This window comes from Eschrichtius robustus, chromosome X (genome assembly GCF_028021215.1).
Source record: "Eschrichtius robustus isolate mEscRob2 chromosome X, mEscRob2.pri, whole genome shotgun sequence".
Lineage (NCBI taxonomy): Eukaryota > Metazoa > Chordata > Mammalia > Artiodactyla > Eschrichtiidae > Eschrichtius > Eschrichtius robustus.
In genome coordinates this window covers 116,810,494-117,018,330 of record NC_090845.1, presented here as the reverse complement: position 1 = coordinate 117,018,330, position 207,837 = coordinate 116,810,494, and the positions used below count along the sequence as shown (strand labels likewise).

The window sequence follows — 207,837 nt, the reverse complement described above, 5'->3', positions numbered from 1 at the left end:
GGCTTGATACATCCATCAGAGGTTTTTGAAAAGACAAGTACCAAACTTTCGATGGGGAAGAGCATTGTGGTTTGTCCCACGAGAGTAGGAAGCCCTCAGCTCTCTGACGCCTTTGTAATTGCCTAGCACCACCTGACTTAAGCAGGACCCTACCTGTCAGGATGAGGATTCTCCTCGGCCTCAAATGGGCAGCAGGCATCATATCAAAAGAATGTCATAGAGACATCACAAGAAAAGGCTTACGGCTTCCGAACCTCCACCCTCCTCACCCTCTTCCAAGCATTTCACACTTGAAGCCGGGAGGTCAACTTCAGAAGGAAGAGAATAAGATGGATACTAATAATCAAACACTCTGGCTTCTTCTGATGCCAAGAATCAATGTTCCTTTTGAAGGGAACATTATTGAAAACTCACAAATGGCCAAGGCCAAGAACCCTCATGACCACTGCAAAACAGTGTTCTTAATCTACCCTGCTTCATCTCTGGTTTTGTTTCTCCTGAAAGAGCCTTTTTAAAGCCTCGCCAGTGGTCTGATTCTGCCTGACAATGCAGTAGAAATCCAATTCCCCCATCTTTTGCATTTAGGGGCTCGAGAGTCCTCTTCAGGCATCTTCCAACATCTCTCTTATTGGTCACTCTTGCTTTACCCCTTAGCTAGGGCAGGAGGGAAGGCCCAATGGGCTGCCCATGCACGACAGTCACCCCCAGGAGACAGTCAAATCCAACTGAAGTTGCTAGTCGGCTCTTGGTCATAATCTAGGTTTTCCAGAATGCTGGTGTTCATTATAAAGCCATCAACGGTTTAGGGATGTGTATAGGTGACAGCCCGGTAGGACTTTGGGAGCGGAATAAGGAGTATCTAAAGACGAGGTTCTAGGGAATTCCCTAGCGGTCCAGTGGTTAGGACTCCGTGCTTCCACCGTAGGGGGCCCGGGTTCAATCCCTGGTCGGGGAACTAAGATCCCGCAAACAGCGCAGCAAGCCAAAAAATAAAATTAAATTAAAGATGCGGTTATAGAGAGCCAAACTGGGACGAAAGCTTAGGCTCCCCAGGAGTTGACCAGAACAGCTAACGCCTGTGCTCTGAGCCAGCCACAGACCCAAGGACAAAGGTACTCATGTTCTCCGAGGGCCTCCCAGGCCTGGCCACCCACTGAATCCTAATGAGAGCTTCAGGTACAGAGCGACTTTGCCCAGCAGTGAGGCGGGACGTCTACCCGCTCCCGGGAGGAGCATGAAGTGAAGCTCTACGGCGACCCTTCTCCTTGCTTGGCTGTGCTGATCCCCGGCTCCCCTTCCTGGTCGGCAGGCCACAGGCCCCGCTCCCGTGGCTTCAGAGAACACCGTTCAGCCTGGTCCGTGCCCTGAAGGAGGGACTCACAGGTCTTCTCACATGGTCTGGCCCAGGCCCTTCCAGAAGCTGTACTCCCAGGTGGGATGGAGACCGTCAGCCGACGCGACTCAGCCCACAGGTCTTCTGAGGGTCCCATGTTGCTTTTGACATTAAGCTCTAAAAGGCAAGGCAGGGCAGCGGAACCCGACAGCCTCAGAGGTGCCATCCGTAATGTTCCTGTGGGTCCAGAGGAAACTGGAGGCTGCAGAGCCGGCAGCCAGCCAGGCCTGGTTTCAGGCGCTTCCACATTCTTCCTCTCTAAGACTTCTCTGGAAGCTGCAGAGCTTAGTGTTGCTGATCCAAAAATCTTCTGGCATTTTTTTTATTTGTAATAATTCCAAACCCACTGAACATTCTTGTAACAACTGAGAATTGGGGGAGAGAGTGGAAAAAAAGGATCAGTTAGATGATGAGGGGCCTACTCACTCTTAGGTGCTGACTTTCAAAGGGAAAGGAATTTGATGGCCCTGCTTGAGCTCTCAGGGAGTGTTGATCTCCTGCCTGAGCCCCGCCATGGGTTTTCTGCTGGGTTGGGACGCTGAGTCGCCAGGGGCTGCGATCCAGTGAGAGTCTGGCCAGGGTCTGGGAGGAGCTGCCGTTATGCCTCTCAAACCAGGGCACTGGCGGATCTCGCTCTGCAGCCAGCCCATGGCCCAGAGGCTGGCTTTCCTCGTTCTCGGCCTGTCCTCCTCTACGTGCTGCATCCAGGAGAGATGAAAATAAATCATCCAGGGGCAGAGCAGGCAGGCCCTTGAGGTCAACTAGTCCGGTCCCCTCAGCCAGTAGAGGGGGAAAGTAAGGCCCCGGAGGAAATGAGGGACATTAGGGTGGTTCTAGAGCCTAGGGCCTGCTGGCTGCCATGCCAGGGCTCTCTCGGTCCTAGCCCATGAGTAGGACCAGAAACAAAAACAGCATCCGCCAAGCTAGAACCGAGAGCTTTCTCCATCTTGGAGCCCCTGGCTTCTTACCTCTAACCCCTCCTGTCACCAGTCCTTGTGACGAGAATCAGACCAATGAACACCTTGCAGAATCCTTAAATTCCCTGGAAACTGGAAGACAAGTGCGAGAGCAGTGGATCGACAGCTTATTTGAATTGGTATTTCCTACGAGTCCTAAAAGACATGAATTTTCCTTAGAGAAACAGATGGAGATTCATTTCCAGGGCCATGAAGAGGAAAAAACACATTTGCTCAAATGGCATGGTCTTTTTCTTCTGCAATGACTCAAAGCCCAAGCTCCCGCCTCTTCCCCTGGGAGCTGGGTAATGTGCATATCCGGAGACCTGCCTCTCCCTCAGCTCAGCCCTTATGTTAGGGAGGGAGAATTCAACCGCTGATTCCAGAAACTATTTTCCAAGAAAAACGGCATATCTGGCCCAACATAATGCTTCTACTTCCACTTGCTGGCAGAATGAGGAAGCTGGGCATTCCCTTTTATCCACCCCCATCACTGAGGCTTGGCCAAGGCCCTTTGGAAATCTCAGCTCTAGGAGGAGTTCACACACTTGGTTCTTAGAACTGAAAGGAGAGGTTGACAAAGGTGGGGAAGTGTAAGTGAGGAGAAACCAATACCCTCCCTACATTAGGAGCTAATTAGATTGGAAACATAACTCTGGCAAGGATAAATGATGGGGCCACAAGGATTTGGCTCAACCAGGGCACCAGTAAACCTTCTCCAGAGGCCCTGCTGGCTCCTGCAGTATAGGGGACCCTGCCTGAGAGATTGTGGGGAGAAACTGAGCTCCTCCAGAGAAAGCGCCAGACCCTGGAAAACCATCTGGACTAGAGCAATCGATATTTGCATCTTAAATCTATTGTCAGAGAATACCATGGAGCTACCTACCAGATCTTTCTGAGAGATGGATCCCCATAGTGGGAACACAGAATAGTAGCAGCTCAGAAAATCTAATGGGTCCAGGGGAAAAAAGACCTTGCAATCATTTCACTTAAGTATACTTTGACTTTATATCCTATATGGGTCCCTTTCCTTACATTGTTTTAAACATGAGAAAGAAGTTAGATCTTATATTTAGCCTTGAAATTTTGGATGAAAATCTCTTCCTTAGTCAAAATCTCCATTTCAGTTCCCTCCAAACTAGTTCTTAAACTGTTTGGGGGCGAGGGGGAGTGTTGAGGGTGGTACAAGACTTCTTTGAGAATCACAAAAAAGCTTAGGTTTCTCTAGGAAGAAAAAAAGTGTAGATACCCTGTCATAGGCAACCTCTCTGATGGCTCCCAATATTCTCTTGATATTCACACCCTTCAGTAATTCTTTCCCCTTGAGTGGAGGCTGGACTTAGTGACTTGTTTCTAATGAATAGGATGTGGCAAAAGTGGTGGGATCAGGTTACAAAAAGACTGTGGCTTCCTTATGTATATTTTCCCACAATAATAATAGTAAAAGACTGTGGCTTCCATCTTGCTGGCTCACTCCCTTGCTCACTCACTGAAGAAACAAGCTGCCACGTTGTAAGGTGCACTATGGAGAGATTCACATGGCAAAAAACTAATGTCTCTGGACAATAGCTAGCAAGAAACTGAGACTTGCCAACAGTCACGTGAGTAAGCATAGAAGCAGATCCACTTTCAGACAAGCCCTGAGATGAATGCAGCACTGGCCAATACTTGGTTGCAGCCTATGAAACACTCTAAACCTGAGGTACCAGCTAAGCCACACCTGTGTTCCTCACACACAGAACCATGTGATTATAAACAGTTGGTTCTTTTAAGATGCTAAATTTGGGGATAATTTGTTACACAGCAATAAATAACTAACATATACCCATGCACACAAGATTTTGCACAGATGTTCAGGGGGTTCCAGGACATCCTAGATCTCATATCAAGGCCCTCCTAAGTTAACTCCTTGTTAAGAACCCCTAGACCAGTGATGACCAACAGAAATATAATACAAGCCACACAGATATTTTACATTTTCTAGGAGCCACAGTAAAAAAGTGAAAAGAAACAGGTGAAAATAATTTCAATAGCATATTTTATTTAAACTAATATATCTCAAATATTATCATTTCAACATATAATCAATATTATTTGTGAAATATTTTCCTTTTCATTATAAATCTTTGAAATCAGATATGTCTTTCAATGTATGGCACATCTCAATTTGGACTAGCAACATTTCAAGTGCTCGATAGTCACAGGTGGCCAGTTGCTTTTGTATATGGACAGTACAGCCCAGGACTAATATGAAATTCAAATAATAAACAAATATTGGCTTCTTTGGCCATTACAGCACCTGCTGCCCTAAATGCCTGGCACTGATGGGGAAGCTAGCAGGGCCTATTGATATAAAAAGCCCAGGGGGGTTAAGATGATAATACTCTCCAAATTGCTCTATAGATCTAAAATCCCAGGTACTCTTTTTTTTTTTTTTTTGGCAGAAATTAACAAGCTGATCTTAAAATTCATAGGGAACTACGAGGACACATAATAGCTAAAACAATATTGAAAAAGAAGAACAAAGTTGGATGAATCACACTTCCCCATTTTAAAACTTACTACAAAGCAACTGAAATCAAGACAGTATAGTGCTAGAACTGGACTGACATACAGATTGATGGAACAGAATTGAGAGTCGAGAAATAAACCTATACATTAATTTTTGACAACGATGCCAAGACCATTCAATGGGGAAAGAATAGTCTCTTTCAACAAATGGTGCTGGGAAAACTGGATATCCATATGCACAAGAATGAAGTTGGACCCCCTACCTCACACCATATATAAAATTTAACTCAAAATGGATCAAAGACTTAAACATGAGAGCTAAAACTATAAACTTATTAGAAGAAAACATAAGGGTATATCCTTATGACATTTGATTTGGCAATGGTTACTTAGATATAATACCAAAAGCACAAGTAACAACAACAACAACAAAAAATAAATCAGACATCATCAAAATTTAAAAGTTTGTGCTTCAAAGAAACCATCAAGAAAATGAAAAGACAACTCACATAATAGGAAAATATATTTTCAAATCATATGCCTCATAAGGGAGTTGTATCTAAAACATACAAAGAGGGCTTCCCTGGTGGCGCAGTGGTTGAGAATCTGCCTGCCAAGGCAGGGGACACGGGTTCGAGCCCTGGTCTGGGAAGATCCCACATGCCGCGGAGCAACTAGGCCCGTGAGCCACAACTACTGAGCCTGCGCATCTGGAGCCTGTGCTCCGCAACAAGAGAGGCCACGACAGTGAGAGGCCCGCGCACCGCGATGAAGAGTGGCCCCCGCTTGCCGCAACTAGAGAAAGCCCTCGCACAGAAATGAAGACCCAACACAGCCAAAAATAAATAAATAAATAAATTAGTTAATTAAAAAAAAAAAAGAATTAAAAAAAAATAAAACATATAAAGAATTCTTACAACTCAATAAAAAAGTAAAAACTCATTTTTTTTTTTAATGAGCAAAGGATCTGGATAGACATTTCGTTAAAGATATATAAATGGCCAATAAATTCTTTAGAAGATGCTCAACACCACCATTAGCCATTACAGAAATGCAAATCAAAACCACAATGAGATACCTCTTCACACCGACTAGGATGACTACAGTTTCTTAAAAAAGGAAAAAAATAAGTGATGGCAAGGAAGTAGAGAAATTGGAAATCCCCTACATTGCTGATGGGAATGTAAACTTGTGCAACTATTTTGGAAAACAAACTGGCAGTTCCTCAGAATGTTAAACATGGAGGTATCATATGACCCAACAATTTGACTCTTAGGTATATACCTAAGAGAACTGAAAACATAGGTCCATATAAAAACTTGTTCATGGTTTGGCAGTTTCTCATAAAGCCAAACATAGGATTGCCATATAACCCAACAATTCCACTCCTGGGTATATATTCAAAAGAATTAAAAGTAAGGACACATTCTGACTGGTGTGAGGTGATATCTCACTGTAGTTTTGATTTGCATTTCTCTAATGATTAGTGATGTTGAGCATCCTTTCATGTGTTTGTTGGCATTCTGTATATCTTCTCTGGAGAAATGTCTATTTAGGTCTTCTGCCCATTTTTGGATTGGGTTGTTTGTTTTTTTGATATTGAGCTGCATGAGCTGCTTATAAATTTTGGAGATTAATCCTTTGTCAGTTGCTTCATTTGCAAATATTTTCTCCCATTCTGAGGGTTGTCTTTTCGTCTTGCTTATGGTTTCCTTTGCTGTGCAAAAGCTTTCAAGTTTCATCCAAAAATCTACAAACAATAAATGCTGGAGAGGGTGTGGAGAAAAGGGAACCCTCTTGCACTGTTGGTGGGAATGTAAATTGATACAGCCACTATGGAGAACAGTATGGAGGTTCCTTCAAAAACTAAAAATAGAACTACCATACGACCCAGCAATCCCACTACTGGGCATATACCCTGAGAAAACCATAATTCAAAAAGAGTCATGGACCACAATGTTCATTGCAGCTCTGTTTACAACAGCCAGGACATGGAGGCAACCTAAGTGTCCATCGACAGATGAATGGATAAAGAAGATGTGGCACATATATAGAATGGCATATTACTCAGCCGTAAAAAGAAACGAAATTGAGTTATTTGTAGTGAGGTGGATGAACCTAGAGACTGTCATACAGAGTGAAGTAAGTCAGAAAAAGAAAAACAAATACTGTATGCTAACACATATATATGGAATCTAAAAAAAAAAAATGGTTCTGAAGAACCTAGGGGCGGGACAGGAATAAAGACGCAAATGTAGAGAATGGACTTGAGGACACGGGGAGGGGGAAGGGTAAACTGGGACGAAAAGAGTAGCATGGACATATGTACACTACCAAATGTAAAATAGATAGTGGGAAGCAGCCGCATAGCACAGGGAGATCAGCTCGGTGCTTTGTGACCACCTAGAGGGGTGGGATAGGGAGGGTGGGAGGGAGGGAGATGCAAGAGGGAAGAGATATGGGGATATATGTATATGTATAGCTGATTCATTTTGTTATAAAGCAGAAACTAACACAACATTATAAAGCAATTATACTCCAATAAAGATGTTAAAAAAAATACAAAAAAAAAAACAACCAACAAAGTAAGGACACAAACAGGTACTTGTACACCAATGTTCATTGCAGCATTATTTACAACAGCCAAAAGGTGGAACAAACCCAAATGCCTGTTAATGGATGAACAGATAAACAAAAACGGTATATCCATACAATGGAATCTTATTCAGTCATGAAAAGGAATGAAGTACTGATATATGCTATAACTTGGATGAACTTTGAAAACATTATGCTGAGTAAAAGAAGCCAGTCACAAAAGGTCATATATTATTTGATTCCATTTTAATAAAATGCCCAGAACCAGGTAAGTCAGTAAAGACTGAAAGTAAATTTTTTTTAATTTTTAAAATGTTTTAATCTTTAAATTTTATTTATTAAACTATAGTTGATTTACTATATTATATTAGTTTCAGGTGTACAGCTTCAGATTCTTTTCCATTATAGGTTATTATAATATATTGAATATAGTTCCCTGTGCTATACAGTAAATCCCTCTTGTTTATCTATTTTTTAAATTAATTTATTTATTTTTGGCTGCATTGGGTCTTCCTTGCTGCACATGGGCTTTCTCTAGTTGCGGCAAGCAGGGGCTACTCTTCGTTGTGGTGCGCAGGCTTCTCATTGCGGTGGCTTCTCTTGTTGCAGAGCATGGGCTCTAGACACGCGGGCTTCAGTAGTTGTGTCACGCGGGCTCAGTAGTTGCGGCTCGTGGGCTCTAGAGCGCAGGCTCAGTGGTTGTGGCTTACGGGCTTAGTTGCTCCGCAGCATGTGGGATCTTCCCTGGCCAGGGCTCGAACCCGTGTCCTCTGCATTGGCAGGTGGACTCTTAACCACTGCGCCACCAGGGAAGCCCTATCTATGTTATACATAGTGCTGTGTTTCTATTTATCCCATACTCCAAATTTTTTTTTTTTTTTGGTGACGCCACACAGTTTGCGGGATCTTAGTTGCCTGACCAGAGATCGAACCCAGGTCCCAGCAGTGAGAGCACCAAGTCCTAACCACTGGACTGCCAGGGAATTCCCACCCCATACTCCTAATTTATCCCTCCGCCCTTTCCCCTTTGGTAACCATAAGTTTGTTTTGTATGTCTGTGAGTCTGTTTCTTTTTGTAAATAAGTTGATTTGTATTACTGTTTTTTTGGCATTTTTCTGCTTTTTTGCCTGCGACAAGCACGACATGTAGGATCTTAGTTCCCCGACCAGGGATCGAACCCGCGCCCCCTGCATTGGAAGCACGGAGTCTCAACCACTGGACCACCAGGGAAGTCTCTGTATTATTGTTTTAGGTTCCACATATAAGTGATATCATATGATATTTGTCTCTCTCTTTCTGACTTTGTTCACTTAGTATGATAATCTCTAGGTCCATCGATGTTGGTGTAAATGGCAATATTTCATTCTTTCTTATGGCTGAGTAATATTCCATTGTATATATATACCACATCTTCTTTATCCATTCATCTGTTGATGGACACTTAGGTTGCTTCCAGGTCTTGGCTATTGTACATAGTGCTGCTATGAACATTGGGGTGCATGTATATTTTCGAGTTAGAGTTTTCTCCAGATATAAGTCCAGGAGTGGGATTGTTGGATCATATGGTAGTTCTATTTTTAGTTGGTTTTTTCGGTTTTTTTTTTTTTTGGCTGCATTGGGTCTTCATTGCTGCGTGGGGGATTTCTCTCTAGTTGCGGCGAGCGGGGGTTACTCTTCGTTGCGGTGTGCAATATTTTTAGTTCTGTAAAGAACCTCCATACTGTTCTCCATAGTGGCTGCACCAATTTACGTTCCCACCAACAGTGCAGGAGGATTCCCTTTTCTCCACACCCTCTCCAGCATGCATTACTTGTAGACTTTTTGATGATGGCCATTCTGACCGGTGTGAGGTGATACCTAACTGTGGTTTTGAGTTGCATTTATCTACTAATTAGCAATGTGGAGCACCTCTTCATGTGCCTGTTGGCCATCTGTAGGAGACTGAAAGTAATTAATATTTACTAATTAGGACTGGGGGGAGGATGGAGAGTGACAGCTAATAGGCATAGGTTTCTTTTGGGGGGATGTTGGAAATTTCATAAAATTAGATAGTGGTGATGGTGGCACAGCTGTGAACATACTAGAAACTACTGAACTGTGTACCTTAAATGGGTAAAATTTATGATATGTGAAATGTATCTCAATAAAGCTGTAAAAAAAAAAAACAAAAACTCCAGTGGCTGTTTAGGGCCCCCTCGGTGGTACTGCATTGCTTCCACTCTTTCTCAGGGCCCTCTGGAGAGGCTACATGGTGCTGTGGAAAGAGGGAGGGCGGAAGGCAGTTAGAGCATCTGCTCTGTACGTGTGCCAAGGGCTGCCACATCGCTCATCTCATTTAAGCTGTGCTCTGGCTGTGCCCATGTATACATGAGGGAATTCACAGCCAGGTAAGTGGTGGCGCCAGGATTTAAACAGAAGGTTTCCATCTCCACTCTCACATGCGTTCCACTCTACCTGGCTACTCTAGGAAATCAGCATCACCAATAAAGACAGGCCACCTTGGCCAGTATCCCTTGTGCTTTGTGAGTCTAGGTCCTGTGCTGTGTGAGCTGAGCAGTTTGAACTATGGCAATGGTTGCAAACTCCAACGCCCACTGGGGCTCAGCAGACTACATCAATGTGTGAAGGAGGCCAGGCAAGGGAATGGCTGTGGTGAATTGAAGAATAGGTGACCCATTGAAAGGAAGATGTGGGTATTGGCTCCAGCTCACTGTTGTCACGGGGTAACAAGGGGCTGCAGTGGCCCGATCCTGATTTTTCACAAGAAGCCAAAAATATGGATTTTAAATGCTGGCAACTAATTCAAAGTTTTAAAAAAACATCTATTTGGGGCAAACAAAACATTTGCATGGTGATTCCGCCTGAGGGGCCACCAGTTTGCAAATCTGAACTGGACCATCTCTGATGTTCATCCTGCCTTTATATTCTCTGAATCTCTCTGCCACAGACCTGGTCCTGTCTGCCTCAGTGAGTGCAGGGTTCAAATGCGGGTTTTCTAGATACCCTTGGTGCTATCTCCGGAAAATCAGATCGCAGAGAACAGGTTCTGTAGGCCTTAGCTCTTAGTCTGCAAAGGCAACTTTCAAATATGGAATGGACTTTTCCTTCTTAAAGTGGGCATTACTTTTCCTCCTGCTCTTCCTGGGAAAATTGGGCGGTTGAGTAAATATGTGGGTGAGCTGCGAACTGCACGTATGGCAAGTGGTGACTCCAGGTTTTCAAAATAAGAGGCCTTGGTCGAATGCCTTTTACAAAGCCCCAGCCAGTACAGTAAGACAATGGGAAAACTGGACAGATACATGTAAAAGAATGAGATTAGAACATTTCCTCACACCATATACAAAAACAAACTCAAAATAGATTAAAGACCTAACTGTAAGACCTGAAACCATAAAACTCCTAGAATAGAACATAGGCAGAACAGGGACTTCCCTGGTGGTCCAGTGGTTAAGAATCCGTCTTGCAATGCAGGGGACACTGGTTCGATCCCTGGTCAGGGAACTAAGATCCCACATGCCGGGGGGCAACTAAGCCCACGTGCCACAACTACTGAGCCTGTGCGCCACAACTAGAGAGCCCACGTGCCGCAACTACAGAGCCCATGTGCTCTGGAGCCCACGCGCCACAACGAAGAGTCCGTGTGACACGATGAAAGCTCCTGCGTGCCTCAGTGAAGATCCCACGTGCCACAACTAAGACCCGACACAGCCAAAAAAATTTTTTTTAATTAAAAAAAAGAACATAGGCAGAACATTCTTTGACATAAATAACAGCAATATATTTTTGGATCTGTCTCCTAAGGCAAAAGAAAGAAAAGCAAACTAAACATATGGGGTCTAACTAAACTTAAAAGCTTTTCCATAGCAAAAGAAACCATTGACAAAAGGGAAAGACAACCTTCAGAATGGGAGAAAATATTTGCAAATGATGTGACTGACAAGGGGTTAATATTCAAAATATATAAACAGCTCATACGACTCAATAACAAGAAAACAAACAACCTGATTAAAAAATGGGCAGAAGACCTGAACAGACACTTCTCTAAAGAAGACATACACATGGCCAAGAGGCACATGAAAAGCTGCTCCACATTGCTAATTATTAGAGAAATGCAAATTAAAACTACAGTGAGGTATCACCTCACACCTGTCAGAATGGCTATCATAAAAAGTCTACAAATAACGAATGCTGGAGTATGTGGAGAAAAGGGAACTCTAGTACACTGTCGGTAGGAATGTAAATTGGTACAGCCACTATGGAAAACACTATGGAGGGTTTCCAAAAAACTAAAAATAGAGTCACCATATGATCCAGCAATTCCATTCCTGGGTATATATTTGGAAACACTAATTTGAAAAGATACATGCACCCAAGGATCAAAGCAGCACTATTTACAGTAGCCAAGATGTGCAAGGAACACAAGTATTCATCAACAGACGAATGGATAAAGAAGGTGTGATACACACACACACACACACACACACACAGAAATATTACTCAGCCATAAAAAGTGAAATTCATTTGCAGCAACATGGATAGACCCAGAGAATATTATGCTTAGTGAAATAAGTCAGAGAAAGATAAATACTGTATGATATCACTTATTTGAGGAACCTAAAAAATAAAACAAATGTATACAGCAAAACAGAAACAGACTCACAGATATAGAAAACAAACTAGTAGTTACCAGTGGGGAGGGGGAAGGGGGAAGGCGGAAGATAGGTGTATGGCATTGAGAGATACAAACTACTTATGTATAAAATAAATAAGCAACAAGGATATATTGTACAGCACAGGGAAATATAGCCATTATCTTGTAATAACATTTAACAGAGTATAATCTATGAAAATACTGAATCACTATGCTGTACATTTGAAATTAATATTGTAAATCAACTATACTTCAATTTAAAATTTTTTTTAAGTAAAATTTGGTGGCATTCTGAAAACCCACTCTTCATTTTCTCCAGAGAGTAGGCTAAAGCCAGGTATGTGTAAAAGTAGCTCTTTGGGTTTTGTCTGTTTGTTTGTTAGATTTATTTATTTATTTATTTGGCTGGGCCAGGTCTTAGTTGCCACGTACGGGCTCTTAGTTGCAGCATGCGGGATCTAGTTCCCTGACCAGGGATCGAACCCAGGCCCCCTGCATTGGGAGCGTGGAGTCTTAACCACTGGACCACCAGGGAAGTCCCTAAAAGTAGCTCTTTGAATTGTTAGGTTTTTGTCTTAGATGGTACCATGAGTGTATGTGATTTAGCCAAGGGATAGGTGCTATCTTGTCCTTCTGGTCGTTTTGAAATGATAATATTTTAAATGTGAAATTAATGTTTGGCTTTTAAAAACATACATTCATGGCTACAGGAAAGCTAAAATTAAAGAAAACGTTGTTTTAGCAAACAATTTCTCCAGTGCAGTTACTGAAAGCATTGTAAAGTCCAAAAATGTAAAATGTTTCCACAGAAGGTTTGATACTGAGTCCATCTTCTTTGCTACAAAGAGAGAAATCTTGCAGTAAAAACTAAAGGGTTGGAGTCCAAGAGAGCTCTGAATTTTCATCCCCCGCCTCACTGCAATTGACTGGCCTTGGAGAGGCTGAGTTAGAGACCCGGGCATGCTTGTGGCCAGGGGCCAGGAGAGCGTTAGAAGGAATGGGTGGTGGGAATACTCATAGGACAGAAAGGAACATGTGAGCAGGCCTTTCAGTGGCATGAATGGTCAACCCCTCCTGAGGTCAAAGGCAAGACAGAGATGTGGGGCACACCCTTCCACCTATGCAGGGGAGAAGTGGATTCTTGCCTGCCGGCTCTGTACACTCACATAGACGCATCAAGCCTGCTCCTAAGAGGATGATTCTTCTTGGGGCCCTCCTCTGAGGCCCGTGGAAGCATGTGCTAGAAACAGGCACCATCCAGCCATGGGCATTTCCTCTTCCCCTGTCCCCCCACCAGAGCCCCATCCCCAGCTCTTTGCAGAATTGTGCAGACCAAACTTGTTGGTCTTCACTCCTGACCTTCTGACCCTCAGACCTCCATTTAGCTCTGGACCCTAGCTCCGCACCCAGGCTTTGAGAACCTCTTTGGAATATGCTACTATGACAGCGCCCGCTCACCCTCTCAGTGCCACCCTTTCTTGCCTTTAGGAGGTATGGTAGGATGAAATATGCCCCCTTGAAAGATACCCATATCCTAATCCCCAGAACCTGTGAATACTACCCTATATGGAAACAGAGTTTTGCAGGTATGATTAAACTAAGGGTTTTATAGATCAGCAACAAGGATTTACTGTACAGCACAGGGAACTATATTCAATACCTTATAATAACCTATGATGGAAAAGAAACTGAAAATATATATATATAACTGAATCGCTTTGCTGTACACCTGAAACTAACACAATATCGTAAATCAACTATACTTCAATACAAAAAAATAATAATGGGGGCTTCCCTGGTGGCGCAGTTGTTAAGAATCCGCCTGTCAATGCAGGTGACACGGGTTCAAGCCCTGGTCCAGGAAGATCCCACATGCCGTGGAGCAACTAAGCCCACACGCCACAACTACTGAGCCTGCACTCTAGAGCCCGTGCTGCGCAATGAGAAGCCACCGCAATGAGAAGCCCGCGCACCGCAACGAAGAGTAGCCCCTGCTCTCCGCAACTAGAGAAAGCCCGCGTGCAGCAGCGAAGACCCAACGCAGCCAAAAATAAGTAAATAAAATAAATACATTAAAAAAATAATAATAATATTTTAAAAAATAAAAATAATAATGAAGTAAGGGTTCTAAAACAGGAAATTAGGGAATTCCCTGGTGGTCCAGTGCCATGACTCGGGTTCAATCCCTGGCTGGGAAACTAAGATCCTGCAAGCCGCATGGCATGGCCAAAAAAAAATTTTTTTTTTAATTAATTAATTAATTTTTGGCTGTGTTGGGTCTTCGTTTCTGTACGAGGGCTTTCTCTAGTTGCGGCAAGCGGGGGCCACTCTTCATCGCGGTGCGCGGGCCTCTCACTGTCGCGGCCTCTCTTGTTGCAGAGCACAGGCTCCAGACGCGCAGGCTCCGTAGTTGTGGCGCACGGGCCTAGTTGCTCTGCAGCATGTGGGATCTTCCCAGACCAGGGCTCGAGCCTGTGTCCCCTGCATTGGCAGGCAGATTCTCAACTAATGCGCCACCAGGGAAGCCCCCCCAAATTTTTTTAATTTAAAAATGAAATAGGGAAATTATCTTGGATTATCTGAGTGGACTCTAAATGCAATTACAAGTGTCCTTAAATGAGTGAGATAAATGAGATTTGACAGACAGAAGAGGAGGCAGTGTGACCTACCACAGAGGAAGATACTGGAGTGATGCAGCCACAAGCCAAGGAATGCTGGCAGCCACCAGAATGAGGCTAGGAAGGGACACTTCCCTAGAGCCCCTAGAGGTAGTGCAGCCCTGCTGGCCCCTGACTTTGGACTTCTGGCTTCCAGAGCTGTGAAAGGAGAAATTTCTGTGGTTTTCAAGCCACCAAGTTCATATTCATTTGCTGCCGCACACACGGGAAACTAATACAGGAGGGATGCTCCTCAAGTTCAGGCAAGACTCCTTCCTGATTGAGGACTTCACTTGGCCCCTAAGGTAAAGTCTATTCCCTTTGTGTCAAACCAAGGAGGGGAGATCAACAGGGCCAACACAGGCCTCAGTTCCTTAGGGTGAGACTTTGGGGCCCAAGAATCCTGGGGAAGCCCAGGGAAGAAAGTGGATTACTTTATCTCAAGTCACAGAAATTTAGAACTTACAGAGAACACAAGAGTGGTGAAATGCTTTGTGACAGGACTGAGAACTCCAAGCAGACTCATTGGCAAGATCTAACCACAGGGCACTTGGTTCTGCTGCTTCCAAAATCTTCCTGGCAGGTGGTTCAGAAAGTGCTAACCTGAAAGTATTTTGCAAAACTTATTAAATACAAACTCTCCCTCTAGGCCTTGGTTTCATCCTGGTGTCACCTGGGGAACTTTGAAAAATCCCAACACACAAGCCACAGCCTAGATCAGTTAGATCAGAATCTCTGGGGATGAGACCCAGGTATCAGTATTATCAAAGCTCTCCAGATGGTAGCAATGTGCAGCTAAGGTTGAGGACTGCTGCTTAAGTCATAACCCTCAGGGGACTTCCCTGGTGGTGCAGTGGTTAAGACTCCATGCTCCCAGCGCAGGGGGCCCTGGTTCAATCCCTGGTCAGGGAACTAGATCCCGCATGCATGCCGCAACTAAGAGTTTGCATGCCATAACTAAGGAGCCCACGTGCTGCAACTAAGGAGCTGGCGAGCCACAACTAAGGATCCCACGACCCACAACTAAGGAGCCCGCCTGCCGCAAGTAAGGAGCCCATGTGCTGCAACTAAGGAGCCGGTGAGCTGCAACTAAGGAGCTGGTGAGCCACAACTAAGACCCAGCACAACCAAATAAATAATTTTTTTTAAAGTCATAACCCGGACTTCCCTGGTGGTGCAGTGGTTAAGAATCCACCTGCTAATGCAGGGGACACAGGTTCAAGCCCGGGTCCGGAAAGATCCCACATGCCGCAGAGCAACTAAGCCCACGAGCCACAACTACTGAGCCCATGTGCCACAACTACTGGAGCCCGCGTGCCTAGAGTTCATGCTCTGCAACAAGAGAAGCCACCTCAGTGAGAAGCCTGCGCACCACAACAAAGAGTAGCCCTTGCTCGCCGCAACTAGAGAAGGCCCACATGCAGCAACAAAGACCCAATGCAGCCAAAAATAAATAAATAAATAAATAAATAAATAAATAAATTTATTTAAAACAAAAAAAGTCATGACCCTCAGCCTATTCCACCACCTTGTATAATGCAACCCTGGGAGGTCAGGATTGAGGAAGACAAAGGGAAAGGCTCTTTCGCGATCTCACCTCCAGTCTAGCCAGAAAGAGGGAAAGGGAGGCAAAAAGTAAGTGGAACCAAAAGCTCTTCTGAGGCTCCTCCGAAGACCTGTACATGAGAAGCCCAGGCCTGGAGAGCCTCTCTCTCTGGGGGGCATTCCAGAAGCATCTATTGACAAGCTCATGGTTCCCTTGGATTGGAAGTGAACTTAGGGTCCTGGGACTGGCTTGGTTTAAAATGACACAAAACCTAGACCAGGCAAGGGCATCCCTGGACTCAGTCATCCCGATAGAAAGCTGGTGTGGGGTATTGTCAGAGCCATGACTGACCTCCTCCAGCAGAAAAGACTGAGGACAACAAAGTCTTCTTCCTCCTCTGCTTCCAGAGTTTTCTTCCTAGAATAACTATGTTGACTGTATAGAAATCTGAGTAGTCACTGGCACTTCCATGAGCTATCTATCATTTACGCTTGCTTATCAGAACCAAGTTTAAAAACTGTCACATGAGTCTGCTTGGGTTGTGAGATTTGATCAACACTAAACTCTGTTTAACAGTCTTCAATCACTGTTCAGTCTCATAGTTCTGTCATCGGTTCGCAATCTTCAAATGTTAGAGGGAAAATTTCTTCCTGGCTCTTGGCTTCCTTGAGTAATAGATGCCGTCCATTAAGTAACTGACGTTCAAAGCAGGGTTCCACGTCTGAGAAATTTGTGATGTTGAAAAATACCAGTCAAGCTTCAGAGGTGAGGAAAATGAGCCTTCGAGCAGACCTAGCTGAATAAAACATGATCAAATTTGCACCTTCCTCGTGTGTTTTTATAGCTACCTAGTTCACGGTGCCACTGGTGCTGTTTTATCGTGGAAAATATAAATGCAGCAGAGCAGCTGGGAGCCCGTATAATGAAAAGGTGGATTTGAGTTTTCTGTAGGCAGCCAAGAATAATGGAGCCGAAGCAGTCCTTGGAGAGAAAGGGGGCTCAGCCAGGAATGTGTGGGAAAACGAAACTCCTCTGTGTCTCTCCAACCCGACTTGAGAGGAGAGAGAGTATCAGGAAAGACGAGTTTCAAGACTCTCCCAGGGAGCTCATTGTGAGCCAATGGATCTGCTCGGAAGTCGTTGTTCAAGAGGGAACATCAGGGCTTTGAAGATGGAGAGAATTCATAGGATCTGGCCTGGCTCCGTCCAGCTCCTGACTAGATGTGGCAAGGGGAGCCACCTTGGGCCACCGCTGTACCCTGGGAGAGATGGATGGGGAAAAGGGATCATGCTGGGAGGCAGGGGCAGGGGGAAGCTGGGGGTGGTGTCAGCAGGCAAGGGAGCAGAGCCTAAGAAGCACTTAGCTCTTTGGGTTACAACTTACTGGCATTCCCTGCAGCTGAGGTAAGGGGCTTCCTGTTAGAAGCAGATGAACAGCTCCTGGCATGTTTATACAGCTAGTGATTTTGTTGTTGAAGAAAGTTTCTGTTAATCAAATAGAGTATATTTTGTTCAGAGTTTAGATCCTTTTGAAAATAAACATCTGATCTTATTTCACTAGAAATCCACTGTTGCTGTCTATGGGGAATCTCTTGGAGTTTTTCTCTCCTTAAATGCCACATCAAATAGATTTTATTTGGGGTTTTTAATCCTCTTGCCCCAAAAAACATTTCATTGAAAAAAATCCAAACTGCAGGCCCAAACCCATCACATGGAATGAAAATAATGGTTCATGTCTGGTGGTAGCTGGTGGGGTTCAGTCACCACTATTTCTCCTCCTGAAACTTGAGGTTTGGGGAGCTCGACATACCACATTTCCCTTGAAATTCAAGGGTGCACGCATTAACAATAAATCTTTCCTCACGGACATAACCAATTTTAACTGATTTTTTTTGTACTCATGAAAGAGAAATCAACTCAAAGTTCCCAGAGCCTAAATAAATAGAAGTTGAGTTGGTACATGCATTTTTTAAATGTTTCAAACGTTTCAATAACTATGGAAATAACAATACAGTTCACAATAACACTGAAGGAGAAGGATATAATCTGAATGTGTTTTTGTGTTTTAGCTAACAGAGCCCTAACAGCACCTGAGAATGGAGTAATGAAGTTAATTAAGAATTAATGAAGTTTACTAATTAGCAATTAATAAAGCTCTCACAATGTGACATCTGACATTTAGTTCCATGATTTCTTTTTTCTGGTTCCAGATGTTTTTTAATTATAAAAAGAGCACCAGCCCCATAAATGATGTCTTTTTAACAGTCATTGTTGATCCATGGGCATTTTTTCCCACCCTGTGACTCATAGTGAATGTCATTTTTCTTACTCCTTTGATGTTTTCAGATACATTTACATTCAAACAAATCCACAAAATACCAGGGATGGCTACAGGAAGACACACTTCTTTGAAAATATATTTCAGATGGGGATGTTTTCAAAAACGCTAATATACAAATCGGTCCAGCCTAACACGGAGTTTCGTTCAGCCTCATCTCCAGTCTTAGACATAAACATCGGGGCAACAAAATGCCTGGCCTGACCGAAGCAATCAGAGCTCCCAAACACAACAAATTAGTTTCACACCAAGGGAAAGGTCATTGCTTTAATCCATGTCTTTGGGGAATGTACACAAATGTCATTCTTCCCAACCTACGTAATTAAACAGTTTAACTGGTGTGGCCATTCACTGTTTATTTTCCCATTGGGTAATGGAAGCAGTTAGCATCAGATGACAAGGAGAGAATACAGACAGTTGCGAATGTGTTGATGATCTCTCTCTCTCTCCCCCTCATTTTCTGTCTCTCTCTCTCTCTCTCAATCTCCCTCTCCCTCTATATCTCTCTCTGCTGAGTGGCTTTCCTTCTCTCTAAGGGATCCAGGAAACGCTTGCCTCAGGCCCCAGGGCAAGAGTCAAGATCACAGAGTCTCTTTGCCAGTGAGGATTGGCTGCTCCGGCTTTACTACCCCCCTACTGGTGTGGCCACTGGATTTAGTTCTGCGACAACTGTTAAATTCACAAAGGCAGGCTTCTGCCTAGGGTACTATTCCGAGTTCAGCTGGGAGGTACAGCACATACAAGGGTAGAAGAAGAAAACACAGGACTGGAAGCAAGATACACCAGGGTGACAGTCCTGGCTCTAGCATCATGTGACCTTGAACACATTTCCACACCTTTCTGAAGTTCAATTTCTGCACCTCTAAAATGGGAGTAATAGTACCTAATTCATAGGGTTGTTGTAAAGATTAAATGAGATATCACACATGAAGCATGCTTAGTATAGCCCCAGCAGGAAGTAAGTGCTCAATAAATGGGAACTCTGTCTCTATGTACAAGGCAAGATTCCAGTGGTTGCATTTTGGCCAAGGGAGGGGCTGTGATTGGCATGGGGCATGTGGAAGGACTTCTAGGGTGGCTGGCAAAGTTCTGTTTTGTGTCCTAGATGGTGGTGTCAAGGCTACTAATACTGTAGTAACTCACTGAGTCATACATTTGTTTTATGTGATTTTCTGTATCTGAGTTTTATTTTGTAATAAAAAGATTACGATAAATAGGGCTTCCCTGGTGGCACAGTGGTTAAGAATCCGCCTGCCAATGCAGGGGACATGGGTTCAACCCCTGGGTCCCGGAAGATCCCACATGCTGTGAACCAACTAAGCCGGTGAGCCACAACTACTGAGCCCACGTGCCACAACTGCTGAAGCCCTCGTGCCTAGAGCCCATGCTCCACAATAAGAGAAGCCACTGCAATGAGAAGGCTGCACACTGCAATGAAAGAGTAGCCCTCGCTCGCCGCAACTAGAGAAAGCCGGCTCACAGCAACGAAGACCCAATGCAGCCAAAAATAAATAAATTAATTAATTTTTTAAAAAGATTATGATAAATAAAGAGGAACAAATATTTGTTTAGGAAGGAATGGAGGGAGGGAGGAAGGAAGGAAACCAGCATGGGGCAGACCCAAGGAGGGGGAGAAGAGGAGAGAAGAAATACAGGAATGGAAAGGAGTCTTACCACCCCCGGTGTCCTGGGGTGAGGGTGAGGTCAAAGGGATGCACAGAGCCAAGCAGGTAGGCGGCATCAGAGTGGATCAGAGTGGATCAGAGTGGTCCTGCCGGCTGGCTGCAGACACGCCCCACTCACCCCCGCCCCGCTGCCTGGGAGCCGGCGCCACTCAGAGCCCCCCAGCAAGCCGAGGGCTAAAGGCCAAGATGGCTAGAGCCTCTTCAACTCCCCTTGAATGAGGAGGGGAAGCGGGTTCCCTCGGCTGCCTCCTGCCTACCCTCTGACTCAAGAACACAGATGACTACCTGTGTCGCCCCTGGAAAGGTCTCTTGCCGCTCATCCTTCTCAAGTGGGTGCCTGCTGACCCTCCCTCCACGTTCCTCCTGTACCAGCCCCTCACACACCAGTGCTTCCCGGGGTATGGACCCAGGCCTCTTACCTCCTCTGTCCCCCTCCCTGGTGAGCTCATCCTGGCCCACGTCTTCTGTTACCATCTCCATGCCGGGGCTGCCAGGTCTCTACCTCCAGTTCTGGTCTCTTCCTCAGGCCTCAGACTGTATCGCTAACCGCTCAGTTTGGCCATCACCACTGGGCTGTCCAGAGGCACACAGGCTTAACACGTCCCTGTGCTCAGTCCCCCGCCTCAGGGGCTCCCGGCCTCACCTGACCCTGAACTTTTCAACCTGCCCACTGCGCTCAGTCCACACCTAGATCTCCACCACTTCCTGTCCCTGCCCGAATTCCCAAACGGTCCCCACCTTCCTGAGCTCCTGTCTCTTATCCTGACTCAGACCTCACACCCACCCTGTAGAGTTCAAGGCAGATGTTGCTGTTTTGGTACCAGCCCCTGAAGTCCCTTGAGTGAGCCCTGTTCCCTGTTACACCTGATACCTCATTGGTCCCATCCAAACCAGGTTCCAACGCCAACTGATACGCCTGGTGTTCTTTCTCTATTTGCCTAGCCTTCTAGAGAAGGAACGACACATCCATCCCACAGAGGGGTGATCTTCCGGAGGTCAGAGGCCCTGCTGAGTTGGGCCACCACTGCTGTCCACCCAGAAAAGGTTACCGGGGGACACTCTTCAACGCCTTGACTACCTCTTAGTGCTGTACATCTGGCCGCCATAGTCATAGACTCTAGTCCAGATTACGTAGAAGGAGGAGAGATGGCTGCTGTGGTGAGGACATACTGTCTACAGATACCAGCTGAAAGATGGTCACTCAGGAAGACTAACAGTGCTGGTGTTAAGGAAGACTCTACGCTATTACTGAGCAACACCATGGCTTACTGGTTGAAACGTGATGAGAAAACCAACAAATCCTAGATGCAGCCCTCTTTATCTGACCTATCCTGTGCTCTACAAAGAGCCAGAGACTGTTTTTAATGCCTGCGGAACGACCAGAGAACCAAATCTGTATGTGGACCCATGTGACAATGGACTCTGGTCCAAGAGGCCCCAGTGCAGTACCCATCCCAAGGCCCCCTACTTCATGAGTGTACAGCACCTGCTACATAACCTCACGGCCCTCCTCACCATTTCTGATTCCAACTGTTCCAAAGTAACACCAGCCTAGTCAGCTCTTCTCCCACTCCTATGCTCACCAGCCAGGGCCCCTGCCAGGTTCTCCCTATCATCTCAGGCAAAAGAACTTACACTTATTTCTTTTTTTCTCTCCTTATTGATGTCTTCACTTAGGTCCAACAGGCACCTCAAACTTGACCTGTTGAATGGATGGATTTATTTGCACTTTCCCCACCATCTGTTCTGCCCCACTAAATGGTATCCCATCCACTTATTCACATAAGCCAACCAAGGCATTATTCTTTTTTTAGTAACAGCTTTATTGAGGTGTAGCTCATATGGTATACAATTAAACATTTTAAAGTATACAGTTCAGTGGTGTTTAGTGTATTACCCAAGTTGTGCAATAGTCATCATTATCTAATTCCAGAACGTTTTCATCAATCCAGAAAGAAAGTATGTGCCTGTTAGCAGTCCGTCTTCATTGGCCCCTGCTTCCGTCACTTGGCAAACAGTAACCTGCTTTCTGTCTACAGATTTGCCTATTCTGGATATTTCAGGTAAATGGAGTTATTACATGTGGACTTTTAAGTCTGGCTTCCTTTTCGTAGCCATAATGTTTGCAAAGTTTATCCACGTGGTAGCATGTATCAGTATTTCATCCCTTTTAATGGCTGAATAATATTCCACGGTATAGATGTCAATGTTGCTTTATCCATTCATCAGTTGATGGGCATTTCGCTTATTTCTACCTTTTGGCAATTGTGAACCTTACTGCTATGAACATTCATTTATGAGTTTTTGTCTGAATACCTGTTTTCAATTTTCTTGGGTGTATACCTAGAGGAGGAATCGCTAGGTCACATGGTAATTCTATGTTTAACTTACCGAGGAGCCACCGAACTGTTTTCCATAATGGCTGCACCATTTTACATCCCAAGCAATGTATGAGGGTTCCAATGTCTCCCCATCTTCACCAACAGTTGTTATTTTCCTTTTTAAAAATTATAGCCATCCTAGTGGGTGTGAAGTGGTACCTCACTGTGATTTTGACTTGCATTTTCCTGATAATTAATGATGTTAAGCATCTTTTCATGTGCTTCTTGGCCATTTGTGGATCCTCTTTAGAGTAGACTTGTTTCTCCATGAATCTCCTCTTCCCTTGTTTTCTGTTTTTTCTCCTACCACTCTCTTGCTTCTTACCTTCCCTACTTCTTAGTCTCCTTCATGGGCTCCTTCTGTTCTGTCCGTCCACCTCTAAATCTGATCTTCCCTAGGGTTCCACCCCGAGTGCTCTTTTTCCCCTCACTCCGCACACTGTGTTTGGGCAATCTCATCTGCCCCACGGCTTCGCCTCTGTCTCCAAGTTGGCAACTCCCAGACCTTCGTCTACAGCCGAGATCTCTTTCCTGGGCTCCAGGACCATCCTTCCAGCTGCCTCCAAGATGGCTCTCCTTGGGTGTCCCACAGCACCTCACACACTCAGGGTGCCCGGACAGCGCTCCCCCCATTCCAGACCTCCAGCTCCTCCACTCAGTCACACAGGCCCAAGACCCTGGAGTCTTCTTTGGCTCCTCAGCCCAAATTTCTAATCAGTCACAATAGCCTACAGATTCTGCTTTGTAGATGTTTCCAAATAGACCACAAGCCCAACAAAGTCTTAAAACACTGAATTATCTTCTGGCCTAGCACTCTAGGTAATAAAATAAATAGAGCATGTTCAGAAAATATTTCCAGTTCGACTGAGTACTTGACTTGCCTGAAATCTACCCCCTAGATCAGGTATGAAATCTGGGTTCGATTCCACTTCTCTCCACGCCGGCGACCCCTTCCCTGCTCTGTGCCCTCACTGTCTCTCACCTAGACTACGGCGAGTCTCCTAATTGGTCTCCCTGCCTGCAGTCTCCCCTCGTCTTAAAATCTATTCTCTATACTGACGACAGTGTAAACTTCCAGAAGCACTGCTCTGATTATGTTGCACCCATTTGAAAAACTCTTCAATGGTTCGCCTTCGACTACACATACAGGCTAAAATCTAAACTCATAGGCAAGCACTGAAGATGTGGAGTGATTTGGCCCATCCTGAGTCTTCCAGACTCATTTACTGTCCCTGCAGCAGCACCAAACTACCTGCCATGCCAAGAACACACTCTATGAGGCTCTGACCCTTTGTTCATGTTCTGGTTCTGTCTGTTTAGGGCGGAGCCAGCCCTCCAGCTTCCCTTCCTGCTTCACTCCCGCAACCACTGACAAACTTGGATTCTCCAAGATCTAGTATAAATATAATCTCCTCTGTGAAGCTTTATTGAATTTTCCAGGAGAGTTAGTCACTCAATTCCATTTCGTTCAGCTGACACACACTCAGCGCCCATTACATGTCATGCAGTGTTAGGCACAAGGATACAAAAATAAGAAAGTCTACAGGTCCTGCCCTAAAGGAGCTCGGAGTATGGCTGGGGAGGCCAGGTTAAGAAAAACATTACAAGACAGTGCCGTAAATGCTGTGGGTAGGGGTTTGTACCAAGGGCAATGGAAACACCTAGGAGGCAGTCAGCAAACCCGCCTGGAGAGGTCAGGATGGGAGGAAACGTGAGCTGTGTCTCAAAAGAGACTGTGATATAAGACTGAAGATGCAGAAGAAGGAGTGAGAGAAATTCTGAGTTTGATGTAGGACATGTTGAGTTTGATGTAGGACATGTTGAGTTTGAGGGACCTGTGGACCATCCAGGAGGAGATATCGAGTGGGCAGCTGGAAACACTAAGGGTCTGGAGCTCAGAGAAGAGGTGGTGATGGGGGTCCAGAAGATGTCAGCACTTAACTGTGGTGGAAGCCATGGGAGCGGGTGGGAGGTAAGGCTGGGAAGGAGGCTGATTGCATAGATGGCCCCTTTCCCAAGAGCTGTTGCAGTCTAACCTCTCACCCACTTTTTGGGGGGGGGGAGGGTTGGCACGCCTCACTGCGCAGCTTGCAGGATCTTAGTTCCCTGACCAGGGATCGAACCCGGGCCCTGGCAGTGAAAGGGCCGAGTCCTAACCACTGGACCACCAGGGAAGTCCCTCTCACCCCCTGTTTGTGTAGCTCAACTGCAAGGTTGAGTGCAACTCAAGAGCAGATATTGATGTTTGCTCATGTCAGCACTGCTCCATCTCTGCCACACCTTATTTACTGGCTGGCATAGAGTAGATGCCCAATACCTGTTTGTAGAATACTTGAATAATAGTCACTGAAATGACGGGCAGGTGTCACGTGACCACAGCCATGAGAGAGGACTAACAAGGGACTAACGAGACAATGACGTTAGTGGTCGTTTTCAGTGATGCTATTAAGGATCTCAGAGCCTTGGGGTTGGGACACAGAAGAGGTTTGAGAGAGAGGGCAGCAGAGAGAAGAAGCCATCAAGAAACAGACGTTGAATTTCACCTCAAAAACTTGCAAACTATTAAGGTCAACACTGTCGCTTTGTCACCAGCCTCGTGTTAGAATCAGTTCTGGCACGATCAGATCAAGGCTAGAGTGGAGCATGTTTCCGGAAAAGGAGAACAAGATAGGATTTGGTAAATAGCATGTGTATTTTACTCGTAGCCATTACTGTGCTGAAGTCAGCCAGGTGGCAGGGAGGGAGACCAGGGGAGCCAGGCCTCCAGTGTTTCTGTGGTTGGGTGGGAAGACTAAGGCGAAAATGCACCTGACCTTGCCCAAGCGTCTCTCAACTTGTATCTGATGCACTGGACCGCTAGCTTTGCCAAACACTGACTCTGGGAAGCAAACAGGTGCTCTGCCAGCTGGGTGACGGCTGATGAGGACCAAATGTCTTCTCACTTGGTTTGGGGAACTCATCACTCAGTGCCTGAGTGGAATGGCAATAAGGAGAAGAAAAGACAGTGCCTTGGATGTAAGCCTTAAACCCACCCAGGTGACAGCTTTGTTTTCAGTTAGCGCTTTGCTATATTTGCTTTCTATCACGTTTTATCCATTTACCCACCCCTCAATCCATCTTATCTTTTGGGTTCATTTCAAAATAAGCTGCAGACATGAGTACACTTTACTCCTAAACTCCTAGCATTCATATCATTAACTACAGTGTGAAACATGTTTATTATTCTTTGAGGTAAAATTTACACAGAGGAAATGCACAAATTTTAAATGTACCATTTGATGGGTTTTATTTTGATGAGTACACACCTGTGTATCACAAGCTCCTATCATAACCGAAAACTTGAGTTATTTCTGCTTCCTTCGGCAGACTCCTCTGCTGACTGTATTCTCAGGTCATCTGACTGAGGAGCTAATACATTTTTCGCGGATGCTAAAGTGACATTTGTAAATGTAGCAGACACCGGAGTGGTAAGAGCTGGTGAGCTTTACGGAGTACAATGCAATTCTAAACGCTAAAGAGTGCGCAGTTTCCTTTAGGGTAGAAGGAACACGCAGCTGCAGGAAACCTCAGAGGTTGGGGAATGGGAGTAGAGAAGAGGGTCTGGGAATAATCAGCTTGAAAGTGTACAGAGTCAAGCTTCATTCCCACTCCACTAAATCTAGAATTGCAATAGTTTTGATCGGCTGCGTGAAGTTTGACCTTTGGATTCTCTAGGGGAAAAGCGGGGATGGGCCAGGAAGAGAATGGCTAGACTGTGGAGGTTCTCCAGAAGGCAGCTCTCCAACCTGGGGACACCCAGGACTTTGTGAAGCCCTTGGTCCCCACCCTCCCACTGCTGCTTACGCAGGATGTGCTCCTTGCTCCACGTCTAACCACTGAGTTCTGGGATGTTCTTACTGAGGAGGAGCTTTTTTTTTTTTTTTTTTTTTTTTTAATTTTTATTTATTTATTTATGGCTGTGTTGGGTCTTCGTTTCTGTGCGAGGGCTTTCTCTAGTTGTGGCAAGTGGGGGCCACTCTTCATCACGGTGCGCGGGCCTCTCGCTATCGCGGCCTCTCTTGTTGCGGAGCACAGGCTGCAGACGCGCAGGCTCAGTAATTGTGGCTCACGGGCCTAGTTGCTCCGCGGCATATGGGATCTTCCCAGACCAGGGCTTGAACCCGTGTCGCCTGCATTGGCAGGCAGATTCTCAACCACTGCGCCACCAGGGAAGCTCTGAGGAGGAGCTTTTAAAAAATATCTGAAATTTGGAGTTTTCACAAAGTCCACGTACCCTTCCCTCCCCATTTGAGTGATTCAGGAAGGTCTGGGCATTACAGAAGGAGTTCTGTCTTTGAGAAAACTGAAGGCTGAGTTGTGTTTAAGGTCAGTTCTTTATATAGCAAGCAAGGTACTCCCCCTCTTCTCACAGGCTCATCAAGTCCCAGGCTTCACATGAGAGGCCCCCGCCCAGGCCAACTATCTTTAGCAATGCCCTGCTGACAGCTTGAGCTAACCAAGTGGGTCAGCTGCCACAGCCAAGGGCAGGAAACCTCTCCTCCATGGTGGCCACTGACCCACAAGACAAATGTCGATTGTAGGTCACACATAATCATCAAAGGCGACTCCTGTTCGCAGTGACTGCTTCTTACGGAAGGCTAAGGTGCTGGGGCTCTGTTTTTACCTTCAAGCAACCCACACCAGGTAATTGAGAGAGTGGACCATAACACTTGATTCAACAATGCATTCTCTTTCCCAAATATGCTTCCTTCCTTCTGGTGGCTATTTAAGAAAAAGAGGGAGGGCAGGTAAGAGAATGGGAATAGGGGTACAGGAAGAAGACAGTTGGGAGGGAAATGGAAGATAGAAGGCGATTAAAAAAAGATCAAAGGAAGAGAGTCAGGTGTTGGCAGCAGCGGGAGAGGGGTGCTGAGAAAAAGAAAAAACAATGGCAGATAGAAAGGTAAATAGGTGTAGTACAGAAAAGGGATAGAACGATACAAAAAGGGAGAGAAAATGCAACAGAGAAAACCAGAGTATCAGCCAGGCCAGCTCCTTAATTTTACTGAGGGGAAAACTGACGCCCAGAGAGGGGAAGTGATTTGGCCAAAGTTTTGCTGCTGGTTGATTCTTGAGCTGAGGCTAGAACTGGGGCCTCTAGACCCCCAGATCAGGAGCATGGCAGCCTACATACCAGGCTTTCTGGGAGAGCCCAGACATTGTTCATTCAGGCAAGAAGTTACATGATCTGAATCTAGGGAGGAAAACAGAAAACCTCAGATCCCACCCAGACTAAGTCCAGGCAACTGAGAGACGCAGCATCATGAGAACTGGAAGTCTCAGGTCCACAAGGTACTGAAGAGTCATGGGTGCCTAGAAGGGGCTTGCTGGAATCACTGGCTTGACTGAGGCAAATGGATACAGCCCCCTGAAGTCGCCCTGGATTCCCTTAGCTACAAGGAGGAACCAGACTGCGGGCTGGATGTCTGTTCCTCCTCAAAGCACATCTACACGTCCACTACCAGTTCCAAGCACAGAGGCACAAATCAGAAAACGCCAGAGGTTCCTGGGAAATCGGAGGCAAGATGGGTTAAGTCTCCCCCAGTGCAAATTGACCCTTGGCTCACCCTGGGCCAGGCTTGCCCAATCCACTCTGCCAACTCCAGGCTGAGAGAGATCCAGGCCAACTCCAGATTTATCTTTCTGTTAGGGTCCCTCAAAGCTGATTGCTCCAGAAAGTACAATACTTCATGGTTGCCCCACAGTACTTGGCAATGCACTAGCAAACCCAATCTAACCTGTCCCCCCTCCCACAGATTCACAAACTTTTGACTGAACTTTGCCAGGGCTGGATAAAATTAGGCATGGAACCAGAGGTTCCCGAAGTCTGCCATATGCCTACATATATACCCATATACATGTGTAGAAAATGCTTTTGATCCACAAATCTTATATAGAAAAGCAGCTTATAGTGAAGTTTCTTAAAAACCCTCTTCTATGGAGCATTTATCTTCTTCGGGGATAAATCTGGATTTAATTCCCACTCAGCCTCATCAAACCATACAGGCAAGTTTCCTCAGTCTTCTAGTGTTCTGGTCTAAAAACCCTATGGGTGTTTCTTTAGTTCAATCCCAGCACCTGGGCTTAGAGCGGGATGATCTGGGGAGGCTGTGGTGAATGTGATAAAGAGGAAATGTTGTGAATCAGTACTGAAACGTCTTAGGTGGCAGAAATAGCTGAATATAGTGACTAACACATAGTAGATGCTCAATAAATATTGCTGCCAGAGTCATTTGATACCAACCCAACATCATTTTGCTAAAGTCCAGAGAGATGAAGTGACTTGTCCAGGATCATACAGCTGGACAGTGACAGAGCCTCCACTAGGTCATGGGTGATTCATATGAAAGAGGGTTTTTTTTAATATAGGAACCTTCTAATATATATACAATGGAATATTACTCAGCCATAACAAAGAATGAAAAAATGCCATTTGCAGCAACACGGATGGACCTAGAAGTTATCATACTAAGCGAAGCAAGTCAGAAAAAGAAAGACAAATACCATATGATATAACTTATATGTGGAATCTAAAATATGACACAAATGAACCCATCTACAAGACAGAAACAGACTCATAGACATAGAGAACAGACTTGTGGTTGGCAAGGGGGAATGCGGGTGGGGAAGGGATGGAGTGGGAGTTTGGGATTAGCAGCTGCAAACTATTATATATTGGATGGATAAACGACAAGGTCCTACTGTACAGCACAGGGCACTATACTCAATGTCCTGTGATAAACCATAATGGAAAAGAATAGGACAAAGAATATATATGTATAACTGAATCACTTTGCTGTAGAGCAGAAATTAAACACAACATTGTAAATCAACTATATTTCAATAAAATTTTAAAAATTTAAGAATTACTTATTCTTACCACTAAAAAATAAAAGAAATTAGAACATGGGAATTCCCCGGTGGTCCAGTGGTTTGGGATTCCGCACTTGCACTGCCGAGGGCCGGGGTTCAGTCTCTGGTTGGGCAACTAAGATCCCGCAAGCCGCATGGTGCAGCCAAAAAAACAAACAAGAAAAGAAATTAGAAGGTTAAAAAATATATATATAGGAACCTTCTAGAATCACAGTCTCTTAGAATTGCCAGTGTGATCTCCCTGGACCCAGCACCCAATGATAAGCTGAAAGTGCTCAGAATTACCACCCAGTGGCTTTAGTCTCGGTACCACATGAAGCAGCCAAATCCTCCCACTTGATAAGGATTTGATGACAGTCAGTGGAGCCTCTCCAAATCCCTGGTTCCTTCAACCATCCTCCATGGGATACCCCTTCCGCTCACCATCTTCATCACCCTCCTGTGGATTCACCAAAATCCCTCTGACAGTGATGCCCAAAAGTGGGTGCATCCTCTGAAAGGGACTGGGCCAGGGCAGGGGCATAATGGGTTACTCTGCTCCTTCCTCTGGATGTTATGAGATCAAGATCATGTTGCATCGTTTAGCAGTCACGTGGCACTGTTTGCCCTTCTTTAATTTGTGGTTAGCTCAAACCCCCAAGATCTTTTTTATATGATCTCTTATCAAAACGTGTCTCCCTTATCTGGAATTTGTACGACCATATATTTGTTTTTTTGTTTTTAATTAATTAATTTATTTATTTTTGGCTGTGTTGGGTCTTCGTTGCTGTGCGTGGGGTTTCTCTAGTTGCATCGCGGGGGCTACTCTTCATTGCGGTGTGCGGGCTTCTCTCATTGCAGTGGCTTTTCTCTGCTGCGGAGCACAGGCTCTAGGTGCGCAGGCTTCAGTAGTTGTGGCTCGCGGGCTCTAGAGCGCAAGCTCTGTAGTTGTGGCGCACGGGCTTAGTTGCTCCGCGGCATGTGGGATCTTCCCGGACCAGGGCTCAAACCCGTGTCCCCTGCATTGGCAGGTGGATTCTTAAACATTGCGCCACCAGGGAAGTCCCTCGACCAGATATTTGTAAACTCTGTATAGCACTTTGTGTGGGTCCCACTTTTCAAGTCCTGATCACTGGAGGAAGATGCCATCAAATTCTTCTATGCCAGAAAACCTAAGTCTAAATATTGAACCTTGAGTGAACTGTTCTTCCACAACCTTAGCTTTTTTTTTTCTACCTAACATATTTTGAACTATACCACACTTAAATAGAGATCATTTCTACAAACTGCTGGAGCTTAATGGCTTAAAGATAGCATATGTGTGTCGGGGAGAGTAGCTTTTATGCAGTCAGTATTATGCGCCAGGCATTGTTAAGGGCTTTCTATACTTTAGCTCATTCCCTCTGATCGATGTAGGATTGTTATCCTGAGTTTATAGACAAGGAAGCTGAAGCTCAAGAGATTCCACTGTTATTAAGGGGAAGAAGCAAGATCTGACTCTAGTTCTGACTAATCCCAAAGGGCATGTCCTTTTATTACGCCGGCGGCTCTTAACCTCGGCTGCACATTAGAATCAGCTGGGGAGCTCTCAAGCCTCCCGACACCCAGCCCCACCCCAGGCCAATTAAAGCAGTTCCTGGAGGTGGGTTTAAAGGCTCCCCAGGTGATTCTAATATAAAGCAGTAAAACTGCTGCTTTATTCCATACTGTTTCCGAGGTATGTTAGGCAGGCATAGATGTGAATGCAACTATTAGGCTCTCTCTATATTTTTAGCACTGGTTGCTTCAAAAAGCAAGACTGAAGTTATTTAAGGCACTAACATCAAACGAACAGTGCTGGAGAGACTAACCCCGCAGCTCCCTGTTCTGATGGGGGAGGCGAGGGCAGCCACGGAAACTCCCTTCTAACTTTGACCCCTTGAAGCTTCCGCAGCTCATTTTCTGAACCACCGTGCTTTCCCGCTATCTTTAGTTCGGAAAGGCAGGCCTGGCCTATCTACTGGGTGAACAGACTACAGGTGGGTCCGAAACATTCTTAGCTTTGGCAGGGCATTTCTGTGTCTCTTTGACTTATCAGGACAAAAGTCTTGCGTTGGTTTTGTTTTGTTTTTTGTTTCTTCTTTCTGAGTAGTTTGCACAAGAGAGAGGTCTGAGAGGTTTGCCTGGGGAATCGAGACTCTGTGTAGGTTCCTTCCTGGATCCCTCTGGCAGCTCCTTATACGATGTTTGCAAAATTAGGAACGGACATGATGCAATGGGGAAAATCATTTGTACGTTGGCGGGAGGTGCAAATCCCGGAAGAGCCCATTGCCAAAATAAGAAAACTCCAAGTCACTGGGAAGTTGTAAAACCTAGCACTGCGAGAACAAAGGGCCCAGGCATATGGAATAGCTTATCGGAGGCAGGGCAATGGAGCCCGCGTGAGAACGGCTCAGGCTCCGGAGAGAGACACCTAGATCTGTTCAAGGAGAGGTCAAGAAGTGTTGGGGATGATGAGAGGGCTGAAAGATGTGATTAAAGTAAATCCTCCAAAGATGGGAAAGCTGGGCTAAATGGCTTCTTCCTGTGCTGAATACGCTCTCATTTTCGCGGGGTGGGCGTGGGCACTCGGTGATGTGCTTCCTGCCCGTGGCTCTTTGTCCTGCCTCCCGTGTTGGAAGAGATTCTTTGCCTGCAAATCCTGGGCGTGTGTTTCCCCTTTTACAAGCAGTCAGGGCTCTGGGAAGAAAATGGCTCTCTCTTCGAAACCATAATATGATCGTAGAGGCAAAGAGGGCCTCTTCTCATAGCTTTCCCAGAGCCTCGACCGTAATAACCACTAAGTAGAAAGGGCTTCACTGGGGCTGTTTCCACACACGCAGGTTGATTATTGAGGAGAATGAAAGCGGAGACCCAGCTTAGGTGACCTACACATGTTCCCATGGGCTGTGAAGAAAAATCGGACCAAGTGGGTTTTTTCTCTCTTTATCCCGTCTTTTATCCCCCCCCCCCCGCCTTGAAGGAGTCGGGTAATCTAATCTCCACAGACCTCCGTTTCTCCTGTTTGCCTGGGCAGACACCACCAAAGACAGTCTTGGAAGAACGTGTCAACACATCCAAAATGTTTCCCTCAACGTGGTTCTCATCTCACACTTCTTTCTGGCATTGCAGCCATGCGATATTTCCATGCGAAGAAAGTCTCAAAATAGCAAGTAGTAAACAGAGCCAGGGAGGCTGATGTAGCTCTGCCCTGCGCCAGCCCTCAGCCCTGCTCCCCTCCAGAGGGAAGACAACTCCTTCCCTCCTCAGACAGCTAAGCCAGGCTTCAGGGTCAGATAATCAATGGCAGGTGTCATGCCCCATCATAAACCTGAAGGAAACAAAGAGAAGCACACAGAACCCTCCGGGCTTGACTGCTCCAGGAGCAGCACTGGCTGGCATGTTACAAAGAAGCCCTGCACGTGCGACTGGACCCTTCAATCCCAGGTGCCCTTGGGTCAGCTAGGAAGGTGAGAGGCAGAACGGAAGGGGCCCCAGGAACTGCTCGATCGGGGAGGCTCCAGCCAGCAGGGACTGGGCCGAGACAACGGCAATGTTTATTCAGCTTACAGCTTTCATTTTTTCCTAAGTCATTTCAATGAGTTAAAGGAAAGAAATCATTCTACTGGATTGAGTCCATCACTAAATATTTGGGACACACGCTGAAAGGTTAGAAGCAAACTCCTGCAAAGAAATGATTGCTGGAATGAGGGAGTTGGCTACCAGAGGAGGCCTGGGACGAAGGCCAACAGTGACCTGGGAGGGAATCAAGAGCAGCACTCCTGGAAAGAGAGTGGCTCATCAACTTCACCGAGGAATCTCCAAACAAATAGCTCAGCTGTCTCCGTGTTTCCCGGCCTCAGAAATAGGCTGGGAAACTTGACTGAACGCTGTGAAATGAAAATGTCGAGTCTGGGGCTTTCTACCGCGGTCCGGGGTGCTTCCAACAGTTTGCTCTGATCTTCAAGGTTACACGAGTGCCAGGCGGTGTCCCAGGAGTACAGTTTTTCTCAGCCCTACCTGGACCTACATTCTCTCGGCCTCCATTGCTGTGTAGGAATGGACTTGAGTCAACGATCTCCCTTGCCTCGAAAACAACAAAACAAAAAACCAAACCTACCAAAACTACTCCAACTAGGGGGGTGACTGACTTTCCCACAGAAAATTCACGAGGAAAAGAGGGGAGGGGAAAGCAGGGGAGGGAGTAGCATGCTCAGTGTCCCATTAGATTGAATCAACCCCAACGTTAGAAAAAGGGTCAAGAGCAAATTTCCTATTTTGGGAAGCTTGGGCCACACTATTTTGCTTCATTATCGGAAACTTAGTGGCAGCAGGAGGAAGAGGTGAGGACAGCCGTGGGAGTTCTCTGCCAGGAATCAGGGACCCAGGTGCAGACCCAGAATCCAGTCCTGGGGTCCAAGGCGGGCTCGGGTACCCAGGGGCTGCTATAAAGAGGGGAGCAGGGCTTCCCTGGTGGCGCAGTGGTTGAGAGTCTGCCTGCCAATGCAGGGGACACGGGTTCGAGCCCTGGTCTGGGAAGATCCCACATGCCGCGGAGCAACTAGGCCCGTGAGCCACAACTACTGAGCCTGCGCGTCTGGAGCCTGTGCTCCGCGACAAGAGAGGCCGCGATAGTGAGAGGCCCGCGCACCGCGATGAAGAGTGGCCCCCGCTTGCCGCAACTAGAGAGAGCCCTCGCACAGAGGCGAAGACCCAACACAGCCATAAATAAATAAATAAATACAAATTAAACTTTAAAAAAAAAAAAAAAAGAGGGGAGCAAAGAAGTGGGCTCGGGAATGAGGACAGATCTGGATGCCCACCACGAGCCAGAGTAGAGGCCAGGAGGTCTGCGAGAAGCAAAGCCGGAGAGACTGCATAGACGCTGGTCCCCCCAGACACGGCTTTGCTTCCGAGGCCCCTGGCTCTCTGTGGAGAAAGGGTGCCGCGAAGGAAGGATGCACTCCTGGTTAAGACAGTAACATCGCCGACACGTTATTACATGTTGTATATACTCCCGCCCCCAGAAAGAGATCACAGTTTCATTTGAGGGAACACAACCCCCAAAAGACTGGAAACGGAGGGGCAGGCACAAAGTCCTCTCACCAACATTCCCGAGAGCAAAGCAAAGTATTACCGCAGGGCTATTTTCATGGCGAGAGGCTCATACACACCTTTAATCCTGAAGGAGCAAGATGAAACGCCCTTCAATCTCTGTTCCAAATCCATGCTTAAATTTTACTTTAAATGTTTTATGATAAGGGATACAGAGTCTTAACTTAGCGCCCTTTCTAAGGATTTCTTCTCCTGAAGCAATTTGTAAATGTTGCAGGGTGTCAGAAGTACAGGCTTTAGCGCAGAAAGGAAATTGGGTCTGAAATCCCAAGGAGCACGGGGCTAGCAGGTGGCCCTGGAAACACCTGATGGGAAGAGAATGTTTCTCACTTCCCTCGAGTCTCACCAAGAGTTTGTTATTTCAGACTGGGAAAGCTTGAGCAATAGGGTTTTGGGGTTTCATCTCAAAATCCCCTAGGGGGCAGATTGCTCACTTTGGGGTGCTGCTGTGCGTTAACAAGGGGTGGGTTAGAGCGTAAGCGGCTGACTCATGAGGCAGAGTGGGAGTTGGGTGGGTCCCAGCGTCCTTAGAGGTAAGCTGAGAGCGCCAGAGCAAAGCTGGAGTTAGCAAACACTCTCTGGGAAGGACCAGCTAGTAAGTAACAGGAACTGTAGACCACATATGGTCCCTAGCATACTCTTCTTTCTTTTCATTTTTTAAACAGCTTTATTGAGATATAATTTGCATATCATACAACTCAGTCACTAAAAGTATATCATTTCATGGTTTTTCTGTGCAGTGTTGTACAACCATCACTATAATCAATTTTTAAAAAATGTTTATCACCACAAAATAAAACAAACCTGAACCCATTAGCCGTCATTCCCTTTTCCCCATCATCCCCAGCTCTAGGCAGCCATTAATCTACTTTCAATCTCGATATGTTGGCCTATTCTGTTCATTTCATACAGCTGGAATCATAAAATATGTGTTCTGCAAATGGCTTCTTTCACTTAGCATAGTGTTTCCAGGTTCACGCATGAGGAGCATGTATCACTACTTCATTCCTTTTTTTGACCAAATAATACTCTATTGTATGGATATTCCATGCTTTGTAATTCTATCATCAGTTGACAGTTGGGTTGTTCCCACCTGTGTGTTATTATGAAGAATGCTGCTATGAACATTCCTGTACAAGTTTTGTATGGACCTGTGTATTCAATTCTTTTGGGTATATACCTAGGAGTGGAATTGCTAGGCCATATGGTAACCTTATGTTTAATCTTTTGAGGAACTTCCAAACTGTTTTACAAGTTGATGGCACCATTTTCCCATCCCATTTGCAATGTATGAGAGTTCTAATTTCTCCATGGTTCTCACCAGCACTTGTTATTGTCTTTTTGATTATAGTCATCTAGTGAGTGTGAAGTAGGATCTCACTGTGGTTTTGATGTGTATTTCTCTAATGACCCATGATGTAGAGCATCTTTTATTTACTTGTTTGTTTATTTATTTATTTATGGCTGCATTGGGTCTTCGTTGCTGTGCGTGGGCTTTCTCTAGTTGCGGCGAGAAGGGGCTACTCTTCGTTGCGGTGCGCAGGCTTCTCATTGCGGTGGCTTCTCTTGCTGCGGAGCACGGGCTCTAGGCACGCAGGCTTCAGTAGTTCTGGCTCGTGGGCTCTAGAGCGCAGGCTCAGTAGTTGTGGCACACGGGCTTAGTTGCTCCACGGCATGTGGGATCTTCCTAGACCAGGGCTCAAACCCGTGTCCCCTGCATTGGCAGGTGGATTCTTAACCACTGTACCACCAGGGGAGTCCCTAGAGCATCTTTTCATGTGCGTATTGGCCACCTGTATACCTTCTTTGGAGAAATGTCTATTCACATCCTCTACCCATTTTAAATTGGGTTATTTGTCTTTATTGTTGAACTGTAAGTATTCTTTATATATCCTGGATACAAATCCCTTCTCAGACATATAGTTTGCATATAATTTATCCTATTCTTTGTGTTTTTTTTTTTTAAATCCTTTAAAAATTAAAAGGCCTTACAAAAGCAGGCTACTTATAGGATTTGACCCTCAGGCTGTAGTTCAATGAGTCCTAGTCTAGATCGTGAGTTTTGAAAAAATTTTTCCTGATTGTAGTGAACACCTTTCCTAGGAACCCCTTTCTCTGGTAAGAAAATCTGGATTTTCTTTGGGAGAGCTCTTTCTCCCCCATTTCATTCTGTCTTGGGAATGTCAGTGAAGATTTCTTGCCTTCCTCTGGCTAAGGAGTAAACAGATGAACCAAGCTAAGCCAGTCTCTCCAGAGACTATAGCTGTCAAGCAAAGTAAAGTAACCAAAGGGAGAAGACCAGTGGAAGCTGATTCATCGCAGTGGAAGCAGCCTGATGAAACTGTTCCTGAGTTCCCACAACTGAGGGCACCAGAGCTGCCCTGTTCCTATTCTTTTACTTTAACTACTCCCATTTCCTTCTATAAAACTGTATCCCCCATTCCTTTTGTTTGTTATCCACAGTCTCTCTTGCTTGTACCTAAACGATACTAGCAATCAATCCTTTCTCCAAGCAAGATGATACACTGAGCCCCAATATAAAATGGATAAAAGTTGGGCAGCTTTGGTTGCACCAGGGTGGGAGCCCAACTACCTTCCTGCTACGCCCCTCCCATTGTAGCCCCCGAGGCATCGCAATGTCATTGTGGAACAGTTTGAAAAACTCTGGATAGGTGCCACTAAGGTATTTTCCAACTCCGGTACATTAAGATTTGATGATTCTAAGAAGTGGGGGAGAGATGGTAAATTGGGGGGGGGGGGCAAAATAAGTCTTCCGATTAGTCAGGAGTAGTTGTCCCAATGGATCTCATAAGAGAGAATAAAATCAACAATGCAGAAAGAGACAGGCAGGGTTCAGAGGGCTTCCAAACCAAATGAAGCTGAAGGAGGAAACTACGAACCAGGTAGAGAATTTTAATCCAAAAGTAAGTAGGTTAAGAATATGAGCTAAAGCATTTCTCTTTAGAGGTGAATAAAGGACAGGATAAGCAATCCAAAGAAGTAAGACCTTGTTAATAGAAAAAAAGCTACCAAACTATACTTTGAGTTTAGCTCTCTCTCTACTGATTGTCCTATAGCAGCAGCATCTTTGCCCAGAAATAAACCCTCACATCTATAGTCAATGGATTTTTGATGAAGGTGCCAAGACCATTCAATGGAGAAAGAATAGTGTATTCAACAAATGGTGCTGCGAAAACTGGGTATCTACATGCAAAAGAATGAAGTTGGACCCTTACCTTACATCATATACAAAAAATTAAACAGATCAAATACGACAATTTAAGAGCTAAACTACAAAACTCTTAGAAGAAAACATAGAGAAAATCTGCATAACCTTGGATCTGGCAATGGATTCTTAAAAATGTCACCAAAATCACAAGCAACAAGAGAAAATATAGATAAATTTAACTGCATCCAAATTTAAAATTTTTTTGCGTCAACAGACACTATCAAGAGAGTGAAAAAATAACCCACAGATGGGAGAAAATATTTGTAAATCATATATTTGATAAGAGTTTGATATCCAGAAGGATATAAGAAACTCCTATAACTCAACAACAAAAAGACAAACATCCCAATTAAAATGGGCAAGGGACTGGAATAAATATTTCTCCAAAGAAGATATACAAATGGCTTATGAGTACATGAAAAGATGCTCATCAATAGTCATCGGAGGAGGGGGGGGACTTCCCTGGTGGCGCAGTGGTTAAGAATCCGCCTGCCAATGCAGGGGACACAGGTTCGAGCCCTGGTCCGGGAAGATCCCATGTGCGGCGGAGCAAGTAAGCCCGTGCACCACAACTACTGGGCCTGCACTCTAGAGCCCGCAAGCCACAACTGCTGAAGCCCACACACCTGGAGCCAGTGCTCTACAACGGGAGAGGCCACCTCAGTGGGAAGTCCGCGCACCGCGGCGAGGAGTGGCCCCTGCTCGCCACAGCTGGAGGGGACCCGCGTGCAGCGGTGAAGACCCAACGCAGCCAATAAGTAAATAAATAAGTAAATAAATAAATTTATTAAAAAACGTCATCAGAGAAATGCAATTCAAAACCACAGAAGATACCACATCATACCCAGTAGGATGGCTACAGTTTTAAAAATGGAAAATAATAAGTGTTGGCACAGATGTAGAGAAATTGGAACCCTCACACATTGCTGGTGGGAATGTAAAATTATGCAGCGTCTGTGGAATAGTTTGGTGGTTCCTGTAATGTTAAACATAGTATTACCATATGATACAACGATTCTACTGCCAGGTATATACCCCCAGAGAATTGAAAACAGGGACTCAAACAGGTATTTGTACACCCACATTCATAGCAGCATTATCCACAATAGCCCAAAGGTAGAAACAACCCAAGTGTCCATCAATAGGTGAATAAATAAACAAAATCCATACAATGGAACATTGTTCAGCCTTAAAAAGAAATGAAGTTCTAGTATCTGCTGCAACTTTGGATGAACTTTGAAAACATTATGATAAATTATGTAAGCCAGTCACAAAAACTTATATGATTCCACTTATATGAAATATCTAGAATAGATAAATCCATAGAGACAGATTAGATTAGAGGTTACCAGGGACTGGGAGGAGTGGGGGATGGGTACAGAGTTTCTGTTTGGGCTGATGAAATATTTTGGAAATGACAGTGGTGACAGTTGTACAACATTGTGAATTTAATGCTGCTGAATTGTACACTTAAAATGGCTAAAGTGGCAACAGTCTATGTTTTTTTATCACAATAAAAAATAGTAAAAAGAAGTATTGGGCTTCCCTGGTGGCGCAGTGGTTGAGAATCTGCCTGCCAATGCAGGGCACACGGGTTCGAGCTCTGGTCTGGGAAGATCCCACATGCCGCGGAGCACCTGGGCCCGTGAGCCACGACTGCTGAGCCTGCGCGTCTGGAGCCTGTGCTCCACAACAAGAGAGGCCACGACGGTGAGAGGCCTGCGCACCGCGATGAAGAGTGGCCCCCGCTTGCCACGACTAGAGAAAGCCCTCGCACAGAAACGAAGACCCAACGCAGCCAAAAATAAATAAATTAATTAATTAAAAAAAAAAAAAAAAAAAGAAGTATTATCTTTAACCCAGATGTAGTGAATATAATAGTAAAGAGGATTTGGGGGGCTAAGAAGCATGTCCCTGGGTCAATTGGATTAAGAATTTCTGAACAAAAAAAGGAGAGGAAAGTGATCCTAATTATGAGGCATATTCATCAGGAAAACAAGAATTCCATCTGCAGAAGGAGAGAACAGAAGCCTCATGGCTTGTCTGGCAACCCCGCTAACCATCAGTCTGGAGGAAATACTTTAAGTACACCAAATACAGCAATGGAGTCTCTTAAGTTCACCCATTCCAGTCTCTGGGGACCTTGCCCTCAGTCCTTTCGACAGAGGGGCACTGAAAAACTTAAAAGTTAAAGCTACCATTAAGCACAAACACGACTTGTGAGGCCAGACGAGTAAAAACTGGCCGAGAGCTACCAGTAATCATCTGGGGGGGTGTCCTATCTGATCTCAGGAGCTGCACAAGAAAGCATTGGCAGGAAATACAGTGAGTCAGCAGAGCTGCAGAGGACACCAAATTCCATGACCACCGAAGAGGAATCCGAACCACTCAGGACCATGGGGGTTAGAGATCCAGATCTGAGACTGGGTGGGACTCAGCCATATGCCCGAACCCTGCATTGGGTCTATGTACTGGATGAGACAGCACTGTTGTCAGTGGGTGTTTTGTGAACAAGGTGGGCACCCAGTTACCACTCAGGTCCTGCATTATCCCATGGTCTACGGTGACCTGGACAAACAAGAGTTCCTGTATTCATTTTCATCTCTATCTCAGATGAAACATGCACCTTTCCATTGGGCTCAAGAGACCAAGTGAATCAGTCTGTGTCCACTCTTCTCCCAGACCCCTCAGCTTCACTGTCGGTCAGACTCCACCACTTAGCTACTCACACCCACCTCTTTGGGGCTGTCCACATCCTGGGACTGGTTCTTGCAGTACCAGTGAACGTGAAGCACTTTTGCACAAAACTGATATCTGGTCTACATTCTCTAGGTCGTCTTCTTCTTGGCCACGCCACACGGCTTGCGGGATCTTAGTTCCCCGACCAGGGATTGAACCCAGGCCCTTGGCAGTGAACGCGTGGAGTCCTAACCACTGGACCGCCAGGGAAATCCTAGGTCTCCTAGTTTGAGTCTTGTGTTTGCTGAGCCGAATGGTTGCCTGGGTTCCTGACCTTCTCTCGTCCTACCTTGTGGTCCCCGTGGAACTACTTTCCATTTCCTTCTCCTTTTCAGTTTCGGGAAGGGTTCCCATATGCCCCCCTGCTCTGTCTCACTGCTTACCCTCAGCACCAGATTTGTGTGGACCCTGACCTGGGCGCTCTGGGCTTTGCCCCACTGCCTTATGTGCACATAATGCCCTGGGCATCTTTAGTCCACCCACCTGCTCCAGAAACCTAGCTCCAATTCGACTGAAAGTCTGATCTCTCCCAACCCATTTAATGGTGAGCAGTTGCCTATGGTCCTAGCTCTGACACAAGGTATCTTCTTACTCTTAATGGCAATGAGACCAAGCTGTAAGCTCAGTCCTTTTAAATAGAAAATAGTTCTCTTTAAAGGTTGTTCCAGGAAGCCTAAAATTATAAAGTGATGATGAACATCCCAAGAACACATTTTACCCCCAGTTACTTTTGGAGCTAAACATGGTCACAAAATATTCTCTGGCAACAGCAATGGTTTATCCAATAGACAAATTCAACCCATGCTTGGGACTCCTATGAAGCTAGGCACGCCAAAAACGTAGTTGAAAGCATTCGGGATTTGCTATTTCAGAAATGGAATTTTATAATCATTATGGGAAAAACAGAACTTTGTTGGGCTTCCTGACACTTATTTCAGTTTAATATTGTTTTTGGTTGATTTACATATACTATCAGGAAACATCGTAATCTCCTCCGTACCTATGGTCTCCAAAGGTTTTTATGAAACCCTGGATGGCCACTTTTTTATAGTGTTCTGTGGATTCCCCATAGTCCCTTTGGGGGCTACCTAGGCAATGGGAACAAGGGAAAAAAATGATTGAGTTCAGAAATGGGTGCGATCCAGTTTGGGACATTTGCTTCAGGCCTTCGCTTGGGTGCAGAAGCTGAATAATTGAAATTCAAAGCTAAAGCAAGGCTAAGACTAACAGACACCCAGATTCAGGTTTCAGCGAGTCACAGAAAGGCAACTTAAGTTCAAAGAACAGGCATTTGGCTCTATTTTTTCTTTTTATAAAGAACTCTTATGAAAAGAAAGTTAATTTCTGGGACTCATAAACAGACCTCCAAAACTCCATAAGGTTTCTATGCAGTTATGTCAGAAGAACTTGATGAGAAAATAAATAATTCCATGCTTCCTGCAAGTGTATCCATATACACAATGTGCAGTCCATAAGAGCAGGGTTAAGGAATAGTGTTAGTTATCAAGGAAAGAAGGGGATTCATTCTCGTCAATAACTAGAGCATCTCCATGTGTGCCAGGGCACCCAAACTTGATTTTGTCTGTGATTGGCTGCTTAGCCACAGGGCAAGAGCATCTGTGATATTGCCACACACCTGGGAAAAAGCAGCTCATTCTCTAGCACACAGGTACCAAATTGGGCACTGAGCAATTATAGAGGTAAGTCATCTGGAGGTTTCTGGGTGTGGAAAACCCAAGTGACCCTCTGCAACAGGAAGAGATGAGAATAGGTAGTACCCTCCAGGGACCTGACGGCACCAAGATAGAAAATGGAGAATCAGAAAGGAAGACTCAGGCAAATGTCCAAGAAAGACTCCAGTATTTACACACTACGTACTTGACTTCTACATGTTGCTACAGCAATCACAGGGAAAAAAATCCCTTCTGCAAACATGAGAAATGTGACCTCAAAGATGTTAATTGTACGTATAGGTTCAAAGAACATACTAATTGCAGTATTCCTAGCACTTTATCCCTACAAGTTGTTTTGGAAATTGATGCCAATAGCCAGTGACCCTGAGGGAACTCCACGCTGACTGCAACCAACCACCCTCCACCCAGCTTTGGAGTCTAGCCTGCTCCTTCTCTCCCAGGGCTTCCTAAAGGAAAAGGACAGTGAGAGGGGCCTAGAGGTGGGGAACTCTGAGCGGCCAAAGTAGCACAGGGAGCCTAGGAGCTGAGGAAGACATACAGACCAAGACAGGCCAAGGGGACAGCAAAGGGAGGGGGAATCTCAGCTTCATCCACTAAAGATGGATCCTGTACCTGGGTCCAACTCCAGCCCTGAGAACAGAGTAAAGGAGAGGCCCAAGCTGTCTGGGCCACTACCCTTGGCCAATCAAAGGTCAACTCAGGCCTCTCCCATAAATTCCAAGTGCATATATCCAACTGTCTACTCTACTTTTTCACTTCGATGTCATAGAAGTTCCTCAAATTTAACATGCCAAGACCTCAGCTCTTGATCTTTGTCTACCTCCTTCCCCAAACCCACCCACAACCTTCTCGATCTCTCTTAATGCAGCTCTATTCCTCCAGTTGCATAGACCAAAGACCTGGGCATCATTTTTGATTCCTCCTTTTCCCTTAAACCCCAAATCCAATCCATCGGCAAATGCTATTGGCTCCACCTTCAAACTCTATCCGGAATCTGACCACTTCTCATCTCCTCCACCTCTATCTTCCTGGCCTGAGCCGCCATCATCTCTAGCCAGGAATATGTCAATAGCCCCTTCCAAGCTTCTACCTATTGCTCCCACACTCTCGTCTAAACACAGCAGCCAATCATCAAAAAGTCTAAAAAGAATAAATTGTGGAGACGGTGTGGAGAAAAGGGAACCCTCGTACACTGTTGGTGGGAATGTAAATTGGTGCAGCCACTATGGAGAACAGTGTGGAGGCTCCTTAAAAAACTAAAACTAGAGCTACCACATAATCTAGCAATCCCACTCCTGGGCATATATCCAGAAAAGATGAAAACTCTAATTCAAAAAGATACCTGCACCCCTATGTTCATTGCAGCACTATTTACAATAGTCAAGACATGGAAGCAACCCAAGTGTCCACCAACAGACGACTGGCTTAAGATGATGTGGTGGATAGATACATGACAGATAGATAGATAGATAGATGTAGATTTAGATATATAGATATATACATTCAATGGAATATTACTCAGCCATAAAAAAGATTGAAAAATTGCCATTTGCAGCAACGTGGATGGACCTAGAGATTATCATACTTAGTGAAGTCAGAGAAAGACATACAAAATGATATCACTTATACATGGAGTCTAAAAAAGTGATACAAATGAACTTATTTACAAAACAAATAGACTCACAGACATAGAAAACAAATTTATGGTTACCAAAGGGGAAAGGGGGATGGATAAATTAGGGGTGTGGGACTAACAGATACACACTACTACATATAAAATAGATAAACAACAAGGATTTACTGTAGAGCACAGGGAACTATATTCAATATCTTGTAATAACCTATAATGGAAAATAATCTGAAAAAGTATATATATATATATATATATATATATATATATATATATCTCTGAATCACTTTACTGTACACCTGAAACTAACACAATATTGTAAATCAGCTATACTTTAGGGACTTCCCTGGTGGTCCAGTGGTTAAGAATCCATCTTGCAATGCAAGGGATGCCGGTTCCATCCCTGGTCAGGGAACTAAGATCCCACGTGCCATGGGCAACTAAGCCCACGTGCCACAACTAGAGAGAAGCCTGTGCACTGCCTCTAAGACCCCACACGCCACAACTAAGACCTGACGCAGCCAATAAATAAATAAATAAACAAACAACTATAATTTTTTTAAAAAAGGAAAAATAAAACACAGCAGCCGGACTGATACATTTCAATTCCAGGTCAGACCATGTCCCTCCTGCTCAGCACCCTGCCATGGCTCTCCATCTCATTCTGAGTCAAAACCAAAGTCCTAACCATGGCCCACAAGGCCCCACGTGATCTGGCCTCCCATCGTGCCATCATCGTATACTGCTCCCCCCGACACACATTCCACTCCAGCCACGACAACTTGCCGACTGCTCCTCGAAAATGCCGGGCACAGTCTTACTTTAGAGGCTTCGCTCAGATTGTTCCCTCTTTCTGAAAATTCTCTCCCCCAGCCCAGATCTACATGGCTAGCCCCCTCTCCTCCTTCAGTTCTCCACTAAAATGGTACCTCGTTGAAATTACTCCCTGACTCCCCTCTGTAAATTTAGGGCCCTTCCCCCAACACTCCCCTTCTCTTTCCTCTGCTTGATTTTTCCCCCCTAGTGATTATCATTCATCATTTAGTGTAGCTTTTACTTCCCCTAGTGTATTTGGACTTTGAGATGGGAAAAGTTAGGTTTCCTACTCTGCGGAAGGCATTTCTGGCCACAGTAAACAGGAAATAGGAGCAGGGAAACTGAGTTTTTCCCCCAGAAATAGTCCTCAGTGTCAGGTGTCTCCTGTGCCTTCGTGCAGAGCCAGCCGTGTCAAGGAGTTTGGGGTGGGACTGGCCCGGCTATTCAGGGCAAATCACCACTGGGAAGGAGTGAGCTGAACGACTTCTGGGCTCCCCTGCGGCGGGTTCGGCAGTTTGGGTAGACCAGCTCTGGTCTCCAACCCTCTGGGCCCAGCCCCGAATCTCCTTTGTCATCTATTACCGTTGAGTCTGTAAATTCTGTTGGAGAAGGGTCCCTCTCTTATTTTGTTTGCTGCTGAATCACCAGCACCTAGATCAGGGCTTAGGACATAGTAGATGCTCAATAAATATTTGTTAGATAAATGAAAGAATGAAGCAGTGAAATGACCAAGTATACCAGGAGAACTTGCTCCCTGCCTGCCTAATCGCAACCCTTTCTACACTTTTCTCCCCCATCCTGTTGGTTGTCCCTGGCTTGGCTCCCTCGATTCCCTTTTGTCCGTCTTCTGCCTCATACCCCAACTTTTCCACATGGCCTCCCTATTCCCAGTCCCTAACCTAAGTCCTGCCTGGACTTGCAACACAGTCGGCAGCGGTGTTGACAACAGCTCCCATCTCCTGCTTGCTCGAGGGCCTACTATGTGCATTATACACACTTTCTTCAATCCATAGGACAACACATGGATAGATACCTCCAAACAAAGCCAGCTACCATCTACCTGCCCTCAGATCGAGCCTCCTCCCTCAGACCAAGGGAAGGGGTGTTTTCTTGCCCTTCGCACATTGAACGCTGAGCTGGCCCACTGTCCCATCTTGGCCTTGCCTTCCACAGTTCTTCATGAGAAACCTGCCAGCATCCAACTCACTCCACTCACTGTAAGGCCCCAGTTCTGACTTCCCAGAATGCCTCGCACTAAGGACACCTCAGGGACGACCCACAGAAGAACGGAGGCCTGGATTTCAGCTGCCAGTGGTAGCTAATTTTCCCAGAACCCAAACTCTCATCTTGTCCTCTGACAATCCAGCCCCAGGGATCCACATCACTGTACAGTGCATTCTCTGTATATTTGGTCTCTAACCAAAGACTAAAAAATCCTTGCCTGGGAATGGAGTGAAAAGCATTTTTGGAAATATTCAAAACATGCACCTCTGTCCCTCAATGAGAACCAAAGCTGAGGATGTGACGTTTATAGGACATGTCAGTGGAAAACATTACTTTTCTTAAAATACATTTGTTAAATGATAGGTAAAACAGCAAACGGATGGGAACCTACAACTGGGAGACATCACAGGAAGAGGGAAATATGATTTTTATTATAGACATATGCATTTTATTATTTCTCCCAGTGAGGATCAGGACTGGGGATCTGGGGATCTGCAGCTGTGAAAGGACAAGGAGACGGTAGTATTTTTAGAGCTGTCACTTTAAAATATACCTTCTCCTGCTTTGCTACAACGTTTCTCTAAACAAGGCCCTCTCAGAGCCTGCGAGAAGCCGAAGATGAATATACATATGAAACAGATGACGAGAAGGCAGTTCCTCTTGCCCTCACTCAGGACCAGCTTATGCCCCAGGCTCAGGCATCTGGGCCACTGTCCCTCCACCCCCATCTCCCCCAAGTCTCATCCTACCTGATATCAAATCCTGCTGGTTCTTTCTCAAAAAGCCTCTTGCTTTGAGTATGAGCATGAGAAGCCACTGCTTAATGGCCCTTGTGCTAGAAAGACATTTCCTTTCATCTATGCCACTTCCCCATGAGGCAAGCAAGAGGGTTCGCCCCAGTTTACAGAGAAGGGAACTGAGGCTCAGAGAGGTGGGGTTTCTTGCTCAAGGCTACACAGCTTGTTAAGTGGTGAATGGGGGGATTGGCAGCCACACCGCCTCCCCACAGCTCCAGCTCGTGCGCACAGAGCCACAGGCGTCTGCCACAAACGCTTCTCTCTTTAGAAAGCCCCCGTCTCCCTAGGGGCCTCTGTATTGCGAGGGGATCACATTCCAAAGTCCTCGTCATGGCACTGAACCCTCCCTGAGCCCAACTCTATCTCCAACTTTTCTCCAACCGTTACCCTCCCTCGCTTCATGCTCATCGACCCCGCACTGGCCGCGCTAATTCCTGCCTCAGCATCTTTGCTCATGCTCTAGTCCTCCACCTGGACCACCTTCTGCCCTCTTCATCGCCTCCCCAAACCTTCACCGACGACTCCACAAAGATGTGAGCCCTCTCCCACCGTAAAATCCGCTGCTTGAGTCTATGCCTGTCATAACACTTTCTGTGTTGTGTGTCTCTCTTCTCCCCACAACAAACAAATGTACTACTTTCCCCCTGGTGCCTGGCACCGTATTGGGTACAAAATAAGTGGCCAGTAGTTTCTGGCCTGTTTTGACTTGAGTCTGTTAAGTGCCATGCTAATGGGTTTTCCCCAAAGAGGCGGGCTTATGGGAAGGGATGTGACTCATATGGAAGCCACTACTTGGTCCACAGCAAGGCCGGCGTCGCAACGACAGTCAGAGCTGGCTGCTCAGACAGCTGAAAACACTGGACCGGGCTTTTCAATCAATGATTTGGTCTGTTCGTCCCCTTAAGTTAAGCAGTCCCTTCTTCCTTGCTGCATCCAGAACCAAAGGCCTGACGCAAGTGGGAGTGACAGGCACTTTATCACTGACATGTCATCGCCTACAAGAAGGTGATTTCTCCAGCCACTTCGCAGATGACTGAATTATGGGTTTACTCAATCTTTCGTGCTGCCAGGCTCAACATTTTCGTTTACTCCTCTCGTTACCCTTGGCATGGTTTCCACACTGGGGAAGGCAGAGCTCTCCCAGGCTCACATCTCCCTAGGGACTCTTAAAAAATACCCTGTCTTGGGCTTCCCTGGTGGCGCAGTGATTAAGAATCCGCCTGCCAACGCAGGGGACACGGATTCGAGCCCTGGTCCGGGAAGATCCCACATGCGGCGGAGCAACTAAGCCCGTGCACCACAACTACTGAGCCTGCGCTCTAGAGCCCGTGAGCCACAACTACTGAGCCCGCATAGCACAACTACTGAGCCCATGCGCCACATCTACTGAAGCCCACGCGCTCTAGAGCCTGTGCTTGGCAACGAGAAGCCCACGCACCGCAACGAAGAGTAGCCCCCGCTCGCCGTAACTATAGAAAACCTGTGCACAGCAACGAAGACCCAACACAGCCAAAATAATAAATAAATAAAATTAATTTATTAAAAAAAATACCCTGTCTTATTAAACTTAAGATCTTCCTTGGTTCATAGAAATCTCTCTCCCCCCTGCCCAGGCCACTGTTGGGGTCTCGGGCCTGTGGAGAACACTGGAGACCATGTCCACATCTTGGCCCTTGTTTCCAAACCATTTCCTAGTGAAATATTGTCATTTTGGGAAACAAGTGTGTCAGGAAGTCATTTCAGGCAAAAATCAAATCCACGGCACCCCACACAGATAACAAACAGCCTGCAAAGCCCTTCTGTGGGACTCCAAGAACTGCCATTTGGAAGAGAGGTCAGGAAGTGAAGCGTAAACATCTGGCGTTCCAAAGGGCTGGCCTGGGGGCTGCGTGCAGATGTGAGAAGCCATGGGCCCCGTGGCCTGGCCTCTGAGTACCTCCTCTTTTTTTTTTTCAGAACTGATTTTTGGCCACCAGGGCACTGAGTCACGCAGACCTCAATTAACACTGGAAATGCTACTCAAACAGATCGACTATTTATCAAGGTGATGGGCCATTTTCACTGACTACTTCGAGTATTTATTTTTTAATTAGCCAAAGTGCTAATTTGCTTAGCATTTCTTGGCGTAATTGGTGCTGAGAGGTCTCTGACTCTTCAGAGGGTCCCTTTTGTCACTCACTTTCCAAGTCACGTTGGCTCCTTGGGCATTTTGCAGAAATAGATTAACTTGGTCCAGTCCAACAGCTTTCTGTCCTGAAACCAGTGTGAAAAGAGGCACTTTGCCTTCTGGAGTGTCTCAAGAAGAAGATGATGTTAACAACAGTAGACTCTTCTCAAACCACCTTTCATTGAAAGAGCGCAGCATGTTTCACAAATGTTAACTACTTAAATCACCCAACACACCTGCATCCTGCATAAGAGCCATCCAGATAGCTCTCCCTGGATGAAATGTAGTCCCACCTGAGCCTGTGCTGGAGTTGCAAGCTGATGGACAGTTTTTGGTTAACATCCAACACTTTGCTAACGCTGTAATGGGATCTTCATTGGCAGTCCCATTGGATCAGGAGCTCCCTTTCTTTCCCCCCATCTAGTTGGAAAGATGCTGCTTCTAGGCCTGTGTTTCTCAAGTGTAACCTATGGTCTGTAAGTTGCCTTCACTTTTGCACTAGCCGGTTTAAAATCCAAGAACAGGATGTACTGATGGCTGGGTGAGAATTCCAGCCAGCACGAAAAGCAAATAGAAGGTGGAGGCAAAGGCTGACTGAATTCATTCTGACTTGACTGCCAAAAATTCCCCAGGTGTCAACTAAGAAAATTGGGAGTTCTACTACATCACTGTTGCCACCAGCCTGGGCACACAGGGATGCAGCTGGGTCCCAAGACCTAAAGCAAGGTAAGGGAATCCAGCCACAGGTAAAAGAAAGAAGTGACCAGAACGGGGACAGATGAGAAACCTAGCCGAAGGACATCACACCTGACATGGCCTCATTTCCTCTTCCCATCACTCAGTAACACATTGAGAATTCCCCCAGTCCACCTTACTCTCCACCTGAAGCCACTTTCCCTGACACCCCTTCAGCAAAATGGCAAGGCCCTGAAGCTCAGCAGGAAGTGGATTCCTAGGGTGTTGGCCCCAGGGGAGTTGCTTGTTTGTTCTTACCAAGGCTCTCCCTGCACTAGGGAATCGACTTACTTGGTAGCCGACCTTGTAAAGCCTTCAAAGCTACTCTGCAATCTTATTGTTGCTGGGAGTCATCTGCGCCTCCCATTCACCACAATGACTAATCCATGCCTTACCACTCTTCCCCCAGCCCCAGCTCTGCCGCCCTCACTCTTAGCAGGATGTCTTGCAGATGTCCTCACTGAGATACATGCCATCAACTATGAACTTTGTATTCCTTCCCCTGTCTTCAAACTTATCTATACATAGGTGTTTCCAAACCTACCCTTTCTTCATTTCCCCCCAGTGTCAGCAAGGGGTGTCCCTCCTTATCTCCAGTATCTTTTTTTTTTTTTTGATCTCCAGTATCTTGATGTCAATCCCTCCCCGACTTCTGTGTCCTTGCTACCTGGCTCAACATGTCTACTTCCTACGTCTTCAACCTTTCCTTCTCTGCTTGCTTCCTGCCCCTAACCTATAGGTATGCATAAACCTCAATTTGGAGGAGGTCATCTTCTTCCATTTTCCCTTTAAATGTGGGATTCCACAGGGTTCTGTCCTAAGCTTGCTCACAATCTCCCTATTGATCTCATGCACTCCCATTGTTCAGATACTTCCAAAACACCAAATATCCCTCAAATAATATCCTCTGCTCTCTCCCCTCATTTTCTTATGAGTTCCAGGCCCCTATTTCCAAATGCCTACTGATGATAGCTCCACCTAGACGGCTCACAGGCCTTTCAAACTCAGCATGTCCAAATTGAAGACATCTTTCCCACCTCCCACTCTCAAGCTCTTTCTTTACCTGGTTTCCTTCTCTTAACTGATAACAACAGCATCCACTCAGACACCTGGATCCAAAACCTGGAGTCACCATTGATAACTTTTCTGATTTTCCACATTACATGGGATGCCTCCTTGTCCATCCTACTTCCTTAATATCACTGTCTGCTAATTCCATTCCCTCTCTCCATATCTTAGTAGTCATTTAGTCATGTCATGGCAATTCTACCTGCTTAACAATTCCAGTGGCTTTGTTTTTTATTCACCTCCCAGGTGTTCTATTTTAATAGTCACCTACTGGGTCTCCTTCCTTCCTCTAGGCCCCTCCAGTCTGTGCCCCAAACTGTGAACAGAGCCAACTACCCCTTCCTCTAGACTAACAAAGCACATTATCTTCCCTCTACTCTAATACGTACAATAGCACATATTATATGTTGTAATTATCTGTTTACATGTCAGTTGAGTCTCCCACTGGATTTAGAGCTGCTTGAGGGCAGGCTCCCACTTTAACTTGACTCACCTTTAATTCAGAGTAAATGAATGCATGTGACGCTGTTTGGTCGTCTCTAACAGAAGGACAGCGAAAGACACAGTCGCCATAACTACCAGAAAGGCTAAAATTTAAAAAGGCAGAAGAGAACTCACCTAGTGCACTGTGGTAACCTAAATGGAAGGGAAGTCCAAAAGGGAGGGGATATCTGTATGTGTATGGCTGATTCATTTTGTTGTGCAGTGGAGGCTAACACAACATTGTAAAGCAACCATACTCCAATAAAAATTAATTAAAGAAAACATTATGGAAAAAAATTAAAAGGCAGATAAGATAATCAACAAGGACCTACTGTATAGCACAGGGAGCTATACTCAATATTTTGTAATAACCTGTAAAGGAAAAGAATCCGAAAAAGCATATATGGGGGGGAGAGGGATAAATTGGGAGATTGGGATTGACATATACACACTACTACATATAAAATAGATACCTAATAAGGACCTACTATATAGCACAGGGAACTCTACTCAATACTCTGTAATGACCAAATGGTAAAAGAATCTAAAAAAGAGTGGATAGGGAGTTCCCTGGTGGCCTAATGGTTAGGATTCCAGGCTTTCACTGCTGTGGCCTGGGTTCAGTCCCTGGTCGGGGAACTGAGATCCCACAGGCCACACGGTATGGCTGAAAAATAATAATAAAAAAATAGAGTGGCTATATGTATACCTGATTCATGTTGCTGTACACCTGAAATGGACACAACACTGTAAATCAACTATACTACGATAAAAATTTTAAGAATACATATATTTATATATCTATATATAACTGAATCACTGTGCTGTACACCTGAAACTAACACATTGTAAATCAACTATACTTCAATAATAAATAAATGAATATTTTAAAGCATAAAGATAATTAGATAATATTGGTTTCAATTTTTTTAATGTTTTTTTTCAAAAAAAAAAAAAAGGCAGATAATACCAAGTGTGGGAACAACTGGAATCTTCTTACATTGCTAGGCAGAGTGTAAATTGGTACAAACACATTGGATAAGTATTTGGCAGTATCATAAATATAGATAGATATATGTCCTATGAAACAAGCAAAATTCACTCCTAAATATATTCCCAACATAAATGTATAGAGACGTGTACCAAAAAGACATATACAAGAACGTTCATATAGAACTATTTGTAATAGTTTCCAAGTAGAAACAACATAAATATCTATAAGCAATAGAATGAATACTACACAGCATTGAGAAGCAAAGAACTATTTCTATTTAAAAAAAAAAAAAACGCATGGATAAATCTCACAAAAATAATGTGGTGTGAAAGAAGTCAGACAAAATAATATACCCTATAGAATTCCATTCATATGAAGTTAAAAGACAGATAAAATTAATCTATGGCATTAGTTGTCAGGTTAATGACTAACCTTGGAGGGGACTAAATGACTGGGAGGGACTTTAAGGGGGCTTCTAGGGTGCCGGTAATACCCTTTTTCTTGATCTGGGTAATAGCTACAGAGGTGTGTTCATATTGTAAAAGTTCATTAAGCTGACACTTACGATTAGTGCACTTTTCATGTGTATACTATACTTCCTTTAAAAGTTTACTTTAAAAAAGTATATCCTGAACAACATTAACCATCTTTTCGACTTCTAAGATTTCTTCTGTTTTTGAAAATGTTTGCATATTCCATTTATGAGTTGCCTCTTGAAATCCTGTCCTCCATTTCGCAATTTGTGTTGTCATCCCTTGCGAGGTCTATTGCTGTTCTCCAAACTGACCTCTCTGCCTCGCATCTGTCTCTCTCCCCGCCGACACACAGTTCATTCTCTATGCTAAAGCCAGCTCATCACATCCTACCGTCTACTCAGAAGCCTTTGGTGGCTCCACTTCATGGAATGAAAGTCATTAAGATGCAGCAACTGCTTGGAAGACGGAGGCCTGGGAGAGAGGGAGGACTCAGCAAAGATTCTTTGCAACTGGGTGACCTAGGGGTGGTGTCCTAAACAAAACTAGGCAAGGCAAGAAGATGCGTGAGCTCCGGAGGGAAATGATGAGCTCAGATTAGAGCATAGTGAGTTTCAAGTCAGTGGCTAACAAATTGAGTGGAGCGCTAATGATCTAATGAAAGATAAAACATAGTGGGAAAGATGGATAAGTAGTGAAGGGTAGTGAATACCTCAGGTCAAACCTATACAAAGGGGGAATGATTGCAAAGAACAAGGAGTAGATTCTCAACAGATAATTTGACTCTGAAGGAAGTTTGCCCCAGCTATAGTTGGTAACACCTGAAAACTCAAATCAATGCAGCAAACGTTAGCTCTGCTCCACTAACTCAGAGCCCCACTCCTCACCTCCTCCATGTGCAGTTAGTACTGGTCAGGACCTGCAGCTGGAGGGGCCACCCAGGAGCTGCAGTGACTCCCAGTGTCCTGCAGATCTATCTGTGTGGCCTGCCTAATCCAACGCAAACTCCAGGACTCGGACTTCCTCCCATCAGAGTCTCTAATAGCCAGGAGTCAGCAGAAGAAACCACAGCCCAATCCCAAATCCTCAGCTCCTCCGCAGGTATTTAGGGCGGAGAAAAGACACTGTTCCCTCTACTCTATTATGCCAGCAAGGACAGAGTCTTGAGATCCTTCTGTGGACCTCACCCTCAAAGGTACCACCTCTTAGCATCATGCCCTTTTAGATCAAAGTTCTCATTTTTCAGTCTGTCTTCAGTAAGCTCGCCAACCCTTTATTCTTAAACCCAGAATAGCTCTTTTTCAGTGTTTATTATATATTACTAAATTGGGTTGGGGGGAGAAGCAGGTTATAATATATCTACAGTATGTTCCTGTTTTAGTTATAAGAAATGTACATATTTCTATGCTTATATAAGCACATTTGAATATATATACACACATAAAAAAACTGGGAGGAAATATACCAAAATGTTAACAGTAATTATATTTTATTTTTTTTTGATTCTTAATTTTTTTTTCACACACACACACTGTATTTTATTTTTACAAGAGATAAATAGACTGACACCAAGCATTGTACATGGAAGTAATTATATTTTAGAAATGAGATTATGGGTAGGTTTATTTTCTTGTGTTTTTCTATGTCATGTCATTTTTAAATGTATATGTATTATTATTTTTTTAACTAGAGGTAAATCCTCCAATGTCCTTTTTTATTCAAAAATTGAAAAGAGTTTCCATTTCCAGTATGGTGGAAATAAGTCATTAACAGAACAACCTCCCTAAAGATAGCAACTATAAACTGAGGAAAATGCCAAAAAAAGAAAGAAAGAAAGAAAAAAACAAAAGAAACCTAGAGATTCTGGAGAGTGAAAAAAAAGAAGCATATTTTGGATGGAGGCTGAAACTGCGAAGAAAGGCCTGGGGCATGGGGTGAGTTTCCATTTTTACAGCTTGACCCTGAGCACAGACTACTGTTGCAGCATGGCACAAGACAGCTAAAACTCCAGTAGAAAACCTGCCATCTTTCTGGCCTGAAGAATCAGATGTCAGAACCCAGGGTAACTATCGACACCTGAAAATGCCAGGGGAATCCTGGAAATGAGAGAAGCAGAACAGGAAAGCCCCTTAGTCAGTGCATAAACTCAGCCAAGGTCTCTGTGGCTGATCCATGGGCCCTTGAACCATGCATACCTGGGTCAGACTCAAGTCTAATTACAGCTAGGGTTAAAACATTTGAACTGATAACTGAGCTGATGTCCTCCATAGGTGAGACAGAGTTTGCAGTCTGAGGCTAACCAAGTTAATTTCTTACTAAAACAAAAAAATCAACACTTTTTGGAGGAATATACTAGAATCCAGAGTCTCCACAACCTAACAATTACAATGCCTGGTATACAATCTGAAATTACTCTACATACAGAAAAAGAAAATAAACCAGGAAAATGTGACCCACCCATTGTCAAGAGAAAAGACAGTCAGTTGAGTTCAACACAGAGATGACCCAGATGTTGAAATTATCAGACAAGCATTTTAAAGGAGTTATTATAACTATAGTCAATGAGGTAAAGGAAAATATGCTTGTAATGAGTGAGAAAAAGAAGGAAATCAATGGAAAATCCCTGGCAGTCCAGTGGTTAGGGCTCCACACTTCCACTGCAGGGGGCACGGGTTCAATCCCTGGTTGGGGAACAAGGACCCTGTATGCTGTGTGGCACGGCCAAAAAAAAAAAGAGAGAGAGAACAAAGATCAGAAAATAAAATTAGCAGAGTCTCAGGGATCCGTGGGACATTATCAAAAGATCTAACATATAGGTAACTGTCCCAGGAGAGAAAAAAACATTTTTTTAATTATAGCCAGAAACTTCCAAAATTTGGTGAGCCCCAAACAAGAGAAATATGAAGGAATATGAAGAAACATGAAGAAACCCATGCCTAATACAGCATAATCAACTGGATGAAAGCCAAGGATAAAAAGTAAATCTTGTATGTAGTCAGAGAGAAACAAAATATTATACATGGGGGAATAATTATTCAAATGACCTCGGTCTTCTCATCAGAAACCATGAAAGCCAGGAGACAGTGGCACAACATCTTTAAAGTGCTAAAAGAAGCATTGTCAATCCAGAATTCTATAACCAGTGAAAGGATCCTTCAAGAATGAAGATGAAACAAAGACATTTTCAGAGAAAAGAAAACTAAGAGAACTCACTGGCAGTAGACCTGCACTATAAGAAATAAGAAGTTCTTTAGACAGGAAATAATGTCAGAGGGAAACTCAGATATTCAGGAAAGAATGAAGAACATCGGCAATAGCACCTAAATAGCACTCACTAGTCAGAAAGTGTTCATTTAGTCAAAGAGCTAGATATAAAATACTAACAGTGGTTTAAAGGGCTTAAAGATGGTGTCAGAAGAATTTGTTGAAAATACAGAGCTCACACAATCTCAATAAGGCCATAAGCAGTTTCCTACTATTAAAGACATGGTTGGTCTCCCCTCTTCCTCACTGTAAATGTGTGGAGGCTTTAACGAGTGAGGATGGTGTCTCAGAGCTGGTCCAGAATGGTTCACTTCCTATGTGCCACGGGGAGGTCTTGACTCGTGATGTCTTATCTGTACTGGGATGGTGCCTTCTCTCTTCAGGGCCATTTTTTACTAAATATGAAATATTGCTTTTGCACTTGTCCATAGGGGATACACATGCACCCCCGGACACCTGTAAACTTCTAGATATATCTAGATTTTAAAGTGGGAATTACATATAGAACTCATGCGTTCGTCAAATTTTATTGAAATGGAATGGACAAAATTAAAACTACGAGATAATATTTTAAAACAATTACAAAAATGATCTTAAAACAATACTAAAACAAAAAACCACGATACTGACAGAATTGTGGTTAAAATGTTACCTCTGTACAATGTTAATGCAAATTGGTTTAACCTTCTTGAGAAGCAACATGTTACCAAGAACTAAAAAAAATGTTGATCTCACTCTTGGAAATTTCATTCACTACAAAAACTAACAGGAAGCCCTGTGTATGAAGGCATTCAATTCAGTGTAATTGTGAACAGTGTGAGGCTGAAAGCAACCATTCCCATTAAGAGGGGAATGATTAGCAAATGACTGTCCATTAATGGAATAGAAAGAATATTAGGAAACTATTAAAGTATATTATGTGGGGCTTCCCTGGTGGCGCAGTGGTTGAGAGTCCGCCTGCCGATGCAGGGGACACGGGTTCGAGCCCTGGTCTGGGAAGATCCCGCATGCCGCAGAGCAACTAGGCCCGTGAGCCACAACTGCTGAGCCTGCGCGTCTGGAGCCTGTGCTCCGCAATAAGAGAGGCCACGATAGTGAGAGGCCCACGCACCGCGATGAAGAGTGGCCCCCACGTGCCGCAACTAGAGAAAGCCCTTGCACAGAAACGAAGACCCAACACAGCCATAAATAAATAAATAAATAAATAAAATTTAAAAGAAAAAAAGTCAAACCCTATAGTTAGTACTTAAAAAAAAAAGTATATTATGTGAAAAATAAACAATAACATGTACAAATGTGTACTGTGATGTTCAGTAAGAAAAGCAAATCATAAAATTACTTATCATGATTGTGACTATGCACATACATGTATTAATTCCTTCAGGAAAACTTATTGAATACTTACTATTTACCAGGTGTAGTGCTATGTATAGGAAACACAAAGGTGAGAAGACATGATCCCCTGCTTTCAAGGAGGTTTGGTCTAAGTGGAAATTACACAAACAAACTGAAAGGTGTTGTAACTCACAAAATGCGTTTGGGAGGGGGACGGAAGTTAAAGCCTGCTGGAGAAGTAAGGAAATACTTCACAAAAGGGCTAAGACATATGTAGACAATTAACAAAAGAGAATATGAAAACAAAATCAGTTGTATTAGGGCAGAGAGGTTGGGAGTCATTTATCTTTGTACTTCCAAATTTCTCATAATGTGAAATGTTTAAATGTTTTTAGAAATGAAACAATTGAAGATGTAAACAATGCAAGCTTCTATATTTGGCTGCTGCTGTGGGAAAGGTTTATGTGAAACAAACCAGAAATATGTTGTAAACATAAAGAAACTAAATTTTTAAAGAAAATAAAATAGGCTCTCTGGACATTCTCCCCCATTCTCGCTTCCCTCAGGAGATACTGCTGTCCTGGCCCCCCAGCATGACACCTCACTTAAAATATCCACCCCAGATGGTCGTTGACTTACCTCCTCGCACTGGGATCACTGTTAATAGTCTGGAGTCTTTGTGGGGTTGTTTTGTTTATCTATTTTTTTGAACCTGAAGTTAGGAAGTGGCCATGCCAGAACTCTTCAGATTCCCATGGCAGAATTCCACATTAGTGGGTTGAATGGTGCCCCGCCCCCAAATATATGTCATGTCTTAACATCCAGAAACTGTGGCTGTGACCTTATTTGGAAAAAGGGTCTTTGCAGATGTAATTAGGCTAAGGATCTTGAGATGAATTCATCCTAAATTCAATGACAGGTGGCCTTACAAGAGAAAGGCAGAGGGAGATTTGGGACACATAGGGGAGAAAGCCATGTGAAGATGGAGGAAGAGACTGGAATCATGCAGCCCCAAGACAAGGAGTGCCTGAAGCCACCAGAAGCTAGAAGAGGCCAGGAAGGTATGATAGTTAATTTCACGTGTCAACTTGGCTGGGCCACAGGATACTTGGATATTTGGTCAAATATCATTCTGGGTGTTTCTGTGAGGGTGCTCTGGATGAGATTAACATTTAAATCAGTGGACTTAGAGTAAAGCAGACTGCCCTCCATAATCTAGGTGGGCTTCATCCAATCAGTTGAAGGCCTAAATACAGAACAAAAAGACCAGGCTCCCCTGAGCAAGAGAGAATTCTCTAGGGTAGCCTTCAGACTTGATCTGAGACCTGGCTCTTCCTGGTTCTATAGCAGACTGCCTTCAGACTCAAACTGGGACATTAGCTCTCCTGGGTCTTCAGCTTGCTAGCCCACTTGGCAGACTTTGGACTTGTCAGCCTCCATATTCCTTATAATTAATTGATCAATAGAGCAATCGATCGACAGGTCCCATTGGTTCTGTTTCTCTGGAGAACCCTAACACAGGATCTTCTGCTGGGTGTTTCAGCAGGATCATGGCCTTGCTGACACCTTGATTTCAGACTCCTGTCCTCCAGAACCATGAGAAAATACATCTCCATTGTTTTAAGCCATCCAGTTTGTGGTAATTTTTTATGGCAGCCCTAGAAAACTAAGATAGTCACCATGGCCTCTGACTTCTTAAGGACCTGGGCCAGGTGGCCTTTGGAACATTTTCAGAAACATGGACTTCCCTGAGTATTTTTAAGCCCAACATATGAGTCAGGGACATATGCAGAAGTAAGGAAGCAGAGTCATAGAAGCACACAGACCAGGATGACAGTTCTGATTCTAGCATTTACCACCTGAATGGACTCAAGAACCTCACTTATTTTATATATAGTAGTGTGTGTGTGTTAATCCCAAGCTCCTAATTTATCTCTCCCCCACCCCCATTTCCCTTTTGGTAATCATAAAGTTTGTTTTCAAAATCTGTGAGTCTGTTTTGCAAATAAGTTCATTTATATCATTTTTTAAAATTAGATTCCATATATGAGTGATAAAATATATTTGTCTTTCTCTGACTTATTTTGCTTAGTATGATAATCTCTAGGTCCATCCATGTTGCTGCAAATGGCATTATTTTGTTCTTTTTATGGCTGAGTAATATTCCATTATATATATGTACCACAGAAAAGGAATAAATATATGTATATGTATAACTGAATCACTATGCTGTACACCTGAGACTAACACAACATTGTAAATCAACTATAATCCAATAAAATTTAAAAGAAAAGAACCTCACAACCTCTACGAAGCTATTTCCTCATCTAAGCAATGAGGATACCTCCTATCTTTCTGGGGTCCTATGAGGAATAGAGATAGCTCAGGTAAAGTGCCTGGCCCAGAGTAGTAATTATAAATTGTTTTTCTTCTTCTCCCCCCACCCCCCTTCCCTCCTTCTCCTCTAATATGAAAGCTTTGCAGATAATACTTCTTCCAATCCCATCTGGCCTGACATCCCTTGACTCCAACCAAAATGCCTTAAACTGATTTTCGCAGCATGTGCCGTGAGCCCCCCATTCCTGCCTCAGTGCTTTGCACCCCTTTGCCCCACCTACAAGAATCCTCTTCCTCCTCAAAGGCACAGCTCAAGCTCCCCTGCTCCAGGAAGTTTACTGTCAACACCCAGCCCAGGGTCCTCCCTCCGTCCTCCAAACTGCTACAACACACACTCTCTGAACAGTTCCTCTCACTCTCAGTGAGGAACCATCTCACACGCTTCGGTTCCTATCTGCAGCCAGTTCCCACATGTGATCAGGCACTGTGGGAATTGGAAAGCATTTCCCACGGAAACGACGTTACGGAGAGTAGCCAGACTAACAAAAAGCGTGCTCAATACTCTACTGGGCTTTGCGCTTCTGGAAAGCAGGCCCCACATGCGTTCCAAGTATTACAATTATGACCCATTACGCATAAGGAGGAGCAATATAGACGGTGCCCCGCTGTCCTGGCCACACCATCCTGCGTAGCTGCCTCCTGGGCTCATATCCATCCATTCCATCCCAGGAAGGCTGCCTGTTCCCCAGGGCCCTGGTCCGGGCCCAGACCACCCAGACAGGTGGCTACAGGTGTCCAGAGAGAGGCCACCAGCCCAGCTGGGCACCTGGCACAGAGATGAACCAGCCTGACACGCAGGAAGTGCTTGCCAGACCCAACAGGGAGGAGGGGGCCTCCTTGCCCTTGTTTGTGGCTAGTGGTAGTGGCTGCGGGGGGCAGAGGGACTGGAGGAGGGGCGGGCCTGGCCCACACTGAGACCCCAGCGAGCCCGGGCGTCTTTCCTGGGACAGGGCTACCTTTTCAGCCCCGCCCAAGCCTGGACAATCAATCACTTGCCTTTCAGCGGGGTGAGGCTCAGAGATGGGCAATCCCTCTGGCTGCAGTTCGGGGCTGTGGGCTCTTCCTCGGGCCCACAGGGAGGTAGCGGGCAGCTCAACACTTCGCCTGGGGCTGGAAGGACAAAACAGGTTTGTGTCTGGGTTAGCTCACTTAACTCCTTCGTGCCTTCTACCCAATCCTGAAACTAGCTTGATCAACATCACCTGGGTGCTTATTAGAAATGCAGACTCAGCCCCCCACACCTACGCATTCAAAATCTGCATTTTAATAAGATCCCCAGGTGATTCGTATGCGCATTAAAGTTTGAAAAGCACTGCCTTAATTGTTCAAGGCAGAATGGACTGAAACCTGGATTTGCAATTTGAAGACTGGAGGCAGCAATGGTGGATTTCAGCCACTCTCCAAGAAGAAAAACTTCAGCAGCAAGGCTGGTGTGGATAAAAGCCAAATTCCCTACAGCCCAGCCCAGCCTTCCAAAACTCCAGAGGTGGAGAGTTTCCAGCTGATACATGAGGGTCTTCCGATTGTGATGAGTGTCAAACCCAGGACTGACTGTACTTGTATTTATGTGTTTGTTTTATCTTCTCAACTGGACTACAAAGTTTAAAACGTCAGGAATCATACTGTATATGTACGAGTATATCTATTATAGGAGGAAAATGGTATATAATTAATGAGCACAAGCTCTAAAGTAGGCAGACATGCCTTGTAGGCTCAGAATTTCCAAACTTACAGTGTGGTCTTAGCCATGGCGCAAGCTCTTTTGGAGACTTTCAGTGACTCAGTTTCCTCATCTGTAGTACTAGTACTAGTGAAAACCTACCTCCCAGGATTGCTGGAGGATGAAATGAGTAAACATCAAAAGTGTACCTGGTAAATAACCGGCCCTCGAGGAAACAGTCACGCCTTCCCCTTTGAATCTCCCCACTCCCAGTGCCTAGCTCCAGGCCAGCAGGTTTTAAATGCTAAAGAAAAATATGCTAGGTGATTGATCACCCTGATGGTCCTGAATAAAATACATTCTCAATAAATAACTTGCTGTTTTCTTGCTGCTGTTTTGCCAAATATCAAAGCAAATCATCCTTGTCATGGAAATTTGGGGAAAACACAGGAAGGTCTTAAAGAAAAGTCTAGCTCTTTTCCTACCACCCCCCAATCACCCGGAGGCGGAGGCTCGGGCGAGTTCAAGATTCAGCTCCACTGGGAAGCCAGGGCCATGGCCCAGGAAGGCATTGATGCTGGAGCAGCAGTGGGCTTTACAAGGGGTGCTGAAGACCGTCCAGTCCGGGATGACCTAGCAAGTGAAATTCGAGAAGCTGCCAAAGCCTATCTTTGTGAGCTTGCATCCAGCTGGGATGAGCCCGGGTATGATGAATTGGTGGAGGCCCTTTGTGCTGAACACCAAAGCAGCCTAATTAAGGCTGGTGAGGACAGGTAACTAGGGGATTGCATAGACCTCTGTAAGATTGACAAGAGGCAACTCAACTGTTGGTTGCAGTTGTGTGGTAGTTAAGGACTATAGCAGAGTCTCAGGCCAAGGATGTCGTCAAGGGGGAGTACTTCAAGTGCAAGAAACAAACAAATAAAAAACTTGGCTTTTGTTCCTCAAAAAAAAACCCCAAAAAAGTCTGATAACTTTTGCTCTAATACCACCACCCAGCAACAACATAACGTGTTGATACTACTAACATTTTGGAGTATTTCCTTTCAGATACAAAGATAGAGACAGAATGAATAGGAAGGTCATAATAATTATCTGTTATTTCTGTTGTTTTACACAAAAGTTTGTTGGTCTCTGAAGACAATGGACCCCTGGATTTCCTTCCTTGCTGAGTGCTGGGTGTGTGGGTTCTGGAAACCCAGGCCTTGGAACCAGCCCAACTAAGACATTTCCCTGGTTCCATGGCTCGCCTCAGTCACTCAGGTCACCAAATGATGTGTGTTGCACAACCGTACTTTCTTTTTTTGTTTGTTTCATTAAGTAGTACCTGGTTCTCAATGCTAACATATTTTTTCTAACATCTTTATTGGAGTATAATTGCTTTACAATATTGTGTTAGTTTGTGCTTTATAACAAAGTGAATCAGCTATACATATACATATATCCCCATATCTCCTCCCTCTTGCGTCTCCCTCCCACCCTCCCTATCCCACCCCTCTAGGTGAACACAAAGCACCGAGCTGCTCTCCCCGTGTTATGCGGCTGCTTCCCACCAGCTAGCTATTTTACATTTGGTAGTGTATATATATGTCCATGCCACTCTCTCACTTCGTTCCAGCTTACCCTTCACCCTCCCCGCGTCCTCAAGTCCATTCTCTAGTAGGTCTGCGTCTTTATTCCTGTCCTGCCCCTAGGCTCTTCATGACCATTTTCACAACCATACTTTCGAAGACTCTGTGCAGAATAGAAAGTCGTGAAATAAGATCACATTTGTATTGGTGAACATTCGAACCTAATCTGTGTTTCCAACCCAGTTTTTAGTGAAATAATGAGGAGTTGAAATAAGGGGCTAGGGGACGAGTGCCTTTGAAAATTTCACTCTGGCTTTGTCTACCACAGACCCTCTAAGCCAGGCAGTTTCCACTTTAATTGAGAGAGAGGGGAGGTAGTTGAAATTGAGCAGGAGACATTCTTTCATTAATCTAGGGGAGTGGAGAGCCTGTTAGGCAAACAGGAATGCCTGCAATCTCACATTCACTACTCTGGTCCCAAGAGGAGCTGGCATTCCGAATGAGGCAGTGGTTAGCTCTAAGGCACCTGGCCTTCAAATAGCTGAGGATTTAGAAATCAGAATTCTTGTTAGGCCTTGGTAAACGGCCATCAGGGCCAACCTATTCAGATGCAGGCCGGGATTCTGACGACCCTGAGCCCCTACTCCCCAAAGAATTTGAGGATGTGGGCCTGACCCCCAGGCTTTCATGATCTGGATAAATGCTGTTTCTCTTCCCTCCTTTGTCCAAATCTTATCCATGATCCTGAAGGTATTAAGTTTGAAGTAGAAAGGCATGGTTTCAAGTCCTTATTTCTGTCACTTGTAATATATGTGAGACCTTGGCTGCTGCACTGAACCCCTCAGATCCTCAGTTTCCACATCTGTAAAATGAGGCTAATGATATTACTTCTCTCCTTGGTTTAGTGTGAGGATTCATTGAGATAGCCTCCAGAAAGTTCCCTGGGCTCGGGGAATGCGTTCAGTCAGTGAGAGTCAGAGTGGGGGATTCCCTCCCCCCTGTACCTGAGAGACTCTGTCATTTCTTTAGTCTGAAATTCACTTCTCTTTCATCTCTTCGCCAAATCCTTGATGCCGATTTCATGTCTGGAGTCCAGCCTCTTTTGCTTCCTATTGGTCCAAACAGCTGCTAATAAACACAGTACATCTTTCTCACACCTGCGCCTAGGACCACATCAAGGGGCCTGCTGGCTCCACCATTTAGCCCTCCCAAGCTCATCCCTGACTCTCCCTGTCCCTTTCTTTCCATGGAGAAAGAACTTTCATCCACTTCTTCCACTTTGCCATTTCTCCTTAAATGTCATTACTGGGACAGCCTCCCAGTTTTTTATTCACTAAGCCATCTTTCTTCATTCAAATCCCACTCACTTCAAAAGCCTTGCTTAAAAAATACAACCAGAAAAAAACTAGTAATCAAACTCAAGGGGTGGGGAGGAAAGTGTTCCTTTCACTGTCAATCAAAGCATAGTTACCCTGAAAAAAACAATCAACATTTTTTTTAAAAAAGCTGATAGCCTGTGCTGGGCAGGGTGTGATGAGAAAACACTGTCACGTGGTCAGAGTGTATATTGGTTCAACCCTTTGGAAAGCATTTGGGCAGGATTTATGGAACCATAAACATGTTCATACTCATTAACGCCATATTACAATTTCTATTAGATGACTTTAAGGAAATAGTAAGAAATTTGGGTGAAAAGGCATTATACTAATATATATTCATTGTAGTGTTAGTTACAATAGAGAAACATTGGAAACCACCTAAAGGGCTAACAACAAGAAAACTGTAAAATAATTGACACTGAATCCCCTAGGTGTAGTCCACAGTTATTGAAATAATAACTATGAAGTATCTACCTAGAAAAGTTTTTAGTGTGAAAAGCAAGGTACAACAAAGTGTGTGTGTGTGTGTGTGTGTGTGTGTATAGAAATAAGTAGGGAAAGACTTTAAAATGTTTTTAAAAAACAGTAAAGTACTACCAGCGTCTGTGTTGAGTTGTAATTATGAATAGGGAGGGATTTTCTTTTTCTCTACTTTTCAGAGGTTCTGTCATGTGGTTATATTACTGTTATAAATATATATAAATTATATGTTACTTTTATAAATATATATATCTGAAGCCTCCCTGGAATTAAGGAGTTCAGAACAAGAAGTTCCCTTCCCAAAGAAGGACCACCACAAACAGCCCTCTACCCTTGCCATGTTGGTGAAACCACCAAGAAACCAACCCCCCAAGGGACCCTATTTTGGGATCCACTAATCCCAAAGCTAGAGCCTGGAAGATGAGCCAGGTCTGCGCCCTTCCTCCATGGGAAACACTTGCTAAATCTTGGGCTTGCAATGAAACACCTGGAGGATCCGGACTGGGAGGCCGAGAGGAGCTCTGCTCTGGGGCTGTCCCTTCCCCGCCCCCCTCCCCATGCCTGGGGGAAGGGAATTCTAAGTGGAATCAGGGAAGAAAAAACTCTGACTCCAGGCTCTTAAGAGACGGTGAATTGGGGCAAATACTTCCCAGGAAGAAAGTTTTAGTGGCCATTTGGAAAACTGAAAGAAGCAATTCAGGTGTGTGTGCTCCCGCAGTGATTGGGAATTAGGGCTTTCTCCAAGGCGTGGACTGGATTTGGGAGACAAAGGAACAGGATTGGAGCCAGAGTGTTTCAGGGTTGGAAGGGACTTAAAGAGGAAGCCGGAAAGGAACTCAAGTTTCCTGAGTGCTGGCTACTATGTGCCAGACACTTTAAAAACAGTATCGCTTTAATCCTCAGGATAGCTCAGTCAGGAAGGTATGATGGTCCTTGACTTTCCAGGCGAGGGAACTGAGGCTCAGAGAATATCTGTCCAAGGTTACACAGCGGCCAGTGGCCGAGCCAGGAGGTAGACCTCCAGCTGTCTGACTCCAGAGCCGTGCCCTTTCCTCTAGGTCTAGGTCAACCCCTTTCTTTTGAAGATGAGAAACCTCAAAGTCAGGGAGGGGAAGTGATTATACCTTGTTGCAGAGCTCTTCAGAAAGAGGACAGGACTTGAAGCCCAGCGCTCTTTCCACTTCCCCCCAGGGCTGTCGCCCACATTTGCCTGGAGGCTTCTGCGCAATCTGTTGCAGCAAGGGGACCCCTTCCAGGGCCCAAGAGTGGGCTCTTGTCTAACACTCGGAAATGAATTGTCCGAGGAGACTCACGTGCTGACAAAGCAAGAGACTTTATTGGGAAGAGGCGCCCGGGGGAAAGCAGCAGGGTAAGGGAACCCAGGAGAACTGCTCTGCCGTGTGGCTTGCAGTCTCGGGTTTTATGGTGATGGGATTCGTTTCCAGGTTGTCTCTGGCCAATCATTCTGACTCAGGGTCCTTCCTGGTGGCACGTGCAGCCTCTCAGCCAAGATGGATTCCAGCGAGGAGGATTCTGGGAGGTTGTCAGGGCATGTGGACTGGTGTCTCCTCTCTCCTTTTGACCTTTCCCATATTCTTCTGGTTGGTGGTGGCTTGTTAGTTCCCTGTTCCTTACCAGGACCTCCTGTCCTAAAATAACTCATGCAAATTGTTATTTTCCTTGCCTGGCCAGGGCGGTCGGTTTCAGTCAGTGTTTCCCCTAACAAACCTGCTGCTTCTATCAAGTTCCCCTTTCTGGGGCAACTCCTGCTTGCGTGGGAAGCCCAGGTTGATGTCTCTCTGGGTTCTTTGCAATTTGGGACTTACTGTTATTAACATCACTATTATTTTTATTTCATTTGATCGTTCGCTTCTGTATTTCCTCCCGGGCTGGGAGTATTTGTGGCAAAACATTATCTGTGAAGTAAAGAACATGTAACTGAATACAGAAAAGCTGTTCACCCTGGGGCTTTATGTTTGAAACCGAAGTCGGCACGACCATTGAGTGTATTATCTGGATGATATCTAATACCACCGCTTTAGAGTGTGAGAGTGAACCCTTTTCTTAAAAGAAAAAAAATCAGAAAAGAATATTGACCTTCCTAATGTTTCCCAGCACAAAGAAATCCATCTACTGTAGATTCCAAGACAGACCAGACCAATATGTTGACATGCTGGGCTCAGATTTCATTCCTGAAAATCTGGAACCTTATGCTGTATAAATAACATGATCTTTTCCTTCGTTCGAATCACAGGGGAAAACAACTGCTGGCAGATCTCAGAGTTTGCCCTCCCCGCTAACTGTCCCCACAAATCCTAACTTGCTACCCACAAGTCATGATTCGCATATTTTCATTTGAAGAGTTTTGAAACATTCTGGAAATCATAGGGGGAAAGAGAATCAAATCCTCCTGAGACATACAGTAAGGGGAAAAAAAATTTTTAAGAAAAAAAACATAAAAAGAAATGTCTTGCATATATATGTGTATATTGAAATAGTTCATGGGACTTCATAGTACATTTTCTAGCATTGCCTTGTCAGATATAGAAGCACTGTTAGATCTCTCTTCATTTTCCAGAAGAACAAACTGGCGTGCAGAGAAGGCATATGCCCAAAGCCATATAAGGAACTGGCTAACTTTGACTTCTGGTCACGTTTTCACTTCTCTGGGCCGATCAGAAGAGCTAAATACCATATTTTAGTCTTGGTAGAATAACTTTCTGCCTAAACCCCTATCATTTCCCGGTAAAAGCTTTGATATTACCAAAGTGATTATTAGAAGTCGTTATCATTCTAAACATGTTTACATGTCTTAGAGTAGTGTTACATTTGCTACTGTTTAAATTACAGCCAAACCCTCTGATAGAATTCTAGATTATTCAAATAGCAGAAGAGTTGAGGGCAGTGGCCATTCCTTATTCTTCTCTATATTCCCAGAGTGCTGAGCACTGTGCCTTGCACCTTGGGTCATTCATATAAACCAGCTGAATGAATGGAAATTAGCCTATGGCCCATTCCTAGGCTGTTGCCTGTGGTACATTTTCAGAGACAATGGAATGTACTGTACAGATAGAACTTGGTTGGAAGCTGAGTGACCTTGAGTGAGTGATTTCAATAAATATCTTGGGAGTAGAAGCAGGGTCTCTGACACTCTACTGGTTTTTTCCATGCAGACTTACCCCTCTCTAGTCCATTCTCACCAATATGCCTTCCAGTGTGTTCCCATTGTCATCAAGTCCAAACTCCTCGTAGGGTCTTCTATGGCCTACCATGCCAACTCCAACACCCAGGTGTCCCCATCTCCTCCCCACCTCTGCCCTGGGCTGGAGCCAAATGCTATTAGTCTCTGCTCCCCCGCCATCCAAGGCCAGACTCTTAGATGCCTCGATGTTCTCCCTTGAACACCCAACTCTCCCCTATTCTTGGCGAGTGAACTTCTACTCATCCTTTATTTAGTTCTCGCGTCATCTCCACGAATCTTCCCCTATTTCTGCATTCAGAGTGCAGCATTCCCTTTCCTGCGCTCACACAGCACCCTGTATGTCTGTACGTAGCACGTGCCACACTGCGTTGAAACACATTGCTTAGATGTCTGTGTCCCCTGCAAAAGTGTGATTTTTTTGAGGGCGGGGACCGGATTTTGCTCATTTCTGAGTCCATGGTGCCTAGCACAGAGCCTGGTCAGAGTAGCCTGGCCCATTTAATGATGTCTAAACTGCCCTGAGGAGTTTTAATGGGTGAGACCACAGCAAGAGTGCAGTAAGGGTGTTCTCTCTTAGTTGGGGGAGGAGTCAAAGGGAAAGTCTAGCATTTCTGGGGGCTCCCAATCTCCTTATAAGGAGGAGTTTTACTTCCTGGAGCATTAGGATAATAGTCAAATGTCACTGTTGCCTGGCTTCGCCCCGCTTCCCACCCCTCCACTCTATTTCCACTCTACCGCACAACTCCACTCCCCACTATAAGGTTTGGTTTTCTTTTTTCCTGAACCCGGGCCACGGCTGTGAAATCCCGGAATCCTAACCACTAGGCCACCAGGAAACTCCCTAAGGCCTGGTTTTCTGTGAGTAAGGTGCGGGGGCAATAACTAGCTTTAAAATCCGATCAGATATTTCAGGATCTACCAGGAGACCTCACCCATCCTGCCAAACAGCAGCCTCTCAGACGGACTGGTTGTCTTAGAGAATGATGGGGGAAACTGGGTCCTTCCATGAGTCAAGGTCAGTTACTACCTTAAAAGTGGTAAGATCGTGCTTTCAGGAAATAGGGTTTTATTACTTTCCATCATGTAATAACAGTAAGAAAGTGTTGCGCAAAGAGATTGGGTTCACCTCTTTGAATGAATATAAGGAAATAAAGTGAAACAATCAGGTTACTATCAGCAAAGGATTCCAAGTGGGTGCTCTAAAGACATTTGGTCTCTTTAGTAGGGCTAGTGTATGATTAAGACACATTTGGTATGATTTTGACTTGCAGATCTCTTTTCATAGATGTTCCAAAGCAGCAGTATCCAGTAGAACTTTCTGAGATGATGGGTATATTCTATATTTGCATTGTCCAATATGATAGTCACTAGCACAAGTGGCTGCTAGGCACTTGAATTGTAGCTAGTGCAACTGAACTGAATTTAAACTTTTTCTTTATATGTATAACTGATTCACTTTGCTGTACAGCAGAAACTAACACAGCATTGTAAATCAACTATGCTTCAATAAAAAATTTTTTTAAATAAAAAATAACTTTCTTAATTCCAATGAATTTCTTTTTAAATAGCTATGGTTATCTAGCGGTTAGCATATTGGACAGTACAATTCCAAAGTAAATCTCAGGCCAGTGAAGGCCCCAATCACCTTGCCACCTATAGATCAAGATCAGTTTGTCTCTGGCAAACTTTCTTTTAACAAAGCAATTATTATTATTTTTTTTTTGGCCTCACCGCATGGCTTGTGGGGTCTTAGTTCCCTGACCAGGGATTGAACCCGGGCCCCAGCAGTGAAAGCGCTGAGTCCTAACCACAGGACCACCAGGGAATTCCTGCAACGAAGCAATTTTTAGAAAAATTACTATAAATACTTTCCTGAAAAGGGAAAAAATTCATTATTCCTAATCTTAGGATTGTTACAACCACTGATACATTTTGGTACATATTTGTCCCACTTTGCCCAGCTTGCTCATTAGGACCTTGGGCCTTTTGGCAGTCAGAAGGCCTTTGCAGGGCAACAATAGACATGTGCTCTTCAGTGGACCCCAGGGACCCCGGGGTCAGCCATGGCTGGTTATCCAGAGCCTCGCATGAGTGCTTCCGGAGGGGTGAGCAGAGGGGCCGAGGCTGTTCACCGTGGAAGCAGCAAACATCATGGCATCCCAGTTTTGACTCCCCAGGTGGTGGAAAGGTCTTCTGTGTGTTCCAGACTCATGTTCTGTCCTACCTTTTTAACTTCTAGAAACTCTCCTCCAGAGGTAAATTCTGGAATACTGGAGCTGGAAAGATCCCTAGCAATGAGCTAGTCCAACCTGCTTAGAATGTAGATGAAGAAAGACACAGGGCCAGAGACTGAAGGAGATTGGATCCCTGACTCTTGACTCCCAGTCCAGTGCTCCTTCCCCTCAATCACCAGTCTTTTCAGCAGCTTCCCAAGTCCAGTGACCAGGGCCTCCTCCTCCTCCTCCTCCTCCTCCTGGTACTGTCACACCACAGCTGCTGAGAGGGACCGAGGCAGGAGAGGGACCGAATGTGATGCACTTCTCCTCTCCCAGATCCTCTTCTCTGTTTCATTTGCTCAGCAAAGTAGGAGCAAGTGCCCATAACTACACCTGGCCTCTGTCCTTTGGGAAGCCCCAGCCAGATAGCGAGGCCACCATTGCCTCTCCTCCATGCCTGCCACCATTGTGAAATAAGGTCCTGCTCGCCTGTTCCCACCATCCCCTTCTCTCCGGGCCTTCTCAGAATGGCCTGGTGGAAACCTGAGCCCAGTTCTTTCCCACACAGGAAAGAAAGGTTCCCACAATGGAGGCCACCTCTTTAAAGACTCCCATGGCACACAGGAGGGAGGGCCACATTCCTCTAAGGAGGCAGTCCTGGCCCCAGGTTGGGTAATTTGCCCACATGCTCCTGCCTCTTAGGGGGAAGCCCTCCAGCTAGGGTATACATTCAAGACTCGCTCTACACCCTCTTAGTTTCTCTAAGAGCCCTGGCCATCACGGGGTCTCCATAACTTGGAAGTCGGGACCCTATTGCTACTTTCCAAATCCCCTAGCCCCATTTGCTCCCAGTAAATTTAAACAACTGCCTGAGTGCGTCTAAACTCCCCTTTGTGCTATAATTAGGCTGGAACAAGGCTCACCCCAGGACAGAAGTACTGTATGCAGCGGCTTATAGACTACTGCTGGTCCCCACAGTGGGGAAGGAGCGACCTTTTCAATAGGAGGATTAACACATTAGCACATAGATTCCTGCTTCCGGGGAGGGTTGAATTCTAGGATAAGAGCTCCAGCTTGTAGAAAGGGGGGAGGGGAAGGGGGAAGCCGGCACACTGAAGACTGTGTGTTCCCGGGGTACCTGGGGAGTCGACACAGGAAGAGCCCGCCAGGCACCAATCAGAGGAGCAGAGCCACTCCAGACCTTCCCCGGTTCAGGGTTGTGCCGGGAAACTGCAGAAACCCAGGAAGGAAAAGCCTCTCCTGCCATCGCCTCTTTCTTCTTCCCTGTCAGGTAGTGTTGGCGCAGCTGGTAGGCTGCAGCAAAGCCCAGGAAACAGGAGCACTGAAGCCAGCCTCACGGTGGTACCCGGAGAGGCAGCTGCGCGGCCTGGGGCAGGTGCCGGCACTTCTCCGGGCCTCTGTTTCTTCACGCACACAATAGGGGATATTAACATTCATCTCAGGAGGTTGTTAGGAAGATTACATGAGATAACATAAGAAAGCACCTAGAAATGAATAAGTAACACCTAGCAGGCCCTCAACAAATGATAAGGCCTCACGCTCCAACATCCTCTCTGCCACCCACGTTGGCAAGAATTTCCTCAGCAGATTCCCCACCGATTCTTGTCTTTGACTCTGTTTCCAGCTATGCCCCAAGACAGTTGTCCCATGACGGTCCCTTCTCCTTGCCCATTTAGTATACGGGGCAGAGTAGGAGTGATTGTGGCCACCCTCCTAGTTCTCCTTCAAAGGACTCAGCCCTGGACCACGGTCGGCCCAAGTTGGTGATCAGCTCCGCCCTGCTACTCTTCACAGGAACCCATGGAAAGGAAGCTCTTGATGTCCCCAAGGGCCAGAAGGGAGGTGATGGTGGCTGGGAGGGGACCCATAGGGTCTCTGTACCCACTCATGAAAATGCATTGAAGTGGGCTCTGAGACAGCAACAGAGGAAGTCAGCAATCAAGGGGCTAGGTGACAGGTTCATTTAAAAGAGAGCAAGAGAAGTTGGGACGTTACCAGCTTTCGACCCACCCCCCTTAAGAAAGATGAAAAAGAAGAGAAAAAAACGTAAAAAAAAAAAACCTGAAAAACTTAAAAACCAAAGAGAACCTGACAATAATAAAGTCTTTCTCAAATCTAACAAAAACAGCCAAGAAACTCAGGGAAATGTCTGGGTTGTTGAGTCCCTAAAATAATGAAAAGCTTTTCCTTTACCTCTAGGGTAAGATTTGAAGGGGGCAAAAGATGTTTCACACTCCAAACCCGCTGGACAACCACGACTCTGCAGCTTAGATATGCGGCAGGGTGCAAAGCAATATGAAGGATGGCAGCGAAGCGCCCCTTGCCCTGCAACAGATTTGCCTTCCCCAGAACAGCACAGGGCCAGTTCATTTTCATGGTTTCTGCTTGCCCTGTTTAGTTGAAGATTGACAGATGAGGCCAGAAGACAACTCACTGAATGTCTATAAGTCTCAGTTTCCTCATCTCTAAACTGCGGGTGGGTGACAATACCTGACCTGCCTTCACCCCAGTGGGACCCTGTCATGTGAGTTTTCATTTGAGATCTTAACATTCATTGAGTGCATATGTTCCTGGGGTGTGCTGAGTCTTTGCTCCTTTGAGTCCAAGAAATGAAATCCTTTGTAAATTATAAACTAGTACCCACCCCCCAAATTATTATTATTGAAAGTAGCACTCCAAAGTCTTGAATGCTTTCTTTAAAATGAATGTTCATTTAAGGGCTGAATACACTTAAAACTTAGATGGAACTCAAGATACAGGCTCTAGGACTTCCCTGGTGGTGCAATGGTTAAGAATCTGCCTGCCAGTGCAGGGGACACGGGTTCGAGCCCTGGTCCGGGAAGATCCCACATGCCGCGGACCAACTAAGCCAGTGCGCCACAACTACTGAGCCTGCGCTCTAGAGCCCGCACGCCACAACTACGGAAGCCCAAGTGCCTAGAGTCCCTGCTCCGCAACAAGAGAAGCCACCGCAATGAGAAGGCCACGCACCGCAATGAAGAGTAGCCCCCACTCGCTGCAATTAGAGAAAGCCCACGCGCAGCAACAAAGACCCAATGCAGCCAAAAAATTAATTAATTAATTAGTTAATTTTAAATAAATAAAAAGAAGGCTACACAGATCCTAAAGGGTGTCTTATGGCCTGATTGTCATCTTGTTCTGTCTAGCAGAGCTAATATTAAAAAAAAAAAAAAAAAAAGATATAGGCTCTAAATCTGCCTCTCCAAGTGCAAATCTCCAGGTTGAGTCTATCAGGCCTGAATGGCTGAATTCTGCTTTGTGAATAGCCACTCTTTCAGAGAATGATGATTTGTTAGGGTCAAAGGTCAAGAATGCTAATTTCATGTTTTTACTCTTAGAGTACCTTTAGGGGACTGGCAAACTACTGAAAAATGGTTTGGAGTTTGTAAACGTCTTGTATTTACTTGCCAAGCTTGCTTGGTGGCAGCTCTTCCTTGGGGCAGAAGAATGTACTTGCCTTGGAGAGTGACTAAACAGGTGGGATGCTACAGCCAGAGGGCCTGCCTGGCACCCGGGAAGCCCAATAACAGAGGGAAGGCCCAACACCTGGAGTGCCCAACTCCCCGAGGGTCAAAGCGGGAGCACCTCAACTCACCCCAGGAAGTACTTGGTCTGGAGCCACGTCCCCTCCAGGAGACAGGCTTGGGGGGGCCCTACTTAGATTTCTAAGGGAAGAAATCCCCATTATACCAGCTGGCACTGGCATTGGCCCTGGACCTAACAGCCACCGAGGTCAGGATGCCAGGATCTCATATTTAGTCACTTTGAATTATGGGCGGTTAGGGCTTTGGTTTTGCAAATTTGGGCAGAGAAGCAGGATTCGTGGTTAGGAGGACTAAATCAGAAACTTAAACATTTACCCACATGGAGAACTCATTACCTTAGCAGGCAACCCATCTAGATTTTAACAGCTCTAGTGTGTTAGAAATCTCTTCCTTATATAGCATTGAAATCTTTATCCTTGTAATTTCCACCCTTTGTTCCCAGTTTCTCCCTCAGAAACCACATGGATTAAACCTGCTCTCTTCCCCCCAAGAGGCCTTAGGAACATTGTTCCTTGACTCTCAGATTTGGCTGGGCATTGGCTATAGTGATATGCAGTTGGTTAGATAGATGCCTTTCCATCCTTATGATTCTTTGCGGGAAGGAAATTGCTCCTAAAAGGAGACATGACAGTTCCTAAGTCACATAGTATCTCAGTGGTTCCACTAGGAATCCTTCCTGACTCCAGGTATGCTCTCCTTTACCCCCTCCCCCAAGAACAAAAAGGCTCCCCTGAATTTCTGTTATCAACCAGAATGTTGTGCTTTGGCTAATATGATCAATAATTCCTTAGCCAACAGAAGCAAACATCACACAAAACCCTTTACTGTGGTGGGAGTAGTAGCAACCAGAAATGTTTACAGTATTAAACATACCTTAAAAGGTCAGGCTTTTCAAAATAGACACCTCCATCCCCCCACCCCCACCTCCCCTTCCCCACTCCCTTTGGCTTCTAGCACTTTTAACTGGCAATTTGGGGGGACTTCCTTGGTAGCGCAGTGGTTAAGAATCCGCCTGCTAATGCAAGGGGACACGGGTTCGAGCCCTGGTCCAGGAAGATCCCACATGCCGCAGAGCAACTAAGTCCGTGCACTACAACTACTGAGCCCGCGTGCCACAACTACTGAAGCCCGCACGCATAGAGCCCATGCTCCGCAACAAGAGAAGCCACTGCAATGAGAAGCCCGCGCACGGCAACAAGGAGTAGCCCCTGCTCGCTGCAACTAGAGAAAGGCGGAGCGCAGCAAGGAACACCCAACGCAGCCAAAAATAAATAACTAAATCTATTTTTTAAAAAATAGGCAATTTGGGGACTTCCCTGGTGGTCCAGTGGTTAAGACTCCGCACTTCCACTGTAGGGGGTGCAGGTTCGATCCCCGGTTGGGGAACTAAGATTCTGCATGCCGTGCGGTGCGGCCAAAAATTTAAAAAAAAATAAATAAAATTTAATTAAAACAAAATAGGCAGTTTGCTGTCAGAGACTCAATTCCACAGAAGGTAATCTGGGCCTACGTTGGAGAGGTAATTATATCCAATCTCCTGAAGGAGATGACTGAGCCACCGCCCTGTGCCACCTCCCCCCACCCCCATCTGCTCACAGGCAGGCTTTCTGGACCGAACTGCCCTTGGCCATGTTTGCACTTTGTGGTTCCTTTTGCACTGTCTGAGCCAGCCAGCCAGCCAGCCGGCCAGGGTCACCAGTTAATGCCACTTAACACTACTTAAGCTGGGCTTCTAACTAGCCTGTTGACCAAGTCCCCAAGGTCAGACAGTCAGCAACTTCTATTGAGTCTCTGCCCTTTGCTGAGTACTGTTCTAGTTGCCTGGAGGGGGAGAGGGAAACAAAAGAAATAAAAGCCAGGGCCCTTGTCTTCCATGGGTTTACAGGCCCAATTGGCGACTCTCTTGAGAAAAGACTTAAGGACACTTACAAAACAACACACAAGTGGGTATAATAGGGAGGGGAGTGAGCCAAGGGGAGATTCTAAGTTCCTTGAGGGAAGGGCTCTGCCTTTGTGTCCCCCCAGGAAGGACCTCTCCACTTCCTCATTAACCTTTTGTTTGGAGCAATTAAACAGACCTTGAGGCTGGCCGGCCTCCTCTTTCTCTCTGGTCTCAGGCTCAATGATCAAGTTGACAACTCTGGGGACTTCATTGACTTCAGATGGGGGTATTTCAATATCTTGCTGAGATGGCTGAATAGGCCTTTGATGTCATGTATATCCATTCGGATCTCAGCATTCCATCAAGGAGAGGAATGATAAAGCTTTCCTCTGGAGTGTCTTCCCCTACTGTCTCCTGCTTTATAATAATAATAGCAGCTGCTAATAATTGAATACCTACCCTATGCCAGACACTTTACATATGTTATTTCATTTAATACAATAGAGGATTATTATTAAGTTAAATGAAAACAGTACTCTCAGTATTTTATTTGTTCAGAAACATTAATCTGCAAAAACAAGAAGGCCTGGGTCCAACCTGGAGTTCTTCTGCAGGATGGTGAAAAATAAATCTGAAGAGGACACAGAAAAAAAACACCAAAGGAATAAAAAGTTCTGAACATACAGATGAGATCCGACTATAAAACACGCCATCACAGCCACATCTCCCCACAGCAAAATGCTGGCGAAAACTCTAGGCAGTGTTACATTGATTAAAGTAATATTTAGATCAACAGAAATTGACATGGATCGTGTTTTTTGAAATGGATTTAAAAAAATCGATATGGCACATTGACGTAAAAAATGAAGGGAGCTAATATTTGTCATCAGTATATTGTGTTCAAGCTTCACAACCACTCTTTGAGGAATGCCCTATTCTTATTCCCATTTTTCAGATGAGGAAACTGAAGACTAGAAAGATTAAATATCTTTCCTGAGATCACATATGAGCAAAATGGCAGAGCAAGGCTTGAGACACAAGTTTACCTAATTCCAAATCTACATCATGTTGCCCTCTATCAATGAATGAGTTAACCCAGACAATGAGACAACAGAGGAAAAAACTCAGTTGCATCCATCCAGCCCCAGGCGAAGTGCTGAGCTGCCCGCTACCTCCCTGTGGGCCCAAGGAAGAGCCCCCCAGCCCCGAACTGCAGCCAGAGGGATTGCCCATCTCTGAGCCTCACCCCGCTGAAAGGCAAGTGATTGATTGTCCAGGCTTGGGCGGGGCTGAAAAGGCAGCCCTGTCCCAGGAAAGACGTCCGGGCTCGCTGGGGCCTCAGTGTGGGCCGGGCTCGCTGGGGCCTCAGTGTGGGCCAGGCCCGCCCCTCCTCCAGTCCCTCTGCCCCCCGCAGCCACTACCACTAGCCACAAACAAGGGCAAGGAGGCCCCCTCCTCCCTGTTGGGTCTGGCAAGCACTTCCTGCGTGTCAGGCTGGTTCATCTCTGTGCCAGGTGCCCAGCTGGGCTGGTGGCCTCTCTCTGGACACCGGTAGCCACCTGTCTGGGTGGTCTGGGCCCAGACCAGGGCCCTGGGGAACAGGCAGCCTTCCTGGGACGGAAGGGATGGATATGAGCCCAGGAGGCAGCTACGCAGGATGGTGTGGCCAGGACAGCGGGGCACCGTCTATATTGCTCCTCCTTATGCGTAATGGGTCATAATTATAATACTTGGAACGCATGTGGGGCCTGCTTTCCAGAAGCGCAAAGCCCAGTAGAGTACTTCAGTTTCCCAGTGAGTCTCTCACACACAGAGGCACGCACACACACTTTAAAGAGCAGGCCAAAAAGTGTTCTAAATAAAATTCTAGGACATGAGTGGGAGGAATAAACAGGAAAATTTCACTGTAAGCGATGAAAATGCACCAACTCCTTGTCGGATGGCTTTGCGCCAGCAGCCCACGATTGTGCTGTTAATCAGAAAGCAGGCGAGATCTGTATTGTTGCTTTGCTCAGGTTTTTTCTCCTTCTCCTTGTCAATACACGTTAGAGACGGTGTAAATACCATTGGTTTTCGGGGTAAAGCTAGCAGTAAGGGAAAGAAGACAGTCCTCATTGATACAGTGACAGAACATAACCTGATGGGTCGCACTGACATTGCAGAGCATCCTTTCCTCCCAGCCACTCCAGGCTCCAGGCTGCCAACCCCATGGGCTTAGTTCGCTTGCTCCCCACCACCTGTATCCACTCTTCCCCCAGGCTCAGATGTCCTCCACACTCCTCTCTCTGCTCGTCTCCAGAGGTTCCTCATCCTCTAGGCCTTTGTTCAAGGTATTCTGTTCATCTGACACACCCTCCGCCTTCCTCCTACCTCTTTGGGGTCTCTCTGGTGTGGATAACACCCCTTGCCTGGACCCAGGCCCAGAAGGCCCAGCCATCTGACCCCTCCTCTGACCATGAGGACCGTCGGCTATCTGGATCTAACACACACTGCCTGCTTTGTGAGTTAACAGTTCGGTCCCCACTAAAAGTGGATGCTCCCGGAGGCCAGGCCGGGGCTGTGGCTTATTCCCTCTTCATAATATGTACTTGATACGTGACCTTTTTCAAAACTTGGAAAGCAAAGGAGTTGTCCAGGGCATGGTCCCTATTTTGATGGCTTTCATCAAAGCGTAATTTACTCAGTGGCTGCGTACATGATTCATAACTCTCTTGACAATTCCTCTATCACTTCATTCTTCTCTTATTCGCACAACCTCTCCTCTCCCCCACCCCTGGCCTTTGGCTCAGTGTTTGTGATGGGCCAATAAATCATATTTTTCAGGCCAAGGTAGTATTTTCAAAAATAACACAAGAGCCAACTCCATAGCGCTAGAACTTCTTTCAGTTCTTATATTGTACAAGCCCAGGAAATACACACGGAGTTTGCTAGGAAGCAGAGAGATGTTTTTCTTTGGGCCTCCACAAATTAGAAATAAAAGAACCCATGGGAAAAGACGGGTTCTGGAAGGCTCAGAAGAACTCTTAGAGAATCTGCTAAATAATATTTTTGTCTGCTGTTTGTAAATGTGACTCACTTTGAAACCATCTGTCATGCAGTCCTTTGGAGAGAGCTGAGAAGTATTTAAATCTGTGAAAATGAGTATATTTTGGTATATACCAAAGCAGTGTTTTAATGGGCCCCTGCTGCACGTTGTCCAGTGCATTCTTTGAACTGTGAATTTATCCAATTGTCAAGTAACATTTAAAATGGAGTTGAAAGAAGGGACAGGGCAAGGAATGGCGAGGCCACGGTGCAGTCTGTAGCTGTGTTTCTTCACGGAATGGGCAGAGAGGCTGCAATGCAGGTGGGAGAGCCATGTTTCCTCAGGGGTCTAGGGTGGAGTTAGAGATTTTGCTGCTTTTCCTTCCGTTTAGGGAAGCATCCTTCCCCAGGTTGGGGGAGGACTCTGGCCAGCTGCTCCTCATTTCCTAGTAAAGGGCTAGCTTTGTGCAGGCAGAATTGGGCATGATGACAGCTTAGCACTTCAACCTTTATAACATTTCTGTTTTCACTGCTGTTTAAATTACTGGCAGCAGCAGCAGCTGCTGCGGTAAAAAATTTGAAAATCATCAAAAAGGGCTTCTTCATGTAGAGTGGAGAAGGTAGATGGAGAGAAAAACTCCTTTCTCCCGACACCCAAAAGACTAATTCCTGGTGTTTCACATGTGCGGTGGTGGGTCACCAATTGTCTCTGGGGGACATGCCTTGTTTGCCAAGTAAAATTGTAAATTTCTTGAGGGTCAGGATCTTGTTTGGGGCAAAAATCAAGCGTCAGACCTGGAAGGAACTCCAGAGCCCAAATATCAGAGATGAGAAAGTTGAAGTCAAGAAAGTGGGAAGTGGCAAAGTTAGGACTCATCAGAAGCCTCCAGATTCATGGCCCAATGGCTTCTTACTATGCCATTCTCCAAAATCTGCCAAATACAGACTACTCAACTACTGTGCCACAGAGGACAGCAGGCTAGAAACTTCTCTTATAATACCTGGACACAATCCATGATAAAGAAAGTATGTCAATACCCAAAAGAATTGGAAACTGGTACTCAAATACATGTACATGCATGTTCATAGCAGAGGATGAATGGATTAACAAATTGCAGTATATATACACAATGAATATACTTGTAACGATTTCTTTATGCATCTCCTTGGTTATTTCCTTAGGATAAATTCCTGGGCATGCAGAAAATGGAAACAACCCAAATGTCCATCAACTGATAAATGGATAAAGAAAATGTGTACATTCATAGAATGGAATATTATTCAGCCATGAAAAGGAATGAAGTACTGATACATGCTATAGTATGCACGAACCTCAAAAAAAATATGCCAAATGAAATGAGCCAGACAAAAGGACCAATATTGTATGATCCCACTTATATGAAATGTCCAGAATAGGAAAATTAATAGAGAGAGGAAGTAGATGAGAGGTTACCAGGGGCTAGTAGGAGGGGGAAAGGAGGAGTTATTACTTAATGGGTGTAGAGTTTCTTTTTGGGGTGATGAAAAGGTTTGGACATAATTAGAGGTGGCCGTTGTACAACCCTGTGAATGCACCAAATGCCATGCAATTGTTCACTTTAAGATGGTTAATTTTACGTTATGTGAATTCCAAGTCAATTAAAAAAAAAAAAAAGAAGGAAAAAAAGCATGTCAGCATCTTAGCTCATAGGTCTAGGCCGTATCTGACTGCTGGCTGCCCCAGCATCCCACGTGGTCTCACTGGGACGCAAAGAGTGTTATAAGACCAGCCTGGCAGTCAAGTGCAGGGCTTTAGTATCAGAATCAGGGACAGTTCTCAGCTCTGCTACTGGTCATCTGGGTGCCCTCGGGCAAGTGATTTAATCTCCCTGAGCCTCAGTTTCCTCAGTTTCCTGTAAAATGGGGATTCAGACCCTACCTCATGGAGTTGCCACAAAGATTAAATAACATATAGCAGGTGCTCAAAAGGTGGTAAATAATATTTTTAGGGAAGGTGTATAGATGAGAAGAAATCAATAAATAGTAGCTGTTATCAAGGGTAGGGCAGCACCCTCTTCCACCAGCCTGAAAGAAACAACAAAGGAGCCAAATGAGTCTTGGACCTTAAAAGTGCAACATCTAACAGTATTCAGCTCAGGGGATGTGACTGTCGCACCCTATTACCTTGAAGCAGTTGGACAGCCAGGAACTCAGGTTCTCCTGACTATTAAAGATGGACTATGCTCCTCAATAGAACTTGTAGCTTGTACTCTTTATTTTATTTTATTTTATTTTGGCTGCATCGGGCCTTAGCTGTGGCCTGCGAGATCTTCATTGAGGCACGTGGGATCTTTCGTTGCGGCTCGCGGCTTCTATCTAGTTGTGGCGTGAGGGTTTTCTCTTCTCTAGTTGTGACGTGCGGGTTTTCTCTTCTCTAGTTGTGGCACACAGGCTCCAGGGTGCGTGGGCTTTGTAGTTGTGGCACGTGGGCTCTGTACTTGTGGCACGCGGGTTCCAGAGTTAGTCCCTGACTCGGGATCCAACCCGCATCCCCTGCATTGGAATGCAGATTCTTTACCACCGGACCACCAGGGAAGTCCCCCTGTAGCTTGTACTGTTGACTTTATCCCTAGTTTCCAACCAAGTTCTCACTTATGTAGTTTCTACCTGGTTTTCCACTTTCAGCTCTGTAGTTGGTAATGCCACCAAATCAGCCCTGGGATGCTTGTGTCTATACAGTCACTTATTCTTCATCCTCAGATCTCCCTCCAGGACTTGGTTCATTCATTTTTCCAGCTTGTCAGCTTCTGAACATCCTGGGCAGGCCTTGCCTGGATAACTCAGCACTGCATTCTAATCATCACCCACACCCATGCCCACCCGAGAGCCCTGAGGTGCCGGATTTCCAGAGTAGCTGCTTGGTAAATGCTTGAGAATAATGCAAGAAGAAAGAAGACTTTTGTTTAAGTGGGCCGAGATATAATGTAACTAACGGACTGGGAGCATCAGGGAGGAAAGAAAAAAGCAAGTAAGGAAAATGAGAGCTTCTCTTCACCAGGAGAGTGATACTCATTTTAAAAATATATGTTTATTCAAACTTACCAAACAGGAAAGGGGGGGGGGGGAAGGGATAAATTAGGAGTTTGGGATTAGCGGATACAAACTACTATATATAAAATAGATAACCAGCAAGGACCTACTGTATAGCACAGGGAACTATATTCAATATCCTGTAGTAACCTGTAATGGAAAAGAATCTGAAAAAGAATATATATATATATACACATATATATATGTATAACTGAATCACTTTGCTGTACACCTGAAACTAACACATTGTGAATTAACTACACTTCAATAAATATATATATGTTTATTATTTTCGAGACTGTAAAAATCACACGTTTTTACTGTAAAATACAGAAAAGTTTCCAAATTTTATGTGTACACACACACACACACACCCCTCAACCCTTCCACTGAAAAGAATTATAGTTGTGGTTTGTTGCATCCCCTTCTTTTGTATAGCATACATACAAAGTGCATGACTCTGCAATGTATAGACTGATGAATTTTTACATACGTACACACTCATGTAATCACCACGAGGTGCTTACAAGATATAGAACATTCTAACACCCCAGAAGGTTTTCTTGAATTCCTTTTTTCATAAATATTGCCTAACGCCAGCAAATTTTAAAAGTCATATCATTTGTACATATTTATTAAAGGTGGACAACCTGACACGAATCTATACTTCAAAGGAAATAAAGTTAGGAGTCAGAGACATGAGAGCATTTAAATCGGAAATTTGACTTATGAAAACAAATTTCTCTTGATACATTTTGTAGCTGCCCCCTTACCTTGCCCCTGAGAAGTCAGGGCAGAACAGGCAGGGTCCTCTTAGAGGTGGTGGAAGTGGAAGAGTGGGGAAGAGCCTCTTTCTCATTTCTGCCAACTCGTGTGCCTCCTCCCCCTTCCCCCCAAGCCACGTGCATGCTGTGTACTCGGAAAATTAAGAAAATGGCAGTTTGGATTCTGGAAAGTCAGTCTGGGTAAGGGAAACTCGTGTATGTCAGCAGAGAGGGACACGGGCAAGGCCAAACCCCTGTGCTGCGTGTGCAGCCTGGATTCAGCGAGAGGCTCGGAATGTCTGTCCAGGTTTAATGGTTTCCTTGCTCATTTGAATGTGTTATTGTTCGAGCGGCAGCGAGAGCAGCCGTTCTGTGGACATTACCCATCACTGGTTAGAAAATGACAATGTCAAACTATGTCTGACCCTGACTCTCTTCAGCTCTTTTTATCTGTGGTATCTCTTTGGAATAAAAATGCCTGCTCCCTGCTGGGTCTTCTTAAAAATGCACATTGTCTCTTCACATAAAAGCAGGGATGATGGTGCTAGGGAAAAAGAAGAAAAAGAAGAGGAGGAGGAGATGGGGGGCAAAAAAATAAAAAGAAAAGAAAAGGCATTCATTCAGACTTCTTAGGTTTGAAGTGCAAGTCCAAAAACCTGTTGGGCTAAATTGGCACTTCATTAAGAACTTCCTTTAAAACATTCTGGTGCTTTCTAAAGGGGCCTTGGTTCTGTGGTTTCGTAGCTCAGTATCCTGATGCTCACAGAGGAACTGGTTTCAGAATGTTCAGGGCCAGTACTGGGGAGGGTGCCCTTCAGCTTCTTGGAGCCCTGCAAGTGGGAAGCTGCCACCAGACGGCTTGTCTGTTTTTCTAAACAAAGCAGAGAATAAATATAAAATGCGCTGGGCAGTGCCACGTGTCCCTGGGTGTCCTTCGCCACCTTGAGCCACAGTGTGCCCGATACCTAGAAGCCTGTGTTCTCAGGTAAAATCCTCAGTAGAAGCAGCCAGGTTGGACAAACACCATTAGTATGGCCACTGTTCTAGTCAGCACCTATGTTTTGCCTCTGACAGTCTTTCCCTGGCTTGAAATTTCAAACAAAAAAGGAAAGGTCAAGTTTGAGGTGGACTGACTAGACAAATGCCAAGGTCCCTTCCAGATCTCACAGTCTAGTAGCCTCTACTCAGACCATGCTGGGTTTCCTGCCTCCATGCTACCTTTTTGCCTGTGTGATTTTCTCATCAGCTAGGCGAGATGTGGAAGAGTTATATAAACAATTTTGAAAAATGAATGTTCCAGAAGCGCCTTCACAATCTAAATGCCAAACACTTAGTACTTTTATTTAATCAGAAGGATATGAAGAAATAATTTTCTTTCCATCAACGAACCATTTATGTCCAGTGGGTAAATTACAGAAGGAACTCTCTCCCAATTATATTGAAATACACATTTTATATCTAAAGCTGCAGGGCAAATTATAGTCAGCAGCTAGAGTTTTGCCATCACATGGAAGTGTACCCACTGAAAAGTGGGGTTTTTTTTCCCATTAATTAGAAATCCTCTCTATAAATCAGACTATAAATAAGAGCTTAGGTGTACAGAAGACCAAGACCAGAGACAAAAGATCTCTTCCCATACCACCTTTGGTTTTTGTTCTCCTACAAGCATGAGACATGAGTCGGAATTTTTACAAACTACATACTTCATGAAACTTTTGCCCCACTAATAAAGTATGAGAAAATATCAATACCAGTAGATATGTGATTATTGCATAAAAATGTCCACGTTACTCTCTGGGCCTCAGTTATCTCATCAGGAAAATGGGGATAATAAGAAACACCTTCCCTGTAGTGACAGAGCCATACTGTATGAAAGTAACTCAGATCCCTCTCTGCTCTACAACTTGTATAATTCAATGCTAATTATGGGCCAATACAGAGGTAATTCATGTATCCCAATACAAAATTATCAGACCAATTTATTATTCCGCTAAATAGCATTCAATGCTGACAGGGCTGGATCTGCGCAAACTGTGAAGTAGATGGAATTTATAATAACCATAAAAACAACAGTATTGGCTCATATTGATCGAGCCCCAAATTTTAGGCTCCATGAGAGAAGAGACATTGTTTTATTCATGAATATATTCCCAAAGCCTGAAAGAGTATTGATCTTCTAAATATGTGTTGAATGAAGGAATGAGTGAATGGATAAATAAATGGATGATTTGTACCAGGCTGTATGGTAAGTGCTTTTTGATTATTTCAATGAATAGATATTTTCTCCTCCATGCTTGGTGCTGAGGGCACATAAAGGAATTCGACATGCTCCAGGCCAAGAGGAATGCTTTTCATATGTTTTCTCTTGTAATCTTCACAGTGTAGGCATGACACATGAGAAAAGGGAGGCTCAGGGAGGGTAAGTTACTTATCTAGGGACACACAGACAGGAAGTAGCAGAGCCAGGATTCAGCTCTTGGTCTGCCTGACCCTATAGCCTCGCCTCTTTCACTGGGCAACACTACCTTTCTTCTGTCTTGTATTTATTTTCTGCTCTTCATAAAGAATCCCCGGATGAGGAATCGTTGGGACTTTATCACTTGGTTGAGAAGACTGCCATGGCCTAACTTGCCTCTTTTCAGTCCGTCCTATGCCTCCTCACTTCCTCACTTCATTCTTTCGAATGCACTACTTGTATCTTTTCACTCCCTGCTTATAAATCTTCCGTGTTGATAGGATCAAGATGGCACCATCCTCCCACGGTAATGTGCCCCCCTTATCTGGCACCGTATTTCATGATAGTCACCCGGATGAACCTGTACTTGGTCAAGATGGTGTCTTCACTGGCCTCATAATCCCCAATCCTCTCTGCCTAGTGATTCTTCCCCATCCTTCATGGTCCAAACGGAGACCTACCTTCTCCACTCCTTTACACATCAGCCTTGCACTGTCTTCGAAGTTTTCCTGGGCATATTTTGGGCTTGGAACATAGTGAGAAGTGACTACATCATTGAACTTGGACTCAGAGGACCTCAATTTGAGACTCCGAGCCAGTTTCCTCACCCGTAAATTATGGAAAATGATACATGCTTCACAGATAATACATGTGGAAGCAATACCTAAACTCTGCCTCACTAAACAAATGTGTTATTATTGTGAGATTGTCTTCCTATGGAATTCTTTTTTCACCAAAGAGTGTGACACTTGGAAATCATGCTATAGGAAGATTGATTCTGTGACAGTCCCTGGGTGGATGGATGGAGGGAGAGGTTGGAGATCTGTTAGGTGTTGGCTCTACAGTCTAGACAAGAGGTAATAGAACTTGGACAAAGGTTGATGGCTGTTGAGTGGAAAGGAAGACTCAGTCCAAGTTTTTAATAAAGAGAGAGGGAGTGTGGCACCTATGGCCTGGGGAAAACAGGGGGCAACCCTGGCACAAGCAGGAAAGTATGGCGGCTAGGTACCTGGAGTTGGTGATTAAAGCTGTAATCACAGATGAGCTCGCTGAGAGAGAAGGAAAAGTAAGGCAAGCTTCAGGCACTAGAGGAAGAATACTGAAGGGAGGTCAGGAGTAAGGAGACAGGAACAGACCACACACATCAACTTCTTCAAAGTGGCTGATCCTTCAATTACTGGTACTTCTGTAAATTTCCAGAGGGACCAAGACAAGAGGGGCCACCATGAAACAAACAGCAAATTGGGATGAGTGTCCTGAGGGACGTGCATTGCCTTCTGCTTTCTTTGCCAGTGTCTTTCTCCATGTAGATATGGATCTTACCTCCCCGGGCAAGATGCCAGCTCCTCAAAGGCTTCTGGTCTTTCAAGTTTCTAGGGCCTTCGCAGAACCAACTTTTGTTCACAGGAAGTGGTCAGAAGACACTACTTGCTTGGTTGCTTGAAAAGGAGAGGTGTGGAGCGAGGGAGGAAAGTTACTTGGTGAGATCTAGGCTGAAGACAGGCTGAGTTTGTCCAGGAAACTTTGAAGAGTTCTTAAGTAGTACCTAATTTAAAAATCAGGAGATTTCAGGGAGTTCCCTGGTGGTCTAGCAGTTAGGATTTGGTGCTTTCACTGCAGTGGCTCGGGTTCAATCCCTGGTTGGGGAACTGAGATCCCGCAAGCTGTGCTGCCTGGCCAAGAAAAACAAAAAAATCAGGAGATTTCAGATACAATTCTAGGTCTTTGTTTTCCCCTGGGAAACTGCCCATCAGGTGAACCTGTACCCTTGCAGGCAACAGGCATTTACATAAAAAGCCTAAAAAAAAAACCTTTTGGAGGCTGGGGGTTGAGGAATCCTCAGAGAAATCAGGACCTCTGTTAAGGCGCAAATGTGGTAGTCATTTTATATAGACAGTGCTCTGGAGGCCTAGAAGCAGGAGCCATTAGCTCTGCTTGGGGGGAATCTATGAAGGTTTTCCAAGAAGAGATACTATCTCAGCTGAGTTCTGATGGATGAGTATGAAGGACTTGTCCAAAGAATGGAGGGGAATGAAAAGGTATTCCCAGCAGGGGCAGGGTAAGGATGCAGGCATGATGGAGAATGATACAGGGTTGGGGAGGCCCGGTGAGAAACCTGGTAATGTAGACTATGGCCCAATAGCAAAGATCCAGAGCTGTTGAATGACTTGGCAATTGACCTGGAAAGCAATAGGGTACCATGGGGGAGAGGGGCAGGGTTAAGCAGGGGTGGGGGGGGACATTGTTCAACTGATGTCAAAGGCTCACTCTGATGGCTGTGGGAGGGTTGGGTACGGTAGGGGGAGAGACTAGAGGCCCACAAGCCCTATGCTAAGAGAGGAAGCCACCCTACTCCTTGTCTGCCTATTTGGCAACCAAAGCAGCTTCCCAGCAGGCCAAGAGAAGGGCCCCCAAAGCTGAGAGAATGGACCTAACTCAACTAATTCTTGAGGACAGCAGCAGCGAGTACATACTTTGTTCCCTCTGCCCGCCAGCGAACATACCCCAGTGCTGCATCAGGAGCAATGCCTCACCTGGGAAGACCAACTATACCACAGATACAGTAAACCGTGAACTCCTTTTGGCTTGTATATCTCCCCTCTCTTTAGGGCCGGGCAGCATCTGGCACATAGTAGGTGCTCAATGAACATTTATTAATCTGAAATAGGGACACTCGTATGGGATTCAGTCAGAGGCCTTACATTTTTTTCAGTCTTGGTTCAGCCACTCAAGAGCTCTGTGGCTGTGGACAAGCCACATAACTTCAGTGAGACAGTTTGTTGATCTATTTATTATTATTATTATTTATTTATTTTTGGCCACGCCGCATGTCATGTGGGATCCTAGTTCCCTGACCAGGGATCGAACCCGCGCCCCCTGCATTGGAAGCACGGAGTCTTAACCACTGGACCGCCAGGGAAGTCCCTGTTGATCTATTTTAAAAATCACTAAAATTTTCTGAGTATGGGAGTGTGCCTGGAAGCACCAAAAGTGGTGTATCCATAAAATGGAATATTATTCAGCCATAAAAAGGAAGTGCTGACACATGCCACCACATGGACAGATCTTAAAAACACGATGCTAAGTGAAAGAAGCGAGACACAAAAGGCCACATGTGACGTGATTCCTTTTATATGAAATGTCCAGAATTGGCAAATCTATAGAGACAGAAAGCAGATTAGTGGTTGCCAGGGGTTGGGGAGAGAAGGGAATGGACTTAATGCGTTTTCTTTTGAGATGCTGAAAATATTCTGCAACTAGATAGTGGTGATGATCGTACACCATGATGAATGTACTAAATGCCACCAAATTGTACACTTTTTTTTGACCGCACTGGGCAGCTTGCAAGATCCTATTTCCCTGACCAGGGATAGAACCCAGACCCTGGGAGTGAAAGCGTGAGTCCTAACCACTGGACCACCAGGGAATTCCCTGTTAATGTATTTTATCACGGTTTTTAAAAAGCCCCCCAAAAGGGCTATATGAAGGTTAATCAGCCTGAGAAGTTGTTGATTCTTGCACTCTACCTGCAGACCCCAATCCATTTTTTGGCATTCAGAGAACTTACAGAGTAGATGCACCTCTACTAAGGAGCACAGGAAAACTGGAATGGGAGTGGGGGGAGGGAAGGAGGAGCTCCGGGCCATCAGAAAAGGGAATCTGGATGGTATTTGTTTCCGTAGATTGCCAGTTGTTCACCCTGTTTGTATTTAAATGAAAGGAGGCTTTGAAGTGGGAGCCGCCTCTGAGCAGGGCTTGGGGTTCCTGGCTTGTGTGGTAAAGTTCAGACTTGTCCAGATCCGTTTCTAGCCAGAGGTTACTGTTTCTGGTGGAAAAGGCTTAAGTTTTGGTTAATAATACACGAACGGGAAGAGCCGGAGTAAACTGGGGGGCAAGGAATGAGTTCCCCATGGACTTGGTATGAAAGGAAGCTTTCCCTGATTTGGGCTTCATAGTTTGGGAGTATCTTTTTCTCGCTTACAGTGGCCGGGTTTCAATTTATTATTAATGTTGGTTGCATCTCAGATCGTATTCTTTTTGGTAAAGAACATCTTTAAGTAAATGCATCAATCAATGAAAGTTAAAAGTGCTCTGGGCTAAGCCCTAGCAATGCCTTGAGGACCTGATGGTTATCAGTTTAAGGAAAACCTGGACCATTTGAAAGTCCCTCGAAAATGGCAGGAAATTCATCTGTAGTTGAGCTTGCATATTTAGAAAGACTCCTCTCCTAGCTGCAGAGTTAAATATTATGCCAACCCACCGAAACTGGAAATTTAAGTCCCACTTATAGATGGGTCACAATCTGTCTGTTTATGCTGATGATCTCCAAGAGTTAATAAAATGTAGAAGAGTCTGCAGTGGGCTTTCAAAACAACAGCTAGCTACTTTCTACAGCTCCTCACAGCCAACCATGTCAACGAGGTTCACAAACAACAGTGGAGGAAGTCTCAACAAACCCCATGAGGGCGATAATTGTAACGATGGTTCATATCTTCACCCTGTGTAATTTTATGGGAATTGAGAGTCCAGCCAAATAATAAGTTCCAGCCCCTTTTATCTGCCCAGTTCCCAGCACACTCCCGAGGTGTCTGAGGCGCTTCTCACCCTAACCTCTTAGAGCAGATTGTAGCAATAACAACCGTAATGACAAGTTCTCAATCTGCACAGTTCCCTTCATTAAAGGAGCCCTAGAAGCTTCAAAAACACTCATTAATGGAATGTGACAAAGCTTAGAAGGTGGGAAGGCTCACCCATTTCCAGTTTTCAGGTGGCTAAGTGGAGACAGGGTCCCAGAGAGGTGTGAGACTCTGTTAAGAGGCTTAAGGGCAGAGGGGAAGGGGGTTCCTGGTCTACCTTTATTCCATATGACCTGGGAGTCAAGTCCCGGGTTCTGGACACCCCGCCCCCCCTCCCCACCCCCCCGCACCGGCTACATGCTATCAGCAAGTCGCTTCTCTGGACCCCAGTTTCCCTTCGTGAAGAAGGAGGGTTTGGGCCAGAAGATTTCCAAGGTCAACCCTGAATTTGCTCTGCGGTTGGCAGGGCGGCGGTTCTCCCGCTTCAGGGTTTGATTAGACTTGTAGCAGAACCAGACTGGGGGCTGCGGGGTCTGAGAATGCCTGCCAGGTTTCCGAACAGGTCGGTGCTCCATGAGCACCGTCTGCCGGAAAGCAGGTCTGAGGAGGCCAGGTGAGGCTCTAGGGCCAGCTCGGAGTCCCAAGTCCCTCTGGTGCCCGCATCAAACAATGAGATTAATGCCAGCGCTTTCCCCTCCTAGCCCAGGAGCTGGGCGGTTACGAGCGTCCTGCAGGCTGCGGGGCTGCAGCAGCGGCGGAGGGGTGCTGGTGGTTAGGGATCGAGGCCGGAGGGCTCCGTCCGGCTTTGGCCCGCGGGCAGCGGGTCAGGTGGCCGCGCGCAGGAGGCCTAGGACTCGGACGTGGGTTTCAAGTCCCCAGCCTCTCGGTCCCCTGGGGCTTGGGCCCTTCACCCCGGAGAAGTCAGCCTGTCCTCCCCGGGTGGGGGGCGGCGGGCAGGCTCCCCGCCTCCCGGGAGGAGGGAAGGAGGGAGGAGTCCCGCGGGGCGTGTCGCGCGAGGGCGTGTCTCGCGAGGGCGCGTCGCGCGCCCGGTGCGGGCCCCCTAGGAAGTGGATTTGGACGCTCCGGATCCAACCCCGCTTCCAGGTTTTCCCCCGTCCCGGCCCTGCTTGCTCCCGCCTGTCTCCGGCCCCCCCGCCGCCCCCCCCCCCCCGAGTGCCGCCCGCTGGGCCAAGTTTGTCGAGCGTCGCCGCGCACGCCGGCCAGTCAATCAGCGGCAGAGCTGAAGAGGGCACAGCCGTGCGGCCGAGGGCAGAGCGAGCCGAGCCGAGTCGAGCTAGCAGGGCGGACCAGCGCCGGGCAGCCCGAGCCGCGCGCCGCGAGCGCCCGCCGCCGCCCCTCACGCCCTCCTCGGCCCCCGCGGCGCCTGCCACCTTCCCCTCCTTCCCCGCGCCCCTGTCCCGCCTCCGGTCAGCCCGCCCCGATCGCTGCCCCCGCGGAGCCGGGAGGTCACCGGCCCGCGCCTCCGCTCCCCTGGGCCGCGCACCGCCTCCACGCCCTCCTCCTCCTCCCCGGGCTGGGCGCCTGGCACCGGGGACCGTTGCCTGACGCGCGAGGCCCAGCTCCACTTTTCGCCCCGCGTCTCCTCCTCCTCCTGCTGCTCTCCTCCTCCTCCTCCAACTCCCCTCGCCCTCAGACTCCGCTCGCGAGTCCCCGAGTCCGCGCCCGCCCGCCACTTTCCGTCCCGTCCCGAAGGTGGGAGCGCGTCCGCCCCGGCCGGCACCATGGCACGGTTCGTCTTGCCCGCGCTGCTCTGCACCCTGGCCGCGCTCAGCGCCGCGCTACTGGCTGCCGAGCTCAAGTCGAAAAGTTGCTCGGAAGTGCGACGTCTCTACGTGTCCAAAGGCTTCGACAAGAACGATGCCCCCACGCACGAGATCAACGGTAGGTGGGAGCCCCCGGGAGGCGAGCGCAGAGACGGGAGAAGGGGCCGCAGAAGCCCCCTCGCCCCGCCGCCCCCCGCGCCGGACGCAGGTAGCCGAGACGGAGAAATGGGCAGGCGCGCCAGAGCGAGCCCCGACGCAGAGCGTTCCCTGCGGACGCGGGGGCCCCGGGTGCGCAGCAGGCGGAGGGGCGCCCCCGAGTTACCCGGCGGCACTCCCGCGCTCTGCTTCCTTCCCCCACCCCCGCCCCTCCCGCGGTCTCCCTGGTCCCAGGAAGCCCCAGAGGACTCTGGCCCGCAAAGTGCGTGTCACCGGCTCCCTCGCCTTTTCCGGGTTGAATTCCTTACTGGGCTCCCCGCTTTGTTGTGTGGGTGACGAGAGGTCGGGTAGGGTGGGGGTTGCCAGGTTCCGGGGGGCGCAAAACGTGGAACTTGATGTTTCATTGATGTTCTTTAAAAACCCACTCCCCGCCTCTCTTCCACCGCTGACACGGATTAGGAGTTTTAGTAGCTACAGCGGCTTTAGAAGTGGCCTTTAAAAAGCAAACGACTCTCCACTCCTCCAAACCCTGAGTTTTGGGGACTCTCCTGCTTTCCGGAACGTGTTGGACGAGAAGGGTATTTCCCCCCCTTTTCTTTTTTTCTCATCTCATTTTAAGGGTTAATTGCACTTTAAATTATAAACCTTTGAAAGGACTGATTACTGGAAGAAGCCTGAATCTCAGTGTGGAGATGGTTATGCAAATAGAGACCGCTTAGCCTGTGAAAAAGTTCACCGGGTTTCGGCGCTGGGGGTGCGTGGGGTGTTTGTGAAAGCCCTCCTTGGAGCGCTGGGGAGGCAGCTTTGCGGCGGGTGCCCTTCGCCCCTCCTCGCCAGGCTGGCGGCGGTGGCCGGGCCGATCCCCTCTGGGTGGCACTCATTCGCAGAGAGGCCAACTGTTGCGCGCAGTCCCGCGGGCCGCGCTGGGGCCAGCGGCGGCGCAGGTAGCCTGTTCGCCCCGAGGGTTCGGAAAGAACCACGAATCTAGCTGGCTGGTGGCCAGCTTAACCTAACGGAGAAGTGAGCGATTCGAGCCCCGGGGGCCAAGCCTCCATTCCGAACCTTTCATGGAAGTGAGCAGAGCGCGCCTTTGCCTCGCGGTGTTGGTCACCCGGGTGGGGCGGGCAGGGGGCCGGCAGCCAGCAAAGGAAATACTGTAATTTCAACCAGGCGCTTCCAAAGGCTTAGGAAGACGTGGGGGTCATTTTTTGGGAAGGGCTATTAATAACCTTGGAGATTAAGTGCAGTCATCAATTACATATAAATTACAAAGGTAATTGAGGGAAGTTGCTGGGCACTTTTCGAGTGTGACCGGCATCTATCTAGAAATAGAACCTAAGAAATGGTTGGAGCAGCCTAGGAGCCCGCGCACCTTGGGAGTTATCAAGTAACTCGCACGTTACTGATTAGAGACTGTTTGCCCTTGAGCTGCTTGTCTTTTGGGGAGCTCACGTCTGTCTTCACAGCGGCGCGATTTTATTGGTTGTAGAGCCCTAAGAAGCCCTCTTTCTTTCCCCTCTCCCTTCCGCCCCGCTCGAAAAAGTAAAGTTGAGCCAGTAGCCACTGAAGCTTGGGGGCTCCACAGGTCAGACCTGGGGTCTTTGTGCCCTGCACGGTTTGGGCCCGGGGCCCAGCGGAGATGATTGGCGTGAAGGCTACAGTTGTCATTCCCACATTTTGAAGGGATAGATGCAGCGATGCACTTAATGGGAACGTGACACGTTTTCATCTTCTGCTCATGCAGAACAATATGTGCCTTTGAGGGGGACTGAAGGCGTTCGGGGAGTGGGCTGTGAAATTGCCCTCCCCACTTTCTCCAACTTCGTTCTGTGCGGGCTTGCAAGGGCAGGACATCTTCCCCCGCCAGCATCTCAGGAGAAAGGAAGTTTGAAGGGTGCCCAAGGACAGTGCTAGGTGTTCCCTTTGATTGTCATGGTCCCCAGAAAACACCTGAGGAATATTTTTGCATAAATATTTCTCTGGACATATTCCCCCTAAAGATAGGAGCGTTATTAGTGACCAGCAGCAGGAAATGGAAGCTAATGTGCTCACACCCAAAACATTTTATTCTTTTTGTCTTGTCCTTCATCTCCCTCCCAGGGCTGCTGCTTTTATTTCCCCTTTTGAATGACCTACTGGACTGCATTCTCCCGAGGAACAAAGGAAGTGCCTTTTTAGCTGGAATCCTTGGAAGACCACCAAGGACTTTAGCTCATGCAGTGCAATTTCGCACCACTTTCAACAATAACAAAAATGCATGACTGAATGGCTCAAAAATGTGGAGTGTTAGAGGCATTCATTTGAGTCTAGGACACTGTCACAACACAGACAGACCCAAGTAAATACCTTTAGACGGCCAGTATAGAAACGGGGTAATCTTTACCATCACCCTGGCCTCTCCAGATGCATACATTGTCGTTGTCTTCCCTGGGCTCCACTCAGATAATTTTGGTCATTTGGGAGAGCCATAGTCAATGTAGCCACTTGAATGAATTAATTGCCAGGCACTTTCCTTGGTTGGGGGTGTGTGCGTATGTTTTCTTAAGTGCAAAAAGTCCAGGATTGTTTTCCAGGCAGAGGGTCACAGTGTCTGGGTGCCTAGCCCCAAGTTTAAGGTTTGATTCTTGATGGCCTTGCACTTGCCTTCTAGAGGTTTGAAGAGGCTTTGAGAATACTCCACGTTCTTAAGGACTCTCTGTCTTTTTAGATCATAATTAAGATAATTTGATGTGCTCACACAAGGGTGTCAGGGAGTACAGCATGCTAACGGGGCTCCAACCTAGGTCCTGCATTGCCTATCCACTTGACCCCTGAACTTAACCAAATAATGGGGAGCCCAGATGCCATGATCAAAAGGGATCTTTAACACAAAGGACGGGTTTTTGTGCAGCTTTCAATGGGCATATCTTTTGGAGCGCCTACTGTGTGCGATATTCTGTGCTCAGCATCGTGGGGGCAGCAAGAAGGACGGGAGGGTCTCTGCCACCAGGACCTTCGCAGGTAATAGGGAGATAAGCCTTGCACACACACGATTGGAATACAACATGGTGTGTGATAAGGACCATATGAGTGGTACAGATGAGGAGAAAGGAGTACCCGGGGAGTTCAAGTGAGAAGGGATTTGGGACTAGGGTATTAACTTACTAATGGTAGTTCAATAGTAAAAAAAAAAAAAAAAAAAAAAGTATTTATAACAAGAAATTGTAAAATCTTACCATTCTCATTGCACCTCCCTCCATAAGGACAGGATAAAGGATATGCAACAATTGGCATTTTATTACTAATCTAATCTTTGCTTGAAATTGTCTTGAAGAGTGAGGCAGTTGGTTGGAAACCTACTTCACCTTGCCAAAGGTCCCTTCCACAGTGACATCGAAGGATACCAAGGAGAACTTTGCATCACAGTTGTGATTTGGGAGTTTTTATTTTCCTGTTCCCATTTACGTTCATGACCAGTGCACCTGTGAGTGTGCACGCATGCTCGTATGTATACCTCTGAGGGAATCACATAAGCTGTGTTAGGATTACGTGGGAAAACGTGTGCTGGAGAAGTAGGAATACTTTCTGATACTGCGTTGATTATTCCATGTAAGACACACAGCATATATCTTCAAGAATTGTATTCTCTCTTACCTACTTTAAGTAGATGGGTTGGATTTTGCAGAGAACTTGTGATTTTTCTCACCTGTCAGTATAGAAATTGTCCCAAGTAGTACAGGGACTATCTCCTGGACATGCTCAAAAAAGAACTTGGTAAAAGTTCTGGCTTATGCAGCTCAATCTCTAGTTAGAACATACAAATATAAAATGTTTGATTCAGCATAATTACTATTTTCCTTTTTTGTTTGACTCACATTGGGTTGCATGCAATTTCAGGATTAGCTGGAGAGTAGACTGAGGAATGAAAAAGGAAGGTTTTTTGTTGTTGTCTCAACAAGGGAAACATCAGTGTTCATCTAAGTCAGTTGGGAAGGGGTCTGTGGCTCCCCAGTAACATCTGTTTTAGCACTGAGGTGGTTGCCATATATGTTCACCAGAAATGCATTTTGGCTTCAATGAAAAGATGAAAAGAGCTAGTGGCTATTAAGTGCTTTCCCTGGGCCTGGTCCTAAACAAGGTTGTCTCATTTAAAGTCCACAGCAACCATATAAAATCAGAATGATGATTATCTTCATCATCCCCATTTTACAGACAAACTGAGATTCAGAGGGATTTATTTATTTATTTTTAATTAATTTATTTATTTATGGCTGTGTTGGGTCTTCGTCTCTGTGCGAGGGCTTTCTCTAGTTGCGGCAAGCAGGGGCCACTCTTCATCGCGGTGCGTGGGCCTCTCACTATCGCGGCCTCTCTTGTTGAGGAGCACAGGCTCCAGACGCGCGGGCTCAGTAGTTGTGGCACACGGGCTTAGTTGCTCCGCGGCATGTGGGATCTTCCCAGACCAGGGCTCGAACCCGTGTCCCCTGCATTGGCAGGCAGATTCTCAACCACTGCGCCACCAGGGAAGCCCCCAGAGGGACTTAGAAATCTATTCGCAGTCTTACAGCTAGTTAATGTTGGAGGTGGGCTTTGAACCCTAGGTCTTATCTGACCCAAAGTATAGTCTATGCTATGTTGTACAGATAATAAGAAAGTACCTTCCCAACTCCCATAGGGGGCTGGTCTTAGAAACATAAGCTATGAGAGGACCAGCAACTAACTAGTAAAAGACCATCATCACAGCACTATGCTGATGCTCTAGTAGAGAGATCCAGTCATGTCCTTTGCAGGCAAAGTGTTGTACCCGGACAGAGGCAATCTAATGTTAACAGTAGAAGGACTGTAAGTTGTATTTCCTGGGTCATGGGGAGCCCACGATAGCTTCTGAGGAGGGGATAGCTTCCGAGGAGGGGAATTTCGTTAGTCAGGCTGTTTCAGGAAGATAGCTAGTGGCACTGCAGAGTTCAGGGTTGGTGAGGCAAGGGGAAGGCAGGGAGAGCTGTTGGGAGGCTGTTTTAATAGTTCTTAACTGCTTCTTGTCTGTTACCCCCCTATTCCATCCTAAATATTGCCAGCTTCCTTTGCTTTCAGCAGTGCTTTGAATGGAGTCATTCCTCTGCTTTGAGCTTCCCTGGTTCCAGGTATCTCAAATGATAGTTTCACTGAGTCACTCCTGAACCTCCCCAGGGTTATGTGCCTTCTTCCTCCGAATCCCCTGCTTGCTTGAATCGGATCCATGGTCTTTGCACACAACTGTCTTGTTTCCTAGTTCATCATGTGTGCAGGCACATGTGTGTCTTCTTGCCTCAACTATAAGCAACCTGAGGACAGATGGCAGCTCCTGGCATTTTGTGTACCCAATGGTACCAGGTGAGCGCAGTGCAGTATTTGTTAAACAAGTAGGGGGATGACATAGACAGTTGTATCGCCTTGTCTGGCAGGACACTGGTGCTATCATGGGATTATACTGCCTTGGTGATAGATCATCATCCCATGGTCTCTTGCTCTCCTGGGAAGCTTTTGGGTCTAAACATTCTGAAGTGAAATAAATTTAGAGTAAATCTCCTAGAAATGTTGTTATAACTTGGAGAATGTTTTTATTCTTTTGGGAGCGTACTCATCTTCACCACTTCATTAATAACCGAGTGTCATAGGAATTTTTCAGAAGGATTCGGAATTCTGTTTTTCTTTCCGCCTTGAGATATACTTCTTTAAGAAACAAACAATTGAGACTTGTGATTAGGCAATTTAGAACAAATGGAGAAGAGTAATTTAACATCTTAGATTCAGCATATGGAGCTGTCTGATGCATGTCAATTACCTATAAAAAAAGTAAAATCTTAAATTTGTTGTCTTTACCAAGGTGAAGAACACAGGCTTAAGGATATCAATATTTTATATAAGCAGGGAATTCCCTGGCGGTCCAGTAGTTAGGGCTCCGTGCTTTCACTTCCTAGGCCCTGGTCGGGGAACTAAGAACCCACAAGCCGTGTGGTGTGGCCAAAAAAAAAAAAAAAAAAGCAGACACGCTAAAATACGAACAGGTAAAAACTAGCATTTTCAATTCCACTTGGCTAAACATCTGTTGCTTACTATAGAGAACATGAAAGTGCAGAAAATTCATGAAGCGATTCCATCTTGGAGGTAATTTGAAATATATTTAAGTTCTGATGCATTTAATTCAGCAATCTGGTGGGAGAGAAAAATCAAAGAGATCCATCAACCAGGTATTCAACGTTTGAAAAAGAAACTCTAACAAATGTTAGAAATTAGGAAAAAAATTGAATGGAAGAGTTAAAAAAAAAAAGTCAATAACCTCCAGGAAGCCTGGAAACTATGTAAAAACATCTTATTGGAAGCCCAGATAAATGTGTGCCAGACATCAAAAAGACCAGCTGCTTGGGGGAAGAGAAAAAGAACCCGGCATGACTAACTGGCAGAGTGAAAGAGGTGCTTCAGGGAAAAAGGCATCTTTCACAAAATGGAAAGTTTAAGCCAGCAGAAGAGGGAAGTCCACGAGGTATGGCAGGGCAGGTACAAACTAGAAATTAAGTCAGCTGAAAGAGAATCAGAGGTGAACCTTGCCAGGGATTTGAAAAAGGGCCCATGTGATGATAATGGTGAAAAGGGTGGGCTGAGTCCAGCCTCTTAGAGGAAAAGCAATATGGCTTCTTTAAGGGGCAGCCATGCCTGATTAACCTCCCAGAGTTCTTTGAAAGAAGCAAGTGGGTGGATACAGGGAAACAGACCTAGTTTAGATTGTCAAGAATTATGCAATGGGATTCCAAGACGGAGTATATTCAGAAGATGCATTTACTTTGGGATAGGTGAGGACATTGGTTTATTGAAAAGAGGAAATAATGGAGGAAGGGCGGGGGGAGAGGGAAGAAATCCCACTGTCCTAGGTGGGGTAGTTTACACGGAAAGGCCATGGTTTCTTGAAAAGAGCAGTTCTAGCCTAGCTCTGTGACAAATCAGTTGTCTGATACCTTTGGTGAGGTTCTTTCTCCTCGATTTGAAAAATGGGAGTGGGGTTGTTAGAATACTGGATTACATCAGTGATTCTCAACCCTGGCTACGCTTTAAAGCACCTGGAGAGCTTTTTTTTTTTTTTTTAATAAATTTATTTATTTATTTATTTTTGGCCTGTGTTGGGTCTTCGTTGCTGTGTGCGGGCTTAGTTGAGGTGAGCGGGCGCTATTCTTCGTTGCGGTGCACGGGCTTCTCATTGCGGTGGCTTCTCTTGTCGTGGAGCACAGGCCCTAGGCACATGGGCTTCAGTAGTTGTGGCGCACGGGCTTAGTTGCTCTGCGGCACGTGGGATCTTCCCAGACCAGAGATCGAACCCGAGTCCCCTGCATTGGCAGGCGGATTCTTAACCACTGCGCCACCAGGGAAGTCCTTGGAGAGCTTTTAAAATCCAGTAGTGCCTGGGCATCACCCCAGACCAATTAAATCATACTTTCTGGCAGTGGAGCTAGGTCTTGGTAACTTTTTAAAAGCTCCTCAGTGGCTCTAATGAGCAGCCATGGTTGAGAACCAGTGCCCTAGATGATCTGTGAGTTCCCTTCCATCTCTGAGATTCTGTGATTCTGAATTTTCCAATGAAATTCATCACAAAGTGTTATCTCAGAAGAGAGCTTTGACTTAGACCCAGTGCATGCTTGTTTCAATCTTGGCTAACTTGGATTTAAGAGGAACGTCTGGTTTATTTATTTATTTATTTATAAAATTTATTTATTTTATTTATTTATTTTTGGCTGTGTTAGGTCTTCGTTGCTGCACGCTGGCTTTCTCTAGTTGTGGCGAGCGGGGGCTACTCTTCGTTGCGGTGCGCGGTCTTCTCATTGTGGTGGCTTCTCTTGTTGCGGAGCACGGGCTCTAGGCACACGGGCTTCAGTAGTTGTGGCGTGGCGCATGGGCTTAGTTGGTCCGCAGCATGTGGGATCTTCCCGGACCAGGGCTCAAACCTGTGTCCCCTGCATTGGCAGGAGGATTCTTAACCACTGCGCCACCAGGGAAGTCCAGGAACGTCTGTTAAACTTGGGAAAAATATTTTTTAATCAAGGCGCAAGTATATGCCATAACCAGTGATGCTTTGCTGAGGGTGGAGAAATAAGACTAGGACATTGAGAGTACTTTGGAGAGAATTAGACGGGAATCCAGCCTTGCTGTTGTTTATTGATTAAGTGTCAGTGTGCTAGGTGATACTTCTTCCCCTCTCTTTATTGGTAAAATAAAAAAATCTCTTTATCCCTTACTTTAATGTCCTCTTTGCCATGTGTTTATTCTCTTCAAGTATCTTATCAAGAAATAGAAGTACAGTAAATCCCTAGGCTTCTGGCCGGCACAACCATCCAGAACACAGCTGGGAATGTGGAAGTAAGCAGAAAAGCTAAATGATGGAAACAGCTGTCATAAAGCCCATGCATTCTACTTGGAGAAAAGGCCTTCAGAAATTTATCATCCGCAATCATTGATTGAATAGCTCTTCCATCAAGAGCAGAATGCTACGTGCTGGGGATTCAAAGAGTTCGTTTAAAACCAGAATCAAGCTTTTTTGAGGCACTTACATTCAAATTAGGTAGATAGGGTTTAAATGTGGGAAGATAAAAAGTTTAGGTTACCTGGCTTCCCAGCACTACTTGCTACTCCTTACCTGATTAGGAGTAGTAAGTAGTGCTGGTTGGGCTGTGGACCCATCAGAGGAAGGGATGGGTTTGGAGGCAGGCAACCACTGGACCACCAGGGAAGTCCCTCAGGGCAGTATTAAATAATTGTGTTTGGTATATTCTGATTTAAAAGTTCCGAAGGTTTTTTTTTTTTTTTTTTTTTTGCTGCACCATGTGGCTTGTGGGATCTTAGTTCCCCCACCAGGGATTGAACCTCAGCAGTGAAAGCGCAGAGTCTTAACCACTGGACCGCCAGGGATTTCCCAGAAAGTATATTTTAGAAAGAGTGGACATCTTCGAAATACAAAAATTGCTCTTGAAAGCACATTACCTTTTTAGAGCACCTAGTTTCCCAGCAGTGCTGGGTCAAATAAGGAGTCAATTCTGTGTGTCACTTTGTCCTTTTCTGGGAAAAAAAAAAGTATTTTAATATTAATATTAATACCACTGAGTATTATTAATTCAGTGGTTTACTCACTTCAGAGCTTTCGGTTGGTGATTTTGTTCCTCTGCACCTTGTCTTTTAATCCCCCTAGAATGTCAGATTTTGCTCCTACTGCTGTTACCACCTGCTGCGCTCAGCTTGGGAAACTGACATGCTGACCTGAAGTCACTAAAAGGCAAGAGTTGGTTTTGACTTAGAGGTGACAGGTTTAAATCTGTGAATATTGGTTTCCCTTTTATACATTTACCAAACTAAGTAAATGGATAATCATATTTAAAGAAACACTAGAAGTTAAGGATGGGAGTCCTGTATTAAGAATGAGGACACGCGATGAAGAGTGGCCCCCCGCTCGCTGCAGCTGGAGAAAGCCCTCGCACAGAAACGAACACCCAACACAGCCAAAAAAAAAAGAATGAGGACACATTTGAGGGTCCTTGTCTCTGATGAGGTGGCTGTTGGAACCTTTAAAGGAAAAGAAGCTGTCGCTGCCCGGTCACGGCCATGCAGCTCCAGCTTTTATCACACTGCCCGGCACATGATAGGTGTTAGAGAAATGTTCGTGGTTCACAAAGAAGTTCAAGCATGATTTGTGACTTTTGTATTCATTCTGGGAATGAATATTTCTATTCATCCATCCCTTTTAATTCAGTTCACTTATTTTTAGCTATTTATTTTAAAATTTCTAATACGTTTAGTCCTAGATGCCTGAGTGAGAAAGAGAAAAAGAATCTTTTTTTTTTTTTACTTAGAATGTAGTGTTATTTCTCAGTTTGCTCAGAGGTGGGAGCTAAGTATTTCCTGTGGTTTGTTTTAATCCTGGTAGACAAATGGTTGCTGCTTCTTACATTGTCTGTTCCAGACATTAACAGGAACTCCGCTGTACCTGCAGAGGTGCTTATAGGAAAAATAGCCTTGCTCCTGGTCCTTTAGACTCTCAGCCAGGTGCTCGCGTCCCTCCCCTTCCCCAGGCAGTTCAGGTTGGGCCCCAGGCAGGGTTGTGGTCTTTGTCTAGTCTAGCTCAAGGTCACCTGGTCCCCCCCTTCATCCCAGCCATTCTTTTCATGCCAGTTCTTTCTCCTCCCAGCTACTTTGTCCATTGGCTTTCGCAAGCCTCTTTAAGCCTGGCTTCTTTCTTGATGTTGGGCTTCTGTCTACAGGAGCAGACTGGGAAGTGGTTTCTTTTGGACTGCAGAGGTTTCCTTAGTTCTCCGAACCCTTGACGTCGGCATCCCAGCAAGCATCAAGCCGCAGAAAAAAAATTTTCCCTTCAGTTATTGTTTCTATTCCACCACCCGGGTTTGTCTCCGTTGAGTTTTCAGTCTGGTGTTTGGTTAGAGATGAAAACAAAGAACTGTGTCCTTGCAAACTGCAGTGTGAAGCATGTGGTTAACAGTTACTGCTTGCAATGGTCCAGCCTGAGTGGGAGTATCATTTTTCTTGGCAGTCACTTCACAGAAAGTCCTGCTTCTTTGGTGCCAGAATAAGCAGTCACTGCATTCCTTACAATTTATAGTCAAATTATTATCTACTATTGTTAAAATTGCCTTAATTATAGAATATTTCCCCATGCTAAGATTTTAAAAAGCAACGCAAGACAGCTTTTCACTGGTGTACTTCAGAAATAGTCCTTAAAAATCACTCTCTGACTAGGATGTGTCAGAGGCTATGATGAGGAATAGTTTTTTGTTTTTATGGGGAGAATTTTTTTTTAAGGGGAGGAGTGCAGTGGGTTCACTTTAAACTGAATCCGAACTAAATGCCCCCAGCTGGCTGGTTGGTTAATATTCTGCCTTGTTTATCCCCAGTGTGGAAGTAACTTTCTTTTTCCCCTGCCTCTTCAGGTCCCACGGGCCTGGATTCATTCTGGGAAGAAGGCTCTGCTGGTGGGAGGTGGGTTGATCATTAAGCAGTGCGGAGATGGGAGGAGATGGTCTTGTGTCTTTCAGGTTGGAGGGCAAATGAAGAAATCAGAACCTTCCAAAATAAGAGACTGTTCGTTTTCTTGGGATCAGAACAGAGATTTAGGTGACTGGGTGGGAAATGTTTCTGTTTAGATGCTCTCTCAGAATCTCTGCCTTTGAGCTCTGCTTTCAAGATGGATCCAAGAATCTGTCCTCTTCTTTACCACCTCGAAAACTACCGTCCTGATCTCATCTCCCATCACCTCTTCCCTGGATTATCGCAGTTGCCTCTGACGAGTCTCTCTGCTCTGGCTCTTCCCCCAGCCTCTTCCCCACCAGTGTGTTCCCAGCACATTAGCCAGTGTGATCCTATTCTGTTAAACCTCACTCTGACCTTATCACTTGTGCTTAAAGTGCTCCAGTGACTCCCACTGCCACCCAGACCGAAAGCCAGAAGCTTAGGAGGCCTTACAGGGTCCGCCTCTGGCCCCCTCCCATGCCAGCCCGCGCTGTTTATCGTTTTCCCCCATATACTGGTCTGTCTTCCTCAGCAGGGCTGGCTCCCTCACAGGGTTCTGGGCTTTGCTTACCTATCACCTTCATGGAGAAGCCTTTCCTGACCTCTGTGTAAACTAGAATGCCCCCCACAGACACTTTGTCCCTCTCCCCCACTGCTCTGTTCAGTTCTCACAATCTGACCTAAGGGCAGGGACTTTGCCTCTTTTACTCACTGCCCTACACCTAGTGTCTAGTGTGTTGCTTGGCACTCGGATGTTTGTTGAATGAATGCATGAGTGATTCCTCCTGGCAAGTAGCGTGCTCTTAACCGTCCGAAAGCTTTTTCCTGACTAAGAGCATCCTACTTGTGAGTGTGAGGCTACGCATCTGACCCTCCATCTGTAGAAAGAGGGTGCCTAGGCTGAAGGTTCATTCAGCAACTACTTAGCGACTACCTCTGAATTGACGGGCATGGTGCTGGGCACTGAGGGTAAGGCAGCGACCAAAGAGGACACAGGCTTCGCATGCATGGCGTCACGGTCTAAACGGTGAGACACATATTGACTTGGTAATTCTCCAAATCAGTATTTAGTGACAGTTCTGATAACTACTTTGAAGGAGAAGTAGTCCTGAGTGCATATTGCACATGATCGGAGTGAAGCACAGTGTGCTGGAACTTTAGACCCCCATTTAGGCCCGTGGGGCTCTTCTCACTTCCTAGGAGATGTGCGTTTTACACCATCACAACCACCGCCCCTGCAACTTGAATGGCAGGGTCTGTTCCTGCCAGTGGGTCCTGAGGCGAAGGCCGGAGTACTTGGAGCAGCACAGGGGAGGTGGGCCTAAGTTAGCGAGGCTTACACGGAGCAGTCTTCTCTGGTTTTATCTCTCGGCCATCATTTTAGAGACGGGGCTTACGTGGGCACCAGAAAGTGCACGGTGAACTCTTGTGTCACTTTGCACGGTTGTCTTCTGTTCTCGGGGTGCTCTGCGGGGGAACCACCAGGTACCATGAGTACTGAAGCCGCCAGGTTTCTGTGAAATGTCAGCGTCCACTCTTAGCCCCATAGAGACCACAGAAATGCTAGTTTTTAGAAAATATTTTATTGAAGTATAGTTGATTTACAATGTTGTGTTTAATTTCTGCTTGGCAGCAAAGTGACTCAGTTATACATATATATTCTTTTTCATATTCTTTTCCATTATGGTTTATCACAGGATACTGAATATAGTGCCCTGTGCTGTACAGTAGGACCTTGTTGTTTATCTATCCTGTATATAACAGTTTGCATCTGCTAATCCCAAACTCCCAATCCTTCCCTCCCCCACCCCTCCCCCTTGGCAACCACAAGTCTGTTCTCTATATCTGTGAGACTGTTTTTGATTCGTAGGTATGCTCATTTGTGTCGTATTTTAGATTCCACATGTAAGTGATATCATATGATATTTGTCTTTCTCTGTCTACTTACTTCACTTAGTATGATAATCTCTAGGTCCACCCATGTTTGCTACAAATGGCATTATTTCATTCTTTTTAATGGTTGACTAATGTTCTGTGTATATACATATGTATGTATATGTATATATATATATATATACATCTGTGTATGTATATATACACATCTGTGTATGTGTATATATACATATATGTATGTATATACACCACATCTTCTTTATCCATTCATTTGTCGAGGGACATTTAGGTTGTTTCCATATCTTGGCTATTGTAAATGGTGCTGCTATGAACATTTATATAACGTGTATCTTTTCGAATTATACTTTTGTCTGGGTATATGCCCAGGAGTGGGAGTGCAGGATCATATGGTAACTCTATTTTTAGTTTAAGGAACCTCCAGACTGTTTTCCATAGTGGCTGCACTAATTTACATTCCCACCAACAGTGCAAGAGGGTTCCCTTTTCTCCACATCCTCTCCAGCATTTATTATTTGTAGACTTTTAAATGATGGCCATTCTGACTGGTGTGAGGTGGTACCTCATTGTTGTTTTGATTTGCATTTGTCTAATAATTGAAATGTGAGTTTTTTTGACCAGTGAGTGGCTCAGCACGAAGCCCTCCGGCCCCGCAGTGACTGTTCCAGTAGAATTCTGGGTCAGCAGAAATGGGCCAGATGCTCTTGCCAGTTGGTAGCAGGATTCCTTCCCTCTCCAAGCCTTTATGAATGGCAACCAAGTGTGCAGGTCTCCAAGACAAGAGGGGGACCCTGGCTGTGAGGGTAAGTGCGGAGGCTGGCCAGGGAGATGATAGGATTGTGAGGAAATGCAGCCCAAGTGATAAGTGTTCTAGCAGTTATCATTGGAACAGGATGGGAAGGAACATTCCCTGCCGTACATTGAGCCCCTCAGAACAGGGTTGTCCCCATTTCAAGGAGTGTTTTTCAGAATTTTATTATATATATATTTTTAAATTGAAATAGGATTGATGGTTTTCAGAATTTTAGATGAGTACTCTGGATAAAAATAGGGCCTTATTTTTGTGAGTATGTTCGGAAATTCCAAGCTCTAATGAGGAACCCTGAGGCTGAATTATGTATAGGCACCACCTTGCGTGCTTGGCAGTTTTACCTACCAGTGCGCAAGTAGTCGTGAGATCCCAGTATTCCCAGTGTTTCCCGGTTACAAACCAGTGGTTTTCACCATCTTCTAATCCAGACCCCCTCCTTTTACAGCAAGGACAGTCTGTATTGCAGTGATGAAGGCTGAAGCCCCAAGCTCTTGATTTAATGCAGTGAACTGGCTGTATCTGTAGTAAATGCGTGCGTGTGTTTGTATGCAAGGGCCAAGTCTTGCGTAGATACGCAGATTAAGGTGTTCCCTATTTTATATATGGATTTAAATATGAAGATTTTGGCGTATGCCCTATTTTAAATACAATAGGCTGGCACTATCAATATATAAGGATAAGTTGCCTGATTAAAAATAGAAATAAGCATTTTGTTTCTTGTTGTCCAATCAAGCAAATGGTCCATATGCTACGAAGTACTCATGGTGTGGACTAAGATGTGTGGGTTCATGCTGGGGCAAACCAGTCCTTAGCTATCTAAACATAGCTTTAAGTTTTTAGGGAGAAGTGATTAATTGTCTCTGGTTTTATTTTTAAAACGGACACAGCGTGGACCATTTTTTCCAATAACCTCTTAGTGTTTCTCTTAGAGCCCAGAGATTTTCTTGGTTGCTCCTAAGCTCAAGAATGAAGTAAAATACAGTGAGATTCTGGGATAATGGAGGCTGAGGCTAGGCTTGTTTATCTCTGCTGGATCTGTAATAAAAGGGTTTCCTAGGCAAATGAATGGTGTAAATAAGATCTTAGGAGATGTTTGACACCTGCATAGGGGAAGCAGGATCTCCAAACACCTCAGGAACAGCCATTTTAATTGAAACCATTGTGTTAATTACGAGTATATCTCCGTTTATTGAAGTAGGGTCTCTGAGTTACTTTAAAACTTCGGATGGTGGGAACGCGGGGAGAAGTCCCTTTGGGTTTAAAAGTGATAAATCTGTGTTTCTTTAAAATATTGTATAATTCAACTCATATTCCCTCCAATTAGTCAAATTTATAGAAGGCATTTCTATAATTGACCATAGCAACATGAGCGACTAATGGCAGTTCTGCTGTTAGGGCAGGATATTTGTTTTCCTTCTTGAAGTCCCAGCAGCTGTTGTATCCTCAGAGTTTGCAGAAGGGAAAAACAACCCGAAAAATTGAGATGTGTTTTTCATGTGAGAGGAATGCAAGCTGATCACTAAGAATAAAGGGAAATGACTGCATTGGCGCAGTTATTAATTTCAGAAATGTCTTTGAATCTGTGCTATATGCTGGAGTGTTATGCCAATGCTTTGTGGCTTCCTGGGGTGACACTTAAGAACTGTAAGATTTAGATCCTGTATTTTGCCAAATATGAATTGCCTCAGTATTAAGTGTTTTTCTTAAAAATTCGTTGTAAAGGAATTTTTCACCATTTTCAAGTTACTTGATGTGTGATCAAACCTTAAATTTTCATAATAGTGTATATTTAGTACTGTACACTCTTGTGGAAGAAAGCAGAACTCCAACTGCAGACAGCTTCCAAAGGACCATTAAAATGTCCTTAAAGTATTTCACTTGTATAGTCATTCTTGGAAATGAAGGACAATTTTGATCCTTAATTTAAAAAAGGAAGAATAGGGCTTCCCTGGTGGCGCAGTGGTTGAGAATCCGCTGCTAATGCAGGGGACACGGGTCTGATCCCTGGTCCGGGAAGATCCCACATGCCGCGGAGCAACTAAGCCCGTGCACCACAACTACTGAGCCCGCGTGCCACAACTACTGAGCCCGCGTGCCACAACTACTGAAGCCCACGCGCCTAGAGCCTGTGCTTTGCAACAAGCCCGCGTGCCTAGAGCCCGTGCTTTGCAACAAGCCCGCACGCCTAGAGCCCGTGCGTTGCCACCGCAATGAGTAGCCCCTGCTTACCACGACTAGAGAAAGCCCGCACACAGCAACGAAGACCCAACGCAGCCAAAAATGAATGAATGAATGAATGAATGAATGAATTTATGTGAAAAAAAGGAGTTACTCCCTCTTAATTGGAGGGAATATTAAAAAGAAAAAAAAAAAGGAAGAATAGGTACTTCCTTGGCCATCCAGTGGTTAGGACTCCAAGCTTCCACTGCATGGGGCACGGGTTCGATTCCTGGTGGGGGAACAGATCCCACATGCTGTGTGGCACAGCCAAAATATAAAACAAAACAAAACAAAAAAAACCCCAGGAAGAATAGCAGGACATTTTACTCCAGCTAAATGTAAAATGTTGGAGATTTCTTCAAATACCACATCACTTCAGTACGTTTGTTGGTTGTATTGAATTCTGTCCACTGAAGTAGTTGACTTTTGTGCTTTTGTTCTTTTCTAAACAATTTATTGTAACCTTGACCAGGCCTTTCTCATCTCCTTTCTCTTCTCTTCCTTTCCTAATATTTGTTTTGTTTAATCAGTCAATATTGATAAATTTTTTCCATTTTAAAAAGACAACCAAGAGGGACTTCCCTGGTGGTCCAGTGGCTGGGCCTTTGTGCTCCCAATGCAGGGGGCCCACGTCCAATACTTGGTCGGGAAACTAGTTCCCGCATGCCGTAACCAAAGATCCCGCATGCCGCAACCAAGACCCGGCGCAGCCAAATAAATAAATATTAAAAAAAAACACACACAACAAACCAAGAAGAGGCTAACGTGATTTCATTAGCCCTCTAATTGCTTTATTAATGGAAATCTGTTGGTCCGTTCAACAGCAAGGGTGCTGGTGACAGGTTCTTCAGCCATATGTCTTTAATTTTTAAAAATCTGGCAGGGCCTGAAACTTTGAGAAGTCATGCCATTTTCTTCCAAGGTTTTAAAAATTTAACTGTAATATAAACCCTACCTACTTAAGATTATTTAATCCATATTCAGTAAGATTCCTACAATCAGTGATCATCATTATTTTAGTTACAATAGGTAGTATGTACTGAGCACTCCCTATGGGTCTTTTTGGAAAGCATTATGTAGAGTAACCCATTTTGTATAAACAGAAAATAAAAAGACACACGATGGAAGGAGAAGGGAATGAGGAATTCTAAAAGCAAGGCTTATGCCAGTGAATGGGCTATGCCAGTAGGCTTTCCAGGTAGCATTTATCTGAGAAAAAAAAAACCTGACAGTTCTTCAGGCAAGACACTTTCTTGTTGTTACTAAACCTGGAAAGAATTTATTATATAGGTTTTTATGTAAAAGACATCAAACAGTATAATAATCAGTGTCATCAACATGATTTCATTTATTGTACTGATCTCCCATAAAAACCCCAAGAAACAACATTTGAGAAATTCGGTCTGGCTTTCAGATCCATGGTATTATCTACAGTCTAAAGAATTCACCTCTTCTACCTTTCTGCGTAACTGCTTCCTTTTGTGTATGAATTCATATCTCTTGGTCTCTGAGTCAGAGCTCTCCTGTAACAACCCCATGATAGCAGCAAGTACAGCCACCTGCAATGTCCAGAAAACCAGAAGGAGTTACATACCAGGGGAAGTGAGAGCCTGTGGGCTGAAGCCACTTTAGATCTAGGGATTGAAACCATTTTGGGCAGCTGGACAGCATCTTTGATTCTTCAGCCATTTTTCTTCTCCCTGTCCTGACTAACTCTGCTCTCAGGACTTTGTACCTGGCACTCAGAATTGTCAGAGTGTCATTTGGCCTCCAGAGATTGCTGTTTATGGTAGGTTACATTTTTTCCAATTGAAAAGATGATATAACAGTAATAATAATGAGTAACTTTTATATCCTTTGCACATCACAGCCCAATCCCTATTCACATGTACACGTTTTTAATGTGGCTTAAATTATAGTACTTGGTGTATCTGCTATTTTTCCAGTTTGATTTGAGACATAGTTGGCATACAGCATAATGATGTGATTTACATATACCATGAAGTGATTAGTTGAACATTCATCATCTTGTATAGATAGAAAATTAAAAAAATTTTTTCCTTGTGATTAGAACTCTTACGATTTCCTCTTTTAACAACTTTCATATATAACATACAGCAGTGTTAATTCTATTGATCATGCTGTACATTGCATCCCTAGTACTTATTTATCTTATAACTGGACATTTGTACCTTTTGACCACCTTCATCCAATTCCTCCTGTATCTGCTATTTTTAACATAACATGAAAAGTGCTTCTGTAGTTCTATAGAATTCAAATTTTCTAATAGCTGTATAGTAGTCCCAGAAGTTGATGTACCAGAATCTATTTTACGTACCCCATACAGCTGTTTAGTTATTTCTGGTGGTTTGTAGATGTGTGTGTTGGGTTTTACATTGAGGACAACAATGATCATCTTCATCCCTATGTGTTTGGCTTCTGTTGAAGAACTTCCTTAAGTTAAATTTTATGTAAATCTCTGGGGTTTTTTTTTTTTTAATTTCAGAAAGCTTAAAAAAAAAAGGAAACGTTCCCCTGGTGTCTAAAGTGTGCTGGCGGCACACTCCAGGCTCCTCTGTTCAGGTGTGCAGGGAAGAGAGAGGAGAGGAAATCTGAGGTTTAACCCAGGGACTTGGTCAGCTCTAAGAGTTCAGTTGTTTTTTCCAGCATTGCCCAGATGCACCCTCTCTCAGCTCTTGCCAGGAACCTACATGTACTTTGGTCCCTAAAAACCTAGTTCAGCAATAATCCCAGAAACGGCTCAAATGTTGGTTGGTGGGAGGGGGGATTAAACCTGAAGGCGAGTAGGAATTAGTTGCTTGCAGGGCAGTGCCTTTTTCTCTGGTTCTTCTGCCCTTTGATTGGAGGAGGGTTTCCCACATGTCTGTGGGTCCCACTTAAAACAAAACAAAACAAAACAAAACAAGGGGAAAAACCCAAACAAAACCCTTCCTAAGAACATTTGTCATCTAAACAGAACTTCCTAGAAAGCAGTGTCATTTTTTCTCAAAGGAGGGGCTTGTAATAACCCTCCTTCTCACTCCTCTCCCAGTTTTTGACAATGAGAAGATTTTATGACTATTAGTTGTGAAATGGCTTAATTCAGTTTCTTATTCTTTATGGAAAATAACTTTGCTATGCCTAGTGTCTGTCTCTGGTCAAAGGGCGTTTCCTCTGTCATTGACTTCCACGGTTTGTCTGCTTTCAGCTTTGTGATCGGGAGGGTACAGTCTCGCCCTTTAAATTGTCTGCGTCATCTTTTATCTTTCAACAGGTCCTGGAAAGAAATCGTCCAACGGCTTCTTTCCAGTGTCAGTTTTTGAAAGATCCGTGGCTTGCTTTATTTTGACAGGTGGCTGGTGAAAGAGGTGCCTACAGGGTGGGGTAAAGGAGGAGGGGCATCTCAGTGCAGAGAGAGGAGAGAGGTTAGCTGCTTCTTCTGGGGCTTTCTGACACAGGGCTAGTGATTAGCATGCTTTCTCCTCAACGGGGCCTTGAAAGAGCTGTTTGCCGACAAGGCCTCCAGTTGGAAGACAGCTGTACCCTTTTTAGGACCATTTCGGAGTCTTTGCCTTTTACTGGGAACAGAATTAGAATCTGTAGAGGATGCAACTGTGTAGATTAATTTCCTGTGATGGTGAACAGTAGTGATAAGTCATTCAAAGGCTAGGTGTCTTTATTCGGGGGAGCTGTAGCTTTGGATCAGCCCCAGAGGCCAGGCCAGCGTGGTATCTCAGATGGTCTCAGTGACCCTGGTGTTCAGGGATATCTTCCAATAGTCTTGATTTGCTTTAGCCATGCTTGCGTTAGTTTATACCACTCCTGGGGATGGCAAATTGACTGTTGACTGCCTGCTGGATAAGTTAGTGCCTCTTTGCTATAACTGAAGCAACTCCCCAGGTCTTTTAACCTTTGGTTATTGGTAGCTTCCTGAAATTGTCACTTCTAGGGTTAATGGGCCTTTATGATGTCCTAAGAGTTAGAATACATATGTATCCCTTTACATCTTCTCTCCCGTACCAGACAGCCCTCACTCCTCAATCCCATTCTACCGCTGACTTTTCATCATTCCAGTTTCTGTCTCCTGAGCCTTCAATTCAGTTTACGGCTTGTTTCATTTGCACAACCCGGGATTATACAAGAATATTCCAGGTGGTTGGAAGAGAGGTAGGAGAGTGTTTTCTGATTCCCATCCCCTCCCTAGGTTCGGGAACAATTTTTTGTGTGTTGTCAACTACAGTACATTTAACAGATTAAGCCCTGTTAATAATTAAGAACAAGATGTAAGGTTTAAACCGGTCTAAAGAATTAACCAGTAGAACAAGTGAAACTAAGACAATACATAACTGAAAGGATTTGGGATCTAGGAGGCTCTTTTCCAGACCCTCTTTTCTTGCTCTAGCCCAATCCTGGCTTCCAAGTGGCCTCTTGGGGAGGAAACGGAGTGGTCAGTAACGGTGAAAGCAGGGAGCAGACGTCGGTCCACATTGTCTTTTTGTACTAGAACACTGTGGTAACAAAGGCCTCTTGGAAAGAGGGCCATCTGCTGAGGCAGGGAAAGCTTTCTGTCTGCCATGAAGGGGGGTACTTCTTGCATGGGGTTTTAGAAATTCACTGTAAATTAGAGAGCCTTGATATTAAAGAAAGTGGCTCAGTGTCCTAAGTGAAGGCAGATGCTAGCAATAACAGCAATAATAATTAAAGTTTTTTTAAGGAGGGGTTTCGAGAAACTTGACAATATGCGTAGCTTTTAATTCCTTTTGCTGACCTTTTCAGAAGTTCTAAGCTACTTCACTCTGCTGTTTGATTAGAATATTTACATTCGACTTTCAGCTGATTTGTTTGGTTTGGTTCGGTTTGGTTTTTCCCCTAAGCAGACACAAGCTGTAACATAAGCATGCAAACATATCACTGGCAGGCAGGAGAGACCCTTCCTTGGACGGCTTGTGAGTCAGGAAGCCTGGGTTCTGCTCCCTGCTCGGCCCCTGACCAGCGGGGTGATGGGCATTCAATAAGTCATCATATCAGGGCCTTGTTCCTGGTGTTCATTAAAGGAGGGCGTTGCACTAGATTATCACTAAGATCCTTTCCAGCTCTGATATTCTGTATTTCACTGCAAATGTGTTGAGAGCTGATGAGATGATCTGGAAAGATGAGAGGAATATAAGGAAAGCCCTTTCCTCATTGCATATGTATTCTCGAATACAATAAAACCTTGAAATGAGCAGTTCTGGGTAACTGAGCTTTCTGAATGGTTTTTGTCTCCTTCCTCGCTGTCAGCTGTCATTCTGTATCGCTGTCAGCGTGCCGGCTTTTAGCAACTCCTGTCCCCGCTTCTTGGCTGCTTCCCTTGTGTTCTTAGAAACCGTAGCATTAGGCTCATCAGTACTCTGTGCCAAGTAAGTGGAGAGAAGCTGTTGGGAGGGCCTCTCCTATGACCCCAGCCCGTGGACTTTGGCTGATCAGAGCTTTTTGGGGCTTATTTTTAGGTTCCAGATAGGCCATGTGTCACTCTATCCCTGTTTGTCTCAGGCTAGACATTAGTGTAGTTAATAAGCACATTTCTTCTCTAAGCTAATTAGTCAGAGTAGGTGGATGAGAGGAGGCGAGGAGGCACTGAGACCGGGAAGGGGCCGGGGAGTCAGTGTGTATCGCAAGGTGTAGCCAGATGGGTAGACATGCATCCGAAGATGCCTCGTTTTGTAAAGGATCAGAAAAGTGGTTGGAAGTGAAGAGCTAGGCTAAGGAGCTGTGGCTTGGATTCTAAAGAGAAACCCAGCCCAGGCGGGCCTCTCTGCTTGAAGTAGGGTGCCGCCCCGGCCAGTGTGTGTATGTTTAGGATTCGCTTGTCTGCCTGGTGCCCGGAATGTTGCACTCGAGCTTCTGAAAAGCTACAGACACGCTGCTCCCTGTGACTCGGGGCGTAGTCCCAGAGTGGGAACTTCAATCAAGCCAACCCTTCAGAAAGTGCATCGGCAAGGCTTTAACATCCCAATATGCTTCCTTTTTCTGAATTTTCTTTCAGTGGCTCCTGCATGAGACAGAAGTGAAATGATTCGTCATTACGTTCAGAATAGTCTCTCTGGCCATCAGGCCAATAGCAGTACATAACCCACAGTCCAGGCGGATAAACCTTGCCAAGTAAAAGAAGCCAGACTGCTCATTCCCCAAGAACAGCAGGACTGTCAGGTCCCCTCCCCACCAACCGTGGTACACGTGTTCTTCCTTCTGCCTAAACTTGCCCCTACCTACTTGTGCCCATTGAATGTTCTGCGTCTCTCTCAAACCTTCGCATTCATTTTCTCTGATACCCGTGGTTGAACATCTCCCCTTGTTGCCCGTAGCATTTTGCTAGGAAGGAATAGATGGACGAATGAATGGACATTAGAATTAGAATTAGAATCAACTATTCATTCACTTATTCTGTAAGCATTTATACAACATCTTCTATGTGCCCAACTAAGTGGCAGTTACTAGGGATATAAAAAGACAGATTGTGTCTCAGTCCTCAAGGAAATAATCCTCATCTCCTATTAAAATTGGCTATTGGTTTTATTACCTCTCCAGGTTTGGAAGCTCCTTGAAGTCAGGCATCCTGTCTTGCTCAGCTCTATAATCCCCCATCATGCCTCGCACACAGTACAGGGGCTCCATAAGTAAGTGTTTATTAGCTTGATTTGAAAAACACCCAGCTTTTTGCCCATGAAAAAAAAAAAGGGCATACATTCCCAAAAGCCCTTTCCAAAGTGTCATCGTTGGCGTGGTGCTTTGATCTAACAACAGCAGGCGTGTTAGTCTTTGAAGCACACACTTCCCTCAACATCAAGTGGACTAAAAACACAGAGGGTTAAGACCAGCCACTACCAGCCAGGTACAGGAAGGGTCTTCTTTTTACTGTGAAGCCTCCAAAATAAGGACTTCTGCCCATTTGTACTTCTGGATAAGTGCACGTTCCAGCCTGCCACCTATCTTGTTATGCCCAGAGTTGATAGAGTGCTTTAGCTACAAATATGTGCATCTATTGAAAAGATTTGATGCCATCTACTCAGCTGTAGGAAAGCCTAGCAGAAGAATTGTTTCAGGAAGAATAAGGCTTTTAGACCACACAGTGGTGTTGGAGAAAACAGCTTCTAATTATCTAGTTGTTGAGTCTAGTGTGAAAATAATATAGCTAGGGATCATTTATTATGCTGAGTGTAAATGGGTGTTCAGAGTTAGAAACTGAAGAACTTACTGGGGGAATTCAAGTATTTAAGCCCTTTGATTCAAGCATCAGCGCTGCACTGAGAGTTAGGAAAATGAAGGGCTGCAACCTCATAGGTCCTACATATCATGTGATTAATTATCAACAAACCTTTCGAAGTATGATGATAAAATTAAATCCAGCTCTCATTTACAGGAAACCCTGCCTCTAGTACAAATTATAGACTTACTAGGTTTATCTGGCAAGGCCTGTCCTTTAAGTGCTATATAATTATTCCTAAACCTTTCAGGAAAGAATTTGAGAAATAATATTTTAAACCTATAAGCTATAATTCACTAACAAGTTGGAAATCTCATTTAGTCTTCTGTGCTTGCTGGCTGGCTGGCTGGCTGGCTGGCTGGCTTATTTATTTATTTATTTAATGTTCAAAAATTAACCTTTACTCCCCAGAAATGCTTCCAATTCTCTGCTGTTTCTACTCTGGCAGACAACTATAAATAACAAGGAATTAATATCACTACAAAATGCTTCAGGACAGTTATTCGCAGCATATCGTTGAAACCCACTGCTGTTTTCATGCCGCATGACTACAATAACAGAAAATACTGGGAGACCAAAGGAGAGACTCTCAGCTCACCCCAAGGATAACCGGACGCCTTCTCCCATAAAGCCATTTTGCCCTTGTGAACTGAGGCCGGTGTGTTATGGCCAAGTAAGATTTAGTGGACTTCTGTAAAAACAGGCTCCTGTCAGGACACAGCTGATCAGAAGTCACAGTGAAGATCTGAACGGCCCATTGGCCCATAGCGCAGGTATCCTTCATGGGCTGCAGATCCCAACATCTGCTCCCACCAGTGGGCTGGGTTGCATGATCGACCCCTCAGAGGGAGGGACTGAAGGCTTCCGGCCGCTGTCCCCCTCAAGTCTTCCCACAGAATCTGGTCTCTAATGGCCATGAGAATTAGCTTGGGGTCCAGAAGCACTGGGTGTGAGTTTTTTTCTAAAATCAAATTCTGCATAAAAGGAGCTCTCATCTCAAAAACATAAACTAAACGGACTAGAAACTGGAGGCGGGGCGGGGGGGAGTCCTTTGTACTCAGAGAATAGGTACTTTTACTTTAAGTGTGCCAGAGTGAATTAGGACTATTAATGCTTTCACAACTCTGCTAGTTATTGAGCCGGTCCTTAAAACAAGGGAGGCAAGGGGGGATCTGGAGGCAAGGGGGGATCTGAATAGACAGATCTCTGACTTAACAGCCACTTCTCAGGTTGTTCTTTAGGCTCTGAGCATGTGCACCTGCCTCCCATTTCCATTCACGTCATTAGGAGCTGCATATCATGTGTAATACAGGACCATCAGCGTTCTTTATTGCTGTTCTTTGAAAGGGAATAAAATCGTGTCCCTTTCATTCTCCCTGAAACACGACGTGTTAAAATTAAGGGCCCTGGTGCTTTGCCCAATTACTTTTCCAGATAAAGTTTCTTGATAATGTGCCTAGAAGTAATTTTAATTTAAACGAGCAAATATGTATTCTTTGTTTAAACGTTTTCCAATTCCATTTGTGTCCCTGGTAGAGTCCTCTGAAGGAACTGCTTAGATTTAAAAACAAAACTAAACGAAACAAAACAAAACAAAAAAAACCCCAAAGAACAAAAAACCCTCCCCAAATCAAGTAAAATGGACGCCGGTGCCCTTACTGCTATTTCACAGCCACGAGGCCCCCGTATCAAAAAGCTGCTGCATAAAGAACCAGCATCAGTACCCTCAGCAAAGCTGAAACCCCAGTCCTATCCTTCTGCCAAACTACTATTTATCAATATTTTAGGAATGTCCCTTAATTTTAGCATTAGCTTAATAGCACATACACATAGATAAGCCATCCACAAATCAAACATGAGTTTTGGCTCCCTTGCTTTTTGGGATCTAGGTGGGAACAGCAGAAGGAGCTCAGCAGTTAGATGACCTGTATCGTAACTAGTACAGAGGGCCTATTCTGGGATAAGCCTCAGGGAATCTTATCGATATATCAACTTCACAAGCATCTTGGAAGAGGATTTTATTTCTTCATTTTTCTGATCAGAAACTGAGCCTCAGTTTTTCTGACTGTAAAACAGGATGTTACCTTCGACAAAAGAAAATAATACATGGGAAGATGCTTCAAGAGCCATACGAACCATGTGAGGTGCCATTATTAAGACAGCTACTTCTGTTCTGGTTATACATAGGTACTTTCAAGTAAAAATCAAAACCAATGAGCCCAATCTTTTGACTGTTGCTGATGTTTAACAACAGAATTTTTTAGTGTTTCTGACGTTTCTCCTAAGACCACCTCGATTACAAACATTTTTTAGACTCCTTTTCCCCAACCTGCCACCCCATAAAAATTGATTTGTAAATGCCACTGCAGGTCACCCTGTTTGCGAGCAATACTGCGTCCTTGAACGAAATGCTCTACTACAAAGTCAAAAAGGACATGTTCTGTGAGGCAGAGGCTGTGTTGCCCCTAAATACATTTTCTTTATTTACTCACAAGTTGGAAAGGTGCAGGGACTTGGTAAGGAAGTAATACTAGGCTCTTGGAGTCATCAGTTACCTGTACTGAGATACATTTTGATATTTTTATGCAAACAGATGTGCATTCATTATGAGTCCTGGCTTAGGGTTCTCTGGCCCTGATCTGAGTCCCCTCTTGAGTTCAAAAGGGCTGCTGAGGGGATCCTGAAGGGCAGTGCCTCCCAGCAGGGTCTTACAGACTAGAGAGGGCAGGCCTTAGTTTTCAAGCTGGGTCCAGATACTCTTCCTGTTCTGTGGGGAGTGGGCGGCAGGTCAGAAAGGGGAATGCTGGCTAGTAAGAGATTTGCAGGGGGGCAGGGCTGTATGCATGTGCCTGAGATGTGACATCTGTGCTGGTAGCTTCTTAGGGTTCCTGGTTACTCTGAAGGTCTTTGCTGACACCCTTGGGGAGTGATGTCTGACCTGGGACCTTTCGAAGTTCCTGCTTGTACATGTAGCCCAATGTCTGAAACCTTCTGAAGCCTTCCGGAAACGCTTTACATGTGCCAAAGACAAGGCCCCGAGTCTGCTTTTGGCTTGGGCTCTCCCTCCTACTCAGGTAATTGTGCATCCTTATGTAACCTTTCAAACTGAAGACTGAGACATTTATAGCAACCCTAAAGTTCCTCTCATCTCTTCTCTCTTTCCCCTTTCAAAGTTTGAGCTTTGAGATCCGGGGTGGGGGTGGGGGTTTAAGAAATGAGTTTAATTCACTGCAGATTTAACAACATCGTATGTATGGCCCTGCTCCCAGCTTCAGCTGAAGGACGTGGCTTTGTTTGACAGAGATCCTTGAAACTTATTAACTTTTAAAAAACAGATAGCACAATTCCTTCCAGGAAAAAAGAAAAAGATTGTATGGCTCCTTTTCATAAAGGAGTCAAAGTTGTCACAATTAGTTAGGGCTTTTTTATTTTGTGCATGGCCATTTGCTCTGGGTGGTGGGTTCCTATGGACACATTAAAGTGCAATTCTTTGTGCATTTTTAGTTCTCTGAAGAAACTTTTCACGTTGCATTATCAAAATAAGCATAAATGTTTTTGAAAGGGCTTTTTAACTTTAAGAGCAACTCAATATTTTTTAGAGCACTTTTAGGTTCACAGCAAATTTGAGCAGAAAGTACAAAGAGTTCCCATGTACCCTGCGCCTCCCCACGTGCACAGCCTCCCCTGCTATCAACATCCTGCGCCAGAGTGGTGCATCTGTTACAATCTGAGCCTACAGAGTTACATCAGTGAGTCTACATTATCACCCGGAGTCCACCCTTTACATTAGGATTCTCTCTTGGTGTGACACATTCTGTGGGTTTTTGACAAATGTATAATGACATGGATCCACCATTACAGTATCACACAGAATAGTGTCACTGCCCTAAAAATCCTCTGTGCTCTGCCTATTCATCCTTCCCTCCCCCCCTGCCCCCAACCCCTGGCCACCACTGATCTTTCTACTGTTTCCATAGTTTTGCCTTTTCCAGAATGTCCTATAGTTGGCATCAGACAGTATGTAGTCTTTTCAGATTGGCTTCTTTCAGTTAGTAACATGCATTTAAGCTTCCTTCATGTCTGTTCATGGCTTGATAGCTCATTTCTTTTTAGCACTGAGTAATATTTCATTGTCTGGATGTACCACAGTTTATTTATCCATTCACCTACTGAAGGTTATATTGGCTGCTTCCAGATTTTGGTAATTATGAATAAATCTATAAAGATCTGTGTGCAGGTTTTTGAGTGGATATACTTTTCAGCTCCTTTGGATAAATGAGTATGTTTAGTTTTGTAAGGAACTTCCAAACTGCCTTCCAGAGTGGCTGTACCATTTTGCATTCCCACCAGCAATGAATGAGAGTTCCTGTTGTTCCACATCCTCACCAGCATTTGGCGTTGTCAGTGTTTTGGATTTTAGCCATTCTAATAGGTGTGTAGTGGTATCTCATTATTGTTTTAATTTGCAATTCTCTAGTGATGATGTGGAACATCTTTTCAAATGCTTTTTTGCCATCTGTGTATCTTTGGTGAGATGTCTACTCAGGTCTTTGCCTCATGTTTTTAATCAGGTTGTTCATTTTCTTATTAATATTTTTTCATCCTATGACAGATGTTCATTTGTTCTCTTCTAACTGGCAGCTAGACATTTTAATTTTGGTTACATATCTCACCTAAGATATGTAGGGTTTAAGGCAGACCATGCTTGGTATATGTTCCCCCGGGCTTGCTGAAGGATTCACTTTTATTAACATGACTCTGGTGAAAGGGCAGGTAAAAGTTAGTGATCAATTAAGTGTGCAGCTGCCAATTAACCTATTGAATGTATAAACCACGTCAGAAAATCCAGTTAGTTCTGCTATAACACAACGTATTCATTCCTAAAAGTCACTCTGCTATGTAAAATCATGCAGTAAAACCACAGGGCTTATTGGGAATATTGGGGTTAGGGTCCAACAGTAAAAAAAAAAAAAAAACTTCACCAGTGGCACATTTTAAAAGCAGGAAACCTAAGAAAAACAATAGCCTACTTTTGCACATGCTAAAATGGTTAAGAAATATATAAAAACTACAATAAATACGACACTTTACCTTAAAGAACACCTGAAATTTGCTTGTGGACACGGGGGGCGGGTGGTCAGAAGGGTTGCAGACTGTGAGTCCTGGTGAAGTGGTGGAAGGATGTTATCTGAAATCAGATGGGAAATTAATAAATGTGAATGGGTGTGACTCAACACAGTGAACTGACAGAGCTGGTGGATGTTTGTGTGTTTATGTGTGGATTCCTACTTGGTTTGTTTCAGCTGTTTGGAGTCCTCTGCTTTTACCTGGTGTTTCTTGAAGATGAAATCACCAGTGAGGGAACCACAAGTGAGCTGTGAAATTCACAATTATGCCCAAATTGCTTCCTAATTTATCAATTGCATTGGAAGAAATTTACATTTTCAAAATAAGCATTGTAGCATAGCGACTATAGTTAATATCCTTTGTTGATTTCTTGAGTGGGGGTGGGGGTGGGTAGTAGCTGCTCACATATGACCTCCTTTGTATGTGCTGCCCAGAAGTGCTGGTCTTCAGGGTCCACTGACCAGGGCTCTCATCACCAGTCAGTCCCTCCACAAGGGGCCTCTTGTGCTGCCTGGGAGGGCCGGTTAGCATGCGAAGAGTGACTTCTGGTTTTATATGGATGGGAGAATGCTGTGTTAAGACCTCTGGCTTACTCAAAATTGCTGGTGTGGATGAGGCATTGGCCAGCAGTGAGTGGCAAGAAGGCTTCCCTGGAGCTGGTCTAACTAAGGCTGGCTGTATATTTGAGCCCTCAAATGGACTGTCTTCCTACAGTAATTAAAAGCATATTAGACTCTGGTCTTCTTTCCAGTCTCTGGCATGGATCCTAAGAGGACTGGATTCAGTTGTGTCTCTTTTCTGTGCACTTTTCCCCTTATGGATTAAAGAAACCGTCTTTTACTAGGGAAACTTTCAATCATGTCAAAACCTCGCTTTCAAAGGGTAAACAACACCTCAGAGAGGAATTTATTTTCAAATATAGGCATTCACATTGCGTATAAATATATAGACAAGTGCTCTAACAACAACAGCAAGATGCTGCCCTTCTGTTCTGGGGAACAAATACATTATTTTCACTTTGGAGGGAGGAATTCTCCACAAAATACAGATGCTCTGCTCTATGTGTATTATTTCCTATAATCCCCCTCACTAAACATGCTTTGGCTCTATTATTCTTGGGAACCTTTGGGTTTTTCTGTAGATTGGCTGAGGCAGATAGATCCTTAGCCTTAAAACTTCTTGCTATCTGGGAGCTACATCAAATTTATGGGGCTGCTGTGCTTGATTGGGAATGGGTCCTTGGAATTAGGAGCTGACATTGTAAAAAGGTTAAGGTTTTGTGAAGAAAACTCGGAACTGTCCCATCTCCGGGTCAAAGCCATCTAGTTTTCCTGGAGCCCCATATTTCTTTGTTACTATTTGCTATTTTGGACCACTGTCTTCTCTATGGAAACTCCACTGTTTCAGCACTGATTTTCGTGTGTCACCTCCTTTCATTCTTGCAAAACATTGTAAAACTACTCCCCCCCCCTCCCCCATTTTCCACTTAAGGGAACTGAGACTTATCTAAGTCTCTTGCACAGACAGCATCAAGCAGCATGCAGTTTGAACCCAAGACTTTCTTTTTTTAACTCTTTTATTTTTTTTCATTGTGGTAGATTTCACATAGAAAATCTACCATTTTAACCCTTTTCTTTATTTTTTTTGGCCATACCGCATGGCTTGTGGGATCTTAGTTCCCCAAGCACGGATCAAACCCGCGCCCTCAGCAGTGAAAGCGCGGAGTTCTAACCACTGGACCACCAGGGAATTCCCCATTTTAACCATTTTAAAGTGTACAGTTCAGTGGCATTTAGTACAGTCCATAATACTGTGCAACAGTCAACACTCTAATTCTAGAATATTTTCATGTCAAAAGTAAAATCCTGTACCTGTTAAGCCACCATTCTTCATCTGCCCACCCCCCTCCCCGGCAATCATTAATCTGCTTTGTGTCTGTAAGCACCATTGCCTATTCTGGATATTTCATTTAAATGGAATCATACAATATTGGACCTATTGTGCCTGGCTTCTTTTACTTAGCACGGTTTATCCCCATGGTTGCATCTATTGGCATTTTATTCTTTTTATGGCTGAATAATTGTCCATTGTATGGACATACCACATTTTTAATCCATTCCTCATTTGATGGACGGCCTGTGGGTTGTTTCTACCTTTTGGCTATTTCAGTAGTGCTACTATGAACATTCATGTACACGTTTTTGTCCGCAACACCTGCTTCAGTTTTCTTGAGTATATGCCTGGGAGTGGAGTTGCCGGGACATACGGTAATTCTGTGTTTCATTTTTTGAGGAGCTGCCAAACTGTTTTCCACGGTGGCTGCACTATTTCACACTGCCACCAGCAGGTGTGAGGTGAACGCAGGTCTTTCTGACACCAGAGGCTGTGCTCATTTTCTTAGGCCATACCGTCTCCTAATAACTCTGCAAAGGCTCCAGCAGCCCCCTGCCAAGCCTCCCCTGCAGCCAACAACAGAAGCACGTTTCAGCATGTCTCATGTTTCGAGGGGAAGTTGGTGGTAATATGACTTCGGCTTGGGGGAAAGAACAGGTGTTTGCAATTTGTCAGTGGCCATCTCCTCTTCCTCAGTGTCAAGTAGTGGTGAAGAGGGTAGGCTCCAGAACCACATACTGTATGATTCCAATTCTAAGAAATATCCAGAATGGGCAAATCCATAGATAGTAGGGTCAGTGACTGCCTAGGACTTAGGGAGTGATAGCTATGGTATGGAGTTTCTTTTTAGGGGTCATGAAAATGTTCTAATATTGGCTGTGGTGATGGTTGCACTAAATATACTAAAAACTATCGTGTGGTATACAGTTCTTTTTTTTTTTTTTTTTTTGCCATGCCGCGCGGCTTGTAGGATCTTAGTTCCCCAACCAGGGATTGAACCCAGGCCCCTGGCAGTGAAAGTGCTGAGTCCTAACCACTGGACCGCCAGGGAAGTCCCTGTGTGGTGTACTTTAAATGGGTGAATATTGTATGTCACTAAAACGTTAAAAATCAGTGTCGGCTCTGGAGTCTTACTGCCGCTTATTAGCTCTGACCTTGGACAGGTTCCTTAGTGACTTCTGCTCCAGGGTTCATATGTGTAAAAGATGGTAAAATAATAGGTTATACCTACCTCATAGAGTTGTGGAGATCAAAGGGGCTAATATAGATAATATAGCGCTTGGCATGGCGTCTGACACATAACCAGTGCGCATTGCATGCTGGTAACTATTAATATTAGCGTCATAAAATAGTTTTTGAAGATCCAACTGATAGATGTTGTTCATGACGGGACAGTGAAGACAGGAAGTAGGTGGAATTCCTCTTACAATTTGAATTCTTAGTTCAACCCTGCTGCCAGGGCAGTGAGCGATACAAGACAGCATAATGAGGCAATAATTCGGATAGTAATGGGAGATGAGGTCATGTGGCAGGGGGCGTTGGGTAGAGACCTAAGGGCTAGAAAAAGAATATTGGTGCTGATGTGGGAGAGGAAATTGTATTAAAAAGGCTGCTCTGCCCTTCACTGACAACAGATGTTGGGAGGTCTTGGGCTCTGGGCTCCAGGGTCTCTGACCCCCTTGAAATTCTCTCCGGTTTCTTTGGAGGTCATGATCCCACAGTTGGAGGAGTCCTGGTGTAGATTAGCTCCCTTGGATATGTTTTCCTCTCTCTTTGCCTAATGCCTCCCATACCCAGGAACTTGGAGGTAGGTGCTCGTGCTAGCAAAGGAACCAGCAGCTTTTCTAGAGCAACGGAGGAAAAAGCTGGGATGGGATGGAAGGCAGGAGCCTAAAAGACAGGGATCTGTGAGTGAAAAGAAAGCAGAACAAAACGCCGAGCTGCTCCGCTGGTCCAGTTGCTCTCAGGCTGAAGGCCCTCCAGAGAGAGCCAAGCCTTTGTCTGTGTTCCAACTTGCAGGCTCCAGGCACGGGACGATGTCCCACTTGAGGGGCACACAAGAGCGAAGACAGCCTCCCTCCCCCCAGTATTTGAAGAGACAGACTCAAAGCAAACACATAAAGGGACTGAGGATCATGTCCAGAGAACATGCTCTCGAGTCCAGTGGGCAGGCTGTAAACCGAGTGTGTAAAGTGCCTAGCGAGGCAGTATGGTTAAGGGTTTCGGTTCACGGAGTGCTTTCCTGCAGTCTCTGCGCCTCCTTTCCATAAGCCGGTGTCCTGCGTGGACTGATCGTGTTTTACGGCCGGGAACACCCTGGGCTACCGACCCACTAAGTGATTTGTCACCGAGAGACTGTTCAGCGCTGGTGTCTGCTTCTGTGAGGGTATCTGTGCTGGATTCCATCATGGGGGTAGGGGTGCCTCTGCCAGCTGAAGCCGCACACGCACGCACTGTGGCCGAGCCCATGCCCGGGCCATCGTGGCAGATATGGGGATATCCTTGCCAGGAGGCTGGCAAGTGTGAAATGCCGTTGGCAAGGACAGGGGGCCGGAGCGTGCAGCCCTGTTGCCCGGGGTTGGGGGGGTGGTGGTCATGGGCAGCAGGAAGGGTCCTGGGCTCTGATGTGCAGCTTCTCCCTGCCTGCTCGCCCACCCCTCTCCAGCCTGCTGTCTGTCCATCAGCTGTGGGACTGCCAGCCTGAGCACGTGGGCTGCTCCCTGGCTTCGAGCCAGTGGCGAGCTGGGAACCTGTGACTTTGAGACTTGGCCCTTTTCAGTTCTCTTTGTTCAGAAAAAAGTTTCATCCTGGCTCTCTTCAGTGGCTGCCGAGGATTAGGAGAACCCCGGGGAGACTTGGCTATAGGACAGCTCTCAAAGCTGTGCTGGGAAATTTGAAGAGGGGCCATTTCTCTCTGTCTTATTTCAAGTGACATTCTTCTCTCCTTTCCTAAACGGGTTTTTACTGTTGCAAACCCTACAGCATAATCCCCTCGTGTACTTTTGTGATTCCGCAGCTATGGAGGGGATTAGACCAGTATCTGGACCAATAAAATATGGTAAGGGCCGTTGAAATGGACAATAAGAAGGAAAGTTCAAATCTAGGTGCTTGTTTTTAATGGTTGGACCAGTTAGAGCCTGTGCTTGTTTTCCTGGGTTAGCATTTCTCATTCTTTAAAAAAAAAAAGTCTGCTTTTCAGTGCCTTGGAGGGAAAAAGAAAGAAGGGAGGCTTTGCTCCCCTGAACAGAACTTGAGAACCGGACCGCTAAACGGCCAAAGGCTATGGTATTCCCAAGTACAAGTGGGCCATTTTCCAGAATGTGTAACTGCTTGTACTTTCCCCAGTTTAATATTGTTAAGAAATGGAAATTGCCTCGGTTGTAAAGTGGTTTCGTATTAAACTTTCTTTTATTAGTGTCAATGGCTTTTAGCTTTTAAAAAATGCTATTTATTCCATGACTATGAATAAATTGTTTTTTTGAGAATCTGATTATTAAAAGAGGCAGATTTTTTCCATTTTCCATACACTGCCCTTTGGTATAAATATACGATAAATGCCTCTATCCGTCTTGTTACCATGTTTCTTTTGGTATCTTGGGGAGAACTTAACTGTGAGCTGCTTCCATTAGAATTATTTCCTGGAGGACACATTAACAAATCAAAAAGCTGTAGACGACTACATATACACATACCAGGGGTGCTTGGTTCGGTTTCTGTGATCCCACAATACACAAATGTTGGCAGAATTTCCATGATTGTATTAATGCTGTGAGCTACTTTGTCATGCATGCTAGCTGATATTTACAAATGGAGGTCTGAAATTGTCCGAAACTTTGAAGATGCTTTATTATGCAGTATGTGAAAGTGGAAATGTTTATATTTCTTGTTTTAGACTATACTGGCCAACTGGGCAGCAAAAAAATACACAGTCTCCTAATAGGCTGCAACAATCTCGTAACAAACCTGAAGGTTCCTGGGGAGTTTTCACAGCCTAAACCAACAAGGTTTGGTCAGAGGTTTTGCCAAGGTCTTAAACCCTATGGATGGGTTTTCAATATCTGCTGTGAAATGTTGGTCCATTTCTGTGTCATCCACATACCTGCTGAATGACTTTCTTAGTCAATTTCTGTATTGTGAGCTCAGATGGAATACGATAGCCCTGCTACAAGGAGCTCCTGGTTCTTTAAGGGCTCTGCTTGATTAATGGGAGAGGATTTGAGCATAATTAGGAATCACATTGCGTTTGAAGACTGGAAGTGGAAGCCCAAGAAGGGTCACTGATTTGTCCTCAAGGTCATAGAGTCAGACTGAGTCAGCCTTGCTTCCTCTCAACATGTGTAACAGACTGGATGTAGGTTGCTTTTGCCCTTTCCCCCACTCTCCCGATTGGATACCTTTTAAAGGTTTCTATAATCAAAGAAGGTCTCAGATCACCCTGGCCATGCTCTTTGTGACTTTGCAGATCTCTCTTTTCTTTCCTCACCTGCCTTCCACTGGTTGTCTGTTTCTCCCACTGGCCTTCTCCCTTCCTGTCTCTTTCATTTTATTGTTGTTGTTGCCCTTCTTCAGAAAGTCTCTTGGTAGTGTTCATGTGTTTTAGAATAGCAGGCGATATTCCAGGCACAAGCGAGTTACCCTTTGGTTTGTATAAAGAGTAGGCCTTTCTTTTTCCTTTGGTTGCTGTGGGGGGAGTGTTGGTTTTGGTCTCTCATGGACTGGAGTATTTTTCCCCCCATCTCTATAAGGCATGCTATGAAACTTACCGTGTTAAAGTGTACAATTCAGTGGTTTTTAATATAGTCACAGAGTTGTGCAACCGTCACTTAACAGTGTATTTTAGAACATTTTTGTCTCCCTCTCACAAAGAAACCCCTCTAGCAGTCAGTCTCCCCTTATCCCCCCCTCAACCCCGCCTCAGTCCTCGGCAACCACAAATCTGCTTTCTGTGTACAGAGTGACATCCTGAGCGCCCAGTGTATGGTCCCTTCCCTGTGATTAGAGGAGCTGTGTGCCTGCTTACTTGCCCACCTTGACAGTGGCCTTCCTGATTTTTGCCCATTTTTCCTCACTAGCTTGACATATCACTAACTTCTTTAGAGTCCAGTAAGCTTGGAGATGAGTGTGCCCTGCACCCCAATTCCTATTCTACAGGCTCCGGGATAGGACCTTGGAGAGCCTCTGTGTTGAACTCCCTTTCTGATGTCTGACTTCCTGCAGCCACATTGTTTGTCGGATGCCCCTGAACCCTGGTGATAGAAAAGCCCAAGACTGGAAGCCTCCTCAAGGCAGGGACTTTGAAACCCCAGCTCTGAGCCCAGTGCCTGCCTTAACGAAGATTAAATTACCCTAGCACTTTGAGACATACCTGTCACTGTCACTGTTAACTGAGTTCATTTATGCTGTTGTGTACGTGTGTGTTTTCTTTAAATAACCCAACTATGGAATCATTTTAAAAATAGCATGTAAAACTGTCATCAGAACAAATTCGGGATGTATCTCATTTTGTGTACTAATGAGACGTATGCTTTCCTCTCAACCTTTTGTTTCTTGTCTTGTGAGTCTGGTCCCTATCGAGGAGAAAACAACATGATGCTCTGTTTATTTTAAGGGGAAAAAAAGAGAAGGTTTAGAGGACGTAGTAGGACTAATGCTATAGACATCAGTACTCCAGGTAGCTGCTTTCGTTCTTTTTAGCGCTTTTCTGCTTTATCTGAGGATGAGCATCTGGTAAGGAATGCTTTTACTTGCCATTGAGGATGTGCCTGTTGTGCAGTCAGAAAACAAGTGGGAGTGAGACATTCTATCTCAGATATCTCTGATTGCCGTAACAGCGGGCTTGGTGTCAAAGTTGAGACAGTGTCAATAAAATGTTAATGGGGAGACTCCAGGAGTTCAGGGCATTTTGAAGCTCAGCACATATTCACATCCCTCTGGTATCACTGAAGATTCCAAAGTGAAACCTGTAGGGTCATTTGGTTTTAATGTTGTCCCGCAATAGGATATTAAAAGCCACACACTAAGGAGCACAATATTGAAAATTGCTTTGAACTTGCAAAGCTTGCTATCTCAACTGTCCCAGCAACTTTCAAAATGTGATAAGCAGGAATGCAGCAGTTCCAAAGACATGTGCTTGCTCTTAAGCAAACGCCTCAAATGCTCTTAATTTGTACCAGAGACCTTATCAAAGGCCTTGGCAAAACTTCCCGTTTGGCAGTTACGAGAATTAGTTGAGCTCAACCTCTGAGGCGTGGGGTAGGGGTTGGGGAATGAGCATTTCATGCTACTTTCTCGTCGTCAAGGCAGGTGGACCATGGACAGAGTGGAAAAGGAATTGGGAAGCAAAGGGGAGGGAATTTGAGAGGATCCTCTTTTCCAAGCTGCCACAACTTTCCTTCCAAGACCACTGTCCCCACCGGGCACAGTACCTTATTAGTAACAATGTTAACCCCATCAGTGAAAACTTGGCTTCGTTTTAAGCTTTGGATTGTTGGCGCTCCCACCCTCAGGCCCCATTTAGCCATGATACTGCTAGGAATCAAGCCTTTTTAAAGAAATCGCTTTCATTGTTTGTTCATTCTTATTAAAGACTTTTTAACAGTCCAGAAGACAAATTACGCGTTAGGAAAATAAGTGATGCCTATCTGGCTGGCTGTGACCTTGAAGTAATGACTGGTTTTCCTAGAATTAGGATCTGTATTGCTTGAGAAGCTTTTGTTATTTTAGTTTTTATTTTTTAATAGATCTTTATTGGAGTATAATTGCCTTACAATGTTGTGTTAGTTGCTGCTGTATAACAAAGTGAATCAGCTCTACCTACACATATAATCCCCATATCTCCTCCCTCTTGCGTCTCCCTCCCACCCTCCCTATCCCACCCCTAGGTGGTCACAAAGCACCAAGCTGATCTCCCTGTGCTATGCGGCTGCTTCCCACTAGTTATCTGTTTTACATTTGGTAGTGTGTATATGTCCATGCCACTCTCTCACTTCGTCCCAGCTTACCCTTCCCCCTCCCCGTGTCCTCAAGTCCATTGAGAAGCTTCTAAGTAGATGGTAGAAGAGCGGCTCAGAAGAATACTTTCAGAGATGCAAAGTATCTATAACTTTGTAGATACAATTGTCAGCAACCAGAATTTTGAAGTAATTCCATCTTCCTCAGGAAAGATGAAGGGATAGTGTTTATCAGTAAATGGAGACCACAGCTGTTTTTCTCTAACATGTGGCAGGGGGATAAAAATCTTTTACTATATTTTGGCATTTAGGAAAATGTTATAATTTGGTTTTGTTGGAGTGGGGCGTGTGTGTGTGTGAGTGAGCGAGTGTGTGTGTGGGACACATTCCCCTTTATACCATGTGTCTCGATTTTTAATCATTTCCAGAAAATGTAAGAAACGGGAAGAATTCTGAGGGAACTAGTAAGTAGGTGTTCATATTGAACCAGAAACTGCATTTAATGGTGTTTTCTCCGTGAACATCTGAGAGTTGTGGTTGTCAGGAGTAGTCCTGAAGCTGACTGGCTGTGGGGGGGTGGGTCTTTACTAGTAGGGTTCGATGACTCTGGAGTGAGGGGTCCGAGGGTTAAGCTTGAGAGTGGGTCAGGAGATTTCGTTCTAGAAAATGAACACCCGCATGTTATAATTACCCTTAATTTATACCCTTGGGGCCTCCTTACAAAACAAAAAAACATTCTGAAATTGACAAGCAAAATTTGGCCTTCATGGAACCTCCTTCGAGCTGTTGAGCCAGGGTCTGGGTGGAGCGGCTTGGTGTTGGACCGGGCGTTGAAGGAATGAAGCCCCTCATTTAGGGTCGGGGGCCACACTCATTGCTATGAAATCACCTGCAGCCCTTTGGGCACAATTTTAGAATGACTTTTAGAATGTCCTGGAAAGTAAATTACTTATCTTGGGGCCTCGGTTTCTGTGAATTGCCTCTCTCTGTGAGAAACCTGGTAACTCATATAATGGCCTAAAGTTTCTTAGAGTTATATTGACCAATTTGGAAAAAGAGAAATCAACTCAAGCATGTTTTTTTCCGTCAAAGAAATCGCATGTCCACTAAGGACAAGCTTCGTGTATAAAGATGGCTTTATTTATATTTTTTTAAAAACTAATTAATTTGTTTTTATTTTTGACTGTGTTGGGTCTTCGTTGCTGCGCATGGGCTTTCTCTAGTTGAGGCAAGCGGGGGCTACTCTTCATTTCGGTGCGCGGGCTTCTCATTGTCGTGGCTTCACTTTTTGCAGAGCACGGGCTCTAGGCGTGCAGGCTTCAGTAGTTGTGGCACACGGGCTTCAGTAGTTGTGCCTCGTGGGCTCTAGAGTGGAGGCTCAGTAGTTGTGGCGCACAGGCTTAATTGCTCCGCGGCACGTGGATCTTCGTGGACCAGGGCTCGAACCCCTGTCCCCTGCATTGGCAGGCGGATTCTTAACCACTGCGCCACCAGGGAAGCCCTAGCTGCAGGCTTTTCTTTGATGAGTTTGTTTAGATTCCAAAACCTGAGCATGTTTCAGCGTTGGGGCAGGGAGGCTACTGACACTTCCCCCAAAAGACAACAGTGATTTGAGTAAAGCAAAAGAGTTGGTAGTAATATGTACACACATATTGTGTGTATGTGAGCTTTTAGTCCTGAAACTAAAAGTAATGTAAAATAACGAACACGTGTTTCAAAGGACTGCGTATTTGCCTTAAAAATATCACTATCACTGAGTATGAGTTGCTTCTTAGCAATTTGTAGTTCTGCTGTGTCTTATTTAGGCCTAGAAGTCAAGAATAAAGTAGACTTTTAATTAATAGTTTTAATATTTGCCATAATTTCCAATTATGTTTATATTTGAACGGGAAGAAGGCTTAGGACTTTAAGAAAAATGATGCCCATAAAACACACTGAAGGGGAACTTACTTAAAGACTGGTTTCATATACGTGTACACACACACACACACACACACACACACACACACACACACAGAGCAGTAAATTGGGATGCTACAGCTTGATGAATTTTTCAGATATTTTAGGAAAGGTTTCAGAGCACTCATGAAACAAAAGCATTAAGGATTGCTTGTCATAGCTAATAAAGTTTGCTTGGATCTCACTTGATTTTTCTGCTTCACTTCACAAGGTAATTGAAACTTCCTTTTTACTTGGAGCTCCCCCCGCCCCCGCCCCCCCAAGAGCTACAGTCTTAAAAGCACATCTCTTTTGGTTAGCAATTCTATGGAATTTTTCTGAATGTAGGACTAGGTCTTAAATAGTTATAAAGCTAGTGGTCATTCAGTCCTTGGCAGGGAAATTAGTTAAATCTCTAAGTGGCTTCTGGCGGCTGAAGAACATCCAAAGAGGAAAAAATGGCTTATTACAACTGGAGCATTTAAAGCATCTCTTGGGTAAGACTGGAAATTTGATCCAGGTCGAAAAGTAGAGCTGATGGAACTGTCCCCCTGGAACAATGAAGGTATGAAAAAAGGAATCTCCAGTCTCCAAAAAAACCTGAAGAACTTAGGTATAGGAACTATGAATTGATGCAGATGAGTCCAAATGATGCGCTTTCCCAATGTTCCGCGTCTGCTTGTTTGCTTCTTTATTTCAAGTGGTTCTCTAGAAAAATGCTTTTCTGCATCAAACAAACCAACCTGGAACTCTTAACCAGCTCTTGCAAAATAGCTTCTCCCTCCCTCCCTTCCACCCATGGTTGGTTTTGGGTTGACAGTAAAAGACAAAACAGATTGTTGACTTTACCAGAAAATTTGGGGGACAGATTTTGCTGCTGTGGCTGCCGCCGAGGTGAACAAAAACCTCAGATTGCATGTCCCGTATTCTCAGGGCAAAAACACTTATTTTGGGAGCAATGTGGGTGGGTTTTGAGGCGCTCTTCTGTTTTTGTTTTAAAGCGTTTGGTAAGAAGACACTTGACTTCGAAATTTTATTTTCATATGTACTGGCTTGAGAGCCCTGACCTCCCACCTCCGCTCAATCCACCTTGTCAGCTTTCATTTTTAACTAAGTAATCAACTAGTTGACATAACTTGCTTATTTTAAAAGCAATCATATGGGAGTAATTTGGCCTCTTTTTTTTTTTTTTTTTTAATCAAGTCGAGTGTTAATTATTTTGATCTGCCTCTTGAATGGTGGGTTGTTAATAGTAATATTAGTCACAGCTGGGCTGTGAGTGCTTGAGTCCAGATTCCTTGGTTGAATGTTTCATAGGTCACTAAACAATTTTCTGATGAAAATGATTTATTTAAAGCCTAATTCTTGACCTCCGTCTTCCCCCAGTGCCTTAGGATAATTAAATGCTCAGTACTGTACCTCTAACTAGTTACTTGCCATTCAAGAATTCCTCATTTCAATGTTCATATCATATGCAGAAAGAATTATGTGTCCTGGAAGGAAAGCTTTGTAAATACTGGGGTGTTTAATTCAGTTTAAATTCATTTTGAAGAGACTAGTACCGTGGATTGAGTGACTGCATTATAACTCACTGTGCAAACGAAGCATTTGAAAAATATTTTGACATTCTTGACTAGGTTTCATGTCATTCTTTATCAAGTGCATCATAATATATTAGGTTTCTTTGCTTAGCTCACACTGTCTAATGTGTACAAGGTTAATATCATTTAAGACAGACTCTGGTTATCTCATATAAGTGACAATGGTTCTGTGAGAACTATAGCTTCACAGAAATATAAGAAAAACAGGAACTAGGGTCAGAGGCCCCCCAGGGTATAAAAGGATCATAACCTTTCTCAGAGAAGGCAAACTTGACTGATATACTAGTTTTTATAGAGCACTTTATTACATGAAGGAATGTAGTAACAGGACTGAAAGCAAACATATAGCAGTAATAAAGATTAAATCAATTGTATGTCCTGCTTTTGGGGGAGATAAAAGGATGTGGTTTTATATAAAATTACTTAATTATAAGTAGGATAACAATGTCCTGGTTTTGCATATCAAAAAGGTACAGATCTTCCTCAACTTACAATAAGTCAAAAATGCATTTAATGCACCTAACCTACAGAGTATCATAGCTTAGCCTAGCCTACCCTTAAACTTGCTCCGAACACTTACATTAGCCTACAGCTGGGCAAAGTCATCTAACACAAAGCCTATTTTATGATAAAGTGTTAAAAATCTTTATGTAATTTTTGGAATACTGTCCTGAAGGTGGAAAACAGAACAGTCGTCTGGGTACAGAATGGTTGTAAATTTATCGATGGTTTTTCCTCCTGAATGCGTGGCTGCCGCTGCCCCAGCATCACCAGAGTCTCCTACCACATACCCCTAGCCCAGGAAAAGATTGACATTCAAAATTCGAAGTGCAGTTTCTATTGATTGTGAATCACTTTCGCACTTTCCTAAAGTCGAAAAATCGTAAGTTGAACCTTTGTGAGTCAGGGACCGTCTGTACTGTATTTTATGACATCTTGCATGTATACATTTATGTATAAGTAGGATTTACACTTGTATATATGAACAAAATCAAGAAGCCAGGTCAAAGTCTAAAGATGTGTCATCCATCATTGTATCCCTTTATATTGAAGTAATGTTGTCAGTATTTTCTTAGATGATAAAATTACCATGCTCTTAAAAATATTGAGCGTGAAGCTCTAAGTGAATCAACAAAATCTTTTAGATGGTAAGTCATGAGAGTGCAAAAGACGTCGAAAGGTGATTGATTTTATTAACAGAGCTTTTGTGAAATGAAAACATCCCCTTAGACCTTGGTGTGGAGGATGGAAAGAGTGCGGTGTTTTCAGCTTGGACATTGGGAGTTCTGTAAAATATGCTGCCTCGCTGGCCCCGGGGTGTCTTGTTCAGGGAGGCCTGCATCGTTATCGAAGGGCCTAGATTGGCCATGCAGATAATTGAGATTAAATTAAGACTTCATATGCTGCCAGGAAAAATAATAGCATATCCATTTCATCTCCAGTACAGTTTCAAGATGATTCACAGTTGGAAGATAGATGGCATGGAGTTGAACCACTATGCATTTTTTGTTTTACCCTTTTATTTGAAAATCTCAGCAAATAGATACTTTACTTGAAATATTATAGGTGAGGGAGGGGCTCATTGTTCCAGTTTGCCCAGCACAGTCCGGGTTCTCACCTGTTGTTCCAGCATAATTGTTAGTGGCGCCTCCTTTCACTCTCAAACGTGTCCTGGGGTGGACTGTAATTTACAGTCACCCTAAGGACAGGAGACGGTGTATTCACAAAAATAACTCAATAATTAAAAATGATTTAAAAGAGTCTTGCTCCAAAAAATGGGTAAGCGAACTTGCAAATATTTGCTAGATGTGAGTTAGCCTAAGTCAGCAGCAGGTTGACGTCCTGGAGGAGCAGGTTCTGTGTCTGTTGGAAGAGCACTTTCCAAAGACGCAAGAAAGCCATCTAGACGATGTCTAAAAAGAATCACTTGGAATAGAATTGAGGCCGATTCTGATGGCACTCCAGGGCCACCGTTACGAACAGCACCTCTCCTGACCCTGGCTGCGCACGCAGGCGCAGTGAGAGTCAGGGCTCACGACTCACACCCAGGGAGGAGTTCTGTGGGCTCTCAAGTATCTGCCTCCCTCCACAGGCTTCTGCCTGAGAGTTGGATGCAGAATATATATGCAACTGCCTTCCTCCAGGGCCTGCCAGTGTTTTTGTTTTTGAAATGACCGATAATCTTTTTTCTTTTGTGAACCTCTTTCCAGGGAACAACAAAGAGCCGCCAAGAAGCGCTCTGTTCTGTTTTATTTGTGCATTTTTTTTAAACAGCTTACAGTGCTATAGGGCGAAACTATGAATTATGGTTTTGTGCCTGGTGATCAAATCTCCTCAGCCTAGGGAACGCCATAATACCCAAGTTGGATAGAAATGTCCAAATAGTGCAGAAGAGGTGTTTTCGAATCAGAGTTATGTGTTTATTATTATGACATGTGGTTTAGTGGACTTGGAGCAGGGAGACTGATTCCCAGGCTCTGTGGGATGACCTTGGATAAGTCACTTAATCCCTCTGTGCTTTAGGTCCCTTTTCTACTTTTCGAGGCTTAACAAAGCTACGGAAATACTCTTCTGGGGTTAAAGGAGTGAATTGCTTGCTTCCAGGAGACATATTCACTCACTCAGCCTTGTGTCTCTCTTGCTAAAACAGGAGAGGTCACGGAGGGCTTTACAAGTGCCTTCAGCTCTAACCCTTGCCCCGAGCAGGATGAGATTCAGAATGCATAGAGTTCCCGGACAGGAATGTGCAACCTAAGTGTAGCAGGAGGTAAGAAGGCCTGGAACTGGCCCGCCCACAGGCCTGCAGGACTATTTTTAGTTCTGGGGCACTAGGGTGGGTCAGCTCCTTTTCCAGGGCAGTGTTTTAAACTGGAGCCATGAGTGGCAGGCCCCTCTGGGGAAGCTTTAAATTGGGCCAGGATAGGGTCCCAGTCCATCCCTGGCTGATGATAAGAAAACAGTTATTTGGGCAGCAGTGGATAGGGCAGTTACAAGTTACTTACCAGGAGAATATCTCAGTTGAGAAAACTGGATTACCTTGGAGCAGCTGGGAAGTGCTTCTTACGCCATCTGGTTCAGAGAGATCATGACAGAGGGAATAGGGCAAGTAGCAACGATAGAACCATGGATCCCCATGTTTTGAAAGTACCTTAGTTCATAAGGCCAGATTCGGACCACCTCCGCCTGCGTTCCATGGAGCCTTGTGCCCTTGGATTTCATTGTCAGAGAGCTTCACATGTGGACCTTTATGGTCATGGGAACAAGTTATGTTAATCTTGCTGACTTTCAGTTTCAGTGGTGATTAGAACACTTATTTCTTAGGATTTTTTTACCTTAATCAATTGCAAGTGATTTTCCCTGGATTCTTTTAAATGAAAAATTAAGTAGAGAAAGGCCATAGTACATTAGACTTGGGGCTAGCCTACAGGGGAAACTGAGACCCCCAAAGGTTAAGTACTTTGCTTGGATACAATTTATGAAGTTGGTCCTAGGGACTTACCTGTGTCGTGCTAGGCTGGCACTGGGAGTAGGTTAGTCTGGCAGTGGCCATGGGAAGAATGTTTTGCTTTAGTTTATTACCATTTAATTCATTGCTGCTTTTCAGTCCTTTAACCTTTGATAGAATCGGAATCATATTCTGCTGTCGGTGGTATAAGTTTAAAATTGGTTTCCAAAGGACAAGTCTGCAAAGGGACCCCGTTTATTTCTGTAGAAATGTCCTCCCATTAGCCTTGGCAGGCCTCCAGCCTTGCAGACGTAATGGACCGAAAACTCTGCTGCTTGCCAGCTTTTGGCATTCATACACTGGAACGTACCAACTGGACCATCCCACAGAGGTAGACGTAACTGTAGTCTCATAATTTATAAAAATGCAGCTACTCTATTTGGCCTGCTACTAAATGCAGAATGTAGAAGTTGCCGTTGAACTCAGAGAGGCAGAGTTGGGGAAGAGAAAGTACACTGCAGAAGGAATCCGAAATGATCCGATCTTCCTAAGAACCTCTAAGGGCCTCCGTTGACTAAGAAATGAGAGGTTTGGTCTGAAGGCCCTTTCCAGCCCTCCTATTCATCCAAGGATTTATTGAGAACAACTCAACCAGGTACTGCAGCTCTGAGGACGCTCAGGTGAATAAAAGAAACCATTGGCTGCTAGAGGAGCACCCAGTCTAGGAGCTCATTCGGGGGCCAATGCTCCTCAGCTCTGCCCTCCACAGGAGGTCCCTGGGTGCCCCTGAGGAACAGAATCATGGGAGCATAGTAAGATCTTAGAGCTCCTATGAATGTTGGAGCCAGAGCGGGGGTCAGAAGTCATTTAACAGACGAGGTCACTGACACCCAGACAGGGGGATACTTGACCCACATCACCCAGCTGCCTAGTGGCAGAGTCAGTTTGAGGACCAAGGCTTCTCATCTTCTTCATCATTGCTCTTTTTTTAAATCAATCAACCTATCTATCTATCTATCTATCTATCTATCTATCATGGCTGCGTTGGGTCTTCGCTGCTGCGCCCAGCCTTCCTCTAGTTGCAGCGAGCAGGGGCTGCTCTTCGTTGCAGTGTGTGGGCTTCTCATTGCGTGGCTTCTCTTGTTGCGGAGCACGGGCTCTAGGTGCGCGGGCTTCAGTAGTTGTGGCTCGCAGGCTCTAGAGCGCAGGCTCAGTAGTTGTGGTGCACAGGCTTCGTTGCTCCGCAGCATGTGGGATCTTCCTGGACCAGGGCTCAAACCCGTGTCCCCTGCATTGGCAGGTGGATTCTTAACCACTGCGCCACCAGGGAAGTCCTTCATCGTTGCTCTTTAAATGATACTGTGGTACTCTCTCTCTTTGGGCTCAACAGAATATTGGTTTGGTGTCATCCATGATGACCATTTTTTGCTGAGTACAGAGTGAGAATGGTTCACCATCCTTTCCTAAATCATTTTGATCATTTGTCTCTAGTGCACCAGCTCACTGGCTGCATTCTCTGAGGGATGTGCAGTAGTGCTCAGGGTAGGCTGCAGTGGATCCCAACCTTTTGTAGTCTGAGAAAACCATAGTGCGTTCTGTAAGTGGGGCAGTATTCAGTGTGCAGAAAGCACTTGGCAGACCTGTAAATCCATAGATGTTTGGCAATATCGCTAAGACCCACAGGTTGAGAACCACTGAACTGAACCATTGAAAACATGTGTGTGTGCCTTAATGTAATGATAACATTTGGAGCTTTGGTCTTGGAACTTGATGTTATGATCTGAAATGCTTTTAAACTTGAGTCATCTCAGTGCATACCTGATCCGTGCCTTCATTACATACATACTTTTGACCTGAAATGCATGAAGCTGATAAGGACTTGAGAAGGCCGCTCTGATGGCATGTAAACACTTGGACTGATGAATGTCCTGCTATAGTATTATATCCTTGCTGTCCAGCTCTTGAGGGATTGCTTATTAACATTTTATCAGCCAATCATTTGCCATTTCTGATCTTACTGTCTAAAACGTGTGCCCTCTAACCTAACATCTAGTACAGGATGTTGCTCTCCATCTTTTTGCAGAGAAAAGCATGCGAAACAGCTGCAGCTATTTAGGAAAGATGAGTAATGCAGAAAATAGTGCACATTTGCAGGTTTTAACAGGGTTGTTTCCTTTTCTAACAAAAAATAAATGAAAAAAAAATCACAGCCTGTAGGTTTGGAAGACCTCCGACAATAAAATCATTCTGACTTTGGTTTGTTAAATGAGGCTGGAAATTCTTAAGACTTTCTTGTTCTGAAGAGAGTTCCCTGTCAATGTTGGTATTCAGCATCAGAATAAAAATCGAATAATCTGAGTATGATAGAGCAGTAAGTCAGAGGGTCTTCTGGGAACAGATCTCAAATTCAGCAGCCTCTCAAATAGATAGTTTGACATGGAAGCTTGGTAGGATATTGTCATAACTGGGATGGAATGGAAATGGGTAGGGGTGGGTTGGGGGGAATAATCCATACTAGAGCCCGAGCTCCTTGAGGGCAGAGAGTGTGCTCATTTTTTATCCTCATCATCTGGCACCATGCTTGAGTGACTAGAGAAAGAAAACTGGTGGAGATATAGGTAGAGCAAGCATGGTAGTGGTGAAAGGCTAATGAAATTGGGATTAAAAAGCACAAGTTTTAAAAATTAAGTGGAAACCACAGGGTGTGTCTTCAGGCAGCCACCAAAACTATAGTTGAAATAGAATGAAACATTAAAAACAAATTGGAGGAGGTCGTAAAAAATTACTTATTTGGCTTTGGGGCTAAAATTCTGCAGCTGTCATCAGGGAGAATGCTCTGCCCGGCAGCCTGAGTGATGAATAAAAAGAATTTTCAGAAGAAAATAAATCAACAAGCTCTGTGACTGTCCAATTGCTGCCCCCCACCATCTTTGACAAGAATGACATTTTACCCACCCAAGCCACTCTCCTAAAATGAATTGATAATGTTTGCATTAGTAGGATCTCTTGTTAGAGAATGAGACTGTCTTAAATTTCTTACTCAGTTTTCAGCTGTGTTAGAAACAGTGGCTATTCTTAGATTTTCAACAACATTCATATCTGGATATCTTTGGGATAATTTGTTGTGTTCTGACCTGGAAAGTTGATTATGTTTTCCTTTTACCATTTCTGAAAGGTGTAATTCACATGAGAGTTATTAAAGTAATGAAGGGGGGGGTGTTATCTGATTCTTATTTACTATTTCATTCCAGTTTCACAATTGTGTGTGTGTATTGAAGTTCCGAATGCCCTGGCTAAATTTTAGGATGAAAACAGGAAGTAGTGACTATATTTAAGTGTTTTCTTAGTTGAGGGATTAAAACCCATGTTTTCGAGTTTGTTTTGTTTTGGTCATCACTCCCAATTTAAATGGCATTGTTGTTTTCTGGTGGCCAGAGGAGCTTGTGGAGACCAATAACTTGTGTTAAGCTTGTATGCGAGGTCATTTCAGATGGGATTCTTAACTGTAAAATGTCTATGGATGGCATTCAACATACTTTTTGGCCTATCTGACTCAGTAATTCCACTCCTAGGTACATACCTACGAGAATTGAAACCCTTTGGGCAGAAAAAAGAAAAACAAAACTGTAAATTTGGGGATTACTGAGATTTTAGTGCTGTAAAGGTGGTTTCCTATTAATGTTTGTATCCAGTATCAAAATAAAAATCTGATACTATAATAAATAATGTAAGTATGTTTGTCACAACATTATCCACAGTTGTCACAAGGTGGAAACAACCTAAATGTCCATCAACAGATGAATGGATAAACAAAGTACAGGCCTACATCGTTTTATTGTGCTTCACTTTATTGCACTTCACAGATATTGCATGGTTTTGTTTTGTTGTTAAACAAATTGAAGGTTTGTGGCAATCCTGCATGTTCATGTCTCAGTCACATTTTGGTAATTCTCACTATATTTCAGGCTTTCATTATATTTGTTATGGTGATCTGTGATCAGTGGTCTTTGGCATACTATCGTAATTGTTTTGGCATTTTTAATAATAAAGTATTTTAAAATTAAGGTCTGTAATAAAGAAGGCATGTAAAATTAAGACATAGTATAGTGTAAACATGACATTTGTATGCACCAGGAAACCAAAAAATTCACGTGACTTGCTTTGTTGTGATATTCACTTCATTGTGGTGGTCTGGAACCAACCCTGCAATATTTCTGAGGTATGCCTCTAAGGTATAGCCATACAATGAAATATTATACAGCCACAAAGAAGAATGAAGCACTGATACATGCTACAAGGCAGATGAACCTTGAAAACGTTATGGTTTGTGAGAAAAGCCAGTACAGAGAGACTATATATTGTATGATTCCTTTTATATGAAATGTCCAGAATAGACAAATCCATAGAGCCAGACAGTAGATTACTGGTTGCCTTGGGCTGATGTGTGTGTGCAGTTGGAGGGGAGGGAGTGATGGTGGATACTAATAGGTATGAAATTTCTTTGGGGGTGAGGAAAATGTTTTGGAATTAGATAGCGGTGATGGTTGCAAAACTCTAAACATACAAAAACCCACTGAATTGTACACTTCAAGCGGGCAAAGTGTATGGTATGTGAATTATATTAGGATTTTTGGAAGTTGCAGGGTGGGAGTGGAAAGAGCATGTTAGCATCATTTCCGACGTCCAGTTCTCAAATGGCTCATGTCGGGGTTCACCTGACTGATGGGATGGAAGAACTACAAGCTGGACCACAGGAGACCAGGGTTCTGGCCCTAACCAAATAAGTTGATACTGTCCCACCTTGGACAAGTTCATCCACATTTGCCGGGAACTTCATTTCCTCTTCTATAGACTGAGGAAATGTGATCTCAAGATCATAAGTCCCTTCCAGTTCTTAGTAGTTGGAAACTTTGATGGCATTTACTTACATGCAACCTTATTTCACTGTTCTCCATCCCCAGAGAATGAAGGGTGATGTTGGGAGTTGAGCAGTGGGAAAAATAGCGTATCCTTTTCATAATAAAAGGATTGAGGGTATCTGGGGAAGGGGGGAAGAAAAGGAGCTTGGCTTCGTCACTTTGGGCTGCTATAACAACAATATCATAGATTGGGTGACTTAACAGAAATTTATTTCTAACAGTTCTGGAGGCTGTGAAGTCCAAGATCAAGGTGCCAGCAGAGTCAGTGTCTGGTGGGAGCCTCTGGGGTATCTTTTGTAAGGTCCCTAATCCCATTCACGGGGGCTCCACCCTCATGACCAAAGGCTCCACCTCCGAATACCATCACAATGGGGATTAGGTTTCAACATATGAGTTTGGGGGGTGGAGGTATACAAACATTCAGCCTATAGCAGAGCTATATGTTCAAAAAACAAATCTGATTTCTCAGACTATTGGGCGAGGGGATGCATGTGGGGTTAATTCCTATTTCTGATCCAGGCCGGGCATCGACAATGATTTACCCAGGCACCCTTTGGCCTCTCTGCCATGACAATCCCAGCTCTCTTCATGCCTCAGCTTTCTGTCAGAACCGCAATCCATCACCACCATTTGTTTTACCAAAAGGAACATCGTCTCTGCCCTGCCCTCCCCTTCTGCCCTTAGCCTGGCTCGCCTGACCTGACTTACCTGTTCTTTGTGGTGGGAGACAGCTGTGCAATGGGTGGGAGGTGGAGGGGGTCCATATCCACAGCAGCACCCATTCATCATCGCTCTGAGAGGAAACAAGGAGTTTACAAGCTTTTACTGAAAAGTCATCATTGTGTAGGTTTTCCGGAAATAAAGATTGTGTGAGCCATCACAGAGGGCTGTTTTCAGGACATCCCTCACAGAGGATGTTTGTTCGTTCCCCTCAGAAATGCTGGCAGTGTGTAAGCTTTTCATCCCTTCTTTAGCAAGGCATTAGTCTGGTGCTTTTAGTGTCTGATCCTGCTAAAGAAGTAGGAAGTGTTAAGAGGGCCTTGTTCTAAAGACTCAATCTCCGAATATCAGTGCTAAGCACCATCTATGACCACACACATGTCCATTTATAAAATGCCCTATGAGACTGGGAGCCATGATGGTTTTATATCAAAGTTCAGTCTCCAAATCAGGGCCATTTAAAATTGTAAAACCGTTCTGAACTTGTATTGTGTTTATGTTACACATAGGGTACAGATGTGGCAGGTAACATTTGGTACACTGGCACTTTTAGAATGAGAAATAGCGAGCTACTGTTTTCTCCTGCTTCTTCCCTTCTCTGTCCTTTTCCTTCAAGGTTTTTGTTTCCATTGTCATATGTAATTTGTTTGGGGGGTCTTTTCCTTACTGAGCGTCCTGCCTTGTCACTTGTTCTCTTTTGTGAGAGCTGAGCCATTTTTGCATTGGGGTACTCTAAAATGAATGAATGATAGAATTTATGCAATTTGGTCTTCCAGAAACCTTGGTTATTTTCGTCTTTGATATTACCCAGGTTTTCTAACATTTTATTTCCCTGGAGCACTTCAGACAGCTATGGTGTTCTTCTGGTGTGCACAGTGGCTTATTCTAAGGCATATGGTTTGAGAAATGGCTCTACTTAAGCACCTTATTTTTGCTTTCTTCTTGGATGTTTCAGATCTGTTTCCTTCACTAAGACCTAGTTGTCTTGAGAGAAATTAAGAATGGTCTGAAGTGCAGACAGCAGAGTCTCTCTTCCCAAGTAGGAAAATATGTGTTTGTAGAAATAAACAAGCCCATTCTGAGAAATAAATTTATTTTCATGTTTACTTAACTTTTTTCTTTTAAATTTTTTAGGATTAACATTTTTGGTAATATGAATCAGCTGTTTGAAGCCCTTTGAAAGAAAAAACAGCATTGTGACCTGGGTCAGCTCTCTGGTCAATTGTGTCTCTGGCAAGGACACCACACTCAGGTGGAAGGACAAGGAATGTTCTTTTTTGGAACAAAATCTAAATGTATACAAAACAAACCAGTTTTCGTTAATAAATCACTCCATTGATCTCTCTCTGAATACATCTAGAACTTTTGTGAAGCTCTTGAGTTGTAACCTCGGACAACTGTTGACCTTACACTTGTGGCAGTCAAATATTATGTGTTAGTTGTCTTGCTTCATCTGAAAAGGAAATATTTGGAGTAACAGATTTTTCTAGATAACTGTTCTTTTACACATCAAACAAACTTTTAAAGATGTTCTAAACATCTCAGTGAAAATATTTCTGAAATATTTATTCTCCTGCCTAATTAAACAGAATGATAAAAACCATAACTAATTAAAGAAGACCCAGGGTCATCAGGGAAATCATTTAATAAATGATACTCTAATGCGGTAATGTCCTTAGGGGTTTTTGAAGTATGAGGAGCTATCTGCCCCTAAGCTAAGTGGCCCTAGAAGGTTCTGCCTGTGTTGCTTCTGCCTCCGTTTTCAGCTGTCACTTGAGCTGTCCTTGATTTGGGTTCACTCTTTGTCCTTTTCCACCCAGGGCAGAACTGAAGGTCTAGAAATCAGACAGCAGAGTTGGTTAAATATGCAACTGGAATATTTGTGTGCAAAATAAAGGCTGCGTCCCAGAGGGTGGCTCCAATATTCTACAGTAAATTTCACAGACTTTGACTGTTTCTGTTTTCCTTTTTTTGTTGTTGTTGTTAAACCTCGGCTTCCCTTGCTCATTGGGTTGTCTCAAAGGTTGAGGCAATGTGTGAGCGATTGCTATGCTTCTAGGGTTGTTTACTGAGTGAGTGTAATATATCGGGAGTCCATAAAAAATACTTTTAAAGCCTCTCCTCCATACGTGTAATTTAAAAAAGTAATATTCCCATCTTTCCACACCAAACCTTAATTTATTTTCCTTCGTCTCCTCCACCTCCCTTAACTTCTTTTTATCTAACTTCGGAATTTTGCTCATCTCCTTTGTAGCTTTTAAGGTTCAGTGCCAGTACACAGGAGCACAGGTGCATGGTAATGCTTTCTGTTATGCTTTTAGCACCCTCCGTAACTTGTATATTCAGGGTCCCCTTTATTCAAATGCATATTCTCCTTGCCTCACCGACCCCACAAGCTCTAGTTTATTAGATGAACTGGATTTTTCTCCTTTGCCAAAATATTTGGTGTTCTCTCCTCCCAGGCTTCATTTTTGTAAATATGCACTGATTTGACCTTTATTGTAAAGTTGGCCGGCCTGCTTGATATGGAAATGAGTCTTACTGGTTTCTACTTCCCAGGGTCCCCTCTGGAACCCTTCTTATGAATAGGAATCGCGTTGACAAGCACCGGTCTCTTGGGCACAGTGGCTGTTTGTAATGACGGCCGACACATGTTGGCCAAAACAATTTCACCCTTGAGTGACTTCAAAACTGGCTGGTGGATACCATCTGGTCCCAGTGATTTATCTACTCCTGGTTTGTGATTAGATGCAGAGCATCGTGTTTACCACTATTTGATCTAGTACCTCTGACCTGCCGAGTTCAGTGCTCTGGTTTGGGAATGCGAATCTCTTTCCAAGACAAAGAGTTCATTCATTCTCTTGAGCATCTCCCTTTTTGCTGTGTGACTGTGATTAAGTGGGTCCTCGGATGCTCTAAATGGCTTCCTCTCTTACTCTGTTGGCTTTGCAATCTCTTGCAAGTTGCTCCTGCCTAATTTTTATTATGTGTCTAACCTTCTGTGCCTTTGGGGCTTTCCTCTGTACCCAGTCTGGGACTAGCTTTTTATTTAATCGATGATACCTTTACTTCTTTTTACTCTGGCCTTTTAGCCATGATGAAGGTTCTCTTCTCTCGTTCTCCAGCCCTCTCCTCAAAATCTAAGTGCTTGGGAGCACTTACTCTGAAGTAACTATAAGGAAAGGTTCCACCCTCCCAACCCCCTATTTTCAAACCAGTCTCCAGGCATCTTGCTTGTTGTTTACTTTTTGAACCCTTTTTTTCTCCCTCAGTAATGCCTGGTTTTGTCATAGCTTCTTAGTCTAAAATGGGAAAAATCCATGTAATTTTGAACTTTTCTTTTCCTCTCCCATGGCATTGTTGAATTTCAGAGTGCTAGGATCCCCACTACATACTGTTTATCCAGTTCCTTGGTTCCTAACTAACGTCTATATACTACTCAGGACCAAGGCCAGGGTATCTCAGGCCCCCGTCCTCCCCTCCCTCCCCGCACACCCCCACCCCATGGAAACATTTGTTCAGGAAGCATTTTTCATCTTTCCAAACCTTGCCTCCACATCCTGGCAGGTGAGTATTATGTTGATGAGTTTTCCTTTTCTCACTCATGTCTGTAAATTATATGCACAATTGTGAAGGGGAAATGCAGGGAAATCTATGGCCCCAGTCTAAAACCTAGTAGAGAAAGACCTATTTGACAGAAATATTAAAGAAATAAAGAGAGTAGAAGGAGGTGATCAGATGATAAACTGACAGACGCTCTGAGGTCGGTATACTCTCATCAGCAACATCAAAAAATCAGCACTTAAATGCATCACAATTGTGCAGGGGAGCTGTCATTTCCATCTTTGTTCTCCCTTTCTTTGATGTGATAGGGAACAAACTCCCTTCATCTCGGGGTGAGTGTTTTTGTTTGTTTGTTTTTATTTGATACACATTTATTCTTAGATACTCTAACTTTCTGAATCATCCACCTTTATTTTATAGAGCAGTGTTCTTTCAGCAAAGTGATTGGCTATTAAGAAAGAACTGATCATTTGTCAGGATAGTGCAGTTAACATAGTAAGTACTCCAGGCACATGTATTTTTTTAAAAAGTAAACATGCATATTTAAGTAAGTAAATAGGAGTGTCTTATTTCAGTCTTTTGTATTCATGAGTGCAGGAGTTCTAGAATGCAAATGATTCATAGTTTATTTGTAGAAATACTTGGATGTTGATGCAAAGTTGATTCCTCAAAATATTAGGCTGGGCTATGTGAAATTGTTGATATTTCACCCTTTTGACCTGCAATAATGGCAACTTCATATGAATCAACCTTTATTATTTTGTTTTTTTATTAATCTCCAACTTTATAACAGAGCCATTTCAAAACTAAAGAAAAGATCCTCTAGTCTGTAATCCCAAAGTGATATTGCTATAGCCTGAATTTTTACCGAGGGACAGTTTGTGTTTGGGCTAAATAAAGCTAAATTGCTGGTTATTTCTGTAATTTTTAGAAGTAATGCTTCTTAAGACTACTAATAATAGTAGTAATAATCACAACAGGAAAACAACACTCTTCCCTTGATTAAATATAGCTGAACCCTGAAGCATAGAAAGGACCCCCCTTCTGAGGAATATACAGCCATTCCTCGGGATTGGGGTGGGGGGTTGGTTCCAGGACCCCCCCCCCCCCGCCCCCCCCCCCAACTCAGGGATACCAAAATCCATAGATGCTCAAGTCCCTTATATGACCTAGTACATCGTTCCATATGCTTTAAATAATCTCTAGATTACTTATAATACCTGATACAATGTAAATGTTATGTAAATGGTTGCTGGTACACGACAAATTCAAGTTTTGCCTTTTGGGACTTTTCTGGAATTTTATTTTATTTATTTTTTAAAATATTTACTTACTTAGTTTATTTATTTGGCTGCGCCGGGTCTTAGTTGCGGCATGCGGGATCTGTTTTTTAGTTGCGGCACGTGGGATCTAGTTCCCTGACCAGGGATTGAACCCGGGCCCCCTGCATTGGGAGCGCGGAGTCTTAACTACTGGACCACCAGGGAAGTCCCTAGAATTTAAAAAAATATATATTTTCTATTCACGGTTGGTCGAATCCACAGATGTGGAACCTGTGGATACGGAGAGATGACTATAGCATCTTTTGATGTCAGTATTTATAATAATAGCTACTATTGAGTGAGGCGCTATATAGTTTAATGCTTATATTGTATATATATTATATATAGTTTGACACTTATATAGTTTAATGCTTTCAACGATAATGCTTTCAACGAATCTATGAAGTAGGTTCTGTTTTTGTCCCTATTCTACAAAAGAAGAAGTAGTCTAGAAGTAAAGAGATCAACCCAAATTTGCACCATTAGTAAGCCACAGAATTCAGTTCAAACTCAGGTCTATGTAACTCCAAAGCCTTGATGCTTTCCGTGTAACATGGTGCCTTCCTGCCTCAAAGACTCAGAACAAGTACTGTGTGTAGGAAGCTCTTCAGTTTTCTTTGAGTTTCCTGCTTGTTGTGACTTTATTCATTTGTTTTGTAATGAACTGGTCTGACTGAGGAACCTTGGTGATGCTGAATAAAATAAGGTGAAGCTCTGGGTTCTTTAAGAGCATGATCCTTCCTGTTCCAAGTTGCTGTTCACTGGAGAGACGAAAAGAAGCTTGAGTTCTGTATGCTATTCCAGGGCTACCACATTTGTCAACACTATTATAAGAGTTTTAACCAATAATGCGTCATGATTTTTTTTAAACATAGGCTCATTATTTTTTTTTCCATAGGCTCATTTTGTAATAATCCCTGAGATCATTTCTGTTTACATTTGTGGCCACAGATCATGGTAGCACAGAGGTTCATCTCACAATAATGGAACAATGCCTTTTTATAAGAGTATACCCACCATTCACCCATACCCACTCAGTCATCAGGCCAAATGGAAACCCAGAAAGTCAGACTTGTGTCACTGAGCACCTCTTGGCGTGTATGTTTATGAAACTTGAGATTGAACTGTGGTTCTTTTCCAAGCTTACTTAATTATGGTCTCAGAATCATATTCTATATGATTGAACTTATCATAGTAGGGTTAAACTTCGATATGATTAGTTGGTCTTTTTGTATTGGGCTGTGTCTATTGTAATATATTAAACATAGAAACGCCCATGGGCAAAAACATAAGTTTTTTTTTTTTTTTCAGATCACCCAGTCGAACTCATTCTAACTTAAGCTGTTCATTTGCAAAAACCAGGGCTTATAATGCTGGACATTCAGCTTTTGGAATGGCCTTTCCCTGCTACATTGAAACTGATTCCAGAATGTGATTGAAAATCTTTCACCATGGTAATGCATATGCTCCTGTAACATTGGCTGTTATTTGGGGTCATGCCACCTTGGCTCAGAGTTAAAACGTAAGATTAGGTAGATGTTTTTTAAAAATGTGACCTTGCACGGTTTATGATCCTATGAAAGACAAAGAGGACAAAGTAAGCTATTCTCCGTTCTTTCATATTTCTAGTTACCAATACTCATTTAAGTACACTAAAATGTTTACTAATTCAAACAGATAAGCACAGCACTGCCCAGTTATTTTTAAAAGAAGACAGACATTTAGTGTCGCTTGTTGTTTGTTCTCATCCTCCAAGACAGTTTAAAAAATTGCCTCTCGTGGGTTACTGTGGGATCCGGAAAAACTAGGAGCTTGTGCAAATATAGGTGTGTGTGTCTGCAAGGAGAAAGTTACTTTAGTTTTTATTTTCCTTTGAAGTACCTTTAAGTATATTCTTAAAATACATCCTAAACCACATACCATTATTCATTTTTCCCATAGGATAAAACATCTTCAAGGAGAGGAGCCAAAAACAAGTATATTAAAATGACTTATTCTTTTCTGGCAAAAAGTCCTGGTATGAAATTGGGTCCTTGAATTTTCCAAAGGAGGCTGTATTTACTGCCCTTCTTTTCTAAGAAGGGCCATTTTAATAATTTTTGCTATCACATCAAAGACTTTTCACAATAATTATAGTCAATAATTGCAGTAGTAATGCTGTGTGCCATCTGCAGGCTCTGTGTAGTGGAAACTGGAGAGAAAAACGTGTCCCTCTGCTTGATGGGAGTTACCGTGAACTTGAGGCCCTGGTGCCAGATTGCCACTAGCATCAGCTTTAGGTGGCCCTGCCACTACTCAGCCCTGGGTCACACACCAGCTTCCTTTTCTTTCTCTTTCCCTGGGCCCATTTCTCTGCAGTTCTTGCTCTCTGTCTCCCCTGCCCCTACAGCCTGAGCCTCCCCATCCCCCATGGTTGTTGCTCATCCTAAATTAGCTGATGGGTCTTGACGAAGAGTCACATTCTCAGACTGGAGGAGTAATTGGAACTTCTTTGGGATCAGAAATTTGACCAAATCAGTTGCTTTACGAGTAGTTGGCCCATGACCCAAAAGATTTATGGAAAGCAATTGGATATTGAAATAATGAAACAGGTACTTACTCTCCCATTGCTCCAGGCCATGGAAAGCTGTCTGATGCTTGGAATTTGTGAACATGAGGCCTCCAGACTGTCTCCTGGCCAGACTCTGATGCTCTGGTACTTCTCTTAGGTCCTGTGACAGACACCATTCTATAGTGATTCCAGTGTCAGCCCTATGGCAGCAACCTTCCTGTCTTCTTCGAGGCTCAAAGCAGAATGGCCTCTCTCCTTTCATCCCCACCCAAAGCAAAACACGGGAACAGGCAACCCCTTTATTCTTAGTTTTCTGACAGTTCTGCGGGAAACAGGGCCAGGGTGCACCTCTGATGCACTAGTTGCTTTCTGGAACATTCATATCTATCTCTGTGGCTCTGGGGTGACTAAGAGGACTCTGATCTGGCCGGCCTATATCTGAGGATGGTCAGGAATGGAATAGGCCTGTGGGGGCTTGAATGCAGAGCGAATGACTGGTTTCTCTCTTTTCCTTGTCACTTGTTGGCAAGGTCAATCACTTTTCTATCTTCTTCTGTAATGAAGTAAATTTTTTTGTGTGTCATAAATAAGTAATCACATTAATCTGTTTAGTGCCCAAGATCTGTCCTTATTTTTCCCTTCTCTGTGATACTTAAACCAGAGGAAAATGGTAGATGGCTGGCATGACTGCCCAGCCGAAGAATTTCCTAATTGATACCTTACAGTTAACTTTAAGTACCTTTTTATCAGTTTCAGAGCCGAGAACAAACAGGGATTATTCCTAGCATGGTAGAGAGGAATTATGAAGTCTCTCAATTCCTTTGCTGTTTGGTTTGTCAGTCACTTGAGGGCATAGAAGCTCCTCTCCTCTGACCTCAGCTGCAGAAGTTGGATGGGGTGTCACGCCAGTGATTTATTGACTATTGGAATATAAGGTTCGGGAAGCTCATCATCAAGGGACCAGATTTAGATTTAGAGACTTTTCAAAAATTGAAGCATGAACATCGTCTGAGAGGTGGCATTTTTAAATTAATTTGCATGTTCAGTGACCCGATTTGTCAAGTCAAATAAGTAAAGCATTTGTGTGAAGTTTTTCCTTTGTGGATTTTGCTTTATTGACCAAGAAAGGCAGCGGAACTAGATCCCCAAGGAATTTGCTCATTGCAAGATTTTGCTTTGAGTCCAAGCTAATACCTTCTGTTAGTTTTGGATGACTCAAAAAATGGCCACGGCATATCTGGCAGCGTACAGATTATATTTGAGTAGATGAATCTCTCCCGGTTTGTCCAAAGGCACCTCCTAAGGCACATCTGTTGATGCCCCAGTGTAAGAAGCATGGGCTGGGTGGATTTGCCTGGGATAGTGTCCCCTCTCCTCCTGTCTTTCGAACTTGAGTTGTTTCTAGATGAGATCAGAAGACCTCAGAGATCTTTGGTGGGGGGAGGGTGGAGGAGTGGAGTGATTCAGAATATACAGTAAGAGGGAGAGAGAAAAAGCCTATAGAGCAACAATAAAATCCACTTCTGTTCATCTTATAATTTTCAAGAGGGTGGAGACCAAGCCTTTTGCCTTTTCTGCACTGAGGAATGGCATCTAGAACGTAAAGAGGCACTGGGTAAATACTGCATTAAGCACCAACAATTTTTTTGTGTTGCCAAATTGGGCCAAAGGTTAGTTTGGGAGAAGTGAACCAATACTTTGGTATAGAGTTGGGGAAAATTTTAGGACAGGGTTCCATTTCCAGATAATCTCTTGAGGTGGAATGGTTGAAGTAGTAAATGTACTGAATTTTTTAATCCAAATAAGCAAATCAAATGTAATTAATCAACAGGTCTGATCCTAAAGGAGAGATTCTGAAAGGTGAGACTGGGGAATTGAATGGCGCCAAGGAGACGGTCATTAGAATAAATAGGGAGATGGCCATTAAAATAAATGCCAATCAGACCTGGGATGCCTCACTTATAAAGGCAAGTAGGTAGAATGTATAATAGACAATGGCAACACTGGAAAGTTAAGCAAACTTAATCTTCTAGGAAGGGCAACATCAATTCTATAAGAGGAATCTGTGCTTGATTAATGACCTTGTGTTTTTCAGGGGACTAAAGCATATGTGGACAAAGGGAAACCAGTGAATGTGATCTATCTGGGCTTTCAGAAAGCTCTTCTTGGGATTGCACAGCAAGCCAAGGAAACTTAAGATAACTGGCATCACCACAGAATTGTGGGGCTATTCCATCAAATACTATGATTGGCTTTGAGGCAGGAAGCAAAGGGTTAGGGATAAATAAGTCAAGCCTCTGTATAGCCACATTAACAGTGGCATTCTCTCCAAAATTAGGATGGAGACAAATTTTGCTTAAAACTCTAGTAAATGGCCTAAAAGAGGAAATGTATGTTGAAAACTTTACTTTTGGCAACAAAAATGGGACTGAATTCTAGGGTGTCTGCCCCAAGGGTGGCAGGCCCAGGTGTTAGGATACTAGATAATGGTGAAGAGGAGCTTTTTTGAGGGTTGGGGAAACTCAGCCTTGCAAAATGAGGGCTCTGCCTTTCCTCCATCTGCCTGCGCTAAGGTTGAGAAACATTTTTATCTCATGCTATAAAAATTAACCCCTGTTCAACTGTGGCCCATGTCCATGGGAAGGGAGACTAATTAAGAGTCCTTAAATGCAGATCTGTATTAGAGTAAGCTGTAACTTACTGTGACCTTTAACAAGAATTTTGTGCAAGTGGGTTTTAAGGGTTTTAATTAAGTACAGACTTTGAAAAAGTAACTTTTCTTTCCCCTTCGCCATTTCACTGATACCTGGCTAGAATTTTAAAGAATGGTTCATGTGGCTTGAAATCTGTTGTCAGAGAATCATTTTTCTTTACGTGAGGCAGTGAACTTTGTTATCACTTAGGGTAAAGGCATTCTAAGTGGCCATTTGGAAAAATATCTGTGGGAGAATTCCTAGTGAATGACTATGTTGTTATTTAGGTATATTTTTCCTAGAAAGTAGATTTACTAAAAACCTATTCTCACACTGTATTCTGGAGGGAGGAATTTTAGGTATGTCATGAAAGGGGGAGTAAAGAGAAGTTAAGGAGGGTTTTTATTTTTCTAGTTACCCAAGCTGAAAAAAGGCATAAAAAAAGAGAAAACAATGTTAAAAATGTTCATGACCCACATGACCCGTGACACGCATATAAAGCGAAAGGCATTATTTAATGTTTGTATTAGCGCCTCCCCGCCCACCTACTGCATTTTCTCCTACACTTGGAATAAACTTGGTACCCAGCTGTTGACCCTTTCCAATCTTGCTGTGAAACCTAAATGGCTGTGGCAGGTTATCTTAGAATGGGGCTCCTGGGGGTTTCTTTAGAGATGATTAGGAGATAATAAGGAAAATCGCTCCCTGTTGGAAGTCTGGTGTTCGGTCAGACCCCTGGGAGGAGGAGGAGAGGAATGTCTCCAGTGTTTTTCTGAGGATGCCTTCCTCCTCCACTTTCTCTGAGGTCTGATGTGATTGCCCGCAGGAGAATGCTCACAGGGATCATTGTAAGAGTGTACACTAGGGGTGCAGAGAAAGGACAAGATGCTGGGGGCCAGCATCCCTCCCATCCCAGGAATCCCCGTGACCCTCTGAGCCTGGTCTCTTCACTGTCTTAGAGACGGCCCTCATGAGGCCTCAGTCTACCAGTAATTAGGACACTTGGCTTTGGTACATAGGTTCCAGAAAGAAATACTGTTGGGCACCAAAGAAAAAAAATGTTCTAGCCAATGATGTTTCCTCTCTAGGCTACATTTTATTTGTAGCTGAATTTGAAACAGGCATATTTGGACTCAGGCATTCTGTTAAATGACGAGCCCAATGGAGATCGTAAACTAGTATTCGAGAGAAACTCTCAAATGTGCTACTCTAGGTATGTGCACCTGAATCACTGACAGGAAAGATCTTCTTTATTTGTAAAACAAGTAAGAGAGCTCCTTCTTTTCCTGCTTGCCCCTATTCGCTCCCCAACCCAAGTCACCAACACATTTCCGGGAGCCTTTTATTAGCTTAGGTAGTATTTACTGGATCCTCAGAATTGTTGAAGCGATTTGGGTTAATTGCCAGTATTATTATTCCTGTTGAGTCCTGGACCTGGAAGAAGTGGTTGGAAATGTGCAAAATAGATGCAGTTGCTCTACGTGCTCTAAAGTGATAGTAACATAAGGTCAGAGTATGCATTTCAGGTCATTCACTCAGTTTGGTTGATGTGCCTTTCTTCAGTGAACCTTTGGTACAGTTAAAATGGAGTTTGAAGATTGTCAGATAAAAACTTTGGTTCATAATTTGCTTATCAGTATAAAGCAATAAAAAGCCCTGCTTGATTTCGATGTGAGGTGGATTTTAAAGCTGTTGCAAGCTCACTGAAATGAAGTGTGGAGTTTGAAAGTAGCAGCCCTAACTCTTCCAACTACACTTAAACGAAGTATTCTTAGAAAAATACAATAAAACTGATTTTTGAAATGTATGTGTTTCTGATTGGCCTTCTAGCCTACCTTGCAGGATTAGTGGACCTAAAAATAATCGGTAGCAAAGCCCTCCAGAGCTATATTTTGGCAAGGTTTTGCAAAATGCTAACTGGCTGCATTTCTCCTACTGATTGGTAGGTGATCTCAAATCATACATCTCCATAATGACTGTAATTTATGTGCTTTATTATTACGGTTTAGGTCAAATGGTTTCAGGCTTTGGATGTGCATAGCACATTACATGCAGTCATTTCACTGCTGTTTTGCAAGGGAGGAAGGATGGATTAATGTATACATTCCCTCATCCCCCTGGGATTATTAAAAACCTTTAGAGATTTTCTTTCTTTGTTCCCATGAAGCAGAGCATTGTATATTCCTCCTGGGGTTCTTAGATAGCTTGGAGGGGATGGAGTTATACAGCAACCTGCATTTTAGCTCACTTTGTGGCTACATGAATTTAGATCTAGAAAGTGAACAGAAACTATTTTGGTAACTCTTTAGACCAACGGCAAGGAATTGTTTTACCTTCAGAACAAATAAAAATTAGGAAAAGAGTAAAGTAGCAATTGAGGGATTAGGAAAATTACTGCAGCAAGTAATAGCTTGATGTTGCTCCCCAATATTAGAATTACATCAAGTGTTTGATGTAATACTGATCAAAGCCCCCCCCCCCCCCGCCCCACATATTGATCCTTTTTACTTTGAAAACTGAAGCTTGCTTTTTTTTTTTTTAAGTTTAATTTTTTTTTTTTTTTGGCTGTGTTGGTTCTTCGTTGCTGCGTGGGCTTTCTATAGTTGCGGCCAGCAGGGGCTTCTCATTGCGGTGGCTTCTCTTGTTGTGGAGCACGGGCTCTAGGCACGCAGGCTTCAGTAGTTGTGGCGCATGGGCTCAGTAGTTGTGGCTCACAGGCTCTAGAGCGCAAGCTCAGTAATTGTGGCGCATGGGCTTAGTTGCTCTGTGGCATGTGGGATCTTCCCGGACCAGGGCTTGAACCCGTGTCCCCTGCATTGGCAGGCGGATTCTTAACCAGTGCGCCACCAGGGAAGTCCAAAGCTTGCTTTTTTTAAAAAAAGAAAAAATAAAATGTATCTTAGAAGAGTTAGATTTACAGAATTTGCGAGGATAGCCCAGAGCTTTCCTATACCCCAAACCCAGTTTCCCCTATTATTAACATCTTACATTTCTGTGGTACATTGTCACAATTGATAAACCAATATTGATGCATTATTGTTAACTAAAGTCTATATCTTATTCCGATTTCCTTAGCTTTTTTTTTTTTTACTAACAGTTTCATTGAGGTCTGATTCATATCCCAAACAATTCACCCATTTAAAGTATACAGTGGCTTTTAATATACTCACAGAATTGTGCATTTATCGCCAAAATCAATTTTAGAACATTTTCATTATCCCAGAAAGAAATCTCATACCTTTTAGCTGTAACCCCTCCCTTACTTCCCATCCCCCTGCCCACCACCCTGCCCTCTCAGCCCCAGGCAACCACTAATCCACCTTCTGTCTCTATAGATTGACCAAGGCTGGACATTTCATGTAAATGGTATCATACAATATGTGGACTTTTGTGAGTGGCTCCTTACTTAACATAGTATTTTCCAGATTTCACCATGTTGGAACACGTTTCAGAAGTTCACTCCTTCTTATGGCTGAATAACATTTCATTATTCAGATACACCTCATTTTGTTTATCCATCCATTGTTGGACATTTGGCTGTTTTGAATAATGCTGCTATGAACATTTGGATGTAAGTTTTTGTGTGATTTCCTTTGTTTTCCCCTAATGTCTTTTTCTGTTCCAGGATCCCAGCCAGGGTACCACATTATATCTTGTCATCATGTCTCCTTAGGCTCCCAAGGCTTTTCTTTTGAAAGCCCTTTAAATAAATGTCTGTACTTGTCATCAGTTCCCCATCACTTACGCATGCCACTGAACTCCTAATTGATAATGCTCTCTTTTCTGGCTATCTTTATTCCCCTAAATTCTGCCTCCAATAAGAAATTTCCCTGAAGTAGCTGGAAGAGAGAAGGTGCTGCTGTCCTGGCCCCTCTGCCTCACCTAGTACAAGTCATCAGAAAAGTCTCTTCCTGGAGAACTTCATGCAGTAGCTTATCAGTATAATAATAGATGCTCTTCATTTTTGTCTTGGTTTTGTAATTGCACTGTATTCATAATGCTTCCTTCTTTACAAAGGGCTTCTTTAAGAGCCTACAGTGAATCATGTAGAGCTGGGACTCAAACCCATATTTCTTACTCCCCAGATCAGTCTTCTTATCCCTAGACTACCATTAGGCCTACAGAATAAAAGACACAGATAGTATCAAGTATTTGGAAGCTTTTTAAATTCACTTCTTTAAAACCCCTTGTCAAGAGCTAAGTATCGATAAACTTCACCAAGGAGGTAAAAGAATTATATGCTGAGAACTACAAAACATTAATAAACGACATTGAAGATGATTCAAAGAAATAGAAAGATATCCCATGCTCTTGGATTGGAAGAATTATATTGTTAAAATGGCCATACTATCCAAAGCAATCTACAGATTTAATGCAATCCCTATCAAATTACCCATGACATTTTCCATAGAACTAGAACAAATAATCCTAAAATTTATATGGAACCATAAAAGACCCAGAATTGCCAAAGCAATCCTGAGGAAAAAGAACAAAGCTGGAGGCATAACCCTCCCAGACTTTAAACAATACTACAAAGCTACAGTAATCAAAACAGCATGGTATTGGCACAGAAACAGACATACGGATCAATGGAACAGAATAGAGAGCCCAGAAATAAACCCACACACCTATGGACAATTAATCTTCGACAAAGGAAGCAAGAATACACAATGGGGAAAAGACATTCTCTTCAGCAAGTGGTGTTGGGAAAGTTGGACAACCACATGCAAATCAAAGCTAGAACACACCCTCACACCATACACAAAAATAAACTCAAAATGATGAGACACCATAAAACTCCTAGAAGAGAACAGCAAAACATTGTCTGACATAAATCATACCAATGTTTTCTTAGGTCAGTCTCCCACGGCAACAGAAATACAAGCAAAAATAAACAAATGGGGCCTAATGGCACTTAAAAGCTTTTGCACAGCAAAGGAAACCATAAACAGAATGAAAAGACTGGGATATAATATTTGCAAATGATGCGACGAACAAAGGCTTAATTTCCAAAATATAAAAACAGGTCCTACAATTTAATAACAAAAAACCAAACAACCCAATTAAAAATAGGCAGAAGACCTAAATAGACATTTCTCCAAAGAAGACATACAGATGGCCAGTAGGCACATGAAAAGATGCTCATCATCTCTAATTATTAGAGAAATGCAAATCAAAACTACAACGAGGAACCACCTCACACCAGTCAGAATGGCCATCATTAAAAAGTCTACAAATAATAAATGCTGGAGACGGTGTGGAGAAAAGGAAACTCCTGCACTATTGGTGGGAATGTAAATTGGTGCAGCCACTATGGCAAACAGTATGGAGGTTCCTCAAAGAACTAAAAGTAGAGTTGCCATGTGATCCAGCAATCCCACACCTGGGCATATATCCAGAAAAAGACGAAAACTCTAATTCAAAAAGATACCTGCACCCCAGTGTTCATTGCAGCACTATTTACAATAAGCAAGACATGGAAGAAATTCAAGTGCCCATCAACAGACGATTGGCTTAAGAAGATGTGGTGGATATAGATAATGGACTATTACTCAGCCATTAAAAAGAATGAAATAATGCCATTTGCAGCAAACATGGATGGGCCTAGAGATTATCATACTAAGCGAAGTAAAGTAAGTCAGAAAGAGAAGGATAAATACCATATGATATCACTTATATGTAGAATCTAAAAGATGACACAAATGAACCTATTTGTGAAACAAAAACAGACTCACAGATGTGGAGAACAAACTTGTGCTTGCCAAGGGGGAAGGAAGGATTGGGAGTTTGGGATTAGCAGATGCAAACTATTATATATATAGAATGGATAAACAACAAGGTCCTACTCTATAGCACAGGGAACTATATATTCAATATCCTGTGATAAACCATAATGGAAAAGAATATGAAAAAGAATATATATATATATATATATATATATATATATATATATATAAAACTGAGTCACTTTGCTGTACAGCAGAAATTAAACACAACATTGTAAATCAACTCTACTTCAACAAAATAAAATTTTAAAAAACACACACGAAAAAGGAGCTAAGTTTTCTCCAAATCCCATTCTGCATGAAAGGCCATTGCAAAATCGAATCTCTTACATTGGCAGTTTTCCTAAGTGCTTTCCAGTCTGTTATTCTCAAATATCCCTCACTGCAGCCCCCACCCTTAGGGTGCAGTTTGTGTGTCTCTTCTTTACCAAAGGCATTTGGTTGCATTTTTGGTAAAATGAGTTGGTCTACAGAGAATGTTTGCTGTCCAAATCGTGCTGGTGCAGGCACGCCTGGGTTTTCTGCATTGTGTCCCATAAAAATTTCTGGCTGCTGTTTCCTCCATTTAGGACTCTGGAGGAGTAATCCTGAAGACATTTACTTTATCTCCTACAGGTATAGAAAGTTGAAACCCTAGTGGTAACTACAAGTATTCCCCTATCATCATGTCCCCCAAAATGTGTGAGAATCTGAGAGACATTTTCTTGGTTTCTACTTGGACTTCAAAATGAAGTTACAGATAAATTGGGAGATCGGGATTTTCATATATACACTAATATGTATAAAATGGATAACTAATAAGAACCTGCTGTATAAAAAAAACAAAGTATATGTATGCTTTAATAAACGTAAAATGTGGAAATATTACTGAAAAAAATAAATTGGAGTATAATGGTGTATCAGGGAGAATCTTATTATAAAATATGTTAATAATGTCCCTTTACTCGTCTTTTACATGACACTGACAGAAAATGTCCTTTTATGTAAAAAAGACATGAATCTGGATGTTATTTTAAATGCATCTTCAATAAAATATGATACTAAGCTGAAAAAAAATGAAGTTACAGTTAGAAGTAGTTACGTTGATAGTAAATAGGCTGGGAGCTGGCCTGAGAATGTAACCGCCATTTATAACATTTAATGTGGGCAGGTGGGTTATGAGTAACTGGAAATAAATGGACATTATCTGCACCCCATCTGTACATCACAGCCAGCCTTTGGTGGGAGGAATAAATGAAATAAAATGAGAAAGCACAGTTCTACGGATTGCCCGCCGCAGAGCCCTGTTAAAGGATGGACTAGATTCCTCATATTCAATGCCTGCTTCTTTAACTATTGAGTTGAAGTTCTTCAAAAAAAAAAAAAAAAAAAGGAACCAATCCACACACTCGGCAGGATTGAGTAGTAATTTATTGTGATTGTCTTTGTTCAGCTTTGAAAAACGAAGGCATTGATATTAAGACTAAAGAGAAATTACACAGAGCTGGTGTGACTGAAAAAAGTTTGGCTCTTTCGAGTGATTTTTTTTGTTTTTAATGCCACAGAGTTAAGCTTTAAAAGCACGCTTCATTGACTCTCATCCAAGCCTCCGAGGACAAGGTTAAGGGACCTTTTTTCTTTTGAGGGCCACTGACCCACAAAGAAAAACCCTAATCGAGGGCCATGTACAAAAAGCAACTTAATTTAGGTGCTTTCTTAGAAATCCATAAAGCCTTCAATTCACCTGCTTTTAAAATTAAGAACAGGGAACTCTCAACAAGTATAACAAACAAAAAAGTCCTTCGGTTTCACATTATGTGCAGTTAGAAGAGGTGAAGTGTGGTAAGAGAGAACAGGATGGGCAGAGTGAAAAGAGAGTGGAAAGCAGACAGAAGAGGGCCATGGAGAAGAACACAGAAGGGCCCGGAAGCAGGAGGTTGAGTTAGGGAAATAGAGGAGGCAAATGATGGGTGTAGATCATAACCCACTGTTTACTCAAACCATTGGATGAACTTCGATTCCTTGTTCTTCTGTGGCTCTAATGCTTCAGCCTTTCAAGCTAGAATTCTTCAGGAAGGGTATGTATCAGAATCCTCTAGGGCCACCCCCCCCCTTTTTTTTTAATGCATGAGCTCATCGCCTCCCCTGCAGTGGCTGTCATCTTCCTGTCCCACATTGGATCCTGTCGTCCCTGTGCTCAACGCTTTCAGCCTAAAGAACAAATTGTGACATCCTTCTTAAATAAGAAGTATACAGGATCACCAGGTTGAGAGGAGATCTCCAGAAACAAAAAGCATGTCTCATTCAGACACAGCATTTTAGAAGCAGTCTCCAACAGGCAAAATGGAATGTCTTTCCGTTGATACGTATGCCCTGGCTTTTAATCGTAGAAACCATTTTTGGTGTTACAGTAGAAATATTCAAGTTTTAAAAATCAAATGAGTTGCTCGAGTTCTTAGTACAGTGCAGAGCTGTAGTTTCATTTTCAGATGCACCAAGACTTGTCCCCTTTTCCTTCCTAGTAACTTCTCATCAGCGGAAACTGGTTACGGCACTGAATCCCCACTGGCCCATGTGTGGCTTGGGATTTAATTCATAAGTGTGTCTTGGACAGGGCTTTTGGCAAGAATGTCAGATTACATTTTCAAGGAATGCTTTTTAGAAACACAGACAGAATACGTGGTGTATGCAAGGCTCAGATGGCCAAAAGTGGCCCGTTGGAGTGGCTTGTTTGCACTCAGGGGAAGATGACTTTGCCAGCAGAAACATTAGCCAGGTATCTACCCAGTTGTCACCCTTTCCACAAGGCAAGCCTTTACCATTAGACAGTCTTCCTGTAAAGATCTTCTCTGTAACATGGACGTGGACTCTTTTTCCTTAGTTTTTGCCAAAACAAATAAATGTGCTCCAGTGTTCAGATATCGGCAGGTCTCCCGAAGGTCCTGCTGAGGGCCCCTGGTGGGTAGGTGGTGGGCGGAGTGCACGGGCCTTTTGTTTAGCTGCTGGCTAGTTCAGTCGGTCACCAGTAAAACTTTAATTGCTGTGACCCATTTTTGAAGGGTGTTTGTTCAGTGCCAAAAATTTAAAACTCTCAACATCTAGCACCTTCTTATATGTAGAAAAGTATTCTTTCCTGCTGTCTCTTCGAATTTTCTGGTTTTAGGTTCTGTGTGTGTGTCTGTGCATATGTGCATTGGAGGTGCAAAAAAGGGTGCTTTTTTCCTTGGTCATAAACGCCTATTTTGATAAGATCCAATGAATGACCCTTTCGTTTATTGTATGTGTGAACCATGTTAAGATTAGGTGAATATAGATTCGCTTCCAGACTCTGAACTGTTTTGCCTTGGAAATTCAGTGCATTACCACAATCGAATCTTTGCAGGGGCTTGAAAACCAGCCTGTGATTAATTTTAGCCTGTGAAAATCTTTAAAAAGTAGCTGCTCTCTTTTTTTTTTTAAAGTTTAATTTTTATTTATTTATTTATTTATTTATTTATTTATTTATTTATTTATGGCTGTGTTGGGTCTTCGTTTCTGTGCGAGGGCTTTCTCTAGTTGTGGCAAGCGGGGGCCACTCTTCATCGCAGTGCGCGGGCCTCTCATTATCGTGGCCTCTCTTGTTGCGGAGCACAGGCTCCAGACGCGCAGGCTCAGTAGTTGTGGCTCACGGGCCTAGTTGCTCTGCGGCATGTGTGATCTTCCCAGATCAGGGCTCGAACCCGTGTCCCCTGCATTGGCAGGCAGATTCTCAACCACTGCGCCACCAGGGAAGCCTGCTGTTCTCTTATTATAATTCATTACGTCCTGAGTTCTCATTGTGAGCATTTCAGTTAATTTTCTTTGTGGTGTGTGAGAGTGATATGGATACTTTAATACAGCTACATCAAGTACTGTACTAGTTGGGGGTCCTTTGTATTACTTTATGTATTAAGATTGTGTTTGGGGAGATCCTCAACCCTGAAACCAGGAGACAACTGGATATCTCTTTGTTAAGTAGGTGTCCCAGTACCAAAGGCCTGCTGTGAACTTGTTAAGCCAGTCAAGAGGCAGTTTTGTTTTTGGTTGTAACAAGATGTTTCCAGAAAACTAAGCTTCTTCCACTAATGAGATCTAAGATGTTCGGCAACCTCACAGCTCTAAACGCTTTCACCTTCTTCCCTGTGCCTCCCCCACCACCCCCCGCCTTTGTTAGAATTATCGGTTGACCAAGGGTTTCAAAAATGCCAAATGAAGCATTTAGCAGTTTCTGGATGAGGAAGTTATTTGAAGAATGTTTCCCTTCTCCCCTTCTTTAAAAGTCCTTTAATGCTGCATACCCGTTTTTGTCTGGCAATAACACTCTCCCTACTTTTGAATTGCCAGGAAGGAAGAATGATCAGGAATATATCTGATTATGTAATTATTTGCATCTGTGCAGTTGACAGTACTAGTGTTCGTCAAATAAATTGCCAACACCATGTTATTTGAAATCCGCCCCCTCCGCAAAACTACTTTGGTATCTGTCCGAAGTGAAGACTTATTTCCTCTAAGCACCCACAGCCAAGAAGCAGCAATGGCCATCGGCTCCCGGCCCAGTTCATATCCATGATTAGTGTTGTTAAAAAGATTTTGCTCTTCATTCCTCCTTCCTTGATTTATTATACACACTTACCATTGATAGGTTCATATGCCTTCAGTATACGCCTTCCTGAGTTCCTGAGACCTTAGGTCTTTTCAGACCCCTTTTGTCTGTCATGGAACATGAACTGCAATAACAGAAGGAACAGTGAAGGTGAATCCTTATAAACATCTGTAGAAAATGATACGAGGGCACCTATACCCCACAAATGAATATTGGTGTGACTAACGTGATAGTACCTGGTGGGGTTATTTTTGAGTGGCGCCATATCTCTTGGTCATTATGAGGGAGAGGCGTGGTCTGTTCAAAGCACAATTTTTGGTCTGTGACAGAGGAGGAACAAGGCAGAAGCTCCCTCAGGTCCAAACCACAAACAGAATGCCGTTGGTGTAGGGGAGGCAGATGGTCTGCATGTCTTTGACATTTTCTTGGCCCTTAGGGCTACCTAAAGGCGACATTTACTGCAAGCCATTCATCTGTATTTGGACAAGTGGCTACACCTCACACAATCATAAAGGTCAATATTATAGTGTCTAACATCTGTACAGAAGATGCTGAACAAGAAAATCTTAAAACTGAGAATCATTTAACATCCCCCTTTGTGACTTAACCATAGACTCAAATCCCAGAGTGGACTCCATTCTTTCCTCTTGGCTGACAACTCCTTGAAATGCACTTATCCCTTTGCTCTGTTTGCCACATCAATTGCTTATATATTTGCTCAGTTCTTGGTTGTTGTCACGTATTTTACAAATCATTCTTCATTAACGGTACCCTCTCTTGTAGTGTAAACTCCCAAAGCTAGAAAAACTATGTCTCATTTGCATGACTTGCACAGTATTTAGCATAAAATCTCGAAGAATTTATGCGAGCCTTCCACTGATATTGAATGATACTCTCTTTACTGGCCACACTGATTTTTCCTGTACGATAACAATCTTCCTGATTAGAAAGTTCTTTTGTCTCTTGGAGATGGCTTCATTATCTTATTTTTCCAAGAAGGAAATCAATATTTTCAGTATAATGAAACTTCTTAGATACACATGATGCCTGGGCCTTTGCAGGAACATCACGGAGAGAAATGAAGCCAAGCATGTGCACCTAAATCAAACTCTTCCGTTTTGGACTTGATGAATGATGATGGAGATTGATTGTCCCACATTTTATCTTCCAGGTGATCATTTGAAGATTTGTCCCCAGGGTTATACCTGCTGCTCCCAAGAGATGGAGGAGAAGTACAGCCTGCAAAGTAAGGATGATTTCAAAAGTGTGGTCAGTGAACAGTGCAATCATTTGCAAGCTGTCTTTGCGTCCCGTTACAAGAAGTTTGATGGTATGTATTGGAACTTTGGTCTAAGTAAGTGTAGATATTTGCTTTGTTCTTGAATTCTTTTTTTTTCTTTTTGCCATGCGGCTAGCAGGATCTTAGTTCCCTGACCAGAGATTGAACCTGGGCCACAGCAGTGAAAGCGTCGAGTCCTAACCACTGGTCCACCAGGGAACTCCCTTGAATTCATCTTACACCTTTTAGTCAAGTCACATCTACGAGCTGCCAGTGAAGTTCGTACAGTTGCTTTTCCCAAGTGCCTTTCTTCTCTCAGTGTTCAAGTTTTCTCCCAAGAGGCTCTCCTGGCTGGACCCCAGGGGCAAGTTAGCCTTACAGCTTTATTGCTAGAATCCTTCCAGATACACTAGAATCTGTACGGTATGGTAGCCATTATGGAAATATGGTCACAAGGAGCCAAAAAAGAGACTAAAGTAGTTTAATTTAAATGCTTTCATTTATATTCTTGGGCGAACACACAATAGTGTTGTTGACACAAGTCACTAAAGAAAAATCTTCCTAATAAAAAGCAGGCATCTGAAAACTTAGTCAAAATAACCACAGAGATTCTGCAGATGCTGGACTTCAAATTAAATTTCAGAATGGATCCCTCAAAGCCAACTAGAATTCCTAGAAGCCCTGTAGAACACAGGATTAAAGCTCATGCAGCAGTGACCCAGAGGTAGCTCCTGGGCTCCAGTCTTCATTAAGTTCAGCACCATCCCTGGCCTCATTTTAGCTGAAGCTTTGGTCAATCCACGTTAAAGCCACAAGAAAACCCATTTCAGTCCCCTTTGCCAAACACAGATTTTCACATGCACACTTTCTTTTCAGAGTGAAGAAATAGACAATCTGAGCCAGAAGAGAGGCACTTCAATCGTATCTGAAGCAATGTAATAGATAACAGGCTTTCAGAACTAGAGTATGGGGTCCAAACACCTCAGGGTTCCTTTCTCTGGTGCTGTTCACTCAGTCTGCAGGTCGTTATGAAGTAAATTTAATTTTAATAGGAATGATTTCCTTTGTACCTGTTGTAAAGGCCATTCTAATTACATAGTACCTTTGAAGCATGCTTTTCCTGACATTCTGTGTGGTGAAGAAGTACAAGGCAAATTTTTGAGACGTGAAATGTCTTTGAGCATTTCTGCAAAGGGCTCATTACCGTGGTGAGAAATGGGGTTAAATTAGATTTGATCTAGCTGATAAGGCAGCCCCCAGCTAAAGAACAGGTTGTATTTCAAATGTTGCCTTTGCGATTCGTTATTTGAAACTGGTAACTGATTTAATGTGTTAGTCGGTTCCCAGGCTAGACGACAAAAGCATATTTATATATATATATATTTTTTATAAATGTATTTATTTATATTTTACTTATTTTATTTTTGGCCGCATTGGGTCTTCATTGCTGCGCGCGGGCTTTTCTCTGGTTGTGGAGAGCGGGGGCTACTCTTTGTTGCGATGCGCGGGCTTCTCATTGCAGTGGCTTCTCTTGTTGTGCAGCACAGGCTCTAGGTGCACGGGCTTCAGTAGTTGTGGCACGTGGGCTCAGTAGTTGTGGCTCGCGGGCTCTAGAGCGCAGGCTCAGTAGTTGTGGCTCACGGGTCTAGTTGCTCCGCGGCATGTGGGATCTTCCCGGACCAGGGCTCGAACCCCCCCGTGTCCCCTGCATTGGCAGGCGGATTCTTAACCACTGTGCCACCAGGGAAGCCCTGACAAAAGCATATTTAATTTGTAATGTAGTTGAACTAAAATTTTCCATGTAGTGTACCATTTATTGTGTCCATTTCCCCCAATGCTTTGTATGTGGAGTTGTGTTTAGTCTTTATCTCCTTTCCCTGGATGGATGGAAATAATTTATATATCTATATATCCTGTTTATTATTCTATAATCCCCAATGCACAGGCTGTTAACTATGTTAACACCACGTGAAGATGAGTGTTATTGGCAAAAGACATCATTAGACCACCTCTGTCTCTTGGCCACTAAATTATCAGTATGATTATTGAAAAGAATGGTATAATCTTGACAATGGCATTTCTCATTCAAGACAGTAACCGAAGCAATTTCTTTTCCTTTGAGGAGAAAACTTAGAGAGATAATCAGACAGTCATCTTTGAAAACTTGAGATGCTGATATTTAAAAATTACCACTTGGGGGTTTAATAATGGGACTTAGAAGGGAAAATTCCTGCTCTTTAGAAATGGCTAGCCTGTCAGTAGCAAGATACAGTGGAGATGAGGCAGTTTCCAACTTCCAAGGTCACTGCCTCCAAATCACCCCATTTCTTCTTAGACGTGTCTCCTCCAGGTGTGGAGTGCACAGACATTTAGTGATTTCTCTTGCCAGTGGGCCTGGTAGTTTCACTATTCTTTCCCCTTCTCACTCCCCATGGTTTTATAGCATTATTCATATGATTCCAGTGTGTACTTTTTAAAAGCCACACAGAGAAGTTTTATCAGTAAGTATTAACATACGTTTTTTAAAAAAGGACAGAAAGGGACTTCCCTGTTGGTGCAGTGCTTAAGAACCTGCCTGCCAATGCAGGGGACACGGGTTCGAGCCCTGGTCCGGGAAGATCGCACATGCCACGGAGCAACTAAGCCCGTGTGCCACAACTACTGAAGCCCGTGCACATAGAAGCCCATGCTCTGCAACAAGAGAAGCCACCGCAATGAGAAGCCCGCACACTGCTACCAAGAGTAGCCCCCGCTCGCCACAACTAGAGAAAGCCCACGTGCAGCAAAGAAGACCCAGCGCAGCCAAAAAATAAAATTAAAAAAAAAAAAAGGACAGAAAAAGTTTCTCTTGCCCTTCCCTACCAGCCTTCACCTTCAATAAATGTGTTTAACGCTGTTTATCAGTTTCAAAACTGCCCATGAAAAATGATGATGAAACCCCAGCTTGTTTCTTCTGACTTCAAATTAGACAATGGCACAGACAATAAAGGTAGGGAGCATAGATTTAAATTTTTTTGAAGAAGTTGTAGCCTAAATGTGTTTGGCCTGGAGATCAGAACAGAGCTGGGATATTTTGCATATTTCCTACAAGCTAGGCTTTCCGAGACAATTAACTGCTTTTATATGGTAATATCTCAGTTGATTGGTATCCAACAAACCGTAATCCTCAAGTGGGTGCTGCATTTATTGATTGATTTTTAAGGTTGGCAATTATGACCTGCCAGTACTCCACAAGGCCTGAAGACGATGTTGAGTGAAATTGTATAGGGGCTGTGGTGACTCTCAGAAATTCAAGGGTGGAGTGCTTTGGTCAAAGAATTGTCTAAGCTTGTATAAAAGCCAAACCCTGGGTTATTGATGTGAATGGAAGGGAGGAAGTTAGGCAGAGTAACAAGATGGCGACTGGAGAACCAAAATGGGGCAGCAAGGTGGCATAAGGAAGGCTGGGGATAAGTACTGAGGAAATAGCAAAGGACACATGGGAACATAGGAGGTCAAAGTACGTCAGAGGAGCATTTTTTGCCATCTCCAAGTTTACAGTATAACTTTGATGTGGTGATCCTGAGCTTAGGCAACTTCATCTGTCATCAAAACTTCAGTCATGTTTATGAGATACCACTTCTTTCTAAGGCAGGAACAAGGTTTTTTGTTTGTTTGTTTGTTTTAAATAAACTTTCAAATAAAAATAAGGTTTCGAGGCTTTTAGGGCATTAGCCTTCTTTTACCAGAAAGCATCCCATTATCATTCTGCCTCCACGAGCTCTGGTCAGTCTGAGCGCCAGCGCTGGCATTTTGGAGTCAGTCCACGTATCTCTAAGGTCCTTTTTTGTTCTACACATGTAATTTTCTATTGTTTGCACCTCTAAAGAGACTCTACAGTGTATAAACCAGTTTTTAAGTTGTAAACTCTGTGCACGTGTGTGTGTTTTCAGACCTGGCTGAAGTACAGAAGAACTTCCTTAGGCAGCACCTCCCCCCCTCCCAATTCTCAGATTTCCCATATTTTAAACCTGCGCCTCTGAGTTTAAGGACTCACCTCTTTATTTTCTTACACGTTAATCTTCTTCATCTAATCTTTGACTTAGAATATTCAATACCAGAAATCGACTATCCTGGGCTAGAGACATAGAGTCAGAAAACTTTAGTGACAGAGCTAGCTGCTCCCCCTCTTGGCCAGTTTTGGGAATTTTTCTTTTTTTTTGAAGTAGAATTGCTAATTAACATAGCTGAATCAGTTGTCTCATGAATATGCTAATCAGATACCCCGTTCAGGGGGCTTTGAAAGAATTGCTTGGCAAAAGGAATAGAAACAATAGAAGTGCGGCATAATCCGTGTTTGGGGACCACAACATAAAGACCCGGCCCAAAATGTCGCATTTTGTGAGAGACTAGTGGTTTTTAAAAGAATCAGAGCGAAATCAAACAACCCAAATAGATTAAGAAGATTAGAGCTGCCATGTTAAATATATTTCTGAATTACATAGTAAAAATGATGTTAACAACTACAAAGATAGATTATTGCTTGCAAACTCCCCGAATCAAGTTATTTGCTAGATGTTTTTGCATGTTCTAAAAGAAATTTTAAGAAAATAGTGATGTTGTCTGACGCTAGTGCATTGGGAAGACTACTTTCATTTGCCATTGTAGGAGCAAATGTAGCAACTTTGCCCAGGAGGCAGAGCCCACTGAGTTGTCAGCCTGTTTCTGCTGTGAGCGCACTGTGACCTGGGGCAATTAACTGGTCTCAGTTTTCCCATCCATAAAATGAAGGGGTTGAGCTGGGTGCTCTCTAAAAGACCCTTTCAATTCTACAAATTCTGTGAATCTTCTCAACATGTGACTAGACCAGCTGCTTCAGTGCAAGGTCTTACAAGATGTTAATTAGGCGTCTGCATGGTCCCCTCTATTTTCCTCCTATCATTTCTTAACCCTCCGCTACTTTCACTGGGTCTTTGAAAACCCTCCCATGAGCCTGAAGCTTGTTAACTCGAATAATAGTAGAAATGTTCTGAATTAGCTTAAAACGCACATAAAAGAAATAATTGTCCCATCTATCTGAAGAGTGCTTCATGTCCTGCCTTTGTGAAATGATAGAAAACAAGGGGGCTGGAGAGCTTAAGGGAAAGGGTGGCCACTCTTCATATTGAGCCAAATTTCTGTTTTAATCAGTGACTAAAAATTTTCCGTGGTTCATCCTGGCCATTACCTCATTAGGCCAGTAGGCTCAGCAGTGTGGAGACTCAGCGAGTTGAAGGCATTCGGATTCCCATGCCCATGAAAGACAAATATAGCCAACTAAGCTTCATGGCTGTTGGCTAAGCTGAAGTTTCTGGAATTTTCCTGACCCCTGACTGCAAGCATTTTTAAGCTGCATGGTTTTCTTATTGTCCTTTGCACAGCCATACTGACCTCGTGAAGACCTCCCGGGTCTTTAGTTTAAGTCTTCGACATCCTCAAGATAAATGTGTCATAGAAATGTGTGACGTACATACAACATACGGTTGTTTTTTAATCCTTACCTCAGATTTCATTCATTAAGATGTCTTTTTAAAATTTGTAGCTTTTTTAAACCTCTGCTACAGTGCGGCAGGGAGGATGAGTAGCCCCGAAAGTACAGAAAAAGACATGAGGCCTCTGACCTTCTTGCAAACGCAGTGTTCCTTGCAGATCATACTATGGGTGTTTGATTTGGTTGGAAAGCACTGCTGCTCTGTGCTTTACAGTTCTATTTTCCTTCTTTTTTTTTTTTTTTTTTTTTTTCCTTTCCAGGCAAAAGAGACTAAAACGCTGGGTGTTTTTGCTAATTCTTTGATAATCTCTGTGAAGCGTGATGAGAACAAGCCACTGCCAGCTTAATGGAATCAAATCAAGAGCTCAGATAAAACACACACTTTTCTGTATTGACAAAGGTTTTCTGCCTTTTGAGTTGTTATCTCAGGTGTGGCCGGTTGTGGCTGTAGCATTGGCCGTCTCATTGAAAATGCTTGTGCAGCTTCCAGGGGGCCCTGAGCACACTCTCTTTGGGCCTCTGCTATTAGCTGTGGCTTCTTAAAGAAGGCGTGGCGTCAGCAAGAAGCAGCCTATCTGTTTGGAGGCGAGTAAATACACAGAAGAGCTTCAGCCGAATTGCTTTTATCTATTTTTTGGTTCATTGTGCTTTGAGCCTGGGAGTTGAGAGCCTTGTTGATCATCTCTGCTCACCCTTTTTCCATGCGTCTGTCTGTCCCAGCAAAGAAAAGGGCTTATTTGATCTAGCAGTGACTCTGACTGAGAGAATTCCCAAGCCAGTCAGGCCTTTCTTGTTCATTGTCCTGGCCCATCTCTATTGCGCGCGCTCTTTGCACGCGGTCTCTCTCTCTCTCTCCCCCCTCCCCCTCCCCTCCCCCTCCCCTCCCCCTCCCCTCCCCCTCCCCTCCCCCTCCCCTCCCCTCCCCTCCCTTCCCCCTCCCCCCTCAAGATTCTGAAGCTCTTCATAATACAGAGGACTGGAGCAGGGAATGCTACATGGGCATACCTTTTCTGGAGGTCAGTTTGGCAGGGTATCAGAGGTTTCAGATAGCTTCATTCATATCCTTTGACTCAGTAACTGTACTTCTAGGTTTTGATCTCAAGGAAAGAAAGATCTGCATACAGATTTATGTACAAGAATGTTCATCACAGTATTACTTGTAATAATGAAAAATGGGAAATTATCCTAAATGTCCCATAATGATAACATTATGATCCGTTCGTATGGTGTCATAGTATGCAGTTGTTAAAACTGATGTTTCTGAAGGCTTTTTAATCACATCGGAACTGCTAAGCATACAGTGTTAACGTGAGAACAGGGTATAAATACAGTATGACCTCAACCATGTGACAATACATACCTTCACAGAAAAAGCAGGAAAGAAATTCAATAAACCATTGTTGTTCTTTTAATGGTGGGATTATGGGCATTTTTGTTTTCTTCATACCTTGCCATATTTTTCAAATTGCTGCAATTTGAAAGGAATACTTTATAGGAAAAAACGGTATTTTTAAATGAAAAATGTAAGAACTGCTTTGGTGGTGTTTTGCCATGTTTGGTTTTTTTTTTCAGTATTACAGTGCTCACTGTAGACAGTTTGGAAGAAGTAGAAAAAAATGCGTCGAAGCCTCCAGCATTTAAGTCGGATGAATAGAATAAAGGGAAATAAGTCATTTTCGAAAGCATGAGATAGATTACTTTTCCAATTGTGTCACTGCAAAATTGGGGTGAACTAAATTGAGAAACATTGAAAAAAATCACGCCGATTCCCTAACACCCATCCAACACCACTGTGTGCACCTCATCTTTTTTTGGTCAGGTAGACAATGTATATACATACATACAAATCAGAATCATAACCGATTGTGCCATTTTGCGTCCTGATTTTTCTCTTGATATTAGATCATGAGCAGGTAGACTGTATTATGAGGTTTGTGTATGAGGTCATATAACAGGTCCACGTGGAGGTTAGTATATGGAGCACTTGGAACACTGCTTCAGCCTTGGAGCATTCTTTTCTTCTTTTTTTTTGGCTGGCCACGTGGCATGTGGGATCTTAGTTCCCCCGATCAGGGATCGAACCCATGCCCCCTGAGGTGGAAGCGTGGAGTCTTAACCACTGGACCACCAGGAAAGTTCCCTCAGAGCTTTCTTAAACATGCCCTCATGGGCCCTTCTCAGTGAGAAGGAATTCGGCTGTGCTAAAGAGACTTGGCTAGCTGGTGCTGGGAGTACCATTGCTAGAAATGGAATGCGGTCCAGGGGAAGGGACCTTACCGTACTGACCGTGTGTCCGTGGCCAAGTTAGTCCGAAGAGAGAATTAGCATTCAAAATGCATTAACTACTAGAAGTGACCTTGGGAAGAAAGGGCTGCTCCTACAGTGGCAGGGTCCCCTAGCCCCCTTTCATATGCTAACAGCCCCTAATAAGGGCCTCAGCTGGCAATGGCCTGCTCGTCCTAGGAGAGGACCATTGTTGGGCTACAGCTGATGATTGTTAGTCAAGTACACGTCCTTTTAGTACACCATGCCCTCCCTCAAAGGACACCATGCCCTCCCTCGCAGGCACTCCTGAGGAATGTGCCTGTTAGAGACTTAACACAGACTTGACCAAAAAAGCAAGACAGAGGAGGAGATAGTCTTTGGTTTCAGTCAGTAAAATGCTTGCTTAATTTCCTTTTTTCCCCCCCTTCCATTTGTAGGTGCTTATGTTAGCTGTTCTTCGTCAAGTACTTGATCTTGGGTGAAAGAATGGATGGCTATAACTCTGAGTTTTCTTAACAGTGTGAGAACTATGATTTGTAGCATGTACCAGGAAACTTCTTTCTCAGGAATTTTGTGGATGTGGTAACTTAACTGTTTGCACGCTACACCAGGGCTGTGAAATACAGCCTTCACATTAAAGAGGAAATTAATCCTTATATGTAAAAGGCAGCTTCCTAATAATATAAATACAAGGGGGTAATTTATAGCACCAAGCAAATGGATTGAATAGAAAGGGCTTCCAGTCTCTTCAGATCACAGGTTAATTCTAGAATGCATTCTAGCACACTAATCAATAGCCAGTCGATTGTTTATAAAGTAGTAGCTAATGGCATTTAATAGCAGAACTGAGGGTCTTTTGACCTGTTTCAAGAATTTTGAATGTTTATTTGATGCAAGGCGAGTGGCGGGGGACAGAAGTTCCAGAAGTACATGATGTTCTTCTTTTTGTAAAAGACAGGATACTTACATAGAAAACTTTTATATGGAAAGGTTTTGCCTTTTCTCTCTAGTAGTTTTTTCCATGTTAAATTGGTACTACTGACATTAAGAATAATCAGATGTTAGAGCCAGAAAACACTCCCAATCTCCCAGTCTCCTAGCTCAACCCTTGCATTGAGGTGCTTCTGGTAGGATGCAGATGAAATACATGGGGAGGGTGGGGCATTGACCTGCAGCTTAATTCTCAATTTTCCTTTCCCTGATTCTTTGCCTCGATCTTTTTGTATATACGCGTGCTGTGTATGATACTCTGTGTTGTAATATCATGTAAAATCTCTTCCCTGGATTTCTTCATCCCATGTTTTTCACTCAGGAGTTGCTCCACCCTCGTAGATGTCTGGGACGTTTCACAGAATTGGAAGCTAGAGCCATTAAGCATTTCCTTTGGCTGAATTGTTCCCAGTTTTATAAGGCCTTGGGTCTTCTTAACCATTCTCCAGCAGCTTTGGCTTAATTTATATTCCCCCCAGATGGATAATATTTGACTCTGCCAAGAAAGATAAAAACCAGCCTTGAAAGGTTTTATTTTCTTTTTCAATAATTGTAGATATAAGGAAACTCTGAAGGTGACAGTAACATCATTTCACATATTATGAATAGTGTCCATTCATTGAGCAGCTATTGTGTGCTAGCCATTATCCATATGAGGTGAGCAGTAATAGCCCCATTTTATGGAAGAAGAAGCAACAGAGGCTCAGAGAGTTTAGATCTTCTGTCCCGTCAAGGTCACACAGCTCATAAATGAGAGGGCCCATGCTTTTCCCACTGTGTCACGCTGCTTTAGATCCTAGCACGTTAAAGTGTTTATTTCCACTCCTATGTTGTGGTCATTCATGAGCCCTAGGCGTAGCAGTTGCTTCATCCTTGGAACATAAATCCTTAAGCCCCCGAACTGAAAATGGAAGGAGAAATAAACCCTGCTCACAGACACCATATTTAAAATGCTTATGAACTGTCTCCTCTCTCACTCTTCTTTCAGACTCTCTGAGCAGCATTTTTCATGAATACAAGCAGTTGCTGCAAGGGAGATCTGAATTCCAATTAAGTCAGCTTCTGATCCTGGTGGAACTCTGGTTTACACTGCCCCTGGCTGGTTCTCTCTTAGCCACCAAGTGTCTTATAATTGGCTTCAGGCATAATGTTTACAATGGGATGATTGCTAGGTGTCTCAGACCTGCACGGTTTTTGTTCAGCAGTTGAGATCTGATTCTGAGTTCTAAATAATGGGGGGAAAAGTGGAGATGAGCTTTGCAGCAATGAATGAAGTTGCTCTTGGTGGCTGGGGACCAGATCCTGAATGTCTAATTTGTGTTCTATCCCCCATTGTAGAAGGAAATGTGGGAAGAATGGTGGGGAGGTGGAGAGGTTAAGGAATCTACAAGAACATATGAGAGCGGCTAGTTTGATAGGAGAAATAGATGTAAAAGTTTCCCCCCCCCCCCTTTTTCTTACAGCAAATTATTATGCTTTGATTGATATGGTACCTAATTGGTATGGATTTTAGCATTTAAATTATGTCTGCCACCCTTAAAAGATCTCTTTGAGACAAAAAGCATAGGTAGAATAGCCCCATTTACCAGGGCCAGTAAGAACACGTCTAAGGAGAAATGAGTTTGGGTCTTTTGGTTCGCTTGACTTTTGTTCTGTTGACTTCGCAGGTGAAATAGATGAATATTAAAAAAAAAAAAACACTTGCTGTATGAAATGAAAGATTAAGGATTTTATAGACGGTTTAAAAATCTCTGGTGCCTCCATAAAACCATGTGTGGAAAGTGGCGGGTATAGTAAAGGTGAATTGGATGGAGAAAATTCATCGTTCTAGAAATTTTCATTACAGTCTCATTGGGCAGGAAGGTTAAGATGCATGGCAAAGCTGTGTGCTTTGATTTGAGCCCATACCAACCACTTAGTACATACTTGTCAAATTACATAGCTATTTGGAGAGATCAAATTAGCAGATTTTAACTCCTTATATCAGTTTTGTAGAATTTCTATATATAATCCACTCAGTAGAATTATATTTGCAACTTATACGGCCACACTAAAGAATCTTTCAAAATGTGAAGGAAAGGAAATCAATTTTCTGGATGATTAAATGAATTAGAGTTTAATATGTATACAGCACCAAACTAAACTCTGAAAATATAAGCTAACATCACACACACACACACACACACACACACAACCTTCCTAGCAGAATTTGAGTCCCAGGAAATAAAGTAAGGTCCATTGTGATATTGGACAGAGGATCTCTAAGAATGTTTTATTTTTTCCATAAAATGTTCAGTGTCTTAGCGTTTCTTTGACCTGGAACACTTTTAAGCCTAAAAAAATAGTGACATTTCATAGTGTTTTTCAGTTAAAACTGAGCTCGACATGCCACTCTGCCCCAACCCTTAAAACCAGCATTCATTAGAAATGCAAGTGAGTATTCAGAATTACTTATTTAATGAGTCATGAAAGCACAAGTCAAATAATTCTCAACATCCTGTTTCTACACTAAATGATGTGTGCCAATTTTATGAGCAATATAGTAAAAATCCAGTCTAAGGAAGGACCTATGGTTGCCTTTGGAATGCGCTCTTTTGGATGGTGAAATATTAGTAGCACTGGATTGACACAAGGCTTCCACACTGATCTCAATAACCAGGCTTTATTTTTCCAGTATGTGAAAGCCAGCACCACTTGGCAAGGCCGCTAGTGATTCAAGGACGGTACGGGAAGTGGACCAGATGACATTTAAGGTCTTTTCTCACCCTAAGATTCCACAACTTTGAAGTCTAGAAAAGTGCTGCCTGCATCTCGACTCTCAGTTGAGAGCTACTTCCACACAAGAAAATCCATCCCCAAAACCTCTTTAAGAAATGACACCCAAGAATGCAACAAAAAATTTTAAAGCTAATTTACTGGAAATATATTTTCCTCTAATTAAAACATTAACCCTTACCCTGAATGCTTCACGTTGAGCACAGTTCCCAGGTTGGTGCTGATTGCTAGTGAGAGGCAAAATGGGAGAAGTTTCATTGGCTAGAGTCTTGCTTCTCAAACTTTGGGGTATAGCAGAGTGCCAGATGGCTGGGTCCCGCCCTCCAGAGTTTCTGATCCAGTAGGTTTAAGGTGGGGTCCAAGGTCCCGGTGGTGATGGTGTGTGCCCATGGAAGCACACTAGAGCCCATGGTGTGTGCCCATGGAAGCACACTCGAGAACCACTTGGGGTTTGGAGAGAATCAGAGGCGGCCTTCCCGGCTACCTGATTTGACTAACTCTTTTCATTATCATTCCCCTAGCTCCTTATGTACTTTCTGGCCTCCTTCCAGGGAGAGAACTTTGGTAAAAATGCCAGGCTGTGCAGTTGTAATGGGGATTTCCCTTTCTCTCACTGAAGAAAACCCAGGAAATAAAAGGCAAACGGTAGAGAATGGTTTTGTAGCGCTATTGCATTTTGAGAAGCTCACTAATGTTCTTCTGGCTTTAAAGGAGTTGTCTTATTTTCCTTTCTGTTCCATGTTCACTTGGAGGCAGCTTCTTTCTTGATGTGGTCCTTATATTTTGCTTTGGTATTTATTACATTTCCTGCTTATAAACTTGATACCATGAGGTGTTTATTTTTATACCAGACATAGAGTCTTTAAGAATGATTAATGTTGCAGATAGACTGTTAGCTCCTCTCTTCAGGGAACTTCCTGAGAAAAGCTTCAGGAGAAATTCATTTGACATTTGTATTTAAGAGATTAAAGTCTTTAACATTTAGGCTGTGTGGGTATGCGGTGCCCAAAAAGTAAATCTGAAAAAAACCCAAAAAACACAGGTATTCTTTTTTTTTCCCAGTTATTTTTCCATGTTATCTTAATCTCATGGTCTTACTGTATGAATCCTTTAGGAACCCGAGGTCACCTTGGATATCCCACTTTATACTAATGTCACCGGGAACACCTGAGAAGTTCTTTTCCTGCTTATGGGGCGTGTTTCATTCTGTTTCTTGGCCTCAAGCATTTCCCAGGCAGTTTTCTTATATGTCATGTAGATGTAAGGAGGAGAAAAGGAAAAAAAAAAAATCATGTCTAAGTAAACAGCATGTCTTGAAAACACCTGTCCTGGTGTCAGGTTACAGTGAGGAGGCATTATCCACTTTGGTTTAGATTCTTACAGTAAAAAGTTCTGGGAAACCTCGTGTTTTAGACTTTATGTATCCATTTTTATCCAGTTCTTTATTTACCTTGTGACTAAATGAGAAAAGGAGGAAGCGAGGGAGTCCTGAGAAGTTGTCCGTTTAAAGTTGCATTTTTTTTCCCTCTCTTAGACGTAGACACACGTGACTTTGTGACATAGGTTTCCTTTCATTGACAAACGATCAGAGATGCCAAATTCCCCCAAAGAAATTCACCCTATATACAAGCATGTTTTCCAATTTAATTTCAGGATTTTTTTTCCAGTTTTCAGATTTACCTGAAAAGCAAGCACTCTGTTATTTAATTACTGAGAACCCTTTCTTTTTTGGTTTTGTTTTTAGAATTCTTCAAAGAACTACTTGAAAATGCGGAGAAATCCCTGAATGACATGTTTGTGAAGACATATGGTCACTTGTACATGCAAAATTCCGAGCTATTTAAAGATCTCTTCGAAGAGTTGAAGCGCTACTATGTGGCGGGAAATGTGAACCTGGAAGAAATGCTGAATGACTTCTGGGCCCGCCTCCTGGAGCGGATGTTCCGCCTGGTGAACTCCCAGTACCACTTCACAGACGACTATCTGGAGTGCGTGAGCAAGTACACGGAGCAGCTGAAGCCCTTTGGAGATGTCCCTCGGAAACTGAAGCTCCAGGTCACTCGTGCATTTGTAGCAGCCCGCACTTTTGCTCAGGGCTTAGCAGTTGCAAGAGATGTAGTGAGCAAAGTCTCGGTGGTAAGCGCTGTTTGCATTCTGTGTTATTGTTTTCTTTTGTTTCACGTTAAAAGAAAGTTTGGGAGATGTGGAAAAATAAGTCAGTAGAATTCCATCGTCTCAATAGTAATTGTCTTTTTCTTCTGTTCTTTTCTCATCTTTCTCTCCCCTCTTCTCTCCTACACTTCGTCCTGATACATGTGCATCATGTGGCTATAAATAATACAGCGATGAACATCTTCACGTATCAACATCATTCTTTCCTGTGGTTTCTTTGGTAGCTATTCTTAGAAGCAGGATACGTGTTCACTTTGGAACCTTAATTTTAAAAATGGATTTAGGGACTACCCTGGCCGTCCAGTGGTTAAGACTCCATGCTTCCACTGCAGGGGGCGAGGGTTTGATCCCTGGTCGGGGAACTAAGATCCCACATGCCGTGCAGCCACAAAAACAAACAAACAAAAAAACTTGCAAAAAATGGATTTAATACCTCCATATTCTTTTCAGCGCCTATTCTGCTTCTCCTTCAGAGAAAGAAACATATACAGATAGATTCCACATTTGGTTGTTTTGAGTGACTATGTTTGAGCCTGCTAGTTAAAGTCTAGAAAAGAATTTCACATCCATTACTATATGTTTCCTTGTTATAAGGTATACTCAGAGCCCTTTAGAAGACAGACCTTTCTATGACAATTAACGTGGACCACCTGCTCTTGACTTAATGGCTTTGTTTATAGAATTACCAGGAAAGAGAATGGAATTGTACTAGCAGGAAAGAGCGAATGAAATGAGCCACATTTTCCTCATTTGTAAATTAGAGGAATTGGACCAGACCAGTATTTTTCAGACTGTTCTTTGGAGCCAGCTAAGGAGGTACCTCAGGGGCCTCCTTGAGGAGAGACAAGGGAGACACAGGGTTCTTCTAGTGGGCGAGACTCTACATCTGTGCCTTTATCTCCTGGCTGCACCAGGGAAGCTTTGCTTTCCTCAGTTGTATGTAGTAGGGTTTTGAACATGATTTCAAGGGGGAAAAGATTCTATGGCTCCTTCACTCCCCCCACCCCCCAAAAAAGATGAAATTTGAAAGCCTTTTGAAGGCCTTTCCACCTCTACCCCTCTGTGACTCAATGCCAGTGAAGAAATAGAACATTCTGGAGCAAAGTTATCTTTGCAGGACTGATCTTAGTGCTGTTACCTTTAGGCCCTCAAAGGAAAAGCCAAATTTTAGCCCATTTGGTTGTTTTGAGGACTGGAGGAGTGGTCAAAATAGAAACTAGACAGCGATACTAACAGTAAAATATAAATCCAGTGGCTTCTTAGAGAGTTCATTCAGAGTTAGGGTAGCCATATAATTTATTATCCAAACCAGGAGGTGCTTAAAAACAATTACACCCAGATAACACGGGCAGACCAGGATTCATGGTCCCCCTAGCGAGGAACCTTACGTTTACCAGAGTGAAGATAAAGAATAGTGTATTTTAAAAATTAGGTGCTTATTGGCTGTTGCACGTTAGCACTGGGGGATGTTAGTGTTAGTTGGTTGGTTGCATTCCATAATTACAGTTGTGTGTGTGTTCCCATTTCCCAGCCATAAGCCATCAGGAAACAATTCCTTACAGTACGTTTTTGTTCACTCCTTTTCCTCCTGATATTTTCATCATAAATTGCAAAAAAAAAAAAAAATTGTTGGGGCATATGAGGGGTGGGTGGGAACAAGTAGGGAGATGATGGGTATAATTAAAGGAATAGTCTGAATCCTGAACTGCTGCCCCCGCCTCTGCAACCATTATTAATCTTGGAGATGCTCGTGTCAGAGTCCCTAAACAATGCACAGTTAATCCAGATCAAAGTTAATTACATAGTAGTTCCCCTAACACATCTGCCCTCCTTCAGCAATTCCTCGCATTTATCCTAAGCTGAATAGGCAGAAAGGTGCTGCTGTGTTTTTGTTTTTGTTTTTTTTTTGGGGGGGGGGCTGCATTGGGTCTTCGTTGCTGCGCGCGGGCTTTCTCTAGTTGTGGCGAGTGGGGGTTACTCTTCGTTGCGGTGCGTGGGCTTCTCATTGCGGTGGCTTCTCTTGTTGCGGAGCACATGCTCTAGGTGCACAGGCTTCAGTAGTTGCGACGCACTGGTTCAGTAGTTGTGGCTCGCGGGCTCTAGAGCACAGGCTCAGTAGTTGTGGTGCACGGACTTCATTGCTCCGCGGCATGTGGGATCTTCCCGGACCAGGGATCGAACCCACGTCCCCTGCATTGGCAGGAGGATTCTTAACCACTGTGCCACCAGGGAAGTCCATGCATGCCATGTGGTTTTGAACGTCTATGTGCGTGTGCATGTGTGTGCCAAAGAGAAAAGCAAGGACTAGAACACCCTTTGCAAGTGTCTGAAAGTGGTTTCTTTACATTAACCATCCCCCCCTCTGAGTTGATTCCTGGGAAAAAGGACCAGGCTGACACAAGCCTGCGGTGGTGTTAGCCTCCCTTAGCCCCGTTGGGGCCCCTTTAGATAACTGAGATTCCAGAACCCCTAACTTGAGGGGGAAGGTGGTGGTCGAACCAAGGAAGCAGGTTAAAAGATCGCGGGCTAGAAGTCTAGTCCACGTCATGCCACCTCCCAGGGTAAATAAACACTCGAGGCTTCCCAGTATTGCGTTCTTCTTGACATGGTTCCCAGAATTAACTGAGAACCAATAAGATTGGTTCACCACCAGTAAGATTGGTGGGAAATCAATAAGATTGACTGTTCACCCTTACTTACCTGTGCAATAAACAGTATGTGACCCAAAAGGAAATAATCACAATTTCCAATGTTGCTTTTGGTATGAATTTTTTTAAAGCAGGAAAGACATTTCTGTGTACCTTAGTTTTGTCAAGTTGTTTGAGAAAGTTAATTTCCAAATATGACCCTAAATTTTTGGAGAAATGATCCCTATTCTATATTCATTGTATTCTCATGTCTGCCTAAGAGATGTTTGTATCATTATATGAGAATACAATGACTACAAGCTATAGGGCTCAATTTACTTTCAGTAAAACATTACTTGCCAATTGTTTAGTGGAAAATACTGTTATGACTTAAAAAATTTTTTTTTTATTATAGTTGATTTACAATATTGTGTTAGTTTCTCGTGTACAGTTTCTCGTTACACACACACACACACACACACACACACACACACACACTTTTTCATATTCTTTTCCATTATGGTTTATCACAGGATTTGAATATAGTTTCCTGTGCTGTACAGTAGGACCTTGTTATTTATCTATATTACATATAGTAGTGTGTCTCTTTTAATCCCAAACTCCTAATTTATCCCTCCCCCACCCCGTTCCCCTTTGGTAACCATAATTTTGTTTTCTATGTGTGTGAGTCTGTTTCTGTTTTGTAAGTAAGTTCATTTGTGTCATCTTTTAGATTACATATAAAAGTGCTATCATATGGTATTTGTCTTTCTCTGTCTGACATACTTGACTTAATATGATAATCTCTAGGTCCATCCATGTTGCTGTAAATGGCATTATTTCATTCTCTTTTTATGGCTGAGTAGTGTTCCATTGTATATTCGTACCAAGTGTTCTTAAGCCATTTGTCTGTTGATGGACATTTAGGTTGCTTCCATGTCCTGGCTATTGTAACTAGAGCTGCAATGAACATTGTGGTACATGACTCTTTTTGAATTATGGTTTCCTCAGGGTAGATGCCCAGTAGTGGGATTGCTGGGTCATATGGTAGTTCTATTTTTAGTTTGTTAAGGAACCTCCATACTGTTCTCCATAGTGGCTGCACCAATTTACATTCCCACCAACAGTGTAGGAGGGTTCCCTTTTCTCCACACCCCCTCCAGCATTTTTTATTTGTAGACTTTCTGACTTGTGTGAGGTGATGCCTCATTGTTGTTTTGATTTGCATTTCTCCAGCAATTAGTGAAGGTGAGCATCTTTTCATGTGCCTCTTGGCCACCTGTATATCTTTTTTGGAGAAATATGACTATTTTAAATGTTGTGTTTGTAATTGGAAACTTTAAAAAATAATGTTTTGCTTTACTACTGAGCATCTTCTTGACTTAAGGACTGACTTGAAATCAAACCCTTCTACTAGGTTGAGTTATAGCTAAATTACATAATAATAAGAACACTCAAGCATCAAATCAGTTTCTAAAGACGCCAAAACACAAATTATGTAAAAATATATCATCAGTGTAATGTTTCTTTTTAGAAGGCTGGAAAGGAATACTTGCACATTTGAAAAAATATTCATTACATTCGTTTTTGGAGTATGAGTACCAGCTCAACAGAGATTTTAATTTAAGGTGTAGTGGTACGGGGAAGACAGTAAATGATCTGGCTATGAAAAACATATTTCAAATTGAACATGTTGAAAATAATCTACATTTGATTGAGAAATATTAGTAAGCTCTAACAGTGTGGGGACCCAAGCAATGTTTTTTCATGTAGGAACTGTTGCCCAAATGTAGTTGGCGGGTGGAACTGGAGCAACCCAAGAAATACATTCCTTCTTTTGGTGTCCAGTAGAATTAATTACCTTGGGCCTGAAAAAGACCCTTCAGGGTGGAGAACCTCACCCATTTCATCTACAAAGAAGTCTTTAAAGTCAACTATGAAAGCCATTGTGGTCTTGGGACTAGTTATGCATACTTAACTCAGAGATGTTCACACTTTCTTTTCATGAGCAGATGCCCTGCTTCTCCAGTTTACTTTTGCAACAAAAGAGTTGCGGTTATTTGTTGAGCAATGATTTGATTATCACTAAACCTTTTAAAGGCTATTAGCACCAGCAAGCTTAACTGACTTCAGGAGAAACTCACTTCTTACTTGAAGTATACTTGCCTTGCTTCAGTTTTTCTGGGCGCAGACATCCAGTGATTTCAGCTTACTCCATTGAGCTTTGCAATTCAAACTTCAGAAAAGTCCCTTTAATTAGGAACAGATGGTTCACGAATACCCTGGTGCTACACATCTTTGTATTACTTATTCCATCTTTACTTGTCATCGTTCATGATACATTTCTTATTTACCTGCTAGCAGCAGCAGTTTTGCCTGGAAGGGTGAAGTCTGTTGTGGTCTTTCAAAAATGCACAAGTGGTTACATGCACCGTGAAAATTAATAGCTCCTATGCCAAAGAGAGTTGCATTCTCATGGTTTCAATTAACACTGACCTAATGGGGCTGTGTCTATACCCCAACCCCAAACTCCGGGGACTGTAATTAGAAATCGGTGCCTTAGCCTTGTGATGTCTAAATGACTGTCCTGCCTTGAAAACGATTTCCATTGATCCCCCTTCATTGTTGTCTATTCGCAGTGCCCCGACACCTACAAGAGTACTACACAAATTAGCTTGCCATTTCCCCAAATCATTATGTCTATTTTAAAAAATGAGCAATACAAAAAGCTTTTAAGTGTAGATATGTATTCAACATTTAATATTCTTTTTCACACACAACCTTAAAGACTAGAATTGCAAAGAGGAAGGTGGGATATATATATATATATATATATATATATATATATATATATATTCTATACACTATAATATATACAGGGGTGGACATGGGGAAGGTAGGGGTGTGGGAAGTGTCAAGGACTGAATACTCTCAAAACAATAATAGAGCCCTCTACAAGGGGGCGGATACAATGATGTTTCAACTTATCATAACTGAGTCTGATTTAAAACACAAGACTTATTTTCAAGCATTTATGCAGTTTCAGTTTTACCTACAGTGTGGCTCCAAATATTCCTGAATGAATCCTAGCTTATTTTATATCTTTTGTTATGTGTTTAAAATCCTATTATCAGGGACATAGGAGAACCTCCACCTTCTTTCTTTGCACGTTTGTGTATTGAAATCAAACCGAGTTGGGAAGTTGTTGAATAAACCCTTCACATCTCACAGCGTGTTTGGGTTTCTTATCTCTCTCTTTCTTTTTTTCTTTTTTTCTTTTTTTAATTTTCTTCATTTCTGGCTGCGTTGCGTCTTCATTGCTGCGCGCAGGCTTTCTCCGGTTGCGGCGAGCGGTGGCCTCTCTTGTTGAAGAGCACGGGCTCTAGGCGCGTGGGTTTCAGTAGTTGTGGCACACGGGCTCAGTAGTTGTGGTGCAGGGGCTTAGTTGCTCCGCGGTGTGTGGGATCTTCCCAGACCAGGGATCGAAACTGTGTCCCCTGCATTGGCAGGCGGATTCTTAACCACTGCACCACCAGGGAAGTCCCCTATCTCTTTCTTTGATAGTCCCCCTATCTCTTTCTTTGACCATAATTTGGGGAACGATTTCCTGTTATTTTTGTTGGGTGCTTATGTTACCAAGAACAGATAAAAATCTAGACCCTTTCTGTTTGTTTGGTACTATTGGCAGTGCAGGGGGAAAATGTTGCAGTGAATGTATGTTAGGAACTGGAAGAAACTAGAAGGAAATGTGTTTCTAACTTGAGTGCCGCATGTTGACTGCCGTCACTGTGTAATGTGGCTGAAGGCTCATTCTGAATTACTGGAATGAGATCCAGGCTGTGTGAAGAGTTCTGTTCCAGGATTTCTCTTTTTTCAGGCGGCTTGCAGTAGTTTTTAATGTGGTGTTTGGAAAATGCAGGTTATTTGGTAGAAAATCCCAATCTATATTAAGAGAGTCTTTGCAGAGAAAAGGACTTTTCTGCAAAGGCATTTTATAGCAGAAATGGAGTGCAGATGTCACGTTAAATGTATATCCTGAGGAACACAGGAATGAGTATTTTTAAAAGAGTCTTAATAAGTTAAAAAGGAAGTGAGGATCCCTCCCCCTCCACTGACTTTTACCATGAAACATAGACTAGCTCCTAAGATCTAAATTCTTTGTTACCTTACCATTTAGAAACACCTTAGTCAGTCTTGAAAGATTTCATAAGGCTTGGAAGTTGGCTATTAGTGTATTGTCATTATGCTCAATAACTCAGATTGATTTTGATTTGAGTTAATAAAGGAATATTGAGTCCAGACGATGTTCCCTTTCTATCATACTGGTCCCCCAAAGTAAACAAATCAAGCCATCTCATTCTTCTATAATTAATGTTAAAACCTTTTTCTTATATAAATAATATGCCACGTTCTAGTAGAAATTGATCATCTCTGCTACATTTAGCTGCAAGTTTTTCAAACTGTTAAAACTTTGGCAAAATATATAGTTTCCTGTTTTGTTCCAGTAACCTCTTTTCTCTTTGTGTCCAGCAGTGTTTACTTGAGCTTTTGAGTTCTTTGTGTCTACCTCTGGTGAATATTTTTTTTTCTCATCCCTGTAGCATCTTGAACCATTGTAAGGATGTAGCATTGAGTACATAAGTCATTATTAAAAAATCTGTCATCTCATCCATAGTTGTCCAGTCAGATATTGTTCCATGTAGAACAGTTGCATCCTAACTTGCCCATCAACATAAAAACTGATTCATTTGGTCAGTAAATTTGAAACCTGCAAATTCTCACTAGAAAATATCCAGCCCCAGAGCTGAAGTATTCACTGTGTGTGGATACCCTATGTTAGATCTGGGAACTATGCGGAAGGACCAGGCCCATGTGCTGCCCTCAAGGTTCCGATAGTCTGGCACTCAAAAGATATACATCAAGGAAATTGAGTGTACCTGCTCTAGGACAAAACTGCCCCAGTTCCAATCTTGGCCATCTACTGGAAGATGTTGTGTTTGTCCCTTAATCTCTTTGGGCCTCTGCTTCCTCATCTGTGAAATGAAATAATAATACTCATCTCCTATGATTATTTTGAAGCTTAAATGAGTTAATACAAATAAAGTACTTAGAACGGAGCCTGGCACATAATAAGTACTCTATATCATATAAAGCAATAAAGTCCAATAAAAGCTATTAGTAGAAAATTAATTCTGACATCGAACAGAATATTTTTCTCTTCAGTATTAGCATCATGACCTTCATGATCATGAAACCATAGAAGCTGAATAAGCATTTTCTCTCTGAGACCATTAACCCATTCTTTATGTCAGTGGTTCAAAGGAGGAAGGGAGGAGTGTACAGTTTTCCTTTTCCTTCCTTTAGTTCTTTCTAAATGTCATTTTGAGAAATAACTATTTAATTGCTAAGTGAGGTCTGAAAAATCTGACTTTTATAAAAGCAACCATAATTATCCCCTACCCGACTCCTCCCCCAGCCCCAAGGATTCTGGAAGTCACATCTGGGCTCAGCAGACCCTTCTAAATAAAAGGAAAACATATCAAATGTTAGTCAAGACCTGTGACCCAAAGGAATAATCAGATTGATCATTTTAAGTGGCATGGCATGCCATAGAGAATCAGTACGTTAAGTGAGGACTAAAGGAAGATCTTAGAGTACGATTACCCGTTTCGTTAATCCCCATGCGGCATGATCTACCACTGAGTCTTGGGTCTTCTGGTGTAAATTATTTCAGTAAGTAAGTTATTTGGGGACTTGAGAGAAGTAATTGATTTTGAGTGTTACAAGGGAGTAGAATGTGAGTGAAGTTGAATTTATATTCAAAATTATTAAATCCCCAGAACACAGTATGACTTAGTCTACTATTATATCTGCTTACGAGTCTACTATTATATCTGCTTTCGGGTGAAAGGTTTGCCCGTGGCATGGTGGAGAGACCATTGAGAGCTTGTAATGGAGCACCCTTGAGGGCCTGGCATATCATGACATGACAGCGAGAGCCATCACTGGATCAAGGAGATGCTAGATTTTACCAGAAACTCCACAGGAGATTTTAAATTGAAGTACTGTATACTATTAGGCTTTTTCTTCCCAGTGCAATAGTATTCCTTTGGCTTGTTGACCAACCTACATTGCTCTTTACCGAGAAGCCATAGACGATTCCAAAAGAGAGACAGCCATTTTGTTTGTCCACTGGGGTAGTCCAGAGTCAGAAAGGAGAGCTGGTCCTTAGTGCTCCGTGTTCACCATCCTGAACTTGGTCAGGTCAGTGAGAATGGGGACCCAAGACCTGGGGGGTGGTCTCATCACTTCTTCTGGGGGAGTGAGCATTGCAGGAGACCCCTATTTCTTTAGTTCTCATGACTGTTTTAAAAACCTTTGTCTTTCTACCTTATCCCACACAAGGGGTTTATTTCCCAGGTTCTGAATTCCCTTCATGTAAAAAACACTGCATGGTAGTCTGATTAGTGGTTGTGAGACGAAAGACAGAATTTCTCTACCTTTGCTATTTCATATGTCCTTTCTCATCCCGGTTTTCTTATAACTTCCCCAGTTCTGGTATTATTTAGTGTTTCCATAGCATGTTTTAACTGAGTTCCTTGTGATCATTTTTAGTAGTTACACAACAAATCATGTGCAGAACATGAGCCAGTACTTAGCCAAAGAATGAAATGGAAAAACTCCACCAAACCCAGCTTCATAATCTTCTTCCTTTAATAAAACTCTACTGTGTCATTTGGTTTGGTCTCTCTTTTATAACTTGAGGCTCCATCAACCTATTTTAGGATACTCCTATAAGGCCTACTGCATAAATGATTTGACTTACAGTTGAACCAAGGATATGGTGAACCCCCTCCTAGAGTTAAAAAAGAGAAAGAAGGGGAAAGGACTTCTTTGGCCAAAAGTGTTTCTCGAGCACAATTGTGGAGTTTAAAATATTTTCTTATTTCCAAAAGGTCTATACCATTTGGAAATTTCTTTGTGTTTTCTAGGACAGGTCTCATAGTCTAGAAATTCCTACTTGCCTTGCTACCTAATCACAAATGCATTCCAGAATAATCCCTGGCACATAGTAGGTGCTCAGTAACTGCTTGTTGACATGTTAACTTTTTACATTATTTTCTCGCACAAGTCCGTCGTTTCCTGATAAGCATCATAATCAAAAAATGCCATGCACTAACCTGGTTTTCACAGGCATTTTCATAATAACTCTTCACCTCTCCAAAATCCAGCCATTTTGGCAGTCTCACCAATGTGGAACCTAATTTAAGATAAAGCAGAAAACTACCGATGCTTAAGATTCCAGTTTCATATATTCAGTTTAAAGAGGCAGGGACGCATGATATATGTGGGAAGTCGTTTCAGTGTTTGCTAAGGTGCAGCGCTAGAATCATATGCAGTGAGGTGGTTGCCCACAGGTCGATTATTCTCTTTGGCTTTGGTTTTCTCATCTCTCACATATGAGAGCTGTACTCAGTGATCTCTAGGGCCCCTTCCAACTTCTATGATTGTCTGGCCACCTCCTCTCTCCAGGCCTGTTTGTTCCTCTGTCCAGTGAGGGGGTGGGAAAGTATCAAAGTCCTAACTCTCTGTGACGTTAAAGGCATGCTCTTGTAGCTGTCCAGGAAACTGAGCTATCCAGATTGGCTGTTCCTCCAGGGTATTGGTTAGCCAAGATTTTACTGTACGTTAATGCGTAGTTAAAAGGACTAATTTACTGCCTAGGAAAACACTTGGCGCTGGTTAAAACTGTGGAAAAGTCCTAATTGTTCGCAGGGAACCTTGACTTCGGTGTATACAACTACCATCCTGTTGGATGTTCCTCCCCCTTTTAGGCTAGAGTTCTGTTTGAGATAAGAGGGTGTGTGTGTGTACATCAGATAGGAGCCTAACAGTGTGAAGTTTGTCTCCTGATGGTGCTAATCCCCCATTCCTGTTCCTAAGGCTACTGTTGATAAGTGGTATCCAAAGTTACGCTCCAGAGCAGGTGAAGTGCACTGCTGGACTGCCCTGCATCCCAGCATCTGTTCCCTGCGGTGGTATCTGCTTTCAGAAGTCTCTGTTTGCAGAGCTGGTTGGTACTGATAGAGAGGAATGCACTAATCCTCTGATATTGACTCCAAGAGGGGAGGGTGGGGCAGAGAGAATGAGAACACAGGAACTCTTGGGGAGCTGCCAGCTTGTGATCCTGGCCATGATCCTTTCTAAGCATTGATGGAAATGAGCGACAGGATGGGATCGGCTCTTCTATGCCCAAGACAATTGCACCCTATAGAAGTGCAATTGAAAGGTGAAACAATTGAAGAAAGATGAAACCAAGTCTCATTTCTCTACGGAGGACGCCTAGCCCAATCCGTCTTCGGTGCCGCCTTCATCCTTGCCTCTTCCCTTGCTCATGAACTTTCAGTAGCTCCCTGTGTCCTGCCATATGGTGTCTTGACTTCTGCCTGGTTTTCAATCCCCTTTACTGTCTGGCCACATACACAGCCCTTCCTATACTCAGCCAACCTTATTTCCCATAATTCCTCAACCCCGTTCTAAGATTCCACGGTCTGCTCAGTACCATGTATGCTTTTGTTCATTTCATTCTTCCTAACTGCGATGTTCTCCCTTCATTTGATCATTGAAATCCAACCCCTTCTGATTAGCATATGTAAACTATTATATGTAGGATGGATAAACAACAGGATCCTACTGTACAGCACAGGGAAGTATATTCAATGTCCTGTGATAAACCATAAGGGAAAAAGAATAGGAAAAAGAATATAAATATGAGTCACTTTGCTGTACAGCAGAAATTAAACACAACATTGTAAATCAACTCTACTTCAATAAAAATTTTAAAAATAAATAAATCAATCCAACCCCTTCTTCAGAATTTAACTGAAGTCCCACCTCTTCATCAAGTGTTCCCTGAGCAGTCTATGCTGTACTGCTCCCAAGCCTTGGACGGCCTTCACAGAACCCCAGGTTCAAATTTATTCACATTCTTCCCTGTAGGCTACATTAATTTTGTCTTCTGTGCAGCTATTGGCACAGAAGGGAGTACACACGAGGTACCCTTCTAAACTTTGACTGGGGGCTTACGTTTGAAAGGGCAGTCTTGTAGTCAATGTGTTTGAAGAGAAGATGTGCTTGAGTTCCAGTCTGGCAAGGCAAACACAGTGATGGGAGAGGCCACAGCTGGCCATGGATGGCGGGCAGGTAAAGACCACCTCTACTGCTGCGTCTTACGGCGATCCTGGAAATTTATTTGTAAAAGGACTTTGAAGTCATTGAGCCGTTTAAAATGAGTGTGAGTAGTTGAGTGTGTGTGTGATATGCAACTTTGTTGTTTAAGGTAATTCAGTGTTCATCCCTACCTCCGTCTTCTTCCCAGCATACCCCTTTTCTTTATCTAATTTTGCTCTTCAGGAAGCAAGCCAGGCCTGCTAAATGTGACCCATCACAGCTCATTCTTAAGGGAAGTTCATGGCCAAGCCTTCAAAGTCAACTTGATAGACTTGCAATTGCTGTGTCTATCTTTGCCCCACCGTTGTCTTTTTCTTCTCCCAATTAGGTAAATCCCACAGCCCAGTGTACTCATGCCCTGTTGAAGATGATCTACTGCTCCCACTGCCAAGGTCTCGTGACTGTGAAACCCTGTTACAACTACTGCTCCAACATCATGAGAGGTTGTTTGGCCAACCAAGGGGATCTTGATTTCGAGTGGAACAATTTCATAGGTGAGCAGGCGATTAATGTATTTCTGTTGCTATTGATTGCTAAGCTTCTGGCCACAAGGAATGCTTTATTTATTTTTTAATTTTAATTTTTTTTTTTTTTTTTTTTGGGCCATGCCACGCGGCTTGCGGGATCTTAGTTCCCCGACCAGGGATTGAACCCAGGCCCTGGCAATGAAAGCATAGAGTCCTAACCACCGGACCGCCAGGGAATTCCCCAAGGAATGTTTTAATTGTCAGCGATGAAATTTCTGTTCGTTATGTAGTGTTTGCCAGAGTTCTAACTGTACTCAAAGTTCACACCACTCTACAGGTAAATGTTCCCTTGAGCTAATGGTGGCATTTCTGAAGACATTAGACAGACATTAGACACAGCGAATACCAAGTTTTAATAACAAGAAAGTGATTTTTTGACATTTTCCCCCTAAAGGTCAGTTTCAGTTCTGCATCATAGGCTGGTATCCATGTAAATGCTGGAGTACAGCCATCACTGAGCTGTGAAAGCGGCTTTTCAAGTGTTATATCTGTTACATTGCAACCAAATCTTCTGCAAACGGCCAGATACCTGTTGGGTATTTGGATCAGGTGCAGTCTGATTGTGGAAATTTAAGGGTTATGTTTCTGTAGAGATTTAACAATCACAGACTGCTCTGGTGAGAATGGAAGGACTCTTGTCCTGATAATTTTAGAGGTCAGTGTTCTCATCTACATCTAAAACTTAGAAAACCATTACTGGGAACCCAGACAGCAATGGAAGTAAAGTGGCCTGTTTCTAAGAACGTTAATTATGATTTGTGGGAAAGGACAAATTATGGATGATTGAAATATCCAGTCATTGACTCCCTGGATGCCTGCTTAATGCGTATGGGAATCCCAGAATGTTAGTGGCGGTTGTTGAAGGTGCTAGTGGTGGGGGCTTCACCCACATACTATCAACACCCCAAAACAAACTCAGGTTTTTCTCCCATACCCAGTTACATTTACATAATTGTAGAATTTGAGTGTCTTTGTAAGCACCTATTTTTCACTTATTTGTCCGCATCATGGGAACACGTATGCAATTTGCTGAGGGTTTTTTGGGGGAGGGGAATGCGGGGATTGGAGCCGGGGAATGCTGTTTAGTCTGCATGAGAGCTGATTACCATATTAACTCTGAAAGTGCATCAATAAATTGACTCCAACAGATTCTTGAGAACACTGACACAAGGGAAGAAAAAAAGATGTGAATATTAAACGCTTCAGCACAATTGTAGCCTAAATAGCTCAAAGCTAGAAGACCTGAAAAAATCTTCCACACACGGAAAAGCAGAATCCCATGAAAGGGAAAGCATAAGACCAGCCAACACACACACGCACAAATCATGCCCAGAAAGAAGCCATGGGAGAAATTGTTGCTGGAAAACATTTCCCATGGAAATAAAAGCCCATGGCATTTCTAGATCTAAAGTTGAAAGTTTTTTCTTTCTCTCTTTTTTAATCCCACTCTCACCCCCACCCCAAATGTCAAGTTTGCAGCTCACTTTTGCTAAATTCATTTTTAAAAAACAAGATGGTTTGCCTTTCTGCTTTCCCCTGTAACATCTAATGCACTAGTTCTCTGGGCAGAGCTGTAGCATTTGCCATACAGTAGCAAAAATGTCTGGTGACAATGATCTAGTTTGGCTAACTTTTCTACAGGCACATCAGGAATGAAGTACACTATTCTGTTCTTCTAGTGTGTCTGACAGCAACTATAACTCAGAAACTCGTCTTAAAATACAAATTCTTCTACATATTTTTTTCCAAGAGTCTGCAGGTCCATATCAAAACCATACTCTGGCTTGCTTAATTAACATCTTCAACCAGGTACTCTAAATCAAGGAGGACTTCCCTTGCTGCCACTGTTCTCGCTGTGTGTTTTACAAATTACATTTGTTGTCTTTGATGAAACAAAAATTCAACCCAAGTGGAAATGGGTAGGATTTCACAATCAATTTTCTTCAGTTATTTTAAATGATACTTTCTGGAGGGAGGAGGAATATAATTATATCTAAACTTCATCTTTAATGGGTGTTTTATTATTTATTTCTAATAAGCTGATATAAAAGGCCAGGAGTAATAGGCATTGTTAATCTCCAGTGCTTTTTCGTGGATTTTCACAAGGGTTTAATTAATTTGCTCTGTGGTTATAGGATTCAGTCCCAATTTACATACCTTGGCCATAAGTTCTTTTTTTTTTCTTTGCAAGGAATTTTTCCCCCCTTAAAATGACTGCAGTTAATGAATGGGCAAGGGCTTTTTTCCCCGCTTCTTTAAATCAGATGTTGGGGTTAAGTCGGGAAGCTGCCTTTTGTTCATCCAGTCGGGTCGCGAGGCTGAAGATGTGGGTCTCTGATTATCGGCGGCGCAGTGCAGGAGGAATCGCTTTCCCTCGTGAGAAGGGGCTGCTTTGTTGCCCGGGTGGCGGGGGGAGTGTCGTGAGCACTGAAATCCTGCAGTGGGACTAGACCCTTTGAAGAGACTGAGGATGAGTTTTCCAACTCTGCCTTCTCGCTGCCGAGCTCTTCTGTCCCTCTCTTGAAAGGTACCTATTCAACTGCCGTCCACCTTTATTTATCAAGGTGGATCCGAATAGTCAAAACACCTTGGACTTGGCTTCGTAAGAGGTTGGTTACAGGAAACCTTCTTTTTGAAAAATACTCCCACCACCACCACCAACACGAAAGTCAGTTTCTGGGGAATCATAAATTACGGGTAGGTGCAACTTGCTCTCCGTCGCATACTGCCGTCGTGGTAACGTTCATTTGACTCCTAGCCACCCTTATGAACGTCACGTGTCTGCTGCCACTGGGAATTTAGTATGAGGGGGTCGGGATTGCCGGCTGGGACCTCAGCCAGTTCCTGGCAAGAGGCAGGAGCCGGTCAGATACCCCGCAAAGGGAGACCTGCAGCCTAGATCCATCAGAGGCAACAACACCGGACCGGCCATCGTGGGACTCCTCTTGGGGCTCCTCATCAGGGCCGGCCGCTTCTATGGAGGCGTCCAGTGGATAGCCAGGCTGGACTTGCCCTGGGGCTGAGGGGCGCCTTTGGCTCCCGGGCTGCAGGCTCCAGGCAGACCACAGCCTCACTCGCATTCTTCAGTCGCGGGACACGCAACGCCATGGCACCGGCGCGACAAGGGCCTGGCCCCTCTCCCTTCCCGGGCCCTTGTGCACGGCCGACTGGCCTGGAGTTGACAAAGACACCAAACAGCCAGAAGAATTGGGGTTTATGTTCCCTTTCGCAAACACACGAACACGTTCATGATCTGGCCTTTCCTTGCCACTAGGGGAATAAGTAGTGACGAGGTGCGCTGTTTCCTTCCTGTTGAAACCTCTGTGTTTGAGATGTTTATGGTCTGTCCCTTCATGATCTTTTTCTCTGGAGTCAGCAACTCCTCCTCGGCCCCGAAGGCATGTGCTCTCCGGGCGTGGCAGCCCCGATGCTTTGACGATGATGAACACGTTTAGGTTGTGCTCCGCTTGTTTACAGAAGTCCCCTTTCGCTAGCACATCAAACGCATCTTTCCTCTCCTCGCGCACAATGGTAGATTCATGCTGGCAGCCTTTCCTTAGAGGTTGCAAGTGTCAGTTTATCGGCGCTTACCACAATGCAACCTGAAACTTCATTTGTTACGACTTTCAAAAAAAAATTGCATTGCACGGACATCTTTTCGTGGTTTGTGACATCGGAACGGTAGTTGAAAGAAATGAGCCCATGCTTTAAAATGTTGGGTTGCATTTGTTCTCGGGGGAAGGTGAAAGGTTGCTGACCAGATTTGGGTTCACTGATCTGCTGATGCCAGAACTCCTTTCCGTCAGCGAGCTTAGGTAGAAGTTCAGCTGTGGCCTGCGCTTTGAGAGAGACACACACCATCTTCTAGAAACTCGCCCTTCTTTCTGGCAGCTGTCTTTGGACTACCTGAAGGCTGTGGAGAATGTGAGCCTAACTCTCCTTTAAGGGGAAAGAACAAGTTTAAAAGTTCACTGCTTGTCATGAATGAGGCATCCTTTTTCTCATTTGGAGATTACCTTTCCAATTTCTTCTAATTTTACGCAATAAGTATCAGGGAAAAATACTAAATCTCATAATCCCAAGAACCATGGATGACAAGAAAACCCATACAGCGCTTTTCATTAAAGAGATTCAATGTGTCCTAAAAAATTCTAGACTCCTCCAAAATGTAAAAGTGATTTCCAGAGTAATTAGTGAAGACACACATTGTGAACACATGGATTTTGTGCCGTCTCGGGTTGTCTTTTCATTTGAATAAAAAGAGGTACGTGTTTTTGCTTTAAAATAACTCAAGGCCCTTGTATTTGAAATGGGAAGTTTATCTTAATACAAAAATTGCATTTCTCAAAATGTCATCATTTGGAAGGTCATTAAAATTCCTAGGAGCACTTTCATTTGTATTTTCTAACTGCGCACTCAAGGATCTGAAAGGGTTTCATTTAAAAAATGAAAGAAAAGAATCGGTATCCCAGGATTCGAACTGATTTATGTTTTTTTTTTTTTAATTTTATTTATTTATTTATTTATTTCTGGCTGTGTTGGGTCTTCGTTTCTGTGCGAGGGCTTTCTCTAGTTGCGGCGAGCGGGGGCCACTCTTCATCGCGGTGCGCGGGCCTCTCACTATCGCGGCCTCTCTTGTTGCGGAGCACAGGCTCCAGACGCGCAGGCTCAGCAATTGTGGCTCACGGGCCCAGCCGCTCGCCGGCATGTGGGATCTTCCCAGACCAGGGCTCGAACCCGTGTCCCCTGCATTTTGGCAGGCGGATTCTCAACCACTGCGCCACCAGGGAAGCCCCCTGATTTTTGTTTTTGACTCTTGTAAATGGAACATGAAATGAGAAGATCCGTGGAGGTCTCTGGGAGAACTGGCATGTTATTCTGCTTCCAGCCTTAGGTTTGTCAGCTGGGAGCTAGGTCAGAGCCGTACAACGACAGCCACTGACACATGGAGGGATGAATAATCAGTGTGGTAGAAGGTTCCTGATTGGGTTTCCTTGCTGTGGAATAAAGCCTTCATCTGGTCACTTCACACTCTAGAGAGCGAGTGGTACATACTGACTGAATGAAGTTCTGTGTCATAGAAATAGATCTAAAAGCATGAATTAATGATGATCATGCCTCTCCCTCGCCCCCCCAGCACCACCCCCCAAGGGAAACAAAGACAGTAAAATAATCAGACTGATCACCCAAGGCCAAGCTAATGATTTCCTTTGTATGCTGTATTGTTCTGCCCCAAACCTCATGTTAGATGCTATGCTGATGGTGGCCGAGAGGTTAGAGGGTCCTTTCAACATTGAATCGGTCATGGATCCCATCGATGTGAAGATTTCGGACGCTATTATGAACATGCAGGAGAACAGCGTGCAGGTGTCTCAGAAGGTAAGGGAGGCCGGGTCCTGGAAAGGAGAGGAAGGGGCCCGCTCCAGCCTGCGCTGTCACTTCTGTCACGTGACCACACTTATGCCAATGCAGGTTTTCCAGGGATGTGGACCCCCTAAGCCTCTCCCAGCTGGTCGGATTTCCCGTTCCATCTCTGAAAGTGCCTTCAGTGCCCGCTTCAGACCCTTTCACCCCGAGGAGCGCCCAACCACAGCAGCTGGCACTAGTTTGGACCGACTGGTGAGCACTTTGGCAGGAATGGCCGTGTTTAATGACAAAGAACTGAAAACATTTGCTCAAAATGCATCTTTATTTGGGACGCTTCCAACTGTTGGGTCTTTTCAAGTGGAAGTTTTCCAGCAAATTGCACAGGGATGTCGGTGAATCTGCCTCTTTGATTCCCTAGCTCAGAAATTTCATCCGTAGGCTAACAAGTGGGGTGCACTGAGGCATATCTGGACACCTGCCTTTTGTTTCACAGTGTGGGTAACACATAGGCTGGATCCTGAGCTATAAAAGCCCTGCCAGAAGAGACTGTGTCTTATCAGTGTATCTCCGGGGCGTGAGACCTGGTGGGCCTCAGAGGGCGGTTCTAATGAAGAGTGAGAACGGACGGTGGATCTAGGCACCAGGCAGCATTTTTTTCACAGAGCTTCTATTTCACCTGTTAATTCTTTGGGTGATTTTATACGTTTTACATATCAGTGTGATCTGTATTTTTCTCTTCTGACTACAGAGAGACTCTGGAGATACTTTACAGTGATGAAAAAGGTACATGTGTAGGTAGTTTTAGGGTTTTACAGAGGTCTCTTTTTCTCTCTCTCTCTCAATGAGGTTACTGATGTCAAGGAGAAACTGAAACAGGCCAAGAAGTTCTGGTCCTCTCTTCCTAGTAACGTCTGCAACGATGAGAGGATGGCTGCAGGAAACGGCAATGAGGATGACTGCTGGAATGGAAAAGGCAAAAGCAGGTTAGCCTCCGTCGAACAGGTGTGCAATCTCTCCCTTCCTGGATGCCCGGAGCCCTTTCAGAGAAGGTGTGCTCAGTTGTTTTAGTCGAGGCAGCATGAAGCATTTCACAAGTAGGTGGCAACAACATGGAAGGCTTCTAGACATTCTTAGGAATTGGCTCTGCTGTAGAAGTGTTGGGAAGGCCCCCAGCTACTTGCAAAGAGTTCTGGGGCAAAGGTTTGTGACAGTGGTTATAAGCTGGTGTTACAGCTGCAATGAGGGATTGAGCTGTTTTAATAGTGTCATTATTTTTAATGTTTTATACCTGTGGTCCTGTGCTCGATGGCCTGGCCTCATAAAGTACCAGTTCTCCAAAGGTCTCATTCTCTTACTTGATGATGCTCTGTGTCCCTCCCCTACATACTCAGTAAGTTAGACAAGTACCCACTTCACTCTGACCCACCAACCTCCGCAAAATAGGTAGTTTTCAAAAAAGGTCACAGTCAGATTGGAGAAACATAATGTATACCCAGGAAAAGGAGAGATTCGAGTTATTCGAAAGGCAAGCACTTGCAGTTCATTGCACTCAGTGGAAAATACTAGAACCTAGGCAGGAATCTTTGACGATCTTCTGTAACTTTTTGTTTTACTGATCATGTGAATGGGGTCATTCCTCATTGCAGGTACCTGTTTGCAGTGACAGGAAACGGATTAGCTAACCAGGGCAATAATCCGGAAGTCCAGGTTGACACCAGCAAACCGGACATACTGATCCTTCGTCAAATCATGGCTCTTCGAGTTATGACCAGTAAAATGAAGAATGCTTATAATGGGAACGATGTGGACTTCTTTGATATCAGTAAGCATTTGTGCTTCTAAAGGACAAATTGTTGTATACCTTGTGATGAGAACCAGCAGAATGAAATCTCTATTCCATTTTTTTTTTTTTTTTTCAAAAATAGGTGATGAGAGCAGTGGAGAAGGAAGTGGAAGTGGATGTGAGTATCAGCAGTGCCCTTCGGAGTTTGAGTATAACGCAACTGACCACTCTGGGAAGAGTGCCAACGATAAAGCCAGCAGCGCTGGGGTCCCCGCTGGGGCCCGGCCCTACCTCCTCACTGTCTTCTGCATCTTGGCCCTGGTTATGCAGAGAGAATGGAGATAATTCTCAACCGTAGAGAAAAAGTGTTCATCATCAAAAAGTTAAAAAAGGCACCGGTTATCACTTTTATACCATCCTAGTGACTTTGCTTTTTAAATGAATGGACAACAATGTACAGTTTTTACTATGCAGCCACTGGTTTAAAAGATGCTGACTTTGTCTTTTCATTCAGTTTTGCGGGAAAAGGGGACTTGTACGTAAGGTCAGTCCTGCTCCCTCAGAATCATGTTAAATGTGGCTAACAGTGTAGGTACAGAACTGTAGTTAGTTGTGCATTTGTGATTTTTATCACTCTGTTTGTTTGTTTTTTTTGTTTTGTTTGTTTGTGGGTTTTTTTTTTTTCTTCAATACGGTCTCACCTTGTTTCTTACAAGAAAACCAGGGTCCTTTCTTGGCATGTAACATGTACGTATTTCTGAAATATTAAATAGCTGTACAGAAGCAGGTTTTATTTATCATGTTATCTTATTAAAAGAAAAAGCCCAACAAGCAGTAAAATTGCCAGTTATCCCTGTTGTTTTTAGTTGCCTTATCTGGAGAGAAGAGGAGGTCATTTTTTAAATTTTTTATTAAGTTAGGACAGAATGTGAAGGCGCAAGGGGGCTTCTGAGTCACTTGTCAGGTTGTATTCAAACATCAATACAAGAAGAAGGTTATACTTCATTTATAGCTGGTGACTGGAAGAGACTGCAGACTACCCATTTTGGTTGAGTTGGATTGTATAAACTAAGATCACAGGTCCATTTCTTGAAGCCACTTATCCTTAAAGTGTAGTCCATCTAGAAGATTCCTGATGCATTCTCCCTCGAAAGATATAAGGCATGCAGGATATCCTAGTTATCACCTGTTCACACTTAGTTTGGGGGTGGGTTTGGTTTGGTTTGGTTTTTTTATCCAGGCAAGTTAGCACGCCCACTGTGTGCTGGTCTTCGTGTCCACGCTTGACCCTCCTTGAATTGATATCCCAACAATCTCATTTGGTCCTTCGTGTTCCAGATTTCAACCCCGGTCATATAGAGGGAGCTGTCTGGGGGCTGGCCAGAACTGGGGTACAGCCTGGGCTCAGGGAGTAACTATCAACACTCAAGCAAAGTTTTCGTCCGAGCAGGTGTATTTGCGTTTGTTTTTGGATCACAGGTTTTTTTTTAAAAAAGATTTAAGGTGTCTTATTTGAGTCTTTTTCTCTCCCAGCCCCATCTGATCGGAAGGGCAAGGGTCTTGCCATGCATGGTTCACAGCTGTGTGCTACCCTATCAGCCAAGTAGCCCACTTGGGGAGATCTGAGTGTCCAGATTGTTTTTCATGTGTTGTCGGGATTTGGCGGGGGGCGGGGAAGGAGTGGGAGTAGGTAGAGCTGAGAAGACCACATCTTAGTGGTGACCTTTAGCCACACGTCCCAGGCCAAAGAGTAAGTAAGCACTGCCTTGGCCCCTTTGGAGCCCTTTCTTTCCTTGAGTCCTTACCAAACGACAGCCCATAAAACTATGAGAATGTAACAAAATCACGTTAAAAAGAGTTCCCAGAAGTCTTCAGAAAGAATCACGCTCTGCAAGTCTCTTCCTGCTTTGACAGCCATTAAGATCCCAACCAATTCCACGGAAGCTGAAACCCACAGAGAGGTTGTTTGCGTTATTGTTTAATCTTCAGTTGTAAGAGTAATTCTCTATTTTTATATTGAAACATAATTACTTGATAGCTCAGGGTCTACATTTCCTTCAACTTTTTACACCAAATTCTGTAGAATGGACAAAATGGAATATTGGGGGCTGTTGTCAACAGAGGCTTAATTTTATTAGAAGTAGCCAGTTATTTATTAAAGCATGATGTTAATAAAATAGGCATATTCTGGCTGGTGTGTATAAGTGTTTTGTTCTTTTATTTTTTAAACAAATCACAGAAGACATAAAATTGAAAAGGCGCTCCATTTATGTATGAGGAAAAATTGATTGTAAATAGCTAAGCTGCCTTGTGAGAACTTGGAAAATGTGCTGATACTTAGTAACTACCTCAGTTGTGAGGAATTTCCTTTTTAGCTTAGACTGCTATTATTTTTACTTGGTAGAAATGAATCTGGTCTCCAAAATGTGGCTCAAAGAGTTATCCCCATAGACCTTGTTAGATTGTTTTTTAATTTAAAACCTTGAACTCTGCCCAGCTGTTTTCTTTCAGTCAAGTTCTCGAAACCAATAACATTTTCCGAATTAAATGTTCTTGAAGGTTCTTCTGGAGTCTAACTGATTTGTTTTCTTTCTTTGCATTTTTTTTTCCTGTTACTCTTTTATTATTTAAATTGTCTCTTGCTTTTGAACTCGAATATGAAATAAACAAATCCTAGACTTTTCCATTCAGGTCTGACTGGATAACTCTTGGCTTCTAACCAGCTGGCAGGCTCACACCCCCACACCCTCCCCAAAACAGGAATAAAGGCAAGTTGAATATTTTAAAACCTAAGAGTTCAGCATATGAGGTAGAAGAAAAGCTTTGTGAGGAGAACTTACTTTTCCAAAGCCTCAGTTAATAGCACGTGAAGGGTTCGTGCTTTACAAAGTCGTTTCTCATCTGTACCTTAAGAAACAACATTTTACGACACTTAGATTTGTACTTTCTTTCAAAAAGTCAGTAATTAGCACCTATGATTTTGATAAAACCATACAAACAATTGACTTAAATTTTTGAACTTTAGTTCCTGAGTGTTAGAAACCTAACAGTTTGCAGGTAATTTTTTACGAAAATTAACAGTTAATTTTTTGAAGTAAGATTTATCATATGTGATGACAGAACCACAACAAAAATACGTATAGATGGTGCTACACAAAATTCTACTTGCCCTTTTGTGTTGGCAGACTATGTCCATTTGCATAGCTAAAAGGTAGACAGTATGTTAATAACTGTATCTACTACAGGAAGCCTGTGTGTGTGTGTGTGTATGTGTGTGTGTGTGTGTGTGTGTGTGTGTGTGTGTGTGCGCGCACTCACTCTCAAGCAAATACCAGACTACCAAATACAACTTTCTTTTTTGAAATAAAAATGCACTGAGAAGTTTCTTCCAACTTAAAGCTTAGTGGGAAAAATATAATTCGGCATTCCGTGATACATTATACTTTAAAAATTCAGTTTCCACTTTTAAACTCCTAATTATTTTCTTCTAAAAATCCTTTTTATATATGTGAAAAATACCTGAAAGATAACCTGGTAATATCGCAGTTTCGAGTCCATCAGTAAGGCAAATGCCATATAATATTTGCTTGTCTAATTTAGTTTTTACGTAGGTAATATATAGACAGGGTTTAAAAACCAAAACATGTACTATAAAGGTGCAAAGCACACGTTTCTGTCCTGTTCCTGCATCCATCTGCCCAGTTACCCCCCCCACACGTTAGATAAACTTATTAGTTTTTTAATATATCTTCTCTCAAATTTGGTTCCTTTATACAAATAGAAGCAAATATGAATAGATTTTTCTTTTTTGCCTTTTTACATGAAAGGTAGCATATTATACCCAATCATCATATTTTTTTAGGTTAACTTTAAAAAGTATTGAGAGGAGGAGGAGGAGTCCGTAAAGATAATGGATTCCTGTTCTAAAGGCATGGCTTCTCCGTGCTACCACAATTTGGATTTTTACTGCATTTTGGCCCAGATTAATCTAGGTAATTTTTCAAGAAACAAACATGGAATTGACGAGAAGCAGTTTGGCGTTGTAGTGCTGTCATCCTGGAGTGCACAATTAGGATGCTCTCTGTGGTTCATTAAGCTTCATTTTTGGCGCTTTATTTCCATATCGTCACCAGTGAAGAAGACATTGGCAAAAGCGATTGGGAAGATCCTCTTAGAACACAGCACATCAGTACCACTCTTGATGCTTGGAAATGGTTCAGAAATGAAATGTTGTGCCCTGGAATCGACTCATATTTAATAGAATGAAGTACTCTTAATGTTTCCTCACGCCCAAATGCCTGGAAGCACCATCAACTGCCACACAGGATGGAGGTGAGAGTGTCAGGAAAATGTGTAACTAGATCGTCTGGGTTACTGCGTGATTTATCTGTCCAGCGGTAGAGGAATCATTAGGATATGCAAATGTCCACATTCAGTTTTCACGTAAGATTAAATTTTTACTCATCAATGTTTGAAGTGACTTCTAAATTCGGAATTAGAAGTTATGAGTGTCCATGTGTGGAATTAAATGCCCATTTTACTCTACTTTTGACATTTCCTAAAGAAATGTTAGGAATTCTGAAAAAAAAAAAAAAACCAGGATCATTGTAAAGAACAAGGTTTTCATGTGTCAATCCTGTCAGGTTAAAGCTGATGAAAGGTGACAGGTGTGGTTAAAGAATTGAAAAGACAGCACATGTGTGTTGACCCAACATGCTTTTCTAAAGGTCTTATGGACTTTGATCAAAGTTCTCTGCACTTGTGTTTCTTAGCAGACAGAGTTGGAAGTCCTGTGTGTTTGTGTATACACACAATCATATCTACACACAGGTGTATTTGTGTATTTTCAAACACTTAATCCCGGTTAGACTCTACCCTGTCACTTATGGGCTGCCCTGCTGGTAGTGGCGTGTGCTTGGGAAATGCACACTATTTTAATGATAGCCCAAGGGAAACATAATTCGGAAGGTAAGTCTCCTGCCAAGAAGAAAAAATATACACACATGCACATATAAAATGCATTCCAGATAGAATTTCTTAGATTTACCACTGCCTGGGGTTTGCTTTTCTGCATCACCATCGACAGCCTCAAGCTGCCTATAGCCCGCTGTTCTTGGTGACTCACCGCATGGGCCGTTGGTGCCAGGTTGGCCAGAAAGAAAGAATCATGGTCAGCGGGTGATTTTCTGAACACGCACAAGGATCTCAACCCTCTTTCACTACATTTGCCTTTAAAGGTCTTTAGCGCCCCTGCTCTCACGTCTCTCTTAAGTGTAAAGAAAGATTGTTGTTATTCTGTTGTTGGAGTTCTGAATACTTTGGAACGAGCTCTGGCAGCAGCAAGGAACAGTTATTTGGGCATATTTACCGTAAAAAGGAAAGTAGTCCCTTGCCGTTAATTCACCTGTAATCTCTCGACTGAGCAGCGAGGTGGGTTGAACCTGTGTGCCTGGCACAAAAGCTGGGCCACGGCAATGATCTCACACGATCCGGCAGAGTAGAAATCCTTCCATTTTGCAGATGTGTCAAATGACTGGAAGAAGCTGGGTAACTTGTCCAAGGGGTGACAGGTAAGAAATGCAAGAACCAGGTCTGGAACCGAGGTTGGTCTGCCACAAAAGCCTGTTTATCTCAAGTGGTATTTTTCCTCTGATTACCCTTTTCCCCTTATTCCACCTCCCTGAATTATCATCAGGAAGGGACGGGGCTTGTCAGGCTTGCTGCACGTAGAGCTTGTCCTGGTCCTGCGGAAGGGCCAGGGTAAGGGTCATGGCAGACACTGGTTGACTTGGCTGACCCGAGTTCAGGGCGAGGAGTCCAGGACCACCTGGAGACAAATCTTGATGATGCCGAGGTTTTCTAACCGCAGTGGCAGTGGCTCTTTGCTCAGCCTGATCTCAAAGCAGAAAGAGCTCGGATGATAGTGCAAGGGGACCATGTGGTCTCTACTTGCTGGTTCTTGAAGAACTGGAATTAAGTCAAGCGAACCCGTCCGTCATCTGCAGGACAGCCTCACGTGACCCTGTGTGAATGGGCTCTGGGCGTGCCCGGGCAGCTGCCTTGATCTGTTGAGAAGAATACCATGGTTTACGTGGGAATATTCACACCTGCTTAATCAGCCGGAGCTTTGTGAGGATAGATGGGATAAATGGGGCCCAGTGAATAGTCTCTGGGCTTCTTAAAGAGCCCTTGACAAGATTCCACCTTGAAAGTTACACCTGGGTCAGAGATTGGACACAAAGACCCGAGATAACAGGGGCTGCTCTAGCCTGGGGAGTGTAACAATAGGTTCCTCCCGCTGGGCTGGTCTTAGTGCATCTTAGGAAGGACAACATCTGAAGACAGTACATGTGCTTTAGGGTCAAGAGATTTTGACTTGCCGTTTCCTACCTCGGGCAAGGGGGTGGAGGGGAGAGAACCCTGGAGCTTTTGTTGGTTGTTTCCTGAACATATGTCCTAGCATGCCCATCAGACAGTATGTGCTAGAAAAATTTGGAAAGGTCCTTGACTAGAGGTATTCAGACCTTGTTGCAAGGTCCAGAGAGACGTAGTTTAAGATCAGCAGGGACCCCGAGGACTCTGCCTCCAAATGAAAGGCAAGTGATGGCCTCACTACTAGTCTGAGGAGAGAGGCGCTGAGAGGCAATGTGTGAATCACACCTCTAGAATCGGGAGTTGTGGGAAGGGTGAATTTCTAGAACTAAAGGCAAACTGCCTTCTTAGAATGTGTAAATGGTCCATTTTGAACAAAGAGGGTTTCTTCCCTTACTCGATGAGTAGTGAGTTATGTAACTGGATAAGCCAAAGATGCTGTACGCTGATGATGACCAAAATCCCTGGATCCAAGAGGTGGATCAGAGTGGTATGGGGGAGGAAGGCAGCGTCTGAGGTGGCTGAGAGGGACTGGTGTTCTTCAACTTGCCCCTTGGGCCACTGGCCTCCACATAGGTCAGGGCTGGCTGGGTCCTTATGTGCCCCACATTGTGTAATTTGTCTGCTAAGTTCCCTTTTGGAGAACTGTACCAGCAAACGAATTTGCAAGTCCTTGTCATGTTGAAACAGACTCCAAAGATGAAATACCTAGAGAGGCCAGCTATTGGTGAGCAGAGGTCTCTAATGGCTCTGGATATGTGGGCCTCCAAAATCACATGGGATTTGGGGCAGTAATCTGATCTATGACACGTCTGGCCTTGGTTTCTGCACGGGAGGACAAGAGGGAGGATGGAAGTCAGATGGGGTCCTTACCGTCAGGAAGCCACTGGGGAGAAACGGGGATGTGGGACTAACTGATCTGGGGATGGTAGTGTGATAGGTGTGGGTAGTGAGGCGGCAGAAAGGAAATGTGTGTAAAACGCAGAGGCGATGCATTTGCTAGTATGGGACTAGGGAAGGGGGGGGGGGGGGGGGAGTGTCAATACGAAGCTCTCAAAAGCCAGGCAAAGCAATTGAAAATTCAAGGGGGGCACAATCTGACGCAAATTATTGAATAGGACTTGACCCGATGCCCAGGGGGTATAAAGAGGATGAACTAAGTATGGGGTCGTCCTTGGGCTTGACAACGTGCTCAACACTGTAGTCTACAGCCTAAAGCGCTCAGCTCCCTTCATAACCCCGTACACTCTAGCCTCTCCCAAACGATCTTGACTTGGAACTTACTGGTGAAGACAGCCCAGTTCCACCCAAGGAGTACTTTTTGGACATCCAGACTCAGAATGCAGTCAGACACATTAAAGGCGCTCCTCCCGGCCTCCCAGCCCATCACACCCTGGCATGCCAGCCATCCACACGCACACATCTTCTCCATTTCTTTGGGCACTGCTTCCAGCTCACCTGCATGCCTCTGCCCACACAGCCCTCCAGAGCTCCAGGGCATCTTAGGCCACACCCTTCCGCTCTGGCCTCCTGGCTCTGCAGAGAAACACAGAGAAGGATCCTTGGAGTCTGGTTCCCCAGACACCATCCTGCGGGGACCTGGGATTGCAAGGGAGTGGGGAAACCTCTCCAAGCATTAGACGGCCAGCTAGGGGGATGAACGGGCCAAATACCCATCAGGTTAAGGAGAAGCCCTGCCTGCTTGCCTCCTGCCGTCCCAGGTGGCTTGTGCCGTTTTGCCCCTTGGTTGATCACAGTTTGAAAACTGCAAAGCTTGACTTCTTGCTGGGCTTTTCTCTTTTCGACTTGAGGAGCTGGGAAACAGGTTGGGGCCTTGGCAGGCAGGAAGGAGCTCCAGCTGCAGGGGCTCTAAGATCTTGGCCCCATCTGCCCTCTTGGCGCCCTCTCTGTGGGCTGCGCACCGTCCGCATTTAGAATGGAGCTAGCCTGGACACCGACCGACCCTTGCCGAGTGATAGCAGGAAAGCTGCATTTAGATCAAAGCCTTAGGCTGAGGTTTTCTAGAAGATGAGCAGACGGGAGTGTGAAGCCTGCTTCTTGCTGGCAAGAAGATATTCTAACTCTCTAATGATGACATATTCTGATCTGAGGGTTCAAACCGGGAGAAGCTCCAAAGGGTCCCTTTACCCCTCCACCCTGACCTTTCACTGTTCTCCATCCCTAAAATACACCTCTTTCTACTCTTCTCTACCAGAGCCCCTAGAGGAGAATTCCACACACTAAGCCTTTTACCCAGGAGGCAGGCAAGCAGGACCCTCAGGCGAGCACCTCTCCAGCCTCTTGATTACCCATCCCCGCCCCACCTCTCTCCACCGTTCTCCCCCATTTCCCGCCAGACTCTGAGTTCCTGGGGAGTTGCCATCTCCTTTGTAAAGACAGGTTTTTCTCTCCGGGTCACGCAATGAAGCTGCACCACCTCCTCTGATTCCAGAGTTGACAGGGAGAAAGGAGAAAGCTATGCAGAAGTGTTTCCCAGGATCAAGTTCCCATCTGTATCTCCCCAAAGAATCCAAAGTGGTCTTGGAAGACCAGTATTGGAGGGAACGGGTGATTCTGAGCAATCCCCTTGTCTGTCTTTCCTGTCATCTTCTGGCCCAGACCACGTGGATTAAAAGAGTGGTTTCGCCACATCTCTATAAGACATTGAGAGGACGAGATCCGATCGAAGACTGTGGTATTAGTTAAGACACTCGTGGCTACAAGTAAGGATAAATCCAACTCAAGATGATTTAAACAACAAGGGATTTATCGTCTCACATAACAAGACGCCGCGATGGAGGGAAGCTCCAGGGATGGTTACGTCTCAACGTTATTATGAAGGATCCAGAGCCTTTCCATCTTTCAACTTTGCCAACTTCAGCATGTTGGATAGCTTTGCTCATGGTTGAAAGATGGTTGTAAAACTTCAATAAAGCTGAAAAAAAAAAAAAAGATGGCAGTCACAGTTGTCGTAATAATACATCTTCACACGCAACTTCCTGCTGGTAGCACTGAGACTCTTTTTTTTAATTCTCAAGTCTCCTTTGATAGAGCTAATACCCTCATCCAGCAGACATCCCCTCACCTCTCATTGCCTAGAATCAGCTCACATGCCCTGAGCTGTTGAGTATGAAGGCTAACCAAGATTCATGCCCTGGGCGGAGGCCAGTCTTACCTGAAAGACGTGGCTACAGGGAGGAGGTTGAACACTACCCCGAACAAATTAGGGGGTGATCGGCAAGGAAGAAGGGAGGAACATCTATTGGGTAGGTGAACAACTGGGTTGACTACACCTGTGCACTACCAGAGGGCAGCACCAGTAGGCCTATAGGGCACTCTTGCTGCATCTGGGGTGGGGAAGTGCATTAGGCATCAGCAACTTTGGCAGGGATAGACAACTTCATTGAGCCTCAGGGATCCCAGAATGTAGAGCTACACAGAAAGAAATTCATCACCTTCTAGACATACCAGCTCAACTCAATTCCCACGGTCTCTTCAAGGACATCCAGGTCAATCTTGAATCTTTAGCGATTGGTTGTCCTCTACAGTAGTCCTGCCAAGTGGTGGCCCAAACACTGCTTGAACACCTCCAGTGGCGGGGATCTCACCACTTAACAAGCAATGTTATCTCTAGGGAGCTCTAAATATTAGAAAGCATTTTCTGCCGACTCCGAAGCGTCCACACATGTACTGTTTGCTCAGTGATGAGGTGGCAGCGACTTTGAAGTTGCTTTCTGTCAGTGTTTACTGGAAATGGAAGTTTTCAGATGTTTCTAACTAAAATTTCCTTGCAACTTCATATGTGTTGCCAAGAGGTACTTAAAAAAATAAACAACCGAATAACTCTGGGAAAATTTTGGCTTGTCTTCATGAAGATCTGTAAATATTTTTCATAATTCAAACCCATTTTGGGTTTGACTGGTTTAAATTTTAACAAGAGATTAGACCATAGCATAACCTAATAACTAACGTTTTGGGGGAAAATGTTTTAAGGAAACTCATTGAAGTATTAGCTTTGAACGCAGTCATTGTATATGAGTCCCACATTGCTCCTTCCCCGGTTAGATTGGAGAAGCCTAGCTGAGCTCCTGGCTGTCCCTGTGGGAAGAGGAGATCATTTCCCTTGGTGCCAGCTTCACGCAGTGTAGGACGGTGTATTTGCTGTGTTCACATGAATCCAGATGAATGGGGAATAACCACGGCTCCTGCCTTGGCCATGACTGTTCAAGGGCTTGGTAGCATTGATTGCTGTGCTGCAGTGGGTAGGGGTTGGGGACAATGTCCCAGGGAGAGTCTAGGCTAGAGGTTAAGGGACGTTTTGTCCCCCAGTGACTGTTCTTCTCTGACTACATGGATCACCACTGCCTAACCAGACCAAGAGTAGTTGTCCAGGCTCACCAGAATAATGGATTCTAGCCAATTGTTCTCAAATCTCAGTATGATGCTATGGAAAGATTTTCTCTATGTCCAGCTGGGAAAACTGCCCATAAGTATGCTTGCATTGTCAGAGACACGATATCACATTTTTTTGATTTGAAGTATAGTTGGTCTACTGTAATATTATGTCACAGGTGCACAATATAGTGGTTTACAATTTTTTAAAGTTATACACCATTTATAGTTATTATAAAATATTGGCTATATTCCCCATGTTGCACAATATATACTTGTAGCTTATTTTATACCTAATAGTTTGTACCTCTTTATCCCCTCCCCGCTTTTTGCCCCTCCCCCCTTCCTCACCCCGCTGGTCACCACTAGTTTGTTCTCTATATCTGTGAGTCTTCTTTTTTATTATATTCACTAGTTTGTAGTATTTTTCAGATCTCACATATAAGTGACATCATACAGTATTTGTCTTTCTCTGTCTGACTTATTTCACTTCGCATAATGCCCTCCCAGTCCATCCATGTTGTTGCAAATGGCAAAATTTCATTCTTCTTCATGGCTGAGTAGTATTCCATTGTGTGTGTGTGCGTGTGCGTGTGCGTGTGCGTGTGCGTGTGTGTGTGTGTGTGTGTATGTATGTATATACCACATCT

At 43.9% G+C, this 207,837-nt stretch overlaps 1 protein-coding gene across 1 annotated transcript; it reads left to right on the top strand.

Moving 5' to 3' along the window:
- The first annotated feature begins 91,304 nt into the window (after window positions 1-91,304).
- Window positions 91,305-198,615, top strand: GPC4 (glypican 4). Its single transcript, XM_068533037.1, has 9 exons — window positions 91,305-91,550; window positions 163,070-163,228; window positions 176,461-176,852; window positions 189,075-189,240; window positions 194,522-194,652; window positions 194,746-194,892; window positions 195,487-195,623; window positions 196,287-196,462; window positions 196,566-198,615. Exons 1-9 carry the CDS (start codon window positions 91,391-91,393, stop codon window positions 196,766-196,768), a joined length of 1,671 nt encoding a protein of 556 aa, XP_068389138.1. The 5' UTR covers window positions 91,305-91,390; the 3' UTR covers window positions 196,769-198,615.
- The last annotated feature ends 9,222 nt before the right edge of the window (window positions 198,616-207,837 follow it).

Coding starts and splice junctions, on each gene's coding strand:
- GPC4 (XM_068533037.1), top strand. CDS start 91,391: ATGGCACGGTTCGTCTTGCCCGCGCTGCTCTGCACCCTGGCCGCGCTC. Junction 91,551..163,069: donor CCCCACGCACGAGATCAACG/GTAGGTGGGAGC, acceptor TTTATCTTCCAG/GTGATCATTTGAAGATTTGT. Junction 176,853..189,074: donor TAGTGAGCAAAGTCTCGGTG/GTAAGCGCTGTT, acceptor TCTCCCAATTAG/GTAAATCCCACAGCCCAGTG.